Source organism: Salmo salar, chromosome ssa03 (genome assembly GCF_905237065.1).
Source record: "Salmo salar chromosome ssa03, Ssal_v3.1, whole genome shotgun sequence".
Classification (NCBI taxonomy): domain Eukaryota; kingdom Metazoa; phylum Chordata; class Actinopteri; order Salmoniformes; family Salmonidae; genus Salmo; species Salmo salar.
In genome coordinates this window covers 49,690,546-49,964,506 of record NC_059444.1, presented here as the reverse complement: position 1 = coordinate 49,964,506, position 273,961 = coordinate 49,690,546, and the positions used below count along the sequence as shown (strand labels likewise).

The 273,961-nt window shown below is 42.3% G+C and overlaps 4 protein-coding genes across 7 annotated transcripts; 2 read left to right on the top strand and 2 right to left on the bottom strand.

Moving 5' to 3' along the window:
• Positions 1-37,619: 37,619 nt before the first annotated feature.
• Positions 37,620-98,024, bottom strand: cramp1 (cramped chromatin regulator homolog 1). The gene is made up of 21 exons (XM_045716043.1): positions 97,686-98,024; positions 96,943-97,313; positions 93,993-94,198; positions 72,959-73,112; positions 72,430-72,513; positions 72,076-72,124; positions 70,546-70,631; positions 70,169-70,292; positions 65,171-65,252; positions 64,584-64,913; positions 63,753-64,412; positions 63,110-63,284; positions 62,744-62,907; positions 55,832-55,906; positions 55,629-55,710; positions 55,220-55,330; positions 48,723-48,892; positions 48,313-48,508; positions 48,017-48,181; positions 44,895-45,040; positions 37,620-37,850 (listed from the first exon to the last, which is right to left on the bottom strand). The coding sequence occupies exons 1-21, from the start codon at positions 97,733-97,735 to the stop codon at positions 37,737-37,739; spliced, it is 3,594 nt and encodes a 1,197-aa protein (XP_045571999.1). The 5' UTR covers positions 97,736-98,024; the 3' UTR covers positions 37,620-37,736.
• A 2,399-nt stretch (positions 98,025-100,423) lies between these two features.
• Positions 100,424-122,888, top strand: jpt2 (Jupiter microtubule associated homolog 2). The gene is made up of 5 exons (XM_014192229.2): positions 100,424-100,628; positions 112,787-112,935; positions 120,474-120,619; positions 120,735-120,783; positions 121,031-122,888. The coding sequence occupies exons 1-5, from the start codon at positions 100,573-100,575 to the stop codon at positions 121,273-121,275; spliced, it is 645 nt and encodes a 214-aa protein (XP_014047704.1). The 5' UTR covers positions 100,424-100,572; the 3' UTR covers positions 121,276-122,888.
• Positions 122,889-157,361: 34,473 nt separating this feature from the next.
• mapk8ip3 (mitogen-activated protein kinase 8 interacting protein 3) lies at positions 157,362-249,364 on the top strand. The gene is given in 36 exon segments (XM_014192220.2): positions 157,362-158,454; positions 183,290-183,410; positions 195,456-195,526; positions 195,676-195,767; positions 196,392-196,415; positions 199,045-199,102; positions 199,980-200,214; positions 200,481-200,583; positions 200,654-200,772; positions 201,525-201,536; positions 202,010-202,027; positions 202,642-202,699; positions 203,116-203,268; positions 203,346-203,409; positions 210,207-210,358; positions 210,608-210,664; positions 213,465-213,635; positions 214,358-214,484; positions 216,705-216,755; positions 218,475-218,561; positions 219,492-219,656; positions 219,799-219,873; positions 219,981-220,071; positions 234,672-234,860; positions 236,357-236,546; positions 236,850-236,972; positions 237,226-237,306; positions 237,431-237,498; positions 237,721-237,869; positions 238,141-238,312; positions 238,756-238,869; positions 240,265-240,303; positions 244,630-244,806; positions 246,885-247,031; positions 247,278-247,315; positions 247,317-249,364. Coding segments are annotated over 36 exon segments (3,981 nt in total). The 5' UTR covers positions 157,362-158,154; the 3' UTR covers positions 247,407-249,364.
• A 10,741-nt stretch (positions 249,365-260,105) lies between these two features.
• On the bottom strand, positions 260,106-266,284 carry nme3 (NME/NM23 nucleoside diphosphate kinase 3). Of its 4 annotated transcripts, none has more exons than XM_014192166.2 (5): positions 266,109-266,284; positions 263,220-263,350; positions 262,836-262,937; positions 262,556-262,668; positions 260,106-262,242 (listed from the first exon to the last, which is right to left on the bottom strand). In XM_014192166.2, exons 2-5 carry the CDS (start codon positions 263,343-263,345, stop codon positions 262,125-262,127), a joined length of 459 nt encoding a protein of 152 aa, XP_014047641.1. In that variant the 5' UTR covers positions 263,346-263,350; positions 266,109-266,284; the 3' UTR covers positions 260,106-262,124.
• Between the last annotated feature and the right edge of the window lie 7,677 nt (positions 266,285-273,961).

The window sequence follows — 273,961 nt, the reverse complement described above, 5'->3', positions numbered from 1 at the left end:
ATCTAATTTTATTCTGTCTCTGACTGAAAACACCCTCACATCAAATTACTTACAATATGCGGGCAGTTTCTACCAACAGATTAGGGGTACTGTGATGGGAGCCGCATTCGCTCCTAACTATGTACATTTACTTGGGACACTTGGAGGAGACCTTCATTTATGATGTCGTCAAAAACCCAGATTGCCAGAATGTAATTCTTTGAAAAGATGCATACAGTGCTGTGAAAAAGTATTTGCCCCCTTCCTAATTTCTTATTTTTTTCACATTTGTCACACTTAAATCATCAACAAATTGTAAAATTACACAAAGATAACCCAAGTAAACACAAAATGCAGTTTTTATGTGATAATTTTATTTGTTAAGAGAAAAAGCTATCCAAACCTTCATGGCCCTATGTGAAAAAGTAATTTCCCCCTAAACCTAATAACTGGTTGTGCCACCCTCAGCAGCAACAACTACAATCAAGCGTTTGCGATAACTGGCAATGAGTCTTTCACATCGCTGTGGAGGAATTTTGGCCCACTCTTTGCAGAAGGGTGTTTGAGCATGAATCGCCTTTAAGCCATAAGACACCATCTCAATCGGACTCAAGTCCAGACTTTGACTAGGCCACTCCAAAACCTCCATTTTGTTTTTTTTAAGCCATTCAGAGGTGGACTTGCTGGTGTGTTTTGTATCATTGTCCTGCTGCAGAACCCAAGTGTGCTTCAGCTTGAGGTCACGAACAGATGGCCGGACATTCCCCTTCAGGAGTTTTTGGTAGATAGCAGAATTCATGGTTCCATCAATCATAGCAAGTTGTCCAGGTCCTGAAGCAGCAAAGCAGCCCCAGACCATCACACTACCACCACCATATTTGACTGTTGGTATGATGTTCTTTTTCTGAAATGCTGTGTTACTTTTACACCAGATGTAATGGGACGCACACCTTCCAAAATTTGTTTCGTCAGTCCACAGAATATTTTCCCAAAAGTCTTGGGGATCATCAAGATGTTTTTTGCCAAAAGTGAGACGAGCCTTTATGTTCTTTTTGGTCAGCAGTGGTTTTCGCCTTGGAACTCTGCCATGGATGCCATTTTTGCCCAGTCTCTATCTTATGGTTGAGTCATGAACACTGACCTTAACTGAGGCAAGTGAGGCCTGCAGTTCTTTAGATGTTGTTGTGGGTTCTTTTGTGACCTCTTGGATGAGTCGTCGCTGTGCTCTTGGGGTAATTTTGGTAGGCCGGCCACTCCTGGGAAGGTTCACCACTGTTCCAAATTTTCTCAATTTGTGGATAATGGCTCTCACCGTGGTTCGCTGGAGTCCCAAAGCTTTAGAAATGATTTTGTAACCCTTTCCAGACTGATAGATGTCAATTACTTTGTTTCTCATCTGTTCCTGAATTTTTTGGGATGTCTTGCTTTTTGAGATCTTTTGGCCTACTTCACTTTGTCAGACCAGACAGATTCTATTTAAGTGATTTCTTGATTCATCAGGTCTGGCAGTAATCAGGTAAATTCATGATTTAACAAGGGGGGGCAATTACTTTGTCACATAGGTCCATGAAGGTTCGGATAATTTTATTTATTAAGGGAAAAAAGCTATCACTTAAACTGCATTTTGTGTTTACTTGGGTTATCTTTGTGTAATATTAAAATTTGTTTGATGATCTGAAACATTTAAGTCTGACAAATGTGCAAAAAAAATAAGAAATCAGGAAGGGGGTAAAATACTTTTTCACAGCACTGTAGATGACATCCTACTGATATGGAACGGTACTGACGCTCTCCTCTCGTGACCCCAATCTGAAATTCGCAGTAGAGAGAAGTCGAGAATTTTTTTATCTTACAATCCACAAAAAAAAAGAAAACAAGTTGGTCTACCATCTTCCAAAAGCCGTAGAGTAGGAATACACTTTTACACACAGACAATAACCACCAGGTGGGTCAATTCCTAAGACTCTGACATAACTGTAGTACAGACAGAGTTTGGAACACTATTCCACATCAAGTGGAATGTAAACTGTAAAATCAGATATAAAAACAGATAAAACTACATCTTATGGAACAATGTGGACTGTGAAGAAAAGACACCATACACGTAGGTATGGTGGTATTATAAATGTATTGTAGCTATGTAGTGGTGTAATAATGTTATGTACGGTTTAATTACATTTTAGTTTTTGTCTTAATTTGTTTGGACCCCAGGATGAGTAGCAGTGTCACGTTCGTCGTAAGGATGGGACCAAGGCGCAGCGGGAATGTGAATACTCATCTTCTTTATTTTGAAGAAAACCAAAATAAACACTTAAACAAAACAATGACGAGAAAACAGTCCTGTGAGGCACACAGCTATACTTGGAACAACTACCCACAAAAACCCATAGAAAAACACCCCTACTAAATAGGACCTTCAATTAGAGGCAACGAGGAACAGCTGCCTCCAATTGAAGGTCAACCCAATAAACTAAACATAGAAATATACCAACATAGAACATTAACCAAAAACAACCGAAACACATAAAACAAACACCCCCTGCCACGCCACAATAACAAACAACCCCTTTTACTGGTCAGGACGTGACAAGCAGCTAATGGCGATCTTTAACCTTAAGAGCCTATTAACTCACCTGTGTGTCAATCTTGGTAACAAAATACAAAAAGCTCCATCAAAATCTGTCAGTTTAAGCTAGATATATCAGTAGTTTTGCATGGGCCGATTCTCAATCCACCGCATCCACCTATGTCGGCCTTCCGCATCTGCGGTGGGAGGTGACGGCGCTACAGCGGTGTTTGTCAGACCATGAGACATGACGAAAATCCGTCATCTCACAAACAAGTTTGTAGCATCCTAATGGACCCCACTGTGGAAAGGGGAGACTCTAACTCAATGGTCTTCTTCATTTTGCTCGTCTTAAGGTAACCCATACAAATGAATGGCTCACCTTGGCTCACCTTCTTCCCTGCGCTTTGCAGCCTTAGAACATGTAAACTAAACCAAAGAGATGCTTTCTGGCAGTAGTCCTTCGACACTGTGGATCCTCAGGGCTAAACTATGATTTTTCACTGTCCTCGTCTCTATAATGTTGCCTTGATTTTTTGGATCTCTGTGTCTCCGGATTCACAGACACCCAAATATCACCTATGTATATTTTGACATGGCCTATTGATTAACGAGACACATTATCTTATTATTAGTATTATTAGGTGCTACCATTGTCCATTTACCTTGAAACATATTGTCATTATTTTCTTACATTGTTGTGTCTCAATGGGCCACTCGGCTATAAATAGGAGTTAAGTGCAATGGTCAGGTCACTGTGAAGAAGACGTCCACTTGACGTCGAAACTTCAGTCGCCTGTTCTCCTCCTGTACAGCAGTGGAGGCTGCTGAGGGGAGGAAGGCTCATAATAATGGCTGAAATGGAGTGTAATGGCGTGAATGGAACAATATCAAACACAAGCCCTCCTCATGATTTTTGTCATTGTTATTGAGCACCCCTCCTTTCCTTTGTTTGCTGATGCGAAGGCCCATCTGAACTCCTGCATATATACAAATGTAGATCAGATCATATTAAGTATGTAGACATTGAGTGGATTTGAATGTCAAACCTCTTTTGCATGGAAGCATTGTCTTCATCTGAACAGAAAGTATGTAGACTTTCCAACTTGTATCACAAAGTTTGCTGTTGCTAGCTGTTGGGTGGAGGAACATGTCATTACCTAGAATAGAGTGAAAACTGACAGACAGTCTGGTTAAAACTCAAATCATGTTTTAATTCTTGATGTACTTGGTGGCAGTATCAAAATGTAAGCAGTTACAGTATTTATTGTTTAGCACAATAAGGCACATTCTGCAGTCTAAAATTATTAGACTCACCCATTGAGCATGTTTGGGATGCTCTGGATCGACGTGTACAACAAGGTGTTCCAGTTCCTGACAATATCCAGCAACTTCGCACAGCCATTGAAGAGGAGTGGGACAACATTCCACAGGCCACAATCAACAGCCTGATCAACTCTATGCGAAGGAGATGTGTCGCGCTGCATGAGGTGGTCGCACCAGATACTGACTGGTTTTCTGATCCATCCCCCTACTTTTTTTTAAAGGTATCTGTGACCAAGAGATGCATATCTGTATTCCCAGTCATGTGAAATCCATAGATTCAGGCCTAATTAATTTATTTCAATTGACTGATTTCCATATATGAACTTTAACTCAGTCAAATCTTTGAAATTGTTGCATGTTGCATTTATATTTTTATTCAATATACATGCAAAACCACTTTTAAATTCATAACATACTCATTCAAACTGCAATAACATTTAGTTGGCTATAAACTGAAGCTTAGTGCTATTACCGAGGCAGAAACTAAACCATGGCAAATCAAAAAACAATATAGTATAATGTGATGCAAATATGTCAGAATTTCATAAATTGGTGTATCAAATCCAATTTTCCTGCATAGACTATAGAGTAGACAATCACTGAATGAAATGAAGATCCATATCGCTCTTTTAAAACAAAATTACTTCATAGGACTTCATTGTTATCCAAACTAACGGGTTGACGTTTTTTGTTGTTGCAGATGATCAGATATTCAGGTAGGGCCTAGTGACCATTGAAAATGACACAGGTGTCTATGTCCCCTTTCATACTGTCACACAGGGTGAGGGGGTCTCCACCGTCTCCGGTGGCCCAATAAGACCTGGTGAGGTAATAGTAGACTTCCCTGTCAGCACATGCTCCTCAGTGAAGTACAGGTACTCTTCATCAGCCAAGCCCCTCCACACCTTCTCTGTCCCATGCACACTGGACTTTTTTCACATTTTGTTACGTTACAGCCTTATTGTAAAATGGATTAAAAAAAGAAAAATCCTCACAATACACAATAACCCATAATGACAAAGCAAAAATAGGTATTTAGACATTTTAGAATATGTTTTTTTTTAAATACTGAAATATCACATTTACATAAGTATTCAGAACCTTTACTCAGCACTTTGTTGAAGCACCTTTAGCAGCGATTACAGGATCGAGTCTTCTTCGGTATGACGCTACACGCTTGGCACATCTGTATTTGGGGAGTTTTTCCCATTCTTCTCTGCAGATTAAACTACCAACGGGACATTCAAAACTGTAATATCTTATGCATCATGGAGACATGGCTGAATGACGACACTATCAACATACAGCTGTCTGGTTATACACTGCACCGGCAGGATAGAACAGCAGCGTCTGGTAAGACAAGGGGAGGCGGACTATGTATTTTTGTAAATAACAGCTGGTGCACGACATCTAAGGAAGTCTCGAGCTATTGCTCGCCTGAGGTAGAGTATCTCATGATAAACTGTAGACCACACTACCTACCTAGAGAGTTTTCATTTGTATTTTTCGTAGCTGTTTACATACCACCACAGTCAGAGGCTGGCACTAAGACAGCATTGAATGAGCTGTATTCCGCCATAAGCAAACAAGGAAACACTCACCCAGAGGCAGCGCTCCTAATAGCCGGGGACTTTAATGTAGGGAAATTTAAATATGTTTTTTCACATTTCTATCAGCATGTTAAATGTGCAACCAGAGGGGAAAAAAACTCGGGACCAGCTTTGCTCCACAAACAGAGACGGACACAAAGCTCTCCCTCGCACTCCATTTGGCAAATAGGACCATAATTCTATCCTCCTGATTCCTGCTTTCAAGCAAAAATTAAAGCAGGAAGCACCAGTGACTCAGTCAATAAAAAAGTGGTCAGATGAAGCAGATGCTAAGCTACAGGACTGTTTTGCTAGTACAGACTGGAATATGTTCCGGAATTCCTCCGATGGCATTGAGGAGTACACCACATCAGTCATTGGCTTCATCAATAAGTGCATCGATGACGTCGTCCCCACATTGACCGTACGTACGTACATACCCCAACCAGAAGCCATGGATTACAGGCAACATCCGCACTGAGCTAAAGGCTAGAGCTGCCACTTTCAAGGAGCGTGACTCTAATCCGGAAGCATATAAGAAATCCCGCTATGTCCTCCAACGAACCATCAAACAGGCAAAGCATCAATACAGGACTAAGATTGAATCATACTACACCGGCTCTGACGCTCGTCGGATGTGGCAGGGCTTGCAAACCATTACACACTACAAAGGGAAGCACAGCCGAGAGCAGCCCAGTGACACGAGCCTACCAGACGAGCTAAACTACTTCTCTGCTCGCTTTGAGGCAAATAACACTGAAACATGCATGAGATCACCAGCTGTTCTGGAAGACTGTGTGATCACGCTCTCTGCAGCTGATGTGAGTAAGACCTTTAAACAGGTCAACATTCACAAGGCCGCAGGGCCAGACGGATTACCAGGACCTGTACTGCGAGCATGCGCTGACCAACTGGCAAGTGTCTTCATTGACATTTTCAACCTCTCCCTGTCTGAGTCTGTAATACCAACATGTTTTAAGCAGACCACCATAGTGCCTGTGCCCAAGAACACCAAGGTAACCTGCCTAAATGGCTACCGACCCGTAGTACTCACTTCTGTAGCCATGAAGTGCTTCGAAAGCCTGGTCATGGCTCACATCAACACCATTATCCCAGAAACCCTAGACCCACTCCAATTTGCATACCGCCCCAACAGATCCACAGATGATGCAATCTCTATTGCACTCCATACTGCCCTTTCCCACCTGTACAAAAGGAACACCTATGTGAGCATGCTATTCATTGACTACTCAAGCACATTCAGACACTTGTTCCCGAAGCTACTCCTGCGTTGTCTTGGCTGTGTGCCCAGGGTCGTTGTCCTGTTGGAAGGTGAACCTTCGCCCCAGTCTGAGGTTTCTGAGTCCTCTGGAGCTGGTTTTCATCAAGAATCTCTCTGTACTTTGCTCCGTTCATCTTTCCCTTGATCATTACTAGTCTCCCAGTCCCTGCCACAGGGATGGTGCCAGGTTTCCTCCAGACATGACCCTTGGCATTCAGGCCAAAGAGTTCAATCTTGGTTTCATCAGACCAGAGAATCTTGTTTCTTATGGTCAGAGTCTTTAGGTGCCTTTTGGCAAACTCCAAGCGAGCTGTCATGTGCATTTTACTGAGGAGTGGCTTCCATCTGGCCACTCTACCATAAAGGCCTGATTGGTGGAGTGCTGCAGAGATGGTTGTCCTTCTGGAAGGTTCTCCCATCTCCACAGAGGAACTAGAGCTCTGTCAGAGTGACCATTTGGTTTTTGGTCACCTCCCTGACCAAGACCCTTCTCCCCCGATTGCTCAGTTTGGCCGGGCGGCCAGCTCTAGGAGGAGTCATGGTGGTTCCAAACTTCTTCCATTTAAGAATGATGGAGGCCACTGTGTTCTTGGGGACCTTCAACGCTAAAGAAATATTTTGGTACCTTTCCCTAGATCTGTGCTTTGACACAATCCTGTCTCAGAGCTCTACGGACAATTCCTTCAACCTCATGGCTTGGTTTTTGCTCTGACATGCACTTTCAACTGTGGGACCTTATATAGACAGGTCTGTGCCTTTTTCAAATCAGGTCCAATCAATTGAATTTACCACAGGTGGACTGTTGTAGAAACATGATCAATGGAAACAGGGTCTGAATACTTATATAAATAAGGTCCTTCTGTTTTTTATGTTTAATACATTTGCAAAAATTTCAAAAAACCTGTTCTTGCTTTGTCATTATAAGGTATTGTGTGTAGATTCTTGAGGATTTAAACTTTTATTTATCCATTGTACAATAAGGTTGTAACGTAACAAAATGTGGAAAAAGTCAAGGGTCTGAATACTTTCCGAAGGCACTATATGTGCCTCAAAAAGCCTTGTGAAAGTCTAGAAAATGACAATCCATTTCATTCTCTTACCGTCAGGTGGTGCAAATTCCCTCTGGAAGCCCACTTGGCTGACCAGGTCATAGTATTGCGCTGGCAGGCGCTGATACATTTGTTGTGAAGAAGCAGGCTGCAACTCTCTTCTTTAGCTCAAGGAGATGCTTCAGAGTGCTTTTCTCCACCTTCTCAACCTGTAACATAAGATTCAGCCATATATGACAAGTTATCATGCAGTAAATATCACAGATTGCACCTTTAATGTTAAATCTGTGTTTTTTTTGTTAACAATTTCAAGTCTGGAAAAATCGTCTGAGCTGTTGTTCTCTACAGGCTTCCTTGGGAAATTGTTGGACGATTTCAGGCCCATGTCACTTTCCTCTTTTTCTTCAAAATCCAATTGGACTTTGGAGCAAAGGGCTTCCAACTTTAACACAGAAGTTCTGACACCTCTAGAAGCCCCCTGGATGGTCACACCAGCACAACCGTCTTTAAAGAACTCCTCAATGGAAACATTCCACTTGGTTTGAAGGGAAAGCAGCTCATCAAATTCCCTCTGACCAAAGTGCTGTATGAAACCGCTGAGAATGGGGAAGTTCCTGAAAAGCATAAGTGAGCCAACATTTGGCCTCCCTCAATGTGTCACTGTGGACACTGCTGAGCTCGATATACAGTGTTGGATATCTGTGTTCATTGGTAGCTCTGGCCTCATAATGATCAGTTGTGTTCCCAAATCCTTGCAGATTTACAGACATGAAAGGATACGTTAGTTCAATTGTTGGAAGAAATATGTTTATGTGTTCTGTTGATACACACATTATATTAACATACCACTTAGTCTACTTATTTTGATTGGGATCTCACCTTTAGAGGAGTCACTGTTGGAGGAGCTTGAATTTTGTGTTGTGCCTTGAAGAGATTTCAGCTGATCTTGAAAAGCCTTTGGAAAAGAGCAGAACTAAGTGAGCATTGGTAACTAGGGGTGTGTCGGGTACTCAGAAAAAACAAGTATCGTAACAGATATGGAGAATTTTCGAATACGATAACGACAAGTATTTTTTGTAATTATCGGTGATCGAAAATAAATAATCAGCTGCCAGCACGCAGCTCTCTTTCACTCAAACAAACAGTGTGAAGTGCTGTGTGCTTTAAACAACTATTGGCTAGTTCTATCTGTAAAGAAACTGCCGGGGTATCGGTTGAGTCTAATGCAACAACTGGATCAGAACAAAACGTTCTCCCTCTGCTCTCATTTCCCCTTACAGACACATGCTGGCTGTTTCACTCACAGTCACAAATCAAATCAAATTTATTTATATAGCCCTTCGTACATCAGCTGATATCTCAAAGTGCTGTACAGAAACCCAGCCTAAAACCCCAAACAGCAAGCAATGCATGTGATCCCCTTCTCTAAACATCATGTACGAATCCGTAGCTAGTCGTTGTTGTTCAATCTGGTTATTTCCTGTCGACTTTGCTGAGGTCATATGGTTGTTTCTGTCTGTCTACTTCGCATTGTTTAGTAGGTTTACTTTGTCTGTCTGTAAAATGATTCCATTGCTGACGACATCTGTCGTTATGTTGTGATCGAAGCCCATGCTTGCTTGCTATTATTATTTATTCTCGCCCAGGCATGTTTACCGAGTGACAGATCATCAGAAAATAAAATGACTGGGGCACTGGTGAGCAGCAACATGTGAAGACACATTTTCTCAGTGCTACTGTCCAGGGCAAACAATTTACTATTAATACTTGACCAACACTTCCCCTACTGTATTAAGTTTGTAACATTTAATTTGGAATCAAACCCAATTTCTTCCGAAATGTTTGGCCTATTCATTGTAAAATGTCGAAACAACCACAGCCACGAGTCACAAAAGAGCAAACCTCTACTAAAGCCTCAGGCTCACCGGACACTGACTCTGATCTAGCCAGGGTAATGGCGGCTATCATTAAGTCTGAACAGACTGTGCTGGCTAAGGTGGAGTCACTATCCACGGACCTATCCGCACAAATAGCCATTCTTCCCAAAAAGTTCAACACAAAGATCAACTCCGTTAAAGATCACTTGGCGAAACATGACACCCGTCTGAATAGCCTGGAAGGCGGTGCAAATACTTACTCCGACAAAGTGGTGACACTGGAAGAGCAAGTCACCCGGCTTTCATCAGATGTTGTCAAACTAACTTCCAAGGTCGAAGACCTTGAGAACAGACAGCGCCGGGGGAACAGACACATTTTCGGCGTGAGAGAGGGACTCGAGACCATAGGCGTATTGCAGCCTACCCTGTCCATAGCTAAATTGCTACAGGACATTTTAGATCTTGATTACACCCTTGACCTTGCACACAGAAGCCTACAGTCCTCAACAAAGAATCGGGAGCTGCCCAGACCCATCGTAGTTAAATTCCACTACCTTCAGGAGAAGGAGGATGTTTTCCATTAGGCATCGCGAGCGGCTCCCATCACCTACGACGGCCAGAATATTCGCATTTACCCAGACTACACCGCGGCAGTCATGAAGAAGAGGTCAGCCTTCAACGAAGTGAGGGGGCTCCTACACCGCTGTCTGGGCACCAAGTTCAGCATTATTTACCCAGCTGTACTGAAGGTCACTACTCCCTCCGGCGAGCAGAAGACATTCTTAGACCCAACCAAGGCCAAAGAATACATTGTCACGCACCTACATCCATATGACAGGCGACATACGACTAACTAGCCATTGTAGGCCTATACTCTGCCCCCGCGCTAGCCATGCTAACGTGACAAAGGACCAACTAGTGAACTCATATCTTGATTAGAAACGTGCCTCCACCCTGCTGCCAAAAAAGGACAATTATTCTTCAGTAAACTTGATTATGTCGCTCTGGATGGAGTACTACTGAGGTTTGGTTTAACATGGTAGTATTTTGCTCTAGTCTAGGAGAGGTAGATGCAGCCTTCCAACAGGGGGAAGGCCAGCATTGGAGTCCAAGATTTAATTTTTTATTACTCTGACCTTTCAACACACACTTGCACTAACATTCATTTCTAATTACTATGACCATGCCTAATTCACATACTCTAGGCTCCACTTGCTTTATTAGCTGGTATTGATGTCTTTTTACAGATCAACTGCACCCCTGATGTGTCTCACTCTACTGTGTAGGAGTCGTTAAAAGCATATCTAAGGGGCCAAATTATTTCATACACAGCGTATGACAACAAACAGCGCACTAAATACTTATTGGAGCTATCTCAACTCATTCTATATGTGGACAACAGATATGCCGCTTCTCCGACTCCCGAACTCTACAAAGAGAGACTGCTACACCACTCGGTATTTGACAATCTCTCCACTAAACAAACGGAGCAGCTTCTGTTTAAGTCGAGGCAGACATTTTATGAACACGGAGAGAAAGCTGGCAAGTTGTTAACCATCGCTGCAGCTGTACATAGTCCATCTGTAAATAGCCCACCCAATCTACCTACCTCATCCACATATTGTTTTTATTTACTTTTCTGCTCTTTTGCACACCAGTATAACTTCTTGCACATCATCATCTGCTCATCTATCACTCCAGTGTTAATCTGCTAAATTGTAATTACTTCGCTACTATGGCCTATTTATTGCCTTACCTCCTCACACCATTTGCATACACTGTATATAGACTTTATTCTTCCCCCATTGTGTTATTGACTGTACGCTTGTTTATTCCATGTGTAACTCTGTGCTGTTGTTTGTGTCGCACTGCTTTGCTTTATCTTGGCCAGGTCGCAGTTGTAAATGAGAACTTGTTCTCAACTTGCTTACCTGGTTAAATAAAGGTGAAATTAAAAATACCTGAAATCTGTGTTGCAGCTGATTCAAATTCTACCAATCCCAAAGAAATCAACAATCAATTTAAGCAATTCTACTCTGCTCTTTACTCATCAGAGGCTCTCCTGACACATCAGACAATCTTCTTTTATACATCTCTAACCCTGTGGAGTCTATACCCTATCTCTTGGACATGCTACAAGGTTTTGGGACATTCTCTGGTTATAAGTTAAACCTAACAAAAAGTGTGCTCCTCCCCATTAATCATTTAGCAGAAGGAATTGGATATGCCAACTTCCCATTTAAGGTGGAGCATAAGGTCTTTACTTATTTGGGGATAAAGGTCACCTGCTCATTTAAGGCTGTTTAAACATAACTTCAAAACACTCCTGGAACGCACTAAACAGGATTTCATAAGATGGTCGTCTCTTCCCATTTCATTAGCAGGTCGCACTAATTCTGTCAAATAACTGGACGGCTACATTTCCAACTTCATGGTCCAATTTGGGCCATCATGAAGCTACAGTCAAGCCTTCCAACTTCTCCTGTCTCGTTCCTATGCTCCCCACTGCCCATGAACCTGCCAGCAGCATAACACCCTGCACCCCACTGCTGGCTTGCTTCTGAAGCTAAGCAGGGTTGGTCTTGGTTGGTCCCTGGATGAGAGACCAGATGCTGCTGGAAGGGGTGTTGGAGGGCCAGTAGGAGGGACCCTTTCCTCTGGTCTAAATATCCCAATGCCCCAGGGCAATGCCCACAGGGCACCCGACACCCTTCTTTCAGATGGGGTGTTCTGACCCTCTGTGGTCACTAAAGATCCCATGGCACTTATAGTAGGGGTGTTAACCCTGGAGTCCTGGCTAAATTCCCAATCTGGCCCTCATACCATCGTGGCCACCTAATCATCCCCAGCTTCCAATTGGCTCATTCATCCCCCTCCTCTCCCCTGTAACTATTCCCCAGGTCGTTGCTGTAAATGAGAATGTGTTCTCAGTCAAGTTACCTGGTAAAATAAGGGTTAATAAATAAATAATAAAGCCTTGGCACCCATGTTTTGAATCCCATTGTCAAGAACTCCCTTAAAATTTGGTCCCAAATCACTTTAGCCTTAAGCAAGCAAGCGGCTTCACTCCATTAACATCTAATCATCTCTCCCCAGAGTCACAGATTGACATGGCATTCCAGTTCTGGCATAGGAACGGTCTGGTGTTTTTTTGTGACCTATTTGTTGACAACACATTCGTATCATTCAATACTCTGAGCGTTGACCATAATATTCCCAATACCCACATTTCTAGATATCTACAAACACGCAGCTTTGCTAAAAAACATTTCCCTTCATTTCCACTCGAGACCACTAAGTGTCCAGTCACTCTAATGTACTTGTCCTCTTGCTCAGTTGTGCACCGGGCCTCCCATTCCTCTTTCTATTCTGGTTAGAGCCAGTTTGCACTGTTCTGTGAAGGGTGTAGTACACAGCGTTGTACGAGATCTTCAGTTTCTTGGCAATTCTCACATGGTATAGCCTTAATTTCTCAGAACAAGAATAGACTGACAAGTTTCAGAAGAAAGTTCTTTGTTTCTAGCCATTTTGAGCCTGTAATCGAACCCACATGCTGATGCTCCAGATACTGAACTAATTTAAAGAAGGCCAGTTTTATTGCTTCTTTAATCAGAACAACAGTTTTCAGCTGTGCTAACATAAATGCAAAAGGGTTTTCTAATGATCAATTAGCCCTTTAAAATGATAAACTTGGATTAGCTAACACAACGTGACATTGGAACACAGGAGTGATGGTTGCTGATAATGGGCCTCCTTTCCTGAACTTAAAGCAGGAGAATTGGGGTCCATCATCTGAGATTACCATATCTGGCTAACCATAGCGGGCAAACTGAGCCTTGCAGCGTTTGATCATTGTCTCTTCTGAGCGGTCGGGGATGAGGTCAATCTCCCAGAAGTTGGAGTAATGATCGACTAACAGAAGAAAGTCGTTGCCACTGTGCTGGAACAGATCTAGACTAACTATCTGCCAAACCTGATATAGATATCTAGAACAATGTTTGCTGAAAGGGAAATATTTCTCCCTGTATTTTCTCTGCTGTGTCTGTAGATTAGATGGGAAGACAGAAGTTGACAATGTTTGTTGCGAAATTTCCCTGTATTTGCTCTGCTATAGTATGTCACATAGTATGTTTGTGTGTTTGTGTACATTTACAACGCCTTACAAAAAAGATTGCAGTTTTGAAACTGCAGTAAAAGTGTGTGACAAAGTGAAAAAGTAGAGTTTCCATCAACCTCGCGCACAATGTAGATATCAAAGATCGCCGCAGTTCATGGGTAGAGTAGTGGGTGAAACCATTCACTGCAGGAAAAGGTGTGATATAAATAAAGTTTCCTTTCATTATGTGTTGTTGAATTCATAATAATATTTGCTGCCATTGTAGTAAGGTTGGCAATACGAGAGGTCTTCGGACTTATTTTCTTTGAAAGAACAACTAGTGGGTTTTGAGTGTTTCTCCCCTATTTGGGAAGTTGGTCTGCCTTCTCCTCAGTCAGAGTTATTCTGAGAGCAGGTTCGTCTCTTTCCTCTGTATATAAAAAACAGTTTAAAACTGCATAACACAATAGTGTCTTTGGAAAACGGGTTCATATGTCCAAAAGTCAATAGTGAATGTGCCGTTAATGTATATAAGGCCTATTTCGGCAAGTTAACCAAGTTTTGCTGGCTTAGCTAGCCATGTTAATGACGAGCTAACTAGCACCGTCGGTCAGTGCACTACAATGTCACGCTAGCTATTGCTAGCAGGTGATTTGCTAGCAGGTGATTTATTAATCTATTAAGTGAATGTTTATTTTCTTACTACCTTAAAAGGGTCATATAAAAAGGTATTTACTTGTGCTCTGTATTTATGGATTAATATCACTTCACATTGAGGGCATGTCATCATTACTGTTGCTCCTGTTGGATTCTGGATTAAACTTGGAACATTGCTATCCTAGAGACTGGTTTTAAAATCAGAAGTTAATGGTTATCTGTAGGAGCCAGATGGCTTTGGAATGTGCCGAGTGGACGGGAGGAAATCACAGGATTGCTATAGGGGATACGGATGGACATCTGTGGATTAGGCAAATGAGGGGTTAAGGTTAGGTCAGATCGCCTTAAAGGAGGAATTATGGTTTATTACCCTATTACTTTGTCTTCCTGTCAAACCATAATAGATGTAAGGGTTGGAGAGAAGGAGGAGTGCCTAAATTGGAATATATATATACTTGTGGTGGTGGAAACATGTTTTGTCTAATGCAGCTGTATTGATCCTCTGGGAAGAATTAAACTTGGTTAAGCTTTCATTGTGTACGTTGAGTTATTTACTCTGAAAATTAGAACCTAACAATATATCCCAAAGTCAATAGCGAATGTGACTATGCGTAATACAAAACTGGCAGATGTATACCCCTGTATAGCATTGGAAGACCTGGAGTTAAGCAGCAGCTGCTGTGGTCAATGTGATGACAAACAAGATGTTGCACAGAATGTCATTGGAACCACGACTGAACAGGCAGAAAAACGCACATATCCTGATGTGTTGAAAGACATGGGTCTGACTGATGTTGACATTGCTTCCTGTGAAGTATCAGATGAATGGAAAAACAAGATGGCAGACCTGGATGTGAAATATGACAGCATATTTTCCAGAGGGAAATTGGACTGTGGCAAAGCAAGAGACTCTGTACATAGAATAAGACTGAAAGATGAGAGGCCTTTCAGACTTCCTTACCGCAGAGTGCCACCATGTGACTTCCAAAAACTGAAACAAACCTTGGAGGAAATAGAAGAACGTGACATCCTCAGGAAATTGAAGTGAGTGGGCATCCCCTCTCGTTCTTGTCTGGAAACCAAATGGTGAACTCAGAATCTGTACAGATTTCTGATGGCTCAACACGAGAACTGAGAAGGATGCGTATCCCTTACCAAATCAAGCCGATGCACTGGTGTCATTGAGCGGGAACTTCCTTTTCAGCACAATGGATCTGACGTCGGGATTTTACAATATTCCCATACACGAAAAAGATTGTAAGTACACAGCCGTTACCACACAAGTTGGCCTTTTCGAATATAACAGAATGGCTCAGGGCCTCTGCAACATCCCAGCTACATTTGCCAGGATGATGATGTCAATCTTTGGGGATCAGAACTCTCTCTCCCTTTTGTGCTATCTAGATGACTTACTAGTCTTTGGTAAAAGTGAACAAGAAGCACTTGAATGGTTGGCGTTGGTTTTCAGTAGACAACAACTTGAAGCTTGCCCCAAAGAAGTGCCACTTCCTTAGGTATTCTGTGAAATTCTTGGGCCATGTGATATCTCAAAAAGGGATCCAGACTGACAAGGGAAAAGTGACGACCATCAGTGAGATGACATCCACTGATCTCATGGAGATGGATGGGAAAACCCCTGGACTAAAGAGGGTCCAGTCATTTCTCGGAATTATGAACTATTACTCCCACTTTATCGAAGGGTTTTCAAAAATCGCCAAGCCACCGTACTGTTTAACAACGGGACAGAAAACCAAACAAAAATATAAAAATGGCAAGACTCAGAGTAGGCTGTCCCGGAGGCTGACACCTGAAAGCTGAACGAGTGAGTGTCAACTTTCCTTTGATGAGTTAAAGCAGCTGTGATAAATGCTGTAGTTTTAGCGCACCCAGACTTTAGTAAACCCTTCATACTTTCGACTGATGCGTCAATTGATGGCCTAGGCGCTGTTCTGAGCCAGATCCCAGAGGACGAGAGTAAAAGTAGACCCATTGCGTTTGTTAGTAAATCCCAAGCAAGATATCCAGCTCATCGTCTAGAGTTTCTTGCATTGAATGTGACATTTTTTGTCACTGGCTAAAAGGTGCCCAGTTTACTGTCCTGACAGATAATAACCCACTCACTCACATACTGACAAAGCTCGATACCTGTGAGCAGAGGTGGGTGGCGGAGCTAGCCCCGTATGACTTTGATCTGAAATACATACCTGGGCCACAGAACGTACCCGCCGACTTACTCAGCCGTGTACCATTCGTCAGGGATGGTACCACGCAACACGTCACAGCAGAGAACGTACAAGAGACGCTCCGGCTGTCTGTGAAAGGCACAGAAAAAGCAGGCAAGAGAATATGACAAGAAGGTGAGAGGATGCACTTTGGAGGTTGGTGACCAAGTTCTCTTAGTCAACAAGAAAGAACGTGGCAAACGGAAATAGGCAGAGGTGTGGGAATCTACCGTCTATGTCATCAGCTGGGGCAACCCAGATCTGCACATCTACAGAGTAGTCAACCCTTCCACAGACAAGAACAAGGTTGTACACCGCAACTTCTTACTTCCTGTGAACTTTCTTCCGATTGGAGAGGCTGAAGAGGATACAACCATTCCCTCCATCCTTTCTGTTTTGCAGATGCCAGAACTATGAAACCACACCCACTACCGGATGTGGATGGTGGCAGTGATGACCAGAGAACTGCAGTCTGGATCCTCCGCAGTCTAAGTCCAAAAGTAGTTGAGGCTATGGACGCCTCCGGGTCCTCGTTGATAGGACAAGAGTGTAATGGAGAAACCAAGTCAATGGGGGATTCTGAAAGCGAGCAGGAATCTAGAACTAGTGAATCTGGTCGCATTGAGCATTCCTAATTTCCGAGCAATAGTGACAGAGACCCAGAAGGAGACCCTTGCCACTCTGAGGATGATAGCTTGCAACCTTTGGCTGATGAGATAGAAATGTCCTCCAAAAGCAGTATAAGGGTCAGTGACTTTGCCCCAACTGATCAAATGCAAATCGCCCACCCGGAATAGTATCAGGGTCAGTGAAGTTGGCCCAAGTGAGCAGGCCCGAAGCAGCAGACTATCTCCCCTAAAAGACAGTGTTAAGGACAAGTCCCCACGATACAGTCAATTCACAAAGCTCTAAGAATCCTTTAGGGGAGGGTAGTGTGACACGTACAAGGTACGGACGGGTTGTTAGATAAGTAAAGAGACTCATTGAAGCCATGAAAATGCTTGTCAGAGAGCCTGACATGTCAGAGACCATAGCAACACTCCTAAATGTCCTTTTGAAAGTCATGTATATCAGTGATACAGAGTATTAAGTAGACTATGTGTATTCAGTGTTGAGTGCAAGTGACAATTTAGATTACGGGACAGAAAGGGTGAAGGTGATGTGCAAAAGACACGTTATTACTTTGTACAATGTTTTGTACGGTCCTATGGATAAGGTTTAGCCTTCAGGTATTTCTTTAACAGGTTTAAAGTGCCCGCCCTTGTAATGTGTCTTTAAGGTCTGTATGGATTGATGGAATTCTGCAGGGGTGAGTGTGACAAAGTGAAAAAGTAGTTTCCCCATCAACTTTGCGTGCAATATAGATATCAAAGAACACCGCAGTTCGTGGATAGAGTAGTGGGTGAAACCATTCACTGCAGGAAAAGGTGTGATATAAATAAAGTTTCCTTTCATTATGTGTTGTTTAATTCAGAATATTTGCTGCCATTGTAGTAAGGTTGGCAATACGACAGGTGTGTTGGGTCATTGTCCTGTTGAAAAACAAATGATAGCCCCACTAAGCCCAAACCAGATGGATGGCGTATCGCTGCAATGATAACTACACTGAGCAGCTAGTTGGAGATCTTAGATTCTCAAGTTGGCACTTTGTTTGACTAAAAGCACACATTACAAATAAAAACAAACAAGCCATGTAAAATAGATATTGTAGAGATGTGGTCAGATATTCAGCAGGAGGCAGAAGGTGTGGGTTACCCTGCTGCTACCTTTGCTTTAGCCTGGTACACCCCAACCTGTCTAGCTGTCCCCCCAGTCAATTTTCCAAAACAAAACTGAATTGCCACCGAAAACAGGGCCATCCTGGTACGTACCATAAATCATCATAACACACAAAACTGGATAATACACACAAATGTAATTATGTAAAAGTACCACATGACATAATATTCAAATATACAAACATTTCATAGCGATCAATCTACGAGACTTCTATACTGTGTATCTTTGGATTTGGACTTGAAAAGCATGCATACATTCTCCATTTTCTGAACCCCAGCCCGCTCCCCCACTCAGGAGGGTCTGCTGGGATTACACAAATAATTTTTTGGTAATTTAACAGCCAGCAGATGAACATCCATACTGTTGAACACTGGGCTATGTGCATACTACATCACATGTGATGGCTGTTTAATGATATTGTGTAGACTTTGTAACACTTCCACTTTTTATGTTTGTCGGTCATTGAGATACATAACAGATTCTTTTTTAAAAGAAATAAAACCAAATTCATTCCTATATTGTGTTCAGGGGGTCCTGAGCTTACTATAAAATCTATGACAGTACCTCTGACTTCCCGATGGCACCGTTTCCTCACACCTTTGGCAATGTACCACTGCTCATACTCATTCCAGATATGAGGATAGGAGTCCCTTAAGAGCACCCTCACACTTGGATACCTGTTGGTGGCCAGGGTTTCGACGACACATCCATGGGCCTGTGAAGATAATAATAAAGGCATTATTACTAAAAGTACCTATGTCGGCCTACACATTGCATAACAGTATTAAATGCCTTTAACAAAGAAAAAGTAGGTTATAGTTTACCTCAATGTGTTGCAGGCATCTCTCTTATCCCTCTGTCTCCAACCAGTAGCTGTTCTTCACCTCGGTCACATGCACACTCCTGGGCGAGGATCAAATAAAATACAATTGTATTTGTCACATTCGCCGAATACAACAGGTGTAGGTAGACCTTACTGTGAAATGCTTACTTACAAGCCCTTAACAAACAACGCAGTTTTAATAAAATAGAGTTAAGAAAATATTTACTAAATAAACTAAAGTTTAAAAAAAGTAAGCCAATAAAAGAACAATAACGAGCCTATATACAGGGGATACCGGTACCGACTCAATGTGGTGGGGGTACAGGTTATTTAAGGTAATTGAGGTAATTTGTACATCTGGTTAGGGGTAAAGTGGCTATGCCTACATAATAAACATCAAGTAGCAGCAGTGTAAAAACAAAGGGGAGGGGGGGGGTCAATGCAAATAGTCTGGGTGGCCATTTGATGAATTGTTCAGCAGTCTTATGGCTTGGGGGTTGAAGCTGTTAATAAGGAGTCTTTTGGACCTAGACTTGGCGCTCCGGTACCGCTTGCTGTGGGGTTGCAGAGAGAACAGTCTATGACTTGGGTAATGGGAGTCTTTGGGTGGGGGGGTGTAGGTCAAACTATGGGTGGAAGGGGAGAGAGGGGCAGAGCTGTTAATTTAAGAGGGGTGGGGTGAGTGAGTGTATCCATCCCACAAATGTACCAGCCATTGCTATGGGTAACATTCCTTCATGCCTCCTCCATGTCTCCTGATGTACTGGCCTGTCTCCTGGTAGCGCCTCCATGCTCTGGACACTACGCTAACAGACACAGCAAACCTTCTTGCCACAGCTCGCATTGATGTGCCATCCTGGATGAGCTGCACTACCTGAGCCACTTGTGTGGGTTGTAGACTCCGTCTCATGCTACCACTAGTGAAAGCACCGCCAGCATTCAAAAGTGACCAAAACATCAGCCAGGAAGCATAGGAACTGAGAAGTGGTCTGTGGTCACCACCTGCAGAACCACTCCTTTATTGGGGGTGTCTTGCTAATTGCCTATAATTTCCACCTGTTGTCTATTCCATTTGCACAACAGCATGTGAAATGTATTGTCTATCAGTGTTGCTTCCTAAGTGGACAGTTTGATTTCACAGAAGTGTGATTGACTTGGAGTTACATTGTGTTGTTTAAGTGTTCCCTTTATTTTTTTGAGCAGTGTATAAAAAATATAAATAAAATAAATAACAATATGGGGATAAGGTAGTTGGATGGGCTATTTACAGATGGGCTACGTACAGGTGCAATGATCTGTGAGCTGCTCTGATAGCTGATGCTTAAAGATAGTGAGGGAGATATGAGTCTCCAGCTTCAGTGATTTTTGCAATTCGTTCCAGTCATTGGCAGCAGAGAACTGGAAGGAAAGGCGGCCAAAGCAGGAATTGGCTTTGGGAGTGACCAGTGAAATATACCTGCTGGAGCACGTGCTACGGGTGGGTGCTGCTATGGTGACCAGTGAGCTGAGATAAGGCGGGGCTTTACCTAGCAACGACTTATAGATGACCTGGAGCCAGTGGGTTTGTCGACGAATATGAAGCGAGGGCCAGCCAACGAGAGCATACAGGTCGCAGTTGTGGGTAGTATATGGGGCTTTGGTGACGAAGGGCCTAATTGCTTTTAGATTTGATGCGAGTGGTATTAATTTTGGATCTATCACATCCCGCAACTGTCCCAGAGTTTGTTCTTGCACAGAAGGACAAGTTGATCAATGGAATAAGTCAACTTGGCGTGATCCTGGACAACACCCTGTCGTTCTCCACTAACATCAAGGCGGTGACCCGATCCTGTAGGTTTATGCTCTACAACATTCGCAGAGTACGACCCTGCCTCACACAGGAAGCGGCGCAGGTCCTAATCCAGGTACTTGTCATCTCCCGTCTGGATTACTACAACTCGCTGTTGGCTGGGCTTCCTGCCTGTGCCATTAAACCCCTACAACTCATCCAGAACGCCGCAGCCCGTCTGGTGTTCAACCTTCCCAAGTTCTCTCCACTGGCTTCCAGTTGAAGCTCGCATCCGCTACAAGACCATGGTGATTGCCTACGGAGCTGTGAAGGGAACGGCACCGCCATACCTTCAGGCTCTGATCAGGCCCTATATGGATAAGAGCGTCTGCTAAATGACTTAAATGTAATGTAACTTTTGTACTACGGGGGATAGTAGATTGACATAGGCTAGTGCTTTTGCTGTTATGCCTACTCATCTTATGTGGACAGCTCTAACATCTTCAAAATGCTCCTCGGAATTCGATGAAGGACGCACGCTGTTGCATCCCCAATGTGTCTGTATTCACTTGTAGCCTACTTCAGAATCGAGATGCCTGTGAGAAGGACCCGATCACATGAAGGGCATTGGCTACATTTAACATTTAACATTTAAGTCATTTAGCAGACGCTCTTATCCAGAGCGACTTACAAATTGGTGCATTCACCTTATGATATCCAGTGGAACAACCACTTTACAATAGTACATCTATATCTTTTTTGGGGGGGGGTCAGAAGGATTACTTTATCCTATCCCAGGTATTCCTTAAAGAGTTGGGGTTTCAGGTGTCTCCGGAAGGTGGTGATTGACTCCGCTGTCCTGGCGTCGGGAGGGAGCTTGTTCCACCATTGGGGTGCCAGAGCAGCGAACAGTTTTGACTGGGCTGAGCGGGAACTGTGCTTCCTCAGAGGTAGGGGGGCCAGCAGGCCAGAGGTGGATGAACGCAGTGCCCTTGTTTGGGTGTAGGGCCTGATCAGCGCCTGAAGGTACGGAGGTGCTGTTCCCCTCACAGCTCCGTAGGCAAGCACCATGGTCTTGTAGCGGATGCGAGCTTCAACTGGAAGCCAGTGGAGAGAGCGGAGGAGCGGGGTGACGTGAGAGAACTTGGGAAGGTTGAACACCAGACGGGCTGCGGCGTTCTGGATGAGTTGTAGGGGTTTAATAAGAATTGAGATATTTGAGAGAGCAATGTGAGTGAGAGGTGCTTCTGAGCAAGGCTGCTGGGAGAAGGGAATTCTAATTATTATATTCAGCCCATGGGCACAACAGCCACTTTGGCTGCAAAAGCCATGGGTTTTATAGGGGGCATTATGGCCACACAAGGGGGAAGCCTCCTGGGAATTCAAGGCCTGTTGAGAATATTATCAAGTGCTTGTCAAATCGTGAATGTTTTTTTCATCATTAGAGGTACATCATGCAGCCTTAGAATGTATTAAATTATGTATCAATATATAGCTCAATGTTTGTATCACAACTAAGTTGCATAAATAATGGTTTCTTATAGCCGGATGTGTGCACTCCTTCGGAATTAATTTGGAGAAAATATACAGTCGTGGCCAAAAGTTGAGAATGACACAAAAATAAATTCACAGTCTGCTGCCTCAGTTTGTGTGATGGCAATTTGCATATACTCCAGAATGTTATGAAGAGTGATCAGATGAATTGCAATTAATTGCAAAGTCCCTCTTTGCCATGCAAATGAACTGAATCCCCCCAAAAACATTTCCACTGCCTTTCAGCCCTGCCACAAAAGGACCAGCTGATATCATGTCAGTGATTCTCTCGTTAACACAGGTGTGAGTGTTGACGAGGACAAGGCTGGAGATCACTCAGTCATGCTGATTGAGCTTGAATATAACAGCCGGGAAGCTTCAAAAGGAGGGTGGTGCTTGGAATCATTGTTCTTCCTCTGTCAATCATGGTTAACTGCAAGGAAACACATGCCGTCATCATTGCTTTGCACAAAAAGTGCTTCACAGGCAAGGATATTGCTGCCAGTAAGATTGCACCTAAATCAACCATTTATCGGATCATCAAGAACTTCAAGGAGAGCGGTTCAATTGTTGTGAAGAAGGCTTCAAGGGCGCCCAAGAAAGTCCAGCAAGCGCCAGGACCGTCTCCTAAAGTTGATTCAGCTGCGGGATCGGGGCACCACCAGTTCAGAGCTTGCCCAGGAATGGCAGCAGGCAGATGTGAGTGCATCTGCACGCACAGTGAGGCGAAGACTTTTGGAGGATGGCCTGGTGTCAAGAAAGGCAGCAAAGAAGCCACTTCTCTCCAGGAAAAACATCAGGGACAGACTGATATTCTGCAAAAGGTACAGGGATTGGACTGCTGAGGACTGGGGTAAAGACATTTTCTCTGATGAATCCCCTTTCCGATTGTTTGGGGCATCCGGAAAAAAGCTTGTCCGGAGAAGACAAAGTGAGCGTTACCATCAGTCCTGTGTCATGCCAACAGTAAAGCATCCTGAGACCATTCATGTGTGGGGTTTCTTCTCAGCCAAGGGAGTGGGCTCACTCACAATTTTGCCTAAGAACACAGTCATGAATAAAGAATGGTACCAACACATGCTCCGAGAGCAACTTCTCCCAACCATCCAGGAACAGTTTGGTGACGAACAATGCCTTTTCCAGCATAATGGATGCTCCTTGCCATAAGGCAAAAGTGATAACTAAGTGGCTCGGGGAACAGAACATTGATATTTTGGGTCCATGGCCAGGAAACTCCCCAGACCTTAATCCCATTGAGAACTTGTGTTCAATCCTCAAGAGGCGGGTGGACAAACAAAACCCCTCATATTCTGACAAACTCCAAGCATTGATTATGTAAGAATGGGCTGCCATCAGTCAGGATGTGGCCCAGAAGTTAATTGACAGCATGCCATGGCGGATTGCAGAGGTCTTGAAAAAGAATGGTCAACACTGCAAATATTGACTCTTTGCATCAACTTCATGTAATTGTCAATAAAAGCCTTTGACACTTATGAAATGCTTGTAATTATACTTCAGTATTCCATAGTAACATCTGACAAAAATATCTAAAGACACTGAAGCAGCAAACTTTGTGGAAATTAATATTTGTGTCATTCTCAAAACTTTTGGCCACGACTGTACACCCCAACCCTGAGCACTCCGTTCTGCCACCTCTGGTCTCTTGGTCCTCCCACCCCTACGGGAGGACAGCTCCCACTCAGCCCAGTCCAAGCCCATCTTCCGCAAACATCTGAAACCCTACCTCTTCAAAGAGTATTTTAAATAATCCTACAGGAGCCCCCCTTCTCACCCCCCCAAAAAGAATGCCCTTCATGAACACTCACACTTTACTTTTTCCCCCCCTTACTAGCTCTGACTTTGCTGATAGCTACTTTATGGAAAAATGTACTTACCATGACTGTGATGTGGCTGTCCCACCTAGCTATCTTAAGATGAATGCACTAAGTCGCTCTGGATAAGAGCGTCTGCTAAATGACTAAAATGTAAATGTATTTTATTCATCACGGCATTCAGTTCAATGGTATTCTGCCATGTGAATGAGTTAAATAAACTTGTTTAGGTGAACATTTGAGTCTTGGGGATCTGTCCTGTACAAGAAGTTACTTGGTGCTGGATTGACAGGTCTACTTACGACTACAGCAACTGTAGGCTTTATATTTATATTATATAGCACACAAAAGGTGTTCATAAGCACTAATGGTTGCATCACAGAGCAACCTAGATCTAAAAACTGTATGGAGATGAACTATAAAGGTACGTTAATTTCGGTAGTCCCACAATCTACTCTTATATAAACAAATTGTTTATTTGCATCCCTAGATGATCACCGCTGAAATGACGCGCCGATGCTAGTATACACTACTTTTCGTATTTTTCAGGAAACTCTGACTTTTTGAATGAAGATGTTTGAGATGTTTTCTGACCACTATGTTCACGTGTACACGCTGTCGTACACGTCAATTCAGAGCATCCCAAACATGCTCAACGGGTGACATGCCTGTTGAGTATACAGGCCATGGAAGAACTGGGACATTTTCAGCTTCCAAGAATTGTGTACAGATCCTTTCGACATAGGGGCGTGCATTATCAGGCTGAAACATGAGGTGATGGCAGTGGATGAATGGCACGACAATGGGCCTCAGGATCCAGTCACGGTATCTCTGTGCATTCAAATTGCCATCGATAAAATGCAATTGTGTTCGTTGTCCGTAGCTTATGCCTGCCCATGCCATAACCCCACCATGGGGCACTCTGTTCACATTCGTTGGCTTCAGCAAACCACTCGCTCACATGACGCCATACTATCTGCCCAGTACAGTTGAAACCGGGATTTATCCATGAAGAGCACACTTTTCCAGCGTGCCAATGGCCATCGAAGGTGAACATTTACCCACTGAATTCGGTTACGACGCCGAACTGCAGTCGGGTTAAGACCCTGGTGAGGATGACGAGTGCCAATGGCCATCGAAGGTGAACATTTACCCACTGAATTCGGTTACGACGCCGAACTGCAGTCAGGTTCAGACCCTGGTGAGGATGACGAGCACACAGATTAGCTTCCCTGAGGTGGTTTCTGACAGTTTATGCAGAAATTCTTGGGTTGTGCAAACCTACAGTTTCATCAGCTGTCCGAGTGGCTGGTCTCAGACTATCCCACAGGTGAAGAATCTGGATGTGGAGGTCCTGGGCTGGCATGGTTACACATGGTCTGTGGTTGTGAGGACGGTTGGACGTACTGCCAAATTCTCTTAAACGAGGTTGGAGGCGGCTTATGATAGAAACATTTACATTAAATTCTCTAGCAACAGCTCTGGTGGGCATTCCTGCAGTCAGCATGACAATTGCATATTTTGGGTGCTCCCGCTTCTCCAGGTCTGACGAAGTTGATGTGGTGGCCTTTGTTGGTGGAAGTTCTCTTTTTGCTCCGATCCTTCGAGGATGTCGCCCAGTTCCCTCAAAACTTGACATCTGTGGCATTGCGTTGTGTGACAAAACTGCACATTTTAGAGTGGCCTTTTATTGCCCCCAGCACAAGGTGCACCTGTGTAATCATCGTGCTGTTTAATCAGCTACTTGATATGCCACACCTGTCAGGTGGATGGATTATATTGGCAAATTAGAAATTCTCATTAACAGGGGACAATGCTCACAAAATTTAAGAGAAATAAGCTTTTTGTGCATATGGAACATTTCTGTGAACTTTTATTTCAGCTCATGAAACATGGGACCAACACTTTACATGTTGCATTTATATTTTTGTTCAGTATAAATAAGACCTAAGTCAGTGTGTCAAGTCAATGGTCCAAAATCTTTGCCTACTACTCAAACTGCATACTAGTCGTACTATATACTATTTAGAACATTATGTTTAGTAAAAACGAATGCAGTAAGCAACAAAAATCAGCATACTAGGCTCATCTTTTTGGTACAGCGCATCCCCTCAGCTGATTATCAGCTGTTGTCAAATACACATGGGTCTCGAAAGACAATTCTCTTCCTCATTAGTGTGCAGCAATTCTACTAGATGAAAAGCCGAAATTAGTATGACATCCTAGCATTTAAAACATACGTTTTAGAAATGTCACATACTTTAGTTGTCCTGAGTTTGCACAGAACTCAGACCAATGAAGACACTCAAGTTTTTTTAATCCTGTATCTCTTGACACATTCACAAAATAGTTCTGGCCTCTAAACCTTCCAGCTGTCTACTGGACACTATTCCAACTAAACTACTGAAAGAGCTACTTCCTGTGCTTGGCCAATAATAAATGTTTCCCTATCCTCCGGATGTGTAAAAACTGAAAAAGCTGTTGCTCAGCAACTCACTACCTTCCTGACGACAAATAATGTATACAAAGCGCTCTAGTCTGGTTATGTACGCCATCATAGTACTGAGACCGCACTCATGAAGGTGGTAAATTACCTTTTAATGACGTCAGACCAAGGCTCTGCATCTGTCCTCCTGCTCCTAGACCTTAGTGCCACTTGACGCCATCGATCGCCATTCTTTTGGAGATGGCAAACGATAAATTGGTCTAGTTCTTGCCTGGTTTAGATCTGTCAGAAAGATATCAGTTCATCTCTGTGGATGGTTTATCCACTGACAAATCATTGGTAAGTTTGTGTTTCTCACAGTTTTGTTCTAGGACCACTGTTGTTTTCAATATACAGTATATCCTACCTCTTGGTTATGTCATTCGGAAACACAATGTCAACTTTTACTGCTATTCAGACGACACACAGCTGTACATTTCTATGAAACATGGTGAAGCCCCAAAATTGCCTATCCTGGAAGCCTATGTTTTTCTTTTAAACTCGGACAAAACAGAGATGCTAGCTCTAGGTCCCAAAAAACAAAGATCTGCTGTTAGATCTGACAATCTCGATGATAATACACTTGTCTCAAATAAAAGTGAAGGACCTTGGCATTACTCTGGACCCTGAACTCTCTTTTGACGACCACATCAAAAATATTTAAAGAGCAGTTTTTTTCCCATCTTTGTAACATTGCAAATATCAGAAACTGTGTCAAAAAAATATGCAGAAAAGTTTGTCACTTCAAGATTAGACTACTGCAATGCTCTACTCTTCGGGTTAACCAGATAAGGCACTAAATAAAACTTCAACTAGTGCTAAATAGGGCTGCTAGAATCTTTACTGAAACCTACAAATTTGAACATATTACTCCAGTGCTGGCCTCTCTCCACTGGCTTCCTGTTAAGGGTAGGGCTGATTTCAAGGTTTTACTGCTAACCTACAAAGCATTACATGGCTCCTACCTACAGTATATCTCCGATTTGGTTCTGCCGTACAAACCTACAGCTACGCTCACGACGCAGTCCTCTTTATTGTTCTTAGAATTTCTAAGCAAACAGCTGGAGGCAGAGCTTTCTACTATGGAGCTCAATTTTTATGGAATGGTCTGCCGATCCATATGAGAGACGCAGACTGTCTCAACCTTTTAAGTCTTTACTGAAGACTCATCTCTTCAGTAGGTCCTATGATTGAGTGTAGTCTGGGGTGCGAAGGTGAACACCAAGGCACTGCAGTGACGAACCACCCTTGCTGTCTCTGCCTGGCCCGCTCCCCTCTCTCCATTGGGATTCTCTGCCTCTGATCCTATTATGAAGGCTGAGTCACTGGCTCGCTCGTGCTCTCCCATGCCGTCTCTAGAAGGGGTGCATCACATCATGCCAGGCTTTTTTCACTATACTCGACTTGAATGGGTTGAGTCACTGGCGTGAAGTTCTTGTCCAGTTTTGGGGCTTGTGCGGTGAGATCTTCATGGCCTATACTTGGCCATGTCACAGGGTAGTAAGTTAGTGGTCTGTTGATATCCCTTTGGTGGTGTGTGTGCATTAGCAAAGTGGGTGGGGTTATATCCTGCCTGGTTTTCCCTGTCCGGAGGTAATTTCAGACTGGGCCACAATGTCCCCAGACCCCCCCTCTCAGTCTCCAGTAGACCTGTTGCACTCTCTATAACAACTGACCCTGGTGGTCATTTATGAACACCTTGAAGAAAAATCTGGGCTTAAAGTTCATGTACTCTTATAATCTCCAACCAGCATAGCCAGAAGAGGACTGGCAACCCTTCAGAGCCAGATTTCTCTCTAGGTTTCATCCTTTCTATGGAGGTTTTCCTAAGCACTGTGCTTCTACTACTGCATTGCTTGCTCTAAGGGTTTTAGGCTGGTTTTCTGTATAAGCACTGACAACTACTGATGTAAAAAGGGCTTTATAAATACATTTGATTTGCTGATTGCTAATATACAACTTTTTTTACATACCCAAAATGTCTACTATTTAGAACGCAAGTACAGGTATTCGGACACAGCGGCAGCCGACTTCAACTGGGTAAACGCAGACACCCTTTCCTCGCACCTCATTTGCCATGATTGCATACTTTTCCATCTTGCGCTGGTATACCTCTTCGCACTTCTACTCGCAGCTTTTTCGCCTTCTCTGCCAATATCATGATGTGTGGACGGAGAGTAGTGACAACAATGTCAGGGGGAAGCTTAGCCGTCTGTCCAGGCCAGCACGCATCTCCCACGTCCTGGCTTGTTCTAGGATGCCATCTTTCTTGGCTCTGCCTGCTCCCAGTTCTCCAAGCCTGACGAAGTTGATGTGGTGGCCTTTGTTGGTGGGAGTCATCTTTTTCTTCCTCTCCTTCGAGGATATCGGCCAGTTACCTCAACTTGGTCATGCCTCCATCTGTTTTTAACCTTTATTTAAGTCAGTTAAGAACAAATTCTTATTTACAATGACGGCCTTCACCGGCCAAACTCAGACGACGCTGGGCCAATTGTGCGCTGCCCTATGGGACTACCAATCACGGCCGGTTGTGATACAGTCTGGATTTGAACCAGGTTGTCTGTAGTGATGCCTCTAGCTGAAATGCAGTGCCTTAGACCACTGCGCCACTTGGGAGCCCTGTAGCGGCCTTGGGAGAGGGTGACAGTACAGGATGTTAATACATGTGCCAGGTTTGTTACAGAGAGGCCTCACTAAAAACCCTATGTATGTTAGTTAGTGGAGAATGGGAGCATGTCATAGACGGATCTTAACTGGAAGTGGATTCTGGCAGGCTTCATCCTCCACAGCTCACCACAAGAAAGACTCTTCTCTGTTTTCTCCTACCTTGTCCAGGCTCACTGTGCTCCCAACCATACTGCTTTAGCCCTTTTCTGTTCCTCCCCCATTTTCCTGACTTCCTGCTGCACCAGGTGCCTCCTTTCGGTGATGTTGGCTTTGGCCCAGTATGTGGTTTGTGCTGTTCCAAGGCCCTCTCTTCCTTCGCAGATGTTCCCCACTATGTCACTGTGCTACAGCCTGCTCTCGGACTGGTTGACGGCATTGGTGGCAGACCATTTCCTTCCTGTTCTGACCTCAATCATGGCACCTTGTATCTTTAGGTCTTTGGAGTCCCGGAGGGTCATCACAAGCCTGGCCTTTGCTACTTTGAATTTTTCTGCCAGTGATGAGATTGGTAGTTGTAGCTCTCTTGAGAAGCTGGGGCACGCCAAGCCATCTGCCAGGGTGTCGGTGTGCAGCTCTCTCTAGTGTCTCTGCTGTTGATAAGGTAAACTCGTACAGGTTATTCAGGAGAGAACAGAGTGCTGGTACATCCAGGGTTTGGATTTACCAGGGAGGCTTTCTTTCAACCGGGTCTGTCGGCACTTGATGTTATAGCTGTCCTTCAGGGTCTTGGCGTACCACTTTCCCAGGCACTTGATAGAGTTATTGATGATTGATGGAATTACCTTTTTCTGAATTGTCATGGTGAACCTGTCGGTCACCTTGCCTTTTCTTATTACCAGGCTTCTTGTTTTGCGAGGTTTGAATGTCATCCTGGCCCATCCTGCCGTTTCCTCCAGAGCTGACAAGACCCATCGTGCCTGCACATGGACGGCGGTAGTGATGGTGAGGTCATCAATAAACCCTATTCTGTGGTTGTCGGATTCTTCCCGGGTCTCATGACTTTGTCAGCAGATTTGATGACCAGGTTAATTCCCATCACGAATAGTGTCACTGAGATGGTACATTCTGTGACTATTCTCCTTTCCAGCGCTTGCCATGATGTAGTGACGTTATTGTCTGAGAACCTGAGCTTGATGTTGCTGTAGTAGCTGCTGATCAGCCTTTGGGTGTTATTGGGAATGTGGTAGAGCTTCAGGTCTTCGAAGATCAGGGAGTGGGGAAGGAAGCCATATGTGTTGGCTAAGTCCAGCCAGATAACCGTGACATCACTGCCATTGATCTTGGCCTCCCTTATCAAATGTTTGATGGCACTTGCGTGATCAATACACCCATGGAATCCTGATATGTCTCCCTTCTGGACAGATGAGTCAGTGTAGTTGTTTCTCATTTAGGTGGTGTCTTCTTGCAAGGATGGATAAGATTGCTCTTCCATGCTGAGTATGAATATGGTGTGGAACTGGTTCATGTTGGAAGAGTTATTTTCTTTGAGGACAAAATTCCTTCAGCCCTCTGCCAGCATGTTGGTATCTCTCCCTTCCTCCAAACATTCTGGTCAGCTTCCATAGCCTGCATAGGAGTTTAGGGCACATTTTGTAGACCTTGTATGGAAATCCATTTGGACCAGGTACCGATCTTGCTCTGGCCTTCGTCACCACGACTTCCCTCCATGTTGGAACTCAGGTTGGTTGATTGGTGAAATTCTCAGGCACAGTCCAAAAGGTTAGTTCCTTCCCTGGTCGGAGTATGTTTCTTTGAGGTAGGTACCCTTCTATCTCCATCTTAGTTGCCTGAAGATTGCCAGATCTCTCCCCTTCCAGTGTAAATTAAATTAAGTGGAAGGGGTTGGAGATAAACTTGGCCCTCTCCTTTGCTGTCTCCTGTCTCCTTGTTTTTGCCCTTTCCGCATTCTGGAGTGACTTCAGGGTTACTCTCTGTGTCCTGCAGTTTCTGTAGCGCTTTGCATTGTGTGGCATCTGCCTCCCTGAAGCACTTCATGAGTGACTGCAGTTCTTTGCGAAGCCTTAAAACCACGTTCTGTCTGTTGGGTTGATTGTTGCCTGTTGCTCTCTTGGCCTCTTCATTGTCAAATCTTTCACTGCTCACCGCGGGCACAAGCTTTTTTCTTTTCCACATTTCCCACCAGTGTTGTTTCTAGGATGTTGTCCATGTCATCATCCAGCTGTTGCCAGGCTGCTTTGTTGTTAATCTGTGGCCACTTGACATTCCTTGCTCTGGGTTCCACTTCCTCTGGGATGTCTGACTTTCTCCTCCTCTGAAGGCGTGGCAGCCTCCAAGTTTTTCAGTTGCGGAGAGGTCTTCAGCACAGTGGTGCGTTTCCTGGCTGGAAACCTCCTGCGTCTCACCAGATACCAAGTCTGTAAGCTGCTGCTTTGTTGGCTCAGGTCGGCACTTCGCCTTCGTTTGGTGGATTTGTAGTCTTTATGTTCCTACAGTTTTATGCAGTGGCATCTTGTTCCACTTTCTGCAAGCCTTGTCATTAGTGTTACCCGTCCAAGTAAACCCCTCTTGGAAGGCCCTGGGGGTATGGTTCCTTTTGGTTTGCCCCCTTGCAGAGGACTGTGGTGGGGTGCTAGTCCAACTCACCCCGCACTAGACTTTCCTATTACTCATCAGTCTCTCCAGCATCACCATTCTCCTCTAAAATTGATTGAATTGTTTTTTTCCTCTCTCAATCTACACACAACACCCCATAACAACAAGGAAAAAACAGGTTTTTTGAAATATTTGCACAAATAAACTGAAATATCACATTTACTTAAGTATTCAGACCCGTTACGCAGCACTTTGTTGAATCAACTTTGGCAGCGATTACAGCCTTGAGTCTTCTTGGGTATGACGCTACAAGCATGGCACACCTGTATTTGGGGAGTTTCTCCCATTCTTCTCTGCAGATCCTCTCAAACTCTGTCAAGTTGGATGGGGAGCGTCGCTGCACAGCTATTTTCAGGTCTCTCCAGAGTTGTTCGATTGGGTTCAAGTCCGGGCCACTCAAGGACATACAGACACTTGACCTGTTGGAAGGTGAACCTTCACCCCAGTCTGAGGTCCTGAGCACTCTGGAGCAAGTTTTCATCAAGGATCTCTGTTCTTTGCTCCATTCATCTATCCCTCGATTCGGACTAGTCTCCCAGTCCCTGCTGCTGAAAAACATCCCCACCGCATGATGCTGCCACCACCATGATTCACCGTAGGGATGGTGCAAGATTTCCTCCAGAACGTGACGCTTGGCATTCAGGCCAGAGTTCAATCTTGGTTTCACAGACCAGAGAATTCTGTTTCTCATGGACTGAGAGTCCTTTCGGTGCCCTTTGGCAAACTCCAAGTGGGCTGTCATGTGCCTTTTACTGAGGAGTGGCTTTTGTCTGGTCACTGTACCATAAAGGCATTATTGGTGGAGTGCAGCAGAGATGGTTGTCCTTTTGGAAGATTCTCCCATCTCCACAGAGGAACTCTGGAGCTCTGTTAGAGTGACCATCGGGTTCTTGGTCACCTCTCTGTGCCTTGACACAATCCTGTCTCGGAGCTCTACGGACAATTCCTTTGACCTCATGGCTTGGTTTTTGCTCTGACATGCATTGTCAACTGTGGGACCTTGTATTGACAGGTGTGTGCCTTTCCAAATCATTTCCAATCAATTGAATTTACCACAACTGGACTCCAGTCAAGTTGTAGAAACATCTTAAGGATGATCAATTGAAACAGGATGCACCCGAGCTAAATTGAGTCTCAAAAATGTCTAAAAACCTGTTTTTGCTTTGTCATTATTGGGTATTGTGTGTAGATTGACGCGCAAAAAAACAATGTAATACATTTTTGAATAAGGCTGTAACAAAATGTAGAAAAGGGGAAGGGGTCTGAATACTTTCCGAATGCACTGTACATGTAGAATGTCTCACCCATGTGGAAGCTAGGTGAATTGCAATACTTAAGCTGAATATAAACAACTTTTAGCATTTTAGCAACTAGATAATGTCAGGGCGATTTCTGCCATTGATGATTCTGCTTGTGAAATAACCACGCCTCTGAGTGACGCTGATGGAATAGAAAAGAGCGGGAGGCCTCATCTGTTGACCTTCAGATGCACAGCCTTTGGAACGAAAAAAAAAAACAGTTGGGAGAGGATAAGTCTCCCATTCAAATGTGTTCCGTTTCAAGTTGTGGGAACAAAGACATATGAATGCCACCAGGGGAAAGTCAAACAAAAGCCAAAAGAGAAATATGCTGCTGAAATTAGCAAGAAGGCAGTCAGTTCAAAGACAGATCTTTGTCATTTATACCATGTACCGTTACATTTAATTTTAATAAATGTTGAAGTACTAACTAACAATGGAATGTTCCTCAGTCCCATCTTCAATTTTATTGACTGTCTTTAAAAACGAGTGTCCCAACTCTGGTCACTAAAGATCCTATGGCACTTATTGCAAGAGTATGTCATGATATCAAACTAATCTAATCATGTAATAAATAAATAAAAAGTACCATGTACATTTGTCATTTACCAGAGCGAGTGCATACATTTCATACTGTATGTAATACTGTATGAACAATGTATAAAACAATATCAGACAGCATGGTGAAGAAGGAGCAACAGCACCTCAAACAACCTCAGGAAGCTGAAGAAATTTGGCTTGTCACCTAAAACACTCAAACTTTTACAGGTGCACAATCGAGAGCATCCTGTCGGGCTGTATCACTGCCTGGTATGGCAACTGCACCGTCCTCAACCGCAAGGCTCTCCAGAGGGAAGTGCGGTCTGCACAACGCATCACCGGGGGAAAACTACCTGCCCTCCAGGACATCTACAGCACCCGATGTCACAGGAAGGCCAAAAAGATCATCAAGGACAACAACCACCCGAGCCACTGCCTGTTCACCCAGCTATCATCCAGAAGGCGAGGTTAGTACAGGTGTATCAAAGCTGGGACCGAGAGACTGAAAAACAGCTTCTATCTCAAGGCCATCAGACTGTTAAACAGCCATCACTAACAGAAAGGCAGCTGCCAACACTCAAATCTCTGGCCACTTTAATAAATGGATCACTAGTCACTTCAAATAACGCCACTTTAAATGTCTACATATCCTACATTACTCCTCTCATATGTATATACTGTATTCTATACCATCTACTGCATCTTGCTTATGCCGCACAGCCATCACTCATCCATATATTTATATGTACATATTCTTATTCATCCCTTTACATTTGGGTGTATAAGGTAGTCATTGTGAATTTGTTAGATTACTTGTTAGATATTACTGCACTGTCGGAACTAGAAGCATAAGCATTTTGCTACACTCGCATTAACACACGTGACCAATACACATACATGTGTATGTGACCAATAAGATTTGATATATAAAAACAGTTAAAACTAATTAACTTTTGTCCTCTGAGTAGCCTGGATGGGCTAATAATTACTATTATTTTTTTAATTGTGTATGTAATTGCACATTTCGACACAGCACTTACCCCAGTGTTTCACCCAAAAGGCTCAGATTTTTCTGTTTTCAACTATGCAGATCGGCCTCTGTCTCACTGGGCCATGGCTCCGGCGGACCTGCTCTTACTTAGGGCCAAAGCCAGGCCACTTGTACTTTTCAGATTCACGTAACAATAGCTAACTGAACACCTTCTCATGAAGCAACTGTTTTGATTATGTAGAGGTTGTTGATTCTGCTCTTCACAAGTCCTCACTATCAGCCCTAGCTCCGTAAATACAATTTCCCTCGTATAACATAAGGTTGTATACACTAGTGAAGACCTGAGCTCCGCCGTACACCTTACACTGTAAAGAGCTTTGGGTGTCTAGAAAAGCACCATGTAAGTCCAATTATAATAGTGTTTTGCCATATTCCATGCCTTTGTACAAATGGAAACTGGTACATCATACCAAAAGCTACGTTAAGTTAAATAAATGACTAGGTGTAAAATAAAGTAAGAGGGTTGAAGTTTATCTTAAATCAATAAAGAATATATATTTGTGATTGTGAAACTGTACATTTGACTTGTGGCTAAAATAAATCTAAAATCAAGATGTGTCAATCTGTTTGTCTACATGCCATTTTAAAAATACAGATATTGAAGTAAACCTATTTTGGGTTAAGAAAAGTAACTATGAGTAAGGGAAAACATGATAAGCTTGCAAGCTGACTTTGATTAAGACATCCGATTACCCTTTTGCATTTAGAACAGTCGCTTTTATTATAGCTAATAAAAAAAACGAATCATTGATGGAACACTAGATAGAAGAAACGTACGGCTCTCGTTTCCCCCGCAAGCCGGATGGCATACACACACCGCCTCATCTGATTGGTCATTGCCCGCGAACCATAAACCGGAATATGCACAATATCACACTAACTCTGACTTTGTGGCTAAAGTAACTAATGACAACCAATTTTGTATGGGCCCAATTTTTTTTTATTAAACATTGTTAAACACTCTCCAATATTACTGCTGATATATTATGGTATTTTTCTGAAATTACAATGCAAAAATATTACATAGCTCATTTTAAAACAAACATTTTTTTTCTCAACCTGTTTACAATAAATAGTCCAAATAAGAATAATTTACAGTATTATGTTACAAAAGCGCAGTGAATACTGGAATTGCTATAGATTAAAGTTACACAGAAAGAGAAAGGACTCCATGCCCCAATTTAAAAGACACCCGCTATAGAAGTCTTTAGACATAATCCACATTTGTAGCTTGAACATTTCTTTTAGTGTGATAAAAAAATAAAATAAAAATCTGACATTTAGTATTTGAACATTGTGTCAATGTGATTACTCATCAAAATCCTTAGCTGACATCTAGGCATTGGGTGTCCCCGAATTGGCAACCTATTCCCTACATGGCGTACTCCTTTTGACCTGGGCCCTATAGGCTCTGGTCAAAAGCAGTGCACTATATAGGAAATAGGGTGCCATTTTGGACACAGTTAGTCCTGGAAACAAGCTTCATAATTTCTGGCATTTGCTGCAATGTAGTCAGGCAGGAACTCGAGCGTAGTAATCTGATGCCGGACTGCATAGTTGATGATACAAACATTGGTTGATGCAATGCAACATCTCCAATTTAGCCATCCTGGAGCGTGACCCTATTTCTGTGTCTAAAAACCCTCATAATATGATTGATCCTTTAGTCAGCTGGGAACCTCTAAAATACGCCCCTCGACTGACAACCAACCAGGCATCATAGGATAGAGTGCCGTGTGGTGTTAAACAAAAGCACACAAGGGTTGCATTCAGTTGGGCGCAAACGTTACAAAACATTTTGCTACAGAAAACTGAAATGAGCTTTTGGTTGAGAAGAAAAAACAGAGACTAACACAGATATGTTGCTGGGTGAGTTGGAGTAGATGTTCAAGTGGAGTGTCAAACTTTTTTGCATTGATATGGAGGGAGGGGGACACGTATGCTTGGCCTGGGATACAAATTCATATCAGTTCCAACAGATTAAATTATTAAGTGGTGTTAGTTCACGTGGACGTATTAAACTGACAAGAGAGAAGGACACGCTACCAGCAGTTCAGAAGTTCGTCAGTAGTTATTTTCAAGTTTGTCTGACATTTACATTTTGCATTCAAATGTCTTCGGTTTGATATTTCTCAGAGGGAAGAGTGAGACAAGAGGACAAGGACAGACCCAGTCTTTTGTTCATATATGGCATTGTTTTTTTCTTTACATGAGGTTCAGTTTTGTAAACGAGATTCATATTTTAAGTGTAAAAAAAAAAAGGAAAAAAAAAGGATGGCTTGGTAGGCAGAACAGACAGAATGGTCCAAACAAACAAGCCAGCTGGAACCCATAGGAACCAGTTTAAATCAGTCAGAACTATCTGAAACGGTTTCCGAACCCATCCGAATCAGTTGAAAACAGTTCCAAACTAATCAGAACCAGTTAAAACCGGTCCACAGGTCTTCAGAACCAGAGGAAACCATTTCAGAACCCATTAGAAACCATCAGAAAGAGTTTAAACCTGTTCCAGTTGGACTGTGCTAAGGTAGATTTGAGTGCTTCTTCTGTTCAGGCTAATGGCCTTGGTTATTGCACTTTCTTTCACAAACAATATAGGTGAAGGAGTGTCTCTCCACCCCCTACATCCTTGCACTTCTGAAGGAGTGGGAGGGGCAACTCTGTGGCAGACAGATCCTAAACCCTGCCCCAGATTATTTCAAATTTATGAGGGTGTGAGGTGCGGCTCTGTGACAGCCAGCTCCTGTGCCAAATCGTTGAAGCGGGCGATGTAATCCACGCTGCTCTCACTCATCATGCAGGCCAGCTGGGTGTCTACCTGCAGGGATGAAGATAACCACATATTAGATTGTCACGGAATGACTAAAGAACATGCTTCCAGAGTATTGACAAGGGAGTGACTTGTTTTTGATAAATATGCCCCAAAATAATGAATTTGTTGTTGCGCAAAAAAAAAAAAAAAAAATACTACAATATAATGGATTCAAACTCTAAACAAGCTGCCCAGTGACACAACCCTACCAGACAAGCTAAGTGACTTGTGCGCTTTGAGGTAAGTAACACTGAAGCATGCATGAGAGCACCAGCTGTTCCGGACGACTGATCACACTCGCCGTAGCCGATGCGAGGAAGACCTTTAAACAGGTCAACATTCAAAGGCCCAAGGCCAGACGGATTGCCAGGACATGTACTCCGAGCATGCGCTGACCAACTGGCAAGTGTCTTCACTGACATTTTCAACCTGTCCCTGGCTGAGTCTGTAATACCTACATGTTTCAAGCGGACCACCATAGTCCCTGTGCCCAAGAACACCAAGGTAACCTGCCTAAATTACTACTGACCCATAGCACTCATGTTGGTAGCCATGAAGTGCTATGAAAGGCTGGTCATGGCTCACAACACCATCATACCAAAAAACCTAGACCCACTCCAATTTGCAAAGCGCCCCAACAGATCCACAGATGGCGCAATCTCTATTGCACTTAACACTGCCCTTTCACACCTGGACAAAAGGAACACTGACTTGAGAACGCTGTTCATTGACTACAGCTCAGCGTTCAACACAATGGTGCCCTCAAAACCCATCACTAAGCTAAGGACCCTGGGACTAAACACCTCCCTCTGGAACTGGATCCTGGAGTTCCTGAAGGGCCGTGGTAAGGGTAGGCAACAACATCTGCCATGCCGATCCTTAACATGTGGGCCCCTAAGGGGTGGTGCTTAGTCCCCTCCTGCACTCCCTGTTCACCCATGACTGCGTGGCCAAGCACAACTCCAACAACATCATTCCGTTTGCCTGATCACTGACAACAATGAAACAGCCTATAGGGAGGTGGTCAGAGACCTGGAAGTGTGGCAAAAACCTCTCCCTCAACGTGATCAAGACAAAAGGAGATGATCATGGACTACAGGAAAAGGAGGTTGAGCATGCACCCATTCTCATCAATGGGGCTGTAGTGGAGCAGGTTGAGAACTTCTGTCCACATCACCAACAAATCAATCATGGTCCAAACTAGGGCTGGGCGGTATTCCGTATTTTTCTTTATGCCGCTATTGATGCACGGACTGGTTTGGGTTTTTACTTTACCTTCTATAATGGTATTTGAATGTTTGGTTTGTTAAATGTGATACGGCGTGTGTAATGACCATTTGTATAGTTCACACCGCTACTTGAGTCATCCCTCTCCGCTCTCTCTCCATGCCGCTTTCCACACAGACCTAGTCTCAACCCATCACTCAAAGAGCGCATTTGTTGTCGCTTGACCACGAGACACTTTCATTCAGTCTGCATGGTCAATGCAGCACATGCAACAATGTTGTTTCCAATTTGATCTTAACCTCTCTAGGGTAGGTGGCACCAAATCGTCCCACCTACGCAACAGCCAGTCTAATCCCGTGGCGCGATATTCAAATACCTTAAAAATGCTATTACTTCAATTTCTCAAACATATAACTATTTTACACCATTTTAAAGACAAGACTCTCCTTTATCTAACCACACTGTCCGATTTCAAAAAGGCTTTACAACGAAAGCAAAACATTAGATTATGTCAGCAGAGTACCCAGCCAGAAATAATCAGACACCCATTTTTCAAGCTAGCATATAATGTCACATAAACCCAAACCACAGCTAAATGCAGCACTAACCTTTGATGATCTTCATCAGATGACAACCCTAGGACATTATGTTATACAATACATGCATGTTTTGTTCAATCAAGTTCATATTTATATCAAAAAACAGCTTTTTACATTAGCATGTGACGTTCAGAACTAGCATACCCCCGCAAACTTCCGGGAATTTACTAACAATTTACTAAATTACTCACGATAAACGTTCACAAAAAGCATAACAATTATTTTAAGAATTATAGATACAGAACTCCTCTATGCACTCGATATGTCCGATTTTAAAATAGCTTTTTGGTGAAAGCACATTTTGCAATATTCTAAGTACATAGCCCAGCCATCACGGGCTAGCTATTTAGACACCCAGCAAGTTTAGCCTTCACCAAAATCAGATTTACTATAAAAATGTTATTACCTTTGCTGTTCTTCGTCAGAATGCACTCCCAGGACTTCTACTTCAATAACAAATGTTGGTTTGGTCCCAAATAATCCATCGTTATATCCAAACAGCGGCGTTTTGTTCGTGCGTTCTAGACACTATCCGAAATGGTAAATCAGGGTTACGAGCATGGCGCATTTCGTGACAAAAAATGTCTAAATATTCCATTACCGTACTTCGAAGCATGTCAACCGCTGTTTAAAATAAATTTTTATGCAATTTATCTCGTAAAAAAGCGATAATATTCCGACCGGGAATCTGCGTTTCGATAAATAGAAGGAAAAAAAATAAAGACGGGGGCGACCAGTGCACGCGCCTAAGCCCACTGTCCCCTGATCGGCCACTTGACAAAGGCGATAATGTGTTTCAGCCTGGGGCTGGAATGACGACATTCAGCTTTTTCCCGGGCTCTGAGAGCCTATGGGAGCCGTGGGAAGTGTCACGTTACCGCAGAGATCCTTAGTTTTGGAAAGAGATGTCAAAGAAAGCCAATAAATGGTCAGACAGGCCACTTCCTGTAAAGGAATCTCTCAGGTTTTTGCCTGCCATATGAGTTCTGGTATACTCACAGACACCATTCAAACAGTTTTAGAAACTTTAGGGTGTTTTCTATCCATATCTAATAAGTATATGCGTATTCTAGTTACTGGGTAGGAGTAGTAACCAGATTAAATCGGGTACGTTTTTTATCCGGCGGTGTAAATACTGCCCCCTAGCCCTAAGAGGTTAATATAAATCCACAAGTGTTCTATAATTACAATATTAGTTTGTGTTAGCCACTAATGCTAATCACTAGTTAGCGGGCTACATACACACACTCATATAATATGAGTGTGTGTGTGTGTGTGTGGCCATACTTATTAACCTGTTAGGGCTAGGGGGCAGTATTGACACGGCTGGATAAAAAACATACACGATTTAATCTGGTTACTACTCCTGCCCAGTAACTAGAATATGCATATAATTATTGGCTTTGGATAGAAAACACCCTAAAGTTTCTAAAACTGTTTGAATGGTGTCTGTGAGTATAACAGAACTCATATGGCAGGCAAAAACCTGAGAAGATTTCATGCAGGAAGTGGCCTGTCTGACAAGGTGTCGTTCTTCTTGTCTCTGTTTATTGAAGAGTGAGGATCTTAGCTGTCCCGTGACACTTCCTACGGCTGCCATAGGCTCTCAGAAGGCGGCAAAACGCTGAATCGTGGCTTTGCAGGCTCTGGCTGAAAAAAAGTAGCGCGTTTGGGTAGTGGCTGGTTACAGTACTGTGAGACTAAGGCTCGTGCCCGCGTCGACCGAAAGCTTTGTTTTCTTTCCTCTGTTTACCTAAAAGGATATTCCCGGTCGGAATATTATCGCTTTTTTACGAGAAAAATGGATTTTAGACAGCGGTTGACATGCTTCGAAGTACGGTAATGGAATATTTCGATTTTTTTTGTCACGAATTGCGCCATGCGCACGACCCTTATTTACCCTTTCAGATAGTGTCTTGAACGCACGAACAAAACGCCGCTATTCGGATATAACGATGGATTATTTTGGACCAAACCAACATTTGTTATTGAAGTAGCAGTCCTGGGAGTGCATTCTGACAAAGACAACAAAAGGTAATCAAACTTTTGTAATAGTAAATCTGATATTGGTGAGTGCTAAACTTGCCGGGTGTCTAAATAGCTAGCCCGTGATGGCTGGGCTATGTACTTAGAATATTGCAAAATGTGCTTTCACCAAAAAAGCTATTTTAAAATCGGGGGTATGCTAGTTCTGAACGTCACATGCTAATGTAAAAAGCTGGTTTTTGATATAAATATGAACTTGATTGAACAAAACATGCATGTATTGTATAACATAATGTCCTAGGGTTGTCATCTGATGAAGATCATCAAAGGTTAGTGCTGCATTTAGCTGTCTTCTGGGTTTTTGTGACATTATATGCTAGCTTGAAAAATGGGTGTCTGATTATTTCTGGCTTGGTACTCTGCTGACAATCTAATGTTTTGCTTTCGTTGTAAAGCCTTTTTGAAATCGGACAGTGTGGTTAGATTAACGAGAGTTGTCTTTAAATAGCTGTAAAATAGTCATATGTTTGAGAAATTGAAGTAATAGGATTTTTAAGGTATTTGAAAATCGCGCCACTGGATTAGACTGGCTGTTGCGTAGGTGGGACGAATTCGGCCCGCCTAGCCCAGAGAGGTTCAATCAAAAACATAAAATACCATCAAATTTGAAAAATGCCATATATGATACTATATTTTGGCCATATCACCCAGCCCTAGTCCAAACACAACAAGACAGTTGTGAAGAGAGCACGACAATGCCTATTCCCCCTCAGGAGACTTCAAAGATTTGAAATGGGTCCTGAGATCCACAAAAAGTTATTCAGCTGCACCATTGAGAGCATCCTGACTGGTTGCATCCCGTCTGGTATGTTAACTGCTCGGCCTCTGACCGCAAGGCGCTACAAAGGGTAGTACGTACGGCCCAATACATCTCTGGGGCAAAGCTTCCTGCCATCTAGGACCTCTATACCAGGCGGTGTCAGAGGACGGCCCTAAAAATTGCCAGACTCCAGCTACCCTAGACATAGACTGTTCTCTCTGCTCCTGCATGGCAAGCAGTACCGGAGCACCAAGTCTGGGTCCAAAAAGCTCCTTAACAGCTTCTACCCCCAAGCCATAAGACTACTGAACAGCTACTCAAGTGGTTTCCTGGAGAATTTGCATTGACCCCACTTTTTTTTTTTTACGTTGTCACTACTCTATATTTATGATCTATTACCTAGTCACTTTACCCCTGCCTACATGTACAGTACCAGTCAAAGGTTTGGCCACACCTACTCATTCCAGGGTTCTTCTTTATTTTTTACTATTTTCTACATTGTAGAATAATAGTGAAGACATCAAAACTATAACACATATGGAATCATGTAATAACCCAAATTGTTAACAAATCAAAACAAATTTTATATTTGAGATTCTTCAAAACGGCCACCCTTTGTGTGATGACAGCTTTGCACACTCTTGGCATTCTCTCAACCAGCTTCATGAGGTAGTCACCTGGAATGCATTTCAATTAACCTGTTGGGGCTAGGGGGCAGTATTGAGAATTTTGAAAAAAATATGTGCCCATTTTTAACTGCCTCCTACACCAACTCAGAAGCTAGGCTATACATATTATTAACAGATTTGGATAGAAAACGCTCTGAATTTTCTAAAACTGTTTGAATGGTGTCTGTAAGTATAACAGAACTCATATGGCAGTCAAAACCCTGAGACAAATTCTGACAGGAAGTGGATACCTGATGTGTTGAATTACTTTTAAGCCTATGCCATTGAAACACACTGGGGCTTATTAATCATTGAGCACTTCCTACGCCATCCACTAGATGTCACCAGTCTTTACAAAGTGGTTTGAGTCTTCTACTGTGAAAACTGACCGAACAAGAGACTTGGAACGTTGGTCATAAGCGGATGGCCGATACTACTCTGGCGCGCGAGTACATGTTTGGGTACTCTCGTTCCAATACGTTTTAAAAGAGAATGCAATCGTCCGCCTTGAATATTATTGAAGTTCTGATTGAAAAAGGCCCTAATGATTTATGCTATACAACGTTTGAGATGTTTGAACGAACGTAAATATTTTTTTTCCTTCTTTGATGAAGACAAGTCCGGCGGGCGTCGGACTTGTAGCCTACAGGACGCGCTAACAACACGGAGCTTTTTGGACATAAATGATGAGCTTTTTCGAACAAAACTACATTTGTTATGGACCTGGGATTCCTGGAAGTGCCTTCTGATGAAGATAATCAAAGGTAAGGGATTATTTACATAGTATTTTTGATTTTAGATGACTCCAAGATGGCGCCTAGTCTGTATCGCAAAGCCTATTTTTCTGGGCGCAGTACTCAGATTATTGCAAAGTGTGATTTCCCAGTAAGGTTATTTTTAAATCTGGCAATGCGGTTGCGTTCACGAGATGTTAATCTATAATTCTTTGAATGACAATATAATATTTTACCAATGTTTTCGAATAGTAATTATTTTATTTGTTGTGCTGATTGACTGGCGGTATTGGAGGGAAAATATTTCCTCAACATCAACGCCATAGTAAAACGCTGTTTTTGGATATAAATATGAACTTGATAGACAATACATGCATTTTTTGTTCTAACAATGTCCTAGGAGTGTCATCTGATGAAGATTGTCAAAGGTTAGTGCATAATTTTAGCTGGTTTTCTGCTTTTGGTGACGCCTGTCTTTGCATTGACAAAACATTACACACAGCTATTTTCAATGTACTGTCCTAACATAATCTAACTTTATGCTTTCGCCGTAAAGCCTTTTTGAAATCGGACAACGTGGTTAGATTAAGGAGATGTTTATCTTTCAAAGGGTGTAAGATAGTTGTATGTTTGAGAAATATGAATTATGACATTTAATTGTTATCAAATTTGGCACCCTTGATATTTCACCTGCTGTTGATAGGGTGTACCAGGGGTGGGACGCTTGTATCCCTGCACATTGACTCGGTACCGGTACCCCCTGTATAAAGCCTCGTTCTTGTTATTTTATTGTTGCTCTTATTTTTTTTACTTTAGTTTATTTAGTAAATATGTTTCTTAAAACTGCAGTGTTCGTTAAGGGCTTGTAAGTAAGCATTTCACGGTAAGGTCTACACCTGTTGTATTTGGCGCATGTGACAAATACATTTGATTTAAACTGTAAAGAAAAGTTTAAAAATGTGAAAATAGTGCAAGGAAGGGATGTAGTAATATGCTTCCTACTGGGGTGGTCTTACCTCCGCTACGTCTGGCAGGCCACGGGACTGAAAGGAATCATGGGAGTTGCAGTCCAGAAATCTGGGTCCGAGGAGGGCTGTTCCACTGGAGGGGCCGGAGGAGGTCAGGGAGCTTCGTCTGCCCTTATCAGGGGACACCAGGCTCGCTGTTGGGGGGGGGGAGAAGGGAGTGAGTTAAAATTGTTTGAAATTGAAAGAACACAATTCAAAACAATGTCAGTTGAGCTAATGCTTCTGGGCTCAGAGTAATCCTGCTTCAATTGGCTTCATTAGGTTCAGTTCATGAGAAAATCATCATTGCCAGAGACTGGTGATAGTGGCTGCGTGTGCGTATATACTGTACGTGTGTGTGCATACATACAGTTGAAGTCAGAAGTTCATACATACACCTTAGCCAAATACATTTAAACTCAGTTTTTCACAATTCCTGACATTTAATCCTAGTAAAAATTCCCTGTCTTAGGTCAGTTAGGATCACCACTTTATTTTAAGAATGTGAAATGTCAGAATAATAGTAGAGGGAATGATTTATTTCAGCTTTTATTTCTTTCATCACATTCCCAGTAGGTCAGAAGTTTACATACACTCAATTAGTATTTCCTTACAATCAAATGCTGACTGCATTATCTACCAAGAGAATTCTCTTCGATTATATTAGCAGACACCTCGACGGCCCTGAAAGAACGTCATTGGACTATGTAAACTGGAAACCACATATCCTGAGGCTGCATTTATTGTAGCTGGGGATTTTAACAAGGATAATCTGAAAACAAGGCTCCGTAAATTTTATCAGCATACCGAATACGTGACCCGGGCTGGGAAAATTCTGGATCATTGTTACTCTAACTTCTGCGACGCATACAAAGCCCTCCTTTCGGCAAATCTGACCACGACTCCATTTTGTTGCTCCCAGCCTATAGACAGAAACTAAAACAGGAAACGCCCATGCTCAGGTCTGTTCAACGCTGGTCCGACCAATCTGATTCCACACTTCAAGATTGCTTCGATCATGTGGACTGGGATATGTTCCGGATAGCGTCGAACAACATTGATGTATACGCTGAGTCGGTGAGCGAGTTTACTAGCAAGTGCATCGGTGATGTTGTACCAACAACGACTATTAAAACCTTCCCCAACCAGAAACCGTGGATTGATGGCAGCATTCGCACAAAACTGAAAGCGCGATCCATTGCTTTTAAATCAGGGCAAGGCGACCGGAAACATGACCGAATACAAACAGTGTAGCTATTCCATCCGCAAGGCAATCAAACAAGCTAAGCGTCAGTAGAGAGACAATGTAGTCGCAATTCAACGGCTCAGACAAGAGGAATGTGGCAGGGTCTACAGTCAATCACGGACTACAAAAAGAAAACCAGCCCCCGTCGCGGACCGCGATGCCTTGCTCCCAGACAAACTACATTTCTTCGCTCACTTTGAGGACAATACAGCGCCACCGACACGGCCCACTACCAAAACCTGCGGATTCTCCTTCACCGCAGCCAACTTGAGTAAAACAATTAAACGTGTTAACCCTCGCAGGGCTGCCAGCCCAGACGGCATCCCTAGCCGTGTCCTCAGAGCATGCGCAGACCAGCTGGCTGGTGTATTTACAGACATATTCAATCAACCCCTATCCCAGTCTGCTGTTCCCACATGCTTCAAGAGGGCCACCATTGTTCCTGTTCCCAAGAAAGCTAAGGTAACTGAGCTAAACATCTATCGCCCCGTAGTACACACTTCCGTCATCATGAAGTGCTTTGAGAGACTAGTCAAGGACCATATCACCTCCACCCTACCTGACACCCTAGACCCACTCCAATTTACTTACCGCCCCAATAGGTCCAGACGACGCAATCGCACTGCCCTACCCCATCTAGACAAGAGGAATACCTATGTAAGAATGCTGTTCATCGACTACAGCTCAGCATTTAGTACCCTCCAAACTTGTCATTATGCTCGAGACCCTGGGTCTCAACCCCGCCCTCTGCAACTGGGTCCTGGACTTTGACGGGCCACCCCCAGGTGGTGAGGGTAGGAAGCAACATCTCCCCCCGCTGATCCTCAACACTGGGGCCCCACAAGGGTGCGTTCTCAGCTCTCTCCTGTACTCCCTGTTCACCCATGACTGCACGGCCATGCACGCCTCCAACTCAATCATCAAGTTTGCAGACGACACTACAGTGGTAGGCTTGATTACCAACAACGAAGACAGCCTACAGGGAGGAGGTGAGGGCCCTCGGAGTGTGGTGTCAGGAAAACAACCACACACTCAATGTCAACAAAACAAAGGAGATGATTGTGGACTTCAAGAAACAGCAGAGGGAGCACCCCCCTATCCACATCGACGGGACAGTAGTGGAGAAGGTGGAAAGTTAAGTTCCTCGGCGTACACATCACGGACAAACTGAAATGGTCCACCCACACAGACAGTGTGGTGAAGGTGGCGCAACAGCGTTTCCTCCGGCATCTTCACAAGGTCCTTTGCTGTTGGTCTGCACTTTTCACACCAAAGTACATTCATCTCTAGGAGACAGAACGTGTCTCCTTCCTGAGCGGAATGACGGCTGCGTGGTCCCATGGTGTTTATACTTGCGTACTGTTTGTACAGATGAACATGGTACCTTCAGGCGTTTGGAAATTGCTCCCAAGGATGAACCAGACTTGTGGAGGTCTACAATTGTTTTTCTGATGTCTTGGCTGATTTCTTTTGATTTTCCCATGATGTCAAGCAAAGAGGCATGAAGGTAGGCCTTGAAATACATCCACAGGTACACCAATTGACTCAAATGATGTACATTAGCCTATCAGAAGCATCTAAAGCAATGACATCATTTTCTGGAATGTTCCAAGCTGTTTAAAGGCACAGTCAACTTAGTGTATGTAAACTTCTGACCCACTGGAATTGTGATACAGTGAAATAATCTGTCTGTAAACAATTGTTGGAAAAATTACTTGTGTCATGCACAAAGCAGATGTCCTAACCGACTTGCCAAAACTATAGTTTGTTAACAAGAAATTTGTGGAGTGGTGGAAAAACGAGTTTTAATGACACCAACATAAGTGTATGTAAACTTCGACTTCAACTGTGCATACATATAAAAGTGTGTGTGTGTGTGTCTTACATAGCAGGCAGCCAAATGAAGAGTCAGTGGAGTCGTTGGGGTACCACTGAGGGTCGTGGCTGGGGGAAGGGATCCAGCCTCTGGAGGGGCTGACTGAGGTACAGGGTAGGAGCTTAGAGCACTCACTACCATTCAGCTTGGCAGGTGAGAGGGATGCCTCATCACCTGAGAGAGAGAGCGAAAGAAAGAGACAGCACGGGAGAGAGATGTAAACAGATTCAGGCTACACTACAAAAGCAGTACAAAATCCTATTTTTAGAAGCACACGCACCTCTAACAATGCCCCCTTCACTTACCGTAGTGTGCCGAGTTGATGGCCAGCTCAATGATTGAGTCACTGATGTGTGTTTGTGGCCCTCCAGGAGCCATGGCTTCCTCTGGGGGTCCCGGGAGAGAGATGTCCAGCAAAGAGGCCACGCTGGGCGGGGAGAGGAGCGAGTCACCTGCTACTCCTGGAGACGGAAGGGGGAGGCCGTTCTGCAGCGAAACCTGCTGGAGGGTTAGTGAAAGAATGATACAGGGTTAGAATTAATGTATAAAAATATGAAAATCTGTGCTCTTATTGGACAAGTTCCTGTAGCACCTCCCTCGTTCAAAACAGTGTCCGGCCTTTTGAACATGACCCAGGTAGAGATAGGGTCCATTGTCTTTTAGATCTCTCTCCATATCACCGTTTCTCTTTCCCTTCTTTCAGCGTTACACTCACCTCAGAGGAGGCCTGCTGGAGGAGCAGTGGCTGGGGAGGACCAGGACCAGCATACACCACTCCAGGGTGAGAGGTCGAGAGTGGCCTTCCGTCTGGTCTGGGGGCCTCCAGCTCTCGACAGGGGCTGCCTGGAATGATGCCTGCTGACTTAGCTGCCAGGTCAATGGCACCTGGATGGAAAAACACAGAATCATCCCACGTTAAATTGTCAAGAGTCCGAGTGCGCTAATTGGCCTAGGTGGGCCTTAAAATAGAAGATGGTCTAAAAAGGTGAAAGAGAAGAAAAACAAAACATGACCAGGGCCTAAACTGAACACCCACCACCTGCCAAATTAGAGTAGATTTTGGCATTGGCGGGTAAGAGGTCTATTTCATCAGCCATGTTGGTGGGTGGACAGGGTTCCACAGTGCGAGAATTTCTCACATTTGTTAATGAAATAACCAAGTATGATCACATTTATTGCAATATACTCTACATGACCAAGGTATGTGAACACCTGTTAGTCAAACATATCATTCCCAATTCATGGGCATTAATATGGAGTTGGTCCCCCCTTTGTGACTATAACAACCTCCACTCTTCTGGGAAAGCTTTCCACTAGATGTTGGAACATTGCTGAGGGGACTTTCTTCCACAAGAGCATTTGTGAGGTTGTAGCGGTATTGTTAGAGACGGGTAAAGATAATGATTTTGTTTGGGCGCCAGGCAGGTATTAATCCTGCCAAAAGAAAAAAGGACAGAGAGAGTACCACTACCAGACCCACACACAATCGGCAGAAGAGACTGCCTAGTGTGTAGCCTGTTTTCCAGATATCTTTACTCTTCACTGGCTAAGACACACCATAGAAAACCCATGTCACAGCACAGGGGTAACCCCACCAATACTACCTCATACAATAATAATAATAATAATGGCAGAGCAATTGAACGGCAACTTCATAGAAACAATTCACAAGAAAGAACCCAGTCATCAACATTTGAGGACTTGCAATAATCTGTATTACCTCCCAGTGCAGAGGGTATGAATGTGGGTGTGTTCCCAGACAAAACAAAGGCCTTAAAATGTCCAAAATCTTCTCAGCCACATGTTATTAGTACCACACCACTTAAATACAGTTCAAATAACAACACACAGACTTGCAAGCAACCTCCCTTTTAACTAAAAATGTCAACCCAAATACTTCTGGCATGGCAATAATAGTCCAGTGACAACGAACACCAACGGGAAGCGCATGGAGAAAAATAGAACGTCTGCTGCAGTGTAAAGCACTGGAACGATAGTGGGGAAAGAGAGAGCAAAAGATCTTAGCTGTTGACTTCAGGCTTGCAGTTGTACTGTCTGTCCGTCTGATGATTCGTATGTCAAAGCTTAGCAACGTTGCTACTAATCCATGCGATCCATAACCGGTGCGGTCCCAAACGATAACAACCACGACCTAGAGCGGTCACAACGATGATTGAGTTAAAGACTTTACAAACTAAACACGCTGAAAATAAACAAGACTTCTGCAGCATTGCACACACAATCAAACTGCAACGCCAACCAAGAGCTACTTCCCAGAGAGCCGGAAGAGCTGTCTTTATTTCCTCCTTCCTTACTGCTGATGTGCTCTTAAAGTGACAGTGCACGGTGAAGGCTCCATGCAGGACTTCATCACAAGGTTGGGAACTGATGTTGGGCGGTAAGGCCTGGCTCGGAGTCGGCGTTCCAATTCATCCCAAAGGTGTTCGATGGGGTTGAGGTCAGGGCTCTGTGCAGGCCAGTCAAGTTCTTTTACGCCGATCTCGACAAACCATTTCTGTAATGACCTTGCTTTTTGCACGGGAGCATTGTCATGGTGAAACAGGAAACGGCCTTCCCCAAATTGTAGCCACAAAGTTGGAAGCACAGAATCGTCTAGAATGTCATTGTATGCTGTAGCGTTAATATTTCCCTTCACTGGAACTAAGGTGCCTTGCCAGAACCATGAAAAACAGCCCCAGACCCTTATTCCTCCTCCACCAAACTACAGTTGGCACTATGCATTTGGGCAGGTAGTGTTCTCCTGGCATCATCACTGATTCACCACTGCAGAGAACGAATTTCCACTGCGCCAGAGTTCAATAGCAACAAGCTTTACACCACTCCAGCCGACGCATGGCATTGCACATGGTAATTTTAGGCTTGTGTTTGGCTGATTGGCCTTGGAAACCCATTTCATGAAGCTCCAAACAAACAGTTCTTGTGCGGATGTTGCTTCCAGAGGCAGTTTGGAACTCGGAGTGAGTGTTTCAACCGAGGATAAACGATTTTTACGCACTACGCGCTTCAGCACTTGGCAGTCCCGTTCTGTATACTTGTGTGGCCTACCACTTCGCGGCTGAGCCATTTTTGCCATTTGACATTCCCACTTCACAATAACAGCACTTAGTTGACCAGGGCAGCTCTAGCAGGGCAGAAAATTGATGAACTGTCTAGTTGGAAAAGGTAGCATCCTATGACGGTGCCACGTTGAAAGTCATTGAATTCCGCAGTAAAGCCATTCTACTGCCAATGTTTGTCTATGGAGATTTTCGATTGCATACACCTGTCAGCAATGGGTGTGGCTGAAATATCCAAATCCATTAAATAGCAGGGGTATCCACAGACATTTTTGCGTATGTATGCATGTACAGTTGAAGTCGGAAGTTTACATACACTTAGGTTAGAGTCATTAAAACTCGTTTTCCAACCACTCCACAAATGTCTTGTTAACCTAACTAGGGTAGGGGGCAGCATTCGGAATTTTGGATTAAAAGCGTGCCCAAAGTAAACTGGAAGCTAGGATACGCATATAATTGGTAGATTTGGATAGAAAACCCTAAAGTTGACCAAACTGTTAAAATAATGTCTGAGTATAACAGAACTGATATGGCAGGCGAAAACGTGAGGAAAATCCATCCAGGAAGTGCTATTATTTTGAAATGCCTGTTTTTCCATTGAAAGTCTATCCACCATACAAAGACTTATGACCTAGTTCACGATCCCTATGGCTTCCACTACATGTGGTCAGTCTTTAGGCATTGTTTCAGGCTTCTACTCTGAAAAATGAGGTAGAGACACCACTTTCAATGAGAGGACAGTGGAAATATCCAGACATGAGTCCAGCGTGTGACCAGGAGCGCGCCTTTCTTGTTTCTCCTTTTCTATTGACGAAGCTATTGTCCGGTTGAAATATGATCGATTATTTATGATAAAAACAACCTGAGGATTGATTAGAAACATCGTTTGACATGTTTCTACGAACTTTTATGGTACTTTTTAGATTTTTCGTCTGTCTGTTGTGACCGCGCATGGTTCCAATGGATGACTGAACAAAACGCACCAACAAAACGGAGGTTTTTGGACATAAAGAGGGACATTATTGAACAAAATGAACATTTATTGTGTAACATGGAGTCTGAGTGCAACCATATGAAGATCAAAGGTAAGTGATACATTTTATCGCCATTTCTGACTTTTGTTACTCCTCTTCTTGGCTGCTAACTGTTTGTAATGATTTGTCTGCTGGGCACTGTTCTCAGATAATCGCATGGTTTGCTTTCGCCGTAAAACATTTTTGAAATCTGACACAGCGGCTGGATTAACAAGAAGTTTATCTTTAAGCTGAGGTATAACATGTGTATCTTTTATGCATGTTTATTAAGAGAATTTCTGTTTTGTTGTGTTTTACACTGCAATTTCACCTGATGTTGTTTGAGACAGTGGATTACTGAACAAAACGGAGGTTTTTGGATATAAAGAGGGACTTGATCTAACAAAACAAACATTTATTGGGTAACTGGGAGTTTTGTGAGTAACCATATGAAGATCAAAGGTAAGTGATTAGTTTTATCGCTATTTCTGACATTTGTTACACGTCTACTTGGCTGGTTACTGTTTGTAATGATTTGTTTGCTGGGAGCTGTTCTCAGATAATCACATGGTTTGCTTTCGCCGTAAAGTCTTTTTGAAATCTGACACCGTGGTTGGATTAACAAGAAGTTAATCTTTAAACCGATGTATAACACTTGTATGTTAAATTAATTTTTATAATGAGTATTTCTGTTTTTGAATTTGGCGCTCTGCAATTTCACTGGATGTTGGCCAGGTGGGACAGTAGCGTCCCACACCCCCTAGAGAGGTTAACAAACTATAGTTTTGGCAAGTCGGTTAGGACATCTACTTTGTGCATGACACAAGTAATTTTTCCAACAATTGTTTACAGACAGCTTATTTCACTTATAATTCACTGTATCACAATTCCAGTGGGTCAGAAGTTTACATACACTAAGTTGACTGCCTTTAAACAGCTTGGGAAATTCCAGAAAATGTCATGGCTTTAGAAACTTCTGATTGGCTAATTGACATAATTTGAGTCAATTGGAGGTGTACCTCTGGGTGTATTTCAAGGCCTACCTTCATGCCCCTTTGCTTGACATCACGGGAAAACCAAAAGATAATCAGCCAAGACCTTAAAAAATAATTGCCCTCCACAAGTCTGGTTCATCCTTGGAAGCAATGTCCAAATGCCTGAAGGTACCACACGTTCATCTGTACATACATCTGTAAATTCATCTGTATTGAAGTATAAACACCATGGGACCACACAGCCGTCATACCGCTCAGGAAGGAGACGCGTTCTGTCTCCTAGAGATAAACGTACTTTGGTGCAAAAAGTGCAAATCAATCCCAGAAGAGCAGCAAAGGATCTTGTGAAGATGCTGGAGGAAACAAGTACAAAAGTATCTATATCCACAGTAAAACGAGTCCTATATTGACATAACCTGAAAGGCCTCTCAGCAAGGAAGAAGCCACTGCTCTAAAACCACCACAAAAAAGCCAGACTACAGTTTGCAACTGCATATGGGGACAAAGACCATACTTTTTGGAGAAATGTCCTCTGGTCTGATCAAACAAAAATAGAACTGTTTGGCCATAATGACCATTGTTATGTTTGGAGGAAAAAGGGGGAGGCTTGCAAGCCGAAGAACATCATCCCAACCGTGAAGCACGGGGGTGGCAGCATCATGTTGTGGGGGTGCTGTGCTGCAGGAGGGGCTGGTGCACTTCACAAAATAGATGACATCATGAGGATGGAAAATGATGTGGATATATTGAAGAAACATCTCAAGACATCAGTCAGGAAGTTAAAGCTTGGTTGCAAATGGGTCTTCCAAATGGACAATGACCCCAAGCATACTTCCAAAGTTGTGGCAAAATGGCTTAAGGACAAAGTCAAGGCATTGGAGTGGCCATCACAAAGCCCTGACCTCAATCCCATAGAAAATCTGTGAGCAGAACTGAAAAAGCGTGTGCAAGCAAGGAGGCCTACAAACCTGACTCAGTTACACCAGCACTGTCAAGGAGGAATGTGCCAAAATTCACCCAACTTATTGTGATAAGCTTGTGGAAGGCCACCTTAAACATTTGACCCAAATTAAACAATTGAAAGGCAATGCTACCAAATACTAATTGAGTGTATGTAAACTTCTGACCCACTGGGAATGTGATGAAAGAAATAAAAGCTGAAAGAAATAATTCTCTACTATTATGCTGACAATTCACATTCTTAAAATAAAGTGGTGATCCTAACTGACCTAAGACAGGGAATTGTTACTAGGATTAAATGTCAGGAATTGTGAAAAACTGAGTTTAATTGTATTTGGCTAAGGTGTATGTATGCATGTATGCATGTAAATGCTGCAGTAGCTGGTTTCAAAGTATTTCTGCCGTTTTGTTTCTTAGCTGGTAAATGAATCGCACAAAGTCAAAGAACTACGAATCCTGTATAGCGCAGCAGCACTGCTGCGCACAGGCATAAAAGTTGGTCTAAAGTCAACTCAAGTGAGACCTTGTCCTCGTGTTTCTTGGCTATTTAATACTGATACCCTACTATAAAAATGGGCCACATCTCAGGTCATTTAACCTATTTCTTTAGGTTGTTTTTACACATTTTGATATTGCCTATAGGGCGCAAAATTACTGGGACCATTACTGGCAAATAAGCGCGTCACATACGCCTAAAATAACATTGCAGGACTGCGGTTGGGTTTGGGACCAGTTCTTCTGGTAGCATGTGGGAGTTGGACAGAAAGCCAGGGGGTGCAGTATGAAAAGCAGGTGGGATGAATTACAAGACTACTAGTCTGAATCTCTTAATCTCACAGGCACAAACATGAGTCGCGTTGACACGGTAACTCTCACCTCTTAAAACGGGGAAGGTGACATTTTTGGTCTCATCTCTGATATTTTGGTTAAAAGACCCCGGTAACAAACAATGAAACGAAATTAAGCAATATACCACATTAGTTCTTAATAGTAATACATTTATTTTAGAAACATCAAAGCATGCTCATCGGTTTAATTTGATAATTTGTGTAATTTTGGAAAGAAATCTGAGTAGCTGGTAGATTTTGTAAATCTACCTGCCACAGTGGCTGATGGACCAAAAAGTTAGTTTCAGGCCCTGAACAGGTTGACAGAAGCGGTACGTACTGGAGAGCTGACTGGACATCCCATAGCCAGAGGTAATGGGCGGAGTTCTGGGGAGGAGGGGACGGGTGGAGGGAGAGAGACGGGGCTGGATTGGCCGGAAGGAGCCTGTTCCTGAGGGGGGGGACAGTAAGAAGAAAAAGTTAGTCAAGTCCAAACTACGGAGGTGAGTGTGGTTGAGTATTTCTAGCCCTGTTCAGATAGTTGGATAAAACATTTTTGGACCCGAACACAGAATATTACTGCTCCCCAGCGGTTTTTATTCCTGAAGCATAATTACTAGAAAAATATGTTTTTCCGATACTTCAAACATTCCTACTTCCCTCCTGTGATTAGATAAGTAAAAGCATGTTTTCTAATGAATTTATAATTTTTTAACTAGGTGTATGGGTTATGTTGACAGGTGGCATACCTGTGGCAGATGAGTTAGAGAGGATGGAGAAGGAGCAGACGTGTTGAGGAGTGTCTCCAGTGGTGCGGGGGAGCAGTGTTCTCTGAGGAGTAACAAAAACAACAATTTCACATTAAAACATTCTGTTCAGATTTCAAGATGTCCTAAGAATAACTGTCAATTCAATAGCTGCACCAAACAATGGACTAAGATGAAAGACTTACCTGGACCACGAGGGGCTTTCGAAGTGGCCGGCTTCTGTTTTTCCTTTGTTTCGGCAGGAAAATGTCTGACTGCATCTGTAAGAGGCAGAGATGCAAATTGGTGATGGGCCAAAAAGCTGAAAAATAAATAAATAAATCTGAACTGCAAGAAAAATGGGCCTTTTTCAGAATGAGATTGTCGCAACACCAACATTTACTAGCGATATACCAGGCCAAGTATCACGATAGCGAGTAGAATCATGACTGTAGAAAATAGCTGATTTACACATATCCAAAGGCCTACCTGTGATTGGGCAGGAGGAATGTAGTAAGGAATATAAAATGTATAATGATGTGCATTTTCATTGTGGCAGTAAGGGTTACACTCAGGTTAGGCCTATATGAAACCATTTTTAGCTTACAACTTTACACACATAGCCTACACTCGCTCACAATCACACCACACACACACACACACACACACCTCCCAACAGGTAGGCACCAAAAATAATTTAAGGAACACCAGAAAAAAGATTTATTAGGCATATGCATCTTAACTTTGAAGCATCTCTTTGAGTAGGCTCTCTTTTCCATTTTTTCCTGTACCATCCAAACATGTGCATAGCCAAGGTACCATGTTGATATCTAACTAGCCAGGTAACATTACTAAACAAGGTAATTTGTTATCAAACCAAAGACTTGCGGCCCACAAGTAGTTTAAAAAGGGCCCGCGACATGGTTTATAAAATGATGTAACATGTGCACACATTCGCGGTAAAAAAGGGTTTAGGCTAGAAACTTGTGGTATTAACTGTTGTAAAGACACAAGCATGACGGTCACTGTACTCAGTTTTTCCTCTATGCAGTGGCACTTAGAGGCTGCGTGACAGCAAAGTTAGACTGGCCTGCTTGTTCTTACAGGCAAAATCCAGGTCCATAAATACTTGGACATTGACCAAGTTATTATTTTAGCTGTCTACCACAGCATATTTGAGTTCAAATTAAACTATGAATATGAGCTGAAAGTGTAGATTTACAGCTTTACTTTGACGGTATTTACATCCAAATCGGGTGAATGGTGTAGGAATTACAGACCTTTTTATATGTGGTCATCCCCTTTTTAAGGGACCAAAAGTAATTGGACAATTGGCTGCTCAGCTGTTCCATGGCCAGGTGTGTGCTATTCCCTCATTAGTTAATTTACAAGTAAGCAGATAACAGGTCTAGAGTTGATTTAAAGTGTGGCATTTGCATTTAGAATCTGTTGCTGTTAACTTGTTATGGATAGGGGGCAGTATTTTCACGGCCGGATAAAAAAAACGTACCCGATTTAATCTGGTTATTACTCCTGCCCAGAAACTAGAATATGCATATAATTAGTAGCTTTGGATAGAAAACACTCCAAAGTTTCTAAAACTGTTTGAATGGTGTCTGTGAGTATAACAGAACTCATTTGGCAGGCCAAAACCTGAGAAGATTCTGTACAGGAAGTACCCTGTCTGACCATTTCTTGGCCTTCTTTGTCATCTCTATCCAAAACAAAGGATCTCTGCTGTAACGTGACATTTTCTAAAGGCTCCCATAGGCTCTCAGAAGGCGCCAGAACGTTGAATGATGACTTTGCAGTCTCTGGCTGAAAAACAGTAGCGCATTTGGTAAGTGGTCGATCTGAGAACAATGAGACGGGTGTGCGCGTGCACGTGAAGAGTCCATTTTACTTTTTCAGTCTGAACGAAAACAACGACTCCCGGTCGGAATATTATCGCTATTTTACGAGAAAAATTGCATAAAAATTGATTTTAAACAGCGTTTGACATGCTTCGAAGTACGGTAATGGAATATTTTGAAATTTTTTGTCACGATACGCATCCGCGCGTCACCCTTCGGATAGTGTCTTGAATGCACGAACAAAACGCCGCTATTTGGATATAACTATGGATTATTTGGAACCAAAACAACATTTGTTGTTGAAGTAGAAGTCCTGGGTGTGCATTCTGACGAAGAACAGCAAAGGTAATCCAATTTTTCTTATAGTAAATATGAGTTTGGTGAGTGCCAAACTTGGTGGGTGTCAAATTAGCTAGCCCGTGATGGCGAGCTATCTACTCAGAATATTGCAAAATGTGCTTTCACCGAAAAGCTATTTTAAAATGGGACACCGCGATTGCATAAAGGAGTTCTGTATCTATAATTCTTAAAATAATTGTGTTTTTTGTGAACGTTTATCGTGAGTAATTTAGTAAATTCACCGGAAGTGTTCGGTGGGAATGCTAGTTCTGAACGTCACATGCTAATGTAAAAAGCTGGTTTTTGATATAAATATGAACTTGATTGAACAAAACATGCATGTATTGTATAACATAATGTCCTAGGAGTGTCATCTGATGAAGATCAAAGGTTAGTGCTGCATTTAGCTGTGGTTTTGTTTTTTGTGACATTATATGCTAGCTTGAAAAATGGGTGTCTGATTATTTCTGGCTGGGTACTCTCCTGACATAATCTAATGTTTTGCTTTCGTTGTAAAGCCTTTTTGAAATCGGACAGTGTGGTTAGATAAAGGAACTCTCCTTGTCTTTAAAATGGTGTAAAATAGTCATATGTTTGAAAAAAAATTGGGATTTTTGAGGAGTTTGTAATTCGCGCCACGCCCTATCATTGGATATTGGCGAGGCGTCTAGATGTATTAATATTGAGATATGAAGTCCAAAGAGCATGCACTGCCAGTGAAGCAAGCCATCATTAGGCAAAAATGTTTTTTTTTTTTTTTTTAAAGATCGCAAAATCATTAGGTGTGGCCAAAACTATTTGGTACATTCTTAAAAGAAAGAACACACTGGTGAGCTCAGGAACACCAAAAGGCCAGGAAGGCCACGGAAAACAACTGGTGGATGACAGAAGAATTCTTTCCCTGGTGAAGAAAAACACCTTCACAACAGGTGGCCAGATCAAGAACACCCTCTAGAGAGATAGGCGTATCTGTGTCAAAGTCAACAACCAAGACTTCACCAGAGTAAATACAGAGGGTTTACCACAAGATGTAAACCATTGCTACGCCTCAAAAACACGAAGACCAGATTAGAGTTTGCCAAGATAAAAATAAAAAAAATATTTAAAAAAATACATCTGATCTATGAAACATGGCATAGGCATGTATGGTTGCCAATGGAACTGGTTCCCTTGTATTTATTGATGAAGTGACTGCTGACAAAAGCACAGGATGAATTCTGAAGTGTTTAGGGTTATATTAACTGTTCAGATTCAGCCAAATGCTTCAACACTCATTGGACGGCGCTTCACAGTGCAGATGGACAATGACCTGAAGCATACTGCGAAAGCAACCCAATACCTTTTTAAGGCAAAGAAGTGGAATGTTCTGCAATGGCTAAGTCAATCACCTGACCTGAATCCAATTGAGCATGCATTTCACTTGCTTAAGGTAAAACACCTCAAGAACAAGCAGGAACCGAAGACAGCTGCAGTAAAGGCCTGGCAAAGCATCACCAGGGAAGAAACCCAGCATCTGGTGATGTCTATGGGTTCCAGACCTCAGGCAGTCATTGACTGCAAAGGATTTACAACCAAGTATTAATACACACAATTTAAATGTTTGATCATGTTAATTGTCCAATTACTTTTGAGCCCCTATAATTGGTGGGCTACGTAAACAAATGGTTGTAATTCCGACAGTTAAAAAAAAAACGTTTTACAAAACCCTTAAATTAAAGATGAAAGTCTACACTTAAAGCACATCTTGATTGTTTTCTTTCAAATCCATTTTGGGGGTGTACAGAGCCAAAATGGTGGAAATTGTGTCACTGTCCAAATACTTATGGATCTGACTGTACGTATGCACTTCACTCATGCAGCGAGCTGCTCCAACGATTAAACAAATGCAACATAAATACCATCACTGTTTGCAAGCCCCAGCTCTCCATCACAGTAAATAACATTTGAAAACTGATAGAGATGCGCCGAAAGAACGGATAGAGAGAAGCAGCTGAGTAAGCTAATGGCTGGTTAGGGGATGCGGCTGGCTGCTCACAGCTGTCACGCGTGACATTGGATGAACAGTGGGAGAATCTCAGTTGCACACTCCTCGTATCCTCTCCTTCTCAAAACCCATTGGATGAGATAGCCAGATGTCTCTCCTAGGGCTGGGCGGTATACGGTATTTTACGGTATTGATGCACGGATCGGTTTGAGTTTTGACTTTACCTTCTATAACGGTATTTGAATGTTTAGTTTGTTAAATGTGATATGCTGTGTGAAACATCCATTTTATAGTTTACACCGCTTCTTGCGTCATCCCTCTCCACATGCCGCTTTCCACACAGACCTAGCCCTGCCCTGTCACTTAAGGAGCGCATTTGTTGTTGCATGACCACGAGGCTCTGTCAGGTTGGATGGGGAGCGTCACTGCATAGATAATTTTAAGTCTCTCCAGAGATGTTCGATCGGGCTCAAGTCCGGGAACTGGCTGGGCCACTGAAGGACATTCAGAAACTTGTCCCGAAGCCACTCCTACAGTGAGGGAAGAAAGTATTTGAACCCCTGCTGATTTTGTACGTTTGCCCACTGACAAAGAAATTATCAGTCTATAATTTTAATGGTAGGTTTATTTGAACAGTGAGAGACAGAATAACAAATAAATCCAGAAAAACATGTCAAAAATGTTATAAATTAATTTGCATTTTAATAACCCCTCTGCAAAACATGACTTAGTACTTGGTGGCAAAACCCTTGTTGGCAATAACAGAGGTCAGACGTTTCTTGTAGTTGGCCACCAGGTTTGCACACATCTCAGGAGGGATTTTGTCCCACTCCTCTTTGCAGATCTTCTCCAAGTCATTAAGGTTTCGAGGCTGACGTTTGGCAACTCGAACCTTCAGCTCCCTCCACAGATTTTCTATGGGATTAAGGTCTGGAGACTGGCTAGGTCACTCCAGGACCTTAATGTGCTTCTTCTTGAGCCACTCCTTTGTTGCCTTGGCCATGTGTTTTGGGTCATTGTCATGCTGGAATACCCATCCACGACCCATTTTCAATGCCCTGGCTGAGGGAAGGAGGTTCTCACCCAAGATTTGACGGTACATGGCCCCCGTCCATCGTCCCTTTGATGCGGTGAAGTTGTCCTGTCCCCTTAGCAGAAAAACACCCCCAAAGCATAATGTTTCCACCTCCATGTTTGACGGTGGGGATGGTGTTCTTGGGGTCATAGGCAGCATTCCTCCTCCTCCAAACACGGCGAGTTGAGTTGATGCCAAAGAGCTCCATTTTGGTCTCATCTGACCACAACACTTTCACCCAGTTGTCCTCTGAATCATTCAGATGTTCATTGGCAAACTTCAGACGGGCATGTATATGTGCTTTCTTGAGCAGGGGGACCTTGCGGGCGCTGCAGGATTTCAGTCCTTCACGGCGTAGTGTGTTACCAATTGTTTTCTTGGTGACTATGGTCACAGCTGCCTTGAGATCATTGACAAGATCCTCCCGTGTAGTTCTGGGCTGATTCCTCACCGTTCTCATGATCATTGCAACCCCACGAGGTGAGATCTTGCATGGAGCCCCAGGCCAAGGGAGATTGACAGTTCTTTTGTGTCTTCCATTTGCGAATAATCGCACCAAATGTTGTCACCTTCTCACCAAGCTGCTTGGCGATGGTCTTGTAGCCCATTCCAGCCTTGTGTAGGTTTACAATCTTGTCCCTGACATCCTTTGGTCTTGGCCATGGTGGAGAGTTTGGAATCTGATTGATTGCTTCTGTGGACAGGTGTCTTTTTTACAGGTAACAAGCTGCGGTTAGGAGCACTCCCTTTAAGAGTTACCTGTATAAAAGACACCTGGGAGCCAGAAATCTTTCTGATTGCGAGGGGGTCAAATACTTATTTCCCTCATTAAAATGCAAATGAATTTATAACATTTTTGACATACATTTTTCTGGATTTTTTTCAAATAAACCTACCATTAAAATTATAGACTGATCATTTCTTTGTCAGTGGGCAAATGTACAAAATCAGCATGTCTGCCCCTTGTTTTTTCCCCTCACTGTACGTTGTCTTGGCTGTGTGCTTAGGGTCATTGTCCTGTTGGAAAGTGAACTTTCGCCCCAGTCTTCGGGACATTCAATGCAGCAGACATTTTTTAGTACCCTTCCCGACAATCCTGTCTCGGAACTCTACGGACAATTCCTTCGATCTCATGACTAGGTTTTTGCTCTAACATGCACTGTCAACTGTGGGACCTTATATAGACAGGTGTGTTCCTTTCCAAATCATGTCCAATCAATTGAATTTACCACAGGTTGACTCCAATCAAGTTGTAGAAACATCAAGGACGATCAATGTAAACAGGACGCACCTGAGCTCAAATAGCAAGCGGTCTGAATTCTTTATTTTACCTTTATTTAACTAGGCAAGTCAGTTAAGAACAAATTCTTATTTTCAATGACGGCCTAGGAACAGTGGGTTAACTGGCTTGTTCAGGGGCAGAACGACAGATTTGTACCTTGTCAGCTCGGGGATTCGAACTTGCAACCTTTCGGTTACTAGTCCAACGCTCTAACCACTAGGCTACGCTGCCGCCCCAAGGATTAAGGTATTTCTGTTTTTTTTTTTTTTAATACATTTGCAAGAATTTCCAAAAGCCTGTTTTTGCTTTGTCATTATGGGGTATTGTGTGTAGATTGACGAAAAATATATATTTTTTATGTTTTCCATTTTAGAATAAGGCTGTAACATAATTTGGAAAAAGTCAAGGGGTCTGAATACTTTCCGAATGCACGGTATATCGAAAAATCACCAAAAAAGTGACGAGTTTGCATCCCTGAAGAGGGAAAATAAAATGATTGGAAGGGATGAAGAGATATTGATAGAGTCCAGCTAGTTTATTTTTCTGAGACAGACAAAATATGGAGAGTATGCAAAATGTCCTTACGCTGATGGAGTCAAGCTGTTGTCGGAAGGCGAGCTCGGCCTCCTTGTTGGGAGAGAACATGCGGGAGTGTCGGGAGCTGTTGGGGGGCAGGGTGGTGGGAACGGCAAACACCCCACCATCTGAGTCCCCCCCGGGCACTAGCAGAGACCGCGGGAGGTTACGACCTGAGGGGTTCAAAGCCAAGGTTACAGTTAATTAGTATTGCTGTACATGAGATGTCATAGAAAGATCGAGGTAAAAGACAAACACTACTTCAAGAATTGGTCCTCTGACCTAAAACTTTGGAGTTACTGGAGAAGATTCGATAAGTGTGTGTTGTGTGTGTGCGCGCACGCATTTGCTTGTGAGAGGAGTTTGGTAAGCTACCGGAGGATCCAGTGTTTGGTAACATCAGCTTTGTCGCTCGGACCCCCAGGGGCTGCGGTCGTCCACAGTTGGGGCTTCGTACCCCCACAGCCGGGGCCTTGCCTGGGGGGGTGAGGGACTGTTCCTCCTGGGATGGCTTTACCGGAGACGTGGCTGTGGAGCACAGCTCTGGGGCCTGAAGGAGAGGAAAGGAGATGGGAGAGAGCATTAGAAGAAAACAAAATGACTTAAGGATATTAAATCGCATAATCTGTTTACAAAGTCTCCTACAAAGTGTCTGCATTCCGATTCTCTACCCTTCTCCAGAAGTGTGCACTCGTTCCCTCCCCCTCATGCATTTAAATGTTTGGTGTAAGCACGGCTAGAGGGTGGTTCCACCATAATCCTCACACCAACGACTTGGATGTCGATTATGGCAGCCCCCCATACCTCTCTGATTCAGATGGGTTGGGTTAAATGAGAAAGACATTTCAGTTGAATGCATTCAGTTGTACAACTGACTAGGTATCCCCTTTTCCCTTTCCATTTGATTACTTTTAAATCCATGAGGGAGAGTGCAGGAGTGCACACTTCGGACGAAGTGTAGAGAATTCGAATGTGGCCAGTGGCTATGAAGAATGCCTCACTAGGCGTGTTGACTCACAGGTTTGGGGTTGACCTCTGATGACACCAGCCGGAGCAGACAGCGCAGGACGCGGTGGGTGGAGGGTGGGGGCAGGGGGCATGGTGACTGTAGTTGTGGGAATGTCTGCCCTGGTCCCTGTAGCCCCTCGTCCCCCAGCTCCGGGACTGCAACAGCAGCCGGCTGCCACTCGTACTCCAGCTGCAGTTTCCCAGGTTTCCCCAGCATCAGGTACAGCTCTGCCAGAGTGACGTTGCTGTCTGACCCCCGCGAGCTCCAGCCCTCATGACAGATCTGCTGGGCCGACCGACCGCAGGACACCGGGGTTGGTGTGCTGCCTCCTCCTCCACCACCAACCCCACCAGACTCTTCCTTTCCTGGGGCTGCTGCGCACCCCTGCCCCTGGTCTGGAGGGACGTCCTCCTCCTGTCGCGGTGCCGGTGGAGGTGTGGTGGGAACCAGTGGGTCCAACAGGGGGAGGGAGTTCCTCTCTGGAGAGGCACTGTCACTGCCGTTAACCCCTGTGGTCCGCTCTTCAAACCTGTACGGAACAGTTGCAGAGCAAGAACTGCCCCCCTGGTCCTGAGAATTGGAGTCCCCATCTCCTCCCTTGGCCCCCAAGGCCTCCCCTACCCCTGGTCCTCCCCCCCAGCCCCTTCTCCCGTTCCACCTGCCCCGCGGCTACACCACCCTCCTGTTTCTGAGTCATAGACAACAGCAGCGTAGACAAAGGAGGAGGAAGTGGAGGTACAGGAGGAGATGTTATCTGGTTCAGATTCTTGTGCTCTGGCCCTGCTCCTCCTCCCGACGTTCCTCCTTCAGGTGTGGATATGGGGGTCTCTACCCCTACACGTCGAGCATCCCCACCACTACGTCCAGGTTTGGCCACGCCCCCCCCCGGGGTTGGAGGAGGAGCGGGGCCCCCTGGATGCCCAGAATCTGGGCGGTGGGGATCAGCTCCTTGGGGCCGGGCCGGGGCTTGCCACTCTCCTGCCAGTGGACAGTGCAGGAGGCCTTGGAGTGGACCACACGGGCTACACTGGGCAGGGGGGTCAAGGTGCTAGTCTCAGCTGGGTATAGGAACAGGTCCTCCTTGTCTGCTCTACAGGGGAGAGCAGGGCTGCCGCTACCACTGTGCTGCTGGGTTCCCCCTAATGCCTCGCGCTCCTGCAGGCTCTTCAGCTGAACACAGTACGGTCAAGGAGGGTCAGCAGAGATGTCAAACAAAAACAAGAATTGAGCATCAACTTGGCTAAATATTATCTGTTGATCTCTTGAAGTACTATGGATCAGCTCATTTGAGACTTTTTACCAGCTAGTTGTCTGGTGCTAATTTCATGTGATTCTATACTCGACCAGATAAAAAAAATAATCAGTTAGGTTGTGGTCTAAGTGCTATAAGATGGCCATTACATAACTGTTGTGATGTGGAAGGATACGATGCGCTGGTCCTGGACGGCCCACTTCTGTTTCAGGAACTCAATAAGGCTGGACACCTTCCGATGCAGCTCCACCACCATCCTACATCACCACACAGAACAACAATGTTAGAAAATACTTAATTTCTCAGCAAAGACAGCTCCTGTAGACAACACACACCTCAAAACACTGACAGGGCATGTTCAGCAGGACACAACCTAGCAAAACTCAATATGATAATGACAATATGCTTCATGTAATGGCTGCTATGTTTAGGGATCCAAACAATCAGGGTTGGGTGTCCCAAAATCATAAAGATTGTTATGCCCATCTTGATTTTTTTTTTTTAAATCTATTATTTATTCAAGGAAAACCCAATTGAGACCAGGCTCTCATTAGCAAGGGTGCCCTGATCAGTAATACAACAATCAAATAGGAAAAAGCAATCAATACAAATGTAAAATAAAAATATAGCACAACACAAAATTTGGGAAAAAGATACATTTAGCGCTGTCACGGTAACTGTATTACAGCCACACCAGCGGTCACGGGTCATGACCGCAGTCAAATTCCATGTGACCGTTTAGTCACGGTAATAGGGTTCTCCAAGCTCTGATGCTGCATTAGTAGCCTACCAAACTTGCTAACTGCCTGGCATTCAGCACAGTTGTCCCTCTAATCACTCTGACATCAATGCAAAATCTTATCGAAAATTTTAGCAAATCACTTAAGTCTATGCTCAAGTAAAAGTGTTTTGACACAATTTCAGCACCTTGTATCCTTAAAAAGTAATTTCATACTTCATAATTTTCAATAAATTAAAATGAAGTAAGAAACCGACGTTCTCTCACTCAAAAAAGCATGGTCATCACGTGTACCTATCCAACGTGTACCTAACCATAAACATCAATGCCTTCCTTAAAATCAATACACAAGTACATATTTTAAATCTGCATATTTAGTTAATATTGCCTGCTAACAGGAATTTCTTTTAACTAGGGAAAATGTGTCACTTCTCTTGCAACAGAGTCAGGGTATATGCAGCAGTTTGGGCCACCTGGCTCGTTGCGAACTAATTTGCCTGAATTTTACGTAATTATGACATAACATTGAAGGCTGTGCAATGTAACAGGAATATTTAGACTTATGGACGCCACCCGTTAGATAAAATACGGAACGGTTCCGTATTACACTGAAAGAATAAACGTGATAGTTTCCGGATTCTACCATATTAATGACCTAAGGCTCGTATTTCTGTGTGTTATTATGTTATAATAAAGTCTATGATTTGATAGAGCAGTCTGACAGAGCGATGGTAGGCAGCAGCAGGCTCGTAAGCATTCATTCAAACAGCACTTTCGTGCGTTTTGCCAGCAGCTCTTTGCAATGCTTCAAGCATTGCGCTGTTTATGACTTCAAGCCTATCAACTCCTGAGATTAGGCTGGTGTAACCCATGTGAAATGGCTAGCTAGTTAGCGGGTGCGCACTAATAGCGTTTCAAACATCACTTGCTTTGCATGGGTAACGCTGCTTCGAGGGTGGCTGTTGTCGATGTGTTCCTGGATCGAGCCCAGGTAGGAGCGAGGAGAGGGACGGAAGCTATACTGTTACACTGGCAATACTAAAGTGCCTATAAGAACATCCAATAGTCAAAGGTATATGAAATACAAATCGTAGAGAGAAATAGTCCTATAATTCCTATAATAACTACAACCTAAAACTTCTTACCTGGGAATATTGAAGACTCATGTTAAAAGGAACCACCAGCTTTCATATGTTCTCATGTTCTGAGCAAGGAACTTAAACGTCAGCTTGCTTACATGGCACATATTGCACTTTTACTTTCTTCTCCAACACTTTGTTTTTGCATTATTTAAACCAAATTGAACATGTTTCATTATTTATTTGAGGCTAAATTGATCTTATTGATGTATTATATTAAGTTAAAATAAGTGTTCATTCAATATTGTTGTAATTGTCATTATTACAAATAAATAAAAACAAATCGGCATCGGCTTTTTTTGGTCCTCCAATAATCGGTATCGGCGTTGAAAAATCATAATCGGTCGACCTCTAGTTTGTGTCACAATCTAAGTGGACAAAACTTAAAATTAAGAATATTAATCCGCTTCACAACAGGTGTTTAGCCTAACTGGCATACATACACGCAGCACGTGAGTTTCAAGTTTGGGGAAGATAATATATATATATTTTGAAATCACCTTTATGCATGTAATGCTTTTATTATCGCATTTGTGGTGATTTTTGAGAATGCCGGTTTCCCGCTAATTGATTGCATTTTGGAACATTCACGCTTATAGCCTACTGCCATGTGCACATTGCTGCACTTATGTCAAGAAATAGCCTAATAGTTTATCAACATTTTAAGCTAAATGTTCTGATCTGTTGCGTCAGCCTCATTGCTTTTTTGAAGCTAGTGGTTGTATTAACTTGGGATCTATCGCATCCCACAACTGTCCCAGATTATGTTTGAAATATTTACTAAATCGCACAGAATAGGTAAACTTTTGTACTATGGGGGATAGTAGATTGACATAGGCTAGTCCTTTTGCTGTTCATTAGGCCTACTCATGTTGGCTGACGAAAAGTAATGTGGACAGTTCTTCAACATGCGCTTCGGAATTCGATAAGGACGCGCGCAGTTGCGTCCCCGACGTGTCGGTCTTCACTTGTAGCCTGTGAGAAGGACCCGATCACGTGACTGGCATTGGCTAATAAGAATTCAGATATCTGAGAGGTGCTTCGGAAGCAACGAAGCCGGGAGAATAGAATTATAATTATTATTTTCAGGCCAAGGGCACAAAGACCACCGGCCAAAAAAGGTATGTATTTTTTTTTAGGGGGCATTACGGCCACAAAAAGGGGATGCCGCTGGGAAATTTGAGTCATTATCAAGTGTTTGTCAAATTGCGAATGAGACTGATCAGGCGTATTCAGCTGGCACAAAAAAACAATGCAGAGCTCATGCCTTTCATGCTATTCTTTTCCCCAAATCATTAGTGGCATCATGCAGCCTTAGAATGTATTAACCTGTTAGGGCTAGGGGGCAGTATTGACACGGCCGGATAAAAAACGTACCCGATTTAATCTGGTTACTACCCCTGCCCAGTAACTAGAATATGCATATAATTATTGGCTTTGGATAGAAAACACCCTAAAGTGTCTAAAACTGTTTGAATGGTATCTGTGAGTATAACAGAACTCATATGGCAGGCAAAAACCTGAGAGGATTCCTTACAGGAAGTGCCCTCTCTGACAAGATCTTGTTCTTCTTGTCTCTGTTTATTGAAGACTGAGGATCTTTGCTGTAACGTGACACTTCCTACAGCTCCCATAGGCTCTCAGAGCCCGGGAAAAAGCTGAATGATATCGAGGCAGCCCCAGTCTGAAACACATTATCGCGTTTGGATAGTGGCCAGTCAGAGTACTCAGACTCAGGCTCGTGCATGAGGGCACGAGATGTTTTTATTTTCTCTCTCTTTGTACGTATACACGCTTTCCCGGTCGGAATATTATCGCTTTTTTACGAGAAAAATTGCATAAAAATTGATTTTAAAACAGCGGTTGACATGCTTCGAAGTACGGTACTGGAATATTTAGAAATATTTTGTCACGAAATGCGCGTCACCCTTATTTACCCTTTCGGATAGTGTCTTGAACGCACGAACAAAACGGCGGTATTTGGATATAACAATGGATTATTTGGGACCAAACCAACATTTATTATTGAAGTAGAAGTCCTGGGAGTGCATTCTGACGAAGAACAGCAAAGGTAATAACATTTTTCTTATAGTAAATCTGACTTTGGTGAGTGCTAAACTTGCTGGGTGTCTAAATAGCTAGCCCTGTGATGCCGGGCTATCTACTTAGAATATTGCAAAATGTGCTTTCACAGAAAAGCTATTTTAAAATCGGATATATCGAGTGCATAGAGGAGTTCTGTATCTATAATTCTTCAAATAATTATGTTTTTTGTGAATGTTTATCGTGAGTAATTTAGTAAATTCACCGGCAGTGTTCGGTGGGAATGCTAGTCACATGCTAATGTAAAAAGCTGTTTTTTGATATAAATATGAACTTGATTGAACAAAACATGCATGTATTGTATAACATAATGTCCTAAGTGTGTCATCTGATGAAGATCAAAGGTTAGTGTGCTGCATTTAGCTGTGGTTTGGGTTTTTGTGACATTATATGCTAGCTTGAAAAATGGGTGTCATTATTTCTGGCTGGGTACTCTGCTGACATAATCTAATGTTTTGCTTTCGTTGTAAAGCCTTTTTGAAATCGGACAGTGTGGTTAGATTAACGAGAGTCTTGTCTTTAAAATGGTGTAAAATAGTCGTATTTTTGAGGTATTTGAATATCGCGCCACGGGATTACACTGGCTGTTGAGTAGGTGGGACGCTAGCCCATAGAGGTTAAAAATCAGAACATATAGCAGGACTTGTTTCTTTGTTAACAGCTCAACACAATAGCTGCATGTACACACCCTCATATTGTTTGGAGAAAATATCCTTTTGATTTATTCAGCTACGTTAAACTGTACTCTTCATACTATAAAACAAAACGCCATGGATTTCATCAGTATGCTTCTTCAACGTTAAGTGTTTATCAATCCAAATGTCCAGACATTTATAGGCGGAAACCCGATCTATGGGAGAAACACTCAATGAATAAATATGTAGTCCATCTGAAAGAATTAGAGAACATGCATTTAGTCTAGCCCGCATAAGTTCTAAACCAACCAGTGCTTGTTGTAAGGCAACAAAGTCAGATTGCAGCTCAACACAACATCTACAGTTGGGGCAACAGCATGCATAACAGCATCGTCTGCATACAGATTAATATCACACGTTTCAACACAGTTTTATTTATATAAATATTAAAAGAGAACTGGTCCCAATACTGACCCTGCGGTACACCTTTCGTATACAGGAAGATAGACAAAAAAAATCTTCAGAAATGATAGTCTTTATAGTCAGTTGACACTGACCTGAGGCGGGGATTATGGGCAAGACTCTGGACACGGGCCCAGGAGTGGTTGCTACGCGGCTGCAGCTCCACGGCGACCTTCAGAGGTAGACGCACAGGCTTCTGGTCTTCTTCATCACTCACTCCTGAGAGAGAGTGAGTGAGGGAGGTGTAAAGGAAAGAGGGATAACATTTGTTCTCTCCAGTCCTAAGATGATCAGCATCATCATCACCACCACTTACTCTCCCCTACTCATACCGCCCCCTTCCCGAGTATTGCCATGGAAATCCATCCCCTCCTGCCCACATGCATGACTCAACGTCCCCATTCATACACTTCCTCCCTCTTCCTGCTGTGTGAGTGTCTGTTAATGTGTGTTTGTGCGTGTGTCCACTCACCATCTGGGTCACATAGCCTCTTGAGCGCACGGCACATGGGAGCTTTGATGCGCAGGTTCCTGCCTTTAGAACGCACCGTGGTGGCCCTGGGAGAATAGAGCAGAAACATGAGATAATTGCAAAAAACAAACTACACCAAAAATGACAATTGCACAATATCAACTATCTACACTGAACAAAAACTCTAAATGTGAAGTGTTGATAATCCAGCCACCTGACAGGTGTGAAATATCAAGAAGCTGATAAAACAGCATGATCATTACACAGGTGCACCTTGTGCTGGGGAAAATAAAAGGCCACTAAAATGTCCAGTTCAGTCACAACAAAATGCCACAGATGTCTCAAGTTTTGAGGGAGTGTTCAGTTGGCATGCTGACTGCAGGAATGTCCACCAGAGTGGTTGCCAGAAACGTTAATGTTCATTTCTTTACCATAAGCTGCCTCCATCATTTTAGAGAATTTGACAGTAAGGAAGTCAGTTAATTTAAAGAAAGAAATGAGGCCCTAATCTATAGATTTCACATGACTGGGCATAGGCCCACCCACTTGGGAGCCAGGCCCAGCCAATCAGAATTATTTTATTTTTTCTTTTCACAAAAGGCCTTTATTACAGACAGAAATACTCCTCAATTTCATCAGCTGTCCTGTTGGCAGGTCTCAGACGATCACGCAAGTGAAGAAGCAGCATGTAGAGGTTCTGGGCTGTCCTGATTACATGTAGTCTGCCGTTGTGAGGCCGGTTGGACATACTGCCAAATTCAATAAAAAGAAGTTGGAGGCGACTTATGGTAGAAAAATGAACATTCAATTCTCTGCCAACAGCTCTAATGAACATTCCTGCAGTTAGCATGCCAATTGCAAGCTCCCTCAACTTCCGACAGTGAGTCACGTGGCCGTGGTTTGCTATATAAAGCAGCCAGACAGGCATCAAGTTACTGTTTGAACATTAGAATGGGCAAAGTGAGTGACAGAAGCGATTGAGCGTGGTATGATCGTCTGTGCCAGGCACGCCGGATCCACTATCTCAGAAACGTCAGCACTCAATGGCTTTTCATGAACGACAGTTTCCAGGGTTTCCTGAGAATGGTGCGACAAAAAACATTGACAGTGCCAGTCCCGATTCACGATTATTGTTGCGTCATGCTGATGGCACAGTAAGGATTGGGCGTAAGCAGCACGAGTCCATGGACCCATCCTTCCTGGTGTCAACAATACAGACTGGTGGCGGCAATGTAACGCCGTCCAATTTGCCGCAACTGCGCGATGCCATCGCTTGAAAACAGACCAACATCCCTGTGGAAAATGTCCGACTTGTAGAACCCATGCCCCGAAGAATTCAGGCTATTCTAGAGGCAAAGGGGGTACCGACCAGGTACTAGATGGGTGTACATAATAAACGGGTGTATATAATGGTTTATTTCAAATGTATAAACAAATCAACTACTTATAACCCTAAAGTCTTGGAGAAAAGAGGTGGTATATTTCAAAAAGCTGTGGTTACATTGATATCATTTTTGGTCTCAGTCTTACCCCTGTTGGATGAGCTCGTTAAGCTTGGCCACGTTCTTATCGTCCATCACTATGAAGAACAACAGAGTTAGAAAAGCTAGAGTGCGTACCTCCGTGCTCTTGCTTTGTGAAGACAACACAAACATTAACATATCTGCAATGTCCTCCAACAGGAGGTAGAAAAGCCATCTTTGGATACAAGATTAACACAGACATAGTAACATTAACGCCACACTTAACTGTCCCTCATGACCCCAGCCCTGTCCAGCGCAACACTTAAATCAGCCCCAGAAACAGAGCCAGACTGAGGCCAGTGTCACAAACACACCATCCAAGACAGACAGATACAGCCCCCCCACCCCCTGCTTGACTTACATCCTCCAACCTTCTTCCTGAGTTCAGCGTAGCAGATTAGACCATAGAGCTCCTGAGAAGACTTCTTCAGCACACGGGAGTACACTGTGGGACAGGAGGAACTGGGCATGTTATGGGATAAAAGTGAAAAGAAAACAACTGCAGCACACCAGTGATCTTGGGTACTCCACAACCAATTTAAAGACAGGTCTCACACTGATAGTAAGATCAAAAGACAGTTTCTCTCTTGCACATTTAATGAGTCGCTTGCAGGTGTGTGTGTGTCAAACATAACAGGATTCAAAAGAAGAAATGAACGCAGATTGCAACCAAACTGCTTTTTATGAAGACCAGTTGGCATTCGCAAGTGAAACTTTGCATACAGGTCGCAGGCAAAGTTTCACACTGATTTTGAAGGTCAATGTTTTAGTCAACAAACCGAAACACGGGCATAAAAAAAAAGAAAATGAGACTAAACAAGCAAGAGGTGAGTGGAGATTTCTATGAGAAATAACGAAAGAGAGCGAAACAGAGAGACAAGCTAGCTTACCATTGGCGAAGTCGATGTGCTTGGAGATCTTGTGCCAGGTGCGGTAGTAGAAGTGTCGGACTTGCTCTTTGTTCTTCACCATGCTGGCTGGCTTCCCCTTCTTCTTATGCTTCAAAGCTATGTTCGTCTGGATCGCCTCAAAGTCTTTCCCATGCTACAGAGAGCGAGAGAAACCATTAGAGATATGGAAGTTGTGTTGGAGTAGGGGGCACTCTTCCCTCTGGTCTACGGGAGAACCCAGGATGTAGAGTGCAGTCTCGGTGGTCATTAAAAACCCTATGGCACTTACTGTAAGAGCCTGGTGTCCTGGCTAAATTCCCAACCTGGCCCCTTTCAAATCATGGCCACCTAATCATCCAATTGATTTCCAATTGGCATGCAACACTCCTAACCTTTCCACCATAATAACTGATTTGTGGTGAGTGTTCTGGCACAAAATGGTTGCAGTGCTACATGAGTGGTGGAAGAGGTGTTTTCCCCCCTTACAATGTAAAGCACTGAGCACCCACTGTAGGTGGAAAGTTGCTTTAAAAATGCAATAGATTTTTTTTTCTTCGCAAGCCCCACTAATAATAGAGTCCCCACTTTAAATCTCCAACAAACTTCGACTTATAAGACTTGCGACAGCAGCCACACTAGATATTGTAAGAATTATTTTGGACTTATAGTTGTTATATATTTTTTTTTACAAAGCTACTCCTCTTACATTGTTTAAGGTAGAAATGCTGTTCAAACATTAAAACGTGTAGACAGATCAAATAGTTTTTGAGCATTTAAAAAAATATTAAACTGCCATTCTTTTGTCCTCCATCCACGTACGGGAATTTCTCTGCATTCTGAAGGTTCCATTGTGATCGTCACTCCAAACATTGCTTACAGTGAATAGAATGCAATGTAACTCGACACAAAAATCAACTACTTTGACCATTTTCCCAACAACTAAGACAAAAAGCTTCCTCTCCTCTGCTGTTCAAATCTTAAAATCAGAACAGAATTACCTGCTACCGATCAAATTAACAGCTGTTTAAAGGGACACTTCGGGATTTTGGCAATGAGGCCCTCATTCTACTTCTCCAGAGTCGGATGAACTTGCGGATACCATTTGTATGTCTCTGCGTGCAGTTTGACTTTAGCGTTTGCATTTAGCCTGCATGTCATGGAACTTCTGAAAGCACAGACACATCCTGCAAAGAGCACCGAACACTGAAAGGAGGTTTCTATACATCTCCCACTCTTTGCCCTGCATCCACTCCGGATGCACACCCTCACAACTGGCCTTCAAACAAGTTACAACTCTGTCCACACGCACTGGTAGGACACTCTTGGCTCCCCGCCACTGTAGCCACATCAAAGTGAATCCACAAGCTGCATTTTGAATGCCTTCAGGGACCAGCACCTGCGGATTAGCATAGAAAAATCCCCATAAAAATCTGTAGGTTTAAAGGTAGAGACATCGGAATTGTTTTGCATTGGATGTCTCAAATCCTCCGCATCCGTCGATGTCGCACTTCCGCATCTGCGGTGAAAGGTAAGAGCGGTGTACATCAGACCATGAGACATCCCAAAAACCGGTCTTCTCACAAAATAGTCTGCAGCGTCCAAACGGTTATGACCCCTCTATGGAAAGACGAGACTCTCAAACACGTAAATGTCGGTTGTTTTGCTCTAGGAAGCCCACAGGCCTCACAAGAAACGAATGAAGGTCCACCGGTACGAGATGAAAAAATAAAATAAAATAAATGAAATGAAGTACAGTACCAGTCAAAAGTTTGGACACACCTACTCATTCAAGGGTTTTTATTTGTACCATTTTCTACAATGTAGAATAATAGTGAAGTCAAAACCATAAAATAACATGGAATCAGGTAGTAACCACAACAACAAAAAAATCCAAATATATTTTATATAAAATTCCTTATTAAAAGTCAATTTGTGGAATTTATTTCCTTCTTAATGTGTTTGAGTCAATCAGTTGTGGTTGTGACATGGTAGGTGTGGTACACAGAACATAGCCCTATTTAGTAAAAGACCAAGTCCATATTATGGCAAGAACAGCTCAAATGAGCAAGGAGAAACGAAAGTCCATCATTGCTTTGAAAGTTCCTTCAAGGTGCAGTCGCAAAAACCATCAAGTGCCATGATGAAACTGGCACTCATGATGACTGCCACAGGAAAGGAAGACCCAGAAGTACCTCTGCTGTAGATAAGTTCAATAGAGTTAACTGGACCTCAGATTGCAGCCCAAATAAATGCTTCACAGAGTTCAAGTAACAGACATCTGAACATCAATAGTTCAGAGGAGACCGAGTGAATCAGGCCTTCATGGTCGAACTGCTGTAAAGAAACTACTATTTAATAACACCACCAATAAGAAGTGACTCGGGCCAAGAAACACGAGCAATGGACATTAGATTGATGGAAATATGGAGTGCTGCATCAGATGACCTGGCCTCCACAATAAGGCTGGGGCAATATAAATTTAAATAATATAATTTTTATTCGATAACGATAATTCTCATGATATTAATCAAATAATGTTTACAAGGGTCATTTCTGCATCAGAATAAGAATGCCCGAACAAACCAAAGGCTTCAATGTTGCTTATTTTATTTCACATTTATTTAACCAGGTAGGCCAGTTGATAACAAGTTCTCATTTACAACTGCAACCTGGCCAAGATAAAGCATAGCAGTGCGCCAAAAACAACAGTTAAACAAACAAATGTACAGTTAATAACACAATAGAAAAATAGAAAGATCTACGTAGAGCGTGTGCAAATGTAGAAGAGCAGGGAGTTAGGCAATAAATAGACCACAGAGGTGAAAATAATTACAATTTAGCATTAACACTGGAGTGATAGATGTGCAGATGATGATGTGCAAGTAGAGATACAGGGGTGCAAGAGGGCAAGTAATAATATGGGGAGGAGGTAGTTGGGTGTGCTATTTACAGATTGGCTGTGTACAGGTAAGCTGCTCTGACAGCTGATGCTTAAAGTAAGTGAGGGAGATATGACTCTCCAACTTCAGTGATTTTTGCAAATAGTTCCTGTCATTGGCAACAGAGAACTGGAAAAAAAGGCGGCCAAAGGAAGTGTTGGCTTTGGGGATGACCAGTGCAATATACCTGCACACGTGTTTCTATGGTGACCAGTGAGCTGAAAAGTCTTTGCTAGGTAAAGCCCCGCCTTATAGATGACCTGGAGCCAGTGGATTTGGCGACGAATATAAGTGAGGGCCAGCAAACGAGAGCATAGAGGTCGCAGTGGTGGGTAGTATATCGGGCTTTGGTGGCAAAATGGATGGAACTGTGATAGCAAATTGGATGCAGTCTGAGTAGAGTGTTGGAGGCTATTTTGTAAATGACATCGCCGAAGGATCAGTTGGAGAGTCAGTTTTACGAAGGTATGTTTAGCAGCGTGAGTGAAAGAGGCTTTGTTGCAAAATAGGAAGCTGATTCTAGATTTAATTTTGGATTGGAGAAGCTTGATGTGTGTCTGGAAGGAGAGTTTACAGTCTAACGTGACACCTAGGTATTTGTAGTTGTCCACATACACTGCTCAAAAAAATAAAGGGAACACTAAAATAACACATCCTAGATCTGAATGAAATAATCTTATTAATTACTTTTTTCTTTACATAGTTGAATGTGCTGACAACAAAATCACAAAAATAATCAATGGAAATCCAATTTATCAACCCATGGAGGTCTGGATTTGGAGTCACACTCAAAATTAAAGTGGAAAACCACACTACAGGCTGATCAAACTTTGATGTAATGTCCTTAAAACAAGTCAAAATGAGGCTCAGTAGTGTGTGTGGCCTCCACGTGCCTGTATGACCTCCCTACAACGCCTGGGCATGCTCCTGATGAGGTGGTGGATGGTCTCCTGAGGGATCTCCTCCCAGACCTGGACTAAAGCATCCGCCAACTCCTGGACAGTCTGTGGTGCAACGTGGCGTTGGTGGATGGAGCGAGACATGATGTCCCAGATGGGCTCAATTGGATTCAGGTCTGGGGAACGGGCGGGCCAGTCCATAGCATCAATGCCTTCCTCTTGCAGGAACTGCTGACACACTCCAGCCACATGAGGTCTAGCATTGTCTTGCATTAGGAGGAACCCAGGGCCAACCGCACCAGCATATGGTCTCACAAGGGGTCTGAGGATCTCATCTCGGTACCTAATGGCAGTCAGGCTACCTCTGGCGAGCACATGGAGGGCTGTGCGGCCCCCCAAAGAAATGCCGCCCCACACCATGACGGACCCACCGCCAAACCGGTCATGCTGGAGGATGTTGCAGGCAGCAGAACGTTCTCCACGGCGTCTCCCGACTCTGTCACGTCTGTCACATGTGCTCAGTGTGAACCTGCTTTCATTTGTGAAGAGCACAGGGCGCCAGTGGCGAATTTGCCAATCTTGGTGTTCTCTGGCAAATGCCAAACGTCCTGCACGGTGTTGGGCTGTAAGCACAACCCCCACCTGTGGACGTCGGGCCCTCATACCACCCTCATGGAGTGTGTTTCTGACCGTTTGAGCAGACACATGCACATTTGTGGCCTGCTGGAGGTCATTTTGCAGGGCTCTGGCAGTGCTCCTCCTGCTCCTCCTTGCACAAAGGCGGAGGTAGCGGTCCTGCTGCTGGGTTGTTGCCCTCCTACGGCCTCCTCCACGTCTCCTGATGTACTGGCCTGGCTCCTGGTAGCGCCTCCATGCTCTGGACACTACGCTGACAGACACAGCAAACCTTCTTGCCACAGCTCGCATTGATGTGCCATCCTGGATGAGCTGCACTACCTGAGCCACTTGTGTGGGTTGTAGACTCCGTCTCATGCTACCACTAGAGTGAAAGCACCGCCAGCATTCAAAAGTGACCAAAACGTCAGCCAGGAAGCATAGGAACTGAGAAGTGGTCTGTGGTCACCACCTGCAGAACCACTCCTTTATTGGGGGTGTCTTGCTAATTGCCTATAATTTCCACCTGTTGTCTATTCCATTTGCACAACAGCATGTGAAATTTATATTCAATCAGTGTTGCTTCCTAAGTGGACAGTTTGATTTCACAGAAGTGTGATTGACTTGGAGTTACATTGTGTTGTTTAAGTGTTCCCTTTATTTTTTTGAGCAGTGTATTTTAAGTCAGAACCGTCCAGAATAATGATGCTAGTCGGCCGGGAGAGTGCGGTTGAAGAGCATGCACTTCGTTTTACTAGCATTTAAAAGCAGTTGGAGGCCACGGAAAGAGTGTCGTATGGCGTTGAAGCTCATTTGGAGGTTTGTTAACACACTGTCCAAAGAAGGGCCAGAAGTATAGAGAATGGTATCGTTTGCATAGAGGTGGATCAGAGAATCACCAGCAGCAAGAGCGACATCATTGATATATACAGAGAAAAGAGTCGGCCTGAGAATTACACCCTGTGGCACCCCCATAGAGACTGCCCGAGGTCCGGACAACAGGCCGTCTGATTTGACACACTTACCTATCTGAGAAGTAGTTAGTGAACCAGAAGAGGCAGTCATTTGAGAAGCTAAAGGTTATTGAGTCTGCCGATGAGAATGCGGTGATCGACAAAGTCGAAAGCCTTGGCCAGGTTGATGAAGACGGCTGCACAGTACTGTCTCTTATCGATGGCAGTTATGATATTGTTTAGGACATTGAGCGTGGCCAAGGTGCACCCATGACCAGCTCGAAATCCAGATTGCATAGTGGAGAACGAACGGTGGGATTCGAAATGGTCGGTGATCTGTTTATTAACTTGGCTTTCAAAGTTTAAAAAAAAGGCAGGGCAGGATGGATATACAGTTGAAGTCAGAAGTTTACATACACTTAGGTTAGAGTAATTAAAACTCCTTTTTCAACCAACCCATAAATTCCTTGTTAACAAATTACAGTTTTGACGAGTTGGTTAGGACATCTACTTTTTGATTCACAAGTCATTTTTCCAACAATTGTTTACAGAAAGATTACTTCACTTATAATTCACAGCATCACAATTCTAGAAATGGGAAATTCCAGAAAATGTCATGGCTTTAGAAACTTCTGATAACTTAAGTTATGTCAATTAGCCTAATTGAAGGTGTACCTGTGGGTGTATTTCAAGGCCTACCTTCAAACTCAGTGCCTCTTTGCTTTACATCATGGGAAAATCAAAAGAAATCAGCCAAGACCTCAGAAAAAAAAAACAATTGTAGACCTCCACAAGTCTGCTTCATCATTGGGAGCAATTTCCAAACGCCTGAAGGTACCACGTTCATCTGTGCAAACAATAGTACGCGAGTATAAACACCATGGGACCACGCAGCCGTCATACCGCTCAGGAAACAGACGCGTTCTATCTCCTAGAGATGAACGTACTTTGTGCGAAAAATGCAAATCAATCCCAGAACAGCAAAGGACCTTGAAGACGCTGGAGAAAACAGGTACAAAAGTATCTATATCCACAGTAAAACGAGTCCTATATCGACATAACCTGAAAGGCCGCTCAGCAAGGAAGAAGCCATGCTCCAAAACCGCCATAAAAAAGCCAGACTACGGTTTGCAACTGCACATGGGGACAAAGACATCAGTCAGGAAGTTAAAGCTTGGTCGCAAATGGGTCTTCCAAATGGACAATGACCCCATCATACTACCAAAGTTGTGGCAAAATGGCTTAAGGACAACAAAGTCAATGTATTGGAGTGGCCATCACAAAGCCCTGACCTCAACCCTATAGAACATTTGTGGGCAGAACTGAAAAAGCGTGTAGGAGCAAGGAGGCCTACAAACCTGACTCAGTTACACCAGCTCTGTCAGGAGGAATGGGCCAAAATTCACCCAACTTATTGTGGGAAGCTTGTTGAAGGCTACCCAAAACGTTTTACCCAAATTAAACAATTGAAAGGAAATGCTACCAAATACTAATTGAGTGCGTGTAAACTTCTGACCCGCTGGGAATGTGAAGAAAGAAGTAAAAGCTGAAATAAAATCACTGTACCATTATTCTGACATTTCACATTCTTAAAATAAAGTAGTGATCCTAACTGACCTAAAAACAGGGAATTTTTAGGAATTGGGGAATTGAGAAAAACTGAGTTTAAATGTATTTGGCTAAGGTGAAAGTAAACTTGCGACTTCAACTGTAGGTCTGTAACAGTTTGGTTCTAAGGTGTCTCCCCCTTTGAAGAGGGGATGACCGCGGCAGCTTTCCAATCTTCAGGGATCTCAGACAATACGAAAGAGTGAACAGGTTAGTACTAGGGGTTGAGGCTGATAATTTTAGAAAGATAGTGTCCAGATTGTCTAGCCCAGCTGATTTGTAGGGATCCAGATGTTGCAGCTCTTTCAGAACATCAACTGTTTGGATTTGGGTGAAGGAGAAGCGGGGGGGGGGGGGAGATTATCGTATATTTAAAAATCGGTAGTGACAGTGTTTTCTATCCTCAGTGCAGTGGGCAGCTGGGAGGAGGTGCTCTTATTCTCCATGGACTTTAGTGTCCCAAAACCTTTTGGAATTTGTGCTACAGGAAGCAAAATTCTGTTTGAAAAAGCTAGCTTTTGCTTTCCTAACTGACTGAGTATATTGGTTCCTTACTTCCCTGAAGACTTGCACATCGCAGGGGCTATTCGATGCTAATGCAGAACGCCACAGGATGTTTTTGTGCTGGTCAAGGGAAGTCAGGTCTGGAGTGAACCAAGGGCTATATCTGTTCTTAGTTCTACATTTTTTTAAACGGGGCATGCTTATTTAAGATGGAGAGGAAAGCACTTTTGAAGAGCAACCAAGCATCTTCTACTGACGGGATGAGGTCAATATCCTTCCAGGATAACCGGGCCAGGTCGGTAAGAAAGGCCTGCTCGCTGAAGTGTTTTAGGGAGCGTTTGAGAGATGAGGGGTGGTCGTTTGACCGCGGACCCATTACGCACCCAGGCAATGAGGCAGTGATCGCTGAGATCCTGGTTGAAGACAGCAGAGGTGTATTTAGAGGGCAAGGGGGTCAGGATGATATGAGGTTGCCCATGGTTACGGATTTAGGGTTGTACCTGGTAGGTTCCTTGATAATTTGTGGAGATTGAGGGCATCTAGCTTAGATTATAGTACGGCCAAGGTGTTAAGCATGTCCCAGTTTAGGTCACCGAACAATACGAACTCTGAAGATAGATAGGTGGCGATCAATTCACATATGGTGTCCAGGGCACAGCTGGGGGCTGAAGGGGGGTCTATAAACAAGCAGCAACGCTGAGAGACTTGTTTCTGGAAAGGTGGATTTTTAAAAGTAGAAGCTCGAATTGTTTGGGTACAGACCTGGATAGTAAGACAGAACTCTGCAGGCTCTCTCTGCAGTAGATTGCAACTCCGCCCCCTTTGGCAGTTCTATCTTGTCGGAAGATGTAGTTAGGGATGGAAATTTCAGGGTTTTTGGTGGTCTTCCTAAGTCAGGATTCAGACACGGCTAGGACATCCGGGTTGGCGGAGTCTACTAAAGCAGTGAATAAAACAAACTTAGGGAGGAGGCTTCTGATGTTAACATGCATGAAACCAAGGCATTTATGGTTACAGAAGTAAACAAATGAGAGCACCTGGGGACACAAAGGGCTGGGTTAACCTCTACATCACCAGAGGAACAGAGGACGAGTAGGATAAGAGTATGGCTAAAGGCTAAAAGAACTGGTCGTCTAGTGCGTTCGGAACAGAGAGTAAAGGGGGCAGGTATCTGGGCACAGAAGGATAGATTCAAGGCATAATGTACAGACAAGGGTATGGTAGGATGTGAGTACAGTGGAGGTAAGCCTAGGCATTGAGTGACGATGAGAGGTTGTGTCTCTAGAAGCACCATTAACGCCAGGTGCGGAACAGGGCTAGCTAAGGCATATTGAGCAGGGCTGGAGGCTCTACAGTGAAATAAGACAAAGATTACTAACCAAAACAGTAATAGACAAGGGATATTGACATTAGGGAGAGGCATGTGTAGCCGAGTAATCATAGGGTGATTCAGACCGCTAGCAGGCCAGGGCTAGCAGATGGGCCTCAGGGGGACGTCGCAACGGGGGAGCCTGATTGAAACCCCCTCGTACGGTTACGTCGGCAGACCAGTCGTGATGGATCGGCGGGGCAGCAAAGGGTCCAGGCCAATTGGAAAAAAATAGGTAAATGAAGCCCAGGGATTATCTGATGTATTTCTTCAGCTAGCCGGGAGATGAGCCTAGCTCGAGGCTAACTCCAGGCTAACTGGTGCTTGCTTCGGGACAGAGACGTAAGCCAGGAGTAGCCACCCGGATAGCAGCTAGCTAACAGATAATCCAGAGTAAAGGTTCAGAGCTTTCGGTAGGAATCTGGAGATATGGTGGAGAAAAGCAGTCCGAAATGCTCTGGGTTGATATCGTGCTTTGCAGTTGACAGGGCTAAAGCTGGAAGATGTCCGAGTTAACGGTGATGACCGCTAGCAGTGGCTAACTGACTACTAGCTAGTTATCTGGCTAGCTTCTGAAAGGGGTTATGGTTCTTAAGTATTAAAAAAAAAAATAGCAGATCCATACCACATTGGGTGAGGCGGGTTGCAGGTGAGTATGTTCAGTCCGTAGATGGAAAAATTTGATTGTTTCTTTCTTTAAAAATATATACAAGGACCGGGACAAGACAATCAAAACATCCCACTGTTATGCCATCATGGAAGAGGTAGGCCATGTCAGAAGCAGAGCAGAAAATAAAAAAACAAATAGTGCAAGGCTGTGTATTATAACTGTTAGCCTAATGGCACATCACAGTTGACGTTGGGGTAGTTGTCTTAAAGCAAGAAAGACAAGTCTGTCTACGGTCTCTGGCTTTAAAGTTGCCCTACGGCAGGTCACTATATTGCCACCTGTGCTAAAAACATGCTCTGAGGGGGAGCTGGTCGCAGGAATGCACAGGTAGCGCTTTGCCAGGTGGCTGACTTGGGGAAAGTTTTTTGGGTGGATCTTCCACCAGTCTAGTGGATTGGTTTCACGGTCTGCATCAGGAGACTGAAAGTAGCAGCTGAGTTCCTTTTCTACCAGCTGGATTTCAGTAAGACCTGTGGTGGTGGAGCATGGCTTTTTGAAAAAAACTGCCCAGTGACTTTCTCTTTTTAGCTGGCAGTTGTGGTGAAGCAGCAGCAACGTCTCCCTGTGCTGGGCTTGGATGGCCCTCATTGACCATCTGAGACAGCTCTCGCTTTTATGTGGCCCACCTTCTCCTCTTAGATGTAATGTGTTTTAAACCGAGGGTCGACCAACGAGGCTATGTCCAGGAGGTCATCTGTGGCTAGATCATCATATTTCTCATTCAGATAGTCCATGACTATCGTTTTGATGGTTTGGGTGAGCTCCATTTCACCATCATTAGGTTTCATGACCTCTGTATTGAACAGGTGTAGTACTGGCTTCAGGTAAGAACCACTGACATGAGACTCACCGGACAGAGCATCGGTGAATTCTAGGAGTGATGATGGACTCAAGAACATCTACAGTTGAAGTCAGAAGTTTACATACACCTTAACCAAATACATTTAAACTCAGTTTCACAGTTCCTGACATTTAATCCTAGTAAAAATTCCCTGTCTTAGGTCAGTCAGCATCACCACTTCATTTTAAGAATGTGAAATGTCAGAATAATAGTAGAGAGAATGATTTATTTTAGCTTTTATTTATTTCATCACATTCCCAGTGGGTGAAAAGTTTACATACACTCAATTAGTATTTGGTAGCATTGCTTATAAATTGTTTAACTTGGGTCAAACGTTTTGGGTAGCCTTCCACAAGCTTCCCACTATAAGTTGGATGAATTTTGGCACATTCCTCCTGACAGAGCTGGTGTAACTGAGTCAGGATTGCTCGGACATGCTTGCTCGCACCTGCTTTTTCAGTTCTGCCCACAGATTTTCTACGGGATTGAGGTCAGGGCTTTGTGATGGCCACTCCAATGCCTTGACTTTGTCCTTGAGCCATTTTGCAACAACTTTGGAAGTATGCTTGGGGTCATTGTCCATTTGCGACCAAGCTAACTTCCTAACTGATGTCTTGAGATGTTGCTTCAATATATCCACATAATTTTCCTTCTCATGATGCCATCTATTTTGTGAGGTGCACCAGTCCCTCCCGCAGCAAAGCATCCCCACAACTTGATGCTGCCACCCCCGTGCTTCACAGTTGGAATGGTGTTCTTCGGCTTGCAAGCCTCCCCCTTTTCCCTCCAAACATAACAATGGTCATTATGACCAAACAGTTCTATCTTTGTTTCATGAGACCAGAGGACATTTCTCCAAAAAGTATGATCTTTGTCCCCATGTGCAGTTGCAAACCGTAGTCTGGCTTTTTTTAATGGTGGTTTTAGAGCAGTGGCTTCTTCCTTGATGAGCGGCCTTTCAGGTTATGACGATATAGGTCCTGTTTTACTGTGGATATAGATACTTCTGTATCGGTTTCCTCCATCATCTTCACAAGGTCCTTTGCTGTTGTTCTGGGATTGATTTGCACTTTTCGCACCAAAGTACGTTCATCTCTAGGAGACCGAACACGGCTCGTTCATGAGCGGTATGACGGCTGCGTGGTCCTATGGTGTTTATACTTGCGTACTATTGTTTGTACAGATGAACGTGGCAGCTTCAGGCGTTTGGAAATTGCTCCCAAGGATGAACAAGACTTGGATGTCTACAATTTGTTTTCTGAGGTCTTGTCTGACATCTTTTGATTTTCCCATGATGTCAAGCAAAGAGGCACTGAATTTGAAGGTAGGCCTTGAAATACATCCACAGGTCCACCTCCAATTGACTCAAATGATGTCAATTAGCCTATCAAAAGCTTCTAAAGCCATGACATCATTTTCTGGAATTTTCCAAGCAGTTTAAAGGCACAGTCAACTAAGTGTATGTAAACTTCTGACCCACTGGAATTGTGATACAGTGGGTCAGCAACGAGTTTTATTGACTCCAACCTAAGTGTATGTAAACTTCAACTGTATATGTGGGAGCTAAGTGCCAGGTCTTCTTGTCACTGGACAAGACCTGTGAAATGTCTTTCTGCTGCTCCAGTACTCTTTGCACCATCTTTTAACGTGATCCCCACCTGGTAGGCGACTGTCACCAAGTTATGCAGGGGTAGGTTGTGTTCTTTGAGCAACTGACAGGTCTCTCTTCTTTTTCCATGAATAGGAAAAGGTACCTAAAATGTAAAAATCGAAATATTTAACTTAATCAGCTGATAAAAATGTTTTTAAAAAGCATTTAGTTTCATCTAACCAATCACATAAATAATACACAATTGACAAGGTTACTTACCAATGGCCAAGTGCAGACAATGTCCAAAACATTGCAGTTGGGTCCATTTGTTGATTTGAGCGGCCTTCACCACGTTCACACCACTATCCGTTGTAAAGCAGACCGGTCTGTCTTGACTTAGTCCCCAGGAGGCGAGAGCTTCAATGAGACCCTCTGCTATAGCTTCACGAGTGTGGTCGTCGGGAAAGTATGATGTTTGAAGGCATTTCTTTTAAAGATTCCACTCTTTGTCAATATAGTGGACAGTAAGGCTAATATAAGGCTCTGACGTGAGCCGTCTACTGCACAATTTGCACCGAACATTGCTCTGCTCTTTGTCGGACTTCAAAAAGCCAAACCACTTCCAAATAACTGAAACAGTTGAACCCTTTTTATCAATAATTTCTTCGTTGGAAGCTGCTCCTTCTCCATGGTTATCACTGCCACTGTTTTCACCTACATCACTCATTTTTCGTGGTTAATAATAGCTACTCCATCACTTCAGGTGCAAAGTGGTTTTTAGTGGGTGTATACCTCTCCATGTGCACATTGTCACTTCTCCCCACATTCCTGCTGCGTCACAAAGGTGAAATGGACTGCTGTACCTAATTATTCTATATTGACATTATCTAAAATGAATCTAAACATTTATATCAAATTGAGGGAAGCAATTACCTCAATTATTGATATTGTCGCTCACCCCTACTCCACAATCACCCGACCTCAACCCAATTGAGATGAGTTGGACCGTAGGTTGCAGGAAAAGCAGCCAACAAGTGCTCAGCTTATGTGGACACTCCCTCAAGACGGTTGGGAAAGGGTGGCTACTTTGAAGAATCTCAACTGTAAAATATATTTTTATTTGTTTAACACATTACATGTGTGTTATTTCATAGTTTGTCTTCACTATTATTCTACAATGGAAACATAAAAAAATTCTAATAAAAGGAAAAACCCTGAATGAGTAGGTGTCCAAACTTGACTGATACTGTAATTATGGGGACTTAACTTGTTAGGGCTAGGGTCCATTTCCTCAATTTCCGCCTGACTGACGTGCCCAAAGTAAACTGCCTGTGGCTCAAGCCCTGAAGCCAGGATATGAATATAATTGATACCATTGGAAAGAAAACTTTGTAGAAAATGTTAAAATAATGTAGGAGACTGAAACACAATAGATATGGTAGGAGAAAATCCAACCAGATTATTATTATTTTTTGAGAGCCCATGCTCTTTCCAACGGAATTTATAAAGGGAAAAAAATAAATCTAGCTCCTAGTACGCAATTCCTATGGCTTCCACTGGGTGTCAGTAGTCTGTTCAAGGTTTCAGGCTTGTTTCTTCCAAAACGAGTAAGAAATATGAGTTTTACTACAGGGACATACTTGGAAATGTGTGTATGCGCGAGCGACGCAGAGGACGCGCACCTGCTAATATCGTTTTCCTATTGAACAGACTTCTTTCCGTATGAAATATTACAGTTTAATTACATTTTAGGGTATCTGAGGATTAAATAGAAACATATTTTGACTTGTTGAAACAAAGTTTAGGGGTAGAATTTCAGATTCCCATCTTGGCATGTTGAACAAGTGGATTACTCAAAATCGATGGCGCCAACTAAATTGGCTTTTTGGGATATAAAGAAGGATTTTATCTAACAAAACGACACTACATGTTATAGCTGGGACCCTTTGGATGACAAATCAGAGGAGGATTTTCAAAAAGTAAGTGAATATTTAATAGCTATTTGGGATTTTATGAAGCCTGTGCCGGTGGAAAAATATGTTGATGTGGGGCGCCGTCCTCAAACAATCGCATGGCATGCTTTTGCTGTAAAGCCTACTGTAAATCGGACAGTGCAGTTAGATTAACAAGAATTTAAGCTTTTAACTGATATAAGACACTTGTATGTACCTAAATGTTGAATATCATTAATTTTGGGGGATTATTTATTCGGATTGCACGCCCTCCAGTCTCACTGGAAGTTGTCCCGCTAGCGGGACGCCTAGCCCAAAGTTAAGTGGCAAAAACAATGGGTTAAATACATGTCAAATTATATACACACACAAAAATATATCTGTTTCCTGACCGTTCTTGCATCGCTCAGATATAGGGGTCAGATACTTCAGAGCAAACATCAAATATAATTTTTTGGGACTGTTGTTCCATGTTGTGAATCTGTTATAAATGCGTTTGAATGGGCAGTAAGGCCAAATTAAATGTATCAAATTATTTTAATACTTAAAAGGCATCTTAATTCAAAATCAAATAGCAAATATAATCATTGGTATGACCATACAAAAATTCCGTATATGCTAGTAGAACCTCCACAGCTTAGACTGTAACGGGTTCTAACAAACTTGTATACTTATTCCACTAACAGGCACAATCATATTTCTCTCCCCAAGTGATAGCCTAAAACTTCTAATTCCTAATGAGTAAGTACTTCAGTTTGCATATACTGTGGTTTTCTAGTAGGAGAGTGCATAGTAGTCTTAGTGATGAAATACTGTATGTGATCCAATTGCCCCACACACACCAAAGTAATAAGGTTGATATAAACTCAGCAAAAAAAGAGACTTCCTCTCTCTGACAACTGCATTTATTTTCAGCAAACTTAACGTGTAAATATTTGTATGAACATAACAAGATTCAACAACCGAGACAGAACTGAACAAGTTCCACAGATACGTGACTAACAGAAATGGAATAATGTGTCCCTCAACAAAGGGGGGGGGTCAAAATCAAAAGTAAGTCAGTATCTGGTGTGGCCACCAGCTAGCTGCATTAACCTCTTACATCTAGACGTTCCGCTAGCGGAACACCTGCTCCAATATCCAATGATAGGCGTGGCGCGAATTACAAATTCCTCAAAAATACAAAAACTTCAATTTTTCAAACATATGACTATTTCACAGCATTTTAAAGATAAGACTCTCCTTTATCTAACCACACTGTCCGATTTCAAAAAGGCTTTACAACGAAAGCAAAACATTAGATTATGTCAGCAGAGTACCAAGCCAGAAATAATCAGACACCCATTTTTCAAGCTAGCATATAATGTCACAAAAACCCAGAAGACAGCTAAATGCAGCACTAACCTTTGATGATCTTCATCAGATGACAACCCTAGGACATTATGTTATACAATACATGCATGTTTTGTTCAATCAAGTTCATATTTATATCAAAAACCAGCTTTTTACATTAGCATGTGACGTTCAGAACTAGCATACCCCCCGCAAACTTCCGGCGAATTCACTAAGAATTTACTAAATTACTCACGATAAACGTTCACAAAAAGCATAACAATTATTTTAAGAATTATAGATACAGAACTCCTCTATGCACTCGATATGTCCGATTTTAAAATAGCTTTTTGGTGAAAGCACATTTTGCAATATTCTAAGTACATAGCCCAGCCATCACGGGCTAGCTATTTAGACACCAGGCAAGTTTAGCCTTCACCAAAATCAGATTTACTATTATAAAAGTTTGATTACCTTTTGTTGTCTTCGTCAGAATGCACTCCCAGGACTGCTACTTCAATAACAAATGTTGGTTTGGTCCAAAATAATCCATCGTTATATCCGAATAGCGGCGTTTTGTTCGTGCGTCCCAGACACTATCCGAAATGGTAAATCAGGGTTGTGCGCATGGCGCAATTCGTGACAAAAAAAATTCTAAATATTCCATTACCGTACTTGGAAGCATGTCAACCGCTGTTTAAAATCAATTTTTATGCAATTTATCTCGTAAAAAAGCGATAATATTCCGACCGGGAATCTCCTTTTTGGCAAACAGGAAAAATCACAAAGATGGGGGCGGCCAGGGCACGCGCCTAAGCCCACAGTCCCTTGATCGGCCACTTGAGAAAGGCGATAATGTGTTTCAGCCTGGGGCTGGGATGACGACATTCAGGTTTTTCCCGGGCTCTGAGCGCCCATGGAAGACATAGGAAGTGTCACGTTAGAGCAGTGATCCTTTGTAAAAGATAGAGATGGCAAAGAAGTTCAAGAAATGGTCAGACAGGCCACTTCCTGTAAAGGAATCTCTCAGGTTTTGACCTGCCATTTGAGTTCTGTTATACTCACAGACACCATTCAAACAGTTTTAGAAACTTTAGGGTGTTTTCTATCCATATGTAATAAGTATATGCATATTCTCGTTACTGGGTAGGAGTAGTAACCAGATTAAATCGGGTACGTTTTTTATCCAGCCGTGAAAATACTGCCCCCTAGCCATAACAGGTGAAGAACTGCAATGCATATCTCCTTCTCATGGCCTGCGGCAGATTTGCAATGAACTATTATGTGAGATGTTACCCCACTCTTTAACCAAGGCGCCTGCAAGTTCATGGACATTCCTGGGGGGGGCAATGGCCCTAGACCTCACCCTCCAATCCAACCGGTCCCAATGCTGGTGGCATTGTCGTGCTGGAGGGTCATGTCAAGATGAGCTGGCAGGAAGGGTAGCACATGAGGGAGGAGGATGTCTTCCCTGTAACGCACAGCATTGAGATTGCCTGCAATGACAACAAGCTCAGTCCCATGATGCTGACACACTGCCCCAGACCATGAAGGACCCTCCACCTCGATCCCGCTCCAGAGTACAGGCCTCGGTGTAACGCTCATTCCTTCGACAATAAACGTGAATCCGACCATCACCCCTGGTGAGACAAAACCGCGACTCGTCAGTTAAGAGCACTTTTTGCCAGTCCTGTCTGGTCCAGCGACAATGGGTTTGTGCCCATAGGTTTGTTTCTGGTGATGTCTGGTGAGGACCTGCCTTACAACAGGCCTACAAGCCCTCAGTCCAGCCTCTCTCAGCCTATTGCGGACAGTCTGAGCTAGAGGTCGACCGATTAACTGCTATGGGCTAGGTGGGACGTTAGCGTCCCACTCTATTCAACAGCCAGTGGAAGAGCGTGGCGCGAAATCCAAAAACCTCAAATGCTATAATTTCAAACATATGACTATTTTACACCATTTGAAAGATAAGAATCGCGTTAACCTCTCTCGGGTATGTGGGACGCACCTAGTCAACAGCCAGTGGAATCGAGTGGCGCGATATTCAAAAACCTTAAAAACGCTATAACTTCAATTTCTCAAACATATGACTATTTTACACCATTTTAAAGACAAGACTCTCGTTAATCTAACCACACTGTCTGATTTCAAAAATGCTTTACAACGAAAACAAAACATTAGATTATGTCAGCAGAGTACCCAGACAGAAATAATCAGACACCCATTTTTCAAGCTAGCATATAATGTCACAAAAACCAAAACCACAGCACTAACCTTTGATGATCTTCATCAGATGACACTCCTAAGACATTATGTTATACAATACATGCATGCTTTGTTCAATCAAGTTCATATTTATATCAAAAACCAGCTTTTTACATTAGCATGTGATGTTCAGAACTAGCATACCCACCGCAAACTTCGGGTGAATTTACTACATTACTCACGATTAACGTTCACAAAATACATAACAATTATTTTAAGAATTATAGATACAGAACTCCTTTATGCAGTCGCGGTGTCAGATTTTAAAATAGCTTTTCGGCGAAAGCACATTCTGCAATATTCTGAGTACATAGCCCGGCCATCACGGCTAGCTAATTTGACACCCACCAAGTTTGGCCCTCACCAAACTCAGATTTACTATAAGAAAAATTGGATTACCTTTGCTGTTCTTCGTCAGAATGCACTCCCAGGACTTCTACTTCAACAACAAATGTTGGTTTGGTTCCAAATAATCCATAGTTATATCCAAATACCTCCGTTTTCTTCGTGCGTTCAGGTCACTATCCGAAGGGTAACGCGCGAGCGCAGTCCGTGACAAAAAAAAATCTAAATATTCCATTACCAAACGCTGTTTGAAATAAATTTTTATGCAATTTTTCTCGTAAAATAGCAATAATATTCCAACCGGACAACGCTGTATTTATTCAAAGAGGAAAATTAAAAAATGGTGAGGTCTCGTGAATGCGCATCTCCAGTCTCACTGTCCCCAGGCAGACCACTTACAAACTCTGCTGCTGTACTATGCCCAGAGACAGGAGACGCGTCATTCCACTTTCTGAAGGCTTTAGAGAGCCAATGGAAGCCTTAGAAAAAGTGTCACGTAACAGCACAGATGCTGTAATTTAGATAGAGATGCAACAGGACTACAAATTGTCAGACAGGCCACTTCCTGCATGGAATCTTCTCAGGTTTTTGCCTGCCATAGGAGTTATGTTATACTCACAGACACCATTCAAACAGTTTTAGAAACTTCAGAGTGTTTTCTATCCAAATCTACTAATTATATGCATATTCTAGTTACTGGGCAAGAGTAGTAACCCGTTTAAATCGGGTACGTTTTTTTATCCGGCTGTGAAAATACTGCCCCCTTTCCCAGACAGGTTAATCAGAATGGCCAATTTCAAGTTCATATAACAAAATCGGTAAATCGGTATTTTTGGCCACCGATTTGACAGATTTTTTTTTTACACCTTTATTTAACTAGGAAAGTCAGAATAAAAGAACACATTCTTATTTTCAATGAAGGCCTAGGAACGGGGGTTAACTGCCTTGTTCATGGGGGGAATCGGGGATTCGTTTTGCAACCATCCGGTTACTAGTCCAACGCTCTAACCACCTGCCTTTCATTGCACTCCACAAGGAGCCTGCATGGCAGGCTGACTACCTGTTACGCGAGTGCAGCAAGAAGCCAAGGTAAGTTGCTAGCTAGCATTAAACTTATCTTATAAAAAAAACTATCAAACTACACATGGTTGATGATATTACTAGTTTATCTAGCATGTCCTGCGTTGCATATAATCAATGCGGTGCCTGTTAATTTCTCATTGAATCACAGCCTACTTCGACAAACGGGTGATGATTTAACAAGCGCATTTGCGAAAAAAGCACTGTCGTTGCACCAATGTACCTAACCATAAACATCAATGCCTTTTTTTTTTTTTTTTAAATCAACACACAAGTATATATTTTTAAACCTGCATATTTAGTTAATATTGCCTGCTAACATGAATTTGTGTCACTTCTCTTGCGTTCCGTGCAAGCAGTCAGGGTATATGTAGCAATTTGGGCCGCCTGGCTCATTACGAACTGTGTGAAGTCCATTTATTCCTAACAGAGGCTGTAATTAATTTGCCAGAATTGTACATAATTATGACATAACATTGAAGATTGTGCAATGTAAAAATAATATTTAGACTTATGGATGCCACCCATTAGATAAAATACGGAACGGTTCCATATTTCACTGAAAGAATAAACGTGATAGTTTCCGGATTCTACCATATTAATGACCAAAGGCTCGTATTTCTGCGTGCTATTATGTTCAAATTAAGTCTATGATTTGATATTTGATAGAGCAGTCTGACAGAACGATGGTAAGCAGCAGCAGGCTCGTAAGCATTCATTCAAACAGCACCTTCGTGCGTTTTGCCAGCAGCTCTTCGCAATTCTTCAAGCATTGTGCTGTTTATGACTTCAAGCCTATCAATCCCCGAGATTAGGCTGGTGTAACCCATGTGAAATGGCTAGCTAGTTAGCGGGTGCGCGCTAATAGCGTTTCAAACGTCACTTGCTCTGCATGGGTAACGCTGCTTTGAGGGTGGCTGTTGTCTATGTGTTCCTGGTTCGAGCCCAGGTAGGAGCGAGGAGAGGGACGGAAGCTATACTGTTACACTGGCAATACTAAAGTGCCTATAAGAACATCCAATAGTCAAAGGTAAATGAAATACAAATCGTAGAGAGAGAAATAGTCCTATAATAACAACCTAAAACTTCTTACCTGGGAATATTGAAGACTCATGTTAAAAGGAACCACCATGCTCTGAGCAAAGAACTTAAACGTTAGCTTTCTTACATGGCACATATTGCACTTTTACTTTCTTCTCCCAACACTTTGTTTTTGCATTATTTAAACCAAATTGAACATGTTTCATTATTTATTTGAGGCTAAATTGATAGTATTTATGTATTATATTAAGTTAAAAGTGTTCATTCAGTATTGTTGTAATTGTCATTATTACAAATAAATAAATGTAAAAATATATATATAAAAAAAAATTTACCGGCTGATTAATCGGTATCGGCTTTTTTTGGGGGGGGGGTCCTCCAATAATCGGTATCGGCGTTAATAAATCATAAATCGGTCGACCTCTAGTCTGAGCACTGATGGAGGGATTGTGCTTTCCTGGTGTAACTCGGGCAGTTGTTGTTGCCATCCTGTACCTGTCTCGCAGGTGTGATGTTCGGATGTACTGATCCTGTGCAGGTGTTGTTACACGTGGTCTGCCACTGCGAGGACGATCAGCTGTCCGTCCTGTCTCCTTGTAGTGCTCTCTTAGGCGTCTCACAGTAGACATTGCAATTTATTGCCCTGGCCACATCTGCAGTCCTCATGCCTCCTTGCAGCATGCCTAAGGCACATTCACGCAGATGAGCAGGGACCCTGGGCATCTTTATTTTGGTGTTTTTCAGAGTCAGTAGAAAGGCCTCTTTAGTGTCCTAAGTTTTAATAACTGAATTTAAATGCCTACCGTCTAAGATGTTAATGTCTTAACGACCGTTCCACAGATGCATGTTCATTAATTGTTTATGGTTCAATGAACAAGCATGGCAAAAGGTGTTTAAAGCCTTTACAATGAAGATCTGTGAAGTTAATTGGATTTTTACGAATTATCTATGTAAGACAGGGTCCTGACAAGGGGACATCTCTTTTTTTGCTGAGTTTATTTATATTTCGTACTACTCAAAGTTGACTTACCTCGTAGAGCCCTTCGAAGAAGCTGTTCTTGTCCTCTGCACTCCAGGACTCCCACTGTCGCCGGGGTCTCTTTTGGCTGCCCACCGGCTCCTCCTTGACCCCGGGCCCTTGGCCTCTAGGGGCCGCCTTACCCGAGGGCCCCATTGAGCCTGACGTGGAGCCGGACTGACCAGCTGACACTTGGTGAGAGGGACCATTCTCTGACCCTGTGTGAAAAAGGGAAAGAAGGTGAGGAAAAGTACAATTAACAAAAATACAAATGTAACCAATCACATATGCTGAATACAACAGATGTAGACCTTACCGTGAAATGCTGACTTACAAGCCCTTAACCAACAATGCAGTTAAGAAAAATAAGAGCTAAGAAAATAATTTACTAAATAAAAAAAAATAAAACAATAAAATAATAACATGCAGTTCATGTAAGTTCATATAAGGAAATCAGTCAATTTAAATAAATTCCTTAGGCCCTAAATCGATGGATTTCACATGACTGGGAATACAGATGCGTGTCTGTTAGTCACAAATACCTTTAAAAAAGGTAGAAAACCAGTCAGTATCTGGTGTGACCACTATTGCCTCATGCAGTGTGACATCTCCTTCGCATAGAGTTGATCAGGCTGTTGATTGTGGCCTGTGGAATGTTGTCCCATGTCTGGTGGGTGACATGTCTGGTGAGTATGTAGGCCATGGAAGAACTGGGCCATTTTCAGCTTCCAGGAATTGTGTACAGATCCTTGCGTCATGGGGCCTTGCATTATCAAGCTGAAACATTAGGTGATGTCAGCGGGTTAAAGGCACTACAACGGGCCTCAAGATCTCGCCACGGTATCTCTGTATTCAAATTGCCATCAATAAAATGCAATTGTGTTCGTTGTCTGTAGCTTACGCCTGCCCATATCATAACCCCACCATGGGGCACTCTGTTCACAGCGTTGACATCAGCAAACCGCTCACCCACATGACGCCATCCACACTGTCTGCCATCTGCCAGGTAGTTCAAACAGGGACCACTGGCACCCTTCTCCAGCGTGCCAGTGGCCATCGAATGGGAGCATTTGCCCACTGAAGTCAGTTACGATGCCGAACTTCGGTCAAGTCTAGACCCTGGTGAGAACAACAAGCATGCAAGACAAGCTTCCCTGAGATGGTTTGTGACAGTTTATGCGTGCTCAGTCCCCTCCTGCACTCTCTGTTCACTCATGACTGCATGGCCAGGCACATCTCCAACACCATCATCAAGTTTGCGGATGACACAACAGCGGTAGCCATGATCACCGACAACGATCAGACAGCCTATAGGGAGATCAGAGACCTGGCCGTGTGGAGCAAGGACAACAACCTCTCCCTCAACGTGATCAAGACAAAGGAGATGATTTTGGACTACAGGAGGACCGAGCACGCCCCCATTCTCATCGACGGGGCTGTAGTGGAACAGGTTGAGCGCTTCAAGTTCCTTGGTGCCCACATCAACAAACTATCATGGTCCAAACACACCAACACAGTCATGAAGAAGGCACGACAAAGCCTATTACCCTCAGGAGACTGAAAAGATTTGGCATGGGTCCTCAGATCCTCAAAAGGTTCTACAGCTGCACCACCAAGAGCATCCTGACTGGTTGCATTACCGCCTGGTATGGAAACTGCTAGGCCTCCGACCGCAAGGCACTACAGAGGGTAGTGCATACAGCCCAGTACATCACTGGGGCCAAGCATCCTGCAATCTAGGACCTCTATACCAGGCCGTGTGCAGTGTCAGAGGAAGGCCCTAAAAACTGCTAAAGACTCCAGCCACCCTAGTCATAGATTGTTCTCTCTACTACCGCACGGCAAGTGGTACCCGAGTGCCAAGTATAAGTCCCGAAGGGTTCTTAACAGCTTCTACCCCCAAACCATAAGACTACTGAACAGCTAATCAAAGGGCTACCCAGACCCATCTTTCACACTACTGCTACTCTGTTTATTATCTATGCATAGTCACTAACACTACCAACATGTACATGTTACCGCAATTACCTGATGCCCCAGCACATTGACTCTGTACCGGTAACCCATGTATATAGCCTCGCTTGTTATTTTATTGCTGCTGTTTAATTATTTGTGACGTAAGTATTAAAAAAAATAAAAAATAATAATAATGCATATTAAATTCTTAAAGCATTGTTGGTTAAGGGCTAGTACGTAAGCATTTCACTCTAATGTCTACACCTGTTGTATTCGGCGCATGTGATAAATAAAATTTGATATAGAGACCAATAGCTTTAAAAAAATATATAAAGTTAGAACGCCGTTTTAGCACAAACAGTCAGACTGAGGCCAGTGTGTCACATACAACATCATCGTCCTCCAAAAACACACCACAGAGACCCTCCCCTCCTGTGGCTCAAGTGCTGGCAAAGTGAGGCAGCAGGAAAACAAGTCTGTTCCATTTGCCAGGCCTGCAACGAGGAGTGGAGCGAAGTTCCAAAAACAACACTCAAGGCTGGCTTGGAGCAACACTGGCCTTCACCTCACAATGTGCAGGTCAGGAGGGACACAGACCTCAGAGTGAGTACTTCTTCTAAAAAATATGTTGAGTCATAATTAGTATTGAGTTGAGTAGTATTCCAATATCGCAAAATAAGCATTTAATAAAATATTGATTAAAATGCTGACTACTCATAAAGAGTTATCCTATATCAGCTCCCTCTCATAAGCAATAATATGGGATGGCCTCGCAACTTGAATGCAGTTAATGGTGGTTTCCAGGCTCCTGCGTAGAAACAATTAAAGTCTCCATTCAGTATAGATGTTGCCAGCATTAACGCAATATCCTGCATTCAAAACACTGACCATCATCAATGGATTAGCAAAAGTAGCTAAGTCCACTACCAACGGGGAGTAGAGGGATGGGGTACTCCTGTAACACACACACAGGTGACCCCCAGGCACAAACACTTTCACGGCATACCTTTCGATTTTGCCCCGCTGTGACCATTGATAGTTGGGGCGATGGAATCCTTCCGGATTCGTTTGCTCGGGGGTCGAACGCTGGATCTCAAAAAATGATGCTGGTCGTGACTCGGTGGGTTGGGTGTTGTCGAAGACGGGGGCTGTTGGCTCGAGCAAGGTCCAGATGGGTTCGATACGGAGGTGGTAATAACCGGTGCTGAACTGGAGCAGCCCGTAGTTGAAGGATTAAGAATTTCCACTTCGTCTCTCTTTGTACTACGCTCCTCGCTCCCCTGATCTCCGCTCTCCTCCTCGTCACAACCTTCAAGCTTTCTGCCCGAATTATTCGGGCTATCGACACCGATGCCGTCTCTCAGCCCAACTGTCATCCTGGCAAAACACAATCAACACACATGTTTGAAATTTAAAAGACATCACAACGTAAATCAACTTAAAAAAGACGACGTTCTCTTTCTCTCAACATGGCCGCCGCTGTTTGTTTCAAATCCCCTCTCACCGTCCCATCGAAACACGAAAATTGGGTCTGTTTTTTCATTTACATTTTGAAAGCCAAAATATTAATATACATTGCTCGCGTGTTTTTGTTAGTTATCTAAAACTTCTAACAGTTTACATGGTTTTATTTTTATCCGAAATTCAAATACGAGCGCCCCTGAGTTTAGCGCCCGCTGAAACGACAACGTAAAACCTTTCGATACATTCGACCTCTATTTAAAGTGCTTCTTTATCAGACAAGGTTACCCATTTTCATGCTCTTCGACAGCAGATGATGTCTTCTTTCTTCTCACCATCGACCCGACGGTTTTGGTATGCAACAGTATATAAAATTGGGCATATTCAAAGCACGAACAGGGTCTAGCCGCGACTGTCTTCACCTAGCTCAAGCTTCGACTGAATTGAACTCTCTGCGCAGCTCAACTGTTCACTATCTGAGTACCACAATATTACTCAATAATTTATTGCCTTAAACAAGGTGAATATTATCTGTATAGGCTGAAATATTTGACCAAAAATGTAACTATATAACATACTTTAAACCCTCAAAGTAATCTGAATAATAAGCCAGCTGGTTTTAGTTTTTACTACAGCCACAAAAGAGCAGAGAACGCTCGCAGTCTCAACTTTGCTTATCACTACGTCATCATCGCCAGAATTGTTTTCATCATTAAGATGTTCGACGACATTATGTTAACTGCATCAAAAAGTTGTTTCTGATATTAACTCAGCTTCAGAAAGCAACAACGGTTACCTTATACATCATATTAAATAAAGTACACTTGGAGAAACTAACCACAAGCATTCGAATCAATAGAATATTATGAGTCTTCAACTACAAGAATGTCATACCATACATATATAGATCAAACACTGCATTTAACGTCTATAATTTGCAAGTAACATATCACTTCTAACATAATGACACGCACGGATTCAGGTGTTTCATCCTTTTTATGATTCACCTATCTCCAAATATTTTGAGGGCAGAAACATTACTACTGTGCCTACAACTTTAAAACAACTGGCACGTCTCACACATACAATAATAAGCACCCTTAATTTTTGAAATACATTCACATGAAGGGAAACAAGACACAAACAATAATGTCGCATTACTGTGTCAGATGTATGTGTTCTCTAATCATGATTGTCCAAACTAGTGTGAGCAAACTCTTATCAAACTAAAATTTTCCTGCAGAAGTATAGCAGTAGCTAACTGTTTGATTGATTGTTTTATTCTGTGGTTGCTATCCTCACCTCCTCAGATGATAAATCAGTAGACAGACTCAGCTGTTATCTTTCCCCTTGTAACCCGTGTCATTCCGATTGGTACATTTTAGGAGGAGCGGGTTACACACTCCAAAAAGCAGCTGCACGGGTGCTAGCTACTTGCTAACGTTAGATAGCTAAGTTTTTTGGCCACGTTTGCTAGCGATGTGCGGCCAAAACCCAGTCAACTAACGTTACTTGCTAGCAAACAAATAGTCTCAAGCACAAATTCACACGACATTATGCACAGTATTGAATTCAGTTGTAGTGAGATATAGAATTTAAGCAATTCATAAATTACCTTTTCTTGACTTTAGTGTTCACGTCTTCATGAGAAAACGTTGCAAGCTAAACTAACTTCGATTGACAGTCCCTCTCTTGGACAAGCACGCCCACTCAACTCAAAAACAAACCTCTTGATTGGTCAGTTGAGGGAGAAAGACATATGATTGACATCCAAGAGCTCAAATTGTTGATGAGAAGGATGACGCAAATGAACCAATTGGATATCACAATCTACGTACGTTGTTGAGTGAGCAGGGAGTTATTTTACATTCGCCCGGGTTAAACCGGGCCAAAACCTGTGACGTCATCGGGCGAAAGCAGGGAGGAGTGCCCTTCTCAAATCGAACAGTAATCTGCGCCACTCGGTCATTTTGACAACAAGGTCCATCGTCAATTGTCCAAATCCTAAAATAAACGTTTGAATTGTCTCGCTAGTTTTCATTGGGAAGGCAGATTAAAAGTTTTTATCAAAAGCAATCACTTTCGCATTGGAACGCCCAGAATCCGTGGTTGCCATGGAGCCGTGAGGTCGCCTAGGCAGAAAGCTCTAAATATTGTACATATTTTAATCGTTTTAGGTGTTTTTTGACGGAATCTTTTTAAATCAACTTTTATTTTGCTAGCTATGTTTTCATTGATTGATCCACAACAGTGCAAGACTGTCAAGTCAGTTATTTTACCAACTGTCCTGGCTTCTGACTTGTTTCCCCCCTGGGTCTGACCATCGTTTCCCCCCTGCTCAACCCTTCATCTGGGCCTCAGTCAGAAGAGACGTGGACCCAGTGGGTGAGGATGGATTGGACACAGTATGTGACCTGTTGGACTTCCACCTGCCTCTGCTCTGTGGATGACCGTGGAAGATCTTCCAGACAAAAATGTCAATGGGCTCACTGAAATAGTAGAAAGAGGAGGAAGGGAAGCGCTACTAAGGTACACAATAGTAAATGTTGGTAGACAGAAGGTGCTCTTTGGTAAAAGGGGTGAATTGGTCATCAAAAAGAAAGGAGGACCAAGGCACTCTTCATATAATTAATTAAAATGCCTTTATTTGTATGGCATGTTCAACAGAAACAAGGTATAAAAAATCCGACGCGTTTTGGCTGCATGGCCTTCGTCAGGGAGTACATAAAAAATAAAAATGGGAAACATATGTTTACATTGCCAAAGCAAGCGAAAGACACTAAATAAACAAAAGTTAAATGAGCACTACATACCTGGAACCGTTTCAACTTGTAATGTTGGTTCGTTTTCCAGTTATGGAAATTCCGCTCAAAAGACCGGGCCATTACAGGCGAGTAAAACCGCGTGCACCCAATTTGACAGACAGGCGGAAAGCCAAATCACAATGGAAAGAGGGCGTTATATCCTTAGTAATTTAACCAATGAAATTGGTCATACGTTTCGACTGATAATGTTTTTGACCATTGAGGCTCTTCCTATTGCTGGCTCATCCTATCGAGTGGGAGGGGGCTTTGCCCGGTTTCTGAAAGGCACCACGCACCCAACAAAACTTTTTTTTTTTTTAAATTGAGCTAGCTACCACATCAATCTCCCCCACACGAAGACAGCCATCACAATGACTTCGACGAACATGTTTTCAGGACTCGATAATGGCGCAAAGCCAAGTTCAAGGTAACATGGAATTGCACCCACAGGTTTTATTTGCAGCAGGCAAAATTCAAGCAACTAGCTAACGTTAGCTATGATGTTTTTGAAAACTAGCGTATGTTCATTGGCCGCGAGCCCGCAAGCAATGTAGCTTGCTAGATGACACTGATGATAGTAACGTTAACTAGTTATAAGACAAGTTAGTGATGAAATATTCATTTTTGTCAGTAGTTAACTTTTTACTTGGGTACAGGTAGTTAGCTTCTATGGGCTTTGGGCCCGACGTAGCAGGGCGGGGTTTTTTTGGGGCTGCGGAAATGGAAGCTCGTGGAATCGTCGCCAGTTAATGAATATGACGCTCATTGTTCTCTTTTGCTTGCATTTTCAAAATGGGTACAGTCACCCACACACCGTTTACAACGTCCTATTTCTAGTTTTTTTTTGTTGCTCTTTCAACTATGGTTGTTTTAGCCCCCCTTCGAACTTTTCAAGAAGCCAGCTAACTTGCTAAATATGTGTTCTGTGACTCTGAGTTGTGTGATCAGCTACACAGCTAAATGTGACTTTTAAACAGTTTTCTTAAGTCAATAGGCCTATGTAGCTTGCAGTCATACTGTGGTACAATTGGTAGATAATTAAATTATTTGTTTTTTAGCCACAGCTAATGTGGCCCACAGACACCGTTTTTGGCAAGTCTCAACCCTCCTGTTGTGTTCCGGTCGAATTGGACCGATTTACAAGTTTTCTCTGAAAAATGTAGTTAATTTAATCTGATTGACATAAAATTCCATGACGTTGTCAACACAGTTCATCTGAACACACAAAATACATTTAGATGATTATCATTACATTTTTGGTGTTTCATTAAACTTTTGTACACCTGTGGTGTTCCTGGTCAAAAATGAATGGGTTAGACTACAATTCGTGTATAAAATTGAGTTCAGGCACATGTCCATTCATCAGATGGACACACTAACTCTCCCAGACTCCAACATGCATGTGTGTTTGAGCACACACACACCTCACTCCCCACAGGAACCTTTCCCCAATAGAATCTTTCCCCCACTGGAACCACACCTGTTGGTTTTCTCACAATGTTCCGATTAACTTTTCTCGCAGCTCTGATATATAAAGGTTTTTTGAGGCCTTGCTCACAATTCATTCTGTGGCAGCACAATGACCAAATGATATACTGTATTAGGCTCTTGATCATATCTTTGATCATGACACTGGTGAGGAGGAGAGAGTGGTTGTTAAACTTTGACACAAAGTAGTCTGTGATAAATAGCACTATGTTTCATCTGAGTATTTGTTATAGTCAAAATTATCCATACATTATGCTTTTTTTTTACTCAAACGAGTCATATGAGCTCAGGTCAATGAGGCCTAAAGGCCATACATAGCAAATTGAAGTTCAAAACTTTTAATGTTCACAAGAACTTAAGTTGATAAAGATTTAACACAACATTAGGTGATAATGTATGTATTTTTATGGATTTATGATCAGCTATAATGGGGCGGTCATTTTGGACTGGGGACACAGAATTATTTAACATGAAACTAACACAACAGAGGGTTAAATAAGAAGTTGTGCATGCAGCATATTCGATTCCTAGATTTTGCTATATGCACCTTTTCGTTATGGTACATTCTCTTATTTTTTGTTATGTTTTATTTTTATATTATTTATTGAATATTCTAAACATACAATATACTTGCAGTGAAGCCACTCAATAACTATATCATACCAGTCATCCAACAGATTCCCATTCAGAGCGACACACAGAAGCATCCAGGGTCAATGCCCTGCTCAAGGGCATGTTGACCGATCTACCACCAGGCCAAAAAACGTGAACCCGAACCCTCCAAGATCCCCCTCACAGTTCCCCAATAGCTGTCACTCAACCATTCGAGGCCCCTCCCCCAGGAAGAAAAAATAAATAAAATACAATTAATTCCATTCCCCACCCCCCAAGAACCCCCCCCCAATGCACCAACAACCAAGAGAATGAACTGAAGGAAAAGACAGAAAACGGCAAACAACAATAAAAAATATATAGTTTAATTTAAAAGAAAGGACATTAAGGACAACTAAAATCATAACAGCAATGCCAACTGTATATGTTTGTGCATGTCTGGCGCTATTACATGTGTGTTCTTGCACGGCATCAGCCTCAGGCAAACCGGCGTTAGTTGTAAAAACACTGCCACTTAGTGTCATTCAAATGTACTTTTTATTATGTTTTATTTTTGTGCTTTTATCTTTGACCATCATTCTATCTCTCACACAGCAACTCCACTCCCTCTTGTCTACAATTCCACATACCAACCCTCAGCTTCCCTCAGCCCATCCCATCTATCTCTGCTGGCAGCCCACTTTGGGTTTCTACGCAACACATGTCTTTCACTATGCTGCAATGTTTAACGTACAGTCTATCTAATAGAATAGAATGCTCAGATTGCGAGTTAAAATAAGTACTTTTACTAAGAGTATTAGTAATTGACTGACCCAGATCTCCTAACAGTACTATTTCTAGGGTCAATTTTAGATCATGCTATGCATTTTCAGCCATTCCTGAACCTGAGGAGGCTACCTGAGGGCAATACCAAAATAAATGGTCTATTGACTCTGTATCCTCACAACAAAATCTGCAGAGCTTCGATGATTTTATGCCCCAAATATTCAACATTCTGTTGGTGGCAAGAATTCTATATAATCATTTTAGCTGAAAAGCATGAAGTCTTGAATCTTGTATTTTATATATCAACTCATACACCCTGTACCATGGAATCGGTACATCAACATTCTCTTCCCAACTATTTTGCAATCTATATGGCACAGTTGTCAACATCCTGGTCCTCAAATGAAACTGGAATACTTTCCTATTTATGCTATTTTTATTCCTCTGCCAGTTTTGATCCTTTATATTGGGCAGACAGACCAGTTCCCTACCTCCTCCTCACTGCCACCCGCCTCCATTTTTGGGGCAATGCTGTAATCAATTCGTTGTACTCTTGGATTGAGCAGACCTTTCTGTACAATTCTGATAACTCCATGAAGGACATAACTCTACTATTCCAATTTACAATATCATTTAAGAACAAAATACCCTTTTCAAACATCTTTCCCATAAATACAGGTATTTTATCAACCAGCACATTTGAGTTCAGCCATAATATTTGTTCTATCTTTTCAGGGGGATGAAATTGAAATGGTAGCAAGCTCTGCAAAGCTTGTTTGAAAAAGAGAGATACTTTGAAAAAAGTATTATTTTCAATTAATTGCAAATGAGACATGGCAATCTGCACAAAGGCAAAAAGGCAATTTTTAAACAATGGATGAGCTTTTCTTAGTAATCTACTTGAGAACCATTTAGGGTTCAAATAAAACTTTGGAATGAGTGAAGCTTTTAGAGAGAGGTTTAGTGCTTTTATATTTAATCTCAACCCACCCTATTCATTATATAGATAGGCACATTTTATTTTGTCTGGTTTAGCGTCCCAGATAAAGCAAAATATTTTTTGCTCATATGATTAGAAAAACAAATCATCAGGAGTAGGCAGCGCCATAAGTGCGTAAACTGAGATATGACTAAGGAGTTAATCAGGGCAATTTTTCCATAAATAGACAGGTATTTACCTCCCATGGTAGCAGGATCTTGTCTATTTTTACAAGTTTTCTATTGAAATTCATTGTGGAGAGCTTATTTATATCTTTTGTGATATGAATACTGAGTATGTCTACTTCACCATCAGCCCATTTTATAGGTAAACTGCAGGGTAATGTGAGAAGTTGTATTTTTTTAAGGATCCAATACATAATATTGTACACTTATCATAATTAGGTTTTAGTCCAGAGAGTACAGAAAAGTTATCTAGATCTTTAATGAGACATTGCAGGGATCTAGCTTGCGGACTTAATATAAAACTTGAGTCATCGGCATACATGGACACCTTTTGTTTTTAAGCCTTGGATTTCTAATCCTCCAATGTTATTGGATCTGATTTTAATAGCTAGCATTTCGATGGCCGTAACGAATAGATATGGTGATAGCGGACACCCTTGTTTAACTCCTCTTGACAATTCAAAACACTGAGAAGTAGCCGTTATTTACTATACATTATTTTTTTACCCTTTTTAAGGGAATTACCGAAATTGAAAAAATCCAGTCACTTATAAATAAAATCCAGTCTTTATCAAATGCCTTTTCAAAATCCGCTATAAATACCATTCCTGGCTTATGTTTCATGATGTTCTATTATTTCTTGTAGTTGTCATATTATCTCCAATGTATCTTCCATGTAAAAAACCTGTCTGATCAGGATGAACAATACCTGGTAAAACCCTTTTAATTCTGAGTGCTATGCATTTTGCTAGTATTTTTTCATCACAACATTGAAGTGTAAGGGGCCTCCAGTTTTTTAGATAGACTGAGTCTTTATATTTGCCATCTGGGTCTTGTTTTAATAATAGAGAAATCAGACCTTCCTGCTGAGTAGCTGACAGACTACCATTTCTATAGGAGTAGTTAAAACAATCTAACAATGGAGCTTTTAGTATATCAAAAAAGACATGATATACCTCTACCGGTATGCCATCAAGCCCTGGGGTTTTTCCAGACTGAAAGGATTTAATAGCCTCAAAAAGTTCTTCCTCTGTAATTTGGCCTTCGCACTGATCTTTCTGTACATTTGTTAATTTTCGTTTTTTAAAATTTATTATTTGGGAAGACTTCCTTACCATAATCTTCATTCAGTGGGAAAGGGTGAGACGGAGAAGAGAACATCTGCCTAAAATAATTAGCTTCCTCTTTTAAAATATAATTAGAAGAATCATAGATGACTCCGTCTTCAGTAACGAGTTTCTGCAAAATCTTTTTGTTAGCGTTCCTGTATTGGATTCAGGAAGAATTTTGTGCATTTTTCTCCATATTCCATCCAGTTTGCTTTATTTTTGTAATAGATTACATTAGATAGTTCTTGAATAAGTTCTTCAAGTTTTTGTTTTTCCTCTTATTTTTTATCTGTAGTATCATTTTTATTGCTATCTACCTGTGCTATTAGTTCATGGATTTCCCTTGTTAGTCTTGTCTCTTTAGCCAGAAACTGTTTCAATATTATTGATGAATATTCAATTGAATGACCCCTGAAGGTACGTTTTAAAGGTATCCCAAACAATAAGGGGATTTGCTGAACCTATATTATACTGGGGAAATTCTGTTATAAATTTAATTTGTTTTACACGGAACCCAAACCGGCTGCGTGCGTGCGCTATCGTGCATACATTTATTTTTTCCCCCTACACCAAACGCGATCACGACGCACAGGTTAAAATATCAAAACAAACTCTGAACCAATTACATTAATTTGGGGACAGGTCGAAAAGCATTAAACATGTATGGCAATTTAACTAGTTAGCTTGCACTTGCTAGCCAATTTGTCCTATTTAGCTAGCTTGCTGTTGCTAGCTAATTTGTCCTGGGATATAAACATTGAGTTGTTATTTTACCTGAAATGCACAAGGTCCTCTACTTCGACAATTAATCCACACATAAAACGGTCAACCAAATCGTTTCTAGTCATCTCTCCTCCCAGGCTTTTTCATCTTGGAACTTATATGGTGATTGGCATCTACACTTTCATAGTATTACCACAACAACCGGCAAAACAGTTTGTCTTTCAATCACCCACATGGGTATAACCAATGAGGAGATAGCATGTGGGTACCTGCTTCTATAAACCAAGGAGGAGATGGGAGAGGCAGGACTTACAGCGTGATCTGTGTCAGAAATAGGACTGACTTCTATTTTATATGCAGACGCTCGTTGGTGTGCGCAATAATTGAATAACAAGGATTTCTACATTTATTTTGCAACGCTCGCGCACATGACATGTCCGGTCAGCATGTTGGGTAAAAATAAACTTTGATTAAATTTCCAATATCCCCGTCCACGTGGAAAATCTATGAGTTATGTGAATGCCAATTAGATGATGATCCGATCGCATTCTGTCTCCTATTAAAACTTTTTTAACCTTTGATGAAAGAGACAAAAGTAGTCAAGACAACTAGCTTGATTAAGTCTCTTCTGTATATCTCACTAGGTCGCGGTTTTTTAGTCTCCAAATATCCACTATTTCTAATGTGTCCATAATTTGTGATTTCCTTGAGGGCACGGTGATGATAGTTTGTAGAGTGATTACCTTTACGGTCCATTGAGGTACTTAACACTGTTATAGTCTCCTACCATAATGATTAGATAATTTGTTCCCTGTAAGTTCAATAAATTGGTATAAATATTTTCGAAGAAGTGTGGATCATCCTGATTTGGACCATATAGATTAATGAGCCAAATCTCTTTTTCGTCCACTTTCATATTCAAAAGGATCCACCTTCCTTGCGACTCAATCCTGACTATTTGCACATTCAGATCGACATTTTTGTTAATTAATATCATCACACCCTTTGAGGTCCTTTGTCCATGACATAAAATTATTTCACCACCCCATTCCTTTTTTCCACGCAACTTCATCTAAGGATGTAGTGAGTTTCCTGTAAACAGTATGTTATATTCATTTTCTTTAAGCAATGTAAGGACTGATCTTTTTATATAATCTGCTAAACCATTACAATTTTAACTGGCTATAGCTATTTCACCCCTTACCATAACTAGATACTATTGTCTAAATTTACCATAATTAGTGCTTGTTAAAGTTACTGCCATCAGAGGTATTATGAAGGTCAAAACTAGAGCTTTCAATGTCTGATATTTTTAGAATTCAAGAAATAGGTTCTAGCAATATTTGTTTTATTCTCTTGCCTTTTTGCCTGTGAGCCAATGCCACAGATGTTAGAAAATTGAGACAAGATACTATGTGTGTAGCAAATCTGAGTAGGTTGATGTGTATGATATTGAATGTGAAATAGTATGATATTGAATGTGAAATAGTGAGTGTGTACGATGTCTGTATAAGAGTAAGACTCGTGTGTGATGTCCAAATAAATAATAACTTTGCCAATTTGTATGGTTGCGTGTCCTATGTGTGTAACATGTAGTGCGTATGGCCTTAATATTAATGATGATAATGGTAATCCATATAGTATCACCATCATAGTTGCCTCATAATTACCTTTAACTTCTCTAGGGCCGGCGGGACGAAATCGTCCCACCTACGTAACAGCCAGTGGAATCCTGTGGCGCGTTATTCAAATACCTTAGAAATGCTATTACTTCAATTTCTCAAACATATGACTATTTTACACCATTTTAAAGACAACTCTCGTTAATCTAACCACACTGTCCGATTTCAAAAAGGCTTTACAACGAAAGCAAAACATTAGATTATGTCAGCAGAGTACCCAGCCAGAAATAATGACACCCATTTTTCAAGCTAGCATATAATGTCACAAAAACCCAGAAGACAGCTAAATGCAGCACTAACCTTTGATCTTCATCAGATGACACACCTAGGACATTATGTTATACAATACATGCATGTTTTGTTCAATCAAGTTCATATTTATATCAAAAACCAGCTTTTTACATTAGCATGTGACGTTCAGAACTGGCATACCCCCCGCAAACTTCCGGTGAATTTACTAAAAATGTACTAAATTACTCACGATAAACGTTCACAAAAAGCATAACAATTATTTTAAGAATTATAGATACAGAACTCCTCTATGCACTCGATATGTCCGATTTTAAAATAGCTTTTCGGTGAAAGCACATTTTGCAATATTCTGAGTAGATAGCCCAGCCATCATGGCTAGCTATTTAGACACCCAGCAAGTTTAGCACTCACCAAAGTCAGATTTACTATAAGAAAAATGTTATTACCTTTGGTGTTCTTCGTCAGAATGCACTCCCAGGACTTGTTGGTTTGGTCCCAAATAATGTTGGTTTGGTCCCAAATAATCCATAGTTATATCCAAATAGCGGCGTTTTGTTCGTGCGTTCAAGACACTATCCGAAAGGGTAAATAAGGGTTACGAGCATGGCGCATTTCGTGACAAAACATTTCTAAATATTCCATTACCGTACTTCGAAGCATGTCAACCGCTGTTTAAAATCCATTTTTATAACATTTTTCTCGTAAAAAAGCAATAATATTCCGACCGGGAATCTGCATTTAGGTTAACAGACAAAAGAAAATAAAGCATGGGGTCGACTCGGGCACGCGCCTAAGCCCATAGTACTGATCGGCCACTTGCCAAAAGCGATAATGTGTTTCAGCCAGAGGCTGCCTCGATATCGTTCAGCTTTTTCCCGGGCTCTGAGAACCTATGGGAGCCGTAGGAAGTGTCACGTTAGAGCAAAGATCCTCAGTCTTCAATAAAAAGAGCCCAGATGAACAACAACTTGTCAGACAGGCCACTTCCTGTGAGGAATCTTCTCAGGTTTTTGCCTGCCATATGAGTTCTGTTATACTCAGACACCATTCAAACAGTTTTAGAAACTTTAGGGTGTTTTCTATCCAAAGCCAATAATTATATGCATATTCTAGTTACTGGGCAGGAGTAGTAACCAGATTAAATCGGGTACGTTTTTTTATCCGGCCGTGTCAATACTGCCCCCTACCCCCAACAGGTTAACATAATTGGAAAAACACATCCCAGCATTTCCATAGCAATTGACGCTTCACATGATCATGAAAGAGACCTTGTATTACTCTAGAGACGGCTTCACTGCAATACAAATGTATTCCATACAATGTTATTCCCCAATGCCCCTTTTCTGAAATCTTCCCATTGCTTGTTGTGAACATATATAAACTTGTAGACAAATACATAAAGAGACCAACAATAAACACATTAAATTATAAAAGTTCTTGACAATAGGGAGAGAGAAGAGGGCGAGATCAGGTGTGTATGTATAAGTCCGTATGTGTAAGCAAGCATGTAATTTAGTACGTGTGTTCATATCCTCTTCATAATGTTCAGATATTTTTACAGTTCCCATACCTTCTTTTTTTTCGTAACCTGAAGTCTGTCGAATTTAGTACAGCCACGGTTGTATGGAGCTGTCTCGGAATAGCTGTCCATCTATAAAGAGTTTATCTACAATGATAAAGGCACGACTACCATCCTTCCTTTGTTGTCTTTGTACCGGATACAGTCTCTTACGACGTTCGTTTATCTCCCTTGGAAATTGGTCATTAAGACCGAATTTGGTCCCTTTAAGCTCCCTTACTCAGCTTTTGATCAGCTCCTTTTGTTGGTAGTGTTCAAATTTTGCGATGATTGGTCGGGGACCCTTGGTCTTGTAGCTCCAGTCTGTGTACTCAGTGGAAAGCCTTCTTGTTTACGGTCTCGATAGGAAGTTTCAAGGCGGATTGCATGAATTCTCTGATGCGTCCTCAGGAATCCCAGAATTTTTTTTATTTTTCAAGCATGCTACGACTTTGTCTAGTAGCGAATCCTTCTTCACCCTGTTTTCCCTGAGTAGACAATCCATGTTGGAATCGTGAATTTTTACGTTGGCTGTGAGTGTCTTGTTTTCTCTTTGGACCGTGAGAATTTCACTCTGGCTGAACTCCCTGCTACCTCCTCATACAAATTTGTCAGTGTTGCATGGATTCCAGCCAGAACACTAGCCTCTACGTCAATGATAAGTAAATCGTCCGTGTCTGTAGATGAATCTTTTATTTTTTATTTTTTTTATGGGTTAAAGTTATTTTGTGAGGTGGTCGGATCTTTCCATGATGGAGTACGTTGTTCCTCCATAGTGTAAAGCTGTTGGTACTCGTCGATTTCCCTCAGGATCTCCTTAGTGTCCAGATTGGCTCTTTACTGCAACCAGTTGTTTTACGAAAAGAAAACAATGAGTCTTTGCCACGACGATGACAGGTGTCTGTAGTACAGCCAGCTAGCACTCACGGGAAACTACACAAAAAAATGAACACAAACTTGCAGTCCCAGCCGTAAAGGCTAACCACGTCGTGGAATCCTTAGCAATAAAACTTTAATTCGGAATAAAATCGAATTTAATGTAAACAACAAACCGAGTGTAGACAGTGGAGGTCGACCGATTTATGATTTTTCAATACCGATTATTGGAAGACCCCCCCCCCAAAAAAGCCGGTACCGATTAATCGGGCAATTTTTTTTGGTTGTAATAATGACAATTACAACAATACTGAATGAACACTTATTTTAACATAATATAATACATCAATAAAATCAATTTAGCCTCAAATAAATAATGAAACATGTTCAATTTGGTTTAAATAATGCAAAAACAAAGTGTTGGAGAAGAAAGTAAAAGTGCAATATGTGCCATGTAAGAAAGCTGACGTTTAAGTTCCTTGCTCAGAACATGAGAACATATGAAAGCTGGTGGTTCCTTTTAACATGAGTCTTCAATATTCCCAGGTAAGAAGTTTTAGGTTGTAGTTATTATAGGACTATTTCTCTCTCTACGATTTTGTATTTCATATACCTTTGACTATTGGATGTTCTTATAGGCACTTTAGTATTGCCAGTGTAACAGTATAGCTTCCGTCCCTCTCCTCGCTCCTACCTGGGCTCAAACCAGGAACATATCGACAACAGCCACCCTCGAAGCAGCGTTACCCATGCAGAGCGAGTGACGTTTGAAACGCTATTAGCGCGCACCCCGTTAACTAGCTAGCCATTTCACATGGGTTACACCAGCCTAATCTGGGGAGTTGATAGGCTTGAAGTCATAAACAGCGCAATGCTTGAAGAATTGCGAAGAGCTGCTGGCAAACGCGCGAAGGTGCTGTTTGAATGAATGCTTACGAGCCTGCTGGTGCCTACCATCGCTCTGTCAGACTGCTCTATCAAATCATAGACTTAATTATAGCATAATGACACAGAAAAACGAGCCTTTGGTCATTATAATGGTCGAATCCGGGAAACTAATTTCGAAAACGAAACGTTTATTCTTTCAGTGAAATATGGAACCGTTCCGTATTTTATCTAACGGATGGCATCCCTAAGTCTAAATATTGCTGTTACATTGTACAGCCTTCAATGTTATGTCATAATTAATTACGGCCTTCGTTAGGAATAAATGGACTTCACACAGTTCGCAATGAGCCAGGCGGCCCAAATTGCTACATATACCCTGACTGCTTGCACGGAACGCAAGAGAAGTGACACAATTTCCCTAGTTATAAAAAATTCATGTTAGCAGGCAATATTAACTAAATATGCAGGTTTAAAAAATATATACTTATGTATTTATTTTAAAGAAAGGCATTGTTTATGGTTAGGTACATTGGTGCAACGACAGTGCTGTTTTCACCACTGCACTTGTTAAATCATCACCCGTTTGTCATAGTAGGCTGTGATTCAATGAGAAATTAACAGGCACCGCATCGATTATATGCAACGCAGGACACGCTAGATAACTACAAATGGTTTATTACTAGTTTAACTAGTGATTATGTTAAGATCTTTTTTTCTTCTAAGATACGTTTAATGCTAGCAAGCAACTTACCTTGGCTTCTTGCTGCCCTTGCGTAACAGGTAGTCAGCCTGCCAGGCAGGCTCCTCGTGGAGTGCAATGTAAGGCAGGTGGTTAGAGCATTGGACTAGTAACCGGAAGGTTGCAAAAACGAATCTGACAAGGTAAAAATCTGTCGTTCTGCCCCTGAACAAGGCAGTTAACCCACCGTTCCTAGGCCGTCATTGAAAATAAGAACGTTCTTAACTGACTTGCCTAGTTAAATAAAAATAAATACTTTTTTTTTTTAATCGGCAAATCGGTGTCAAAATACCGATTTGTTATGAAAACTTGAAATCGGCCCTAATTAATCGGCCATTCCGATTAATCGGTCGACCTCTAGTAGACAGTACATTGTCCTGTTGTGCGCTCTGATGTATGATGACGTGTCTGGATCTGAAACGTCTATTAATTTTATTAACCCCAGGCACTGACTTCGTTTGTGTATGATGAATGCTGACTGTGGAGTTTGGCCTTCAGGCTGTATAGTCTACATCAGTGGTTCCCAACCAGGGGTACAAGGAAGCCCTCCTGTATTTGGCCTATCCACAGGGGTTTCTTGCGGAGACTCATGAGACCATAGGCCTACTGGTAAAGCACATGAGGGGGTACTCCGGGCAGAGCAAAATCCATTAGGTGGTACAGTAACCAAAAAAGGTTGGGAACCACTACTCTACATGAACCAACATGATTCTGATGTTTTCTTTTCAGAGTCCTGCGTCCCCCCGGAGGTGGCTCCAGCGACCTGTTCGGTGGCTACGAGGAAGAAGCAGCTGCGTCGAGACGGCCCCACAAGATGGCCTCCAACCTTTTCGCCCCACCAGAGCCGCAGGGTGTCATCAGACGAACCAACCCTCCAGGTGAGAAATAGAAGGCCCCTTACTGTGCATACAAATTCCCTTTTCACACTACTGGGCTGAATTGATCCAAGCTGCTTTGAACTTGCCTGGTTATGCTTCCAAACAATGGGTGGCAGTCTGTTCTTTTAGTCCTTAATACAAAATAAAGTTTACACATCCACCATAGATGCTGGAACCATGATAGAAAGGACTATGTGAAAGGAAAATATCAGAGCCAGGAAAGTACAGTTCATGTCAGCACAATAGAGTGGAAAGGGAAGATTCTTCCTTCAAGTTGAGAGGGCCCCTGACTGGGCTCCCTGGTCCTGGAGCTGTTAGAGCTTTTTCAGGTCTATGTGGTGTGAAAATTGCCACTAAGGTGCTAGGTTAGCCTTTTTAAGGTTCAGAAAAGGAGACATTGATGAGTGTGAATTTACAATCTCTAACCCCAAAACCTGTTTGGAATGCATTGGCGGTGTGTGTGTGTGTGTGTGTGTGTGTGTGTGTGTGTGTGCTGAAAAGGGCAACAGGTCATTTCTTATCTGGTCACTTCAGTGTCACAAGACTCAACCAGCCAAATCGAATTTTATTTGTCACATACACATGTTTGCCAGATGTTATTGCGGGTGTAGCGAAATGCTTGTGTTTCTAGCTCCAACAGTGCAGTAATATCTAACCATTCACAACAATGCACACAACCTAAAAGTAAAATACTGGAATTAACCTCTGGGGTATGTGGGACACAATCGCCAACAGCCAGTGAAATAGCAGGGTGCCAAATTCAAAACAACAAATCTCATAATTAAAATTTCTCAAACATACAACTATTATATCCCATTTTAAAGATGCACTCGTTAGTCCAACCACACTGTCCGATTTCAAAAGGGCTTTACGGCGAAAGCATAACATTAGATTATGTTATGACACCGCCTAGACAAGAACAACCACACAGCCATTTTCCAAGCAAGGAGAGGCTTCACAAAAAACAGAAATACAGCTAAAATTAATCACTAACCTTTCATCTTCATCAGATGGCACTCAGGACTTCATGTTACACAATACATGTATGTTTTGCGCGATAAAGTTCATATTTATATCCAAAAACCCCATTTTACATTGGCGTGTAATGTTCATAAATGTTTTGCCTCCTAAAACTTCCGGTGAATGAGCACATTAATTTACAGAAATACTCATCATAAACGTTCATAAAATATACAACTGTTATTCAAAGAATTATAGATACACTTCTCCTTAACCTGTTAGGGACAGACGTTCCGCTAGCGTCCCACCCACGGTTCACACTATTCAACAGCAAGTGAAATCAGAGCGCCACATTCAAAACCACAAAATGTCATAATTCAAAGTTCTCAAACAAATGACTATTTGACACCATTTTAAAGGTACACGTCTCCTTAATGTAACCGCTTTGTCCGATTTCAAAAAGGCTTAACCTCTCTAGGGTCGGCGGGACGAAATCGTCCCACCTACTCAACAGCCAGTTGAATCCCGTGGCGCGTTATTCAAATACCTTAGAAATGCTATTACTTCAATTTCTCAAACATATGACTATTTTACACCATTTTAAAGACAAGACTCTCGTTAATCTAACCACACTGTCCGATTTCAAAAAGGCTTTACAACGAAAGCAAAACATTAGATTATGTCAGCAGAGTACCCAGCCAGAAATAATCAGACACCCATTTTTCAAGCTAGCATATAATGTCACATAAACCCAAACCACAGCTAAATGCGGCACTAACCTTTGATCATCAGATGACAACCCTAGGACATTATGTTATACAATACATGCATGTTTTGTTCAATCAAGTTCATATTTATATCAAAAACCAGCTTTTTACATTAGCATGTGACGTTCATAACTAGCATACCCCCTGCAAACTTCCGGTGAATTTACTAAATTACTCACGATAAACGTTCACAAAAAACATAACAATTATTTTAAGAATTATAGATACAGAAATCCTCTATGCACTCGCTATGTCCGATTTTAAAATAGCTTTTCGGTGAAAGCACATTTTGCAATATTCTAAGTAGATAGCCCGGCATCACAGGGCTAGCTATTTAGACACCCACCAAGTTTAGCCCTCACCAAAGTCAGATTTACTATAAGAAAAATGTTATTACCTTTGCTGTTCTTCGTCAGAATGCACTCCCAGGACTTCTACTTCAATAACAAATGTTGGTTTGGTTCAAAATAATCCATAGTTATGTTCAAATATCCTCTGTTTTGTTCGTGCGTTCAAGACACTATCCGAATGGTAAAGAAGGGTGACGCGTTTCGTGACAAAAAACTTCTAAATATTCCATTACCGTACTTCGAAGCATGTCAACCGCTGTTTAAAATCAATTTTTATGCCATTTTTCTCGTAAAAAAGCGATAATATTCCGACCGGGAAAGCGTGTTTAGGTTCAGAGAGAGAAAATAAGAACATGGGGTCGACTCGTGCACGCGCCTCCGTCCCATTGTCCTTTGATAGAGCACTTACCAAAAGCGCTAATGTTTTTCAGCCAGTGGCTGGAATTACATCATTCAGCTTTTTCCCGCCTTCTGAGAGCCTATGGGAGCCGTAGGAAGTGTCACGTTACAGCAAAGATCCTCAGTTTTCATTAAAGAGCCAAGAAGAATAAGAACTTGTCAGACAGGTCACTTCCTGTAAGGAATCTTCTCAGGTTTTTGCCTGCCATGTGAGTTCTGTTATACTCACAGACACCATTCAAACAGTTTTAGAAACTTTAGGGTGTTTTCTATCCAAAGCCAACAATTATATGCATATTCTAGTTTCTGGGCAGTAGTAATAACCAGATTAAATTGGGTACGTTTTTTTATCCGGCCGTGCAAATACTGACCCCTACCCCCAACAGGTTAATGGCGAAAGCATAAAGTTAGATTATGTTAGGACAGTTCCAACACAAGAAAAAGCACACAGCCATTTTCCTAGCAAGGACAGGCGTCACGAAAACCAGCTAAAATTATGCACTAACCTTTCACGATCTTCATCAGATGACACTCTTAGGACATCATGTTACACAATACATGCATTTTTTGTTTGATCAAGTTCATATTTATATCCATAAACCCCATTTTTACATTGGCGCGTGACGTTCAGAAAATATTTAGCCTCCAATACTGCCGGTGAATCAGCACAACAATTTACAGAAATACTCGTCATAAACGTTGATATAACTTTAAACTGTCATTCAAGGAATTATAGATGAATATCTTTATGCTAACACTGTGACAGATTTCAAAAAAGCTTCAAGAGGAAAGCACACTTTGTAATAATCTGAGTACCGGGCTCAGAAAAATACACTAGGCAATACAGATACCTGCCATTTGATTAATCTAAAATATTAAATAGCATTAGCAATATAGTCACTTACCTTTGATCTTCATCAGAAGGCACTTCCAGGGATCCCAGGTCCACAATAAATGTTGCTTTGTTCGATAGTCCATAATTTATGTCCAAATAGCTCCTTGTTGTTAGCCGTTCAGTTAGCTACTCCAAGTGTAGGAAGCGCGCGGAAAATGTCACGACAAAGTTTTAAAAAACGTTGTAAAGCATCAATCTTTAGGGCCTTTATCACTTAGAACTTAAATAATATTCCAACCGGACGATTCCATTGTCCTGAAAAATGTTTTGGAACACAGCTACCTCTCACGTGAATGCGCGCCAATGAACTGATGTCCTTCCCTGGGTCACCAACTTCCCCACCTTCTTGTTCGCTCTCTTGTTCATCATAGACGCCTCAAACAACTTTCTAAAGACTGTTGACATCTAGTGGAAGCCTTAGGAAGTGCAAAATGAACCCTAAGTCACTGTGTTCGATAGGCAATGACTTGAAAGGACTACAAGCACCAGAATTCTCACTTAGGTTAGATTTTTCTCAGGTTTTTGCCTGCCATATCTGTTATACACAGACATGTTCTGTTATACACAGACATCATTCAAACAGTTTTAGAAACTTTGGAGTGTTTTCTATCCAAATCTACTAATAATATGCATATTCTAGTTCCTGGGCCCGAGTAGTAGGCAGTTTAATTTGGGTACGTTTTTCATCCGGCCGTGAAAATACTGCCCCCTACCCGAGAGGTTAATGCAACCGCTGTGTCAGATTTCAAAATAGCTTTACGGCGAAAGCAAATTTGCAATAATCTTAGGAAGTGCAAAATGACCCCATTGACACTGTATTAGATAGGCTTTCACTTGAAAAACTACAACCCTCAGATTTCCCCACTTCCTGGTTGGATTTTTTCTTAGGTTTTTGCCTGCCATATGAGTTCTGTTATACTCACAGACATCATTCAAACAGTTTTAGAAACTTCAGTGTTTTCTATCCAAATCTACTAATAATATGCATATCCTACCTTCTGGGCCTGAGTAGCAGGCAGTTTACTACGGGCATGCTTTTCATCCGGACGTCAAGATACTGCCTCCTACCCCGATGAAGTTAAGAAATATATAAATATTAGGATGAGCAATGTCAGTGGCATAGACCAAAATACAGAACAATAGAATACAGTATATACATATGAGATGAATAAAGCAAAAATATGTAAATATTATTAAAGTGTCGAGTTTCCCATCATTAATTATGGGCCGTCCCACCTGGCCAACATCCGGTGAAATTCCTGAGCCCGAAATTCAAACTACAGAATTATAAATATTTCACTTTCACAAAATCACAAGTGTAATACATCAAAATAAAGCTTAACTTCTTGTTAATCCAGCTGCTGTGTCAGATTTCAAAAAGGCTTTACGGCGAAAGCACACCATGCGATTATCTGAGGACAGTGCCCCGCTTACAAAAGCATAAAATAAAAATAAAAATGTAAAAAATATTTTTAAACCAGACAGGTGCGCCATGAAAGTCAGAAATAGCGCTATCATAAATGCCTTACCTTTGATCTTCTGTTGGCACTCCAAAAGGTCCCAGATATATCAAATTATCCTTTTGTTCGATAATGTCCTTTATATCCATAAAAACTCAGTTTAGCTGGCGCGCTTCAGTCAATAATCAAAATGCATACAAAAGGAATCCCAAACGTTACTAATAAACTTTTTCAAACAACGTTTATAATCAAACCTTAGGTACCCTAATACGTAAATAAACTATAAAATTTAAGATGGAGAATTGTTATCTTTACCGGAGAAAAATACCAAAACGCGCTCTCTTCCACGCGCTTGGAAACACTACAGCCAAAATGGGAGCCACCTAATTTTTCCAAAAACCAGCATGAAACTCTTTCTAAAGACATCTAGTGGAAGCCCTAGGAACTGCAATCTGGGAGGATTTTGCCTTATAATAAAGTGACAGCCATTGAAAACAGTGGTAGGCTGAATTACTTTTTGGGGGGGGGGGGTTGGTTTGTCCTCGGGGTTTTGCCTGCCATATCAGTTCTGTTATACTCACAGACATAGTTTTAGAAAACTCAAGTTTCTATCCAAATCTACCAATTATATGCATATCCTAGCTTCTGGGCCTGAGTAACAGGCAGTTTACTTTGGGCACGCTTTTCATCCAGATGTGAAAATACTGCCCCCTACCCAAGAGAGGTTAAAGTAGCCAGTGATTTCAAGTCTATGTATATGGGGCAGCAGCCTCTAATTTGCAGGGTTATGTAACCGGGTGGAAGCCGCCTAGTGATGGTTATTTAAGTCTGATGGCCTTGAGATGGAAGCTGTTTTTCAGTCTCTCGGTCCAAGCTTTGATGCACCTGTACTGACCTCGCCTTCTGGATGATAGCGGGCTGAACAGGCAGTGGCTCGGGTGGTTGTTGTCCTTGATGTTCTTTTTGGCCTTCCTGTGACATCAGGTGGTGTAGGTGTCCTGGAGGGCAGGTAGTTCGCCCCCGGTGATGTGTTGGGCAGACCGCTCCACCCTCTGGAGAGCCCTGCGGTTGTGGGTGGTGCAGTTGCTGACCAGGCTGTGATACAGCCCCTCAGAATGCTCTCAATTGTGCTTCTGGATACATTTGAGAGGGTTTTAGGTACCAATCCAAATTTCTTCAGCCTCCTGAGGTTGAAGAGGCACCTTTTTCACCACACTGTTTGTGGGTGGACCATTTCAGATTGTCAGTGACGTGTACGCCGAGGAACTTTTCTAGCCTAGTATCGATCAGTGTTAGGCCATTGTCGTTCCATGCGGTGAAATAACTGAGTGCTTAAGAGCCACAGCCCAGCCTATTCGTTGTTGAGTCCAGTGTAGGATTACACCCTGGCCAGGGTTTCCGTTAGCCGGTAAATGCTGTCTTTTGGCAAAAAATAAATAAGTGAAAAGCCAATAAATTAAATGGTTGCCAGCCAAATTGTCGGAATAAAAAAATAAAAAATCCATTGCAAAACAATATTGATTATCCCTGTTTCTAGTGTTCACACTGAGAGGGGATTCTTTCTCCAAAAGAGAGTATAGATGGCCTCAAGATCACACCTTCTTGAGGACAAAGTAACGATGCTGATGCACATCGCAAGCTGCTCCAAGGAGTTGGACAGTTTTGACTTCCCAACAGCAGCGGCTGACTTTGATCAGGCTAAGTAAGGTCCGCCGCAAATGCAAGTATATTAGATTCAAATGTTGTATTTCAGGCCCGGTCTTAGCAGTTCTGCTGCTGCCCTAGGCAAGATCAACATATAATACATATGCTGTCGTATAGTATAAAGATTTGGAATGGATTGATAGACTAGAGTAATGATGTGTATCATGCACAGTTGGTGCATTTAAATGTAGCTTATTCAGTAGCACTTGGAAGCGAAACATCGTTACAGGCTAATTTCTATTCTGTTAAGATGAATTACAATAATCTAAATGTGATTTTGAGTACAGTGGGTGGACGCCCTATTGCGGCACACACTGGATGCATATGGATGTCCTGTAAATTAAAATCTCTGCTGCAAAAATGTTGCAAAAATGTTCCTGACGGAAACCGTGACTTTCATTAGTTAAATGGCGTTTGGGCCACATGTAATCTAATGACATCACATGACTGGATCAATATGTCTATATTGAGGCCAAGGTTCAGAGATGGTTAAATTAAAATGTTATCATGAGTTTCTATTGTCTCTGCACATTGAGCTGGTTGGCTTCCAGCTTTCAGCCCTTCTGCCTCTGGTAGAATGTTCTAGAAATAATTATGACGGCACTCACCCAGATATTCAAATGTTACTGTGAAATGTATTGCCTCATGTCAGTCCAGGCTGTGCAACAAGCTCTTCACAATAACCATAGCTGTAGCATAGTGAGGGTAGGACTGAGCTTTGTGTGTGTGTGTGGAGGTTTGTGGCCTGGTTCAATTTGGCTGGAGGGGGTATAGTCGTCATGTTGCAAGTAATGGGTCAGATAAGAGGTTTGAGTATTGAAAATTCAATAGAGATGTTAATCACAAAAAAAGTGGTTGGAGTGTAGAGATTTGACTTGTCCGTCTTTTCCTCAATGCCTTCAATAATGTTCACTTTTTAATGTAAGCTGTAGACAGTCATTGCACCAGGTAAAATTCCTGGTGAATGTAAAAAATAACATTTCACTTACTGTCCTTAATGCAGGAGGAAAAAGCAGTGGGATATTTGGTTCTCCAGATGCCCCAGCTGAGCAACGGAGACCCGTACCCTCAGGCGGCAACACCAGCAACATATTCGGGGGGTTAGAGAGCGCCCCTCCCTCGGTCAAAGCCCATTCCAACAAGCCAAAGGTAATCCAGACCACCCTTGTCCCCCTTGTCTCTCCCATTCCAAATTACTAATGGTTATGGATTGCTAATTTACACTGTGTAGGCTATATTGACATGTTATCCCTATTATTCCCAGGACAACATTTCTGTGGGTGAAAGTTCCATGCCTATACCCGAGCCCCCAGGTGAGTTTGACACATATAATAGGTTATGGCTAACACTTTACAGCCCGCTGTCAACCAGGCAGTTACTAGAAATTACTTGTTGACCGAGCTAATAATAATGACCTAATAATTGCAGAGTAATTAATTACATATCGGTTTCTTTAAGCTACATTGACACCAAGTCTTAACGTACCAGGTAAATCTCACTTGATTTCGCATCTTTTTCTCTCTTTTATCCCTCTTTCCCTTTTGCCCTCTTTGCTCTCAGCTCCTCTGCCAAAGGAGAGCCTGGCCAAGGAGGTGAAGGAAGAGAACGTTGCCTCCCCTCCCCCCACACCCACCAAAGTAGCAGTGGAGCCTGCACCTGCTCCCTTGGCCAAGAAGCCAGAGCCAGAGGCCTCCCTTAGTGAGCTCTCACTGAAGGATCACGAGCCCCACCTCGGCCCCCGCCCCCGCTCCCACAACAAGGTCCTTAACCCCCCAGGAGGGAAGTCTAGCGTGGTCTTCTACTGAACCAGCTCCTCCATCCCATGTCTATTCATGTATGCATCCCAAAAGGCACTCTATTCCCTATATAAGTAAGTAACCCTTGTCCAAGCCAGAACGGATCTCTTGTTTCTGTAGCGTGAGGCTGCTTGATGTACAAGTACATCCCCTCGACAGGACGCTAGTTTATGGGTCCTGGTCAAAGTGTGTGGACTGTATAGGAACAGGGTGCCATTTGGGGCACAACCCATGCCCACTATTATTCTCTGTTCTGTTAATTTTCCCTATTCACTCTGTCCTATGTGGCTCTCAAACTGGAAGAAAATTCTCAATCATTTTTACAGGCTAAATTCCTGTCCAATCATTTAAAATGGTTAAATTTCAGTTTCATTACAAGGGTTCTATTTCTTGCTGTAAATGTTTTTTTATTACATGGTTTTGAATGTTGTGTTGACTACAAAGGCAGGGTGAGTTAATTTAGTCAGTTATACCAAAAACAGAATCACTGGCATCAAGGGTCCAGGTGGAAATTCTAAATTCCATTTAGAATTCAGTGTATGACTCAGCAGTGTATTTGTGTCGGCATTGAGACCTCTGTTTGTTGCCCATGCACACGGTTGTCATAGTAAGCCCATAAGTGATCACAATCACTCTTTACTGTCACTTTGTTGACAATAAACGTATCCCTATATCATGTTCATTCTGTCCTCCATTTCATCCCACACCTTTTCTCTCTCTAATAATCAAACCTATCTTGAGTCTGTCAGGAGCCAGAAACTCTTGATCATGGAGAAAAAAAAGCAATAAATCGACTAACTAGTGAGTGCAAAGCAAAGAGCTACAGGCAGTACCCATTATGTATTGCCCACCCCCAAAGTTCTTGTTGTTCTTCGGAATAGATTCCATTATGATTTTATATATCGCCCATGCAAATGGACGAATGTATTGTATGTTGTGGTTGTTTCCTGCTCTGTTACCATTGCTTGCTGTTATCAGAGGATGGTGTCCACTCGGAGGCCTCTATGTTTTAAATTAAAACGGCTGCTGTACACAAGTGAACTCTGGAATAGTACATGACTGGGCAACACACCGCACCACGTTCCAGGCTGCCTACGTAGCAGTTGCGCACCACATCTTACAACGCCTGGATAAGCGTTTTATGTAAGTAACCAGTATGACTAGTTTCTCGTCAACGTACACACCTTTTAATTAGGACTTTGGTTCAGCATATATTTAGAGGGTGTTTGCTTCTGGCATAGCTGCATAAAAACAATATTTGCATTTTCCCACGATGTTTCTATCAAATTGACTTGTTGTGGATAAGACTGTGTGTGATGTCATACTGCACATAACTTATTTTTTATTCAGTAAATGCAAAATAAATGTTTAAGTAGGACCTACTTTACTCTCATAAAAAGGTTGGATGGAAACCTGGTTAGTAACTGCATCAACCGACTAGATGGCGCGGTATTAAATCGATCATTGATTTGTGTAGTGTGGCCAGTTTACAGGCAGTCTGGAACGCAAATGGTCTCCTGGTGCCATCTTAACCCCTGAGTGTTGGAGTGCCTGGCAGGCAAAGTTCACAGCAGAGGAAAAGCAAAAAGAACCTGTGTATTGCAATAAAACTTATTTTCTGACTGATGTCTTTTGTCTATTTTGCTGTTTTCAGGGCTTAGGTATTGGCTGTGTCAATATATTGATTAAGTCATGGAATTGTGAATCATCACAATTTGCGATTTCAGCATAGTGTTAGTGCACACTAGCAAAGGTTTTGCAGCGAAAAACAAGTTATTGGATAAGTTCAGGTAGTCCCGCCGCATTTTGGCCCATTTTTCTTTCTGGTGTTTAGTGAATACAACCCAGACGAATACGTTGGGAGGGTTCATCCTCTTAGCTTTTTGAAATAGGATATCGGACGCACCCCTTATTGTAGGCGTTGTCAATACTCTGAATGCAAGAATTGTCATGATTTGAAATTCTATTCACTTGTTCTTTAGTTGATATGTTCAATCAACCTTTAACAACTATAAAATTAAAGTGCTTTATCAATTTACATGTGATTTTTTTTTTTTTTTATGCTGTGTTTATGGCTGCTGTATGCTAATTTCCCCCTTTGGTGGTTGCTAAAGTCTAATTTACCCTTGTGTGTAGTGTCAGGGCATGCTTTAATATTCTAAACACAAACTAGACCTTTATCACTAATATAATCACATGAATTTTTGCACCACACTTAGTGATGCCTTTTGTGTGGCTCTTGACTGGCCATTGACTTCTGTTGGAGTGAGACGGTTCTTCTCACATGACACAAATGTCTCATGGAGCTACGCCGGCCACCCTCGTGAATAGAGGAAGTCTAATACATCTGCCTAGCCTTAGGAATTTGGGCTGCTTTCTAGATCAATTGAGAGAGTTTACATCTTATTTCTGTTTACTGTAGTACCATTGTACATGTTTGGCATTATGGCGTGACAACGTATTGCATGATGGCACAAACAGACAGGTATCCAGGCTAGCCACAAGGAGGATAGTTCCAACTTGGGCCACCAAAGGGTGCTGCTTTCCTTAACTACACTGCTTTTATAAAACCAGGACTTAACGATTGTGGCTGCACAAGTGGAGGAGGAAGGTGAGGACCATCCTTAGTGAATTTAATAAGTGAAACATTAAGTTATCCTTTTTTTTAAATAAAATTACTAAATATATTCACATGGCACCAAATTATTAAAACACACTTTTGCAATGGTCTACAATAGCACTCTGCAGGGTAGCTCCATGGCGTAGCTGGAGGACAGCTAGCTTCTGTCCGCTGGGTACATTGACTTCAATACAAAACCTAGGACGCTCTTGGTTCTCGCCCTCTTCCAAAGGACGTCCTCCAACCGATCAGAGCTCTTGCATTATGAACTGACATGTTGTGGACCCAATCAAAATATAATAGAATGAATCTAGTACTGAAAGCATAATATACAGCTAGCTAGCACTGCAATGCATAACATGTGGTGAGTAGTTGACTCAGAGAAAGACGAGTTGAACGGTGTAATTTCTTCCAAAATTGAGGAGAGGGAGAGCCAGCTATATATTAAAATTACTTTCACTTAGCTAGCTAGTTTAGCATACTCAAACACCTGGCAATGGCTATCTAATACTGGAACTCCAAGTCAAGGTAAGCTTTTGGTTCTATTAGTTTATTACCACCGGGGTCCGCTGGTGTAATTGCTAAACTGCTTGCTGACTTGTAGCGGCTTTAACACGTTAGTTCTAGTAGCTATGTTGACTAAGGGGAAAACGATGTTGGTTGTGTGTAGCAGTCATGATATTAAGGTTTAGCTTGGAAAGGTTTTTTCGTCTGGTCCAGACAGTCGCATGGTTGAGGTCACCGATAAGGGTGGAAAGCTGTGGATTCGTGCGGAATGGGGGCCGAGGTCAGGTCACATGAAGGGAGAAGGAACAGTTTATTACCCACATCACTTAACTTCCTGCCTAGCAACAAAGATGTGGGGACATGTCTTTGTCTTATGCAGCTCTGTGACCCAGTGGGTGAATAAACTTGGTTTGAACTTTACTAGTCATGCGTGAGTTTTTACTCCGTTTATTCACTCTAGACCCAAACTGTTAGACCGATATCCCTCCTGCCCTGCCTTTCTAGAGACTTCGAAAGCCAAGTTAACAGATCACCGACCATTTCGAATCCCACTGTACCTTCTCTCTATGTAGTCTGGTTTCCGAGCTGGTCATGGGTGCACCTCAGCCATGATCAAGGTATTAAACGATATCATAACCGCCATCTATAAAAGACAGTACTGTGCAGCCGTCTTCATCGACCTGGCCAAGGCTTTCGATTATGTCAATCACCACATTCTTATCGGCAGACTCAACAGCCTTGGTTTCTTTAATGACTGTCTTGCCTGGTTCACCAACTACTTCTAAGATGGAGATCAGTGTGTCATATCGGAGGGCCCGTTATCTGGACCTCTGGCAGTCTATGGGGGTGCCACAGGGTTCAATTCTCGGGCCGACTCGTTTCTCTGTATATATCAATCATGTCGCTCTTGCTGCTGGTGATTCTCGGATCCACCTATACGCAGACAACACTATTCTGTATACTTCTGGCCCTTCTTTGGACACTGTGTTAACTAACCTCCAGACGAGCTTCAATGCCATAGAACACTCCTTCTGTGGCCTCCAACTGCTCTTAAACGCTAGTAAAACTAAATGCATGCTCTTCAACCGTTCGCTGCCCACGCCCGCCCAGCATCACTACTCTGGGCGGTTCGTAATTAGAATATGTGGACAACTACAAATACCTAGGTGTCTGGTTGGACTGTAAACTCTCCTTCCAGACTCACATTAAGCATCTCCAATCCAAAGTTAAATCTAGACTCGGCTTCCTATTTCGCAACAAAGCCTCCTTCACTCAGGCTGCTAAACATACCCTCGTAAAACTGACTATCCTACCGATCCTTGAATTCGGCGATGTAATTTACAAAATAGCCTCCAACACTCTACTCAGACTGCATCCAATTTGCTATCACAGTTCCATCCGTTTTGCCACCAAAGCCCCATATACTACCCACAACTGCGACCTGTATGCTCTCGTTGGCTGGCCCTCGCTTCATATTCATCACCAAACCCACTGGCTCCAGGTCATCTATAAGTTATTGCTAGGTAAGGCCCCGCCTTATCTCAGCTCACTGGTTACCATCGCAACACCCACCCATAGCACGTGCTCCAGCAGGTACAGTTGAAGTCAGAAGTTTACATACACTTAGGTTGGAGTCATTAAAACTCGTTTTTCAACCACTCCACATTTCTTGTTCACAAGCTATAGTTTTGGCAAGTCCATTAGGACATCTACTTTGCATGACAGAAGTAATTTTTTCAACAACTGTTTACAGACAGATGAAATAACTATCACAATTCCAGTGGGTCAGAAGTTTACATACACTAAATTGACTGTGCCTTTAAACAGCTTGGAAATTTCCAGAAAATGTCATGGCTTTAGAAACTTCTGATAGGCTAATTCACATTTGAGTCAATTGGAGGTGTACCTGTGGATGTATTTCAAGGCCTACCTTCAAACTCAGCGCCTCTGCTTGACATCATGGGAAAATCAAAATAAATCAGCCAAGACCTCAGAAAAAAATTGTAGACTTCCACAAGTCTGGTTCATCCTTGGGAGCAATTTCCAAACGCCTGAAGGTACCACGTTCATCTGTACAAACAATAGTACGCAAGTATAAACACCATGGGACCACGCAGCCATCATTCTGCTCAGGTAAGAGATGCGTTCTGTCTCCTAGAGATGAACGTACTTTAGTGTGAAAAGTGCAAATCAATCCCAGAACAACAGCAAAGGACCTTGTGAAGATGCTGGAGGAAACAGGTACAAAAGTATCTATATCCACAGTAAAACGAGTCCTATATCAACAAAACCTGAAAGGCCGCTCAGCAAGGAAGAAGCCACTGCTCCAAAACCGCCATAAAAAAGCCAGACTACGGTTTGCAACTGCACATGGGGACAAAGATTATACTTTTTGGAGAAATGTCCTCTGGTCTGATGAAACAAAAATAGAAATGTTTGGCCATAATGACCATTGTTATGTTTGGAGGAAAAAGGGGGAGGCTTGAAAGCCAAAGAACACCATCCCAACTAAGAAGCACAGGGGTGGCAGCATCATGTTGTGGGGGTGCTTTGCTGCAGGAGGGACTGGTGCACTTCACAAAATAGATGGCATCATGAGAAGGAAAATGATGTGGATATCTTGAAGCAACATCAAGACATCAGTCAGGAAGTTAAAGCTTGGTCGCAAATGGGTCTTCAAAATGGACAACGACCCCAAGCATACCTCCAAAGTTGTGGCAAAATGGCTTAACCTGTTGGGGCTAGGGGGCAGTATTTGCACGGCCGGATAAAAAACGTACCCGATTTAAAATGGTTACTACTCTTGCCCAGAAACGAGAATATGCATATAATTAGTCGATTTGGATAGAAAACACTCAAGTTTCTAAAACTGTTTGAATGGTGTCTGTGTATAACAGAACTCATATGGCAGGCCAAAACCTGAGAAGATTCCATACAGGAAGTGCCCTGTCTGACAATTTGTTATCCTTCTGTTGCATCTCTATTGAAAATACAGCATCTCTGCTGTAACGTGACATTTTCTAAGGCTTCCATTGGCTCCCAGAAGGTGCCAGAAAGTGGAATGAGATGTCTGCAGTCTCTGGGCGAAGTACAGCAGCTCTGTTTGTTACTGGTCAGGCTAGTGACAGTGACACTGGAGATGCGCATTCATGAGAATCCTCAATTTTTTTCTTTCAGCCTTTGAATGAATACAACGTCGCCCGGTTGGAATATTATCGCTATTTTACAAGAAAAAAACGCATAAAAATTGATTTTAAACAGCGTTTGACATGCTTCGAAGTACGGTAATGGAATATTTAGAATTCTTTTGTCACTAAATGCACTTCGCGTCACCCTTCGGATAGTTACCTGAACGCATGAACAAAACGGCGGTATTTGAATATAACTATGGATTATTTGGAACCAAAACAACATTTGCTGTTGAAGTAGAAGTCCTGGGAGTGCATTCTGACGAAGAACAGCAAAGGTAATCCAATTTTTCTTATAGTAAGTCTGAGTTTGGTGAGGGCCAAACTTGGTGGGTGTCAAATTAGCTAGCCGGGCTATGTACTCAGAATATTGCAAAATGTGCTTTCGCCGAAAAGCTATTTTAAAATCTGACACTGCGTTTGCTTAAAGGAGTTCTGTATCTATAATTCTTAAAATAATTTATTTATTTTGTGAACGTTAATCGTGAGTAATTTAGTAAATTCACTGGAAGTTTGCGGTGGGTATGCTAGTTCTGAACATCACATGCTAATGTAAAAAGCTGGTTTTTGATATAAATATGAACTTGATTGAACAAAACATGCATGTATTGTATAACATAATGTCCTAGGAGTGTCATCTGATGAAGATCAAAGGTTAGTGCAAGCGTCCCACCTTGCCCAGGGAGGTTAAGGACAACAAAGTCAAGTTATTGGAGTGCCATCGCAAAGCCCTGACCTCAATCCTATAGAAAATGTGTGGGCAGAACTGAAAAAGTGTGTGTGAGCAAGGTCTACAAACCTCACTCCGTTACTCCAGCACTGTCAGGAGGAATGTGCCAAAATTCACCCAACTTATTGTGGGAAGCTTGTGGAAGGCTACCCAAAACATTTGTCCCAAGTTAAAGAATTTAAAGGCAATGCTACCAAATACTAATTGAGTGTATGTAAACTTCTGACCCACTGGGAATGTGATGAAATAAATAAATCATTCTCTCTACTATTATTCTGACATTTCACATTCTTAAAATAAAGTGGTGATGCTGACTGACCTAAGACAGGAACTGTGAAAAACGGAGTTTAAATGTGTTTGGCTAAGGTGTATGTAAACTTCCGACTTCAACTGTATATTTTACTGGTCATCCCCAAAGCCATTTCCTCCTTTGGCCGCCTTTCCTTCCAGTTCTTTGCTGCCAATGACTGGAACGAATTGCAAAATTCACTGAAGCTGGAGAGTCATATCTCCCTCACTAACTTTAAGCATCAGCTGTCAGAGCAGCTTACCGATCACTGCACCTGTACACAGCCCATCTGAAAAAAGCCCACCCAACTACCGCAGCCCCATATTGTTATTTATTTTTGCACCCCAGTATCTCTACTTGCACATCATTATCTGCACATCTATAATTCCAGAATTTATGCTAAATTGAAATTATTTTGCCACTATGGCCTATTCATTGCCTTACCTCCCTAATCTTACTACATTTGCATACACTGTGTATAGATTTTTCTATTGTGTTATTGACTATACGTTTGTGTAACTCTGTTTTTGTCGCACTACTTTGCTTTATCTTGGCCAGGTCGCAGTTGTAAATGAGAACTTGTTGTCAACTGGCCTACCTGGTTAAATAAAGGTGAATTTTTATTTTGTTTATTTAGAACCTAACAGTTGGCGCTGTGAGCAGGGTTCACCATGAGTTACAGTCAAACTAGAGAGTCCGAATCAGTGTCAGTAGCCGGCACTAAAAACAAGGTAGGCACAGTTCCTGCACCTATTACCACTCATTCCGACATCTTGGGGAGATGAGAATTGTAGGCTGAACAATTATAGGTTACGGACCTAGAAAAGTAGGCCCACAGTAAGCAATACCGGTAGTACTAGGCACTGCGGTCACTGCATACCTAGGAGGGTTTAACCCACTAATAGGTCAGACTGGAGCACTCTGGGCACAGCGTGTTCAGGAGGGTTAAGCCACTTAATAGGTTAGATTAGGGGTTGGAGTGTCTAGTATTGGCACATCCATGTATTAGTAGTAGGATATAGTGAAGTCCATGTAGAGGGACAAAGGTAGGAAGTTCGGTGGAGAATAGGAGATATCTGAGAATATCTGTGTTTTAAAGATTAAACATTGTCAGTGAGTGGAAATGTGTATGGTGATGAAAGGTTGCCAATAAATTCTGGAGGAGAGCCACATTCATGGTTAGAAAAGCAAGAAGATATTGAAATTGTTTGAACGTGATTTGTGTGTTAGCAGTAGTAATAAAGGAGAGGTTGGTTTATGCCCTGTTGGGGCGGGGAACCGTGACAGATTATTTGGAAATAGGAAGACAACAGTGAATAATTTTGGTAATGTGTGTTGTCAACAACAGTGATATTTGAGGTTTAACACTGGAATAAGACATTAGGTCACCTGTATTCTCCAATAATAAATTGGCACACACCTTATATTAGAGCCTAAATTAAAGTATCAGGTCCTGTGACCAAATTATTAGGCACCTATACCATAACTGCTCTCCGGGAAGTGGGTATCACTACCTGAAAAATAGTTAAAATTGTTGTGTATTAGAGACGTGGGTGACGAGATCTAAACACCCATTACACCGTCTGGAGAAATGTTGGAATAATAACTATTGAAATGACAACCAACCGCTACGATTCTCCTTTTTAAAACGGGGCTAGAAGTTGGAAAGTTTAATAAAGCCATTGATGCGCTAAACCAAGCGCACAAGCAATATAACAATTCGGCTCGAATATGGATTTTTTTTGTTGCAAACTGGATAAAATTGGTTAGCATTTCCCTGCTGACGGAAAATTCCAATCAAATAAAGAACTCAGATGTTGTATGACTCAATGACATCAATGAGAAATTGCAAGCTCAATATACAAGTGTTTTGATGTCGGCGTTTATCAACAAAAGTGTATAAAGCTCAAATGAAAGGCAGGGTCATCTTGTCCAGGCGACTGACAAGTATGAGGCAACTAATAAAACATTTGAAATAGCAGATGGACGGGCTTATGAATTAGATGAAAAGAAACAAGACCTCGCGAGGGCTCTGGAAAATAATCAAAATAAAGTCCAACAATTTAGTGCTGTCCTCCAGCAGTATCAGAACACTTTTGGGGGGGTACATAATGTTTCCACTTGCCCACCGTTCACCCCGGGATATAAAGTATCCCAGTTTAAACAGGTCATGTCTCCGCTATGTCCCTCTCATATAGAGGAAAGAGAGTGTTACGGGTTGAGAGGGGCAACAGAGGGACGTATCACCAGTCCAGACAGTAGTCCCAGACTGGATCAAGGAAACCATAGATGGGTGTTCCCAATTTGTACTCATGCTGTTGCAATGATTTATTATCCCTGGCAGAGACTCCCAGAGGGATGGAACCCCATTCTGCCAGAGTGCCAATCAATAACAAGACTCCAAATTCAACACCACCACCAGCCGCTGAGTATTGGTGAAATGCGTAGCATAATGAAAGAATCGCCTGACCGGGTCAGGAGTTTATCCGTTTCTTGAGGAAACAGGGCAGAATTTTTGGATTCCACACCGGTGACTTATGATAATGTTGTCGGTTCCTTATTGCCAAGAGCAATGTTGGCACAATTAGTAGGAAACTATCATGCTTCCGCCTGGGCATCCTCTCGTGAGGCATGTGACCCAGCTACTTCTCAGGAACAAATAGAAATATTTGTGACAGCTATTGGAAATATTTTGTTCCGCCCTGACATGAACAAAATTTGTAAATGCACTCATGGTCAAAATGAGGGGGTATGTGAGTACGTTGATAGGATGGAAGACGCGTTGTGCACTAATCTGGCACTAGCAGAACATTTTAATGAAAACTCAGGAATTTGTACCTCCGCTTTGATGGCAGGGTTGAAACCCACTGTCTCAACTGCTATTGCAGGGGTGGTGGACCAACACTCCACATTGGCGGAGATAGTTCAAGCCGCATTGAGAGTGGAATCTAATTCTGTTCACTTTGCAGTGCATGTAGTCGCTGCGCAACATACCCCAAGTACCGGTAATGGATTCAAGAGTAAGAAAAATAAAATCAATTGGTGAGGTAAATATGACAAATGCATTCGCCAGCAAAAAGCCACCGAACCTTGGGTGAGAGATTGCACGGGGGTGCCTGAGCACCTCTGTACCGTATCATTCCAGGGTAAGTGCAGGTGTGCAGGCATTTTCTTCACTGACTAGTGAGCAACAGCAAGCACTCATGAAAGCGGCTGGAGTTGGTAGTAACGCATAGGTAACAAGGAGAATTGGCACGGCCAAACACTTTGCAAGCTCAGAAAATTGTATTTGTCTTATTCTGAAATAGATTTACATTTATTGTCGTCTTACTCTGAAATAGATTTATAAAATTGACGAAAGGGAGGAGGGGTCACGAGAAATTAGAGTGGAGTTAATATTGTGAGTATTTGTTAGAGTTTTAAAGAAGCAATTCTGTTGAGTGACAGCATTGGGGCTACTGAACTTAAAATTACCTTTAAAATTTTGGTTCATGAACATGAAGGGCATTGTAGTGCAGTGGTTACGGAAAATCATGGGGAACAGAGAGACCAGTCATATACGGAAGTAAATCGTTAGACTCGGTGGCGAGATAAATGTTGCCGTGTCTAAGGGTAGTACATGCTAAATAAAGGGTACTTAAATGTTGGGGTGAATTAAAACAAACAATTAAGGATTGGAGGGAGGACAGTGGACTTATCATTATCATGTTTTGTTTGTAATTAAAACTTTTGTGTTGCTGATTTAAGATGTAGCATAGTGAATACTAACGAAATGTACGCTTTCTCTTCCAGGAGAGGATGGGGTGACCTTGTCTCTCTCTTTGAAATGTTTCATTGGGAGAGCAGTTAGTGAAATTCTGCAGTTTTACAAAGTATAAAGGTATCCGGATCCGGCTGTAAAGGGAGCTCCCAGATAAGTAAGGCCTGGCTATTTGTGTGTTTTTTTGCCCTACGTTTCACCACACACACCAGCACACACAACCCAACGGTTATGAATATTTATTAGTGGTGTTAATATCGTGTTTGATTTATTGTGTGGGGTTTTTATAATTTTGTTGTAAACTGGCTACACAGAATGATGGAAATGTAAAAAAAAAAAAATGGTTTCTGAAGTACAGGGAAAGAACATTTAATGGTATTGAATGACCTTTGTCCTGACTTTCTGGTGAGGCCTGATCAACCTCACTAGAAATGATAGAGACATTAGGTGAGATTTAAGTATAATATGAATAAGGGACACCTGTCTAGTCTATTTTAACATTACCTTATGGGATACAATTATTTCCTAATGGCGTTATCGAGTTGTAATTCTAATTTGATTTGTTATTCTTATTTGTTTATTTTTGATTTAACAGGCAGTGATTTTTTTCACGCATGAATCACGATATGAGTAGTGTTCAAAGGGGAAATTACAAGTTTCCTGGGACCCTGGCCCTTTGGTAAATATGCAAATTGCTTTTGTTCACGTCTGCCTATAAAAGGAAAAGATATGTTGATAATGGTTGACAGTTACTCCAAAAGGATTGAGGTTTTCCGCACCACGAGTGATGTGTCTTGTTGTTATGTGTATTGCTGTTGTTTTGGTTTTTGTCTTTGTTTTTCGATACAAATCTCACCAGATTGGGTCTGCTGTATTGTCGGGATTTCTCCCTAAGGTTTAGCGCTCGAACTCCCTGACCCAGTACCTCTGCGGTGAGGTCACAAGTATAAGTCAATTTGGAAAATGGTTTGAACAGTGTGCTGGTATGCTCTTTGACATTAGTCTGAGGAATTTTGTATTAAGAAAATTAGCAATGTAATAATTTGTCAGACGGTAAATTGTTGTTTTGGATATTCTTAATCAGAAATGCCTTAAACTTTTGTTTTAGTCTGTCCTCTCGCGAAGTTATGGCGATAGTGACTACAGGAATAAATCAACGAGAACAGTGTGAGCTTCACCCCCCCTAACCGGCTGAAAAAAATGGCATTCACTACGGCCCTGTCCGGTATTACTTCTACTGAGACCTGAGTCCAAGCCAGCAACCAGTACACCACATCCAGTCGAAGCTATCAACTGCCTTTTTCTCTCATGCCTTTTCTCTCAGAAGTGCGACATGAGTCCTCATGGAGTGAGTATGAAGAGAGATCCCGTCCAAACTTCTTTCATGCTGCTGGTGTACTGGTAGGAAAATGAACAAGACATAATGGACTGTAAAGGACAGTGGTGGCTCAGGTGAGAGACATTATCAAGGGCCATCCACTTTGAATATGTGCCATTGGGAAGATGAACTGTAACGCTATCTGAAGAAGAAAAAGAAGATATGCCAGAAGAAGCGTGCCGGGAAGGAGGGGGTGGTCAACTGTGCCCGTATATAGATTTAGGGTTACCCTGAACTGTTTACATGGGGTATCAGGTTGATTTTGGAGGTCTACACACTGGGAAGTTCATGGTAATTGAGGTAAAAAATGCATTGAGAAACCGATCTATCATTGACATGCCACTCGCGACAGTAAAACAGGAACAAACGGGGGCTGTAAATGAGAAGTTCATATCTGCGATATAAGTAGTACACACTTATATATTTTCCCTGTTTGCAAATGTACATTCTAACAGTGTCGGTGTGTGCTAAGTTGAGGGTCTTGAATTCGAGTGATAGAATCAACGTGAAGCACTAAGGACTGTCATTCTAAATTTGGGTTGGATAATTTAGCAAATGTTTTAATTATGATTAGGAAAGGAGAGAGAGGGCGCTGCACAAAGTGAGGGGAGGATGCACTGCTCAAATTTATTGAGTCTAGGGAGGGTTTCCTCCCAGGAAACGTTATCTTTTAGTGTCCTCTGAGAGGGAGGTTATTAGAGAACCAATAGATAGTATCTTGGGCTAATCATGAGGGAGACATTGATAGTAGGGGTTCTTGTTTTACCATGTCAGCAGAATCCTAATGTTAAAGCACATCAATACATCTGGCTTGCTGGATGATACAGTACAATTCATTACGTACAAGGCTCATAGTCTGTGGAATGACTTATCTGCAAATGTATTTGTGGTCGGAGGCAAGGTACATACGGGGCCTGTGTTTGAGACAGAATGTTTGCATAAGGGTGTTAGTTGCAGTGTATTCTGTGAAGTCCCAAAAACCAAGGCATTAACATTACATGGAATTGGGAAAGCGGAATGGAATGTGACTGGAGCGGAGATCTGTGTGGCTCATGAATTAAGGAAGGGGGTTTTAGAGTCTCTGTGTATAGCGATACCACTCCTCTCTGTATAGTGATATCAGGGGATAGCTCGTAGGAGAGGAAGGACAGCTAACTGTGCACAATAGAGACTACTATGAAGTTCCAGCTGAAATGTTGTCCGATGAGAGATGGAAATAAGAGTGTGCATAGTGGGATTATAGATCAGAGGCCATAAATCTCAGAGGTGTAAATAGAAAAATCAACTGTGAGTATCAATCATGTTTATTTTTGTTGATTGTTTTATTTTTTGTTCATTTATAAGTAATTTCAAAGTTTGATGTTAAACAGTATGACATTACTATTCAAATAGGAGGGGCTGTTGGGTTGTAATTCGAAATACTTGCTACACTAGAAGTTCATGTTTATATAGATATAGATAGGAGGAATGTATATGGTGGGGTCAATTTAGGGGGGATATGAGCCATGGGCTTGGAGAGTTACTAAGTAATGGAAAAGGCAATCGCATGGTTGCGGTCACTGATAAGGGTGGATAGCTGTGGATTCGTGCGGAATGGGGGCCAAGGTCAGGTCACATGAAGGGAGAAGGAACAGTTTATTACCCACATCACTTAACTTCCTGCCAACAAAGATGTAATGTTTAGAGAAAAGGAGTAGACTCCACCTAAAAGGGGGTTTAAGTACTTGTGCTGGTGGGAACATGTCTTTGTCTTATGCCGCTCTGTGACCCAGTTGGTGAATAAACTTGGTTTGCGCTTTACTAGTCGTCCGTGAGTTTTTACTTCGTTTATTTAGAACCTGACAAATGTTTCTTGAATGGAAGCAAACAGAATGAAACAGGGATAAACATACATGAATTTGTCAAATAGAAACTCTCCTTTGCAAATGTTGGACTAATGATAACACCCTGGCTCAGCTAGATGCAGGCAAGAGTGTGCAAGGCGGTATTGAATGTGTCACTGTCTGTCACCTTGATTACTCACAATTCTCTCGACCTGTGCACCTACGTTATAAACTTTCATTCATTGGCTAGGTTGGAGCAATTTCATGATGGGTACAGGGAAAATGTTAGTATTATGTAGTAGCCTAAGACTCCCCCTCGCCCACTGGGCTGCACCCTCACAATTTCATAAATTATAATAATCATCAATCACTTAAATGTATTTATAAAGCCCTTTTTACATCAGCAAACATTGCTTTTACAGTAAAGATGCGTAGACCCCAAAGAGCAATGGGAAGTGGAAGCGCAGTGGCCGGGAAAAGGGGAGAAACCTACACCGTAAACCAATGTACTGTCATTACTCAACCTTTTTATTCACCTGCAATGTGCATTCATAATGACGCTAGGGTTAGGAACAGCGTGAGGAGACTACCTAAGCCATTTGCACTGGATCAACAATTTCAGTTACAGGTGCATAAAATATAATGATTGGATTAATTTAGAAAAATGTATGTTATTTGTCTTATGTAGCATAAGATTAATCAATCACTGACTTTTACTCAACTAGTATTTTTACTGGGTGACTTTTACGTGAGCAATTTTGTATTAAAGCATACTTCTTTCTCATTCAAATAAAGTCTCCAAAGCGGTAGATCTGTTCTGTGTGCTATTTCTATGCTTCCCGTTAAGTTTAGTGTTTGCTTCTTTTACTTTTGGTTTTGTACACCAGCTTAAAATACAATATTTTGGGTTATGGAAAATATATTTCACTGCAGTTTAGATGGTACAATGATTCTGTACACTATATGTGCATAACATAAACTGAAATTAGGCTAACTTTTCGAATTTTAGCAACCAGGAAATGGCAGAGTGATTTCTGCATAGTGCTGAAATTGCTCACTGGCTCATCGGTCTTTCTATAAACTAGGGTACCAGTGAGCATTTCTTGCAGTGGACATCTGTTTGGAGCTGTTAAAGTCATTAATAGCATTTTATTCTTGATGTGAATACATTAGGATATAAAGGGGGAACATAAATACATTCAATATAATGCATTAGTTGAATCAAATCCTATGTTAAAACCCTTTATCTTGCTTGGAGTCTATACATATATTGACAAATCATGAGATTTCTTTCCTTACATTGCTGATACAGCTGTTTGTCGTTATATATTAAGCATTTTACAATTGAATTACTCATTGAACTTGATCCTGTAATATTCCTGGATATTGCTGTCTGACTTTTGTATGGAGATCTCGGAAGTGCACTGTTACCTCATAACATTTCATATTTCCCTATGTTATGGTGTGAACAGTTTTCATGGGCACACACATCCAAAATAATGTATGGATTGCAAAATCGCATGTTTCTAACAGAAAGAGTAACTTTGACATGATTAATCACAAAAATTGATTCTGTCATTAAAGGGGTTCTTCAGTAATTATGCATAATAGTTGTTTGATGCGCATTTGATGCCTAGCTGTTTTTAGTTACATGGGGAAATGTACTGCACAACATCAGCTGATTCAGGAAAGGATTTTCTGAATGATAGTCAAGTGATAGAGTGGGTGTGATACTGCACGCAGTTGAACAACAGCCAAAGTGCGGGAATTAATGTTGATCTGGACAAAACATTTGTGTCTGTTACTGTAGTCAAGATAATTAGCCTATGTCATGGACAACACTATGTCAAAATTCCTGAAGTAAGATTACGGTCCGTTTTACGTTTTGATCCGCTCAGGTTAAGTTTGTTTCCGCTCAGGTTATGGATGTGTCACTGCAACCTTAAAGGTCCTCAATGATGTCACCATTGCCCTTGATTCTAAGCAATGTTGTGCTGCTATTTCTATTGACTTGGCCAAAGCTTTTGATATGGTAGACCATTCCATTCTTGTGGGCCGGCTAAGGAATATTGGTGTCTCTGAGGGGTCTTTGGCCTGGTTTGCTAAAAACCTCTCTCAAAGAGTGCAGTGTATAAAGTCAGAAAATCTGCTGTCTCAGCCATTGCCTGCCACCAAGGGAGTACCCCAAGGCTCAATCCTAGGCCCCACGCTCTTCTCAATTTACATCAACAACATAGCTCAGGCAGTAGGAAGCTCTCTCATCCATTTATATGCAGATGATAGTCTTATACTCAGCTGGCCCCTCCCAAGATTTTGTGTTAAATGCTCTACAACAAAGCTTTCTTAGTGTACAACAAGCTTTCTCTACCCTTAACCATGTTCTGAACACCTTCAAAACAAAGATCTTGTAGTTTGGTAAGAAGAATGCCCCTCTCCCCACAGGTGTGATTACTACCTCTGAGGGTTTAGAGCTTGAGGTAGTCACCTCATACAAGTACTTGGGAGTATGGCTAGACAGTACACTGTCCTTCTCTCAGCACATATCAAAGCTGCAGGCTAAAGTTAAATCTAAACTTGGTTTCCTCTATCGTAATCGCTCCTCTTTCACCCCCAACTGCCAAACTAACCCTGATTCAGATGACCATCCTACCCATGCTAGATTACGGAGACATAATTTATAGATCGGCAGGTTAGGGTGCTCTCGAGCGGCAAGATGTTCTTTACCATTCGGCCATCAGATTTGCCACCAATGCTCCTTATAGGACTTCTTAGGGCCAGCCGGACACTTGTCGACAATTTCCGGTGAAAATGGAGGGCACGCAATTCAAATAACTAATCATAAAAATTGTGGATATTAAACATTTAGGTACATACAAGTGTCTTATATCGGTTAAAAAATTTAATTCTTGTTAATCTAACTGCACTGTCCGATTTCCAATAGGCTTTACAGCGAAAGCATGCCATGCGATTGTTTGAGAATGGTGCCCCACATCAACATATTTTTCCACCGGCACAGGCTTCATAAAATCACAAATAGCGATTAAATATTCACTTACTTTTTGAAAATCCTCCTCTGATTTGTCATCCAAAGGGTCCCAGCTATAACATGTAGTGTTGTTTTGTCAGATAAAATCCTTCTTTATATCCCAAAAAGTCCATTTAGTTGGTGCCATCGATTTCAGTAATCCACTCTGTCACGACTGTTCAAAGGAGCGGACCAAGATGCAGCGTTTTCGTAGTTCCACATCTTTATTTAATAGTGAAACGTGATGCAATACATAAATACTTAAACTAACCAGAAAACAACAAACCGTGACGCAGAGGACAACACACTACTCAAAAGACAATAACCCACAAACCACAATGAGAAAAACCCCTACTTAAATATGATCTCTAATCAGAGGCAAATGAGGAGATCAACCCCAAACAATCCAACATAGAAATAGAAAACTAGACTTTAAACAGAACTAGAAAACATAGATCAGCCCAAAAACACCCCCTGTCATGCCCTGCCCTACACTACTATAGAAAATGACATCTTACTAGGGTCAGGACGTGACACACTCGTTGCAGAGAAAGGAATCCGAAAAACTGCACCTAAACTTTGTTTCAACAAGTCAAGATGCATTTCTATTTATTCCTCAGATACCCTAAAATGTAATTAAACTATAATATTTAATACGGAAAGAAGTATGTTCAATAGGAAAGCAAAATTAGCAGGTGCGCGTCCTCTTCGTCGAGCACTCAAACACGGATTTCCAAACTGGTGTCGTCGTACTAAAACTCATATTTCTTCTTCATTATTCAAGTTACAAGCCTGAAACCTTGAACAAAGACTGGTGACATCTAGTGGAAGCCATAGGAATTGCAAAATAGGAGCTGGAATTGCATATGCCCCTATGCTTTCCATTGTAAGAGCATGGGCTCTCAAAAAAAACAATTCAGGTTGGTTGTTCTTTGGATTTTCTCCTGCCATATCAATTATGTTATAGTCTCATACATTATTTTAGCATTTCTACAAACGTAGTGTTTTCTATCCAATGGTACCAATTATATGCATATCCTGGCTTCTGGGCTTGAGTAACAGGCAGTTTACTTTGGGCACGTCAGTCAGGCGGAAATTGAGAAAAAAGGACCCTAGCCTGAAGAAAAATGATGGACACATTACTGCACTCTATACTCCTCTGTAAGCTGGTCATCTCTGTATACCCGTCGCAAGAGCCACTGGTTGATGCTTATTTATAAAACCCTCTTAGGCCTCACTCCCCCCTATCTGAGATATCTACTGCAGCCCTCATCCTCCACATACAACACCCGTTCTGCCAGTCACATTCTGTTAAAGGTCCCCAAAGCACACCAATCCCTGGGTCGCTAGTCTTATCAGTTCGCTGTATCTAGCGACTGGAACGAGCTGCAACAAACACTCAAACTGGACAGTTTTATCTCAATCTCTTCATTCAAAGACTCAATCATAGACACTCGTACTGACAGTTGTGACTGCTTTGCGTGATGTATTGTTGTCTCTACCTTCTTGCCCTTTGAGCTGTTGTCTGTGCCCAATAATGTTTTATACCATGTGTTGTTCTGCTACCATGTTGTGGTGCTATCATGTTGTTGTCATGTGTTGCTGCCTTGCTATGTTGTTGTCTTAGGTCTGTCTTTATGTAGTGTTATCTCCCTTATCTTCATGTGTGTTTTGTCCTATATTTATGTTATTTTCTTATTTTATTTTGTATTTTTAATCCCAGCCCGTCCCAGCAGGAGGTCTTCTGCCTTTTGGTAGGCTGTCATTGTAAATAAGATAAAATAAATGTGTTCTTAACTGACTTGCCTAGTTAAAGGTTAAATAAAATAAAAAAATACATTCTTAAATTGAAGAAGTTTGGAACCACCAAAACTCTTCCTAGAGCTGGCCGCCCAGCAATCAGGAGAGAAGGGCCTTGGTCAGGGAGGTGACCAAGAACCCAATGGTCACTCTGATAGAGCTCCAGAGTTCCTCTGTGGAGATGGTTGTCCTTCTGGAAGGTTCTCCCATCTCTGCAGCACTCTACCAATCAGCCCTTTATGGTAGAGTGACCAGACGGAAGCCACTCCTCAGTAAAAGGCACATGATAGCCCCTAAAGGACTCTGGTCATGAGAAACAAGATTCTCTCGTCGGATGAAACCAAAATTGAACTCTGGCCTGAATGCCAAGCGTCATGACTGGAGGAAACCTGGCACCATCCCTACAGTGAAGCATGGTGGTGGCAGCAATGCTCCACATCCAACCTGACAGAGCTTGAGAGGATCTGCAGAGAAGAATGGGAGAAACTCCCCAAATACAGGTGTGTCAAGCTTGTTGCGTCATACCCAAGAAGACTCAAGGCTGTAATTGCTGCCAAAGGTGCTTCAACAAAGTACTGAGTAAAGGGTCTGCATACTTATGTAAATGTGATATTTCAGTTTTTTTATATACTTTTGCAAAAATGTCTAAAAACCTGTTTTTGCTTTGTCATCATGGGGTATTTTGTGTAGATTGAGGGGGGAAAAAACTATTTAATCAATTTTAGAATAAGGCTGTAATGTAACAAAATGTGGAATAAGTCAAGGGGTCTGAATACTTTCCGAATGCACTGTATATCCTTTCACTGTTTACAGCAGGTATTTAGCTACCTAGAACTGTCTGATCAGCATGCTAGGGTGTTGCGGGTGTGTCCAGCTTACACCTGTGCAAATCCATGTGTGTGTATAGCAATAGAATGAAACCTCCAACCACTACCTCAAGTCATGCTGTAGGTCCACCACACACCCAGAGGGTAGTGAGGTTCTGTCCAGAAGTAACACCTTCTGGTTTAAGCAATGTGTGTGTAAGAGCCGTTCGAAAAAAATGCCTGGAATTTCAGCCTGTTCAGGTGGGATGGAACTTTTGGCCCACATCATGATGTCACAGTGTGATCTGATTATAATAGACCAATTACTGTTAATCTGGGAAGGGGTCGAGCTCTAGACCATCCTATCAGCCAATCAGGGCTGTGTATGTAAATATCTAAACATTTGTTTGATAACGCCCATATGATCAGACTCAGCATTTCAAGGGCCAAATGAGGCACAGGGAAATAAATGATACAAAATATATTTTAGAATTATTTTCACTAAAATAAACACACACAGTGATTTATTAGACATACAGTGATGATTTAAAAATAAAATCATAAAGACTGCATGGGGGCTGTAATAGCTGTCAAATACTTGCTTCCTTTGTCCTTGGAAGAATCTCAATTGCAATTCCTTGATTTGTCGCATCCTCTCTCCTCGTTTCCTTCTCAAAGCCCATTGGATGAGAAGGTCAGAGGTCCTTCCCTTCTCACCTTCTTATCCAATGGGTTTTGAGACGGATGCGAGTAGAGAGGACGTGAGGAATCAAGTAAATGCAATTCAAATCAAACAAATGTATTTGTCACATGTGCCGAATGCACCTTACAGTGAAATGCTTACTTACAAGCCCTTAACCAACAAAGCAGTTTTAAGAAAATACAAAAAAAAAAGTACGAGATAAAATAACAAATAATTAAAGAGCAGCAGTAAAATAACAATAGTGGGGCTATATACAGGGGAGGGGGTACCAGCACAGAGTCAATGTGCGGGAGCACCGTTGTCGAGGTAAGTGAGGCAATATATCCATGTAAACTCAGCAAAAAAAGAAACGTCCCTTTTTCAGGACCGTGTTTCAAAGATAATTCATAAAAATCCAAATAACTTCACATATCTTCATTGTAAAGGGTTTAACCTGTTAGGGCTAGGGGGCAGTATTGACACGGCCGGATAAAAAAACGTACCCGATTTAATCTGGTTACTACTCCTGCCCAGTAACTAGAATATGCATATAATTATTGGCTTTGGATAGAAAACACCCTAAAGTTTCTAAAACTGTTTGAATGGTGTCTGTGAGTATAACAGAACTCATATGGCAGGCAAAAACCTGAGAAGATTCCTTACAGGAAGTGGCCTGTCTGACAAGTTGTTGTTCATCTGGGCTCTTTTTATTGAAGACTGAGGATCTTTGCTGTAACGTGACACTTCCTACGGCTCCCATAGGCTCTCAGAGCCCGGGAAAAAGCTGAATGATATCGAGGCAGCCTCTGGCTGAAACACATTATCACGTTTGGCAAGTGGCCGATCAGAGGACAATGGGCTTAGGCGCGTGCACGAGTCGACCGAATGCTTTATTTTCTTTCCTCTTTTTACCTAAACGCAGATTCCCGGTTGGAATATTATCGCTTTTTTACGAGAAAAATGGTATAAAAATTGATTTTAAACAGCGGTTGACATGCTTCGAAGTACGGTAATGGAATATTTAGAATTTTTTTGTCACGAAATGCGCCATGCTCGTCACCCTTATTTACCCTTTCGGATAGTGTCTTGAACGCACGAACAAAACGCCGCTATTTGGATATAACAATGGATTATTTGGGACCAAACCAACATTTGTTATTGAAGTAGAAGTCCTGGGAGTGCATTCTGATGAAGAACAGCAAAGGTAATAACATTTTTCTTATAGTAAATCTGACTTTGGTGAGTGCTAAACTTGGTCGGTGTCTAAATAGCTAGCCCTGTGATGCGGGGCTATCTACTGAGAATATTGCAAAATGTGCTTTCACCGAAAAGCTATTTTAAAATCGGACATATCGAGTGCATAGAGGAGTTCTGTATCTATAATTCTTTAAATAATTATGTTTTTTGTGAACGTTTATCGTGAGTAATTTAGTAAATTCACCGGCAGTGTTCAGTGGGAATGCTAGTCACATGCTAGTCACATGCTAATGTAAAAAGTTGTTTTTTGATATAAATATGTACTTGATTGAACAAAACATGCATGTATTGTATAACATAATGTCCTAGGGTTGTCATCTGATGAAGATCATCAAAGGTTAGTGCTGCATTTAGCTGTGGTTTGGGTTTATGTGACATTATATGCTAGCTTGAAAAATGTGTGTCTGATTATTTCTGGCTGGGTACTCTGCTGACATAATCTAATGTTTTGTTTTCGTTGTAAAGCCTTTTTGAAATCGGACAGTGTGGTTAGATTAACGAGAGTCTTGTCTTTAAAATGGTGTAAAATAGTCATATGTTTGAAAAATTGAAGTTTTTGCATTTTTGAGGTATTTGAATATCGCGCCACGGGATTACACTGGCTGTTGAGTAGGTGGGACGCTTATTGTTATACAATAGATGCATGTTTTGTTCAATCAAGTTCATATTTATATCAAAAACCAGCTTTTTACATTAGCATGTGATGTTCAGAACTAGCATACCCACCGAAAACTTCCGGTGAATTTACTAAATTACTCACGATTAACGTTCACAAAATACATAACGATTATTTTTAGAATTATAGATACAGAACTCCTTTATGCAATCGCGGTGTCAGATTTTAAAATAGCTTTTCGGCGAAAGCACATTTTGCAATATTCTGAGTACATAGCCCGGCTAGCTAATTTGACACCCACCAAGTTTGGCCCTCACCAAACTCAGACTTTACCTTTGCTGTTCTTTGTCAGAATGCACTCCTAGGACTTATACTTCAACAACAAATGTTGTTTTGGTTCCAAATAATTCATAGTTATATTGAAATAGCTCCGTCTTGTTCGTGCGTTCAGGTCACAATCCGAAGGGTGATGCGTGAGCGCATTTCGTGACAAAAAATGTCAAAATATTCCATTACCGTACTTCGAAGCATGTCAAACGCTGTTTAAAATACATTTTTATGTGATTTTTCTCGTAAAATACCGATAATATTCCAACGGGGCGACGTTGTATTCATTCAAAGGCTGAAAGAAAAACATGGCGACTTCTTGTGACCTCGCATCTCCAGTGTCACTGTCCCCAGGCAGGCCAGTAACAAACAGAGCTGCTGTACTTAGCCCAGAGACTGCAGACCTCTAATTCCACTTTCTGGCACCTTCTGAGAGCCAATGGAAGCCTTAGAAAATGTCACGTTACAGCACAGATGCTGTATTTTCGATAGAGAGGCTACAGAAGGACAATAAATTGTCAGACAGGGCGCTTCCTGTATGGAATCTTCTCAGGTTTTGGCCTGCTATATGAGTTATGTTATACTCACAGACACCATTCAAACAGTTTTAGAAACTTCAGAGTGTTTTCTATCCACATCTACTAATTATATGCATATTCTCATTTCTGGGCAAGAGTAGTAACCAGTTTAAATCGGGCACGTTTTTTATCCGGCCGTGCAAATACTGCCCCCTAGCCCCAACAGGTTAATGAACATGCACCTGTGGAATGGTCGTTAAGACACTAACAGCTTACAGACGGTACGCAATTAAGGTCACAGTTATGAAAATTTAGGACACTAAAGAGGCCTTTCTACTGACTCTGAAAACCACCAAAAGAAAGATGTCCAGGGTCCCTGCACATCTGCGTGAACGTGCCTTAGGCATGCTGCAAGGAGGCATGAGGACTGCAGATGTGGCCAGGGCAATAAATTGCAATGTCCGTACTGTGAGACGCCTAAGACAGCGCTACAGGGAGACAGGACGGACAGCTGATCGTCCTCGCAGTGGCAGACCACGTGTAACAACACCTGCACAGGATCGGTACTTCCGAACATCACACCTGCGGGACAGGTATAGGATGGCAACAACAACTGCCCGAGTTACACCAGGAACACACAATCCCTCCATCGGTGCTCAGACTGTCCGCAATAGGCTGAGAGAGGCTGGACTGGGGGCTTGTAGGCCTGTTGTAAGGCAGGTCCTCACCAAACATCACCGGCAACAACGTCACCTATGGGCACAAACCCATTGTCGCTGGACCAGACAGGACTGGCAAAAAGTGCTCTTAACTGACGAGTCGCGGTTTTGTCTCACCAGGGGTGATGGTCGGATTCGCGTTTATCGTCGAAGGAATGAGCGTTACACTGAGGCCTGTACTCTGGAGCGGGATCGAGGTGGAGGGTCCGTCATGGTCTTAGGCGGTGTGTCACAGCATCATGGAACTGAGCTTGTTGTCATTGCAGGCAACCTCAACGCTGTGCGTTACAGGGAAGACATCCTCCTCACTCATGTGGTACCCTTCGTGCAGGCTCATCCTGACATGACCCTCCAGCATTGTGCATGATTTCCTGCAAGACAGGAATGTCAGTGTTCTGCCATGGCCAGCGAAGAGCCCGGATCGCAATCCCATTGTGCACGTCTGGGACCTGTTGGATCGGAGGGTGAGGGCTAGGGCCATTGCCCCCATTAATTTCCAGGAACTTGCAGGTGCCTTGGTGGAAGAGTGGGGTAACATCTCACAGCAAGAACTGGAAAATCTAGTGCAGTCCATGAGGAGGAGATGCACTGCAGTACTTAATGCAGCTGGTGGCCACACCAGATACTGACTGTTACTTTTGATTTGACCCCCCTTTGTTGAGGGACACATTATTCAATTTCTGTTAGTCACATGTCTGTGGAACTTGTTCAGTTTATGTCTCAGTTATTGAATCTTATGTTCATACAAATATTTACACATGTTAAGTTTGCTGAAAATAAAAGCAGTTGACAGTGAGATGACGTTTCTTTTTTTGCTGAGTTTAGGTAGAGTTATTAAAGTGACTATGCATAGATAATAACAGAGAGTAGCAGCAGCATAGACGTGTGTGTGGGGGGGGGGCATCGAAAATAGTCTGGGTAGCCATTTGATTAGATGTTCAGGAGTCTTATTGCTTGGGGGTAGAAGCTGTTTAGAAGCCTCTTGGACCTAGACTTAGTGCTCCGGTACCGCTTACCATGCGGTAGCAGAGAGAACAGTCTATGACTAGGGTGGTTGGAGTCTTTGACCATTTTTATGGCCTTCCTCTGATACCGCCTGGTATAGAGGTCCTGGATGGCAGGAATATTGGCCCCGGTGATGTACAGTACACTACCTTCTGTAGTGCCTTGCGGTCGGAGTACGAGCAGCTGCCATAAAAGGGCAGTGATGCAAACCGTCAGGATGCTCTCGATGGTGCAGCTGTGAAACCTTTTGAGGATCTGAGGACCCATGCCAAATCTTTTCAGTCTCCTGAAGGGGAATAGATTTTGCCGTGCCCTCTTCACCATGGTCTTGGTGTGCTTGGACCATGTTAGTTTGTTGGTAATCTGGACGCCAAGGAACTTGAAGCCCTCAGCCTGCTCCACTACAGCCCCTTCGATGAGAATGGGGGCATGCTCGGTCCTCCTTTTCCTGTAGTCCACAATCATCTCCTTTGTCTTGATCACGTTGAGGGAGAGGTTGGTGTCCTTGCGCCACACAGGCAGGTCTCTGACCTTCTCCCTATAGGCTGTCTCATCGTTGTTGGTGATCAGGCCTACCAACTGTTGTGTCATCTGCAAACTTAATGATGGTGTTGGAGTCGTTGAGATTGAGATTCTCCCCTTGTTTCCCCCATTCCTCACCTCCTTCTCAAAGCAAATTGGGGAGAGCAGTGAAGGTTCCTCTTCTCAGGCTACAATGCACTTTCAAGGAGAGGCAAGAAGTGTAGGAAACAAGGGCAGAGGAAGGAAGAATTTGACAGTTAATTTTCAGATAGACTCACAAACACACAATGCTAGAAGAGTTCACTGATTATGATATCATTATTGGTTATTATTGTCAATGATTTTGTTGACAGAACCCATTGAATTATATTATATAATCTATTAAAACATAAGGAAATGCTGATGATATTTTTCATTCTTCAGGAATCTTTAGCATGGCTATAAATGATAGAGAAGTTGACTAAAGCACAAAAAGACCTGGCAACTAGGTATGACAAAGAAAGATGCGGTGTCCATGTTTCTTGTGACATTTTGAATTACATGTAGATGTTTTGTTGTTGCTAGGTGGAGTTATGGTCTCATTGTGCAACCAAGAAATGTATTCCTGTAAGTACACATGTGAAGCTGCAAGAAAATCAAATTTAAATGTATATCAAACCATTTTTTAATTTTGCCCCTGATGTCACACATTGGCCCCTTAATTTATAGAAACACCCATATGTTTACTTTTACTCAAGTATGAAAATTGAGTACTTTTTCCACCACTCACCCAGCCTGTGAGTTGTGTCACTGGCCTAAACTCAAGTGGAATTGTTTTTAGACATTTTTACAAATGTAATAAAAAGATGAAAAGCTGAGATGTCTTGAGACTAAGTATTCAACCCCTTCGTTATGGCAAGCCTAAATATGTTCAGGAGTAAAATGTGCTTAACAAGACACATAAGTTGCATGGACTCACTCTTTGTGCAGTAAGTGTTTAACATGATTTTTTTATGACTACCTCATCTCTGTACCCCACACATACAATTATCTGTCAAGTCCCTCAGTTGAGCAGTGAATTTCAAAGAAATTCACAAAAATCAGACATTAAATATCGTTTTGAGCATAGTGAAGTTATTAATTACACTTTGGATGGTATATCAAGACAACCAGTCACTACAAAGATACAGGCGTCTTTCCTAACTCAGTTGCCGGAAAGGAAGGAAACCGCTCAGGGATTTCACCATGAGGCCAATGGTGACTTTAAAATCAGTTTGAGTTTAATGGCTATGAAAGGAGAAAACTGAGAATGGCTCAACAACTTTGTAGTTACTCCACAATACTAACCTAAATGACAGAGTGAAAAGGAACCTTTACAGAATAAAACTATGCATTCTGTTTGCAATAGAGTACCACGGTAAATCAAATCAAATTGTATTGGTCACGTACACGTGATTAGCAGATGTTATTGCGGATGTAGCAAAATGCTTGTTCTTCTAGCTCCGACAGTGCAGTAATATCTAGCAAGTAATTTCTAACAAATTACACAACACATACCCAATACACACAAATCTAAGTAGGAATGAATTAAGACTATATACATATATGGATGGGCGATGTCAGAGCGGAACGGACTAAGATACCGTAGAATAGTATAGAATACAGTATATACATATGAGATGAGTAATGCCAGATATATAAACATTATTGAAGTGACTAGTGTTCCATTCCTTAAAGTGGCCAGTGATTTCTAGTCTATGCCTATAGGCAGCAGCCTCTAATGTGCTAGTGATGGCAGTTAAACAGTCTGATGGCCTTGAGACGGTGAAATTCCTGCAGTAAGGAAGGGTCCAGGATGTCCTCCACCGGCACCCAGCATCTCTCCTCCGGACCGTACCCCTCCCATTCCATGAGGTACTGAAGGCCCCTCGCCCAACGCCTTGAGTCCATAATGGCTCGCACAGTATACGCCAGGGCCCCCTTGATGTCCAGAGGGGGTGGAGGAACCTCCCGCACCTCAGACTGCTGGAGCGGACCAGCCACCACCGGCCTGAGGAGAGACACATGGAACGAGGGGTTAATACGGTAATCAGGGGGAGCTGTAACCTATTACAAACCTCGTTCAGTCTCCTCAGGACTTTAAATGGCCCCACAAACCGTGGACCCAGCTTCCGGCAGGGCAGGCGAAGGGGCAGGTTTCGGGTCGAGAGCCAGACCCGATCCCCCGGTGCCTCACTGCGGTGGCGGTCGGCGCTCGCCTTCTGCCGCTTGATGGCCCGTTGCAGGCGCTGAAACCATTCGTCCACTGCAGGTGCTTCAATCTGGCTCTGATGGAACGGTGCCAGGACCAGCTGATAACCCAGAACACATTGAAAAGGAGAGGTTAGTGGAGGAGTGGCGGAGGGAGTTTTGGTCCATCTCTACCCAGGGGATGAAAGCCGCCCACTCCCCCGGCCGGTCACCTACCCAGGGTGAAAACCTAAGGTGAGGCTGACCGAGACCCCCAGGCGTTCCATAAACGCCCTCCAGACCCTAGACGTGAACTGGGGACCCCGATCAGAAACTATATCCTCAGGCACCCCGTAGTGCCGGAAGACGTGGGTGAACAGGGACTCCGCAGTCTGTAGAGCCGTAGGGAGACCGGGCAAAGGAAGGAGATGGCAGGATTTAGAAAACCGATCCACAACAACCAGGATCGTGGTGTTTCCCTGTGACGGAGGAAGATCCGTCACGAAATCCACCGATAGGTGTGACCACGGCCGTTGTGGAACGGGTAGGGGTTGTAATTTCCCTCTGGGCAGGTGTCTAGGTGCCTTGCACTGGGCACACACCGAGCAGGAGGAAACATAAACCCTCACATCCTTAGCTAAAGTGGGCCACCAGTACTTCTCACTAAGACAGCGCACTGTCCGACCGATGTCAGGATGACCAGAGGAGGGTGATGTGTGAGCCCAACAGATCAAATGATCGCGGACATCAGACGGAATGTACAGACACCCAACTGGACACTGGTTGGGAGTGGGCTCTCTACGTAACGCCCGCCGATGTCCGCGTCCACCTCCCATACCACCGGTGCCACCAGGCACAAAGCCGGAAGTATGGGAGTGGGATCCGTGGACCGCTCCTCTGTGTCATACATCCGGGACAGTGCGTCTGCCTTAGCGTTCTGGGAACCTGGTCTGTAGGAAAGGGTGAAAACAAAACGGGTGAAAAACATGGCCCACCTTGCCTGACGAGGGTTCAGTCTCCTCGCCGCCCGGATGTACTCCAAATTGCGGTGGTCAGTCCAAATGAGGAAAGGGTGTTTAGCCCCCTCAAGCTAATGCCTCCACGCCTTCAGAGCCCTGACAACAGCCAACAGCTCCCGATCACCCACATCATAGTTTCGCTCCGCCGGGCTGAGCTTCTTTGGAAAAAAGCACAGGGGCGGAGCTTTGGTGGCGTAACCGAGCACTGAGACAGCACAGCTCCTATCCCAGCCTCGGACGCATCCACCTCCACTATAAATGCCAAAGAGGGATCAGGATGAGCCAGCACGGAACTGAGGTAAACAGAGCCTTCAGGTGACCAAAAGCCCTGTCCGGCCCAGCTGACCACTGCAGTCGCACCGGTCCCCCCTTTAGCAAAGAGGTAATGGGAGCCGCTACTTGACCAAAGCCCCGGATAAACCTCCGGTAGTAGTTGGCAGACCCTAAAAACCGCTGCACCTCCTTTACCGTGGTTGGAGTCGGGCAATTACGCACGGCTGAAATGCGATCCTTCTCCATCTCCACCCCTGTCGCGGACAGGCGGTACACTCGGAAGGAGACTGACTGTTGGAAGAACAGACATTTCTCAGCCTTGATGTACAGGTCATGCTCCAACAGTCGACCAAGCACCTTGCGCACCAGGGACACATGCTTGGCGCGTGTAGCTGAGTATATCAGAATGTCATCTATATACACCACTACACCCTGCCCGTGCAGGTCCCTGAAAAGGTAATCTACAAAGGATTAAAAGACTGATGGAGCATTCATCAACCCTTACGGCATGACAAGGTACTCATAGTTCCCAGAGGTGGTACTAAATGCCCTCTTCCACTCATCCCCCTCCCGGATACGCACCAGGTTGTAAGCGCTCCTGAGATCCAATTTTGTGAAGAAGCGCACCCCGTGCAATGACTGTCACACTGGCTATGAGAGGCAGCGGGTAACTGTACTTCACTGTGATCTGATTTATACCTCGATAGTCAATACACTGGCGTAAAACTCCCTTCTTCACAAAAAAGAAACTCGAGGAGGCAGGTGAAGTGGAAGGCCGAATGTATCCCTGTCCCAGAGATTCGGAGACATATGTTTCCATAGCCGCCGTCTCCTCCTGTGACAAAGGATACACGTGACTCCTGGGAAGTGCTGCGTCTACCATGAGATTCATCACACAATCCCCCCGTCGATGGGGTGGTAATTGAGTCCGGCATATTCAGGGGGGATGTGCATGGTGGAGACCTGGTTTGGACTCTCCACCGTAGTTGCACCTATGGAAACACCTACACACCTCCCCGAGCACTGATGTGACCATCCCTTGAGAGCCCCCTGTTTCCACAAAATAGTGGGGTCATGATCGTCCAACCAGGGATGCCCCAACACCACAGGAAACGCAGATGAATCGATCAGAAAGAGACTAATTCTCTCCTTATGATCCCCCTGCGTTATCATACATAGTGGAGCTGTGACCTCCCTGATCAGTCCTGACCCGAAAGGACGACTCTCTAAGGCATGTACAGGGAAGGGCACATCAATAGGGATCCCTAATCTAATTGCAAATGAACGATCAATAAAGTTCCCAGCTGCACCTGAATCTACTAGCGCCTTATGCTGGGAATGCGGGGAAAACTCAGGAAATTCTACACATACACACATGTGCGAAACAGGAAGCTCTGGGTGAGTCGGGTGCCTACTCATCTGGGATGATCCACCAGTGCCCTGCCTGCTGCCTCGACTCCCTGGAGAACCTCCCCAGCACCGACCAGCAGTGTGCCCTCTGCGGCCACAGGTCGGTCCTTCCCTTCCCCAGACTGCGTTGGCCCATTCGAGTGCTCTACCAGTCAGACAGGAGATGAGGGCGTTTACACTCTTGCGTCCCGAAGGAGCTGGGTGAACGGTTGCCAGGTAGAGCCCAAGCTAAAGTAGGAACCCCTGGCACCCGGCAGCCGTTCCATCGTATACTCTCGGGAGCGCGAGCCGAATCCCACTGGATCCAGGGGAAGGAGGGGTGGACAGCGGTGTGGGTTGTTGTGGGAGCTGGGCTGATGATGACGTGGTTGCTGGAAAACCCCCTCTCTCCCATTGCTCCATGGTTTGCAGCACGTGTTTGCAGCATGGCTGTGCCGAGACATTGCAACATAGTCGCGTGCTGCTGGACGCGCTCCTCCATAGGTAGAGGAGGGCTGTGTGCACCTGCTGACTCCATTAAAGGTCCGTGTTTCTGTCAGAGTCTAGGTGATGTGGGTGAGGCGGAGTCAGGCGCAGGACCCAGAGATGAGTAATAATAGTAACTTTACTCAAAAATAATCCTCCAACAAGGGGAACGAAAATCCAGAATCACATAAACAAGACAACTGACAACAATAAACACGCACAAAACCATGATGGCTCCAGAGGGTTAAATAGGGAAATAATTCAAACGAAATGGGAACCAGGTGTGTACAATACAGACAAAACAAATGGAAAAAACAAATGTAGATCGGTGGAGGCTAGAAAGCAGGTGACGTCGACCACCGAACGAACAAGGAGAGGCACCGGCGGAAGTCGTGACAAGTTGCTGTACCAAGCGGTGATACAGCCCGACAGGATGCTTTCAATTGTGCATCTGTAAAAGTTTCTGAGTATGAATCCTAATACCGATTAAACCTAGTGGTCAAACAGGGAAATGGTTCCAATTGTTTTTCAACCATAGATTTTTCCCATAGGGGATTTTAGAAACACTTTAAATAAGGGCTGTGTTTCGTGTAGGCTTACCCTGGCGTGACGTTTTGATAACCATGTAAATTTCTAGGACAAGGTGACTTATATTCGCCTGTATTTACCCCCAATTTGTTTTACGCTAATTAGCTGCTAATGTGGCTATCATAAAGAACTACAAATGCCAAGACAAGACCGCTGAATCGAGGCAAAGGTAAGAATCTCTGGATTAATTATCTAATGTTAGCTAAATGTAGTCATTAATAAATTGGCTACATTTCTTTAAATGGGCAATTCTGTGAACTGTCTTCTGCAAGTTTAAAATTGTCACAATACCTGTTAGTAAAGAGAGAGATGACGTGCAGGAACTTTCAGGGATTTGTAGTTTTGCATGGTCTACTTTGATACGAATTAGAATTTTTGAATGCTGCTTTTCCTTCACTCTGCAGTCCAGCTCATCCCAAACCATCTCAATTGGGTTGAGGTTGGGTGATTGTGGAGGCCAGGTCATAAGGCGCAGAACAGCAACACTCTCCTTCTTGGTCAAATAGCCCTTACACAGCCTGGAGGTGTGTTTTGGGTCATTGTCCTGTTGAAAAACAAATGACAGTCCCACTAAGTGCAAACCAGATGGGATGGTGTTTTGCTGCAGATTGCTGTGGTAGCCATGCTGGTTAAGTGTGCCTTGAATTCTAAATAAATCACTGACAGTGTCACCAGCAAAGCACCCCCACAACATAACACCTCCTCCTCCGTGCTTCACGGTGGGAACCACACATGCGGAGATCATCCGTTCACTTACTCTACGTCTCACAAAAACACGGAGGTTGGAACCAAAAATTCTCAAATTTGGACTCATCAGACCAAAGAGCAGTTAGAGCAGGTAATGCGTGATGGACAGACAAGTGTAGCCTATGGCGCAAAATTCTACGGGTGGGGAGAGAGCTAGAGAGGGTTGAGGAGGAGGCTTGAAAAGCTACTCATCTTGTTATGTCATGCATTATCTGAAATAGGTCCACAGAATTATGCCTAGGAGGAGTGGTTCTATGAAGGAACTTTGAATGTCCTTTGAGCTAGCTAACAAGCTTGAGCTAGCAAGCTAACAAGCTTGTGTGTGCAGAGCGGCACTAGAATTAAAAACACATCTTACCTTTTTGTAGTTAATAAATCCAACATGAAACGTGATAACTAGGCCTTAAATATTATTGGAAAAGTTAATCCATTCTTCTCTAGCTAATAAAAAATCTATCTATTCATCTTCTCACACTTCTGTCAGTACAGTAGCCGATGCTTCAGAGGGGAGGGGCAGGTAGCCTAAACATGCACACACATTGGCAAAGATTTTCAGCTTGCAGGCAGATACTGGAATACGTTTCTGAGTGACAGAGGAAGGGCTTTGCATAGGCACTTTGTGCCTACTCCCACCTGTTGTGTACTGGAGTAAACCGTGCCTGACAGGCGTGGGCAAAGGACACTGTCTACCGGTTGTCCCCGCCTCCCGCTAGCGCAGCAGTGCCAGTTCGCTAACACACGTTGTCGCCTCCCGCCTGCTATGTACCAGTCCTCCTTAGGACTAGCTGGCTAAACTAGCACACAGTGTCCTTCACTCCCGCCTGCCGAACACCTGCCCTCGCCGTCGTTAACAGAACTCTGGGAAAACAGTGCCCGACAGGCGGGAGCCAAGGACACTGTCTACCGGTGTACGGCTAGCTTGCTACCATTGTCGCCACCGGCCCTTCTTCTGTGGGGTTTATCGGTGGCTACCATCCAACGTTATTGAGCATTAACACCACCTACTGTACTGGAGCGCCCCCGCCTCCTGCCTGTCCTAACTTAAAAATGTACCAATAGAGCAGTGGCGATTTTAGCATGTAAATCATGTAAAACATGTTTTAGATGCATGCCAGCAAACCCACAACACAACACTATAACGGTGACAAACGGTGCCCGCACACTGTAAAGCTGTCCCAACAGCAGAGTCCCAACAGCAGCAGCAACCCCTTACCCCTGCTACACCTTGTCTGGCAGTGAAACAGTTATTTCAGCCTCATTTACTGCCTTTAAAAAAAAACATAGCTGATATGGCTGACTTGCTTAAACAAATGTGGTTTCTACGACAATTGAGATGTACAAACTATGGCATAACGGGATGACGAGTGGATAAGAGGCAATCCGTAATTTTAATTAAGATATTAATGAACGAGCTCGGATGGACGTAGTCAATATAACTTTGTTCAGCACTTGAAATGTACAGCGACAGAATTCAAAACATGGTCCATTCTTACAGTATTCTCCCAGTACACAAAGTCTAAACCATAGGATAAATAAGGGGGCATATAAGCAGACAATGAAAGCTCTTACACTATTCAATAATTACATTTCTCTAAAACAGGCTATAGGCTACATGTGCACCACCAAGTCAGAACAGTAGGCGAAATTAGGTTGGGAAACGGGACGAAATTATTGGGGTGAGGACCATGGGCTACTAACAGCTTAATTAACTTACACAACATACACTTAGTATTACTTTCTTAGCTACAGTATACGTATCTCCCTGGCATATTACATAATTTATGCAGCAGCATTTTTGGACTCACCTTGTTGTGCTGTGCTCACTTGAACAGGAAGGTGGAATGGCTTTCCTTCGTGGGCATATTTTGTCATCAAAGTCTGTCATTCTCTGGATTTATGGTGCTTTCAAGACAACTAGAAACTTGTAAAAAAACTATGTTGAATCATGATGATGTCAGTGACCTTCAGGTCGGAGCTCCCGACTTGCAATTCCGAGTTGGATGGCAGTTGAAAACATATTTTCTCAGTCGGAGCTTGTTTCTGTCTGAGTTCCCAGTTGTCTTGAACTCACTGAAATCAGATTTCCCAGTTCTGAGTTTCCAGTTGTTTTGAGTGAGGCAGAATTCATGCTGGGTTGACACCATGGCCAATGTTAAATGTTTATCCTTTTAAGCTTGGAAAAGAGACTCTTAAACCCAGACTTGGGACCACACACCCACTCCACTGAATAGCGGGCTAGTGATTGCTTTGCAATGCTTGCAGTCAGCCACTGATTCCTTCCAAACCATTAATTGTTGAATTTGCGATTTCCAACTTGTTGTGTAATGTTTGTGTCCAATGGCCGATGAACACGATATGTTTTATCTATAATTTCTCTTCATTATTTATCTTCATATGACAAGGAGATTGTCGACTTGATTCGTGATTACTGCTGGCTAAGATTTTGAAAGTATGATGTTGACATGATCAGTCGAATCAAAGCTGCTGTAGATATACTTGAGTAAAAGTACAAAGTAAAAGTAAATGCTCTACATCAAATTCCTTATATTAAGCAAACTAGATGACACTATTTTCTTTTTTGTTCTTTTATTTACAGACAGACAAGGGCAAACTCAGACATCATTTACAAACGCAGTATGTTTAGTGAGTCCATCGGATCAGAGGCAGTAGGGATGACAATTCGTTATATTGATAGGTGCGTGAATTGGACAATTTCTGTCCAGCCTCAGCATTCAAAATGTAACGAGTACTCATTGGTGTTTAGAAAAATGTATGGGAGCAAAAGTTAAAGTTGTCAAAAATATAACTGCAGAGTAAACAGCATGACGTCAGACAGAATTGGTCAGCTGGCACCTCCATCCATCTACAGCCGGGGAGTCCCAAACCGATTACCGTTCTCCTAGCAGCAGGATATTATGCGGGCAGACGATCCGGATTTTTTTCAATGTTTTGTAAGAGTCTCCCTGCAAAGACATACTAAACTTTGGGAATATCGATTTCTTTAAAAAATTTTACGCTGTACAGTGCAACTGTTTTTCACAGCTTTACAACCACCTTTGAAAAAATACATGGACCATTTGACATATTTAACCAGCATTTATGTTTAAAGTTTACACATACTGGTATGTTGAAAGCTATTGTCTAGTTTATATTTAAAGAAATACGCTTTTCATAAAATACAGATACATGTTATTGGAATTACTCAATCGAGTCTGCAATAATGAAATGGGTCTCTTGTGCTGGGCAATTGGTTTAATACAGAGTACTGGTGACTCCTTACTCCACACACTCCATTCATTGCAATGCAATACACGGTACATGGGATACCTGTCTTGGCTAAAGTGGGGTGGGAAATACTCAGTAAAGTCTCTACTAACCAAATATGGCTGAGACGGGTAGAAAAGTTCTCTCTACAAGCCAATATGTATCCCATGTTCAATCTATTACAGTGATTGCATTGGACACTTTAGAGGGGGCGGATTGAAAAGCCAGCAGCAGGCCATGCAACACAGCCCCCCTCCAAAACGAACCATATTTGGTTAGTAGACCCTACTGAGTATTTTCCACACACATTAGCTGAGACAGGTAGGAAAGTTATCTCTACAGTCCAATATTCTCAACATACCAGTGTCAACATTTTATTTTTGTCATTTTTAGTCTTGTTATTTTTTTTACCTTATTTTTTTTATTTTATAAATTACTTATTTAATTTTCTTGTTGGCACAATAAAAGTGTCCATTGATTAAAATTGAATATAATTTCGATGAGTTATCCACATTGAAATGTTTTGAAATGCGGGCTTTTATTTAGAAGGTCTCACTAGTATCATACAAAAGTGACGTTATAGTTTGTGCTGCTGTCAGAATACTAGTGCAGCATACTAGTCCACAGCGCCACCGACACCGAAACAGCATCGTCCTTCACCGAGAACAACATCGGTAGAAAAAAACTGATCAAATATGATTTAAGGGGCGGCTTGGGTGTTGGCAGCACAAGGGAACGCCGTTATCTTCTTCATTTTACCTATTTATATATTGTTTTTTATTTATTTCCCAACGGATTTCGAATCCTCCCAGTAATGGCTGGGGTCAATGCCTCCGGCTGCTGAGCGGCAGGGGTATTGTTGAGGATTTATTTCTCATTCATTATGTATTCAACTACGGCGGATACACAGGTCGGTAAGGACTGAACCGACTGCTACCGGAATTGGATGTTGCTGTCGCGAGGAAGGCAGTAGCAGGGTGCGTCGTTCCGTCCTCGAGGCTGCGGTGCAGCAGAAGCAGTGGTGGTCGGCTCGGGAGGGCGGTCTCTCTATCCCTTTGTAAATAGCCTATATATATTTTATTGTGAATAAAGATGTCTCAATACAGTTTAGTAGTTAAAGGTTATAAATCCTAACTGCCAAAATACCACTCAAATGATAACAACCTTTGAAATCGTTCGGAATATGGAATGACACAGGATATATTTATTGATGATTAATCAGAACGGATTATAATTTCAATGAGTAGTATTTTACCTTTCATCTTGGTAAGCGTGTTTTATAGGCCTATCTAATCAACATCAGCTCACATCTGGAATCGGAACCAGACCTAATTTTGCCAAGATGATGGAAATTGACGAGGTTGTGTATCAGGACGACTATGGCTCAGTGTCGGTTATGTCGGAGCGGGTGTCGGGCCTGGCCAACAGCATCTATCGGGAGTTCGAGCGCCTCATCAGCAGCTACGATGAGGAAGTGGTCAAGGAGCTAATGCCGCTGGTGGTGAACGTTCTGGAGAATCTGGATTCGGTTTTAACGGAGAACCAGGAGCACGAGGTGGAGCTCGAGCTGCTGAAGGAGGACAACGAGCAGCTCATCACCCAGTACGAACGCGAGAAGGCGCTGCGCAAGCAGGCAGAGGAGGTGAGGGTTACTCCATCCATGGCTGTTTTGTTTATACATACTCTACCAGTGTCTTCATCACTAGCCATATCTATGACTAATAATCACTGCACATACATTCACTTTCAATAGCAGTTCAGTTTTCATTGCCACTGTATGCCCATTTTACCAAAATGAGACCCTAAACCTAACCATTATAAACTATACCCACATCCCATTCACATTCCTTCTGTAGGCCATTTATTTCTAGGCCTAATTGGCCATGCCTATATAACAAGGCATACGTATCAAATGGCACCCTATTCCCTATATAGTGCACTACTTTTGACCAGAGCTCATAGGGCCTAATGTAATATACACCGAGTATACCAAACATTAGGAACGACTTCCTAATATTGAGTTGCACAGCCCCCCTTCCCCCCTTTACCTTCAGAACAGCCTCAATTTGTCAGGCGTGGACTATACAAGGTGTTGAAAGAATTCCACAGCGATGCTGGCCCATGTTGACTCTAATGCTTTCCACAGTTGTGTCAAGTTGACTGGATGCCCTTTGTGTGGTGGACTATTCTTGATACACACGGGAAACTGTTGAGCGTGAAAAACAAAGCAGCATTGCAGTTCTTGACACAAACCGGTGCGCCTGGCACCTACTACCATACCCCATTCAAAGGAACTTAAATATTTTGTCTTGCCCATGCTCTGAATGGCACATATACAGTTGTGGCCAAAAGTTTTGAGAATGACACAAATATTAATTTTCACAAAGTCTGCTGCCTCAGTTTGTATGATGGCAATTTGCATATACTCCATAATGTTATGAAGTGTGATCAGATGAATTGCAATTAATTGCAAAGTCCCTCTTTGCCATTCAAATGAACTGAATTCCTCCCAAAACATTTCCACTGCATTTCAGCCCTGCCACAAAAGGACCAGCTGTCATCATGTCAGTGATTCTCTCGTTAACACAGGTGTGAGTGTTGACAAGGACAAGGCTGGAGATCACCCTGGCATGTTAATTAAGTTCGAATAACAGACTGGAAGCTTCAAAAGGAGGGTGGTGCTTGGAATCATTATTCTTCCTCTGTCAACCATGGTTACCTGCAAGGAAACACGTGCCATTATTATTGTTTTGCACAAAAAGGGCTTCAAAGGCAAGGATATTGCTGCCAGTAAGATTGAATCTAAATCAACCATTTATCGGATCATCAAGAACTTCAAGGAGAGCGGTTCAATTGTTGTGAAGAAGGCTTCAGGGCGCCCAAGAAAGTCCAGCAAGCTCCAGGACCGTCTCCTAAAGTTGATTCAGCTGCGGGATCGGGGCACCAGCAGTACAGAGCTTGCTCAGGAATGGCAGCTGGCAGGTGTGAGTGCATCTGCACGCACAGTGAGGCAAAGACTTTTGGAGGATGGCCTGGTGTCAAGAAGGGCAGCAAAGAAGCCAGTTCTCTCCAGGAAAAACATCAGGGACAGACTGATATTCTGCAAAAAGTACAGGGATTGGACCGCTGAGGACTGGGGTAACGTCATTTTCTCTGATGAGTCCCCTTTCTGATTGTTTGGGGCATCCAGAAAAACGCTTGTCCGGAGAAGACAAGGTGAGCGCTACCATCAGTCCTGTGTCATGCCAACAGTAAAGCATCCTGAGAGGGAGTGGGCTCACTCACAATTTTGCCTGAGAACACAGCCATGAATAAAGAATGGTACCAACACATCCTCTGAGAGTAACTTCTCCCAACCATCCAGGTTGACCAACAATGCCTTTTCCAGCATGATGGAGCACCTTGCCATAAGGTAAAAGTGATAACTAAGTAGCTCGGGGAACAAAATATCGATATTTTGGGTCCATGGCCAGGAAACTCCCCACACCTTAATCCCATTGAGAGCTTGTGGTCAATCCTCAAGAGGCGGGTGGACAAACAAACAACCCACAAATTCTGACAAACTCCAAGCATTGATTATGCAATAATTGGCTGCCATCAGTCAGGATGTGGCCCAGAAGTTAATTGACAGCATACCAGGGCGGATTGCAGAGGTCTTGAAAAAGAAGGGTGAAATGCTTGTAATTATACTTCAGTTTTCCATAGTAACATCTGACAAAAATATCTAAAGACACTGAAGTAGCAAACTTTGTGGAAATTAATATTTGTGCCATTCTCAAAACTTTTGGCCACGACTGTACATATACACAATCCATGTCTCAATTGTCTTAAGGCTTAAAAATCCTTCTTTAACCTGTCTCCTCCCCTTCATCTATACTGATTTGAAGTGGATTTAGCAAGTCACATCAGTAAAGGATTATAGCTTTCACCTGTATTCACCTGGTCAGTCTATGTCACCGATTGCATGCAGTGAGTACTCATATCTGGACTAATGGCCCATCCATATAAACACAGCAGATCAGAGACAGTGGAAAGGCTTATTTATGTAGCATCATCAGTGGTGGTTCAATGAGGATAGGGGCCTGGGAATAGCCTAGTGCCTGCATTGTACCTGGGCCAGGTTGGTAATCAGTTCAGTGTGCTTGTGTGTTTGCTAAAGGATTCCTGCAAAGCTGAGGTGTTGTGATGCTGACATGAATGTACTATATTTCATTACATTTTATTCAATAAAATAATTGTATTTGACACAGACTTTTTATGGACAACAATATGCCTAAAATGAAACCGGACTTTTCACAATTACAAGTTGTCTTGTAAACTATTACGGACTACAAAGGGAAACCCAGCCGCTAGCTGCCCAGTGACGCGAGCCTACCAGACGGGCTAAATGCCTTTTTATACAGGCTTCGAGGCAAGCAACACTAAATCATGCATGATTGCACCAGCAGTTCCGGACAACTGTGATAATGCTCTCCATAGCCAATGGAAGCAAGACCCTTTTAAACAGGTCAACATTCACAAGGCCGCAGGGCCAGACGGATTACCAGGACATGTGCTCCGGGCATGTGCTGACCAACTAGCAGGTGTCTTCACTGACATTTTCAACATGTCCCCGATTGAGTCTGTAATACCATGTTTCAAGCAGACCACCATAGTCCCTGTGCCCAAGAACACAAAGGCAACCTGCCTAAATGACTACAGACCCATAGCACTCACGTCCGTAGCCATGAAGTGCTTTGAATGGTTGGTAATGGCTCACATCAACACCATTATCCCAGAAACCCTAGACCCACTCCGATTTGCATACCGCCCAAACAGATCCACAGATGATCATCAAATCAAATTTATTTATATAGCCCTTCTTACATCAGCTGATATCACAAAGTGCTGTACAGAAACCCAGCCTAAAACCCCAAACAAGCAATGCAGGTGTAGAAGCATGATGCAATCTCTATTGCACTCCACACTGCCCTTTCCCACCTTGACAAAAGGAACACTTATGTGAGAATGCTATTCATTGACTACAGCTCAGCGTTCAACACCATAGTACCCTCAAAGCTCATCACTAAGCTAAGGATCCTGGGACTAAACACCTCCCTCTGCAACTGGATCCTGGACTTCCTGACGGGCCGCCCCCAGGTGGTGAGGGTAGGTAGCAACACATCTGCCACGCTGATCCTCAACACTGGAGCTCCACAGGGGTGCGTGCTCAGTCCCCTTCTGTACTCCCTGTTCACCCACGACTGCATGGCCAGGTACGACTCCAACACCATCATTAAGTTTGCAGACACCACAACAGTGGTAGGCCTGATCACAGACAACAACGAGACAGCCTATAGGGAGGAGGTCAGAGACCTGGCCGTGTGGTGCCAGAATAACAACCTATCCCTCAACCAAGACTAAGGAGATGATTGTGGACTACAGGAAAAGGAGGACCGAGCACGCCCCCATTCTCATCGAAGGGGCTGTAGTGGAGCAGGTTGAGAGCTTCAAGTTCCTCGGTGTCCACATCAACAACAAACTAGAATGGTCCAAACACACCAAGACAATCGTGAAGAGGGCACAACAAAGCCTATTCCCCCTCAGGAGACCGAAAAGATTTGGCATGGGTCCGTCCCCATATCCTCAAAGTTATACAGCTGCACCATCGAGAGCATCCTGACCGGTTGCATCAATGCCTGGTATGGCAACTGCTCGGCATCCGACCGAAAGGCCCTACAGAGGGTAGTGTGTACAGCCCAGTACATCACTGGGGCCAAGCTTCCTGCCATCCAGGACCTATATCATAAGCGGTGTCAGAGGAAGGCCCAAAAAATTGTCAAAGACTTCAGTCACCCAAGTCATAGACTGTTCTCTCTGCTACCGCACGGAAATCGGTACCGGAGTGCCAAGTCTAGGTCCAAAAGGCTCCTTAACAGCTTCTACCCAAAGCCATAAGACTCCTGAGCAATTAATCAAATGGCCACCTGGACTATTTGCATTTTTACACTGCTGCTACTCGCTGTTTAATATCTAAGCATTGTCACCATACCCCTACCTACAATACCGTTCAAAAGTTTGGGGTCACTTAGAAATGTCTTTGTTTTTGAAAGAAAAGCACATTTTTTGTCCATTTAAAATATCATCAAATGGATCAGAAATATAGTGTAGACATTGTTAATGTTGTAAATGACTATTGTAGCTAGAAACTGCAGATTTTAATGGAATATCTAAACTCAGCAAAAAAAGAAACGTCCTCTCACTGTCAACTGCGTTTATTTTCAGCAAACTTAACATGTGTAAATATTTCTATGAACATAAGATTCAACAACTGAGACATAAACTGAACAAGTTTATGTCTCAGTGACTAACAGAAATGGAATAATGTGTCCCTGAACAAAGGGGGGGCGGTCAAAATTAAAAGTAACAGTCAGTATCTGGTGTGGCCACCAGCTGCATTAAGTACTGCAGTGCATCTCCTCCTCATGGACTGCACCAGATTTGCCAGTTCTTGCTGTGAGATTTTACCCCACTCTTCCACCAAGGCATCTGCAAGTTCCCAGACATTTCTGGGGGGGAATGGCCCTAGCCCTCACCCTCCGATCCAACAGGTCCCAGACGTGCTCAATTGGATTGAGGGCTCTTTGCTGGCCATGGCAGAACACTGGCATTCCTGTCTTGCAGGAAATCATGCACAGAACGAGCAGTATGGCTGGTGGCATTGTCATGCTGGAGGGTCATGTCAGGATGAGCCTGCAGGAAGGGTACCACATGAGGGAGGAGGATGTCTTCCCTGTAACGCATAGCATTGAGATTGCCTGCAATGAGAACAAGCTCAGTCCCATGATGCTGTGACACATTGCTACCAAACCATGATGGACCCTCCACCTCCAAATCGATCCCGCTCCAGAGTACAGGCCTCAGTGTAACGCTCATTCCTTCGACGATAAACGCGAATCCGACCATCACCCCTGGTGAGACAAAACTACGACTCGTCAGTGAAGAGCACTTTTTGCCAGTCCTGTCTGGTCCAGCGACGTGTGCCCAAAGGCGACGTTGTTGCCGGTGATGTCTGGTGAGGACCTGCCTTACAACAGGCCTACAAGCCGTCAGTCCAGCCTCTCTCAGCCTATTACGGACAGTCTGAGCACTGATGAAGGGATTGTGCGTTCCTGGTGTAACTCGGGTAGTTGTTGTTGCCATCCTGTACCTGTCCCGCAGGTGTGATGTTCGGATGTACCGATCATGTGCAGGTGTTGTTACACGTGGTCTGCCACTGCAAGGACAATCAGCTGTCTGTCATGTCTCTCTGTAGTGCTGTCTTAGGCGTCTCACAGTACGGACATTGCAATTTATTGCCATGGCCACATGTGCAGTCCTCATGCCTCCTTGCAGCATGCCTAAGGCACGCTCACGCAGATGTGTACAGAGGCCCATTTATCGCAACCATCACTCCTGTGTTTCAATGGCACGTTGTGTTAGCTATTCCAAGTTTCTCATTTTAAAAGGCTAATTGATCATTAGAAAACCCTTTTGCAATTATGTTAGCACAGCTGAAAACTGTTGTTCTGATTAATGAAGCAATACAACTGGCCTTCTTTAGACTAGTGGAGTATCTGGAGCGTCAGCATTTGCGGCTTAAAATGGCCAGAAACAAAGACCTTTCTTCTGAAACTCGTCAGTCTATTCTTGTTCTGAGAAATGAAGGCTATTGCAAGCGAGAAATTGCCAAGAAACTGAAGATTTCGTACAACACTGTGTACTACTCCCATCACCGAACAGCGCAAACTGGCTCTAACCAGAATAAAAAGAGGGGGAGGCCCCGGTGCACAACTGAGAGATAGGCAAAAGAACACAGACACTGGGCAGAGGAACTCTGCCTAGAAGGCCAGCATCCTGGATTCGTCTCTTCACTGTTGACGTTGAGACTAGACACTAATGTACTTGTCCTCTTGCTCAGTTGTGCACTGGGGCCTTCCACTCCTCTTTCTATTGGTTGCTGATAATGGGCCTCTGTGCGCATATGTAGATATTCCATAAAAAAACAGCCGTTTCCAGCTACAATAGTCATTTACAACATTAACAGTGTCTACACTGTATTTCTGATCAATTTGATGTTATTTTAATAGACCAAAAAATTACTTTTCTTTCAAGAACACGGAAATGTCTAAGTTACACCAAACTTTTGAATGGTAGTGTACAGGTTCAAATTACCTCGACTTACCTGTTCCCCGCACATTGACTCAGTACCGCTAACACCTGTACATAGCCTCGATATTGTTCTTTAAAATACCGATAACGATGCTATGTACAGAGGTTAGCGGTTATTTAAAATAACGATAACGAGGCTATATACAGGGGTTAGCAGTACCAAGTCAATGTGCGGGGGAACAGGTTAGTCGAGGTAATTTGTACATGTACAGTTGAAGTCGAAAGTTTACATACACTTAGGTTGGAGTCATCAAAACTCATTTTTCAACCACTCCACAAATTTCTTGTTGACAAACAATAGTTTTGGCAAGTCGGTTAGGACATCTACTTTGTGCATGACACAAGTAATTTTTCCAACAATTATTTACAGACAGATTATTTCACTTATAATTCGCTGTATCACAATTCTAGTGGGTTAGAAGTTTACATACACTAAGTTGACTGTGCCTTTAAACAGCTTGGAAAATTCCAGAAAATTATGTCATGGCTTTAGACGCTTCTGACAGGCAAATTGACATCATTTGAGTCAATTGGAGGTGTACCTGTGGATGTATTTCAAGGCCTACCTTCAAACTCAGTGCCTCTTTGCTTGACATCATGGGAAAATCAAAAGAAATCAGCCAAGACCTCAGAACTTTGTAGACCTCCACAAGTCTGGTTCATCCTTGGGAGCAATTTCCAAACGCCTGAAGGTACCACGTTCATCTGTACAAACAGTAGTACGCAAGTATAAACACCATGGGACCACGCAGCCATCATACATACAAAAGTATCTATATCCACAGTAAAACGAGTCCTATATCAACATAACCTGAAAGGCCGCTCAGCAAGGAAGAAGCCACTGCTCCAAAACCGCCTTAAAAAACCCAGACTACGGTTTGCAGCATCATGTTGTGGGGGTGCTTTACTGCAGGAGGGACTGGTGCACTTCACAAAATAGATGGCATCATGAAGAGGAAAATTATGTGGATATATTGAAGTAACATCTCAAGACATCAGTCAGGGAGTTAAAGCTTGGTCGCAAATGGGTCTTCCAAATGGACAATGACCCCAAACATACTTACAAACTTGTGGCAAAATGGCTTAAGGACAACAAAGTCAAGGTATTGGAGTGGCCATCACAAAGCCTTGACCTCAATCTCAATCCTATAAAAAATGTGTGGGCAGAACTGAAAAAGCGTGTGCGAGCAAGGAGGCCTACAAACCTGACTCCGTTACACCAGCTCTGTCAGGAGGAAAGGGCCAAAATTCACCCAGCTTATTGTGGGAAGCTTGTGGAAGGCTACCCGAAACGTTTGACCCAAGTTAAACAATTTAAAAGCAATGTTACCAAATACTAATTGAGTGTATGTAAACTTCTGACCCACTGGGAATGTGATGAAATAAATAAAAGCTGAAATAAATTATTCTCTCTACTATTATTCTGACATTTCACATTCTTAAAATAAAGTGGTGATCCTAAGACAGGTAGTTTTTACTAGGATTAAATGTCAGGAATTGTGAAACATTTAAACTTAGTTAATTTGGGTAAGGTGTATATACATTTCCGACTTCAACTGTAGGTAGGGGTAAAGTGATCAAATTTTTTTACTTTAGTTTATTTCGTAAATATTTTCTTACCTCTATTTTCTTAACTGCATTGTTGGTTAAGGGCTTGTAAGTAAGCATTTCATGCTAAGGGCTACACCTGTTGTATTCGGCGCATGTGACAATTTTTATTTTATTTGATCCCTGGTGAAATTAAAGGGTGTAGAGTAATGTATAGTGGTGAATAGCGATGGTATCCTGTGCCTTTAGTAATAAGCGGCCTTCAACAGAGACTAAAAGCCCGGATGGCTACGGTCCTCGACTGCCTTTGTTGCTATTCTTCTCCTCTCCTCCTCCCAGCAGTAGTTAGAGAAACAGAGAAGATGAGGCACCCAGCAGTAGCATCAAAAACCATCCGTCTGTAATCCTTCACCTGCTAGAAGCAGATACCATCTAAAAACAAGCGTAGCAGAAAGCATCCTACTGTGGTGTCAGTTGTCTTAGGCCTGCAGTGGCATGCTGCTTTCCCATGTACAGTGCCCTCCACTAATATTGGCAACCTTGGAAAATATGAGCAAACCGGGCTGTGAAAAAAATTCTTTATTGTTTATCCTCTTGGTCTTTCATTCAAAAATATTCACACCAATCAAACCTTTTATTAAAGTTAAATAATTGGAAGAAAAAAATAATTCTCAAAATATATTTTTTTCTCAAATATATGTGTGCCAAAATTATTGGCACCCCTTCATTCAATACTTTGTGCAACCTCCCTTTGCCAAGATAACAGCTCTGAGACTTCTCCAAAATGCGTAATTAGGTTGGAGAGCACATGGCAAGGGATGTGAGACCATTCCTCCATACAGAATCTCTCCAGATCCTTCAGATTCTGAAGGCCACTCTTGTGGACTCTCCTCTTCAGCTCATCCCACAGGTTTTCAATGGGGTTTAGGCCAGGGGACTGGGATGGCAATGGCAAAATCTTGATTCTGTGGTCAGTGAACCATTTTTGTGTTGATTTTGAGGTGTGCTTTGGATCATTGTCCTGCTGGAAGATCCAACCACGGCCCAAGCTTCCTAGCAGAGGCAGTCAGGTTTTGATTTAATATCTGCTGGTACTTGATAGAGTCCGTGATAGCATGTATCCTAACAAGTTGTCCAGGGCCTTTGGAAGAAAAGCAGCTCCATAACATCAAAGATTCACCACCATACTTCACAGTGGGGATGAGGTACTTTTCTGCATGGCTATCTTTCTGTCTACGCCAAACCCATCTCTAGTGTTTGTTTCCAAAAAGCTCTATTTTGGTCTCATCTGATCATAGAACCCGATCCCATTGAAAGTTCTAGTAACGTTTGGCAAACTGTAGGTGCTTGAGTTTGCTGTTTGATGACAGCAAAGGCTTTTTTATGGCAGCCCTCCCAAACAACTTATCGTTATGTAGGTGGCATCTGACCATGAATAACCTTTCAATGAAGCTAGTAGTTTGTTTCTATGGGATTCATTTTAACAAGCACCCCAAGATAGCTTTTATATTCTCCATCCTAGTTTTACTGTCATTAGCCTATACACTAGGATAAACGTGCTCATTTTCCTTTACAGCATGCACGTACATTCCCAGGTTCAGTTAGTATTTACAGAGAAATTGATAAAATTGTAATGACGTTATAACAACCAATGAATTAGGGTACTACTTTTCTATAAGATTCACTATCACAAGGACCACTAGGCACTACTTGGTACCAGGTAGCAATTACCAATTGTGCAGAATTATAAAAGATGACATTAACAAGCATGACAGCTGATGACAGTCACAATTACCTTCACACAGTTATGACACATGCATTATACTTGGTGTCATGGCAGCGCCCCTGTCAGTTGTCATAAACAGATGTCAGCTATTATGACTCCTTACGACATCTGTTATAATGCATGTGACAGTGTTACAACTAGTGTTATTTGTTATTAGCAACAATCATGCCCCACCCACCTGAGGATCTGTCTTTTTCAGCCATCTATTTCCTGTGTTTGAGGGGTACAAAATCCACTTGTCACTTAAGTCTCGCTGGATTGATTGCTTTCATTTTACTCCTGCGACTCTCCTGCTTGTGCATGCCGTTTTTCTCCTTTACAACCGCGGAAATGTTTGTAATGACTTGTCGAACACAACCCGGTAACGGCTGAAATGGGCTCAATGGAACACATTGACTTTCCGTTACATCTATAAAAATGCAAAAGCTTCATCTGGGATTTAACACTTACATCACAAGAAAGAGAAGAAAGATTTTGATAGGTGTCAATTCTTGGTGGAATTGAAAAAAGGAAAAGTAATTAATACAGTTTAAATGTTTAGAAATTAGATGCGCTCAAACGATAGCAACTTCCGAAAATGAAGACTCGGATTATAGGGATATTATGTCTGATCTTGCAAACAATGTATATGCATTAGGGATGCACAATATATTGGTGAACATATCGGAATCGGCCGATATTAGCTAAAAATGCCAACATCGGTATTGGCCGATGTCTAGTTTAATGCCGATCTGCAAAACCGATGTCAAAGCTGACGTGCATACCTACATAACGTAGGTACGTGACGCCACGTAAAATTTTGCGCTATACGTGCAGGTAAACCTAGGTAGAGCAAGGTTTTGCTGGTTGCAGCCCACCCCTTTAATTTAATGTACTCATATACAGAGCGTTCGGAAAGTTTTCAAACCATTTGACTTTTTCCACATGTTGTTAGGTTACAGCCTTATTCCAAAATTGATAAAATTGTTTTTATCCCTCATCAATCTACACACAATACCCCATAATGACAAAGTAAAAAAATGTTTTTTATAAATTTTTGCACATTTTTTACAAATAAAAACCCCGGAAATATGACATTTACATAAGTATTCAGACCCTCTACTCAGCACTTTGTTGAAGCACCTTTGACAGCGATTACAGCCTCGAGTCTTCTTGGGTATGACGCTACAAGCTCGGCACATCTGTATTTGGGGAGTTTCTCCCATTCTTCTCTGCTGATCCTCTCGAGCTCTGTCAGGTTGGATGGAGAGCATTGCTGCACGGCAATTTTCAGGTCTCTCCAGAGATGTTATATCAGGTACAAGTCCAGGCTCCGGCTGGGCCGCTCAAGGACATTCAGAGACTTGTCTTGAAGCCACTCCTGTGTTGTCTTGGCTGTATGCTTAGGGTTGTTGTCCTGTTGGAAGGTGAACCTTCGCCCCAGTCTGAGGTCCTGAGCGCTCTGGAGCAGGTTTTCATCAAGGATCTCTCTGTACTTTGCTCCATTCATCTTTGCCTCGATCCTGACTAGTCTCCCAGTCTCTGCCGCTGAAAAACCTCCCCACAGCATGATGCTGCCACCACCATGCTTCACCGTAGGAATGGTGCCTGGTTTCCTCCAGACGTGATGCTTGGCATTCAAAGAGTTAAATCTTGGTTTCATCAGACCAGATAATCTTGTTTCTCATGGCCTGAGAGTCTTTAGGTGCCTTTTGGCAAACTCCAAGCGGGATGTCATGTGCCTTCTACTGAGGAGTGGCTTACGTCTGGTCATTTGACCATAAAGGCCTGATTGGTGGAGTGCTGCAGAGATGGTTGTTCTTCTGGAAGGTTCTCTCATCTCCACAGAGGAACTCTAGAGCTCTGTCAGAGTGACCATTGGATTCTTGGTCACCTCCCTGACCAAGACCTTTCTACCCCGATTGCTCAGTTTGGCCGAGCGGCCAAGAAGAGACTTGGTGGTTCCAAACTTCTTCCTTTAAAGAATTATGGAGGCCACTGTGTTCTTGGGGACCTTCAATGCTGCAGATATTTTTTGGTACCCTTCCCCAGATCTGTGCCTCGACACAATCCTGTCTCGGAGCTCTACGGACAATTCCTTCGACCTCATGGCTTGGTTTTTGCTCTGACATGCACTCTCAACTGTGCGCCCTTATATAGACAGGCATGTGCCTTTCCAAATCATGTCTAATCAATTTAATTTACTACAGGTGGACTCCAATCAAGTTGTAAAAACATCTCAAGGATTATCAATTGAAACAGGATGCACATGAGCTCAATTTCAAGTCTCATAGCAAAAGGTCTGAATACTTATGTAAATAAGGTATTTATTTTTATTTTTATAAATTTGCAAACATTTCTAAAAACCTGTTTTTGCTTTGTCATTATGGGGTGTTGTGTGTAGACTGCTGAGGATTTTTTATTTATTTAATACATTTTAGAATAATGCTGTAACGTAACAAAATGTGGATGAAGTCAAGGGGTCTGAATACTTTCCGAAGGCACTGTATGTACATTTATGGAAATGAGGCGCATATAATTGTATTTATTTTAACCGAAAATAAAAGAAATACCTGATACCATTAGACCATTTATATATGAGTGCATTCGAAGAAAAAAAGTAACATTTGACAATACATTTAATACCTGAACTCCATTTGTTAATTGTCTATTCCAGTAAAATGTTTTATGTGCTATAAATTCAAAAAGTTTGGAGTATCTTCATCCATTGTCCAACAGTTTTATAAGAATTGTTTTTAAAACCTTTTAACAATTGTGATGACTGTTGCTGGTGTTATCCTAGACACATTCTAGTACAGTATAAGCAGACAGCTGTGCAGGGTTTTACCCAAAATAAAGGTCCAATGCCACATGATGCTTAGTCACAGATGTGTGTACAGCCATATACCACGTCACATTGTAAGGTCCCAAATAGCACCCTATTCCCAGCCTAGTGCGCTACTTTTTACTAGGGCCCATGGGGCTATATAGGGAATATGGTGCAATTTGGGATGCTGTGGTTTTCTCTGTCTCATTATTTGCTACATTTGAGAGAAGAGAACATGATTAAATGCATACATTTGAAATAGATTATCATGAAAGTGTAAAGAAGATTTGTTTATATGCTTTTTGAAGCAAGTGACACAAAAATAGCATGTGTAAGAATTAGTAAGTGTGCCGGTCAGAAAATATGATAAGTATTTGGATGAAATAGTGCTTGCTACAACCAACATGAATAATGATAATGACAACCTGTAAAGATATAGTGAAAACCCTTTGGAGTAACTCATACTGTTTTATAACTGTATTATATGAATTAGAGACTTCATGATGAACTGCAGAATAGTGTACTATACACTAAAGTAACAGTAATAATCACATTACATTACCTGTACAATGTTATAAGGGTAAGAGTTGAGGTCACAGTTATAACTTTCAGAACAGAGTCCAAGAGCTCCATTTTCGATGAGACCATAACACACTATATTTGCTGTGGTGGATTAGAACTTTGAATACAGCAGCGAACATACGAGTGCACAGATGCTATTTCAAACATAAGTGTTTTAGATGTGACCCAGGGATTGGTTTATGGCACTGCCTGAGACAGTGGCGTGGTGCATTGTGGGGGGATGGGGCAGGGTGCATTATGGGAAATCAATTGTACACCGAGGAAGATTGGCGCTGTAACCTGATTTTGTGCTTGACAGAGAGCGAGAGATGGAGAGAGAGAGGGGGCAATACAGAGGACGAGAGTTAGAGAGAGAGAGAGAGGGGATGAGAGAGAGTTAGAGGATAGAGCGAGAGGGAATGGTGAGAGAGCGATACAGAGGAGAAGAGAGGATGAGAGCGACAGATGGAATATGAGCAGGAATACAAGCCATAAAACAGGGCTAGAGAGGAGAAACAGAGAGGGAGTTAGAGAAAGGTAGACAGAGCGAATGAACAAGACCGAGATTGAGAAATACAAAGGGAGGGAGAGAGAGAACATCTTCCCAGAGAGAGAGAAAGAGGCAGACACAGTGAAAGAATAAGAGACCGATGGAGAGAGATACAGAGATAGAGGGAACATCTTCCCAAGTCTAGAGAGAAAACAACAACAGCCCACACCCTGGCTGGAATCTCCTCCCTGTGCCATGTGTTTCCTTTGGGGGTGATTGTCAATGCTCAGATTACAAGGCTTTTAGACAGACCCAAATGGTGCCCTATTCCCTTTATAGTGCACTAGTTTTGACCAGGACCCATAGGTAGTCAAATCCAGTGCACTAGAGAGGATAGGGTACCATTTTGGACTCAGATTTAGATAGACCCACTGATAAATAAAGGCAACAACATGTTCTATGATTCCTCCCTGAGTCTCCATTGTATCCACAAAGGAGTGTAATTGACAACCACAGTCACTCTAAGGCTGAAATGTAGATAAATATGTTCAAAGGACCATGCATGTTTATTGTTTGATTCCTGATAGTTTGAGACCTCAACATGTTGATCCCAATACGCTTTAAGCTATAAAGCACTTTGTGACCAATGTTGTTTTGAAAGAACAATATACAATTTGATTTATTGATTGAAATACAGTATGTACTATCAGAATATAAATGCACCATCCCACTGCGCGGCGCTTCAATTCATTTCTTTTGATTAATAAGAGGGCCTGTTATTGTTTTGGCTGCATCTAGCGCTAGGCTATCTGCTCACCAGACCACCCCCTACTGTGGATGCTGCTGAGAGCTGGCTGGGTTGCTGGGTCTGGCTGGGGAGGAGGGGTGCACAGGGGCAAGCAGTGTCCTGGGGAGGGCGTTTTGAAGGGCAGGAGGGTCAGCAGGACAGTTGCCCGGGGTGTAATAGTATATTGTGGCAAGGTGGTGTGTGTGTGTGTGTGTGTGTGTGTGTGTGTGTGTGTGTGTGTGTGTGTGTGTGTGTGTGTGTGTGTGTGTGTGTGTGTGTGTGTGTGTGTGTGTGTGTGTGTGTGTGTGTGTGTGTGTGTGTGTGTGAAGCCAGACTGCAGCATAATGCTATTGTTTTCTCATGATGTTGCCTTGCTTTGGTCTCCTGGTGAGAATGGAGTTGTGTCCCAAATGGGACCCATGTTCCCGGTTCCCTATAGTGCACCATGGGCCCCGGTCAAAAGTAGAGCACTATGTAGGGAATAGGGAGATGAGCTGTATGGAGGTGAAATGGGGTCGGGTTGTCTATTTGTTGAGGTCGGGGCAACGCCGGGCATTTGTAGGAAAATGGCAATGGACAGACTCCATGAATAGGGGTGCCATAGACTTATAACAGGAGCATTTTTATGGGTGTACTGGGTGAGCAAATGCACATATGTCCCTGTCCCTAACTTTGGCAGGTTTGCCTTCCCATGTTCCCGGATCCTGTTATTTGAGGTCAGCCAGGCGATGGTAGAGCATATCTCTAGCAGCAAGCAGGGCCTCTCTGCAGTCGGGGGATTACAGTCGTAAGACTGCAGCCCGGCCGGCCCATTGTGCAAGGCTTTATAAAACCCTGCAGGCTGCAGAGTGAGCCCTTGGAAGGAAGGCTGGCAGGCCAGGCAGCTGTGTTAGTTTCTGTTCGTTTTCTGCTTTCTGTATAGAGAGAGAGGAGAGCAGGGTCTGGTTCAGTTGGCACGACATGGGACAAAACGCTTTGAAATGGAGGAGATATGCTAATACATGAACGTGTCACAAAAATAATGCTCATTTTCATGTTTCTAAATCACATTTATTTATAAAGCCCTTTTTACGTCAGCAGATGTCACAAAGTGCTTATACAGAAACCCAGCCTAAAACCCCTAAGAGCAAGCAATGCCGATGTAGAAGCACGGTGGTTAGGAAAAACGCTCTAGACAGGCAGGAACCTAGGAAGAAACCTAGAGAGGAACTAGGCTCTGAGGGGTGGCCAGTCCTCTTCTGGCTCTGCCGGGTGGAGATTATAATAGTACATGACAAATAAGGCCCGATCGTTCTTCAAGATGTTCAAACATTCATAGATGACCAGCAGGGTCAAATAATAATCACAGTGGGTGCAACGGGTCAGCACCTCAGGAATAAATGTCAGTTGGCTTTTAGAGAGAGAGAGGTACATCCGGTGAACAGGTCAGGGTTCCATAGCCACAGGCAAAACAGCAGCATGAATGTTTTTACATTTTGCGCCCTACTGAACATGACCCTGGTTTTTGTGATTGGAGATGACAGGGTAGATGTTCTTGACGCATCTTTCTCTGTGACTCACCCCATCCAAAACAATACTAGCAGTTCATTTGACCAATTATCCTCTAGCTTCAGCAATAGGTGAAGGTTATATCCCTGACCATGACAGAAGCAGAAAGCGGCATTGAAAAATGTAAATTAGTCCTTGTTGCTGGCTGGCATTGCTATTTTATGAGAGACATTTCATACTGTGCAATATTTATTTCATTTATTTAACCTTTATTTAACTAGGCAAGTCAGTTAAGAACAAATACTTATTTACAATGACAGCCTACCAAAAGGCAAAAGGCCTCCTGCGGGAACAGGGGCTGGGATTATTTTATTTTTATAAAATATAAATATAGGACAAAACACACATCATGACAAGAGAGACAACACTACATAAAGAGAGACCTAAGACGACAACATAGCAAGGCAGTAACAAATGACAACACAGCATGGTAGCAGAACAAAACATGGTACAAACATTATTGGGCACAGACAACAGCACAAAGGGCATGGTAGAGACAACAATACATCACGAGAAGCAGCCACAACTGTCAGTAAGAGTGTCCATGATTGAGTCTTTGAATGAAGAGATGGATATGAAACTGTCCAGTTTGAGTGATTGTTGCAGCTCGTTCCAGTCGCTAGCTGCAGCGAACTGAAAAGACAACCCCAGGGATGTGTGTGCTTTGGGGACCTTTAACAGAATGTGACTGGCAGAACGGGTGTTGTATGTGGAGGATGAGGGCTGCAGTAGATGTCTCAGATAGGGGGGAGTGAGGCCTAAGAGGGTTTTATAAATAAGCATCAACCAGTGGGTCTTGCGACGGGTATACGATGACCAGTTTACAAAAGAGTATAGAGTGCAGTAATGTGTCCTATAAGGAGCATTGGTGGCAAATCTGATGGCCGAATGGTAAAGAACATCTAGCCTCTCGAGAGCTCCCTTACCTGCCGTTCTATAAATGATGTCTCCATCATCTAGCATGGGTAGGATGGTCATCTGAATCAGGGTTAGTTTGGCAGCTGGGGTGACGATAGAGGAAACCAAGTCTAGATTTAACTTTAGCCTGCAGCTTTGATATGTGCTGAGAGAAGGACAGTGTAACGTCTAGCCATACTCCCAAGTAGGGTTGCAAAAGGTTGGACATTTTAATGGGAAGTTAAGCCCGCAAATTTTGCTTAAATTCATCAAAGTTAGCTTATAACAGTGAACCTTTTTTGTGGGATACACATAAGGCAATTCTAGGTTTGTGGCATATTTTGGTTAAACTATCCCCAATTCAATGCAATTGCAACCCTCTGCATGCACAGTGCATTTTTCCATCACATGTGCAGTGCACTCTTCCATCACGTGTACAGCTGATTCTCAAGATCTTGCACACTAATGAGATGCTATTGAGCCCACACTTCTACACTGTCTGAGTCAAGGACTACATGCTTTCCGGTAGGTTTTGATTACAATACTGGGTGGTGTGAATATATTTTGTATGACATACATGTTTTTTGTTAACTAGTAAATAGTAGCCTACAGCAAAGTGTGTTTAAATCATTTCTAACTTGTTAACAATTTCTGCTAGTTAGTTTTTGCTACCATGTGGGTTTTAGCTTGCTTGAGCCTGCTAACTGATGAGTGTTAATTCACCTGTTTCCATACATGTTTCATTTTAAAACATTTATCTTACAAAGGAGTTGTTTAATCTAACTCCTTAACTATTTATCTGTACATGGAATTGTATTTTTTTTTTTTTTGTTGCTCATTTTCTTCTATTCTTTACAGGAAAATGCCACGGGCACTATCTGATGTGTGAAGACATTTCACTGCAGCTAATGTAGAAGGAAAAGCTGTGTACATTTGCAAATATTGTGCCAAATCTTATGTGAAGAATGCAACAAAGATGCAGAATCATCTGGCCATGTGCATAAAGTTCCTTCAGTGCTCACAACAAGCAACCTCTGACAAAAGCCCCTCTACTCCGATTCGAGGTGAAAATGATGAATCAGACATCTTATCGATAGCAACAGCTAATGGTCCTTCTGGAATCAGAAGTTTTGTTGACTCAATGGAGGAACGTAGACAGAGAAATGCTGATGAATGTCTTGCTCGAGCTGTGTATGCAACTAGTTCACCTCTGATGCTCACAGGCAATGTGTATTGGAAGAGTTTCTGAATATTCTTCGCCCAGCATACACCCATCCAACCAGACATGCTTTATCTACTCATTTGCTGGATGCAGAGTTCAACAGAGTTCAAGTGAAGGTCAAGCAAATCATAGAAAGCAGACTGTATTGCAATCATCTCTGATGGGTGGTCGAATGTTCGTGTGCAAGGAATAATTAACTACATTATCTCCACCCCTCAACCAGTATTCTACAAAAGCACAGACACAAGGGACAACAGACACACCGGTATCTACATTGCAGATGAGCTGAAGGCAGTCATCAATGACCTTGGACCACAAAAGGTATTTTCACTGGTGACAGACAATGCTGCGAACATGAAGGCTGCTTGGTCTAAAGTGGAGGACTCCTACCCTCACATCATACCCGTTGGCTGTGCTGCTCATGCATTGAATATGCTCCTCAAGGACATCATGGCACTGAAAACAATGGATACACTCTACAAGAGAGTCAAGGAAATGGTTAGGTATGTGAAGGGTCATCAAGTTATAACAGCGATCTACCTCACCAAGCAAAGTGAGAAGAATAACAGCACCACATTGAAGCTGCCCAGCGACAGCCGTTGGGGTGGTGTTGTCATCATGTTTGACAGTCTCGTGGAGGGGAAGGAGTCTCTCCAATAAATGTCCATATCACAGTCTGCTGATATGGACAGCCCCATCAAGAGGATCCTCCTGGAGGATGTATTTTGGGAGAAAGTGGTAAGCAGCCTGGAACTCCTGAAACCTATAGCAGTAGCCATGGCATGGATTGAGGGAGACAGTGCCATCCTGTCTGATGTTCAGACTCTGCTTGCAGATGTAAGAGAAGAAATCCGTACTGCCATGTCCACTTCACTGTTGCTCCAAGCAGAGTAAACTGCAGTTCTGAAATACATCAAAAAGCGTGAAGACTTCTGCCTGAAGCCCATACATGCCGCAGCGTACATGTGGCAAGAGCATTCTGTCTGGTACAGAGATCAACAAGGCCTATGGTGTCATCACTACCATGTCTTGCCACCTTGGCCTGGATGAGGGCAAGGTCCTTGGCAGTCTAGCGAAGTACACTTCCAAGCAAGGGTTTTGGGATGGAGATGCAATATGGCAGTCGTGCCAACATATCTCATCAGCCACCTGGTGGAAGGGACTTTGTGGATCTGAGGCTCTTTCCCATGTTTCCTCCATCATCCTCCAAATCCCACCAACATCAGTTGCCTCAGAGCGCAACTGGTCCTTGTTTGGGAACACACACACCGAAGCACGCAACAGGCTGACCAATACAAGGGTTGAACAATTGGTGGCCATCCGGGCAAATTTGAGGCTTTTTGAGCCTGACAACGAGCCATCTTCAACTAGGTTGGAAAGTGACAGTGAAGAGTCTGATGTTCAAGAGGTGGACATAGGTCCAGGGAGAAGACATGAGAGGAAGACAACCAAATCTTTAGTTTCTAGGCTATCATTTTACTGATGTATTTTGAAAACAATTTTGGGCGATGAGATGGATCATTCAATATTCCCTTTCTTTTGTTGTTCAGTGAAATCATCCCATGTGAAGAGTCAACTCATTTAATTAAAGTTCAGTTCTTAACTAATTTATTTATTTTTCTATTGGAAGGATTTAATAATTTGCAATTATGTCTACTTAGGGTAAAAGGTTTGTTTCTGTCTCTATATGATATGGTAAATATATGCAATGCAAAAAACATTTACATTTAAATGGTGTTAATATTCATTTGCATATATTTCCGTTAATTCCCATATATTCCCCATAACCTCTTAAAATCTAGACGTTCCGCTAGCGGAACACCTGCTCCAATATCCAATGATGGGCGTGGCGCGAAATACAAACTCCTCTAAAATCCGAAAACTTCCATTTTTCAAACATATGACTATTTTACAGCATTTTAAAGACAAGACTCTCGTTAATCTAACCACACTGTCCGATTTCAAAAAGGCTTTACAGCGAAAGCAAAACATTAGATTATGTCAGCAGAGTACCCAGCCAGAAATAATCAGACACCCATTTTTCAAGCTAGCATATAATGTCACAAAAAACAAAACCACAGCTAAATGCAGCACTAACCTTTGATCTTCATCAGATGACAACCCTAGGACATTATGTTATACAATGCATGCATGTTTTGTTCAATCAAGTTCATATTTATATCAAAAACCAGCTTTTTTACATTAGCATGTGATGTTCAGAACTAGCATACCCCCCGCAAACATCCGGTGAATTTACTAAATTACTCACGATAAACGTTCACAAAAAACATAACAATTATTTTAAGAATTATAGATACAGAACTCCTCTATGCACTCGATATGTCCGATTTTAAAATAGCTTTTCGGTGAAAGCACATTTTGCAATATTCTCAGGAGATAGCCCAGCCATCACGGCTAGCCATTTAGTCACCGACCAAGTTTAGCCCTGACCAAACTCCGATTTACTATTACAAAAGTTTGATTACCTTTGGTGTTCTTCGTCAGAATGCACTCCCAGGACTGCTACTTCAATAACAAATGTTGGTTTGGTTCAAAATAATCCATCGTTATATCCAAATAGCGGCGTTTTGTTCGTGCGTTCAAGACACTATCCGAAGTGTAAATAAGGGTCACGAGCATGGCGCAATTTGTGACAAAAGATTTCTAAATATTCCATTACCGTACTTCGAAGCATGTCAACCGCTGTTTAAAATCAATTTTTATGCCATTGTTCTCGTAAAAAAGCGATAATATTCCGACCGGGAATCTGCGTTTAGGTAAACAGACGAAAGAAAACAAAGCATTCGGTCGACTCGGGCACGCGCCTGAGTCTCACAGTACTGTAACCAGCCACTACCCAAACGCGCTACTTTTTTTCAGCCAGAGCCTGCAAAGCCACGATTCAGCTTTTTGCCGCCTTCTGAGAGCCCATGGGAGCCGTAGGAAGTGTCACGTAACAGCAGAGATCCTCTGTAATGGATAGAGATAATCAAGAAGGGCAAGAAATTGTCAGACAGGGCACTTCCTGCATGGAATCTTCTCAGGTTTTGGCCTGCCAAATGAGTTCTGTTATACCCGACCATCACGGCTAGCTAATTTGACACCCACCAAGTTTGGCCCTCACCAAACTCAGATTTACTATAAGAAAAATTGGATTACCTTTGCTGTTCTTCGTCAGAATGCACTTCCAGGACTTCTACTTCAACAACAAATGTTGTTTTGGTTCGAAATAATCCATAGTTATATCCAAATACCTCCGTTTTGTTCGTGCGTTCAGGTAACTACCCGAAGGGTGACGCGCGAGCGCATTTCGTGACAAAAAAAAATCGAATATTTCTCGTAAAATAGCGATAATATTCCAACCGGGCTACGTTGTATTCATTCAAAGATTGAAAGAAAAACATGGAGTCCTCTCGTGGACGCGCACTCCAGTGTCATTGTTCCCTGCCTGACCACTCACAAAAACTCCTGCTGTTTTTCGCCCAGAGACTGCAGAGACGTCATTCCACTTTCTGACACCTTCTGAGAGCCAATGGAAGCCTTAGAAAATGTCACATTACAGCAGATATGCTGTATTTTTGATAGAGATGCCACAGAAGGAGAACAAATTGTCAGACAGGGCACTTCCTGTATGGAATCTTCTCAGGTTTTGGCCTGCCATATGAGTTCTATTATACTCACAGACACCATTCAAACAGTTTTAGAAACTTTAGTGTTTTCTATCTAAATCTACTAATTCCATGCATATTCTCGTTTCTGGGCAAGAGTAATAACCAGTTTAAATCGGGTACGTTTTTTATCCGGCCGTGCAAATACTGCTCCCTAGCCACAACAGGTTAGGGACATGGGCAGCTGTGAGGAGGAGGGTTTATTCTCCAGGTCTTTAACCATTTTCCCTGAACAAACACAGTCTGTCCCACAGTTGGGTAAAGAAAGTTCGTAGTCAACAAAGCATGCAGGAGTCACGAGGCAAATGGCAAAATGCACAAGAAAAAAATTTAATATATAATGACTTGGGGCTCGCCTTTGTAAGATCAGAGTCACTTGCCCCAACAGTGCCTGTGTGCTGAAGGCGAGTGAAAGCTCTGGAGAGAGGGGGAGTATGGTGGGGGTACCTGTACCAGACAGGGGGAGACAACCAGGGCTGATGGTGAACAGATCGCCAGGTGGAATCCAAGCAGCAGTGCAGCAGACAACGGGCGTAGGTGTCACACCCACTTGGGAGAAGCTTTTATTTCTGGAGGCAGATTTCTTGTAGAAAATACCAGTGGATGGACTCTGAACAGAAGGAGGGGGCTAAAAGGCCTCTGGATTTGGGTGGGGTAGCCTGCCATTTGTTGGGCTCAAAGGCTTTGACACCTCACGCTTCACACATCAGTGCTAATTGAAGTTGTATCCCTTTGTCCTAGAAAGCTTGGTAGCCTTAGCATTCAGTTCTTATAAAGTAAAATATATCAGTGTAATGTATTTTTCTTGGCTTTTGAAAGTAAAAATAGCTTCAGACAAAGCATTACTCACTCAGTTCCAGGTTGGATGGTGTCTGTTGGTTTGCCAGAGGATTTGCTGTATAGTTTGGGAATAATATGCTATTTTATACACTCTTAAAAAAGTTTTTTTTATCTAGATTAGAATCTAAAAGGGTTCTTCTACTGCTGTCCCCATGGGCGAACCATTTGAAGAACCCTTTTGGGTTCCATGTAGAACCCTTTTCATATAGGGTCCTATCTGGAAGCCAAAACGTTTCCAAAAGAGTTATTCTACTGCTGTCCTCATGTGAGAACCATTTGAAGAACCCTTTTCATATAGGGTCCTATCTGGAACCCAAAACAGTTCTTCAAATGGTTCTCACATGAGGACAGCAGTAGAAGAACCCTTTTGGAACCCCTTTTTCTAAGAGTGTTTAAATATAATATATTTTACAACGTGAGCAATTTATCACACACCGTGCATTCATGTAATTAATTGATAAATTGTTATGCTGCATATGATAGGGTTGAAAATTATTTAGTTTTTCCTATGTACAGTGCATTCGGAAAGTATTCAGACTCCTTGACTTTTTCCGCATTTTGTTACGTTACTGCCTTATTCTAAAATTGATTAAATCATTTTTTTCATCACTATACACATAATACCCCATAATGACAAAGCAAAAACAGGTTTTAGAAATGTTTGCACATTTATTACAAATAAAAAGCAAAAATATTCTATTTACATAGGTATTCAGACCCTTTACTCAATACTTTGTTGAAGCACCTTTGGCAGCGATTACAGCCTCGAATCTTCTTGGGTATGACGCTACAAGCTTGGTACACTTGTATTTGAAGAGTTTCTCCCATTCTTCTCTGCAGATCCTCTCAAGTTCTGTCAGGTTGGAACGGGAGCGTCGCTGCACAGCTATTTTCAGGTCTCTCCAGAGATGTTCGATCGGGTTCAAGTCCGGGCTCTGGCTGGGCCACTCAAGGACATTCAGAGACTTTCCCTGAAGACAATCCTGCGTTGTCTTGGCTGTGTGCTTAGGGTCGTTGTCCTGTTGGAAGGTGAACCTTTGCCCGGTCTGAGGTCCTGAGCGCTCTGGAGCAAGTTTTCATCAAGGATCTCTGTGTACTTTGCTTCGTTCAACTTTCCCTTGATCCTGACTAGTCTCCCAGTATCTGCCGCTAAAAAACATCTCCACAGCATGATGCTGCCACCACCATTCTTCACTGTAGGGATGATGCCAGGTTTCCTCCAGACGTGACGCTTGGTATTCAGGCCAAAGTGTGCAATCTTGGTTTCATCAGACCAGAGAATCTGGTTTGTCATGGTCTGAGAGTCCTTTAGGTGCCTTTTGGCAAACTCCAAGTGGGCTGTCATGTGCCTTTTACTGAGGAGACGCTTCTTTCTGGCCAGTCTACCATAAAGGCCTAATTGATGGAGTGCTGCAGAGATGGTTGTCCTTCTGGAAGGTTCTCAGATCTCCACAGAGGAACTCTGGAGCTCTGTCAAAGTCACCATCGGGTTCTTGTTTACCTCCCTGACCAAGACCCTTTTCCCCCGATTGCTCAGTTTGGCCGGGCAGACAGCTTTAGGAAGAGTCTTGATGGTTCCAAACTTCTTCCATTTAAGTATGATGGAGGCCACTGTGTTCTTGGGGACCTTGAATGCTGCAGAAATATTTTGGTACCCTTCCCAGATCTGTGCCTCGACACAATCCTGTCTCGGAGCTCTACGGACAATTCCTTCGACCTCATGGCTTGGTTTTTGCTCTGACATGCACTGTCAACAGTGGGACCTTATATAGACAGGTGTGTGTGCCTTTCCAAATCATGTCCAATCAATTTAATTTACCACAGGTGGACTCCAATCAAGTTGTAGAAACACCTCAAGGATTATCAATGGAAACAGGATACACCTGAGCTCAATTTCGAGTCTCATAGCAAAGGGTCTGAATATTTATGTAAGTAAGGTATTTCAGTTTTTAATTTTTTATTCATTTGCTAACCTTTCTAAAAACCTGCTTTCGCTTTGTCATTATTGTGTGTAGATTGAGGAATTTTAGAATAAATCTGTAACGTAACAAAGGCATATTCTGTGTCTGGGAAACCGGCCCGTAGCGTTTGAGGATGGTTTTGACTGACTGTGTATGGTTGTTCTCTCCCACAGAAATTCATAGAGTTTGAGGATGCGTTGGAAGGGGAGAAGAAGGACCTGCAGACTCATGTGGAGAGCCTGGAACTGCAGGGGAAACAGCTGGAGCTCAAGACCAAGAACTATTCTGACCAGAGTGAGTATAAACTACTGTTACTGCCCAGAACTAGAACTACTCTGACCAGAGTGAGCATTAGGATGTTTTCACACTTGGTCCCTTTCTGACAATTTTCGTGACCTCAGTGTGGCTCGCTTCATTTTTTGTCCAGTATGAACACTCCAAAGGAACTCAGAACCCTCAAAAGGGACCCAGAAGCGAACCAAACACTTTTTTAGGGCAATATACAACACAAAGCTACCCAGTTTCGCTTGTTATTATTCCCGCACCACATACTAGAATACTGCAACACCGTTTCCCCTCCCATAACCCCTCACATTGGTGCCACAAAAGAGAGAAAATGATTATCTGCCGGTTTGCAGAAAAATATTATTTGTTTGCAATATGTGATCTATAAAGAGAGATTCTAACCTGTTTATTCGCTTGTGGGGTTTGAATAGTGTGAGATGACAACAATATATTTGGTGAGAATCACAACATCGGGTACAAAATCAATTCTAGCTCTTAAAAGGGAGTAGACTATATTGGGTGTACAATTTTAAATTACAGCATTATTTAATCTGCAGTTATTCTTCTGCTATTTATTCTGTTACTAATAATATTTGTTAATAGTAATTATAATTATTATGTCTCATCTTTTAACTAAATGGAATCTATTAGCTTCCCAAATATAAGTATATATAAATATCTTTATGATAACACGTTCTGATGGAATGGCTTGTCCTGCACTTTGCAAAAACCCAGAGTGCATTCAGTAAATGTTGGAAAAAGATCTTTGTTCCTTTCAAAGCGTAGCAATGTGAATGCAAAGAAGACTCGTACCGCAAAATAGGTGAAGTGAACTGGAAGAAAAAAAAGAGTTGAGTCCTCATTCAAAGTAAAGGGCAGTGTGAATACAAAGAGAACTGAGTTCTTTTGCTTTCTTTTACCCCAGAGTTCACTAGAGGACTGAGATCGGTTATTTTAAAGAGGACTATATGTGAAATCACCCTTAGACTTAATAACTTGGACTACTCTGACTAGAGTGAGTATAAAATTATAATAACCAGAACTACTTCGATCAGAGTGGGTATAGAACTATAATAACTAGAACGACACTGACCAGAGTGACTATAGAACTGTAATAACTAGAACTACTCTGACCAGTTTGAGTATAGACTATTAATAACTATGTAGAACGACTCCGACCAGAGTGCGTATACAACTATAATATCTGCAACTACTCTGACCAGAGTGAGTATAGACTTAACTCGAATTACTACAAATATTTTTATTTATTTTATTTATTTATTTCACCTTTATTTAACCAGGTAGGCAAGTTGAGAACAAGTTCTCATTTACAATTGCGACCTGGCCAAGATAAAGCAAAGCAGTTCGACAACATACAACAACACAGAGTTACACATGGAGTAAAACAAATATACAGTCAATAATACAGTAGAAAAATAAGTCTATGTACGATGTGAGCAAATGAGGTGAGATAAGGGAGGTAAAGGCAAAAAAGTCCATGGTGACAAAGTAAATACAATATAGCAAGTAAAACACTGGAATGGTAGATTTGTAGTAGAAGAAAGTGCAAAGTAGAAATAGAGATAATGGGGTGCAAAGGAGCAAAATAAAATAAATAAATACGGTAGGGGAAGAGGTAGTTGTTTGGGCTAAATTATAGATGGGCTATGTACAGGTGCAGTGATCTGTGAGCTGCTCTGACAGCTGGTGCTTAAAGCTAGTGAGGGAGATAAGTGTTTCCAGTTTCAGAGATTTTTGTAGTTCGTTCCAGTCATTGGCAGCAGAGAACTGGAAAGAGAGCTGGCCGAAGGAGGAATTGGCTTTGGGGGTGACCAGAGAGATATACCTGCTGGAGCGCGTGCTACAGGTGGGTGCTGCTATGGTGACCAGTGAGCGGAGATAAGGGGGGACTTTACCTAGCAGGGTTTTGTAGATGACCTGGAGCCAGTGGGTTTGGCGACGATTATGAAGCGAAGGCCAGCCAACGAGAGCGTACAGGTCGCAGTGGTGGGTAGTATATGGGGCTTTGGTGACAAAACGGATGGCACTGTGATAGACTGCATCCAGTTTGTTGAGTAGGGTATTGCAGGCTATTTTGTAAATGACATCGCCGAAGTCGAGGATCGGTAGGATGGTCAGTTTTACTAGGGTATATTTGGCAGCATGAGTGAAGGATGCTTTGTTGCGAAATAGGAAGTAAATTCTTGATTTAACTTTGGATTGGAGATGTTTGATGTGTGTCTGGAAAGAGAGTTTATAACCATATGAATTGCTAATTATGGAAACTAAGATAAACAGGATTGAAATATATTTTTTATAGCTATATATAATACAAATCGAGGTGAGGGCAATGGAAATGCTTTTGGCGGTTGATCTGCTTCTGTTCTGTGGGTGGCACTGTGTGCTCTTTTGAAGGATGGTCCTGGTCTCTCCAGGGCCATGGGATCCGGGGGGGTCGAAGGTGGTCTGCCGGTCATTGGGATGACAACCCAACTCGGGATGAGGAGGGGTTTTAGCGGGTGGAATAGTGGGGACCAAGTTGAGGTTTACTTAGTAGCAATGCTAATATCATGGTACAGCTATATAGACACTCAATCATCATGTTACTTTTTAATGGTACGTTTACAAACATATATTATGATAAATAGAATTGAAACTTGTCTCATTATTGTAATTGGTGAAATAAGTATAGCCAGTTATAATTGTAATGGCTTAGCAGATAATAAGAAAATATTATCAGTGTTTACCTGCCTAAAAGAGAAGGAATATAATATCTATTGTTTACAGGAAACTCATTCAACAATTTTAGATTTGTGGAAAAAGGACTGGGGAAGTGAAATATATTTCGCCCATGGGCAAAGAAATTCAAAAGGGGTGATGATATTAATTAACAGTAATTTTGATCCAAAGGTGCAAATTGTCCAAACAGATCCTCAAGGTAGATGGATGATTTAAAATATGTTATTGGGCCATAAACAGATATGAATTATTAACCTATATGGTCCAAATAATGATGATCCATGCTTCATAGAAAATATATATAAGAATTTATCAACTCTACAAGCAACACTTGACTCTATTATTAGGGTGGGAGATTATAATACGGTTTTAAATACCTATGTGTACCTTGTTTTTAACTAGGACAGAATAATTTATAACTGACTTTTTCCGACATAATAGGTACAGCAGATCCCCTTATTGTATGTGCCTAAAAGAGTCCATACTAACAAAGGAAATTGAAGGACTAACAGTATAGATAGAATTATTACTTTTACCCCTTTTTCTCCCCAATTTCGAGGTATGCAATTGGTAGTTACAGTCTTGTCTCATCGCTGCAACTCCCGTACGGACTCGGGAGAGGCGAATGTCGAGAGCCATGCATCCTCCGAAACACGACCCAACCAAGCAACACTGCTTCTTGACGCAATGCCTGCTTAACCCGGAAGCCAGCTACACCAATGTGTTGGAGGAAACACCGTACACCTGGCGACCGTGTACGAAAAGGCTTTTGATAAAGTACGACTGGGGTTTATATATAAATGCCTGAAATATTTCAATTTGAGAATCTCTTATAAAATGGGTTAAAGTTATGTATAGTAACCCTTCGTGTAAAATGGTAAATAATGGCTACATCTCAGAAAGTTCTAAACTGTCGGAGTAAAACAAGGTTGTCCACTATCGGCATATCTATTTATTGCCATCGAAATGTTAGCTGTTAAAATTAGATCCAACAATAATATTAAGGAATTAGAAATCCATGGCTTAAGAACAAAGATGTCATTGTACATGTACACTGATTCATGTTTTCTTTTAAATCCACAATAAGAATCCCTCCACGGCCTCATAGAGGATCTAGATACTTTTTATAACCTCTCTGGATTAAAACCAAATTATGATAAGTGTAATATTATAATAATTGTGTAATACGTAATAATATTACATATTGGATCACTAAAAAATTCAACTTTTACATTAACGTGTAGTTTACCAAAAAAATGTCTGACGGGGATGTGGACATTCTCGGTATACATATCCCGAAAGAAAGAAATCTCACTCCAATACATTTTAATAGAAATTTGGCAAAAATTGATAAGATCTTGCTACAATGAAAGGAGAATACCGGTTTATTTGTGTAAAAATCACCCTGATTCAACTCTTTAGTCATATCACGTTTTACCTATTTGCTTATGGTTTTGCCTACACCTAGTGACCTGCTTTTTAAATTATATGAGCAAAAAATATTCAATTTTATTTGGAATGGCAAGCCAGGCAAAATTAAAAGGGCCTATTTATATAATGAAAATGAATTCAGAGGGCAGAAATGAAATATTAAAGCATTAGACCTCTCACTAAATGCATCAGTCATAAAGTTATGCTTAAAGCCAAAATGGTTCTCTAGTATATTAGTAAGAATGTCTCACCCCATCTTCCAGAATGGCCTTTTTCCCTTTACAACTGCTCACTTTTGGTTATTTGAAAACAAAATAATCTCAAATGTTATCTTTTAAACAAGCCATAGAAAGTTGGTTGCAATTTCAGTTTAATCCACCTGAAAAGACAGAACAAATCATTCAAGTATTGTGGTTAAACTGAAATATACAAATTGATTAAAAGTTAAAGGTATAATCTTTGTAAATTATATAAATACGACTGGTGGAGTTGTCACACATGCAGCTAACACAGACATATGGAAATGTCTGATCTACCCAAAAATGGAAGAGGGAAAAAGTAAGGAACTTGTCTGTCGGCCCTGCATTAAAGACCAAAATTGGTCAAAGAAAATTGATATAAAATATACCACTTTCTTTTAAGGACCCAAAAAATGTACAGCTGTGCCATATACATTGCAAAATAGTTGGGAAGGGATTTTGATGTACCGATTCCATGGCACATGGTTTATGAATTGACATTCGAAACTTCCAATCAATAGGTTATATATGGGGGATACAATCTTCCCAGCTCTGCAGATTTTGCCCACGAGAAGGCAGAGTTATTTATTTTGGTACTGTCCAGATGTAGCTCGTTTTGTCACAGGTCCAGGGATGGCTGAAGAATTGCAACATTTACCTAGAGCTAAGGCTACAGATAGCAATACTGGGTGATTTGAAAAGTCTGTCAATCGATCAATAATGATTTCAGCAAAAAAAAAATATTTACAATCTGTAGAAACTATGAGAATAAAAAGGTTCAGTACTTTTGTGAAGCCTCACAGCACAGTTAAAATAATGGCAAATAGAAATCCGAGATGGGAGGTGTTGAATGGAGTTGAAGAGTGGGACTAATAACAAATGTAAAACATACGGGGTCTGTAAAATGTATATAGGTTCAGAAACTTTGAAATAGCTCAGTTACAAATATATGGCAAATAGAAATCAAACTGGATGGACATCAGAAATAGAGGAAGGCTGCCAGGACTAAAAACAAAAGAAAATATAACTTTTGTAAAATAGATTCTCTGTAAAATGTGTAAGCTGGAAGTAGATGCCTAAGTGTTATTGTTTATTAGTTTACTCCAATTGGGAGGGGGGTGGTAGGGTTTGCAGGGCATAATAAAGGAAGGTATTGTTACGTGGAGTGGAACAGGGAAATCCAAGAGCAGACTCAGATGAGGAAACTGGGATGAAGCAACCAAGGTATTTATTGCAACACAGGGGGAGATGGAGTGCAGGCCAGGGGAAGCTCTGGTGGGTTGCAAGAAACCAGGTGCGGAGGCTGAGGTGAGAGGGGTTGGGACAGGGTAAGCAGTTCGAGGGGAATCCAAGGGAGTAGTAGAGTGTGGAATCCAGGACAGAGTAGCAGGATGACGAGACCTGGGACCAGAGTGGGCAGAACTGTAGCGGAGAGGAAAATGGTGTCAGGCAAGGAAAACAGGCACAACAGGATAACAGGATCTGAATAGTAACAAACGGCTAGAACCGTAGACTGACTGAGCAGAGATTACGATCTGGCAGCGTGGAAGTGGTAGGGCTGAGTATTTGTAGAGGTCTTGATTATGGAACAGGTTGCAGCTGGTGGGGATTTGTTCTGACTCCAAGCACACCTGTCTGCATGGGTTCAGGATCTGGACAAGCCTGGGGATGGCGTCGGAGAAGGAGGACAAGGCACTGAAGCAGATGTTATGGCACATGCAACCCTACCTACCCTCCGACGCTCACGGAGACGGTTGTCGATGCGGATAGCGAGAGGGATGAGTTCATGAAGCTCATCCCTGGACACCAACTCATCCTTGAAGGTCTCAGTGAGCACGTTCCGTAATGCTCCCTGAAGGGCCTCCTCATTCCAGCCGCTCTGTGGCGAGGGTGCGAAACTCACATGCCATCTCAGCAACACTATAGGGGCCTTGACGGAGGGACAGGAGTTGTTTAGCGGCATCCTTACAGCAGCCCGGGTGGTCAAATACTTTCCGCATCTCCTCCATGAATCTGGAGTAGAAGAAGCAGATGGGGACGGTCTCTCCCACACCGCCGTGGCCCAGGAAAGCGCTGCTCCATGGAGGCAGCCAATCAGGAAGGAAATCTTTACCCGTTCGCTAGCATAAGAGTAGGGCTGTTGCTCAAATACTAGTGAACATTGTACTAAAAAGGCTCTGCAAGCTCAGAGGTTGCCATCGTAGAGCTCGGGAGTTGGAACAAATGGCTCCCGGGATGGAGAATAAGGACTTGGGATGGGTTGTGAGCTCTGGGCGAAGGTTCGGCCTTGTAGGTCAGACAGGCTCCGTGAAAACCCTTCTGGAGCTCATCAAGGAGTTTTCAGGGCTTGGTCATGTTGCTCGGGCAGGGCGCCTTGGCCAGCGAGAGTTTGGTGGAGAGTAGCAGAGTCTGCTGGGTTCATCTCTTGGCCAGATTTTACTGTTACGCGGAGTGGAACAGGTAAACCCAAGAGCAGACTCAGACGAGGAAACTGGGATGAAGTAACCAAAGTATTTTATTGCAACACAGGGGGGAGATGGAGTGCAGGCCAGGGGAAGCTTGGGTGGGTTGCAGGAAACCAGGTGCGGAGGCTGAGGCTGGAGCGAGAGGGGTTGGGACAGGGTAAGCAGTTCCGGAGGGGATTCCAAGGGATTAGTAGAGTGTGGAATCCAGGACAGAGTAGCAGGATGACAAGACGTGGGACTGGAGACAGGGACCAGAGTCAGAGCGGGCAGAACTGTAGCGGAGAGGAAAACGGCGTCAGGCAAGGAAAACTGGCATAACAGTTCCTGAATAGCATCAAACGGCTAGAACCGTAGACTGACTGAGCAGAGATTACGATCTGGCAGCGTGGAAGTGGCAGGGCTGAGTATTTGTAGAGGTCTTGATTATGGAACAGGTTACAGCTGGCGGGGATCTGCTCTGACTCTAACACACCTGTCTCCGCCCACACAATCACACACGCACAGAGAGGGAGAGAGTACTGGGGGAGTGGCGGCAGGTCAAGGAGACACAGGATGAGCAGTAGAGGATGTTGCAGGAGCAGATGTGACAGGTATATTTAAAAAAGGTGTATGTATGTATGTATGTATGTATGAATGTATGTATGAATGTTTATACTATATATACACTACTCAAACAAATAAAGGGAACAGTAAAATAACACATCCTAGATCTGAATGAATGAAATAATCTTATTAAATACTTTTTTCTTTACATAGTTGAATGTGCCGACAACAAAATCACACAAAAATAATCAATGGAAATCCAATTTATCAACCCATGGAGGTCTGGATTTGGAGACACTCAAAATTAAAGTTGAAAACCACACTTCAGGCTGATCCAACTTTGATGTAATGTCCTTTAACAAGTCAAAATGAGGCTCAGTAGTGTGTGTGGCCTCCACGTGCCTGTATGACCTCCCTACAACGCCTGGGCATGCTCCTGATGAGGTGACGGATGGTCTCCTGGGGGATCTCCTCCCAGACCTGGACTAAAGCATCTGCCAACTCCTGGACAGTCTGTGGTGCAACGTGGCGTTGGTGGATGGAGCGAGACATGATGTCCCAGATGGGCTCAATTGGATTCAGGTCTGGGGAACGGGCGGGCCAGTCCATAGCATCAATGCCTTCCTCTTGCAGGAACTGCTGACACACTCCAGCCGCATGAGGTCTAGCATTGTCTTGCATTAGGAGGAACCCAGGGCCAACCGCACCAGCATATGGTCTCACAAGGGGTCTGAGGATCTCATCTCGGTACCTAATGGCAGTCAGGCTACCTCTGGCGAGCACAAGAAATGCCACCCCACACCATGACTGACCCACCGCCAAACCGGTCATGCTGAAGGATGTTGCAGGCAGCAGAACGTTCTCCACGGCGTCTCCAGACTCTGTCACGTCTGTCACATGTGCTAAGTGTGAACCTGCTTTCATCTGTGAAGAGCACAGGGTGCCAGTGGCGAATTTGCCAATCTTGGTGTTCTCTGGAAAATGCCAAACGTCCTGCACGGTGTTGGGCTGTAAGCACAACCCCCACCTGTGGACGTCGGCCCCTCATACCACCCTCATGGAGTCTGTTTCTGACCATTTGAGCAGACGCATGCACATTTGTGGCCTGCTGGAGGTCATTTTGCAGGGCTCTGGCAGTGCTCCTCCTGCTCCTCCTTGCACAAAGGCAGAGGTAGCGGTCCTGCTGCTGGGTTGTTGCCGTCCTACGGCCTCCTCCACGTCTCCTGATGTACTGGCCTGTCTCCTGGTAGCGCCTCCATGCTCTGGACACTACGCTGACAGACACAGCAAACCTTCTTGCCACAGCTCGCATTGATGTGCCATCCTGGATGAGCTGCACTACCTGAGCCACTTGTGTGGGTTGTAGACTCCGTCTCATGCTACCACTAGAGTGAAAGTACCGCCAGCATTCAAAAGTGACCAAAGCATAGGAACTGAGAAGTGGTCTGTGGTCACCACCTGCAGAACTACTCCTTTATTGGGGGTGTCTTGCTAATTGCCTATAATTCCCACCTGTTGTCTATTCCATTTGCACAACAGCATGTGAAATGTATTGTCAATCAGTGTTGCTTCCTAAGTGGACAGTTTGATTTCACAGAAGTGTGATTGACTTGGAGTTTAAGTGTTCCCTTTATTTTTTTGAGCAGTGTATATATAAATATATAATATATAATATATATATAATATATATATATATAATGTCCTTGTTTTCCATGAAAACATACATGAAATGAGTTTCATAAGGAATAGGAAATATAGTGAAGACGTTGACAAGATTATAAATAATACTCCATTTGCAGCAATTACAGCCTTGCAGACCTTTGGTATTCTAGTTGTCAATTTGTTAAGGTAATCTGAAGATATTTCACCCCATGCTTCCTGAAGCACCTCCCACAAGTTGGATTGGCTTGATGGGCACTTCTTAGGTACCATACGGTCAAGCGGCTCCCACAACAGCTCAAGAGAGTTGAGACCCTGTGACTGTGCTGACCACTCCATTATAGACAGAATACCAGCTGACAGCTGACTGCTTCTTCTGTAAATAGTTCTTGCATAGTTTGGAGCTGTGCTTTAGGTCATTGTCCTGTTGTAGGAGGAAATTGGCTCCAATTAACCCGCCGTCCACAGGGCATGGCGTTGCAAAATGGAGTGATAGCCTTCCTTCTTCAAGATCCCTTTTAACCTGTACAAATCTTCCACTTTACCACCAACAAAGCATCCCCAGACCATCACATTGCCTCCACCATGCTTGACAGATTGCATAAAGCACGTCTCCATCATCTTTAAAAAAAAATTGCGTCTCACGAATGTTCTTCTTTGTGATCCGAACACCTCAAACTTAGGTTAGTCTGTCCATAACACTTTTTTCCAACCTTCCTCTTCCCAGTGTCTGTGTTATTTTGCCCATCTTAATCTTTTCTTTTTATTGGCCAGTCTGAGATATGGCTTTTTCTTTGCAACTCCGCCTGGAAGGCCAGCATCCCGGAGTCGCCTCTTCACTGTTGACTTTGAGACTGGTGTTTTGCGGGTGCTATTTAATGAAGCTGCCAGTTGAGGACTTGTGAGGTGTCTGTTTCTCAAACTAGACCCTCTAATGTACTTGTCCTCTTGCTCAGTTGTGCACCGGGCCTCCCACTCCTCTTTCTGTTCTGGTTAGAGCCAGTTTGCGCTGCTCTGTGAAGGGAGTAGTACACAGCGTTGTACAAGATCTCACATGGAATTGCCTTCATTTCTCAGAACAAGAATAGACTGACGAGTTTCAGATGAAGGTTCTTTGTTTCTGGCCATTTTGATCCTGTAATTGAACCCACAAATGCTGATGCTCCAGAAACTCAACTAGTCTAAAGAAGGCCAATTTTATTTATTCTTTAGTCAGGACAACAGTTTTCAGCTGTGCTAACATAATTGCGTTAGGGTTTTCTAATGATCAGTTAGCCTTTTAAAATGATAAACTTGAATTATCTAACACAACGTGCCATTGGAACAGAGGAGTGATGGTTGCTGATAATGGGCCTCTGTACGCCTATGTAGATATTCCATTAAAAATCAGCTGTTTCCAGCTACAATAGCCATTTACAACATTAACAATGTCTACACTGTATTTCTGATCAATTTGATGTTACTTTAATGGACCAAAAATGTGCTTTTCTTTCAAAAACAAGGACATTTCTAAGTGACCCCAAACTTTTGAACGGTAATATATGTGTATGTATGTGTGTGTATGTACACCAAGCTCTGTCAGGAGGAATCGCCAACATTCACCCAACTTTTTGTGGGAAGCGTGTGGAAGGCTACCCGAAATGTTTGCCCCAAGTTAAACAATTTAAAGGCAATGCTACCAAATACTAATTGAGTGTATGTAAACTTCTGACCCACTGGGAATGTCAGGAAAGCTGAAATAAATCATTATCTCTACTATTATTCTGACATTTCACATTCTTAAAATGAAGTGGTGATCCTAACTGACCTAAGACAGGGAATTTATACAAGGTTTAAATGTCAGGAATTGTGAAAAACTGAGTTTAAATGTATTTGGCTAAGGTGTATGTAAACTTCCGACTTCAACTGTATATAGTTACCCCAAAAATATATGGGGGATTGTAAATGATGCAGACAATTACATTGATGGAAGCAACAATCTATCCGCAATATTAAAGCTGATCCACCCCGTAATAAAAAAAGAATAATTAAAAACATTACTTCAACAAGAGTGAGTATAGACTTATTAACTAGAAGTACTCTGACAATTTGATTTCGACAATGCCATTTGCCCACTACATGGGATAAACAGCTGCAGGTGATTGCGCTGTATCTAATTGCATATACAGCGAGACAGTTATGCCCAGCAGTGCGATGGATCAGACTTTGTTTACATAAGACAACACATCGATCCTGCATGTGTTTTTCTGTTGCTCATCAGTCTTTAATAACTAGAACTACTCTGACCAGAGTGAATAGTACCTCAGTACTAAAATACTGTGTACTATTACTCAGAGCTAGAACTACTTTGTCCAGAGTGAGTGTGTACTTCTCAAAACTAGCATACTGTAACTGTGCACTAATCAGAACTACCACACACACTGTGAGTCTGCATTACTCATAACTAGCACAATGTGACGGTGCACTATTGACAGCCAAGCACAAAGTGCATAGCCCAGCACATAGTGACTGTGCACTATTGTCTACCTACACTGTGGAGAACTACACATACCCTACTAGCACACATTGGTTTTGCACCGTGAAGAGCTTTGCATGTAGTATTTAAGGACACCGTATAGCCTGTTTTACACTTAACCCACAATGTCCGGATGAGCCAGTGCATGTTCTGTCTTCTGTGGTCAATATGGCTTAATAGGGTTTTAGTGCCTCTGACAGCAAACACACTCACATATTCAATTAATGAGGGAACGAGCCTGCCACCATTTAGTGTTTCAAAGCAGACCAGCTTTAAATGGAGAGCACCATCACACTATCCACTGTCCAATATGGAGCCATGTCCAGCAAATCCTGGACTAATAGACACTTTCAATGGAGAATCTCATTTGATCCAAGATCTGTGTCCAGCCCGAAGTGTATAACCCACAGTGCTGTTGCAAAGGGAGGCTGGTTGACTCTGATTCTGTTTTTCTGGGTTTCAGTCACGCGTCTGGAGGAGCGTGAGTCAGACATGAAGAAGGAGTACAACGCTTTGCACCAGCGACACACAGAGGTAGTAACAGCTGTGTGTGTGTGTCAGCGTGCATGGGAGAGTTTAGTATCTGACTCCATACTAGCTGCTAGGTTTGTATCTTGATGTAGTTTGCCTGGTACAATATAACGAAGTCCATCTTCCTCACTCATCCTCTCTCTTCCTGTAAGATGATTCAAACATATGTGGAGCATATTGAGAGGTCCAAGATGCAACAGGCAGGGAACAACAGCCAGTCAGAAGGGCCAGGCAGTGGACGAACGTGAGTGGCTGACTTTTTAAAAACATTTTCATCAGAAAACGTTATTATCCCCCAGTGAGGAAATCCATTGAGCAGCATACAGACAAAACAATACAGTTCATACAACAACATAGATATAAAATAATATAGTTAGTTGTGACCTTTCTGGAAAGTGTGCATGGGTGGGTGGCTGCGTGTGTTAGTAGGCGTGTGTGTGCAGGGGGAAGAGTATAGAAATTGATCCTGGCATAGCTAGTAGTAACAACTATGCTGAGGTAATGGTATGTGGTTTGTTATGCTTGGGTTTAGTGTTCTGTGTTTAGTGTGCTGTAGTTGTGTTGTTCTGTGCTGTGTGTTAGCCTGTGTTAGCTTGTTTTGTGACCAGTGATGTAGTGGTTTACAAAACAGGTTGGTAAAAGATGATCGCTGTTTGTGGTGAGTAAAATAACGCTCCTTATACTTTCGATGCCCTTTTTTCGCAGAAGGTGGATAAATGCTTGTGCAAAATAAAATATTAAACTAAACAACATTTATGTGTGTTTACCCTCCACTACACCACTTGTTGTACCATGGTTTGGCTTCACTCTAATCACCATATGTCTGTCTCGTTGTCTCACTCTGTGCTCGTGCTGCTGTGTTGCACAGTCAACGCCACGTGTGGAGGAAAAGGTAAATCACTACCCCCAAATACCTCTTTGCCTCTTACCCCCCCATCCCTGTCCCCTCAATCCCAATCTCATTCAGTGTTTGTCAGTCTTGGTCCTGAGTATAGGACCCAGGTTCAAATACTTGAAACAATTTTTTAAACACTCACAGATTTTGCTTGAGTCTTTTTGGGACTTTTCTATTGGTTTATAAAGCCAGGCAAGCTGAACCAAACTCAGATATTTATTTCAGTAGTGCTGAGCGATTAGTGATTTTTGAAGTTGTTTCGGTTCGATTATTTATTTTTTACATTAAAATGATTAGAGCTTTTTAATGGAGATGTCAAAAATAGTGAACATTCAATTGCCAAAACATTGGAAATATTCCATTGTCTCTGTCAGGTCCACAAATAGAGAATTTCTATAAAATATTTCAGTTGTCTATATTACTTAATTTTATTTGACGACTTTATAATTTTTCAATCCTTAAAGTCTAAAGTCAACATCTCGTCTCAACTCTGCTCAGGCAGTAGCAGCCAGCCAGACAACCATCTAACGTTATCTTTGTTCTCACCATACTGTACTGTCTTTAGTCAACCTATTTAGCTAGGCTAGCCTGCCTAAGTATGCTGCAGAACTGTCAGACAAAATAATTTTACTAGTTCTTTAAAGTGGATAAGGCGAACTCTCTATCCCTCACTCTCGTCATTGTGTTGTCTACTATCCTCTCTCTCATGCGGTGGCGAATGCGGTCTGTGTGTATCTAACCTAACGTAGCAGGCGTAAAAATGTATCCGAACCAGAAAAAACAGGCACAATGGATAATGGCCATTGTAGTTAATTACCACGTTTCTGAGCTGAGCTTGATTGAATATTTGCTTAATGAAAACTACAACTCCCTTCAGCCCAGCATCCCATATAGCTCTGGACTTAATTTCTCTCGTCAATGATTTGATTTCTATCTAGAGAAATGGCACATTGGGCTAACAAAAAAATATATAATAACTCGAATTCAAGTAATTGAAACGACACTGGTCAATTAGTTGTTTGTAATAACAACAAAAAAACTAAAATGTGGTTCATCGCTTAGCACTATTTTTCAGGTATTTAAAAACCCAGGTCTGCTGGGTATACAGGCGTTTGCTCCAGCCCAGCACTAACACACCTGATTCAACTACTGGGGGGGCTTGTTGATTAGTTGAATCAGGTCTGCAGACACTGTGGTTCCCAGGACTTGACGATCACTGCCCTGGCTCCATTGACCAACCAGCCTCTCCTTCTTGGACTAGAAGTTCCCCTGCCCCCACTATGTCCCAATATGGAATGACCCAGAGTTCGTGCCTTTGTCCTTTACCTTCTCCTCTATCACCAACTGTTTATGGTCTGTCTGTCTGTCTGTCTGTCTGTCTGTCTGTCTGTCTGTCTGTCTGTCTGTCTGTCTGTCTGTCTGTCTGTCTGTCTGTCTGTCTGTCTGTCTGTCTGTCTGTCTGTCTGTCTGTCTGTCTGTCTGTCTGTCTGTCTGTCTGTCTGTCTGTCTGTCTGTCTGTCTGTCTGTCTGTCTGTCTGTCTGTCTGTCTGTCTGTCTGTCTGTCTGTCTGTCTGTCTGTCTGTCGCGTAGCTGAATCGAGTGGAGACGAATGGATTCGGTTCAGTTAGTTCATGCAATCGTCCTGATGAGCCCTTCCCAGCTCGCTAGTTTATGCTTGTGGCTAGAAACCTCAGCGAGAATTTGAAACTTGTCTGCCGAAGTCAGGACTTGGGAAAGTATTCGGAATCATTACGTTTTTATCGGAGTAATATATATTTTCTTTATGTAGACGTTAATAGTTTAGTTGTACTTATGTATTGCATATTGTTTTTTGTGGTGTGGTTTTCCTATAAGCCCTTTGGCTTCCAACCACACCTGCACACCGTTTTTTTGTTTTAATTTGTTTTTATCTGTATTGTTGTTTTCACTTGTTTTCTTTGGTGAAAAAATAAATATAAAAGTTGTTGCCGACAAACTCTCCCCATTGAGCAGTAGACTGTATCACGGTGACATCCATATGGTTACTACCAATTTTACACATTCTTTTTCATGTAGGCTGTTATCCTACTCAAGATAAAATCAATTGGGATGGAACAAACTACCCATGTGATACAGCTACCCTGTGGGAAGCAATTCACGTCGGCAAGCCTTGATACAACATCGTTGCACTGGTCATTCGCACCGGCTTGACTGAACCAAATCCACTCGTCTCCACTTTACTCTCAGTTGCGCAACATACAGTACGTCATCAATTTGGGCAACAGGCGAGTCCATATGGTCTCTCCCGTTTCTCCATAATATGGATATATTGTGTCATATTATGTTGGTCTGGTTTAGTGTCAGTCTGTCCAGTAGCTGGCTTTGTGTGTTGTGCTTAATTCAGGGGATTTTCAGTTTTATGTTATGCAACCCCAAAGTTAGCTTTCACGTCTCTCCAGATACCTAATGTACAGTATATTATCTCTCACCCTCCCTCTCCATCTCATCCTCTCTCTGCCCCTCTCCTCTCTTTCCCCTCACTGTCTTTCATTCTCATTGTCTTTTTCTTCTCTCTCTCAAACCTTTATCCTTCCCCTCTCCTCCTCCTCTCTCCTCCCACCCCTCCCCCTGTCTTTTCCTCCAGCAGCAAGGTGGAGCGTCCACCGTCATTGAGCTTGTACCCCAGTGGAGAGGGTATGGGAATGGTACGTGGGGGTCTCGGGGGGGCTAGGATGCCTGGGTCTGGGACCAACGTCTGGCAGGTCAGCGAGCTCAGCCAATCCCGCTACACCTCTGGCTACCAGGTGTGATAGAGGGTCCGTCCCAAATGGCACCCTATTTCCTTTATAGTGCACTACTTTTGACCAGAGCACTATAGGCCCTGGTTAAAAGTAGTGCACTATAAAGGGGAATAGGATGCCATTTGGGATGCACCCAGACACTCCCCCTGGACCTCACGTCTGCAGAACACGTCATGCCTCACCCACCTTCATTCAGAATCATCCAGACACATCCCTCACGCCTGCTTGTGTCCCTTGTCTTCCAAGGGCTTTTCTTTGTGGTGTATGTCGATTGGTTTTTATGGCAGTGAGTGTAATGAAGACATGACATTGTATAAACAGATATGAGGGATACATTAATATTAGGACAAAATATTACATTAAATTGGTGTAATTTCTTTTCACTTAAGTGCTTTTTTTCTACAATAATAGAACATAACTTAGCTTCTATCGTCCCATTTGCACCTGTCTTTACATCTCGTTTCACATGTAAGTGTGATGCTTTGTTACTAAGTCTACGTGCAAGATTGTAAGTATAAGCAAGATCGTGAACGATCCTTGCAAGAGAAGAACCCTGGCTTCCCTATTCTCCACCTGTCAGCCTAAATGTGCACTTGCATACTCTCCATCATTGATTTAAAAGCATTGGCTTGGTGCAAACATTGTCTGGTGGAAGTTTCCACCATTGTTAAATCCATGAAGGGAAGTGTACACTTTGGGAGAAGGGGGGGAATCGGGATGCAGCCCCTCTTTTACAATATAGCCCCTTGACCTCTTTAACCCGTGACCTCTGATGCCCCAGGAGGATGGTTCTGAGTCGGACTCGGTAGCGGCCACGCCCAGTAGCACAGGAAGTAAGTCCAACACGCCCACGTCCTCCGTCCCTTCCGCCACCGTCACGCCCCTCAACGAGGGTTTCCTCCCGCCCGGCGAGTTCGACCCAATTCATGCTGTAAGCCGCGGCAGGAAGAGTGCTAAACGCCTCAGCAGAAACATGGAGGTGCAGGTCTCCCAGGAAACCAGGAACGTCAGCATTGGTGAGTGTAACGTGCAGTTACACACACACACATACACGCAACCACACACACACACACACGTTAGCATGAGTGGTTCATTGTGTGATCAGGGCCTGTATTCATAAAGTCCCTCAGAGAAGGAGTGCTGATCTAGGATCAGGTCCTCCCCTGTCCATGTAATCTTATTCATTATGATCTAAAAGGCAAAACTGATCCTAGATCAGTCCTATTCTGAGATGCTTTGTGAATGCGGTATTGAGTGTGTATGATATTCTATTTGTACTCAGGTATGGGTAGCAGTGACGAGTGGTCAGAATTCCAAGAGATCATCGATTCCACCCCAGAGCTGGATATGTGTGTGGACCCCCGTCTCTATGGTGGAGGAAACAGGTAACACACACACACACACACACACACACACACACACACAGCAATGATTAAATATCAGTGTGTGTGTCAGTCCTTCCCAGGGCATCGTGAATGAGGCATTCGGTATCAACACAGACTCCCTCTACCATGAGATCAAGGATGCCAAGTCTGACATCATTGGGGATGTTGATGCCGGGGCGGAGCTTCTAGGTAAGCCAATCAGAGGAGCACTGGGTGTGGTATATGCAAATGAGCTATTGGAAGACAGCGTGGGCCAGTCTCTGGTCATGTTCCAGGCTGTCTACATTGCAAACGTTGCATTGCATTAACCAATAGTTGTATGCCATGTCATCGACTGCACAGTCGGGTGTCAGATTGCTATTTCAAATTATGTGGTGAGCTGATATGTTAAACACCTATCCAGCTTTGTGAGTTCTGGCATGCGTCTGGAACCCGACCTCTGTCTGCATTACGCAAAGAGTCATTGGGAATGTAAACTGCGGTGCTTAGTGCTAAGCTGGTGGGTGCCTCAAAAAGAGGAAATGGTTATTCCTGTGAAATATGTTTATCTTAAACACTATGTTTTGAGGCTGTGTCACCAGCTGTGTCACCGTTGCCATAGCACTGGCTGGCTCTGAACTTTAACCCTACACACAGCGGAATGTTCACCACCACCCCACATTCCCGGCAGCTCCCCCATCCTCCACTGCATTGCAAAGCACTCTAGGATATCACTTGCACCATGGCTGCAGTTCCCCATTGATTTGATATATTTGAATGGCTGATTTTACAGGGCAAGCTAAATTATTCTTGATTTAGTCTTGGTTTACTTTCTGTTACTGGGTTTAGTTGACATAGCTTTATGATTGGTTTATTTCATTGCGATCATATTAGTTTATTGACCCGTGACCCTTCTCTGTGCTTCCTCTCTCCCTTCCTGTGTATGCTGGACACGCCCCTAGGGGAGTTCTCAGGTGTGTATCTGAACCCTCTCTTTCTCAGACACACACATACACACACACCCCTGCCTCCCACCTTCCAATACATGAAGTTCCACTGTGTGCCTGTAGGCTTTACCCAATAACACGATGCTGGCATTCTAGGCCACACCAGCTGTTTTAAATGTTGATCTAGTCCAGATAATGCTCTCTTTGATTGGTTGGTCGTAACGTTACTAAGCTCAACTGAACCCTGTGGTCAATAAAGGTAAATCTCTCTGAGTCTAAACTGACTTCTAGTGTTCTCTGGTTTTGGACAGGTCCAAGCTCTCTTTTTACTCTCTGAAGCTTTAGTATATAACAAGTGCTTATCAGCATTCTCTCTTCTCTCTCTCTTTTATCTCACCCCATCCCTCCTTCTCTCTCTCTCTCTCTCTCTCTCTCTGGTCTTTTCCCCCTCCCTCCCTCTTTCTTTCTCCTCTCTCCCCGTTTCTCTTCCTCTCTCCCAGTCCGTGATGATTTTTTCGGTAAGGCTCCCTCTAGCCTTATTCAGCATCTCTAGAAGGTTGCTCATCTTCTCATGTTGTTGTGTCTGTCTGTGATGTCTCGTCTTTGCTGCGTTCCATGTTGTGATGCCATTTCCTACCTGTTCCTCTGCTGTGTCACTTCCTCCCATTTCCTGTTGGCTGTTATTTGAGTCTGGCAAGCTTTTTTTTCTTTTGTATTTGTTTTTCATCTTTGACTTAATTTCAGAGATTTATTCTCCTTTCATTTTATAATGTCACAGCAAACACATTATCATATCTGTATTTCTTTTGGGAAATCTTTTGAGCTTTTCTTGGTTTCATTTCAGCTTGCGGAAGTTGGCTTAAACACGATGATGCTCCCCAAAACCTCCAAATGTTCATACATTACTGAAGTAGAATTCATCCATAAATAGCCCCAGAATTCATATTCAAAGACGATTCATGTGTTCATGAAAAAAAGTTAACTAAGTTTATAGTTAATGAACACTTGGAGAGTTCATGAAGTGTTTATAGAGCTATAGAATGAGTCTGCACAAACAGATCTGGGACCAGGCTAGAAAGAGTGTTGTTAGTGCTAATCAATGCTAACACTAACGCTAACTGATACGTCACAGGGATGGGCAAGGAGGTGGAGAATCTGCTGACGGAGAACAAACATCTTCTGGAGACCAAGTAAGTGTGTGTGTTTTGAACTTACACTTGTTTGTTGTGCTGCTGCATATTAAAGATGGTTTGGTGCAAGATAGATTTACTAGGGGGGCTGTTCTTTTGCAAGGGTTGAGTAAAAAGTAAATTATTTTGATGAATAGAGAGAGCACACACAGACATGCAAGGATGTGTGGTGGGGTGTGTGTGTGTTTGTTTGAGATTGATAGTCAGACACGGAGAGAAAGTGGGTTTTTTATTTTTTATGTTTTTATTTAGTTTTGTCCATTTTCTTTTGAGGTGGGGTTACAGGTACAAAAAAAAACAATCAAATAAATGAATACAAGATGTCCCCGTCCGTCTGTCCGTGTCCTCCCTCCCCACCTGGAAACCATTATTGAGTTAAGCAGTACAGTTATTGATTAACATTTCTCCCCATTCAGAAATGCTCTGAACATCGTGAAGAACGACCTAATAGCCAAAGTGGATGAGCTCTCTGGGGAGCATGAGGTGCTGAGAGAGGAACTGGAGGCCCTTAGGACCGCCAAGAAGAAAGTAGACACAAAGGTTAAAGAACTGGAAGAAGAGCTGAAGAGGTGAGGGGTGGTGGGAGTGTGTGCATGCGGGCATAGTGTGTGGGACTTTTGACTCTTATGACTCTTTGCCTCTTCAGGTTAAGAGCAGAGGCTCTGACTCTGGGAGCATCTCAGGACTCCAAGGATGAAGGAGGAGAAGATGTGAGTAAAACAAATAAACAAATGTACATTTAGTCATATAGAAGACACTCTTATCCAGAGCCACATATCATGGTTATAGAGTCATAAGATAGGTTTCCATCCAATTGGCAACAGATTTTCATGCAAATATTTTCAAATGTGCTTCCATCGGAGATGTGTTTCCATCAAATTGACTTGTTGCGGATAAAAGGCTATGCGTGGTGACTTAGTGCACATAAAACAAACTTTTGCAGTTAAACTCCCATGTACCAAATAAAAATACAATTTAAATGGGTTTCCATCACATTTTCATTTCTACTGATGGTTTTGTGACAAATTATTTTCGTTATATAGCGAATGTGCACAATCTGGTCTTGGCACATGCGCTCTAGCAAATACCTCACAGATACAGTCTGGGAATAGCCTACAACATGATGAGATTATTATGGACAAAAGAGCGAGATCGATCATCATGTTACCAGAATAAGACCCTAGATATTTATTGAAGAGGATCATTAAGCTCATCAATGTGGACTTTCACCACTCTGTGAAGTTCATAACTTATTTCATTTGTATCCTAATAAACTGCATGCTTTCCCGAGTCGTAGTGGGAGGACCACACAACACATCATCGCGTGACTCCAAGTTTACTTTGATATGATGGTTATTATACTGAACAAAACACAACATGCAACAATTTCATAGATTTTACTGAGTTACAGTTCATTTAAGGAAATCAGTCAATTGAAATAAATTCATTAGGCCCTAATCTATGTATAACACATGACTGGGATTACAGATAGGCATCTGTTGGTCACAGATACCTTAAAAAGTTTATGATAGAGAAATGAACATTCAGTTCTCTGGCAACAGTTCTGGTGGACCTTCCTGCAGTCAGCATGCCAATTGCTCACTCCCTCAAAACTTGAGACATCTGTGGGATTGTGTTGTGTGACAAAACTGAACATTTTAGATTGCCATTTTATTATCCCCAGGACAAGGTGCACCTGTGCAATGATCATGCTGTTTAATCAGCTTCTTGATATGCCACACCTGTCAGGTGGATGGATTATCTTGGCAAAGGAAAAATGCTCTGTAACCACATTTTTGCACAAAACTTGAGAGAAATAAGCTTTTTCTGCGTATGGAACATTTCTGGGATATTTTATTTCAACTCATAAAACATGGGACCAACACTTTACATGTTGCATTTATATTTCTGTTCAGTATATATCATTATTTGCTCATAAAGGCGTTTCCACCGCCTTTTCTTGCATAATTAATTTTACAGACAGAAAAATATCCCACTTTGTCTAGCGTATTTTGTTTTGTCTACATTTGCTATTTCCATCAGGCCTGTGGTGCAATTTTTTTTATCCGACATGTACTTTACGCGCATTAAAAGGTTGTATGGAAACCTGGTTTCTGTAGGTAACATTTTCTTTAATAAAGCAGAAAAATCAAGTAAGGAAAAACTAGTGTGGTGGAATTATTGTAATCAAAAATGAGACTTTTAGATTTCTTCAAAACAATCAAACTTTATTATTTAATTACTGCAGTAATGGAGCTGGTTGGTAATCACCCCTGGAGGTGATCACTGGGAACTCAACGAGCTGGTTTGAGCCACAGCGTTTTATAGCAAAGTCCATCCTTCTTCAGTTTACATGACAAACAACAGATGTATGGAATGGGTCATGAGGTTAAGATTTGTATGAAAGATGCTTATAATTCACAGCAGACAGTATCTTCTGCTAAAACTGTCCTCATTGTGTAGAAACCAGAGTCTGGCCCCCCCAACTCCACACTGAAGCCATCTCCCCCTGGTACCCCAGTACAGAAACATTAACTCATGTCAGTGTTAAATTCCCCAGAGGCCCACTTTCAGGTCACACAGACACAATAGAGTTATAAGAACTCTCTATTTTGTTGCATAAAACAACCATTTGATGCAATTACAGTATTATAACATAGTCTTGCAATTTTGCTTTCACACTAATGCAGCTGGTAGTGCAAGAAAGGCAAGTACAACAGTGATTTTTCTTTTTTTTTTCAAATGTCGAATTACTGTAATTGGTGGTAGATTTGTTATATATGGGTTAATCCTGGGAGAATGCCACCTGCCAAATTACTATTGAGATTATTGTGCCAGTTTTCTCTGTAGAACTGACCTTGGTAGTTTGCCAGAAATGCCTTTGCAGGAGCCCTCAATCCTAATTGAGCTCATATGAAATTCACAACCGCATTTCACATACCTACCTGTTCAACTAAGATTAGCTAGGGCAGGGGTTCCCCAATTTATTTTAGCCCACGACCCCATTTTTATATACAAAATGTTTCGCGACCCCACCTTGTAACAAAGTGATGTAATCAACAGTCAATGTTTTTACTTCTACTTTTGACAGTATTTCAATCTACAGGAAGTATGGTTTGAAGTGACTGAAATGCATCAGAAAGGTATTGGACAGTTCAAAAGATCATCAGGCCATAATTTTGTATGATCTTGTTTTTTTTTCTTCCCCCAGTCTGATTTAGTACCTGGTCTTGTCCACTGTTCTGATGAGTCCTGCGTGGCTTGTGGGCATTGTAGAGGGGCACACATACAGTGCATTCGGAAAGTATTCAGACCCCTTCACTTTTTCCACATTTTGTTACGTTTAGGGCTATGGCGGTCATGAAATTTTGTCAAACGGTGATTGTCAGGCAAATAACTGCCAGGCTCACGGTAATTGACTGTTAATTATCATAAACACATTTAGCATCTCCTGCCTTCCACGCATAGCCTACAAGCCACTGATGCAGACCTTTGGAACATCTACATTTTAAAAAGTCTAATAAATCCATGTAATGTAGCCTACACCAGTGGTTCCCAAACTTTTTATAGTCCCATACCCCTTCAAACATTCAACCTCCAGCTACGTACCCCCTCTATCACCAGGGTCAGCGCACTCTCAAATGTTGTTTTTTGCCATCATTGTAAGCCTGCCACACACACTATACAATACATTTATTAAACATAAGAATGAGTGTGAGTTTTTGTCACAACCCGGCTCGTGGGAAGTGAAAAAGAGCTCTTATAGGACCAGGGCACAAATAATAATAATCAATAATTTGGCACTTTATTTAACCATCTTACATATAAAACCGTATTTGTTCATCGGAAATTGTGAATAACTCACCACAGGTTAATGAGAAGGGTGTGCTTGAAAGGATGCACATAACTCTGCAATGTTGGGTTGTATTGGAGAGAGTCTTCAATCATTTTACACACACGGTCTGTGCCTGTATTTAGTTTTCATGCTAGTGAGGGCCGAGAATCCACTCTCACATAGGTACGTGGTTGCAAAAGTCATCAGTGTCTTAACAGCGCGATTTGCAACAAGGCAGGATACTCTGAGCGCAGCCCAATCCAGAAATCTGGCAGTGGCTTCTGATTAAATTAAATTTTCACAGGACTGCTTGTTTCAATTTAGATGAGGCTCTCTTGTTCAGATATCGGTAAGTGGACTAGAGGCAGGGCATGAAAGGGATAACGAATCCAGTTGTTTGTTTCATCTGTTTCGGGAAAGTACCTGCGTAATTGCGCGCCCAGCTCACTCAGGTGCATCGCTATATCACATTTGACATTGTCCGTAAGCTTGAGTTAATTTGCACTCAGAAAAGCATACAATGATGGAAAGACCTGTGTGTTGTCCTTTTAATGCAGACAGAGAAGAGCTCCAACTTGTTAATCATAGCCTCAATTTTGTCCCGCACATTGAATATAGTTGCGGAGAGTCCCTGTAATCATAGATTCAGATCATTCAGGCAAGAAAAAACATCACCCAGATAGGCCAGTCGTGTGAGAAACTCGTCATCATGCAAGCGGTCAGACAAGGGGAAATTATGGTCAGTAAAGAAAACTTTAAGCTCGTCTCGCAATAAAAAAAAAAAAAGTCAATACTTTGCCCCTTGATAACCAGCACACTTCTGTGTGTTGTAAAAGCGTTGCATAGTGCAGAAAATACCCGAGAGTTCAGGGGCCTTGCTTTAACAAAGTTAACCATTTTCACTGTAGTGTCCAAAACGTATTGCAAGCTGTCAGGCATTCCCTTGGCAGCAACAGCCTCTCAGTGGATGCTGCAGTGTCCTCAAGTGACGTTGGGAGCAACCGCTTGCATGCGCTTTTCCACTCCACTATGTCTCCCTGTCATGGCTTTTGCACCATCAGTACAGATACCAACATGAGCAGCAGCTACGTTTGGCTACATACGGACCATTAGCGAAATTCCCGCGAGAGAGTAACGGTCAATGTGATTGAGGCCATCACTTTTTAATAGAGGCCATCACTCTGTTTTCTCACGCAATTGCATAGCCTATAGAAATGTTGCGGAACATGATCTCATGGGCTCTCATGAAGTGTTTGATTCGATTTTTGAATACATTTGCATTGCTGTCAGAGTGATTAGAGGGACAATAGAGGCTCGTAACCACCGGTGTGGCGGTAATACGATCACCGTAACAGCCCTGGTTGCGTTACAGCCTTATTTGAAAATGGATTCAATCGTTTTTTTTCCCTCATCAATCTACACACAATACCCCGTAATGACAAAGTAAAAACAGGTTTTTAGAATATTTAGCAAATGTATTAAAAATAAAAAACTATCACATTTACATAAGTATTCATACCCTTTACTCAGTACTTTGTTAAAGCACCTTTGGCAGCGATTAAGCCTTGAGTCTTCTTGGGTATGACGCTACAAGCTTGGCAGATCTGAATTTGGGGAGTTTCTCCCATTCTCTGCAGATCCTTTCAAGCTTTGTCATGTTGGATGGGGAGCATCGCTGCACAGCTATTTTCAGGTCTCTCCAGAGATGTTCGATCGGGTTCAAGTCCAGGCTCTGGCTGGGCCACTGAAGGACATTCAGAGACTTGTCCCGACGCCACTCTTGCGTTGTCTTGGCTGTGTGTTTAGGGTTGTTGTCCTGTTGGAAGATGAACCTTTGCCCCAGTCTGAGGTCCTGAATGCTCTGGAGCAGGTTTTCATCAAGGATCTCTCTGTACTTTCCTCCATTCATCTTTCTCCCGATCCTGACTAGTCTCCCAGTCCCTACAGTTGAAAAACATCCCCACAGTAAGATGCTGCCACCACCATGCTTCACCGATGGGATGGTATTGGCCAGGTGCTGAGCGGTGCATGGTTTCCTCCAGACGTGACTCTTGGCATTCTGTCTGGCCACTCTACTATTAAGGCCTGATTGGTGGAGTGCTGCAGAGATAGTTGTACTTCTGTAAGGTTCTTTCAACTCCACAGAGGAACTCTGGAGCTCTGTCAGTGACCACCGGGTTCTTGGTCACCTCCCTGACCAAGGCCCTTCTCCCCCGATTGCTCAGTTTGGCCAGCTCTAGGAAGAGTCTTGGTGGTTCCAAACTCCTTCCATTTAAGAATGATGGAGGCCACTGTCTTCTTGGGGACCTTCAATGCTGCAGAAATGTTTTGGTACCCTTCCCCAGATCTGTGCCTCGACACAATCCTGTCTCGGAGCTCTACGTACAATTCCATCGACTGCATGGCTTGGTTTTTGCTCTGATCTGCACTGTCAACTGTGGACCTTATATAGACAGGTGTGTGCCTTTCCAAATCATGTCCAATCAATTGAATGTACCACAGGTGGACTCCAATCAAGTTGTAGAAACATGTCAAGAATTATCAATTGAAACAGGATGCATCTGAGCTCAATTTCGAGGCTCATAGCAAAGGGTCTGAATATTTATGTAAGTTGGTTATTTGTAATAAATTTGAAAGAAATCTAAAATCCTGTTTTCGCTTTGTCGTTATGTGTGTAGATTGAGGGGAAAAAATAATTTAATACATTTTAAAATAAGGCTGTAACGCAACAACATTTGGAAAAAGTAAAGAGGTCTAAATTCTTTCCAAATGCACTGTACGTGTTCCTTAGTCTCTTAACTTTAAGTGATGGTGTCAAAATATTTTGTAGTTTGAACTGTTGAAAAGATAGAGGCATTTGTAGGAAGATAACAGAAACCGCTCTGTTTATTACAACCACATCTAGCGGCTACTGGAGATTCTCTCGCGACCCCATTTTCAAATCGGGTGACCCCTCTTTTGGGAAACTGTAAGGGCACAAGGCGAGACCAAAATGCAGACACAAGAGGCAGATGGTTGAGCTCTGATATTTATTACAGCAAAAGGGGTAGGCAAAAGGCAGGTCGGGGACAGGCGAGAGTTCATAAACCAGGTCAGAGTCAAAACAGTACAAGGGGATAGGCAGGCTCGAGGTCAGAACAGGCAGAGTGGTCAGGCAGGCGGAATCGGCGTCAGGACAGGCAAGGGTCAAAACCATGAGGGCTAGGAAAAAACAGAGACTGGGAAAAATAGGAGCTAGGAGAAATGCCGGTTGATTTGGCAAAACAAGCCGAACTGGCACAGAGAGACAGGAAACACAGGGATAAATACACCGGGGACTAATGGGGAAAACAGGAGACACCTGGAGGTGGGTGGAGACAATCACCAAGACAGGTGAAACAGATCAGGGTGTGACAGAAATGCTGATCTAGGGGCATGTTAAGCTAACTATGCCTCTTGGGTTGGCATTCAATAGTTTTCTTTCTGAAAATGTTGTGAAAAAGAACATTTCTGACAGCCAGCACAGAACAGTTTGGGGTCAGCAGGCACAACAGTGTAAAAGAGTATGAATATGCCCTCTTTCCTCCCCCCTTCTCTCTTCTTCCCTTCTCATCCTCCCCTCTCTCTTCCTCTCTTCTCTCCCCCGCCTTCTCTCCCCCGCCTCCCTTTTCTCCTCCTCCTTTTCTCCCTCAGTACTCGTCTCCGATGGTGGATGGGGATGTGACTATGACGCAGCGTCGGCGTTTCACGCGGGTAGAGATGGCCAGGGTCCTGATGGAGAGGAACCAGTACAAGGAGAGACTAATGGAACTACAGGAGGCTGTCCGGTGGACAGAGATGATTAGGTGATGAGAGGAGAAGGAGGAGGGGAGTGAGGGGTAAAGGGGAGAGGAACCAGTACAAGGAGAGGCTAATGGAGATGCTGTAGGCCGTCTGGTGGACAGAGATGATCAGGAAAGGCAGGCCCTATCTCCTATATTTAGCATGACAATGACCAAAGACGTTGACAAGACCAACAGATCTGTGATCATGCTAGGTATATGCTGCTCCCATGCTTTATTCCTGCAAAAACATGCCTCTCTCTGTCTCCTCAGGGCATCCAGGGAGAGTCCTCAGATGCAGGAGAAGAAGAAATCCACCATTTGGCAGTTGTGAGTTGTTATCAGTGCCATGGAGCATAAAGATGTCAGCATACTTCAACAAGTGTGCTCGCATACTCCCTTAAAAGATGTTCGCTTGAAAAATGATAAAAAAGCGGCAATAGTTCTGTTTGTCAATTTTGAGACGACTCAAAATAGTCCTAATTAATCTAAGATAACTCAATAAATCAGTCATTTATTTTGACGTTTTTGCCACGGAGTTCTTAGTTGTGCAATATTACATCTAAGATGTTTGGTGCAGTAGTTCTCAATATTTTTTAATTTTTTAAATGAGTCGCCTCTTGTTAAATGACCACAAAGACTTTATAGAAGAATCCCTACTGTTGACCAATCACGACGAAAGGGCGTAGGCTTCGGCTTGCCTCGAGAAAAAATGTTGTGTGCCCGAACAGCCAAAAAACCCTTACCCGAAATTCAAAACGAACAGAAACATCACAAAATGCCGTCAGAATATACAGTTGAAGTCGTAAGTTTACTTACACCTTAGCCAAATACATTTAAACTCTGTTTTTCACAATTCCTGACATTTAATCCTAGTAAAATTGCCTGTCTTAGGTCAGTTAGGATCACCACTTCATTTTAAGAATGTGAAATGTCAGAATAATAGTAGAGAGTGATTTATTTATTTTTAGCACATTCCCAGTGGGTTAGAAGTTTACATACACTCAATCAGCATTGCCTTTAAATTGTTTAACTTGGGTCAAACGTTTCGGGTAGCCTTCCACAAGCTTCTCACAATAAGTTGGGTGAATTTTGGCCCATTCCTCCTGACAGAGCTGGTGTAACTGAGTCTGGTTTGTAGGCCTCCTTGCTCGCACACGCTTTTTCAGTTCGTCCCACAAATGTTCTATAGGATTGAGGTCAGGGCTTTGTGATGGCCACTCCAATACCTTGACTTTGTTGTCCTTAAGCCATTTTGCCACAACTTTGGAAGTATGCTTGGGGTCATTGTCCATTTGGAAGACCCATTTGCGACCAAACTTTAACTCCCTGACTGATGTCTTGAGATGTTGCTTTAATATATCCACATAATTTTCCATCCTCATGATGCCATCTATTTTGTGAAGTGTACCAGTCCCTCCTGCAGCAAAGCACCCCCACAACATGATGCTGCCACCCCCATGCTTCACGGTTGGGATGGTGTTCTTCGGCTTGCAAGCGTCCCCCTTTTTCCTCCAAACATAACGATGGTCATTATGGCCAAACAGTTCTATTTTTGTTTCATGAGACCAGAGGACATCTCTCCAAAAAGTATGATCTTTGTCCCCATGTGCAGTTACAAACCGTAGTCTGCCTTTTTTTATGTCGGTTTTGGAGCAGTGGCTTCTTCCTTGCTGAGCGGCCTTTCAGGTTATGTCAATATAGGACTCGTTTTACTGTGGATATAGATAATTTTGTACCTGTTTTCTCCAGCATCTTCACAAGGTCCTTTGCTGTTGTTCTGGGATTGATTTGCACTTTTTGCACCAAAGTACGTTAATCTCTAGGAGACAGAACGCGTCTCCTTCCTGAGCGGTATGACGGCTGCGTGGTCCTATGGTGTTTATACTTGCGTACTATTGTTTGTACAGATGAACGTGGTACCTTCAGGCGTTTGGAAATTGTTCTCAAGGATGAACCAGACTTGTGGAGGTCTACAATTTCTTTTCTGAGGTCTAGGCTGATTTCGTTTTATTTTCCCATGATGTAAAGCAAAGAGTTTGAAGGTAGGCCTTGTATTACATCGACAGGTACACCTCCAATTGACTCAAATGATGTAAATTAGCCTATCAGAAGCTTCTAAAGCCATGACATAATTTTCTGGAATTTTCCAAGCCGTTTAAAGGTACAGTCAATTTAGTGTATGTAAACTTCTGACCCACTGGAATTGTGATACAGTGAATTATCAGTGAAATAATGTGTCTGTAAACAGATGTTGGAAAAATTACTTGTGTCATGCACAAAGTAGATGTCCTAACCAACATGCCAAAACTATAGTTTAACAAGAAATTTGTGGAGTGGTTGAAAAACGAGTTTTAATGACTCCAACCTAAGTGTATGTAAACTTCCGACTTCAACTGTATGCGCAAACTCTTCCGAACTGTTTCTGCTGGGAAGCATGCGGACACCTTAAGGCTGTGTACTGTATGCTTTGTAATGTACACCACTGTTCATTAGTTTGGGGTCACTTAGAAATGTCCTTGTTTTTGAAAGAAAAGCACATTTTTTGTCCATTAAAATAACATCAAATTGATCAGAAATACAGTGTAGACATTAATGTTGTAAATGACTATTGTAGCTGGAAATGGCTGACTTTTTATGGAATATCTACACAGGCGTACAGAGGCCCATTATCATCAATCATCACTCCTGTGTTCCAATGGCACGTTGTGTTAGCTTAATTCCAAGTTTCTCATTTTAAAAGGCTAATTGATCATTAGAAAACACCTTTTGCAATTATGTTAGCACAATTGAAAACTGTTGTCCTGATTAAAGAAGCAATAAAACTGACCTTCTTTAGACTAGTTGAGTATCTGGAGCATCAGCATTTGTGGGTTCGATTACAGGCTCAAAATGTCCAGAAACAAAGACCTTTCTTCTGAAACTCGTCAATCTATTCTTGTTCTGAGAAATGAAGGCTATTCCATTTCTGATCAATTTGATGTTATTTTAATGGACAAAAAATGTGCTTTTCTTTCAAAAACAATGACATTTCTAAGTGACCGCAAACTTTGTAATGGTAGTGTACAGTTAATTAAATCTTTACTGAACTTTCTGACTGTACATCTCTCTCTCTCTTCTCTCCTTCCAGTTTCGCCCGTCTGTTCAGTTCCTCGGCCAGTCCTCCACCAGTCAAGCGTCCGTACTACAGTGTCAACATCCACTACAAATCCCCATCCCCTGCAGGCTTCCCCCAGAGACGCAGCCACACCATGTGTCAGATCTCCACCTCAAACCGAACCCTGGAGTTTTTCCCAGAAGAGTGAGAGAAAAACACACACCGACCTTTTTTATTTACATTCTTCCCTCACTCTCTCCGGCCATACCTTCATCCCTCTATCCCTCCACCCCTCTCTCTCTGATCATCCTCCATCTCTGTCCCTCCCTCCTTCCCATCCCTCTCCCTCCGTCCCTCCCTCTTATCTCTCCGTCCCTCTATCCCTTCCTTCCTCACTACGTCCATCTCCATCCCTCCCTTGTCCACCCTTTAACATTGTAGAGTGTGTAGGGAGAGTTTGGGGTTGCACTGTCGTAAGTGTAATCCTACAATATGTGTGATATAATTTATTACCTCCCATCATATTTTGAATCAGTTAGTAGTGCTCTTGCATGTGCCATCATGTTAAAGTGCAAAAGGATGTACGTAAGTATGGTTGCTAGTTCATATTACTGCTTTGTGCATTGTTCTTAGTGATTATTACTAAGTGCAGATCACATTGTGATTGCTGCTTATTTTGCGCTCTACTCCTGTCTATGGGTGTGTTCTTTTGTTTTCCATTCATTTTTTCATAGCTGGCTGTAGCTTAACTGCTTAAAAACACACAATGCTGCCTGTAGCTTCTCTCTTTCTTTGCAGCAGCTTGGCCGCGCTTGCTAACGCTTCGCTTCTCTCTCTCCGCCTCTCTCTCTCTCTCTATGCCTTTCTATCTTTCTCTCCACCCTCTGTTCTAGACTGGCCAGTAATGGTGTTGCGTCTCTCCTTAGCGACTCTGCGCTGTCGGCTCGTCGTGAGCAGCGCCGGGAACAGTACCGGCAGGTCCGAGAGCACATGCGCCGCGATGACGGCATTATGCAGGCCTGCGGCTGGAGCGTACCACCACGCTTCAAACAGGTACCGTCTCTCATCCACCTGTCCATCTGTCCGGTCGTTTGCCCACCAATCTGAGTATTTAGCAAGCATTCAGCATCCAAGTAAAATGCCATCCATGCCATCCCAGCTCTGCAGATTTAGCTGCGAAGAGACATAATCATTAGATCATTTGGTTTGGTACTGTCCATATGTAGCTTGTTTTTGGTTGCAGGTCTAGGAATGGCTGATGAATTGCAACATTTACCTGGAGCTAACTCTGCTGGGTGATTGAAAAGTCATAGTCAACTGATCAATAATATAATAATACTTTTAGCAAAAATGTCTTTAATTTACAAATTGTAGAAACTATGAGAATAGAAAGGTTCAGAACTTTTGTGAAACATCACAGCACAGTTGAAAAATATATGGCAAATAGAAATAAAAACTAGATGATCTTCAGAGATAGATGGGAGGGGTTGAGGGTAGATGAAGGACGGGATTAAAAACAAACAAATAACTATTGTAAAATACATTTTGTCCGTAAAATGTATACCCCTTCACTTTTTCCATACTTTGTTACATTACAGCCTTATTCTAAAATGTATTATTCCCTCATCAATACCCCATAATGACAAAAATATATATCTTTTTTCAAGTGTATTAAAAATAAACTGAAATACCTTATTTACAGAAGTATGCAGACCCTTTGCTATGAGACTTGAAATTGAGCTCAGGTGCATCCTGTTTCCATTGATCAGGATTGTACCGAGTCACAGATCTGGGGAAGGGTACCAAAACATTTCTGCAGCATTGAAGGTCCCCAAGAACACAGTGGCCTCCATCATACTTAAATGGAAGAAGTTTGGAGCCACCAAGACTCTTCCTAGAGCTAGCTGCCCGGCCAAACTGAGCAATCGGGGGAGGAAGGGCCTTGGTCAGGGAGGTGACCAAGAACCCGATGGTCACTCTGACAGAGCTCCAGAGTTCCTCTGTGGAGATGGGAGAACCTTCCAGAAGAACAACCATCTCTGCAGCACTCCACCAATCTGGCCTTAATGATAAAGTGGCCAGACGGAAGCCACTCCTCAGTAAAAGGCACGTGACAGCCCGCTTGGAGTTTGCCAAAAGGCACCTAAAGGACTCTCAGACCATGAGAAACAAGATTATCTGATATGATGAAACCAAGATTGAACGCTTTGGCCTGAATGCCAAGCGTCACGTCTGGAGGAAACCTGGTACCGCTCTTCACCTGGCCAATACCATCCCTACGGTGACTCATGGTGGTGGCAGCATCATGCTGTGGGGATGTTTTTCCACGCCAGGGACTGGGAGACTAGTCAGGATTGAGGGATAGATGAACAGAGAAAACTACAGAGAGATTCTTGATGAAAACCTGCTCCAGAGCGATCAGGACCTCAGACTGGGGTGAAGGTTCACCTTCGAACAGGACAACGACCCTAAGCACACAGCCAAGGCAACACAGGAGTGGCTTCGAGACAAGTCTCTGAATGTCCTTGAGTGGCCCAGCCAGAGCCTGGACTTGAACCCGATTGAACATCTCTGGAGAGACCTGAAAATAGCTGTGCAGTGACGCTCCCTCTCCAACCTGACAGAGCTTGAGAGGATCCGGATAGAAGAATGGGAGAAACTCCCCAAATACAGGTGTGTCAAAGCTTGTAGCGTCATACCCAAGAAGACTCGAGGCTGTAATCGCTGCCAAAGGTGCTTCAACAAAGTACTGAGTGAAGGGTCTGAATACTTATGTAAATGTAATATTTTAGTTATTGTTTTTTTATACATTTGCCAAAAATTCTAAAAAACTGTTTTTGCATTGTCATTATTGGGTATTGTGTGTAGATTTAATGAAAAAACCAACAACTGAATCCATTTTAGAATAAGGCTGTAACGTAACAAAATGTGGAAAAAGTGAAGGGGTCTGAATACTTTCCAAATGCACTGTAAGCTGGAAGTAGAAGCCTAAGTGTTGTCCATTAGTTTACTCCAATTAGGGGAGGGGTGGTAGGTTTAGGGGAAAATAATAAAAGGAACATATTTTTTTTAAATATCATATTTACAACAAAAAAGATATGGGGGATTGGAAATGATGCAGACAATTACATTGATGGAAGCTACAATCTATCTGCAATATTAAATCTACCCCCTAAATATATAAAAACATATATTTAACAAAAAATGCCATCCATGTAGCAGTCAAAATACATCATATAGGGCGGTGTCTCTCTAACTCTATTTCTCCCATAGACTGGTGCTCAGCTGGACAGTGCACTGGAAGGCCCGCTGAAGAAACAACAGGCAAGTTACACCCACAGGGTCCCTCCCTAACCTAGCATGAGCCGTGCTTAGTTACCCCATAGACCCATCACAAGACACACCAACAAACCCCACAGTCTGACACAACACCTACACTGGATTCAGAAAGTATTCAGATCCCTTCACTTTTTCCACATTTTGTTACTTTACAGCCTTATTCTAAAATTGATTAAATACATGTTTTTTCTCATACACCTACACATAATACCCAATATTGACAAAGTGATAACAGGTTTTTAGACATTTTTGCAAATGTATTCAAAATAAAAACGGATACCTTATTTACGTAAGTATTCAGACCCTTTGCTATCAGACTCGAAATTGAGCTCAGGTGCATCCTGTTTCCATTGATCATCCTTGAGATCTACAACTTGATTGGAGTTCACCTGTGGTAAATTCAATTGATTGGACATGATTTGGAAAGGCACACACCTGTCTATACAAGGTCCCACAGTTGACAATGCATGTCAGAGCAAAAACCAAGCCATGAGGTCGAAGGAATTGTCCGTAGAGCTCCGAGACAGGATTGTGTCGAGGCACAGTGGGAGCTTTTCTCTTTTGTTCTCTATTTTTATTTCACCTTTATTTTTTTAGCAGGAGTCCCATTTGAGATTTAGATCTCTCTTACAAGGGAGCCTTGCATATACACAATTTATAAATACAACATAATACAAATACAAAATTACAAAACATACTCAGGAGAATCATTCCTCAGCATAGATGTCCCCATTCAACAATTTGTACTGCCTGAGAGGCACCAGTACATCTAGTTGCAGGGAACTCTGTAGATTGTTCCACACATGGGGTGCAAGGAAACCAAAAGCAGATTTACCCAACTCTGTGGAGACCGAAGGGATCTCCAGAGTTAGCCATCCCTAAGACATGGTTTGGTCATTCGTACATTAACATTTTGTTAATGACGTTAGGTACTGCGGAACTGTATTGTTCCCCCAAGCAAGGGAGAGGCCAATGACATCAGAGGGCACCATCAGACCAACTTCTTAAATGTCCTAGTCCATGAAGTTTGCACTTGTATCTAGAAAACACTATTCTGCTCAAAATATATATTTTTTTACCTTAAGTGTGTGTACATTACTGTATTAAGATATTGTTTTTCAACAGGAAAAGTAAAACAATAGCTGGAGTGTGTCTTTCAGCCCCTAAGCCTTGTCCCCAAGACACACATCAACAGACACCACACGGTCTGACACAGCTAACTGACTCAATGACCCTGTCCCTCATGCATGTGAACAGACGCCACTCAACCTACTGATACAACATCTACCTAAAACCCAAACGCTCTGTCCCCACAATACACACAACACTTACCTCTAACCCAACACACATCGACAGATGCCACACAGTCTGACACACCTCTCTAACTACAAAACCCTGTCCCCAAGTAGACACACATCAACCTACAACACACAATCTGACATAAGCTATTGACACAATGCCCCTGTCCCTCAGTCATGTTAACAGACACCCCACAACCTGCTGACACTGTCCCTCTGCTATATCAACCTACCTCCAATCTCAAAGCTCTTCCCCAAGACACATCAGATATGTCAAAAGTGTGGTTATACGGCTATATGAATACAGAAATGTCGGTTTGATTTAAATGAGTGGTAATGGCTTCTTCTATTAGAGGTCTTGGAGCAGTTTTGTGATTGGAGGGTTTGTCTGTCTGTCTTCTCCCAGGCTAATGAGAAGGAGGACAACCGCATGAAGAATGTCCCTGTTCCTGTCTACTGTCGCCCCCTAGTGGAGAAGGACCCCAACAGGAAGGTAAACAAACAAACAAATATGTACTTGGTTAAAGCCACAATCTGTAATATTTACCACTGTTCAATCAATCGTCATGTTAATTAATTATATATATATATACCCATTGATTCTTTTTTTAACTTTATTTAACTAGGCAAGTCAATTAAGAACAAATTATTATTTACCATCATGGCCTACCAAAAGGCAAAAGGCCTCCTGCTGGGATGGGGGCTGGGACTAAAACAAATAAAAGATATATAGGACAAAACACACCACGACAAGAGAGACACCACAACACTACATAAAGAGAGACCCAAGACAACAACATAGCATGGAAGCAACACATGAAAACACAGCATGGTAGCAACACAACATGACAACAACATGGTAGCAACACAACATGGCAGCAGCACAACATGGTAGCAGCACAAAACATGGTACAAACATTATTGGGCACAGACAACAGCACAAAGGGCAAAAAGGTAGAGACAACAATACATCACACGAAGCAGCCACAACTGTCAGTAAGCGTGTCCGTGATTGAGTCTTTGAATGAAGAGATGGAGGTAAAACGGTCCAGTCTGAGTGTTTTTTGCAGCTCGTTCCAGACGCTAGCTGCAGCGAACTGAAAATAGGAGCGACCCAGGGATGTGTGTGCTTTGGGGACCTTTAACAGAATGTGACTGGCAGCACGGGTGTTGTATGTGGAGGATGAGGGCTGCAGTAGGTATCTCAGATAGTGGGGAGTGAGGCTTAAGAGGGTTTTATAAATAAGCATCAACCAGTGGATCTTGCGACGGGTATATAGAGATCACCAGTTTTCAGAGTAGTATAGAGGGCAGTGATGTGTCCTAAAAGGAGCATTGGTGGCAAATCTGATGGCCAAATGGTAAAGAACATCTAGCCGCTCGAGAGCGGTGTTAACAATGTGTGTAAACAAACTCTGTTTAGTTGTGGTGTGCGGCGGGCGTGGACCTGACGGGATGGAAGACGTGCACTCAGGAAATTATGACAGTAAAGGCTGGCCCCGGCAACAGCGTTACGAATCCTCTAGCCATAGAGGAGGGAGAGGGAGGAGACGGCAAGAGCAACCACAGCTCACCAGAGAAGAGAAAGGTACTGTCTGTCTCTTGATCTAGTTGGTTTGTTAGTTAATTTAGCTAATGTTTTAGTTTGAAAACATACTTATTGCCCCTACTTCCGTTTCTCACCCCCACCTCTCCCTCCTTTTCTGTCCCTCTCCCTTTCCTTCCCCCAGTCTAAGGAGCTCCATGAAACAGACACTATGAGTAGCAGAGTCTGGATCCTGACCAGTACCCACTCGGCCAGCAAGGTGTTAAATAATACTTTTTTGTATCTAATAAGTTGTACTTGTAACTCAGCTTGTTGCTGCTATTTGTACAATTTATCAAATAATGAAAAACTATTATCATCATTAAGGTGGTCATCATTGATGCCAACCAGCCCGGCTCGTTGGTCGACCAGTTCAACGTCTGCAATGCCCACGTGCTCTGTATCTCCAGCGTGCCAGGTTAGCGGTCAAACCGTAACACAAACACATAGTACTCACCTATTAGACCAACTCTACCGCAACTTGACAACTTAGCACCCTACTACTATAATAACACAACCAGATCTACTACCACAACATGACCACATACATTAGCACTCACAATCTGGACCAAATCTACTGCAACTTGACCACTAAGGAATCTACTGCCATAATAACATGACTACCTATCCTACACCCTGTCTATTAACGCAACACAACCATATAGCACTCTCCACCTGAACCAAATCTACTACCATGACATGACCATAGTATTCAGATCAAATCAACATAATATATACAGTGCATTCAGAAAGTATTCAGACCCCTGACTTTTTCCACATTTTGTTATTTTACAGCCTTGTTATGTAATTGCTTAAATAGTTTTTTGCCCCTCATCAATCTACACACAGTACCCCATAATGACAAAGCAAAAAAGGTTTTTAGAAATTTTTGCAAATGTATAAAAAAATTAAAACTGATATCACATTTACATAAGTATTCAGACCCTTTACTCAGTACTTTGTTGAAGCACTTTTTAGAGCAATTGGGTGATTCTCTGGAAATCTTGGTTTCAAAGATTTCAATCATTAAATATTTTAAAAGACTTGCATCAACAAATTTCCTTTTTAGGCATGAATAACAAGGTCTGAAGTGTTTGAGTATTAATTTAAAAACATTTACTGACAATTGAACACCTTTCTGAACATATTTTCCAAAACAAGTCCTTAAAAATCTCATTACCACAACGGTCTGAAAACATCAAAACCATTAGGAAAGCTAATACATTTTCAAAAAAAAAAATCTTGATTATTAACAGTTACTTGAAACTCTGAAATAATATATTTTTAAATAAAAAAAATATTTGATTTTGACTGATTTCTCTCATTACCGCAAAACCTTCCGCAATCTACAACCTAATATTTTTGATATTTCATTGAAACCTGACATATTTTCAAAATGATGTGGCAAACCTGAAAGAACATGATTTAAAAAAATATATTTATTCATTTATTTCACCTTTTATTTAACCAGGTAGGCTAGTTGAGAACAAGTTCTCATTTACAACTGCAACATGGCCAAGATAAAGCAAAGCAGTGAGACACAAACAACAGCACAGAGTTACATATGGAATAACCAAACACACAGTCAATAATACAATAGAAAAAGTCTATATACAGTGTGTGCAAATGAGGTAGGATAAGGGAGGTAAGGCAATAAATAGGCCATAGTGGCAAAATAATTACAATATAGCAATTAAACACTGGAGTGATAGATGTGCAGAAGATGAGTGTGCAAGTACAGATACTGGGGTGCAAAGGAGCAAAGTAAATAAAATAAATAACAGTATGGGGATGAGGTAGTTGGATGGGCTATTTACAGATGTGCTATGTACAGGTGCAGTGATCTGTGAGCTGCTCTGACAGCTGGTGCTTAAAGCTAGGAGGGAGATATGAGTCTCCAGCTTCAGTGGTTTTTGCAGTTCGTTCCAGTCATTGGCAGCAGAGAACTGGAAGGAGTGGCGGCCAAAAGAGGAATTGGCTTTGGGGATGACCAGTGAAATATACCTGCTGGAGTGCGTGCTACGGGTGTGTGCTGCTATGCTGACCAGTGAGCTGAGATAAGGCGGGGATCTGACACACTGAACTCTGTCTGAGAAGTAGTTGGTGAACCAGGCGAGGACGTCATTTGAGAAACCGAGGCTGTTGAGTCTGCCGATAAGAATGTGGTGTTTGTCAGAGTCGAAAGCCTTGGCCAGGTCGATGAATACAGCTGCATAGTATTGTCTCTTATGGTTATGATAATGTTTAGGACCTTGAGCGTGGCTGAGGTGCACCCATGACCAGCTCGGAAACCAGATTGCATAGCGGAGAAGGTACGGTGGGATTCGAAATGGTCGGTGATCTGTTTGTTAACTTGGCTTTCGAAGACCTTAGAAAGGCAGGGTAGGATAGATATAGTTCTGTAGCAGTTTGGGTCTAGAGTGTCTCCCCCTTTGAAGAGGGGGATGACCGCGGCAGCTTTCCAGTCTTTGGGGGATCTCAGATGATAAGAAAGAGAGGTTGAAGAGGCTAGTAATAAGGGTTGCAACAATTTCGGCTGATAATTTTAGAAAGAGAGGGTCCAGATTGTCTAGCCCGGCTGATTTTTGGGGTCCAGATTTTGTAGCTCTTTCAGAACATCAGCTATCTGGATTTGGGTGAAAGAGAAATGGGGGAGGCTTGGGCAAGTTGCTGTGTGGGGTGCACGGCTGTTGACTGGGGTGGGGGTAGCTAGGTGGAAAGCAAGGCCAGCCATACAAAAATGCTTATTGAAATTCTCAATTATCGTGGATTTATCGGTGGTGACAGTGTTTCCTAGCCTCAGTGCAGTGGGCAGCTGGGAGGAGGTGCTCTTATTCTCCATGGACTTTACAGTGTCCAAGAACTTTTTGGAGTTTGTGCTACAGGATGCAAATTTCTGTTAGGAAAGCAAAGGCTAGCTTTTTCAAACTGCCTGTGTATATTGGTTCCTAACTTCCCTGAAAAGTTGCATATCGCGGGGGCTATTCGATGCTAATGCTGTACGCCACAGGATGTTTTTGTGCTGGTCAAGGGCAGTCAGGTCTGGAGTGAACCAAGGGCTATATCTGTTCCTGGTTCTACATTTTTTTGAATGGGGCATGCTTATTTAAGATGGTGAGGAAAGCACTTTTAATGAATAACCAGGCATCCTCTACTGACGGAATGAGGTCAATATCCTTCCAGGATACCCGGGCCAGGTCGATTTAGAAAGTGTTTTAGGGAGCGTTTGACAGGGATGAGGGGTGGTCATTTGACCACAGACCCATTCCGGACGCAGGCAATGAGGCAGTGATCACTGAGATCCTGGTTGAAGACAGCAGAGGTGTATTTGGAGGGCAGGTTGGTTAGGATGATATCTATAAGGGTGCCGTGTTTACGGATTTGGGGTTGTACCTGGTAGGTTCATTGATAATTTGTGTGAGATTGAGGGCATCAAGCTTAGATTGTAGGATGGCCGGGGTGTTAAGCATGTCCCAGTTTAGGTCACCTAACAGCACGAGCTCTGAAGGTAGATGGTGGGGCAATCAATTCACATATGGTGTCCAGGGCACAGCTGGGGGCAGAAGGTGGTCTATAGCAAGTGGCAACGGTGAGAGACTTGTTTCTCGAAAGGTCGATTTTTAAAAGTAGAAGCTCAAATTGTTTGGGCACAGACCTGGATAGTAATGATGTATAGATTCTGTACATGCATTTAATATCAAACTACTATTTTTCCATTCATTAAATTAACAACTGTTGCGGTAATCATACATAGGTTTTGGAAATGAGGTTGATGATTTTGGTAATGATAATAAGTATACTAAGACTGAGGTATGCAAAAATCCTAGCAAAATGCTTGGCGCATAGAATTAAAAAAGTATTGTCAGATATTATTCATCCTAATCAGACAGGTTTTTTACATGGACGATACACTGGAGATAATATAAGACAAGTACTGGAAACAATAGAATACTGTCACGACTCCCGCCGAAGTCGGCCCCTCTCCTTGTTCGGGCGGCGTTCGGCGGTCGACGTCACCGGCTTACTAGTTGCCACCGATCGATGTTTCACTGTTCGTTTGGTTTTGTCTTTATTGTGTACACCTGTTTTTAATTTCGCTAATCATGTTCATTATTTAACATCTGCATTTCCTGTTTGTCTTGTCGGTGATTGTTTGTCTGTTTTGTGTAGTTGGAGGTGTTTCTCCAAACTATGTATTTTTCGATGAGAAGATTTATTGATAATTTTAGTAAACACGTTTGTTTACCTTTATCCCTGTGTCCTGCGCCTGACTCCTCCACTTCTCTAAGAAAACCATTACAATACTATGAAATATCGGGGACACCAGGCCTGGTTTTCATAGCTGATTTTGAAAAGGCTTTTGATAAAGTTGGACTGGAGTTTATATATAAATGCCTAGAATATTTCAATTTTGGTGAATCTCTTATAAAATGGGTTAAAGTTATGTATAGTAACCCTAGGTGTAAAATAGTAAATAATGGCTACATCTCAGAAAGTTTAAAACTATCTAGAGGAGTAAAACAAGGTTGTCCACTATCGGCATATTTATTTATTATTGCCATTGAAATGTTAGCTGTCAAGATTAGATCAAACAATAATATTAAGGAATTAGAAATCCGTGGCTTAAAAACCAAGGTGTCATTGTACGCCGATGATTCATGTTTTCTTTTAAAACCACAATTAGTCTCTCCACGGCCTCATAGAGGATCTAGATACTTTTGCTATCCTCTCTGGATTAAAACCAAATTATGATAAGTGTAATATTATAATAATTGTGTAATACGTAATAATATTACATATTGGATCACTAAAAAAATGCAAATTTTACATTACCATGTAGTTTACCAATTAAATGGTCTGACAGAGATGTGGACATACTCGGTATACAAATCCCAAAAGAAAGAAATGATCTCACTCTTATACATTTTTATAGAAAGTTAGCAAAAATAGATAAGATCTTGCTACCGTGGAAAGGAAAATACCTGTCTATTTGTGGAAATATCACCCTGATTAATTCTTTAGTCATATCACAGTTTACCTGTTTGCTTATGGTTTTGCTTACACCTAGTGACCTGCTTTTTAAATTATATGAACAAAAAATATTCAATTTTATTTTGAACGGCAAGCCAGATAAAATTAAAAGGGCCTATTTATATAACGAATATGAATTCGGAGAGCAGAAATTATTAAATATTAAAGCATTAGACCTCTCACTAAAGACATCAGTCATACCAAATTTATATTTAAATCCAAACTGGTTTTCTAGTAAATTGGTACAAATGTCTCATCCTATGTTCAAGAAGGGCCTTTTTCCCTTTATTCAGATTACACCTGCCCACTATCGGTTGTTTGAAAAGGAAATAATCTCCAAAATATCTTTATTTTTTATACAAGCCTTAGAAAGTTGTTTGCAATTTCAGTTTAATCCACCTGAAAAGACAGAACAAATAATACAGTAAATATTGTGGTTAAATTCAAATATAGTAATTGATAAAAAACTGTATTTTTCGAAGAAATGTTTAAAAAAGGTATAATTTTAGTGAATGATATTATAAATAGGACTGGTGGAGTGATGTCACACATGCAGCTAACACAGACATATGGAAATGTCTGCTCTACCCAAAATTACAACCAATTAATTGTAGCATTACCACAAAAATGGAAGAGGCAAGTAGAAGGGGAAAAAGTAAGGAACTTGTATGTCGGCCCTGTATTAAAGAACATAAATGGTTATAGAAAAGTGTGATAAATAAAAACATATACCAATTTTATTTAAGGACCAAAAAACTGATAGCTGTGCCATATAAATTGCAAAATAGTTGGGAAGAGATTTTCGATGTGCCCATTCCATGGCACATGGTTTATGAATTGATACGCAAAACAACGCCTGATTCAAAACTTAGAATTTTTCAATTTAAATGACTATACAAAATTCTTGCAACAAATAGAATGTTATATATATGGGGGATACAATCTTCCCAGCTCTGCAGATTCTGCTGTGAGGAGGCAGAGTCATTAGATCATTTATTTTGGTATTGTCCATATGTAGCTCGTTTTTGGTCACAGGTCCAGGAATGGCTGAAGAATTGCAACATTTGCCTAGAACTAACGCTGCAGATAGCAATACTGGGTGATTTGAAAAGCCATAGTCAATCAATAATATAATAATTATTTTAGCAAAAATGTTTATTTTTCATTTGCAATCTGTATAAGCTATGAGAATAGAAAGGTTCAATTGTTTTGTGAAGCATCACAGCACAGTTGAAAAATATATGGCAAATAGAAATCCGAAATGGATGATGTTGATGGATAGATGGGAGGGGTTGACTGGAGCTGTAGGGTGGGACTAATAACAAGATAAACAATGTAAAACATACAGGATCTGTAAAATGTATATAGGTTCAGAACCTTTGTCATATAGCACAGTTACAAATAGAAATCAAACTGGATGGCCATCAGAAATAGAGGAAGGACTAAAAACAAACAAAAAAGAAGTATTGTAAAATAGACTGTGTCTGTAAAATGTGTATAAGATGAATAAATTGAAGGTAAAAGCCGAAGGGTTTATTACTTTACTCCAATTGGTCGATCGGTGGTAGGGTTTGTGGGGAATAATAATAAAGGTATATTCTTTAAAAAAGTATATATGTTTATATAGGTATGTGTATGTGTATATATATATATATATATGTATATGTATGCATGCGTGTATGGATATATATATTTACCCCAAAAATAAATGGGGGATTGGAAATGATGCAGACAATTACATTGATGGAAGCAATATTCTTTCCGCAATATTAAGCTGATCCACCCCTAATAATTTTTTTTTTACAAAATAAAAAGACTGAGGTGTCCTGACAAATATTTAGGTATTAGTTGTATTATATTTGGTCAGGACGTGGCAGAGGTATATTTGTTTTGTATTATGGGGTTTTGTGTGTGGTGTAGTGGGGTGTGTTAGTGGTTGGTATAGGTTCTAGGGTTGTTTTTCTATGTATAGTTAATTGGGGTTGGACTCCCAATTGAAGGCAGGTGTGTTGCGTTGCCTTTGATTGGGAGTCCTATATAGTAGGGTGTGTTTGTCTTTGTGTTTTGTGGGTAGTTGTTTTTTGCGCTGCTAGGTATAGGCTGCGATACTGTCCTTCGTTGTTCTTTGTGTATGCTGCTTTCTATCTAATTAAAAGATGAGCATCCACATTCCTGCTGCGTATTGGTCCTCCCTTCAACACGGCAAAATCTGTGACAGAGGTATGGTTGAAAACATCACATTTTATGTAGAAAATAAATGCGATAATATTGGCACAGTAATGGATTCAAGTTCAATCAATTTCATTTTGCAGTGCCTCAAAAGTACATAACATAGGCTAAAAACAGAACACATAAAAACAACACATACAAAAACATTAGTGCTAAACAGGGCAACATTTGAACATATGCTAAAAGCACGTAAACCATTTTACCACGACACTGAAAAATTACCGACCACCTAGGGCAAATACCACATTATGAGTTGTCAATACTTGTCACGTTGGGGGTACATTAATTCTGAACAACCATGCTAACAAGAACAGATGTGTAGAATTTGTGCACAGCTAAAATCAACTATTATAAATGCACATACCATGCACTTCTAATTCATGGAAGTAGTCCAGTTCATTTGGGAGCAGGTACTATTTTTTTCCCCCCAATGTTTATTTGGTTGTGCCTCATATACATTTGTTTCTAAACTTCAAAACGATTGTGAATTAATTACTTTGGCATGGTAGCTGTGGTATAAGCAGGATAATGCACTAGTAGAAAATCAGTTAAGTGCACTCCAGGGGGTTAAATTGCCCTCCGCTTCACGGTAATGAGATCAACTTGGAGGGAGGGTGGCCGTTGTATGGCGGTAATATGACAGTCTAGTCCTATCACCACCCCAACGCCTCCTGCTACCCTCTCTATCCCCCTTCCAATTCCAGTGTTTTATACACGTTTGTTTGTGTACTTTGCCCAGATCTCAGGCAACACACAGAAGTGTCGAACTGAGGATGTGGCAGGTTGTGGCTCTGGGATGATGGCTTTTATGTCGTCAAAGTAGTACCAGACTTTTTCTCCCTCAAATCTGATGGATGGAATGAAACATTTGTTTGCTCTAGCACAACTCATAGTGTCGACCTCGTATTGACCATTGCCAATCTGGAAAGAAAGTAAAAACAATTTTTTATATGACTCAGTATTTATCATCAACAACATGACGTGTCCATACCACCAAATATTTCTACATACCTGTGTGATGGTGCCAGGGAACAGTTCTCCGTCATATTCTACGAGCACCCACTTTCCCACTTCCAAAACTGGCTCATCATTCTCCTTTTCTGACTTCACATTGTCTCGGAAGTCAAATTCTTTCGGACTGAAGCATCCACAGGCATGGAACCTCTCAATCTCCTCAGTCTTTCAAACTGGTGCTTGATGTTATAAATGTGTCTGGAGAATTGAGAGGAGGTCCTGTATGAGGTCCACCAGCTTTTCTATGGAGGTACAGTGGCTTGCGAAAGTGTTCACGCCCCTTGTCATTTTTCCTGTTTTGTTGCATTACAACCTGGAGTTAAAATTAATTTTGGGGGGGTTTGTATCACTTGATTTACACAACATGCCTACCACTTTGAAGATGCAAAATATGTTTTATTGTGAAACAAACAGAACATGAGCATGCATAACTATTCACCCCTCAAAGTCAATACTTTGTCAAGCCACCTTTTGCAGCAATTACAGCTGCAAGTCTCTTGGGGTATGTCGCTATAAGATTGGCACATCTAGCCACTGGGATTTTTGCTTATTCTTCAAGGCAAAACTGCTCCAGCTCCTTAAAGTTGGATGGGTTCCGCTGGTGTACAGCAATCTAAGTCATACCACAGATTCTCAATTGGATTGAGGTCTGGGCTTTGACTAGGCTATTCCAAGACAATTAAATGTTTCACCTTAAACCACTTGAGTGTTGCTTTAGCAGTATGCTTAGGGTCATTGTCCTGCTGGAAGGTGAACCTCCGGCCCAGTCTCAAATCTCTGGAAGGCTGAAACAGGTTTCCCTCAAGAATATCCCTGTATTTAGCGCCATCCATCATTCCTTCAATTCTGACCAGTTTCCCAGTCCCTGCTGATGGAAAAACATCATCACAGCATGATGCTGCCACCACCATGCTTCACTGTGGGGATGTTGTTCTCTGGGTGTTGACTGGTGTTGGGTTTGTGCCAGATGTGCCAAAAAGCTCAATTTTAGTCTCATCTGACCAGAGTACCTTATATTCCATATGTTTGGGGAGTCTCCCACATGCCTTTTTGCAAACACCAAATGTGTTTGCTTATTTTTCTTCTTTAATCAATGGTTTTTTTCTGGCCACTCTTCCGTAAAGCCTAGCTCTGTGGAGTGTTCGGCTTAAAGTGGTCCTATGGACAGATACTCCAATCTCCACTGTGGAACTTTGTAGCTCCTTCAGGGTCATCTTTGGTCTCTTTGTTGCCTCTGATTAAGGCCCTCCTTGCCTGGTCTGTGAGTTTTGGTGGGCGGCCCTCTCTTGGCAGGTTTGTTGTGGTGCCATATTCTTTCCATTTTTTAATAATGGATTTAATGGTGCTCTGTGGGATGTTCAAAGTTTCTGATATTTTTTTATAGCCCAACCCTGATCTGTACTTCTCCACAACTTTGTCCCTAACTTGTTTGGAGAGCTCCTTGGTCTTCATGGTGCCCCTTGCTTAGTGGTGTTGCAGACTCTGGGGCCTTTCAGAACAGGTGTATATTTACTGAGATAATGTGACAGATCATGTGACACTTAGAAATGCACACAGGTGGACTTTATTTAACTAATTATGTGATTTCTGAAGGTAATTGGTTGCACCAGATATTATTTAGGGGCTTCAGAGCAAAGGGGTGAATACATAGGCACGCACCTTTCCATTTAAAAATTTTTTGAATTTTTTGAAACAAGTAATTTTTTTCACTTCACCAATTTGGACTATTTTGTGTATGTCCATTACATGCAATCCAAATAAAAATCAATTTAAATTACAGGTTGTAATGCAACAAAATAGGAAACACACCAAGGGGGATGAATACTTTTGCAAGGCACTGTATGCCTCTTCTCAAGAAACACATTCCTCACCCACCTTCTCTTCAGTGGACCCATCTTTGCATTTCTTTGTTATTGGTACAGATTTAGTGACCCACTCCTCCCATACGATGATGTTTCCTTTTGTTGAAGGATCCAGTGTTGTGTGAAATGACTTATGCTTGCAATTGCTGCATGTCCTGTACATGCAGGACATGTCATCGTCACTACACACACTGGCTTATACAGTGTCCCTTGGGGATGATGTTTCTATGACCCCAAGCTGGTGCAGCTTCTTTATCTTCAAACCAAAGTTTTCATGTGTTTTGCAAGCACATGTTTCTCGTCTGTGACTTCACTGGCCAATCCAAAATGGCTAAAGTTTAAAGAATTGTGCCTTGGAAAGGTTGTGCCTTGGATTCTAAGACAAATATTCTTTCGTTTTTGATATCTGGAAATGGAAAGGAAGCATGACATGAAATGAGCATGTCTCAAAACATGGGGAAAATCTCACTGTTACGGACACGTCATCCTATAGTAGAGACTAAATGGCTTACTGACTTTATTTGTGTGTGTCTGCATCCTATAGAAGGGACTGAATGGCTTACAGACTGTGGACATCCTATAGTACAAACTAAATGTGTGTGTGGTGGACGTGTGCACGCGAATGTGTAGACTTCCTAACACTGTAGGGTATTGACTTCCTATAGACACTGTATGAGGGCATAGGCTTCCTATAGACTATATACAGTTGAAGTTGAAGTTTACATACACCTTAGCCAAATGCATTTAAACTCAGTTTTTCACAGTTCCTAAAATTTTATCCTAGTAAAAATTCCCTGTCTTAGGTCAGTCAGGATCACCACTTTATTTTAAGAATGTGAAATGTCAGAATAATAGTAGAGAGAGAATGATTTATTTCAGCTTTTATTTCTTTCATCACATTCACAGTTGGTCAGAAGTGCACATACACTCAATTAGTATTTGGTAGCACTGCCTTTAAATTGTGTAACTTGGGTCAACCGTTTCGGGTAGCCTTCCACAAGCTTCCCACAATAAGTTGGGTGAATTTTGGTCCTTTCCTCCTGACAGAGCTGGTGTAACTGAGGCAGGTTTGTAGGCCTCCATGCTTGCACACGCTTTTTCAGTTCTGCCCACACATTTTCTATAGGATTGAGATCAGGGCTTTGTGATGGCCACTCCAATACCTTGACTTTGTTGTCCTTAAGCCATTTTGCCACAACTTTGGAAGTATGCTTGGGGTCATTCTCCTTTTGGAAGACCCATTTGCGACCAAACTTTAACTTCCTGACTGATGTCTTGAGATGTTGCTTCAATATATCCACATAATTTTCCATCCTCATGATGCCATCTATTTTGTGAAGTGCACCAATCCCTCCTGCAGCAAAGCACCCCCACAACATGTTGCTACCACCCCCTTGCTTCACGGTTGGGATGGTGTTCTTCGGCTTGCAAGTGTCCCCCTTTTTCCTCCAAACATAACAATGGTCATTATGGTCAAACGGTTCTATTTTTGTTTCATCAGACCAGAGGACTTTTCTCCAAAAAGTACGATGTTTGTCCCCAAGTGCAGTTGCAAACCGTAATCTGGCTTTTTTTTTATGGCGGTTTTGGAGCAGTGGCTTCTTCCTTGCTGAGCGGCCTTTCAGGTTATGTCGATATAGGACTCGTTTTACTGTGGATATAGATACTTTTGTACCTGTTTCCTAAAGCATCTTCACAAGGGCCTTTGTTGTTCTGGGATTGATTTGCACTTTTCGCACCAAAGTACGTTCATCTCTAGGAGACAGAACGCGTCTCCTTCCTTAGCGGTATGACAGCTGCGTGGTCCCATGGTGTTTATACTTGCGTACTATTGTTTGTACAGATGAACGTGGTACCTTCAGGCATTTGGAAATTGATCCCAAGGATGAACCAGACTTGTGGAGGTCTACAATTGTTTTTCTGAGGTCTTGGCTGATTTCTTTTGATTTTCCCATGATGTAAAGCGAAGAGGCACTGAGTTTAAAGATAGGCTTTGAAATACATCCACAGGTACACCTCCAATTGACTCAAATTATGTCAATTAGGCTATCAGAAGCTTCTAAAGCCATGACATAATTTCTGGAATTTTCCAAGCTGTTTAAAGGCACAGTCAACTTAGTGTATGTAAACTTCTGACCCACTGGAATTGTGATTAAGTGAAATAATCTGTTTGTAAACAATTGTTGGGAAAATGACGTGTGTCATGCACAAAGTAGATGTCCTAACCGACTTGCCAAAACTATAGTGTTATCAAGAAATTTGTGGAGTGGTTGAAAAACGAGTTTTAATGACTCCAACCTAAGTGTATGTAAACTTCCGACTTCAACTGTATATGCTAATTACTCTTGCTGTAACCTCTTCAACCCTTAACCTCTCTCTCTCTCCTTATTTCTGTACTCTTCCAGTAGTTCTGGGTTAGTGTAAACTTTTTCTGTGAATTGTCAGCCTTCGCTGAAGCTTTCTTTTTGTTACTTGCTGACTGTCGGCAATTAAACAGGACATAAAGCAAAATATCAACAGTTAGTAAACAATAATACATTAATATTTCATAATATATATTTAAATATAGTCTGTATGATTAAATTCTCATTACTGAAACAGAAGTTCTCTCTACTGCAACTGGCCTTAAATTGCAGCAGTAAGTGAGAATGATGTTGTGGAGGATGAGGAACCTTAGCATGTTTTGCTAACAATAGAGAAGCCATGATGACTAAGCAAATTTTTACTCATTGTACATAATTAGACATTAATGAAGTATAGTTTCATAGAACCTTTTAAAGCGAACCTTTTTCTAAATTTGGAAAACTACCTGTATCGGCAATACTCTCGTGTACGCAATCTGAATGTTTAACTTTTAACTGGAGAAATATGAAGAGTTCTGCTTACCTGGTAGCCATCTTGAAGGTACTGGCAGATGTGTTGCTTCATTCAAAATCAAACAATATTTAAAATTCTGTGTGTGTGTGTGTGCGTGTGTGTGCGTGTGTGTGTGTGTGTGTGTGTGTGTGTATATAAATGTTGCTGAGGATGAGAACATCAGTCATGGACACTTCATTTCCCCACATTTATTTCATTATTATTATACATGAATATTCAGTACATTTTTCTGTCATTTGTAAACATCTAGTAGAACATCCATTTATTTTTTTTCACAATATTTGACAATGTTTCAATTAAAACATAACATACATTCAGACAGAGCTGAACACATTGCGGTAATGAGAATTTCAGCAGAAAATGGAATTAAATACATAATTAATAAATAATTAATTCCCATGTTGAAATTACTCTTTGTGCAAGGTAGAGAACACTTATCTTTTATGATATTTTGTTATATTACATGTTTTATATTTAAAATAATTACTGCCATGGTATTTTAATGGTTTCATGAGAATGACCCAATTACAGCCTCGAGACTTCTTGGGTATGATGCTACATGCTTGGCATACCTGTATTTGGGGAGTTTCTTCCGTTCTTCTCTGCAGATCCTCTCAAGCTCTGTCAGCTTGGATGGGGAGCATCGCTGCACAGCTATTTTCAAGTCTCTTCAGAGATTTTCGATCGGGTTCAAGTCCGGGCTCTGGCTGGGCCATTGAAGGACATTCAGACTTGTTCCGAAGCCACTCCTGCATTGTCTTGGCTGTGTGCTTAGGGTCGTTGTCCTGTTGGAAGGTGAACCTTCACCCCAGTCTGAAGTCCTGAGCACTCTAGAGCAGGTTTTGATCAAGGATCTCTCTGTACTTTGCTCCTTTCATCTTTCCTTCGAGCCTGACTAGTCTCCCAGTCCCTGCCGCTGAAAAACATCTCCACAGCATGATGCTTCCACCACCATGCTTCACTGTAGGGATGGTGCCAGGTTTCCTCCAGACGTGACGCTCTGCATTCAGGACAAATCTTGGTTTCATCAGACCAGAGAATCTTGTTTCTCATGCTCTGAGAGTTCTTTAGGTGCCTTTTGGCAAACTCCAAACTGTCATGTGCCTTTTACTGAGGAGTGGCTTCTTTCTGGCTACTCTACCATAAAGGCCTGATTGGTAGAGTGCTGCAGAGATGGTTGTCCTTCTGGAAGGTTCTCCCATCTCCACAGACGAACTCTGAAGCTCTGTCAGAGTGACCATCGGGTTCTTGGGCACCTCCCTGACCAAGGCCCTTCTTCCCCGATTTCTCAGTTTGGCCAGGCGAACCAGCTCTAGGAAGAGTCTTAGTGGTTCCAAACTTCTTCTATTTAAGAATGATGGAGGCCACTGTGTTCTTGGGGGACCTTCAATGGTGCATACTTTTGTTGGTACCCTTCCCCAGATCTGTGACTCGACACAATCCTGTCTCGGAGCTCTACGGACAATTCCTTCGACCTCATGGCTTGGTTTTTGCTCTAACATGCACTGTCAACTGTGGGACCTTATATAGACAGGTGTGTGCCTTTCCAAATAATGCCCAATCAATTGAATTTACCACAGGTGGACTCCAATAAAGTTGTAAAAACATCTCTTGGATGATCAATGGAAGAAGTATGCACCTGAGCTCTATTTCGAGTCTCATAGCAAAGGGTCTGAACTTAAGGTGTTTCTGTTTAAAAAAATATTATAAATTTGCAAACATTTCTAAAAACCTGTTTTCGCCTTGTCATTATTGGGTACTGTGTGTAGATTGAGGGAAAATGTTTTTTCATACATTTTAATATAAGACTGTAACGTTTCAAAATGTAGAAAAAGGGGAAGGGTCTGAACTTTCCAAATGCACTAATTCCACATCTACTGAACTAGAATCATCTCTAATGTTTGTTTTTCTCTGTGTGCGTGTGCATTTGTATGGGTGTGTATTTCTGTGTGTGCGTGCTTGTTTCTGTGTTTGCATATGTGCGTGTCTGTGTGTCTGTCTGCAGCGGCCAGTGAGAGTGACTACCCGGCGGGTGAGATCGTGCTGGACTCTGGGGAGGGTGGTGGTGAGGAGACAGGCGGGGTGGAGGGCATGCTAGCAGGCATCACCCTGGTGGGCTGTGCCACCAACTGTAGCGTGGTCCGCAGCAACTGCTCCTCGCGCACCGACACACCCGTACTGGACCGGGGGCAAGGTGAGAACCCCAGATATTTATCTATAGTGTCTTCAGAAAGTATTCATACCACTTGACTTATTCCACATTTTGTGTTACATCCTGAATTCAAAATATTTTTTTCTCACCCATCTACACAAAATAACCCACAATGAGAAAGTGAAAACGTGTTTTTATTAATGTTAGCACATTTATTGAAAATAAAATACAGAAATATCTCATTTACTTAAGTTTTCACACCCCTGTGTCAACACTTTGTAGAAGATGCTTTTGGCAGCGATAACAGCTGGGAGTCTTTCTGGATGAGTTTCTAAGAGCTTTCCACACCTGGATTGTGCAACATTTGCCCATTATTCTTTTCAAAATTCTTAAAGCTCTGTGTAATTGGTTGTTGATCATTGCTAGACAACTATTTGTAGGTCTTGCCATGGATTTTCATGTAGATATTAAGTCAAAACTGTAACTAGGCCACTTGGGAACATTCACTGTCTTCTTGGTAAGCAACTCCAGTGTAGATTGACCTTGTGTTTTAGGTTATTTTCCTGCTGAAAGATGAATTACTCTCCCAGTATCTGGTGGAAAGCAGACTGAACCAGGTTTTCAACTAGGATTTTGCCTGTGCTTATCTCCATTCCGTTTCTTTTCAACCTGAAACTTCCCAGTCCTTAACGATTACAAGCATACCCATAACATGATGCAGCCACCACTGTTTATGGAGAGTGGTATTCAGTAATGTGTTGTATTGAATTTGCCCCAAACATATAACACTTTGTTTTCTGAACAAAAAGTTAATTACTTTGCCACATTTTTTTCAGTATTACTTTAGTGCCTTGTTGTAAACAGGATGAAAGTTTTGCCATTTTTATTCTGTACAGCAGGGTTCCCCAACTGGTGGCCCATGGGCTCAATTTGACCATGTTAAACACTATTATTGCACACAGAGTGAGTCCATGCAACTTATTGTGTGACTTGTTAAGCAAATCACTCATGAACTTATTTAGGCTTGCGTTAACAAAGGGGTGTGAATACTTTTTGAAGGCACTGTACATTACACTGTGTATGTATCATCAGGCTTGCAATGAAAAAATATAGGCTTTAATTGCGGCACAATTCTTCTTCTTCTTGTCCCTCTTCCCTGTGTCTCTAACGTGGCTCTCCCTCTCAGTGGGAGGCTGATTTCGGGTGAATCTAGTTGGGGACCTCTGCTATATATGTTGGTGTATATATTCCAGCAAGTGCTGATATGTCTCTATTTCTCTCCCCCCCAGCCCCAGTAGTTTCCCCACTCATTGGAAGCTGCACCCAGCCCAGTCAGTTGAAGAGTTTTAAGTATAGTTAATAGGCCTCCACATGTTTTTTAAAGTCCTATATGATATCAATTGCAAATAAAACAAATTTCAACTAATATCGATAGGAACTTTCCATATTAGTGCCCATCTCTACTTAATAGGTATAGTTGGTATAGTTATTGTAGTATATAGTGTATAATGTCTCACCCTGTGTCCCTGTCGCCTCAGCTCCTACGGCTCCACCACTCAGTGGGAAGCTGCACCCGACCCAGTCAGCAGAGGAGGCCACAGAGGCTACAGAGGTAGCTGAGCCGGCCGCCAGCGAGACAGACGACACCTTGGGACCTCCAGGGCCCTTCATGGAGCATGTCTTCACAGACCCCCAGCCTCCGGTGGTTGATGCTGGCCAATACGACCGGTAAGACACGATTTGACCGGATTTGAATTGCTAGTAGTTTTAAAGAGAAAGCATATCGCCAGTACATTATTGAAAAGTTGTCATTGAAACTTTGAAAAATGTTCAGTGTTCTCAAAATTTTACTGAAAGTGTATTTACTTAAACTAAATCAAATCAAACTAAAGTGTAACTTCTACTATTTAAATCCTTTAGTCATCTCTTTACATTTCTGCAGCAGACAATACTGCTAACATGCTACAGTAGTTGGACTGTGGTAGTCTATAGTGGACTTCAAGACAACTCTCTGTTTGTGTCCACTGTCAGGTGTGCAGGCCAGTCAAAAGAGGAGTCTAACTCCCCACCCCAGGAGACGGAGGATGGAAGCGACGACCCGAAAGCTGGAACCAGCGTCGCCCCCACCATGTGGCTGGGAGCACAAAATGGCTGGTGGGTAACTAATCACTTAATGCCTAGCTAGTGGCGGAAATGTAATATGGGACATGATAGTGATGTTGTTTTCTGGTTTTCTAAAAAAGTGCAAAAAATGTATTTTTACAACTCTTGACCACAATGTCACAAAAAACATCATGATTTTTTCGGGCAACCAGTTTTGCCTGCATATGTCTCCAAACCGATAACCCTAACCCATAAAACCCTATCTCTGTCTATGTCCTAACTAAGCTTTACATCCCTTCTCCAGGCTTTACGTCCATTCGGCAGTGGCCAACTGGAAGAAGTGTCTCCACTCCATCAAACTGAAGGACTCTGTGCTCAGTCTAGTGTAAGTCCCCCACTACTGACCACTGTCTGCTTAGAATGGCCATTTTTACCAGTCCTTGATTTATGTTGTAGTAAATGGGTGCATATTGCTTTGTGTAACATTAGCGTGACTGTCTCTGTTTCAGGCATGTGAAGGGTCGTGTGCTTGTGGCTCTGGCAGACGGGACACTGGCTATCTTCCACAGATCTGAGGGTAATGTAAACTTAACCCTAACCTACCTAATTCTTCTGAGCTCTCACCTATGAGCCTTAACCATTAACTGACTGATGTGCTCAAAAAATGACATTCCATGAGAGCAACATTACTTTTTCTAATCATGATTTAAAGCTTTACATAATTTGTTTATGTATGTGCGTGTGTGCGCGTGCCTGTGCGTGTGTGTGTGTGTGTGTGTGTGTGTGTGTGCATCTCCAGATGGGCAGTGGGACCTTTCTAACTACCACCTGATGGACCTGGGTAGACCGCACCACTCTATCCGCTGCATGGCCATGGTCCATGACAAAGTGTGGTGTGGCTACAAGAACAAGATCCATGTCATCCAGCCCAAGAGCATGCAGATAGAGGTTGGTCACAGGAGGGGAGGGACTGTTTGTATAGTAGAGGAAGTTGCAAAGTAACGTTTTTTGAAAGCCTAAGACTCACGCTAGCTCCCAGACATAGTGTCAAGACATTAGCTCAGTGGGCTAACATAGTCTTGAGTCTATCTGCAGTTATGTTGCAGATAGATGGGTCGGGGAGAGCTCATGTAATGTCGCTCCACATTGATAATATTCTGAAATGAATCAAAGTAAATCAATCAACCAATTCACCCCCCTAACCCCTCTCCCACGTCAGAAGTCCTTTGACGCCCACCCTCGCAGGGAGAGCCAGGTGAGGCAGCTGGCATGGATCGGGGATGGGGTGTGGGTGTCAATCCGTCTGGACTCCACGCTGCGTCTCTACCACGCCCTCACACACCAGCACCTACAGGATGTCGACATCGAACCCTACGTCAGCAAGATGCTGGGTAGGAAGAACCTAAGCTAAACAGCAAGAATGGAGTCAATTTCCATGTCAATTCAGAAAGTAAACTAAAATTCCAATTCCAGTTTTCCTCTAAGAAAAAGATGTGGAATTGGAATTACAGTTTACTTCCTGAATTTACTGAATTGAAATGGAATTGACCGCAACCATGCTATCCAGCTCTGGCTAGGCTGGTGGTCCAAGATCTGTTTGTGTTGTACGGCCAATTTGTATGCTTGTTGTCATATCAAGACAATGACTATAGGAGTTGGCAAGACAGCTCAGACAGATTAGATCTGGGACCAGCAGGCTAAGCTTCGGCCAACTCATTGATAGGGCACCATATTATTTGACTCCACTTTTGGTCTATTGAGATGCATCCAATGTATGGATTGACCTGTGTTCTCTCTCTTTCTCTCTTCTCTCTCTTCTCGCTCTGATTGACAGGTACTGGCAAGCTGGGCTTCTCCTTTGTGCGAATAACAGCCCTTCTTATTGGTGGAAACCGCTTGTGGGTGGGGACTGGGAATGGTGTGGTCATCTCCATACCACTGACAGAGAGTGAGTTTGAGTGGTGCGCACACACACCTCTTTGATTCCACTATTCTGTGTTTTTGTTTGCTTCTGTCTTTTACTTTCCCTTTTTATACTGAACAAAAATATAAATGCAACATGCAACAATTTCAAAGATTTTACTGAGTTACAGTTCATATAAGGAAATCTTTCAATTTAAATTAATTAATTAGGGCATAATCTATGGATTTCACATGACTGGGAATACAGAAATGTATCTGTTAGTCACAGATACATAAAAAAAGTAGGGGCTTGGGTCAAAAAAAACAATCAGTATCTGGTGTGACCAACATTTGCCTCATGCAGCACGACACATCTCCTGATCAGGCTGTTGATTTGTGGCCTGTGGAATGTTGTCCCACTCCTCTTCAATGACTGTGCAAAGTTGCTGGATATTGACGGGAACTGGAACACGCTGTCGTACACATCAATCCAGAGCATCCCAAACATGCTAAATGGGTCACGTCTGGTGAGCATGCAGGCCATGGAAGAACTGGGACATTTTCAGCTTCCAGGAATTGTGTGCAGATCCTTACATGGGGCCGTGCGTTATCATGCTGAAACATGAGGTGATGTCGGCAGATGACTGGCACAACATTGGGCCTCAGGATCTCGTCACGGTATATCTGTGCATTCAAATTTCCATTGATAGAATGCTATTGTTTTTGTCTGTAGCTTATACCTACCCATACCATAACCCCACCTCCACCATGGGGCACTCTGTTCACAATGTTGACATCAGCAAACTGCTCACCCACACAACGCCATACACGTGGTCTGCAGTTGTGAGGCAGGTTGGACGTGCTGCCAAATTCTCTAAAACGACGTTGGCGGCTTATGGTCGAGAAATGTACATTCAATTGTCTGGCAACAGATCTGGTGGACATTCCTTCAGTCAGCATGCCAATTGCACGCTCCCTCAACTTGAGAAATCTGTGGCATTATGTTGTGTGACAAAACTGCTCATTTTAGAGTGGGCTTTTATTGTCCCCAGCACAAGGTGCACCTGTGTAATGATCATGTTGTTTAATTAGCTTCTTCATATGACACACCTGTCAGGTGGATGGATTATCTTGGCAAAGGAGATATGCTCACTAACGGGGATGTCAACAAATTTGTGCATATAGAAATTTCTGCCATCTTTTATTTCAGCTTATGTAAAATGGGACCAACACTTTACATGTTGCTTTTGTATTTTTGTTCAATGTATATCGGTCTGTCCATTTTTCTGTCTTCTCTTATTCCGTAATGGCTTCTCTTCGTTTTTTCTCTTTCTCCCTTTCTTTCTCTCTATTTTATGGCTGGTATCCCTGTACTTGTCCTCCCTGTCCTGATTGTCACTCTTGTCCACTCTCTCCTCTCCTCCCTCCTTCCCTCCCTTAGCGGTAGTACTTCATCGGGGACAGCTCCTAGGTCTGAGGGGTAAGTTAGGACTCCCTCTGTCCCACAGGGATGATGTCACATACATCTGCCTGCCTGTCTTACCTCCATCTTCCCTTTATCGCTCTCCAACATAGGCCTGGTTCAGTTTCAGTCCTAAGCACCCTTATTACCCTAATGTTCACATATCTGATAGACTGGATAGGTGTGAGTAATATAGTGATTGGACCAGAGTAAATTACAGTATATAGCACTTGTGGAGATCCGAGAGGATTAGATAGCCCTCCAACAGAACAAGCACATTTTCGTTCATAAGGCCGCCTGCCACCTATCCAGTCATTTCAGATCTGTCAACCACAAAGGGGACGAGGGGCTAGGGTCCAAAATGGAACAGAGACAGAAACGGTGGTCTGGATCTGATTCAGGGAAATCACTTTTGTTCACTTGTAACTCTGCATGCTATCTTCAGGTGTTGTAAAGTACTGTATATAATGCATTGGCACACATATACTCTACCGTTCAAAAGTTTGGGGTCACCTAGAAATGTCCTTGTTTTTGAAAGAAAAGCATTTTTTTTTTGTCCATTAAAAGAACATCAAATTGATCAGAAATACAGTGTAGACATTGTTAATGTTGTAATGACTATTGTAGCTGGAAACGGCAGATTTTTTATGGAATATCTACATAGGCGTACGGAGGCCCATTATCAGCAACCATCACTCCTGTGTTCCAATGGCATGTTGTGTTAGCTAATCCAAGTTTCTCATTTTAAAAGGCTAATTGATCATTAGAAAACCCTTTTGCAATTATGTTAGCACAGCTGAAAACTGTTGTTCTGATTTAAAGAAGCAATAAAATTGGCCTTTAGACTAGTTGAGTATCTGGAGCATCAGCATTTGTAGGTTCGATTACAGGCTCAAAATGGCCAGAAACAAAGAACTTTCTTCTGAAACACGTCAGTCTATTCTTGTTCTGAGAAATGAAGGCTATTCCATGCGAGAAATTGCCAAGAAACTGAAGATCTCGTACAACGCTGGGTATTACTCCCTTCACAGAACCGCGCAAACTGTCTCTAACCAGAATAGAATGAGGAGTTGGAGGCCCCGGTGCACAACTGAGCAAGAGGACAAGTACATTAGAGTTTCTAGTTTGAGAAACGGATGCCTCACAAGTCCTCAACTGGCAGCTTCCTTAAATAGTACCCGCAAAACACCAGTCTCAATGTCAACAGTGAAGAGGCGACTCCGGAATGCTGGCCTTCTAGGCAGAGTTTCTCTGTCCAGTGTCTGTGTTCTTTTGCCAGTCTGAGATATGACTTTTTCTTTGCAACTCTGCCTAGAAGGCCAGCATCCCGTAGTCGCCTCTTCACTGTTGACGTTAAGACTGGTGTTTTGCGCGTACTATTTAATGAAGCTGCCAGTTGAAGACTTGTGAGGCGTCTGTTTCTCATACTAGACACTCTTAATGTACTTGTCCTCTTGCTCAGTTGTGCACCGGGGCCTCCAACTCGTCTTTCTATTCTGGTTAGAGGCAGTTTGCGCTGTTCTGTGAAGGGAGTAGTACACAGCGTTGTACGAGATCTTCAGTTTCTTGGCAATTTCTCGCATGGAATAGCCTTCATTTCTCAGAACAAGAATAGACTGACGTTTCAGAAGAAAGGTCTTTGTTTCTGGCCATTTTAACCTCTATGGGCTAGGTGGGACGCTAGCGTCCCACCCGTGGTGCACTCCATCAACAGCAGGTGCATTTCAAGAGCGGCAAATTTGAATCCAAATAAATGTCAAAATTCAAATTTTTCAAACATACAACTATTTTACACCCTTTGAAAGATAAACATCTCCTTAATCTAACCACGTTTTACGATTTCAAAAAGGTTTTACGGCGAAAGCATAAATTTAGAGTATGTTAGGACAGTACATTTACAAGAGTTGTGTGTAATGTTTTGTCAATTCAAAGACAGGGTCACCAAAACCATAAAACCAGCTAAAATGATGCACTAACCTTTTACAATCTCCATCAGATGACACTCCTAGGACATTATGTTAGACAATGCATGCATTTTTAGTTCTATCAAGTTCATATTTATATCCAAAAACAGCGTTTTACTATGGCATTGATGTTGAGGAAATCGTTTCCTCCAATAACCGGCAGTCAAGTCAGCATCACAAATTAAATAATTAAAATTAGAAAACATTGGTAAAATATTATATTGTCATTTAAAGAATTATAGATTTACATCTCTTGAACGCAGTCAACTTGCCAGATTTAAAAATAACCTTACTGGGAAATCACACTTTGCAATAATCTGAGCACTGCGCCCAGAAAAATACGCGTTGCGATACAGACTAGTCGTCATGTTGGGGAGATCTAAAATCGAAAATACTATGTAAATAATCCATTACCTTTGATTCTCTTCATCAGATGTCACTTCCAGGTATCACAGGTCCATAACGAATGTAGTTTTGTTCAAAAAAGCTCATCATTTATGTCCAAAAATCTCCGTCTTGTTAGCACATGATCTAAGCCCGCCGGACTTCACTTCATGAACGAGGGGAAAAAATATATTTACGTTCGTTCAAACATGTCAAACGTTGTATAGCATAAATCATTAGGGCCTTTTTTAACCAGAACATGAATAATATTCAAGGTGGACGAATGCATACTCTTTTATAACGTATTGGAACGAGGGTACCCAACATGAACTCGCGCGCCAGGTGTCTAATGGGCCATCATCGTTCCATGGCTCTTGTTCTGTCAGATCTCCCTCCAGAAGACTCAAAACACTTTGTAAAGGCTGGTGACATCTAGTGGAAGCAATAGGAAGTGCCAAAATATTCCTCAGCCCCTGTGTTTTTCAATGGCATAGGTTTAAAGGTAATACAAAACATCAGGTATCCACTTCCGGTCAGAAAATGTCTCAGGGTTTTGCCTGCCAAATGAGTTCTGTTATACTCACAGACACCATTCAAACAGTTTTAGAAACTTTAGAGTGTTTTCTATCCATATATAATAAGTATATGCATATTCTAGTTACTGGGTAGGATTAGTAACCAGATTAAATCGGGTACATTTTTTTTATCCAGCCGTGCAAATACTGCCCCCTAGCCCTAACAGGTTAAGCCACAAATGCTGACGCTCTAGATACTCCACTAGTCTAAAGAAGGCCAGTTGTATTGCTTCATTAATCAGAACAACAGTTTTCAGCTGTGCTAACATAATTGCAAAAGGGTTTTCTAATGATCAATTAGCCTTTTAAAATGAGGAACTTGGAATAGCTAACACAACGTGCCATTGAAACATAGGAGTGATGGTTGCCGATAAATGGGCCTCTGTACGCATCTGTGTGAGCGTGCCTTAGGCATGCTGCAAGGAGGCATGAGGACTGCAGATGTGGCCAGGGCAATAAATTGCAATGTCCGTACTGTGAGACGCCTAAGACGGCACCACAGGGAGACAGAACAAGAAAGGTCTTTGTTTCTGGCCATTTTGAATCTGTAATCAAACCCACAAATGCTGATGCTTCAGATACTCAACTAGTCTAAAGAAGGCCAGTTTTATTGCTTCTTTAATCAGAACTGCAGTTTTCAGCTGTGCTAACATAATTGCAAAAGGGTTTTCTAATGATCAATTAGCCTTTTAAAATGAGAAACTTGGATTAGCTAACACAACGTGCCATTGGAACACAGGAGTGATGGTTGCTGATAATGGGCCTCTGTATGCCTATGTAGATATTCCATAAAAAATCTGCTATTTCCAGCTACACTAGTCATTTACAACATTAACAATGTCTACACTGTATTTCTGATCAATTTGATGTTATTTTAATGGACAAAAAATGTGCTTTTCTTTCAAAAACAAGGACATTTCTAAGTGACCCCAAACTTTTGAACGGTAGAGTGTATGGTGTTAATGTATGAGTCATGTTTGTATGCTATTTGTGTGATGAATATGGATCATTTTGGGGACGTAGTCAAAATATTAGGTAATGGGGTTTTGGGGATGCCTTGTCTCTTCATTATTGCATGTTGATGGCATGTTTTAGTATTGCTACTATTTCAGTATTCAGATTTTTTTTCTTATTCACCGTTTGCAAATTCATAAGTGGATGACCACAGGCTTATTCAGTGGGTTGCCAGCCGACACAGTTTCCTATTCTGCATGACTGAGAGGGATGTCTGTTCTATATTATACATTTCTATTTTAAATGCTCTGTAACGATGTAGCCTGCCCAATTGATGGGTCTTATTGGCAAGCTTGCTCTGTGTATGCTTTTGTGATTGTATGGTCTCATATCATCAATGTCCATGTCCTATTCGCTGGTCTGTCAGATGTTCTGATTGGCTATTGACTCCACTCTTATCCCGATAGCCAATAAGGTGTCTCCGACGTCATCCGGCGGCGTGGCCGGGGGTGTGATTCATGTGTATGCGGACGACAACCCAGAGAAAAGCAGCGGCAGCTTCATCCCATACTGCTCCATGGCCCAGGCTCAGCTCTGTTTCCATGGACACAGAGATGCCGTCAAGTTCTTTGTCTCTGTGCCAGGTCAGTTAGTAATCATAATTAGATTTTATAAAGTCAATAAAAGTAAATGGAGTTTATTATACTCCTAAAAACATTTCATCAAATGTGGAGTAATTGACTAACTAAAAAAGTATTATACCTACTGTCAATACTCTCAACTTGATGTATTTGAGGACTGGGAGGATGGACCAGGTTGTCAACTGGGCACTAAAATGCAAAAGTGGTTTACAGTGTTTAATTTGTGGGTATCTATTGGTAACGTCCTTTAGTACTATGTGACAACTGCTGATGTAAAAAGGGCATTATAAATACAATTGATTGACTGATCTGTTTCTCATTACCTGTTATTTTTATATATATGTGTGTATATATGCATGCATGCATACATACATACATACATACATACATACATACATACATACATACATACATACATACATACATACATACATACATACATACATACATACACACATACACACAGTTGAAGTCGGAAGTTTACATTCACTTTGGTTGGAGTCATTAAAACTTGTTTTTCAACCACTCCACAAATTTCTTGTTAAACTATAGTTTTGGCAAGTCGGTTAGGACATCTACTGTGTGCATGACACAAGTCATTTTTCCAACAATTGTTTACAGATTATTTAACTTACAGTGAATTATATCACAATTCCAGTGGGTCAGAAATTTACATGCGCTAAGTTGACTGTGCCTTTAAACAGCTTGGAAAATTCCAGAAAATGATGTCATGGATTTAGAAGCTTCTGATAGGCTAATTCACATCATTTGAGTCAATTGGAGGTGTACCTGTGGATGTATTTCAAGGCCTACCTTCAAACTCAGTGCCTCTTTGCTTGACATCATGGGAAAATAAAAAAATAAATAAAAAGAGACCTCCACAAGTCTGGTTCATCCTTGGGAGCAATTTCCAAATGCCTGAAGGTACCACATTCATCTGTACAAACAATAGTACGCAAGTATAAACACCATAGGACCACGTAGGCGTCATACCGCTCAGGAAGGAGACGCGTTCTGTCTCCTAGAGATGAACGTACTTTGGTGCAAAAAGTGCAAATCAATCCCAGAACAACAGCAAAGGACCTTGTGAAGATGCTTGAGGAAACGGGTACAAAAGTATCTATATCCACAGTAAAACGAGTCCTATATCGTCATAACCTGAAAGGCCGCTCAGCAAGGAAGAAGCCACTGCTCCAAAACCGACATAAAAAAGCCAGACTACAGTTTGCAACTGCTCATGGGGACAAAAATTGTACTTTTTGGAGAAATGTCCTCTGGTCTGATGAAACAAAAATAGAACTGTTTGGCCATAATGACCATTGATATGTTTGGAGGAAAAAGGGGGAGGCTTGCAAGCCGAAGAACACCATCCCAACCGTGAAGCAAGGGGGTGGTAGCAACATGTTGTGGAGGTGCTTTGTTGCAGGAGGGATTGGTGCACTTCACAAAATAGATGGCATCATGAGGATGGAAAATTATGTGGATATATTGAAGCAACATCTCAAGACATCAGTCAGGAAGTTAAAGTTTGGTGGCAAATGGGTCTTCCAAATGGACAATGACCCCAAGCATGCTTCCAAAGTTGTGGCAAAATGGCTTAAGGACAACAAAGTCAAGGTATTGGAGTGGCCATCACAAAGCCCTGACCTCAATCCTATAGAGAATTTGTGGGCAGAACTGAAAAAGCGTGTGCGAGCAAGGAGGCCTACAAACTTGACTCGGTTACACCAGCTCTGTCAGGAGGAATGGGCCAAAATTCACCCAACTTATTGTGGGAAGCTTGTTGAAGGCTACCTGAAACGTTTGACCCCAAGTTAAACCATTTAAAGGCAATGCTACCAAATACTAATTGAGTGTATGTTAACTTCTCACCCACTGGGAATGTGATGAAATAAATAAAAGCTGAAATAAATCATTCTCGACTATTATTCTGACATTTCACATTCTTAAAATAAAGTGGTGATCCTAACTGACCTAAGACAGGGAGTTTAAATGTATTTGGCTAAGGTGTATGTAAACTTCCGACTTCAACTGTATGTATGTATGTATGTATAAAAACAAATCTTCTGTTTTTCTGTCAGGCAACGTGTTAGCCACCCTAAATGGTAGTGTGCTTGACAGTCCGTCAGAGGGTCAGGGGTCCTCGGCACAGCCAGAGGCTGAGACTCAGAGCGTACATAACGTCCTGGTGCTGAGTGGAGGGGAGGGCTACATCGACTTCCGCATCGGTGAGGAAAATCACTCACGCATGCACGCACACACTGCCATATACACCCAAGTCGAATTCTACTTGTCTCCAGATTCTCTACCCTTCTGCCCTAGTTGTGCACTTGTTCATATCACTATATAGATTTAAAATACCAATCCGATGCTTTTATATGTGTGGATGTGCAGAAACACTTCAGTGCAAAGGTGACAGACACCGGGTGTGTCTTTTCATGCTGACTGACTCTCTCACTTCATCTGTGTGTCAGGTGATGGCGAGGACGACGAGACAGAGGAAGGGGAGGTGCCGGGGGGCGCCCCCGCAGATGAAGCCTGCCGTGTGCAAAGCCGAGCGGAGCCATATCATCGTGTGGCAGGTGTCCTATGTCCCCGAGTGACACTCCCACCCTCAAGGGTCACCTTGCATCTCCCTGTCCCCCTTCTTGCACCCAGATGATCACCCCCTTCTCCCATCCTAAAACTAACCCACCCTACCCACCCCGCTCTTCCCTGCCCCTGTATCTACCCCTGGTCATGATGTAACTATCCCTAGGCTTGGAAATGACCCCTCAGACCCTGTACGTAATATTACACCCCTTGTAACTATCGATATCTCCCCCAAAGACCTTGTAACTACCTATTGCCTTGTAAGTATCACTCCCCCAGTCCAGTAACTTTCAAAATACCTTGACTATGACTACCCCCTTCCCCTCCCTCCCTCGCCCTGTTTCTTGCCGCTTCTACCAATGTAATTGTCTCCCCCCCACCATGAGCCTTGTAACTACCCCTGCCTCCTAACTACCTCCGCTACCCTGTATCTACTCCCTAAAGCCTGGAGTGTGTCTTAAATGGCACCCTAGTCCCTATATGGTGCATTACTTTTGATAAAGACCCATATTGCGCTGGACAAAACTAATGCACTATATAGGGAATAGGGTGCCGTTTTAGACGGCACCCAGATGTACTTTCCCCTGGAAGTACATCTGTATCTCTCCTGTATTTGACCTTTGACTTGTAATGGCCTGCATCTTCCCCCAAGCTACCCCCTGATACCTACATTCACCCCTAACCCAACCCTTTCTCGCCTCGCCCACCTGCATCTTATCAACAACACAAGTACAGGAACATTAAAGACTACTGCATAATATAACGCCTCTCCAGAAATTACCCAAGTTTTGCCAACCAGTAATCCCAAAACTATTTATGGTATGATTTACTAAGACCCCCCACCTCCAATCAGCTTTCAGCTCACTGAACCACGCTGGAAACAGAGACAGCTGATTGGTCAAGAGGAATTCAGAGATGGGCAGCTATTGGTCGGAGTGAGTGACACAGTCACTAGCCGCTCATTGGTGAGTTGAATGTAGAGAGAGAGAGACTGACAGTTGATTGGTTGGTTCAGGGTGATTTTACCTCAGCCAGCTGTTAGTTAGGTGAGGAGACGTTGTTGAATGTACTGGGGAAAAAACAAGATCAGTCTTGAATGCATTGGCCTGTAAATACAGTGAAGTTTGATCAGGAGGTGTGCAGACTCAGGATGCCTCGGAAAATGGCGCCCTATGCCCTTTATAATGCACTACTTTTGACCAGAGCCCTATGGTTCCTTGTCAAAAGTAGTGTACTATATAGGGAATAGGGTGCCATTTGGAATACAGATGTAGTTAAATTCATGGGGAATAACTGAGCCAGTAAATCAGGTGTAGTGGAGTGAAGAGAAACTCTTGTTTTGGCATCAGAGGATGAACAGGGATTTTAATTGCTCCACATTAGAAACAATTTTCCAGACAGCCTTATGGACATAGATTGGCCGTGTTTGAGCGGATCAAATATGTGATGCATTGTGGGTAAATTGTGACTGACTGATTGATTTACAAATAATAACGAGTAGTTATTTATGATGCAAGGTGATTTGTAGATCAGTCAGTCAGGCTGCACTGCCTATCAAACCCGAACTCTCCTGTAGAGAAAATGGACTGTTTCGGCCTCTGTTTCGGCCTTTGTAAAAACCTATCTAGTCTTCTCAGGTCTGTGAACACCAAAGGGGTAAGGGCGAAGGGGAAAGTAACCGTGCCAAATAGTGGAAGGAGAGAGAGAGCCAGGCATATCCTCGACTGTGAGCTGTTTGGTTCATAACTAATTCACCAACCACCCACTCTACTCTGATTCCCAGACTAATAGTTGGACAGTGAGGTTTGTGCATGGTCGCCTGTTTTGAGTGACAGCTGTCATTGACGATTCTGTAACTCTCCAGACATGTCCAAGGCCCCTCCCCTTCTTGTTCAGTATGTTACTCATATGTTGATCTCTTTATCTGTGTGGATTAAATATTAAACCTATTTGTGCGCTGAAAACCAGAGGCCATGTTGTCTGTCTTTCTTTTCTCTGTTGATTGATTTATTTTCAACCGTTTTTTGTGATCTTTTTTTTTTTTTTTGGCTTTTTGAATTCGGACCAGAATTCAATCTGATTGCAAGGCCAACCTATGCCGCATTTAAAGGTAATTTCCGATTGAGTCGACATACAGTATGCAGAGTTTACTGTGAATGCAGTCTCCGCTAACGTGGGAACATTGCCTTTAAACGATGCCGCAGTTCGGAACTTCCGGGTTTACGGATTGAATTGAAGGTGTACAAAGAAGTAACAAGGACAGTGGTTCAGATTTGGAAGAGTGAAGCTCAAGTCCATTTGGAACATACCCTGTCAACTTTAGGCACCTCTAACAGCAGTACTATAGATGTTCATGTTGCACAGTTACATTTTAGATCCTGGTTAAAAGTCCTTTGAGTACAGTACATAGCCGATCACACATACAACCACCCTTAATGTCTATGATATACCTGTAACAATAAAGGAATGAAATTCATAGAGAATTTTTTTATTCATTTAAATTCATTCATCCAAATTTATTTGAAGCTATACAGTTGGCTGTTCGACCACATTCAGTGTTTACAAACTTCCTTCTTCACAGTTGGTTCCCCTCGGAGGTTTAAGAGTGTTTTTGGATCATGATGCGGTAAGAAAGCAGTACACAGCTTCTTCACGACATATTCTTCAAAAACCAAGAGGTGTTATGTTACAGACGACATCTTTAAAACTGCTAAAATGAATAAAAATAAATACAATGACCGAACTGTGAATGTGTGCCTTCAGATTAAAACACAATAAATCACTATGAATGAATGAGATTAGAAAAATGTGGCCTATGTTCACCTTTCTCTCTTCTCTCTCTGTCAGTGGTTATTGCTAAGTTTCAGAGAGAGCACTATTGCGTTCTACATCCATGGCCATCCAGGACATACAGAGAGCAGCAGCAGATATGCAATTAAAGAACCTACAGTACAAGGATTCTCCTTGCAGTGTAAATTCAATCTTAAAGTTAACTCACTGTGAATCTCACACCTTGCAGTTTAATCTCAATGTTATCTTGTGTAAGTAACTGTGGCGAAGATGTGTTGTCATTCATTCAATAAATATTTCATCAAAGCAGCAATATCACTCCTATAACCTACAGTACAGCTGCCTACTACAGAAAGCTGCAAAAATATTTTGTATCAGTGTGTGTTTTAAGTGTCTGTGAAGAGAGTGAGTTGGTATGATCAGTGGTCATAAAAGTAGACCTACATTGAAAAGTACAGTGCATTCAGAAAGTATTCACACCCCTTGACTTTTTAAACATTTTGCTGTGTTACAGCCTGAATTTAAGATGAATTCAATTTAGATTTTGTGTCACTGGCCTACACAGAATACCGCGTAATGTCAAAGTGGAATTATGTTATTAGACATTTTTACAAATTAATTTCAAAAAAAGTAAAGCTGTAATGTCTTGAGTCAATAAGTATTCAACCCCTTTGTTATTGCAAGGCTAAATAAATTCAGGAGTAAAAATGTGCATACATAAGTTGCATGGACTCCCTCTGTGTGATATAATAGTGTTTAACATGATTTTTGAATGACTGTACTGCACACATACAATTATCTGTAAGGTTCCTAAGTCGAGCAGTGAATTTCAAATACAGATTCAACCGTAAAGACCAGGGAGGTGTTCCAATGCCTCACAAAGAAGGGCACCTAAACATACATTGAATTTCCTTTTGAGCATGATGAAGTTATTAATTACATTTTGGATGGCGTATCAATACACCCAGTCACTACAAAGACACAGGTATCCTTCCTAACCCCGTTGACAAAGAGGAAGGAATCGCACAGGGATTACACCATGAGGCCAATGGTGACTATAAAACAGTTTGTCTGTGATAGGAGAACTGAGGATGGATCAACAACATTGTAGTTACCCCACAATATTAACCTTAATTGACAGAGTCAAAAGAAGGAAGCCAATGCAAAATAAAAATATTCCAAAACATGCATCAAGGTTTGCAATAAGGCACTAAAGTAAAACTGCAAAAAATGTGGCAAAGAAATGTACTTTAATTCCTGAATACAAAGTCTTATGTTTGGGGCAAAACCAACACAACACATCACTGAGTGCCACTCTTAATATTTTCAAGCCTGGTGGTGGCAGCATCATGTTATGGGTATGCTTGTCATCGGCAAGGACTAGGGAGTTTTTTTATGATAAAAATAAACAGAATAGATCTAAGCACATGCAAAATCCTAGAGGAAAACCTGGTTCATTCTGCTTTCCAACAGACACTGGGAGACACCTTTCAGCAGGACAATAACCTAAAACACAAGGCCAAATATACAGTGCCTTCAGAAACTATTCATACCCCTTCACTTATAACACATTTTGTTTTGTTACAGCCTGAATTTAAAAAATGATAATCTCACCCATCTACACACAGTACCCAATAATGACAAAGTGAAAACAATTTTATAGAAAAGTTAGCAAATTTATTTAAAATGAATTACAGAAATATCGAATTTACATAAGTATTTACTGGTGTGGTAATTCAACCACTGCAAACCCTCCTACTTACTGGCCAATGGATTTTCTCATGGAGTTTTCATTCAATAGGGTTTTTAGTACATTTATCTTAAGCCAAACCTTTAAATACGGTGTACCTTTTAGTTTGAATTTTGATGACAGACTCAATAGAACATATCTAGTTATATATATATATCGGGTTCAGAATATTAGGCGTCAATGAAAGAAATCCATCTAAATAAATATATGCATATTCGTCTCCGTTTCAGCACCAATTGGTAGATTTAAAAATATAAACGCAACATGCAACAGTTTCAAAGATTTTACTGAGTTACAGATCATATAAGGAAATAAATTAATTAGGCCCTACTCTATGGATTTCACATGACTGGGAATACAGATATGCATCTGTTTGTCACAGATAACTTTTTTTTTTAAAGGTAGTGCGTGGATCAGAAAACCAGTCAGTATCTGGTGTGACCACTATTTGCCTCATGCAGCACGACACATCTCCTTTGCATAGAGTTGATCAGGCTGTTGAATGCGGCCTGTGGAATGTTGTCCCACTCCTCTTCAATGGCTGTGTGAAGCTGCTGTATTTTGTTGGGAACTGGAATACGCTGTCGTACACGTTGATCCAGAGCATCCCAAACATTCTCAATGGGTGAAATGCCTGGTGAGTATGCAGGCCATGGAAGAACTGGGACATTTTCAGCTTCTAGGAATTACGTACAGATCGTTGCAGCATTGGGCTGTGCATCATCATGCTGAAACATGAGGTGATGGCGGCAGATGAATGGCACGACAATGGGCCTCAGGATCTCGTCACGGTATCTCTGTGCATTCAAATTGCCATCGATAAAATGTTCTGACTTTACTGTCATTAATCTGATGACTGTTATTTATTTAATCCACTAACTATGTTTAATTGTTACCCGATTAAATTAATCATGTAACAATTAACTCATTAGGATTTGGGGCACCACGGAAGAAGTTGTTTAGAGTTACCATCTCCTGAATTAAACTCTATAAGGTCTTTACCTATAACCGATAAACAGTCATCTTATTAATCATTACCTCTTATCAAATACTCATTCTGAACAATCGTAGCCTTCTTGGATCTGCAAAAACCCCAGCCTTGCGCATTATTCAGTATTGGTTTAATCATTTATTTACTAACTAATGAAATAATAACACAGAATACACACACTTACATGAGACAAAAGTCCCTAGTGGACTGACAAGATATGATGGCTTGTTACAACATAGATGGAGAGGGGGGAAGAGAGAGAGAAAGAAAAAGGCACACTTGTGTACATCATGTATACATTCTAGGACTGTCCTCACATTAATCATATACCTTGCACACAAACCGTCACCTGTTTGAATTAAGAAATCAGGAATGTATTTACGTGTGAAATGCCCTCATTCATTGTTTATCTCGGTCGAATCCAAGCCTTTTCAGGAAAGTTGTTGGCTTTCCAGCTGTATGGCTCTGATTGTCCGAATGGGTTCTTCTATTTCCTGTCTTCTACTGTTGTTCACTCTGGAAGATAACCAACCATGTTGACGGTTCCCATTGGTGATGAGCGTAGTAATATGGCCTCACTTAGATTCGCTATTCTCGATATCTGACTTAAGACAGCTAATCAACTGTACCAGTGATTGTCTGAGGTGAGCTTCTCGCCTCTTCCTCCTCGTGTTGGTATTCAGGCTTTGGACCATGATGGACATGAGCTGCAGCTCTTCGTCTCTCTGGTCTAAAGGAAGGTGAGTTTATTTCCTCACCGCTTGTTGAGGTTGAGTTTCAACCATTTAAACATGTAGCTCTCGCCTCACCTTTCCTGGTCTAAATGTTGATTTCTCTTCCAAGCCTTTATGCACTCTTAGTCAAAGGTGGCATTCTGTCAATGCTGACAAGCTCTCCGACCTCACTCAGGGCGTGGCTACATAATGTGCAAAGGATATCAAAACTATTACCCTATTAGAAAACTAAAATCACATTCCTATCTTAACAAAATATTGTATGTACGACATATTGGATGAAAACTTGACAGATAAAGGGGTATCCTTTCCAAGTTACAGTATTTGGTTCATACAGTTTTTAATAACATCACAAAATGAAAACCAATATTACATTCGTTTTCCATAGTTCCCCACTGACCCTTTCCCACATTCCCCATGTTAAAATTATTGTTCCATTATCCACTTTTGGACGTTAGAGTTTTAGGAGGGCAAAAGTCTCTGGAGACAAAAGACATTCCATTAGCCAATATTGTAGAGCAAGAGAGTCTCCCTCTCTTGTAATTAACAACCGGGTGTGAACGGTCGACCATCCAGCAGCTCCCCCTCTCCCCTCTGTGGGAGAGAGAGGCCTGATTACTGTCACCCTCCACAAGTCTTATCTGACCCATTCTGATCCTCACAGGACAATCATGACACTGCCTATACAATAACCCCATCACCATCATGGGGCACTCTGTTCACCATTCTGACATCAGCAAACCGCTCACCCACATGACACCATACAGGTCTGGCATCTTTCCAGCACAGTTGAAACCGGGATTAATCTGTTTAAAAGCACACTTCTCCAGCATGCCAGTGGCCATCGAAGGTGAGCATTTGCCCACTGAAATCAGTTAAGACGCTGAACTGCAGTCAAGTCAAGACCCTGGTGAGGAGGACGAGCACACAGATGAGCTTTCTTATGTTGTGCAAACCCACAGTTTCATCAGCTGCCCAGGTGGCTGGTCTAAGATCATCCCACAGGCATAGTCGTAGGAAGTAGGGGTACTGAAGATGCTGCAGCACCCCCTGAACAATCAGAATAAAATAAAAATAGAATAAAAACATACACAAAAGTAGTGCATTGGGCCTTTACTAATTAATATTAGAGGTATTGCAGACTAAACATTTTTTTTTTCATCATCCCTCCTTTGGCAAAAGAGGTAGTTGAATAATTAAGAACAGTATCTTGCAGGATTCAATAGTTGGAATTTTAAGAGTTGCTGTCCCATTCTCTGCGATTGTCATTCTAATGGTATCCAGAAACAATTAAACCCTGTCCATTTACATCAAAAGGTGCAAAGTTATGGGCAAAGACACAAAACATCCACATCAAATTAAATATTTCTCTTGATCAAATAACATGGAAAACAACCACTCTTGGTGTAGTATTAATTTACCATCCTTACAAACCACTTAATGTAAATGTACTTTACTGTATTGTACATAGGCTGGTCATCTAGGTTTGTACCTGTAGACTTTTCATCACCATGATGAAAAACAATGCACAATACAGTAATTGAGCACATTGAGCCATCAAGTGGTTTGTGATGAAGTGATAATGTGGCTCAATTGGTACAGCATGGTGCTTGCAATGCTAGGGTTGTGGGTTCGATTCCATTGGGGAACCAGTATGAAAATGTATGCACTCATGTATGCTGTGGATAAGAGAGTTTACTAATATGGAAAATGAATGAATAGACCATTTCAGTTTTCACAAAGAAGTAAGTTGCATTTGCAAAGTATTTCAAGAAACTGGAAAACATATTGCATTCAGACCCCTTGACTTTTTCCACATTTTGTTACATTACAGCCTTATTCTAAAATTGATTAAATAATTTCCCCCCCCTAATCAATCTACACACAATACCCCAAATGACATAGCAAAAACAGGTTTTTAGAAATGTTTGCAAATTTCGAATATTTTTTTTTAATCACATTTACATACAGTTTAAGTCGGAATTTTACATACACTTAGGTTGGAGTCATTAAAACTCATTTTTCAACCACTTCACAAATTTCTTGTTAACAAACTATAGTTTTGGCAAGTCGGTTAGGATATCTACGTTGTGCATGACACAAGTCATTTTTCCAAGAATTGTTTACAGACAGATTATTTCACTTATAATTCACTGTATCACAATTCCAGTGGGTCAGAAGTTTACATACACTACTACCACTGACTGTGTCTTTAAACAGCTTGGAAAATTCCAGAAAATGATATCATGGCTTTAGAAGCTTCTGCTAGGCTAATTTACATAATTTGAGTCAATTGGAAGTGTACCTGTGGATGTATTTCAAGGCCTACCTTCAAACTCAGTGCCACTTTGCTTGACATCATGGGAAAATCAAAATAAATCAGCCAAGACCTCAGAAAAACAATTGTAGACCTCCACAAGTCTGGTTCATCCTTGGGAGCAATTTACAAACGCCTGAAGGTACCACGTTCATCTGTACAAACAATGGTATGCAAGTATAAACACCATGGGACCACGCAGCCGTCATACCGCTCAGGAAGGAGACGCGTTCCGTCTCCAAGTGATGAATGTACTTTGGTGCGAAAAGTGCAAATCAATCCCAGAACAACAGCAAAGGACCTTGTGAAGATGCTGGAGGAAACAGGTACAAAAGTATCTATAGCCACAGTAAAACGAGTCCTATATTAACATAACCTAAAAGGCTGCTCAGCAAGGAAGAAGCCACTGCTCCAAAACTGCCATAAAAAAAGCCAGACTATGGTTTGTAACTGCACATGGGGACAAAAATGGTACTTTTTGGAGAAATGTCCTCTGGTCTGATGAAACAAAAATAGAACTGTTTGGCCATAATGACCATTGTTATGTTTGGAGGAAAAAAGGGGAGGCTTGCAAGCCGAAGAACATCATCCCATCCGTAAAGCACAGGGTGGCAGCATTATGTTGTGGAGGTGCTTTGCTGCAGGAGGGACTGGTGCACTTCACAAAATAGATGGCTACATGAGGAAGGGAAATTACATTTACATTTACATTTAAGTCATTTAGCAGACACTCTTATCCAGAGCGACTTACAAATTGGTGCATTCACCTTATGATATCCAGTGGAACAACCACTTTACAATAGTGCATCTAAATCTTTTAAGGGGGGGGTTAGAAGGATTACTTTATCCTATCCTAGGTATTCCTTAAAGAGGTGGGGTTTCAGGTGTCTCCGGAAGGTGGTGATTGACTCCGCTGTCCTGTCGTCGTGAGGGAGCTTGTTCCACCATTGGGGTGCCAGAGCAGCGAACAGTTTTGACTGGGCTGAGCGGGAACTGTGCTTCCTCAGAGGTAGGGGGGCCAGCAGGCCAGAGGTGGATGAACGCAGTGCCCTTGTTTGGGTGTAGGGCCTGATCAGAGCCTGAAGGTATGGAGGTGCCGTTCCCTTCACAGCTCCGTAGGCAATCACCATGGTCTTGTAGCGGATGCGAGCTTCAACTGGAAGCCAGTGGAGAGAGCGGAGGAGTGGGGTGACGTGAGAGAACTTGGGAAGGTTGAACACCAGACGGGCTGCGGCGTTCTGGATGAGTTGTAGGGGTTTAATGGCTCAGCCTTGTTGGCTGCAGACCAGCAGTTCCAGAGGCTGCCGGAGACCTGGAACTCCACGTGGGTCGTGTGCGCTGGGACCACCAGGTTAGAGTGGCAGCGGCCACGCGGTGTGAAGCGTTTGTATGGCCTGTGCAGAGAGGAGAGAACAGGGATAGACAGACACATAGTTGACAAGCTACAGAAGTGTTGTTTCTTGTATTATTGTCTCCTGTGTCTTTAGAGAACTGTTTCACTTTGATATCCTTTTTCTTCTGTCCTGATTTTCTCTTTCTTTTCTTCTGTTAACTAGATATTCTTTGTTGTTCTTCGTTAGCTAGATAGCTTCTTCCAAAAGAGTCCCTAGCAACTGCTTAGCAACTGGTAAACAATTCAGCTAGCTAACTACAATTTTATGAAAAATTGTTATTTTTCAAAAGCCTATCTTCTTTGTTTGTTGCTAGTTTTTTCTCCTATTCAGTCTTGCAGTTTTCTTTTGCTTTTTTCCGATGTACTTCACTCTAAAAACCATGTAAATTTCAATATTTGTAGGAGCTCATTTTTCAGCTGCTGCTGCTCAAATTGGAGTTCCGGAACAATTATGTGGATATACATATAACAATATATACATATACACATAACAACAAATTATGTGGATATATTGAAGCAACATCTCAAGACATCAGACAGGAAGTTAAAGCTTGGTGGCAAATGGGTCTTCCAAATGAACAATGACCCCAAGCATGCTTCCAAAGTTGTGGCAAAATGGCTTAAGGACAACAAAGTCAAGGTATTGGAGTGGCCATCAAAAAGCCTTGACCTCAATCCTATAGAGAATTTCCCTGTGGTTCAGTTGGTAGAGCATGGTGTTTGCAACGCCAGCATGGTGTATGTAATGCCAGGGTTGTGGGTTTGATTCCCACAGGGGGGCCAGTACAAAACAAAAATGCATGAAATGAAATGTAGGCATTCACTGCTGTAAGTCACTCTGGATAAGAGTGTCTGCTAAATGACTAAAATGTCAATTTGTGGGCAGAACTGAAAAGCATGTGTGAGCAAGGAGGCCTACAAACATGACTCAGTTACACCAGCTCTGTCAGGAGGAAAGGGCCAAAATTCACCCAACTTATTGTGGGAAGCTTGTGGAAGGCTACCCGAAACATTTGACCCAAGTTAAACAATTTAAAGGCAATGCTACCAAATACTAATTGAGTTTATGTAAACTTCTGACACACTGGGAATGTGATGAAAGAAATAAAAGATGAAATAAATAATTATTTCTACTATTATTCTGACATTTCACATTCTTAAAATAAAGTGGTGATCCTAATTGACCTAAGACAGTGAATTTTTACTAGGATTAAATGTCAGGAATTGTGAAAAACTGAGTTTAAATGTATTTGGCTAAGGTGTATATACGATTTCAACTGTAAGTATTCAGACCCTTTACTCAGTATTTGTTGAATCGCATTTGGCAGCGATTACAGCCTCGAGTCATCTTGGGTATGACGTTACAAATTTGGCATACCTGTATTTGGGGAGTTTCTCCCATTCTTCTCTGCAGATCCTCTCAAGGTCTGTCAGGTTGGTTGGAGAGCGTCGCTGCACAGCTATTTTCAGCTCTATCCAAAGAAGTTTGATCGGGTTCAAGTCCGGGCTCTGGCTTGCCACTCAAGGACATTCAGAAACTTGTCCCAAAGCCACTCCTGTGTTGTCTTGACTGTGTGCTTAGGGTTTTTGTCCTGTTGGAAGGTGAACCTTCGCCCCAGTCTGAGGTCCTGAGCGCTATGGAGCAGGTTTTCAAGGATCTCTCTGTACTTTGCTCCGTTCATCTTCCCTCAATCCTGACTAGTCTCCCAGTCCCTGCCAATGAAAAACCTCCCCACAGCATGATGCTGCCACCACCATGCTTCACCGTAGGGATGGTACCAGGTTTCCTCCAGACATGACGCTTGGCATTGAGGCCAGAGTCAAATCTTGGTTTCATCAGACCAGATAATCTTTTTTTCATGGTCTAAGAGTCCTTTAGGTGCCTTTTGGCAAACTCCAAGCGGGCTGTCATGTGCCTTCTACTGAGGAGTGGCTTCCGTCTGGCCACTCTACCATAAAGGCCTGATTGGTGGAGTGCTGCAGAGATGGCTGTCCTTCTGGAAGGTTCTCCCATCTCCACAGAGGAACTCTGGAGTCTGAATACTTTCTGAATGCACTGTATATCAAACAAGTATTTTTATATTCCACAAGTATTATCATATTATTATTTTTTTTCAGATAATAATCAGACAAGTTACAAGTGCTGGTAAACACTCAAATACGTTTAGTTAAAATGTTTTCACAAAATGAGTGCTCTGGGCCTTTACTAGTCCTGTTTTACTGGACCAAAATAGACATCTTCAGCACGGGCAAGCATTTTTGCAGCACCCCCACCCCCAAACTACTTCCTGCGGCTATGCCAGGGAAGAAGCCGGATGTGGTGGTCCTGGGCTGGCGTAGTTACACGTGGTCTGTAGTTGTGAGGCCGGTTGGACGTACTGCCAAATTCTCTAAAACGAGGTTGGAGACGGCTTATGGTAGAGAAATTAACATTCAATTATCTGGCAACAGCTCTGGTGGTCATTCCTGCAGTCAGCATGCCAATTGCACACTCCCTCAAAACTCGAGGGGTCATGTGGCGTTGTTTAGTTTGGCAAAACTGCACATTTTAGAGTGGCCTTTTACTGCCCCCCGCACAAGGTGCACCTGTGTAATAATCATGCTGTTTAATCAGCTTCTTAATATGCCACACCTGTCAGGTGGATGGATTATCTTGGCGAAGGAGGAATGCTCAATAACAGGGATGCAAACAATTGTGAACAGCATTTGAGAGAAATAAGCTTTTTGCGCGTATGAAACATTTCAGGGATCTTTTATTTCATCTCATGAAACATCTGTGTTTTGCATCAAATAATGCTAAATGCATCATACGGGTCAGATTTCTGTATTTTCAAAGTTAGACATCTTGAAAACTTGATTGCTGACATGCAAAACGTTTTGGGACTAGATCAGCAATGCACTAATTAACCAAATACCAAAACTTTTGTTTTTCGGTGGAGTTTTCCTTTAAGATTTAAGGTCAGAATAAGCAGAGAGAAAAGTGCATAAAAAGTGAATTACGTACCATTTAAGCTCGCTTAACTTGGATCGGGACCCTGGATTCTACAATAATTACATTATTATTTAAAAAATTCCTCAAGCTCTGTCAAGTTGGTTGTTAATCATTGCTAGACAGCCATTTTCAAGTCTTGTCATAGATTTTCAAGCTAATTTAAGTCAAAACTGTAACTAGGCCACTCAGGAACAACTCCAGTGTATATTTGGCTTTGTGTTTTAGGTTATTGTCCTGCTGAAAGGTGACTTTGTTTCCCAGTGTCTGTTGGAAAGCAGACTGAACCAGGTTTTGCAATAGGATTTTGCCTGTGCTTAGCTCTATTTAATGTATTTTTATCCTAAAAAACTCCCTAGTCCTTGCTGATGACAAGCATACCCATAACATGATTCAGCCACCACCATACTTGGAAATATGAAGAGTGGTACTCAGTGATGCATTGTGTTGGATTTGCCCCAAACCTAATGCTTTGTATTCAGGACATAGTTAATTTCAAAATGTTTGGCAATTTTACTTTAGTGCCTTATTGCAAACAGGATGCATGTTTTGACTTTTTTTTTCTGCACAGGCTGCCTTCTTTTCACTCTTTCATTTAGGTTAGTATTGTGGAGTAACTACAATATTGTTTCTCCATCCTCAGTTTTCTCCTATCACAGCCATTTAATGCTGTAACTGGTTTAAAGTCACCATTGGCCTCATGGTGAAATCCCAGCGAGATTTTCTTCCTCTTTGGCAACGTCGTTAGGAAGGAGACCTGTATCTTTGTAGTGACTAGGTGTATTGATACACCATCCAAAATGTAATTCATAACTTCACCATGTTCAAAGGGATATTTAATGCTTTTTTATACCCATTGGTGTCCTTTGCGAGGCTTTCAAAAACCCCCCTGGTCTTTGTGGTTAAATCTGTGATTGAAATTCACTGATCTACTGCTGGACCTTACAGATATGTGTGGGGTACAGAGATGAGGTAGTCATAAAAAAAAATGTAAACACTACTATTATTGGACATAGAGTGTCCATGCAACTTGTGTGGCAAATTTTTACTCCTGAACTTATTTAGGCTTGCCATAACAAAGGGGTAGAATACTTATTGACTCAAAACATTTCAGCTTTTAAATTATTAATTTGTAAAAAAAATAATAATAATATACCTAAATCCACTTTGACATTATGGGGTATTGTGTGTAGGACAGTGTCACAATCTCAATTTAATCAATTTTAAATTCAGGCTGTAACAACAAAATGTGGGAAAAGGGGTGTGAATACTTTCTGAAGGCAATGGCGTTGCTTACCAAGACAACATTGAATGTTCCTGAGTGGCGTAGTTGCAGTTTTCACTTAAATCAGCTTGAAAATATATGGCAAGACTTGAAAATAGCTGTCTAGCATGATCAACACCCAACTTGACAGAATTTTCAAAAGAATAATGTGCAAATATTGTATAATCCAGGTGTGTAAAGCTCTTAGAGACTTACCCAGAAAGACTCACTGCTGTAATTGCTGCCAAAGGTTATTCTAACATGTATTGACTCAGGGGTATGAATACTTATCAAAGATGTATTAGTGTTCTATTTTTCATGAATATTTGTACATATGTTGTACATATGTTAGAATTTCTTTCACTTTCACAAAGTATTGTGTAGGCCATTGACAAAAAAAAGACAATTAAATCAATTTTAATCCTGCTTAGAAAAACAAAATGTGGAAAAAGTAAATCGTTTCTGAAGGCACTTGGGTGGTCTACAAGTGGTGTGTGTGTGTCACTCGTAGATCCAGTGTCCGCTGCTGTCCTCCCAGCACTGTAGCTCATTCTGCCTGAACCACAGAGAGATCTCTCTCTGAGCGCTCTCCACAGAGTCACTGCCATGGATCACATTCCTACAACACAGAAAGTCAACAAGATATAATTTCATGGTCACTGATGATAACACATGTAACAGTATTGCTTCCATCCCTCTCCTCGCCCCTACCTGGGCTCGAACAAGGGACCCTCTGCACACATCAACAACTGCCTCCCACGAATCATCATTACCTATTGCTCCACAAAATCGGTGGCCCTTACAGAGCAAGGAAAACAACTACTTCAAGGTCTCAGAGCAAGTGACCTCACTGATTGAAACGCTATTAGCGCGCACCCCGCTAGCTAGCCATTTCACACCAGTTACACACACAATACACAGACACATTTTACCTGCCCACTTCCATACAGTAGTCTCCTCTGATGGTTCCTGGTAGGGAGTCTGCCGGGTTGGTCTCTCCCAGCATCTTGCGAGACATCTTCACCACATCCAGACCTTGCCACACCTAAACACACATATACACACCTGGATGAACAATTGCACAACTAGGGATGTGCACATTAACGTGGATAACCAGTAACCGTTAAAATTGTGTAAACCCTAATAAAATATGTAAAATGTCTTGAGCGGGAGAGGGTAGCTGTGTATGTAGTAGTATGCATGCTATCTCACCATGGCAACGATGGGTCCAGAGCTCATGTAGCGCACCAATCCATTGAAGAAGGGTTTGTCTTTCAGGTCCCAGTAGTGCTCTCTCAAGAGATCCTCGGACGCCTGGCGAACACACACAGCCACATCACATCAGAGAGAGATCAAACACAGACAGTATATCATAAGCCCCTTTCCCAAACATAAATCACATATTTTATTTAAATATGTCTTACAAGATTTCTCCAGTTACCCCCTTCACACTGCTCTGGAAAGGCTGATTATTGCCTGTTTGTTTTGAAAGATGGCGTACAAGTGTTGTAAACTATGTTAATAAGCCGTCAAATGAAGTGGTTCTTCTCCTCGCGTGTGTGTTTGATGGATGTGCGTCATGGTGTGTGCTCTAACCTGGACTAGTTTCATTCCCACCAATCTGAAGCCCTTTTTCTCAAAGCGCCGGATGATCTCTCCCACTAGCCTCCGGTGCACACCATCCGGTTTCACAGCTATGAAGCTGTGCTCGTTGACGCCCATCCAACCTAGGACGAAAGCATGACCATCATGTCCAGTCCCAAATCAACCCCTAGCCTATGACATTTGTTGATTGGCCATACCTCGTAGATTTGAAATAGGCAGCTGGGGTGTGTGAGCAATATGGTGGAAACTCCATCTAGCCCACTGATTATGGCAAACGTACAAATCTGTTAGGGTGGCAGGTAGCCTAGCAGTTAGAGCGTTGGGTCAGTAACTGAAAGGTTGCTGGTTCGAATGAGCAAGGCACTTAACCCGAATTTGCTCCAGGGGCGCCACACTACAATCGCTAACCCTGTAAAACAAAACATTTCACTGCACCTATCCGGTGTGTGACAAATTCTTCTTTTTAACAATCATGTGTGATACACCTAATATCAGTCCAAGCAAGTACAAGCAATAAAATATCACATCTATTACTACAATATCTCATGGCCAATTTAATATGTTCTAGAGAGGATTTAGTTAACTGTTGAGCTGAGCAGGTGTCGGATTACACACACCCCCACACCTTCGATAAAGTGTTGCTTGTAAACCATACCTTTTGGCTTGCGTGAAATATGAAATAGCACCTTACCATCAGATTCCTCAATTCGTGCATGTTTTGCCTCCAAATCCTCATTTTCCCCCTGCTGAACAGGCAATGACCGTTTTCTTCGTCCCATATCATAGAATTGCTTGCGCCGAGGTGCTCTTGTGTGAGTGCCACCAACCAATCAGATTGCTAGCGTCACCGGCGCTAAACCCCGCATATTACTACAATTCCTCTTATTAAAATCTGATTACATAACCCTAACCTTAACCACACTACTAACCTTATGCCTAACCTTAAATGAAACCAAAAAGCACAATTTTGTTTTCATGAATTGTTTTGATATACTGTAGGCCTAGACAATTTTGACTTTGTGGCAAATAGTGAAACTGGATACAGTGTCCGTGATGTAATCGTTGTAACTATGTTACAGCAAAGATGATGGGTACACTGACAAAATACATGTCTCTCCGCCCTAACAATTGGAGTCATTGTCCACAAAGAAGAACGGCAGGCTGACTAGCTCCCGCCTATCGTTTCTTTGGATTGGTGGACACATCTCATTGTAATATTCGACGAGGGTTGTCGATGTCAACCGCCCGTATCCAATGAAGAGATGCTATGCTACTAGCCTCATGATATGAATATGCATAGCCATCTCGCGACAATTCCGATAGTGTTTTTTCTCAAAGTTGCCAGGATATCACGTGTCCTACTTATATCAGTACACTCAAAACAATGTGTGCATTACAACACTTATTCGACCAAATAAGCCATTTAAGTTTTTGTTGACCAAATTTCGACACACTCATTGACCTCCATACAAAAACTCCTTGCTTGCTAAGTAAAACAACACCACCTGCTGGAGGGAGACAGATTTTCCGCCGAGTTTGGCCACTCCCTTCCTCTTCCTATCTGGGTACAGCTGGCACGATCACGTGATCAGTGCAGGTTTTTGTGAAAGCGTTGCTCGGTTTCCACTAGTTACCACAGCCACAAAGTCAGAATTGGCTGTACAAAAAAACAAAATTGTGCTTCATTTAACGTTAGGAATAAGGTTAGCAGTGTGGTTAAGGGTTATGTTGACAATCAAAATTTAAGAAGATAAATTAAAGAAATTGGCGGGGTTATTTCTTTGCGGCTGTGGTAACTAGTGACAACCCATTTGCTTTGTTGCTTGTGGTGCTTTCAAGAGAACTGGGAACTCGGGGAAAAACGAGGTCAAATCATGACCTCAGTGATCTTCAGCTCGAACATTCGGAGCTCTAGAAAGAGGCTTTTACCCAATCGGAGCTCGTCTTTTCCCGAGTTCGCAGTTGTTTTGAATGCAGCATTAGAACTCCGAAGCGTAGACATAGGAAAGCACTATAAAGACAACTTCTTGTGACGATAAATAGGCTATCAACGCATTTGAATGGTAATGTAGCCTATGAAAAAGCCAATGTGACAGCGGCTATGATTAAAACCGGCTTGAACTTCTACCCTGGCCCTCCAATATTGGCAACTTACGGAACAGCAATCGATCGACGATCACACAAATGTCACAAGGCAATAGAGTCCCACTCCATTCGCAAAATAACGCTGAACCTTCTGCTACGTTCATACTATGTAGGCCTACAGTGTCAGGTGAAAACTTGAATGACTATAGCTGCGAATACTAACCACTACCGCCAGTCTGCTGCAAGCAAACCAGTATCGAACATATGCAATGCATTTAACTTCAATCAACACTATGAAATTCAGGAAATGTCATATAAACCCATAATAAGTGCAACCAACCTGTTTGGAAAACACTTGCCAATATAGTCAAGAGGAAAATCATCGTTGCATCATCCACGGGGAAAAAGTGAAAATAGAGAAGAAAGTCCTATACCTTCACGTATCTTCGGAAGGCAGCCAGGAAGTAGGGCGCGAACGCGCACTGTGTGGAGTGATTCATGCCATAATTCAGCCGAGTGAAGCTACTGATACCTTTCACCAAGTTACCGAACATCTTCCTAGCTTCATAAGATACCGCCATGCATTAACGTGGACTGTCAATGGAGACAAGGACTGCAGTCCAAACATGTTAATTTGACCCTGGTTGGTATAATTTGTGGAACGTTCCAAGAGGAATCTGTTCCAAAATCTTCGTAAATAACAAGGTTGCCAACAAATAACGCATACAAAGTTGTATCGCGGTGGAATTGGATACCGGGTAGGGAGTGTGCTATGTATTTACGTGTTTCATTCACCACGTTTATTCCCGAAAAATTCATTCTGGTAGCCTCCACCATTTCTCGTTTAATGTTTTAGTTATTATTTCCGGTGTGTCGGCATTCGGCCAGTGAACTCTACTGCGCCTCAATTAGGCTATCGTTATGGTTAACATGTAACTTAACTAATGACTGCTAGCTCCAATATTTTATTAGCTAGGTGGCTTGTACACAATTGTTACCGATGATACTGTATATACCAGCCTACTCGTAATACAGAAACATACATTGTATTTTGCCAAGTTCTCTCTGTGTTAATCCTGTTGCCCAAATATAGCAGGTAACTTCTGTCTGTGTCGAAGATGTTGTTGAGTTCAATTTAATATATGCTTTGACCTATTTCAGGTAACCTCAAGATCCTTGACTCACTACAGCTGCTTTTGAAGAACTTTCCAGTCGTTTGTGCTTTACATTCCGACTTTTGAATGTCTGTTTATTGGACATGTATATTAGTGTCTAATAAAAAATAGCAATGTATGTAAAGCATCCTATCTGTTTTAGGGTTATAGTGTGGTGTAGTTCCACTTGATGTCCACTAGGTGTCAGCATAGTTTCAATAATATCACACCAGGTTCACAACATGTTTTCATGTGTAACAGATCAAATCAAATTGAATTTGTCACATGCGCCACATACTACAGGTGTAGACCTTACAATGAAATGCTTACTTACAAGCCCTTAACCAACAATTGAGTTTTAAGAAAAGTACGTGTTAAGTAAAAAATAATACATAAAATTAACAATAATAAAAAAGCAGCAGTAAAATAACAACAGCGAGGCTATATACAGGGAGTACCGGTACAGAGTCAATGTGCCGGGGAACCAGTTAGTCGAGGTAATTGAGGTGTTACTTTCAAGTCCAGTGGTGTAAATTACTTAACATAAATGTATTTAAAGTACTCCACTACATTATATATATATACTGTATTTCTCTGCAGTTTTAATTTCACAAATATTTAATCTACATTTCATGGTTTACCATATATCATACAGTGTATATATATTTATATATATGCAGTTGAAGTCAGAAGTTTACATCCCCCTTGACGGAGGAGCGAAATGGAAATTGTTGAATTTATTTACATTTCAATTGTGGAAATGTTGCCATTGGGTGGAGAGCAGTTTAGAATTTTTTTAATACATTTCATGCAATTAGAGTAATTTTGCCATGGAGCCGAGAAGGTGCAGTACTACAGTAAATTTGCTGCAATTCTGCACATTTTGCTAAGACTTATGCAATGTTAACCATATCTGAGTGAGAGTGACTAACAAAATCATTGGGGGCCTCCTGGAGGTCAGGGCCCTTGGGCACGTGCCCAGTCAGTATCGGGCTATTATTACTAGAAGTTTAGATAACTGGCTAGACTAACTTAACAATCTACATTTTTGTAGCTGATATGGCTAATTGTGACTGGCAATACCTGTTCTAATATTTATTATATACATTTTTAGGATTGTGTGTTTTGTATTGTTAGGTATTACTGCATTGTTGGAGCTGGAAACCAACATTTTGCTGCACCTGCGATAACATATGTGTATGTGACAAACCTTTATTTTCTAACCAACTGCTGATACATGACCAAATCTCAAAATGTCCCCTTGTGTATTTTATCATTGATTACGGGGGATATGGTTTTATTTTTTCAGCTAATGTAATTCACTTTCAATCCATGTCCTTTACGTTCAATGTCAAATTCTGCATACTGATTATTTCCATTCAAAATGAAGTAACGGATGTAGAATGTAACAGGTCTCAATTTATTCTGAATGGACCCAAATCTGGCTTTGTAAACTATTTGAAGCACTAGGGGACATTTTTCCATATAACATTCCATATAGTTAGCCTGTACCTGTCTGGAAAACTTGTCCTAAGTGTCATCTCCATACTTATACCAATGTAATTTTCCAAGAAAGAGGGCCCCAACTTTTGATGACATTGCCTCAGTTGTTAAAAGGTTAGGCCTCTAACCAGAAGAATTTACAGCAGTGGGTTACCATCAGGAAAATGTATGCTGGTCATTGAACTGGAAAGGTCGAACACCCTCAGCTATCGTCGTCAACTCTCTGTGGAGTAAGGGAAGGATAGCCAATGCGCAACCCCCCCTCCGTCTCCCAGATTGCCCCATCACTACCCCAGGTCCACCAATCAATACCCCAGCAAGTATACACCACTTGCCTGCTGCCTTTAACACCAGCACAAGTAGCTGAAATGATTGAAACGGTTGATCGCGCTAACGTATCCCACCTTCCACCACTCCACCCCAAGCCTGGAGACATTTTTATGTTTGTGGGTAGTTCCTTGTCATTTGAGGACTGGAAGGCGGACCAAAAGCGATGGATTCAGAAGGGATCCCACAGCCTTCCTCGCCGTTCACCAAAACTAAGGGTACTATGCAGGGAAGGAAGCACTAGGGCTCCAAAAAAGGGAGTATGATTTGCTGCATCAGCCTCATACTGTGCTAATTCACTACTTTGGTGAGCAGGCACACTCCGCTGTCCCCCACCCCCACGGCAACAGCCAACAGCAGCGAGCAAGGGATTTCATCCGATCGGCTCCAATTATAGATGAAATGGCCAGGCGAAAGACTGAAACACCTGGCAAAATATACTCAGACATGACCAATAATCCACCACCAACCCCAAATGCATCATTCATGCAAGTGTACCAACCTCGCAACATGGCACAATTGAAGAACACAATTCGTCGAGCAAGGGACGTCACTGTTTTGGACCAGGATGAGTTGGTGGCAACACATATGATGGCTGACATTCTCCCCGGATTTGTCACCCATATGGAGACTTGACCCGCAACCCTTCTGGTGGTGGCAGAACCAGAAATGGTTGAAGAGGCCAAGGCAGTCATTAAGAGCAAACACCAAGGAGCACACATTTTTCACTATGACACCATGTTTGACCTGGGCAATTTTTGTTTAACCCCTTGTTTTCCGTCATGTAGCGTTTCAAGAGGCACCTGTCCTTTCCCTGGCATTCCTCATTCACACCACCCAGCACATGGAAAACCACAAACAGTTATTTCGCACCATCCTTTCACTCCTTCCCCAACTATCAACAGCAACCTTCTGCACAGACGGTGAGGTGGCTATTGAGGGAGCAATCCAGTCTGTGCTGCCACAAGCCAGGATTGTCATTTGCTGGAACCACATCTTGAACAATGTGAAGCACAAGATGGGGTCAGAGGGTGCCGAAGCTGTGGCCGATTACCAGCAGGCCATCAAAGAGCTCTTGGCCTTGAAATCAAGGAGCGACTACGACTGCACACTGGAGAGTGTGTGTGTGTCCACTGGAGTCCTGATCTCGAGGCTTATTTCCATCAGTCGCTGTCCGTCGCCATGGACAAGAGCGCACAATATGTGCTAAACAGCTTGGGCATCCAGTCAGACTGAATTACCAACAACTGCTCAGAGAGCTTCAATGCTGTCCTCAAGGCATTGGTTGGATGGAAGAAGGTCAGAGTAGATAAATTGGTTTACCTACTCTACCAACTCCAAACCAATGCCTTGAGGGAAGTGCTGCGTGGCTACTGTAACCTAGGGAATTTCCACCTGATCCCTGAGTGCCATGAGCAATTTTCCAGGCGAATGCCCACCACCAGTTTCCCCTACCACATGTCGGAAGACAACATGGTGTCCTTTGCTGAAGGCATCCAGTCCTGTGTGGCACAGGAAAAGGTTGACATGGCAGAAACTGGAGCGGAGGCCTTGGTCAGGATGATTGTGGCAAAAGGACGAATCTTCCTGGTGCCAAGCACCCAATCATTCCTCTACCAGGGCTTCTCAGACAAGCAGCACGTCGTTACTCTGTTGCCAATGGAGACGTGCTCCTGCTCTGCATCGGACAGTACCCAGAGGTGTGTCCACAGACTGGCAGCTGTACTGGCCATTGGCGGAAGTGTGGACAGTCCTATGCCAATAAAGCTGAGGACAAGGCATCTGGGCGCAAAACGCTCTCGCCATAAGCGTGCCACCAAGGAGCATGTCCAGACGGCCGCCAAACGCCAGGAAGAACAATCAACCGTTGATCAACAGGTCTGTCTTATTTGTTCCTAGATTTTGTCTTATTTGGGTCTGTCACAAAATGTTAACCATTTTACTAAGCCATGTGGTCCTCATGGGTTTTATGTATATCCGTGAACATGAAATGCAGGCCTGTCTCAAACTGAACTGTCACCATTATTCAATAGGGTGACCAATTCTAACAGTCTCTGTCTGAGAAACACCCCAGCAGGGATGACGAATTGGAGAATAGAGTAAGTGGAATGTGACTGTTTTGGTTACATTCTGCATGTTTTCCTACTGCATGTTGATCAGCTGTACAGTTAGGCAGTTTGGACAACAGATTATGACCATAATCTGTTTGCCCACAGTTTCTTCACCTATACAATGTTGTCGTATGGCGTGGACAGGGCAACCGCAAGGATTTTGTTGAAGGGATTCGTTGCCATCCTGTACCTCCATGACTTCCTAACGTTGAAGCCCAATGAGTGGCTTAGCAGGGAGGTATCTTCAGGTCGCCCATATGTTATGGTTGAATTGGATGACATTTCCATGGGTGCAGTTGATATAAAGTACAATTAGACTGCATTGCCTGGGCATCATGTCAACTTTGACAACCATATGCCATTCTGCTTTAGGTAATGGACTTCTACCTCCAACTGAAGAGGATTGACCTTCAAGTGGAGAGGGATGTTCTTATTGTGATTCACCTTCTGGCAGGGAGTATCCTGCATGGGAATCAGGTGGTGATCCACAAGAACACCTTGTCAAATGTAAATGCATGTCTGCAGAGTTGCTTTTGTGCCATGGTTCTAAATAAGAGGTTAGAGGGGTCAATGTGTGTTCCTGACAAAAGATAGCCTGCCACACCATATAAATGTATCTGACCCAACTGTCCCAATGCATGTTAACATCGGTGTGGCCAGAATGGAGGTGGCGAAAGAGATCCTGGACAAAGGTGAGATTGTCAGATTTTTTAAGTGATAGACAATGTAAAATTGAAGGATTGTAGCCTAGTCTACATCATACACTGATCCTTGAGTCATTACCATGTGATGGGATATAAGGTGCTACAGCCCAGCGGCCAAGTCAAGTCACTGCTGGCTTATCTCATTTACTGTTGCTACATTGTCCTGGCCCCACTTTAATAGACTATTAATAGTGTTCGATAGCACTATTGTTTTACCTGCCATTTTTGAGGTTGGCAACGTTTTGTAGTTTTAGCCTACATGGAGGTGAAAGTAGTTGACCGACGACATTATAAATTCTAAGTAGCCTATAGGCTAACATGACTTCCTCCATGTTTGGTTGTAGGGAGGTTACTTTGTTAGAATTATTAATTTCGTTGTTGGTAAACATAGAAAGACCCCACTGCTGAAAGAGACACAAAGCCCGACTGAACATATATATATTTTTTACTTAACCTTTAACTAGGCAAGTTAGTTAAGAACAAATTCTTATTTACAATGACGGCCTACCGGGGAACAGTGGGTTACTATTTTTACTCAGTACTTTGTAAATTAGATACTTTCTACTTTGAAGGTTTTCGTCAACCTCTGCTCAGACTTAAATAGCAGTTCCAAGAACCTCCACCAGGGTTGACTGTAGCATCCTTAAAACGTACAAATAGGAGACACAAGATGACACCCCACACTAATTTTAGATCCCAAGGAGCAGTGCTTAATTTGAGCCAGATCCTGCCGGAACAGGATCCGGCACCTCTCAGTTTTTAACTTTTTTTTTTCCGGAACCTATTTGCAATGTCAAAATTCTAATAAAAGCAATCGGAGTTAGGCTAATTCAAGTTGACTACTCTGTAATTCTCCTGGCTGCCTCCTAAAAAACGTAAAGTGAAAACCTGCCTGATAATTGATTTGTGTTGGGCCGGACCGGGTTTATGATTTTCCCAACATTGTAACCTGTATAGACCAACGTGTGGCCATTTCTGTGTTGAGAGAGAAGCGTGCCTGTATCTCGCACAGAACTAGAATGAGATATACTTTCTATGATATCTCTCCCTCTCTCTACTGTGATAGACATGAGCCTGCAACTCTCATCTCTCCAGCGTTTCACTTCGTCATATATACCCTTATAGAATCATAGCCGCGCGAATGGTTCTGGAGGTGCCTCAGCGGCACTCCTGATAAATTGAAATCAAATACAATGCGCCGAATACAACAGGTGTAGACCCTACCGTGAAATACTTACTTACAAGCCCTTAACTCTATTTCTTGAATTGCATTGTTGGTTAAGAAAATATTTACTAAATAAACTAAAGTAAAAAATAAAATACATTTGCCGAAGTTATATCATTACTGCTGTCTGTTCAGAAAGAAATGAAATACCTCAGAATAGTACACCAAGAGTAGGCATATAACTTAGCCACAGATGATCAATAGTTTCTTAAAAAAAATTGCCTAACTGTGGATTGTGTGTAGCCCAATCATGAGGCATGCCTACAGTCGGGAACACGCGACAATCTGTCAGTGAACAGCATGCAGCCAAAACAGGATTTTACCTAGTAAAACAGACATAAGCTTGATAATGCATGCAATGCTTTATTATAAAGTCATTTTTTCCCCATGCATTCTGGTACCTCAGCGTACTCCGGGTCACCCCCCTCTCGGGCTCACTTTTTGTTCCTGCACTTCCCAATTTACAAATTAAGCACTGCCAAGGTGTCTTTAAGCTCTCACTCACATCACTTTTTCCGTTGCCATCTTTCATTTATGGCATTTCAACATTGATACAGAGGGGCACATCACACTCATGTCTTTTATTGGGACTCCACACGCACGCACACACACACTACTGTAGCATATTGTTTACATTTCTCAAATTTAGGCATCCACTGACATGGGCACAGGGGTATGTACAGTCATTTTCTGTGTGGTGGGCAAAGAAGAGGATGTGATTACTTGTGGGGGTGGTGGGTTCAACAGCTGCAGGGAAGCTGATTGGTTGCTTTGGCTATCGCATCTTCTTGATTAAAAGAGACAGATTCAGAAATTAGTTAGACATTGCCATAGTTCAACAGCTGAAAAACCTTCATTAACATGCTCCCAAAGATAGACATTCAGTATTCACTGAATGAAGTAGCCTACCCATCCCCATTTACAATGTAATTATTCAATTAAATAAATTATACTAACAGCACATTCAATGACTCATGATTATTATTGTAGAGCGTTGATATCACGTCATGTCAGTCAAATGTTCACTGGTAGGCGACAGCCACACGGTGGTACTGTTGCTTAGGCTTAATTCTGGCCTGAATCACTCCCCATAGCGCACTACGGGTTTTGCATTTGTATTTATTATGGATCCCCATTAGGCAGCAGCTGCTCTTCCAGGGGTCCAGCAAAATTAAGGCAGTTATACATTTTTAAACACATTACAATACATTCACAACAGATTTCACAACATATTAAGTGTGTGCCCTCAGGTCCCTACTCTACTATCACATATCTACAACACAAAATCCATGTGTACGTGTGTATATTATCATGTGTTTGTATGTGTCTGCCTGTTTGTTGCTTCACAGTCTCCGCTGTTCCATAAGATGCATTATGATCTGTTTTTTAAAATCTAACTTTACTGCTTGCATGTGTTACTTAATGTGGAATAGAGTTCCATGTAGTCATGGCTCTAAATAGTACTGTGCGCCTAGTCAGAGAGGAAGAGGGAGGCCCAACTCAGTACAAAATCTGTCTCCCTCCAGCAGGTGGCTTTTTGTGGGTTTTCGCCCACCACGCAAGGAATTTTTGCATGGCGTTCAATGAGTATTGAATTTGGTCAACAAGAAAATGAATAGCTTAT

Coding starts and splice junctions, on each gene's coding strand:
- jpt2 (XM_014192229.2), top strand. CDS start 100,573: ATGACTTCGACGAACATGTTTTCAGGACTCGATAATGGCGCAAAGCCA. Junction 112,936..120,473: donor CAGACGAACCAACCCTCCAG/GTGAGAAATAGA, acceptor TCCTTAATGCAG/GAGGAAAAAGCAGTGGGATA. Junction 120,784..121,030: donor GCCTATACCCGAGCCCCCAG/GTGAGTTTGACA, acceptor CTTTGCTCTCAG/CTCCTCTGCCAAAGGAGAGC.
- nme3 (XM_014192165.2), bottom strand. CDS start 264,007: ATGGGACGAAGAAAACGGTCATTGCCTGTTCAGCAGGGGGAAAATGAG. Junction 263,351..263,919: donor ACGAATTGAGGAATCTGATG/GTAAGGTGCTAT, acceptor CTTTCGTCCTAG/GTTGGATGGGCGTCAACGAG. Junction 262,669..262,835: donor CTGGACCCATCGTTGCCATG/GTGAGATAGCAT, acceptor ATGTGTGTTTAG/GTGTGGCAAGGTCTGGATGT.
- cramp1 (XM_045716043.1), bottom strand. CDS start 97,735: ATGGTGAGAAGAAAGAAGACATCATCTGCTGTCGAAGAGCATGAAAAT. Junction 64,914..65,170: donor CCGTCCAGGACCAGCGCATC/GTATCCTTCCAC, acceptor TACTGTGTTCAG/CTGAAGAGCCTGCAGGAGCG. Junction 48,893..55,219: donor GATGTCCAGTCAGCTCTCCA/GTACGTACCGCT, acceptor TTTTCCATCCAG/GTGCCATTGACCTGGCAGCT.